Genomic DNA, 278,892 nt, shown 5'->3' with positions numbered 1-278,892 from the left:
GCATGTAGTGGACTGGAAACAATTTTTTGGAAGATTTCAATGATTTGATGGCTTTTTAATGTACGCTTACAAATGTTCGGTATCTTATTAATTGAGGACCTTTTGTTTCGGTTTATAGTTATTAGTATCTTTATGCCAGTGTGAGTTTGGTTTGGGTTTCTCAGACTGAAATGTTTATTGGAACAATATAGGGAATTACAGACTGACAGCTTGCAGTTACCGGTGTTAAGGAAAGTAAGCTGACATGGGGGTCTGTCACCTAGTAGTGAAATACAGTGATGACATACGGTCCATTGACATAAGTTTATGGGATGACTTTTTTTTTTTAGCAGCATGATACAAGTTCCATGCAGATGGGTCTACAGGGAATATTTTTACTGACTAGACTGGTGTGGTGGTTTTTGTTTTTTCAAGATCATACATATTCATAAAGGTTGTGGGTTTGATAGAGCTGTGTCAGGACTTTACAACACATTTGGTTTGATACTGTATAATTTTTTTTTTCTTTTGGAAAAGTAATTTGTAACATGGATGATGCTAAACAGAAGATTAGTTAATAACTGAAGGACAGGAACAACTGACTGGTTTTGAGAGTTACAATGTGGGACCCAGTACGCTAGACATACTATTTCAATTAGATTTTGCACCAGCGTTTCAGGGTTAGAGCCCACAGCATCTAATCAGGCACCGCTGAAAAAAAAATGGAATTTTATCATCTTGTAATTTAGAGTATTGACATCTTAGCCATTAATAATTTGAAATGAAGGTTAAAAAATGCTGAGAAGGCAGAAACAAATGCTGAGTGTCTGCCTTTAATTAAAACTGGCCTTTGCTCATGGAACTGGTCTTCTGCAAACTGAAATTAAATGATGCTAATGGCAGCGGTGTCAGAAGGTGTGTCTGTAGCCCACAGAGCAGTTATTTACCTGGGAAAGTGGAATTGTGGTTGTGGTTCGTGACAAGCAACATCAAAGTAGGTTCTTTTTTGTAGGTGGTGTCACCGTAGCCGGCTATGGTGGGAAAGAAAGAATCCAAAGGTAACTACTGGTCTGAGTTGTAAGCAACTTACGCAGTTGCTTAATGAAAACCAAGGCAGCTTAAAAGAGGAGGTAGCTCCGTATCAGCAACAGCTGAAATATCCCTGTCAGTAGCTGTTTCACATTGCCAGAAAGAGCTGAAACTACCTGCAGCACCTTAGCTTTTAATTGCCCACCTAAAGTGAGCTCTGTAAAAGTGAAGAGAAAAAAACCTCAGCTGAGGAATACTTCTAGTGGAGCGAGTTTTTTACGGAAAGTGGTGTGTCTCTGTCCTGCTGTACCAACTGTGAAACTGAAGAGCTGCGTAAGTGCCATCATGCCCAAATTGGTGGGCCCGGGTAAGGAAGTAAGGCATAATTCAGCCTTTTTGCAATGAGCAGTATGCTTTTGTGGGCCGGCCGCTTGCTGAATTTTGCTTAGCTGGAGAAGGAGGGAAAAGGAGGAGAGTGCTGCGTGTGTTGGGATGGAAAGGACTCTACCATTTTGGAAAAACAGGTTTCAACAGTTCTTCGTTACTTACATCATTGCTCCTTGAAATATTTTGTCCAAAGGAGGATAGATTGCTGAGGACGCCTGTTAACCAGCTAGAGCGCAGTACCATACCGATATGGTATGGTTTGTGGCACTAAACTGAACATAGCAATATTAATTTCTGAAAACAGTTGCAAAAAGCTTATAAAACCAGACAGGTGGCAATAGACGTGAGGTTTTGTCACTGGCTGAGGCTGAGCTGACCACTAAAGGAACGACAGACACTCTCTATTTCCCTTCACAAAGGGGAAGAGAAAGGGAATAAGGGAGAAACAGTAAAGGAAATGATAATAATATTAATGAGCCTGCACAGGGGCCACTGTGTTGTTTCAGATGCCATTTTATGGCACGTAGTCGGCATTTCGGACAGTCTCACGGCCCACGTGTTTTTATCCTGGCCTGTGGCTGGCTGGCAGGACGAGCCATCCCTTACAGCTTTCCCAGAAGTAGATGACAACAGGAAGGCCTTGCCCGCTGCATACACGGAGATTGCTGTTGCTGATGAAGTTGTACCCCCACGTATTTCATACTGTTTCCTGCTGTGTTGTCATGTTTAGAAACCATCACCTCAAAGCATCCTCTGATGGGCTGCCCGCTTCCTTTCTGTCAGGCAGTGTTCCTGTATAATATATAGATTTACAGAGAGGTATTTCTGTACATGGATACGGACATGTTTCCCCCCAAAGACCACACAAACAGGAAGCAGCCAATGGGTTCACGAATCAGCAAAGTTTATTTTGAGAGAAGTTTCACAGAGAGAGGGTGGGTGGCGCAGAGCTCCCCTTGTCCATGGCTGTGGGGAGCTTCCAGCTGCCTGAGAGACTGCTGCAGTACGGGCTGCGGCTGTAAAAGACAGGGTAACATCAACCACCCGAGCAGCCACCTTCCATCCCCCTGGGCATCCCCTGCCACCCTGCCTGGGGCTGTCCCAGCCTCAGGCCAAGGCTACCAGTCCCAAATCTCCCAGGCAGCCAGGAGACACCCATCCCAGGCTGGTTGTGTCACCAACCCCATGGTGACATGGGCCACTGCCAGCTTGCTGACCACCATGATGTGGCCACTACATCATTGGGGTTGATGCCAGGAGCTGGTGTAATTTTTGATTCCTTAACTTTATTTGTGTCAGCATCCTTGTAGAAAGTAACAAATCTGTCTGTCTGAGTGGCTGAGGACAGGAGCGTGACATGGTCGGGTTGTCTCCTCAGGTGACTCCAGTTCTAGAAGACAAAGGAGGAGCAGCCACCCTCTGCTGTGCCACGGGCAACCCCCGCCTCCCTGCCCGGGCCCAGCTCTTGGAAGGGCAGCAGCCCTCCCTTCCATCCTCCCTGCCCTCTCGCCTCAGCCCTCGCTCACCCAGCTGCTCACCTCCAGTCTGGGCCAGCTCACCGTGCAGCCCTTTTTCTACCCGTTCTGAGTGCCCGTGTCACCAACCCCTTGTGACACAGCCACCACATAACCGGTGGGGGTGGTGCCAGGGGTGATGGACAGCCCAGCCCTCAGCGGGCTGGGGGAAAAGGGCTGTTGCTCTTCTGCCTTGCTCAAACACAGGGGGATGGACAAACGCCGTAACTTGGGCCTGGGGTGAGAATGGCCGACACGGAGAGCCTGCTGTCACTCCTGTCTGTGTGCGGACAGCCTCTTCACCCGGGCTGCGATCACCTTGCAGCCCAACATCACCCCGTCCTGTCCCATCCCACCTTCTCTTGGCCACCTCCTTGCTGTCAGGACCAGACAGAAGGAGGGGGAGAGCAGCATGAAGGTGCAGACAACTAAAGGTGGTGTCTAAACACTAGGGAGCAATTCAGATGTGTAATGTACTTATCTAGTGTCCCTTTGGCTGTCTTTTAAAGCCTAAAATCCTGTAAGCATGCAGGAAACTGGCAGATAGGATGCTGGGCGGGGGATCAGCCTTCTGGTATACACTAGGGCATCTCAAATTGCGCTAAATGCTCGACTGTAATGCTTAGAAGTCCACTGGCTCCATCGATGGACAGTTAGCTCACACCTGGCTGCACAGGGCAGGATTCATTTGTCTGGAAACAGGCTCGCCAGTGTCACTGAGTAGTGTGAGGAGCCTCACCTGGCTTGCAGGTGCTACACCAGGACGGGGCAGGGCTGGCGTAAATAAATTCCGTACCTCGAATCCTGTGTGCAGATTTGGGCCACTCACTACAAGAAAGACCTTGAGGTGCTGGAGCATGTCCAGAGAAGGACAACGAAGCTGGTGAAGAGTCTAGAGCACAAGTATCACCACCTGACGATGATCAGGTCACCACTGACTCTGCAAGGCTGAACTCATGAGCTGTTGAGAGCCAGATTCAGGAACGCACAGATCGGGGTTGAAGGCAGAAGAAGGGACTTGTGATGCCTTGGCTTTATACTGCAGATGATGTGTATGGGATGGAATACTGAGTTGGTCAGGTTTGGGTCACCTGTCTGGTTTGCTCCTCCCTGCAGGTGCGACCTTTTTACTTCATTACAGCCCCTTTCACTTACGGCACCCCAACGTGGGGTGCAAGATTCAGCAGTGACCTTGGCTGCTATAGGAGCAAGTACAAGCAAGAGCTTTTATGCACGCAATTCCTTGGTACTAGCTACAAACATCAAGCGCTGTCACTGCTAGAAGCAGTCACTGTCTGGAAAAACATGCCATTAACATCAGAAAGTGCAGTCACTTAAAAGAGACTTAGCTGAAAAGGAAAATCACTGAATGGAGAATTGCTTCTGTTCTTGCTCAAACCAGGACAGTTTTTCCCTGGAGCAGAAGGCGAGCTGGACCAGGTGGGCAGGTAAGAGGAGGCCAGATGGCCTTTGCCTGGATGCTCTGCTGGGGTGATCAAAGGGGCTGTGCACAGGACTGGAGTAAAACTGGCTTGTGTTGAGGGACTGAACATGTCCTGACAGAAAAATGCTGTGCAAGTTTCTATATATATACATATATATATATATATATATACACACATATATATATATTGGGGAAGGGGCAGGTACCTCTAGCTTTTCTTGGTCAGATAGCATTGTGCCCTTTGGACTTCACCATGCAGTAGACAAAGCCAAAATGGATGAGTGCTTTTATTTTTTTATTTTTAAGACAGACCTGGCTGAAGAGAACAAATTGAGGGAAGAAATAGAAACTTCTTTCTTAGAGATACAAAGCTTCTCTGAAATGTCTACTGTGAGGCTGGACATGTTATTTAATAGACCAAGTATAGGTGCAAGCAGGGCACTGATGTTGGCTGAAGTTGCAGGCAAGCCAGAGCGGAGGGAAACAAAGCCATCAGCGAAGAACAAAAATGCAGGGAAGCGAAGAAACACCTGACTCAGCCAAAGGAGCTCTGAGAAAAACGCAGTGAGAGCTGTAGCTGCTGCTTGCTGGCTGGGAGCAGCCTGGTACTGTACACTAAGGGACGGTCTCCTGTTGGCTCCGTATCTCAGAGAGTCTCTGTAACTGAACCAGATGGTGTTAGTATTTGATTATATCCTTGCTAGCTGCTGACCGAAGCGACCGGCGTTGATTATCCCCTTGAGCCAGGAAAAGTAAACAGATAAAGGCAGTTTTTCCTCCTTCATTTTCAACAGTGTACACCTTGAAACATTTCTTTTCTCGTTATCTAGATTTCAGTGAAGGGTTTTGAAAAACCTGATCTGATTAAACTTTGGGCATCCTACGCAGAGGTATTTTCCATATCAGCTAACAGATATGTCCGGTGAGCGGCAGTCCTGGGGAGCAGCGAGCTTCCAACAGAGTGTTATATTACAGCGTTATTCAATGAAGTGTTTTAAATGATCCCTTTAAAGACTTTGATCCTGAAGCCTCTACATACCGGGGAATCTTGTGTTTCATTTTTTCAGACTGTATTTGGCCTTGTGATCATAGAGGACCTCTTGCCAGAGAGAAGTGTGCTGTAATGCCCTACACTTTTCCTGCAGTTTTCCCTTTCTTGAGCTGCAGTTCACTATTTTCTTTCAACCAGCAGTAAAATTAAAGTTTGGCCAGATGCTGTTCACTGCAGAGAAACTCATAAACTTCGTACCAACTCAATCTGCCTTCCATAAATATTTTGGGAATTACTGGAGCTGTTTACTCTGGTAAGCACTTTGCTCCTTCCCTTTCCTTATATCACCTTGGAAACTCTTCGGTGAAATGGAAGAAAGAAAGGCAAAATTATTCCTTTTTCCTGACAGTGGTCCCAGGCAGTGTGCTAGCTCAGCACCTGCCTTTTTCCTGAAGGGCATTGGTGCCAAAACAAGTCCAGGAGTGATGTTCTCCTGGGAAGCTCAGCCTTTTTCTCCCCTCTCCCAAAAGACATGCTGCGCACGGACTGGTTTTCATGAGATATTTCCATCACCTGTTAAATTAGCTTGTGTCTAGAAAGTTTTTTTCTTATGACCTTCAGGGCAATCAGTTTTCTATATGAAAAAGGGGCAATTTCCTTTTGCAAGGCTTACCTTAGACACTGAAAAATGATGGTCACTTGCAGGACTGCAAAACTTTAGTCACTAAACAAAAACCTAATCAGAAGCCCTTCTGTCAAGGTTGTGGTGGTCCAGCAAATCAATAATAGATTTGAGAGCAGCAAACATCATTGGTATTACTGAGTAAGAGCTCATATAGCTGATAATCCCAAAAGACAAGCTCAGCTGCACCTATAGAGACTTTTGGCTGAAAAAAAATTCATAAACATTAGCCTCCTGGCCCAAGAAAAAGAATCCTTTTTTTCAATGCTGATCTGAATCTCAAAGGATTGCTTTGCCTATTTTCTTCTTTGAGAAGGATTTCTCCAACCTCACCTATCACATATTCAGAAATAAAGTATGCATGCTTTCTTGCCAAAGAAAAGATCTTGATATATTTCCTGCTTGTCTATGTATGCCAGAATTGTCCAAGGTACTTTATAGCAATTGTTGATATCTTTCAGAAAGAAATATAGTACTGATTTATGCCCAGATCATATGAAACACATTAGGTTCTTGCGTAGTAACATGCATTGCCAGCCAGAAGCAGAAATTATTATAAACATGTGTTGAATCACTTAGTATTGTGTCTCAACAGCCTTTCCTTTTAATGAGAAGCCTGTAGTCTTAATATAACATTAAAATACAATTACAACCACCAGAAGGACCAAAAAAAAACTCCCATCAAGCAGCCAGCTCCTCAGTATGATAATTGCTACCTCCAGCCCCCACGAAGCTTCATTCCTTTATGACTGAAAGAGAAAACCCCACTGTGCTCAACTCTGTCCTTCAACCAGGCTGAGCATCACTGTCACGCTCCAGTTTTCTCTTGCTCATTGCATGTACGAAGAAATTGCTGTTGAAATGAATAATTAAAGTACAACTTCATTTGGTATTAATCTGGGTAACGCTCTTGAAGAGGGAAGTCATTGGTTACTTTCAGATTACGGAAAGTTACAGTTTGCCTGGGATTTTTTGATTTCAGAACAACTGAGGTGTTCTTCTGTGCAGTGTGGGGGGAACTTGCTTTGGGGTGGAAAGAAACTTCTTTAAAATAAGGTTCTGCTCCAGTACCAGCTTTTCCCAGCTGATGTCACTCTGACAATGGATTCAGGCACACCAGATAGAAAAGCAGCACTCTTTATAAAATCTAATGATGCTTCTGAAGGGAGAGGACACTCATCCTGGGGGGCGTAGGAAGGAAATGCACTAACACATGTGGGGGAGCTGAAGGCTCAGCGCGGGCCCCAGTGGTCAGCTGAGCCCCATGGCAGCACTTGGCTGCTGCGGCAGGGCCAGCAGAAATGGTGTGGGGCATTTCCAAGGCGACGGGACCACTGACCGTGGCCACCTGCTGCCTCGCTGGACCCCTGGCTCACGGTGCCGCGCAGCAGCGGCCTCTGCTGCAGCCTGGCCTCCAGTGCTGCGGGGCTGGGCGGAGGGCATCACCCAGCCGCCTGGTAGCCCACGTCCTTCTTGCGAGAAATAGGGGCCTGCACAAAAAAGGAGGTGATGGTGGCCTGGCACCTTCCTGTGCAGCGAGGCTGCTTGCCCCACCATACTTTATCATGCCCCAGGGCAGGCGTGGGCCACCACCACCGCTCGGCTGCTGGAGAGCTTTGCTCTGCCCTGCTCCGGCCCCGTGCTGTGAGGTCTGGGGCTGCTTTGCCCTTGGGCTGGTGCAGATCTGGCACCCGAAGCCGCCGATCCTGGGGACTGAACCAGTACGGGGCTGGTTTGAACAGAAAATGACAAAAAGGGCTGTTTGCGTGCCGAGGCGAGGGGCAGCACAGGGGTGGCGTGTGATTGGCAGCTTGGCAGGGGAAGTTTCTTGTTGTCCCGACCTCAGTAGAGTCATCAGGCATTCCTATCCCAAGTACACTAGTGCTAGCCAAGAAACACATGAATAATACTGTCAAGGGCGTGGGGAAAATTAAATCCAGAGAAGAGGTAACAATGAATATGCTCCAAGGCTTTGCATGTATCTTGGTCATATTTCGCACCAGAACAACGCCCAGAAATATCTAAGACAATAACGTGCAAATGCACAAAGGAGTATAAAAACATTGGAAAGCAAGCGGAAAAGATTTATAAAGTCAAAAGCAAGGAAGTAATTAAAAATAGTTAGGCTTAGCATGTGAGGTAAGCATAACATAACAGAAGATTACCAAGTAATGGCAAGTAACAGGACGTCAAAAAAGGGTGAAAAAACCCTTCATCTTCTATAACTGTTGTCAAAACTCCCTCTTACATTACCAAAACGAGACCATGTCACATGGCAGAATTTTCCGTTGAAAACAGTCTCTTTTTTTTTTTCCTGTGAGAAAGGTGGGTTTTTTGGTTAATTGCTTAGCTGTGTGCCTAACAAGCATCAAGGAGGTGGGGACCACAGCGCCTGGTGCCGCTGGTCTGAATTTGCACGGAGTCTGACACAACTGCACTGAAAAGTATGAACCACTCGTTTTTACTGGATTTTTTTTTTTAATGCTGCTTCACACCATTTTGTCACAAAGACCAGCAGAGAGATTCCCACTTGCTCCTGCACCTTAGCCCTTCTGAAGCTGCCTGGTTGGGTTGCAGCTTCCTGGGTGGATGCGTGTCCCTCCTCCTCCCCCTCCTCCTCCTCCTCCTCCTCCTCCCCACCACCTGCAGCTGCTGGCTGTGGGCTTAAAGGTTTTGCCTTCCTCGCTGTAGGCAAGACGTCTTCTGGGGCAACAAGTAGCGAATACGAGGAATCAACTGAAAATGGCTATTTTCAACCCAGGCTTTTTCCAAGTATATGAAAATCACTCACATCTTTTATAAACAAGCACTTTGGCTGTCAGCTATGACACACCCTGGAGATGTTTTCCGAGCTTTGAGCTGAATTAGGGTGAGAATGGTTAGCTGAAGTAAGACTAAAATCCCAACACTTCTCCCTTCCCTAAGAGGGAAAGTGTCAGGCAGCAGCACTCGTACCAGCAAAACCACTGCAGACAGGAGTGCTGTCCCTCTCTTCACATGTGATACGGTGGTGCATCAGCACCACTCTGCCCTCGATGATATTGATTTGTTCTCTGACGTTTTCAGTGGTGTGCTTGAGGTGCTTTAACTGAAGGGGGGGTGGGTGGGTGGAAGTTGTGAAGCTGTAGGGTCTGCGTGGCTTCTGTGTTGCAAAACTCTGCTCCGATGTATTTGCTGGAGAAGCACTCAGATTTCCCTGTGACAGTGGGTGTTGCTGCAGCTTTCTCTCCGCTAACCTTGGGTTGTTCTCTCAGTCTCTTGCTGGTAAAATCCTGGGTGTATGTGCCTGACAAGATGGATGGGGGTATACATTCTCTTAAGTGCGTATACAAATTATAGGGAAATTAATGGAAGATTACAGTATCAATAATTTGAATGAAAAAATTAGAATGTCATCTTTAAAATTCCTACTCACTTGTGCTTAATTCCAGCTTCCTAATGAGCTATTTCTAAAGATTTATGATCTTTTTACCTCTGGCTTCAAAAGCAGGGCCTTTTTTATTAAAAAATCATTTCCGTTCCACTATCACACGACTTCATGTTTCAGTGCTGAGGAATGGGGAGCTGCGGGGGGAAGCGGGGGGCACCGCTCTGGGGCTGCAGCTCGCACAGCAGAAGATGCCCTGGCCTGGCTGGGTTTTCCCAAGCGAGGTGAGGCCCTTGCAGAGCACACAGGCACAGCCCTTCAACGTCCAGCAGCTTTTTTTGGGGAGGGGACTGAAAAGGAACCACTGCCGACTCCCTGCTCTGCCCTTTGCAAGCAGCTGCCCTGCCCGCAGCCACGGAGGTGAGCAGAAGTACAGCTGCCTCCGGGTTCGTGGGGAGCAGCCCCATATGCCTTCTTTCTCCCCATCACTAAGTCACAGACCAGCCAGATGCGGGAGGGGAGCGCTGGTTCAAATGGATAATCTTTTGGGTGGCGGTCGTTGCCACCGCCTGGATTTTCTGCTTGCTGGGTTAGATAAATGACGTGTCCCAGCTGCAGCCTGTGGGCTGTGCGCTCATGAGGTGACAGGATCCGACCTGGAGCCCCAGCTGGAACACAGTACCAGGGGCCGAACAGAACTAGCGACAGTGCATGGCAGAGGCTTTGTGAAATATGATTTTGATAAAAATGCTGTGCTCCACGGGAAGGTAAGCCAAAGCAATCAACTCATCCAGGTTAAAAATGACAAATTTTGATGTTTGGGCAGATATAGTAAAAAATATAAATTTACAAGTATGAAAACATATACAGCAATAATATATGATATAATATATGATCATGTATACCTAATATTTGCACAGAATTGGTAAATTGTTTAAAATAACCCTCACAGCATGCTTTGTTAGGGTTATTTTTCAGCTGGATCAGTTCTGCGATCCTGTCAATGAAGTGTCCCTGTGAACTGTTGTATGGACTCAGTGGAGAAGATTGCACGGGGACAGAAACGTATACCTGCATGGGACAAGGGCCAGGCCCTGCTCAGCTTGGGTTTGCTGCTGGCAGCCATGTCCCTGAGACCAGCGCCCGAGAGGTGGCACAGGGCTGGTGCTGCAAGGTGCTCACACCTCTTAGCTCTGATCCCTAGAACTTCCCTTAGTCAGTTTACTGGAAGTGCGACTTGTAAAGAGAAAGGAAGGATCAGCCAACACCGTTATGGGCCATTAGCATGCGTGATATACAACTGCCCACATCTGCCGAAGGCCAGCAGCTTGCTAAAATTACACTTGGACTCCAATAACTGGCCTGGTGATGTGGCCAGGCAGTTGGAGGGGATCCTTCCCACCTTTAGTTTCACGACAAGTGGTAGGTGGCTCATCTCGGTGTATTGGCACCAAGTCCTGCTCGTGCTGTCTTAGAGGGTGCCATGCTGTTGCATGTGCAGCGACTGGAAGGAAAAAACCATCTGTCTTGGTTTGAAAGACAGGTGTCTGCTGAGGAAGGCAGGAGCCTCCCTTGAAATGGAAAGTGCAACCCCCTTCCCTCCAAATTATTATAACTTTGAAATTAACAGGCCTTCAGGCAAAGATATGGGGAATAGGAATAACAGTTCTTTACTAATACATATATATACTGTATATAACACAAGGCAGAAAAAAAAACCAACCTGGTTTACACTGACAGAGTCAGAAATACAACCTGACACCCTGTTAGGGTGGCAGTAGCAGTCCGATAAGATGCTGGCTGCAGTCCTCCTGAAGTGATGGGTGTAGTTCTGTGGAAGCAGCGATCTTGTAAAAGGGTCTGGTCTTCCTCCGAAGGTCCAGTGGTAGGTAGGTAGCTCTTGTCCTCTGGAACTCCAGTGAGGGGAAAAGCTCCTCTGGGAATCCAGTGGAAGAAGGCTGCTAGGGTGTTCGAGATCTCAGTTATTATCTAGCATGGACTGCTTGGCTCCTTCCCCCCGGGCGGAGCATCTCATAATGGGATGGGGAGTCGTGAGGCAGTTCCTTGATGGGCCATTGACAGGAGATAGCCCAGGAGCGAGTTACCGATGGGTCAGGCGATAAGGCATTGTTGTGCCCATTAACAGGAGATAGTCCAGAGGGGGGAGGCAGGGAGCACCGCCCCACCTGGTCTCAACAGCTCCTGAAGATGGTAATAGAATACTTTTTTGGGCACATCTTAGACTGTAACCTAGGACACCATCCTTCTCCCCTCAGATGTTTTCTCCTTTTTTTTTTAACATTTTAAACCCAGGCTAATTTTTGTTACGGAATATCACTGTGATGATGCCAGAGCCTGTAATTCAGTAGCCAGTGGCAGCCGCTTCTTGCATTCAGAGTCAGAGCGGGAGGCTTGGTTAGTGGATGCCTAGAGAGAAGTTAAAATGGGATAGCTATTTGCAGAGATTGATTCACTGAAATGCCTCAGTAAGCAGTAATTTAGAGACACAGGAGCCTCACATTTTGTAACTGTTATGGTTTAAGGAGATAGAAGGTCCCCCCCCTTCCTTCAACCACCATCTTAGTCTTCTATTCTGTTAAAACTATGATATTTTTCATTTTCAGAGGCTTCCGACTGGTGTGTGCAGTCACACTGAACCCCGAGAAGCACATCATGGATTTTGAAGAATCCTCTCTCTCGACGCAAGCAAGGCCAACAAACCCAAACAGATGACTGTGGGCATTACTCACACTGCTGCTTTCTGTTCGGCTCGTGTCAGCAGACCGCTCCAGGCTCCAGCGTCAAGCAACACGGACAGACTGAGGCCATGCGTGAAGGCAGCATGGTGCAGAAAAACTGATACTCAGACAAGTTCTCAGAGCATCGGTAGGTTTGAGCCGCTTGTGTCAAGGTGAAGCTTATTCCCCTTCAAGTCTGACTGGGTAGAGGCAGCCACTAAGGCAGAAAAGTCGTGTGAAACGCTGGCCTCCTACTCAGGGGGAACTAATAGATCCTTGTGATATCTTTTGGGTTCAGGTGGTTTTTTGCATGTGGTGACATGCAGGTATAAATCACTGCCCTACTCAACCCTAAAATAGGAGGCAATATCCAGTCAAGGTTATCCTGTTTTCCTACAAGTCTATTATTTCTGACAAGTTTGATGCATGAATGAAAGTCAGCAAGCCCCAAAAAGCCTTTCTGAGCCTTCCAACACCATCGCCTGCATATCCTAAAAAGGGAAACCCAAGTATTTTGTCTTAGCAACCTGCTGCGATATGCCTGAGTAGCAAATGCTCGGCAAAATCTTTGCTCCTGACACCTTTTATAGGACATTGAGATAGCCTCATCCCTTCATCTTTCGTCTTGAGAGCAAAAAGAAGATAAAGGCATAATGAAATATTCTCCTACACACATGAGCTGTCCATGTAATACTACTTATTATGCTGTGATACCTGCTTGAAATTTGTTTATGTTACTGAAAAGAAAGATACAAGTTATTTAGATATAAAGGTTTGTAACCAAGATTAATTGAGCATCAACTGAATAATGCTGAAAAGACGGTGTGAATCATGAGAAAGCAGGACGATAAATACAGGTTGCCAGAGAGATTACTCCTAAATGCATTTCCTCCGACTGAAATAAAAGAGCCCTGCAATGCTCTCAGACAGCAGCTGGAAATGTGTGGCTGGGGAATGTTTCTGCAGGCTGCAAACAGAGTAGGTTTTCAGGCAGTGCCAAGAAAATTGGATGAAGCGACCCTCAGCCCAAGGAGGGGCCCTGCATCTGGGCGGTGCCGCCGCCCTTGGGCTGCTTTCGTGACTGGGAGCTCTGTGAAAGCTGTGTCCTGCCACATGGAATTGTTCACACGTGTCTCCCAGACGCACTGGAAGGCACACAGACATATGGAAGATGTCAGGACTGCTTTTTCATATCTATCTTTCATTACGAGCATCGAGCAAAGAAAACCAGTAGTTTTGTAATAAAGGTATGCCATCAGGAATCTCTCGACCAGAGCAATTCGTGGACGACTTTGCTTGTGCTTCTGTATTGAGCTTGTGTGTGGTGAGGTTTTGATAGCAGTGGAGGGGCTACAGGGGTGGCTCATCTAAGAAGCTTCTAGAAGCTTCCTCAGCTCCAGGTCGGACCTGCCACTGGCCAAGGCTGAGCCAAACAGCTCAGCCCCTGTGATAACATATTTAAGAGGGGAGGAACCCTGGGCAAGTTTTTGGGGGAGTAGAGGAGAGGAGTGGGATGGGAGAGAAACAACTCTGCAGACAACCAGGTTAGTGAAGAACCGGGCGGGGGGAGGAGGTGCACCGGAGCAGAGATTCCCCTGCAGCCCATGACGAGACAGCAGGCTGTCCCCCTGCAGTCCATGGAGGTTAACAGCGGAGCTGATGCCCACCCACAGCCCATGGAGGTCCCCACGCCACAGCAGGTGCCTGCGCCCAAAGAAGGCCGTGACTCCGAGGAAAGCCCACGCTGGAGCAGTCTGTTCCTGAAGGACTGCACCCCGCGGAAAGGACCCGCGCTGGAGCAGTTAATGAAGAGCTGCAGCTCATGAGTCTCACATTGGAAAAGTTCATGGAGGACTGTCTCCCACAGGTGGGACCCCACACTGGAGCAGGGGAATAGTGTGAGGACGGCTCCCCCCACACACCCCGAGGAGGAAAGAGCAGCAGAAACAACGTGTGATGAACTGTCCGCAATGCCCATTCCCCATCTCCCTGTGCCACTGGGTGGGAGGAGGTAGAGAAATTGGGAGTGCAATTGAGACTGGGAAGAAGGGAGGGGTGGGGGGAAGGTGTTTTAAGACTTGGGTTTATTTCTCATTATCCTACTCTAATTTGACTGGTAAATTTACGGTGGTGTTTGAATTAAATGGATTTTTTCCCCCCAAGTCGAGTCTGCCTTTTGCCCGTGACCATACTTGATGAGTGAGCCCTCCCTGTCCTTGTCTTGACCCACGAGCCTTTGGTTATATTTTCTCCTCCCCATCCCACCGCGGGGGCAGGGGTGAGTGAATGGCTGCGTGGTGCTCAGCTGCCGGCTGGGTGGGCCTAACCCACGACAGCTGACTGTTCCTGTTCTGTCTTTTCTCCCTCTGATGTGAAACTTGGCAGCTGCACGGGTGACCCTGATAGCGCACAAACGAGCCTTGGCTTGAACTTTGAATTAGCGTTTACACCCCTGCTGGCACTATGCATGGGATTTGACCGAAGGTATTTTAGCGAGTTGTTGGTGAAAATAGCAGCCTCCAGCGGGTGTTTGTTTGATTAATAAAACTGCAATACAGTTTGTTACAATTGCTGGTTTCTGGTTAGAAAAGGCCCACACAAGATCGGAAAATCAACACTGCACTGTGGCAGGTCAAGGACCACCATGTGTTGCTAGACCTTACAAAAGCAAATTAATGCCTGATGCTAATGCATCCACTTGTGTCCCCGTGTTTGTGACCTCCAAAATCCCCTGTAGTTATTAAGATACAGTGCAATTTTTTTTTAAGTGTGTATTTCAAATTCAAGTGGGTATTATGGGCTTCCTGTGAAACGGATGGATTCCACACACACACTTGTCTGTGGAAATATCTGAGGTATAAAAGAGTCCGTTAAATCAACCTCATTATATATCTGTCTGGTTGAATTTATTCAGGCCTTCAGAGAGCAAGAGACATCCTACACATCATTTTTCTGAGCTAGAGGATAAAAGGGCATGACCAAAAAGGAAAGAAGAAACTTCTCCATGTCAGCATTAATGCTGGCAGAGCTCTCTGTCAGATTTAGGTTTTTGCTAAGAGAAATTTTATTCTCTGAGGAAAATACAAGGGCTTGGGCTTGTCTGTCTTTCCCACTGACATCTCTGTGGGCCAGACTTTTTTTTTTTTTCCAAAAATAGAAATATTTCACCTGAAAAAACCCTTAATCCAGACTTCTCAATGGAGAAAAAGCCATCTCCCACCCACGTGAGTCATTGCTGGAGAGGGGAAGCTATCTTGGTCCCACATCTCCTGCCCCTCAACTCACTCTGCAGCAGCCAAGGTGGAAAGGACATTGCTGATACAAAACACAGAGGCAACTCAAGCCCTCACATTGTCCAGAGGACGAGAGGAAAAGCCTGGTCCTTGCAGTAGCTCCGTTCATTGGGACCTGGGCTGCAGCTGCTCTGCTCCTCACAGCTTTGCCAGTGCCAAAAGCTGTGCCTGCTGGGCTTGTCTGTGGGATTTTCTACATTTATTTGGTCCAAGCAGGAACAGCAGGCAATACAAAGAGGTGGCAAATCTGATCATGGGACACAGGGGAGGTTTCCCCCACATCTGAGCAGGTTGGGATTTATTTGAAACATATGCGTAACAGAGCCAGAAGGAAGTCCTAGGGTCCAGGGTCTGGGGTGTGGGACCTCCTCCAGTGAAGCTTAGACATGTTCACTCTCTCCCCCTGCCACATTACACTTGGCTGGGGGAATTTTTTTTTTCCAGAGGATGACAATACCTGATACTGCATCACCAGCTTATTAGAAGTGATGGGTGGATTACCAGGGAGGTGTTTTTTTAAACCTTGTTCTTCGAAGGGATTTATTTTCTTTCCAGTCTGCATAAATACATCCCTTTTGCTGCAAAGCCAAAACCAGAGGGCCTGAATTTTACGTCACAACATTCTGTCATAACAAGAAAAGAAATTGTTTTTTCCTTGTTTTAATGTCATATGATCATGAAAAGATCAGAAACAGTACTCACATAGGTCTATAAACTGGCTTCCCTGCCTCCCTCAGGCCTTCACTTGGTCTGCTGACCCTTATTTCCAACTCTGTTTAGCTTTTGCCACCTCTCTGGGGTGCTCTGAGATACAGGTAAATAGTATGCATCACTCAGTATCAGAGGTAGCAGTCAGGTGGTACCTCAGGCTTGATCCCTGTAAGAACCTCTGCAGTCACACACCCTTCTCTGTCCATCCTTTCAGGTGTCACAGGGGTCAGCTGTTTCTCAAATGACAAAATTCCACCAAAACCAAATTTTGCTCTGAGCACCTTGCTAACGCTGCTCCCCATGCAGGACAACCCATGAAGCTCAGCAGCCTATTTCATGCCAAGGTGAACCCCTCAGTTAAGTACCAGGGAATAACCTACAGCCGTTCTGCCCAGCCCTTGCCATGAATGTGTTCTCACTCTACCTGAAAGCCTCCCGCCGCGCACGATTTCACACGCCGAGCGGATGCTGCTGGGGCTCGTTCGTACTCGGTGTCCACCCCACTGCTCTCTGACGGCGCTCTGGCGAGGGGTGCTCTGCGGGGTACAAACACACACGCTGGTTTACCTCCTGTAAAGCAAAGAGGTGGAAATCTGATATAGCCAAAGCGACCTGCTTCAGTAAAGCTTGTGATATGACTTGACTCCGGAGGTCATCAGGTAAAGCTGGAGAGACCTGGGATCAGTGTGAGAAACGTGGGTGTAGGAGAGCTGACTCCTGGGGACAGGGCAACAGGGATGGATCTTGGGGATGGCTGATGGGGAGGGGGTCTATACCAGGGCAGGGGGTTGGTAGCCAGCCCAAAAACTTGGTTTGGACTGATCTTATAAATGTTTGCTCTGCCCCAGAAGACACTGTCAGGATAAAGGAGAGTATTACACAGGGAAACGTCCCAGAAGACTGGGATTAAATTGGGAAACACAACGTAAAACAAGGAAAGCCACCACCAGTGCCACAGCCCAGGTGACATTTTCTCAGCGAGCCCAGGGTGTCTCCTTTTTTGGGGGGCAGGCTGTCTGCTGTGCTTCACACCCTCAAGCAAGGACTCCCTGCAGCCATGGAGGACCCCATGCCAGAGCAGGTGGGTGTTTCCTGCAGCCCATGGAGAGCCCACGCTGGAGCAGGGGAAGAGTGTGCGGAGGAAGGAGCATCAGAGCTGAGCTGTTATGGACTGACCACAACCCTCCATTCCCCATCCCTCTGCAACCACTTGGGGTGGGGAGCAGGGAGGAGGCAGAGGAGTTGGGGATGAAGGAGTGAAGTTGAGCCTGGGAAGAAACTGGGGTAAGGGGAGGGTGTTTTAATTTTTGTCTTTTTGTTTCTCACTGTTCAGCTCTATTTTAGTTGATAACAAATTAAATTAATGCTTGCCCATGACGGTAATTGGTAAGTGATCCCCCTGTCTTTACCTTGTCCCATAAGCTTTTTCATCTTATTTTCTCCCCCTGACCTGTTGAGGAGGAGAAGTGAGAGAGCAGCTGGGTGGGCATCTGGTAGCCAGCCAAGGTCAAGCCACTACATTCCCCTTCCCCTCCCCTTTATTTTTTTTTGTTGGCACTATCAGTTCCTTGGAGAGTCAGCAAGTTTGGCGGTGCTGCTGGCAACCGCTTGCCAGGAAGGAGCACATGCAGACCTTCAAGGGACAGCAGGGTCACCGCTCCTTTTCCCCCAGCCTATAAATTGCTATTCCCTGCCTAAGAGGGCACATAGCTTCTAGGTTGCAACAGCTGCCAGTGGCAGTCATTCCTCTGTGTCCCTCTTTTCTGGCATGCCACCCCTGGAAGTATGTTGTCTCTCCTAAGCAGTTTAGTGAAAACTCCACTTTCAGGCACTCCCTGCTTGCCTAACAGATTTATTATCCCTCTGCAGGTCTATCCTCACACCATCTCATAGTGAGTCATCCTGGTGCTGGGATCAGTGAAAGCTGTCATGCATTGCAGCCCACACATTTTCTTTGACCTGCTGCCTTTCTTTAGCCAGAGGATTACCCTCTGCTCCTGAGTATTGCTACTCAATTCCCTTTTTTTAAAAAAAACCTAACCCCAAGCCATGTTAAGGGCAGCTATTTGCTTGAGGGCTGTGCTATCCCCCTGTCAGATGAGAGTAACAGGGTGACAGAATGTATTGGGTTTGCTTGGCAAGGGTTTGGCAGCGGGGGGCTACAGGGGTGGCTTCTGTGAGAAGATGCCAGAAGCTTGTCTGATACTGCCAACGCCAGCCGGCTCCGAGATGGACCTGCTGCTGGCCAAGGCTGAGCCCATCAGTGACGGTGGTAGCGCCCCTGGCGTAACGTGTTTAAGAAAGGGAAGAAGTTATTGTGCAGCAGCACTTGCAGCCAGAGAGAGGAGTGAGAATATGTGAGAGAAACATCCTGCAGACACCAAGGTCAGTGAAGAAGGCAGGGAGGAGGTGCTCCAGGTACCGGAGCAGAGATTCCCCTGGGGCCTGTGGTGAAGACCATGGTGAGGCAGGCTGTCCCCCTGCAGCCCATGGAGGTTAATGCTGGAGCAGATGTCTGCCTGCAGTCCGTGGAGGACCCCATGCTGGAGCAAGTGGACTCCTGAAGGAGACTGTGACCCCATGTGAAGCCAGCACTGGAGCAGGCTCCTGGCAGGACCTGTGGACCCATGGAGACAGAGGAGCCCAGGCTGGAGCAGGTTTGCTGGCAGGACTTGTGACCCTGTGGGGGACCCACACTGGAGTAGTCTGTTCCTGAGGGGCTGCACCCCGTGGAAAGGACCCACACTGCAGCAGTTCATGAAGAACTATAGCCCGTGGGAAGGACTCACACTGGAGAAGTCATGGCGGACTGTCTCCTGTGGGAGGGACCCCATGCTGGAGCAGGGAAGAGAGTGAGGACCCCTCCCCCTGAGGAGGAAGGAGCGGCAGAGACAACGTGTGATGAACTGACCAAAACCCCCATTCCCCATCCCCCTGTGCCACTGGCAGGGAGGAGGTAGAAGAATCTGGAGTGAAGCTGAGCCTGGGAAGAAGGGAGAGGTGAGGGGAAGGTGTTTTCAAATTTGTTTTTGTTTCTCATTATCCTACTTTGATTTGATTGGTGATAAATTAAATTGATTTTCTCCAAGTCAGGTCTGTTTTGCCCATGATGCTAATGGGTGAGTGATCTCCCTGTCTGTGTCTCGACCCACAAGCCTCTTGTTATATTTCCTCTCCCCTGTCCAGCTGAGGAGGGGAGTAATAGAGTGGCTTTGATGGGCCCCTGGTGTCCAGCCAGGGTCAACCCACCACGCAGGTGTACCACCAGCCACCCTGCCTGCCACAGGTGATCCTGCAGAGAAGACTGAAGAGAGGGAAACCATCCTTGTCTTGTGGAAAGGAAATTCCCCTTGACCTTTTTTTAGGCAGGCAGAGGTTCCTGTAGGCTCCCTGTAAGGATGGCTCAGATGGCAGGATGCTGCCTGGGTGTTGCTAGTGCACCCGGGTACCTAGCCAGCCCGCTGTAACAGAGACAGTAATGTTCACCTGACCCCAGATGTCCCCTTACTGCATGAAGACTAGTCTACTGTGCCGGTACTTTCTGTTAAGGGCAGCACAGGGACTGCCCTCCACACCGAGCAGCCTGCCTTTTCTCTTCCAAGCTGGCTGTCACGGTGTTGGGTGAAGCAAAGTTATGACCACCAGAGCCCATGAGAGCCTGTAGATCCCAGCTGTCCAGAGATGTGAGTTTGGGTGAGCCATGCCCACAGAGGCTGGCTTTGAGGCAGTCATGGGCAGCCTGAGGCAGAGCCTGCAAGGCTACAGGCTTCTCAGGAGGATCTTCTTTCAAAAAAAGCATAGGAGCTACCATCATAGCAAACCATGGCCCTTGCCCAAGCAGTAATGACAGAGCTGCACCTCCCCACACAGGACATGATACTCCGTCATCTGCTTTTGTAACACTGACTACCGACTGCTGACAAAGCCATTCGTATGTAGTGTTGTGAAAAGTGCTGAGAGAAAAGGCATGCAGAAATGTTGCTGCCTTTCCTAGTCGATAGCAGCAGGGGCTCTGGATGCCTGTGAGAAGAACCTGTAATCACTCACTGGAGAAGCTCACAGCTCCACGGGCTGGGCAAAAGGGGTGGCTGGATCCTAGTCTGAAGTAGAGAGGCTATACAGCACTGACATAGAATCGTAGAATCACAGAACCATTTAGGTCGGAAAAGACTTTTCAGATCATCAAGTCCAACCATTAACCTAACACTGCCAAGTCCACCACTAAGCCATGTCCCTAAGTGCCACATCTACAAGTCTTTTAAACACCTCCAGGGGTGGTGACTCCACCACTTCCCTGGGCAGCCTGTTCCAATGCTTGACAACCCTTTCAGTGAAGGAATTTTACCCAATGTCCAATCTAAACCTCCCCTGGCGCAACTTGAGGCCCTTTCCTCTTGTCCTATCACTAGTTACTTGGGAGAAGAAACTGACACCCAACTTGCTACAACCTCCTCTCAGGTAGTAGTAGAGAGCGACAAGGTCTCCCCTCAGCCCCTCCAGGCTAAACAACCCTGACATTGTAGCAAGTGCCCTGATGTGTCTCCTCACAGCATGGGCTCTTGCTGCCAAGGCAAGCAGAAGCATTGATACTCTCTGGAGACAGGGTGTAAGGCTAAGCTGGCTTTTTTGTTCCTCCCCTCCCCTCCCCTCCCCTCCCCTCCCCTCCCCTCCCCTCCCCTCCCCTCCCCTCCCCTCCCCTCCCCTCCCCTCCCCTCCCCTCCCCTCTCCTCTCCTCTCTTTTTTTTTTTTTTTTTTTTTTGGCACACACTTAATTGTATCATTCCAATGTCACACAAATGATAGCTTTCACTTTTTTCAGGGTTTTATTTCAGCATCATAAAAGCCACAAAAGACAAATAAGTTAAACCCCAGGGGAGGTCAGGCTCCCCCTGTAAGCACGGCAGGAGTGGGTACTGGCTGCATTCCCAGCGTGGAGGAGGAAATGCAGGACAAAAGAGAGGGGAGAACAGGCCAGCTTAGCCTCTGCCTTCTTCCTCCCAGGAAATTTACTGTGTTCACAGGATTTGGTTACAGGATTTCTAAGTCAGTTTCTCGGTAATGACCAAGGGGGGTTTGATTTGTGGCTTTTTGTTTGTTTGTTTGTTTGTTCCACCCCCCCAGGAGAGAGAAGATTTCAGTTAGTGTGAAAAGGCTGGTTTTTTGCCTGCCTCTGACTAATGCGGTGGTATCTGAGCCCACAGCTCCAGCATCCTTAATGATGGACCAGCTAATGTCTTCTTGTGGAGACAAGAAAAGGAGAGAAACCTGGGATACTAGTGAGGAATGAATCATCTGCAGGCTTCTTGAGCCTGCTCCTCCTTCCACGAAGCTTCCAGCCTCCCCATCTCCTCTCAGAGCCAGAAAACCTCAGCTGTCAAGTCCACTGGGTAAAGCCCAAAAGAGAAGATAACTCCTGGTTGTTGCCTGGTAATTGCAGGTTTAGCATCCCACTCCCTTTAGGTAGCACCAGCAAAAAACCCTGCGGCTATGAAAAAGAGCAAATTAGCTTCTTCATGTTCTTTTTGTAAAGCTGCCTTAGTCTTGTTGACTACAAATCCTATTAGAGCAGAAGTGCCCTAACTGGGGTTTGAATGCTACAGTACCTTAAGGATGGCGTAAAAAAGGTATTCCTGGGTCCAAAGTGCCCTGTAGTGTGAGAGGGCACTTGTGGGTAGAGAGACAGCAAGGATGCACACAAACACAGGTGTGAGTAGAGGTGACAGCACAGGTGGCCATATCGCGCAGGTGGGTGCTCAACAGGAAGGGCGCAAGCAAAGAAACAAGGCCTGTCCTTCCACATCCCTAACGGCTACTTGGAGACAGCTTTGTTAATCTCTGGCCTAAACCGCAGCGTCACAAAACCCGCCTGCAATGGCTGTGTTCAGCACCTGGCCCCCAACCTCTGGTGCTACCAAGTGGTGCAAGCTTGCTTGCACCCTCCCAAAGATCTCCAGCTTGCACCCTTGCACCTCAGCACTCACTGAGATGAGCCCTCCTTACCACTGCGTGGTGGCCAGGTGATCCAGGCCACGGCAGCTCACCCATCCTCCTCCCCAAATCTGTATCACCGTGTCCGGTGCTACCCACCTCAGCTGCTGCAGCGACTGGCCGAGACAGCGTGGCGTGGACTGGCTCTGCACAGAGGGGAAAAGCAAACCGTTAGCTCAGCGATGTCCGAGGCATTGCACCCTTGTGGCAGTGTTAGACATGCTCCTGTACTTCCCTCACTCCCCACACTGCTTGTTTTATCGCTGAAGGGAACACCGACCATGCATACTCCTAACCTCTCCCTTGTCAGAGTTTATTCCATGTCAGCACTGCGGTGTTATTCTTCTGTTTCAGTACCCATTCCTGCTCCAGATTTGCCATCATTTGAATTTTTATATTAATATTCTAATGCTCATAGAGCAGAAGGGAGCAGCAAAATGACCCTGCCAGTGATCTCTGCTGTTGGTCCATCTGAAACATTACCCCCAGAGCTTCTCCAGTGCTAGCCGGCTGCAGAGAGCACCCTGGGGGAATGGGTTTAATGCTGTCATTAAGCAGCTCCCGAGGTGGCCAGCAATGCTGAAGCTCAGAAGAGTGTAAATGCTGTCTGTGCCTCTCTCACTTTCCACCATCACATGGAAGGGTTTGTGGTTTTTTTTTTTTCCCCTGGAGGTTATTTGTAACATGACAAATGCCCTCCTGAATCAGATTAACGAGCCATCTCCGCTGCCCAGCATCTTAACTCTGACAGTGCCAGCGGGAGATGCCATTTAAGGGGAGCGTGTAAGCCTGGCTACCAGTGGCAGTCCTTCCTCCTCACTCTCCCCACATTCCCAGGCACTGTATTTGGGCTGTTAGAGGGTACATTGTCGCCTAGTCCCTTTGGTTTTTATTGATGGACCTGTTTTTGATGAATTTTTCCAGCCCCTTTTTGAACCTGATGATCCTGTCTGCCCCCTCGGGCTCCTGAGACAGTGAGTGCAAGCTGCCTGTGGTGTGAAGATGCACTTGCTATTCCCTTTCTGGGACCAATGGCCCGTGAGGTTCAGCAAGTGCCCTCAAACTCTGGCTGTGTGCTGGTGTAATAACTGGTGGTGGACAACAGTTCTATACCCAGCATCATGACTTTGTAAACCTTGGGTCATATCCCTCCACCCCAAGGCCTCTCCAAATGCTGCTTGCTTTGCTTTTTCCAAGTGGTTGATGAGCTCTTCATATTCCATATGATGGGGAAGGTTGTTGGCTTGTTAGTGTTAGGAAGAGATTATGTAACTAATGTGCGAGATGTGTAAATGCACTTTTTTAGAAGGTTAAAAATAGGATCCTGAAATGCTGATATCTTAAGTTGTGCATATTACCACTTTTTTTTGTTTGTTTTTGTCAGTCTCCTTACTGAAGTTTCCACAATTTGTTACATCTGACTATTTCTGGTTTAGTTCCATATCAATGTTGAGTAACAGCACGTTAGTCGGAAACTCTTCCTCTAATGAACTGGGCAGCTGAATGTGGATGTTTTAGACTTCATTTTCCAGCTGTGTTTTGATCTGCCTAAACTAAACAAGAACTTCTCCTTACCCCTCTCTCTCCCCTGTTCATCACACTGTTGGGTGTTAGGTAGGTTTTGCCTGTGGCTCATTTGAGGACAGGTACCAGCAGGCAAAATCATTTTGTAGTACAAGGCAAAATTGTTGTGAATCATCAGCTAGCTGGGTTGTCTTGGGAACCGCAAGTCAATCTCAGTGGTTTCTTCTCCACTTCTGTTTCTCCCTACAAAGCTACAATCAGGGTTCCCTGGGAAGGGGGAAGACCTTTCCTGGCACTTCCAGCAGCACACTGATAGTCAGCTTGAACACTCAGGTTTTATTTTGATTGCCTCTTCCTCCTGCCTTAACATTTTAAACCTTTACACCACTTCGCACCTATTCTGCAAAACCCGGTACTTCTCTTTCTGCATTTCCAAAATGCAGCTGCTGTTTAGTTACAATTGAGTTATTTCTGAGCAAGCCAGAGCCTGTGATGCACCCTGCCTGCAGATAGCTAGCACAGAGTCTGTGCCTGCCTGGGAAAGTTTCGGATCTAATCTCCTCTGCAGCACCCAGCCCTGGGGGGGGGGGGCCTTCAAGTCTGCCGTCTCTGACTCCCCCAGAAGCTCTGTCTCCTTGCCCACAGAGCGAGCGTAGGATGGCTGGCCTCCTAACTCACACCCTGAACCTTTTGTGCTACCATTTCTCCTCCTATGTGATAAGCAGCATCCACACACCAGCTGTCTAATTCGTCGTTTGTAGGCATAGAGGTGAAGGTGGTGTCTTACAGTCAGAATGGAAAAGAGGAAAATGTTGCAGCTTTGCACCAATAAATGTTCATTGTCGATTGAAGCTTTCTGAGGCAGTCATCAAAAGCATTAAAAATGTCCTCACTGTCCAGGTATTTTGAGCAAAATGTTTAAACTGGTGCCTGTAGGAATTCCTGCTTTTTTCTGTCCTTGAACTGGACTCCTCTGTCAGTAAATTTACCTCCTGGGGCTCCCTTTTGGCCAACTGGTGAATGCATAGTATGTTTATTATTGTTTTACAAAGCCTCTGGTTTTGCTACCTACTGTGCTCTAATTTGGCACCCTTCCTCCCAGTTTTGAACCAGAGTCCTTGTTGCAGAGCTAGTGACCTCTTCAGTTAGCAGCCTTAATTACTCCACTTCATCTTGCCTCATTTTAAATCTCTGTCATGTAGCCATGAGTAACACAGAGTGGGTCCCTAAGACCCAGAGTCCAGAGAGAGATGATTTCCTCCCATTCAGGCCAAGATCTTAGTTCCCTGATTGGGATTTTTAGCATTTGTACTGCCACAAGAGGTGTCTGTAACAGCTACAGCCCCTCACATCCTACCATGCTGTCTGTCCCCTCTGTCATTTCAGTTCATGGTGATTCAGTTTAGCATGCAATTTCTGTGACCAAACGTGTAAATTTTGGGTTGAGATGACTCATTTGCTTGACTCCGCTGACTGTAATGCATAGTGTAAAAGCAAAAAAGCATTGACAAACTGCATGGCCTGGACTCGTGTGACTGGGGTAGCAGCAAGCAGACCTATTGCAGCTTTTGCTTTTTGGTGGCGTCTGGTGAATTCAAAGGTTGGCCCTGTACGCTTGTTAGATGGGGCAAGTAGTTATTATGATATCATTATTCAAGGTTGTCCAAAGGCTAAAAAAACGTTAATTGTTTGTCAGGCAAAAGCAAATCTATATTCCTGCTGAGCTGCCTTAGGTTCAACCCCTTTTAGCTTGTCCCAAATTCAAGACAGGAATAGCTGAAAAAATCACTTGGCATCTTGAGGGTAGTGCCAATATTTCTTACCAAGTGGGAAGAAGGGGTGGAAAGGGAGAGGAGAGGAAGGCAGGAAAGACTGACACTGTCTCACACCTGAAAAAGAGACACTGTGTTGACTCCAGCGATTTGGTTAGGAACCGTTGTGTGAGGGTTTGAAACAACCCCCAGAGAGCCTCCATTTCCCCTGTTGATGTTTGTTTCTCAGAGGGATTTTGGTGTATGTAAGATAGACCCCTTTCAGAGGACATGAACCTGCAAGGTCTGTTTCAAAAGTGCACCGGTGCCTGATGGAGATGTAGGGGCCCAAATCACAGGGGGCCAGGGAAGATGTAATCCAAGTAACCCTGCTGGCAGATTGAGTGTTACTCAGGAGTGAGAGAGTGGAGTAGGCAAATCTCAGAGGAGAGTGCAAGAAGGCAAGAATAAACCTCCTCTGAGGAAAGAGAATGGAGAAAGATGACAGAGAAACATCATGAGTCTTTTTGTATTGACATTACATTTACTACAATGACAAAAGCATCGGTGATTAAGCATGTTCCCTTCCTGATCGCCAGTGTGTTTGTGGCCCTCATCAATGACAGCCATTAGCTCCACATTCGGGATGCCACGGGAGAATTTGCACCCCATCAGTCACATGTGGCTCTCCTTCTGGCAAGAAACAGACATCTGATTTCCACCATGCACGTGGTGAGGGCTGGAAAAGAAAGATACCAGCAAAGCTGCTGAATCCAATGCTGTAAGCAAACGTCATGGGTGACATCAGTCCTTCCGCAGAGATGTCCATAACTACATTGTGAGGGTCTATGAAGGCCCACGTATGACTAAGCAGCCTTGGTGGTCAGCACAGTCAGAGACTCCCTGAGCTAAGCTCAGTACAGGAAGGTGAGCAGAACCAGCAGCTCCCACAGTGCTGGCTCCCATGGGGAGCAAAGGCCCGGAGCATTGCACTATTTTGGCAGCTTCTCCCACTTGCACTGCTCAAAGGAAGCGAGGCTGGAGGATTGTCTCACAAACCCTGAGCGCTACCTTACCCTGGCAGTCTTGCCCATCCCAAAAGGAGTGTTAATGGTTGAGTGGCAGGACTTGTGTGGTGAGATGTCCCAGGGCAGTATCTCCACTTCCTTCTGATCCCAGGAACAAGGTCCCAAAAGGTGACATGGAGCACTGGAGTCCACTCACAGCTGATGGCCTTGACTGTGGCCACTCACATCCAGAAGCTAGATGTTTGCCAGGCACCCCAAGGGTGATGTGGCCCTACATGTCCCCAAGACCCTAGTCACACTCAGGCACAGAAGTCCAAGCACTGTAGCCACTCAGGAGGAAGTCCTGCTGTCCTCATCCTTAGGGAAAAAAACAGCCCAGGATAAAAGACATCAGGTGTCCTCCCAGTACTGCCTCAGGACTAGGCTCCCACCCTCAACCCTTGGCCCACGGCCCCTTGCAGATCACATTGTCCGAACATGAGCAAGGAGGTGGATGGAGAAGCTGGCTTTGTGGTGCCACTCAGGAACAGCACCAGGAAAGACAGAAATAGAGATTTTTCTGGCATTAAGCCCCAGAAGGCATAATATGTGTGTACAAACTGACGTGGGCAGCGACACATTGACAGAAGACAGATGAAAGGACAGCGCGGTACTTTCCAGTAGGGGTAGCAAGTGAGGGAGACAGGGTTTGGTGGGGTCACTTGGCTCCTGAAAGTACCAGACTGTACGTGCAGTCGAATTGTTTAGCCCTGGAGGCTGGATTATAGATACTCTGAAATAAACACCTTGAATTTAGGTCGTAATGGGGACGTGAGTCGCCTCAGGACCAAATGCTTTGATCAGCAAATCCACACTTATTACACTGCACTAATTGCTAAGGTAGGCTGAGCCAGATGTCACACCAGCTTTCTCTTCATCAAAAGCAGCAGCAGCATGAAGTTTCCTATGCGTCTCAGCACTCATTTCCTGCAGAACAGCTTTTCTATTTCATGGTTCCCCTGCTTTCTTTTCCAGTTGCTTGAACAACTCTGTCTAATTCAACCCTGGAAGAACTTGCATTTCTTTTGCAGTATTGAGACCTATGCACTCCCCACTTCCATGAAGTCCTGAGCTGAATGCTCCCACGCTGGAAGCAATACAAAATCAAAAATCTTACATCTTTACAGAGACAATGCCTTGCCTGCTTTTAAACCAGTTAAGAAAAAGACCTTTGCTCACGGATAAGAAAACAGTAACAGTGCTTATTGAGGTCTAATTATTTATTATTGAAGAAGCACTGATTTTAGACCAGCGCTTCCTTCAGCTAAGTGCCATCAAAGCAGACTGAAAAAAAAAAAGACACTTTCAAAGAGTTTACAGCTTATGCAGTCTGGAGCCAGGTTGGAAGAAAATAATCAGAGCAGACTTATAAACAAATCCACAGTTTTGTGTTAATGGAGCCAGAGTTTGTTCGTGAGCTGTGTAATAGTCTGCAGCACTATAAAACTGAGAGAAACATTATATAGTGGCAAAATGTTGAGGACTTCATTGTGTACATTTACAAAGTAGTTTAGTCAAAGGCATATGGAGACATTTAAAACGCCATCCGGCTAACACTGTTGCCTACACCGTGCATATATTTTGTGTTTATTATAATTATAGATTCACAGAGATGCATCTACAAGTGTGTATACTCAATGTAGTTGACTGTGTGATAAAGGCATATTTTTATTATGACCTTTGACTTACAACATTTCCCAATCTGTGCATTTAAATTTTAACTTTTAAATGTAAAAATCTGTGTTAATGAGAATCTTGTGTATTATACAAAGCTACAGAGCTGTGGACCTCAAAGAGCTCCCAATTGTTTCAAAACAGAAATAACCGTAGCATTTTCTGTCTTCTTTCCCAGCCAGTCAGAGAAACTGTTTGATTAGGTATTAGCTGTGTTTGTGTTTTCACATACTACTGGGCTAAGAAAGTTTACTGCGGAGAAAGTGAATCTTCATGCTCACTTCTGAGTCTAAACCCCTGACTCTTCGTGTTTTGCCTGAATACAGACATTGCATTTTGAACAAGTATGTATTTTAGGTATGCTAACTTGGTAAGATTTCTGACACAAAATTGCTTGCCTTCAAAAAATACGCTATGGAAATGTGGCGGGGTTTTTTTAAGAGTAATATGATCTTCTGCTCTGTGTCAGTCTCAGCAGCATTAGGGATTTCATTTGTGCTGAAGATGGACTGGACTAATCTCACAAGTATCTCACCTTGTGCTTTGACCACAGCATCACAAGCAGGCTGCAGTCCATGTGACTGCAGCCAAGCACTTGGAAGCGAGATGTGAGTATACCTTCAAGGTCCTGAAATCCGGAGACAGATAAGAATGCATAATAAATTGAAGTCTCAGGATCTTGCATTGCTCAAGCACATGTTTTGAATGCATAGGACTGCTAATGCTGCAGAACACTCCTTCTTTCAACTAAACTTGTTACAGCGCTCACATATGGCTATCAAAGCCATACGCCAGGGCTCATGATTTTAGGCAGATCAATAGAAGACTGATGTACATAAAAGCTGTGGGTTGGTTTTTTTTTTTTTTTCAATGTGCTTGGTTCCCAAGCCTCAGATGAGGTCTTACAGTCAAGATAATGATCGGAAAGCCCTCTAGAGCAAACCAGTAAGAAAAGCTGAGGATGTGGCTCTTTATTCCATATCCTCAGGGCTTCAGAGCTCTGTCTCTGCTTCCTCTTAAAGTAGGGCAATAAATCCTCCCCAGAATGTAGATTTGTATGTCTCCTTCTTCCAGAAACTGTGCAAGGTTTAATCTTCTGCTCATAAAATACAATGGAGGTTTTTGCCCCTTGTTTATTTTATATTAAGCTGTTTTTTAACACAGAACTCCACAGTTTCCTCCATCTGGGTGAAAAATACCGGAATCCTCATGACTGCTTCACAGGAACATTCTTAGGCACTTTTCCACCCAGGCTCAGTTAATGTGATCCTATAAGATGGCACAAGCTGAGCAGAAGAGCCTCCTCCCAGTGCTGAACAGCCATCTCACTGTGTAGGCAGGCCGCTTTGGTGGGATGAATGGGAAAAGCATGTTTGAAACCTCTGCAGCTGAGGACTTGAGCCTTCTTGGGTCCCATACGCTGAGGAAGGCTCCTGTTACTGGGCTTATCACTAGAAAGTAGAAACTATACTAACTAGCTCTTCATACTCTGAAGTCATGAAGAGGTGTATCTTTTCATTGTGGTACATTGAATGGACCCAAGTTGGTGGGTGGGCACGGGGCCAAGTCCACACTTCAGGAAAGATGGGAAAGCAAATCCTGGCTTCTTGGTACACCTGCCTGCAGCGTGGTGGGGAGGGGTGGGCGCTGCCTGGTCCCATTGCCTCCTTGTACCTCTTCTGTCCCAGGAACAGTGGTGTGAAAACACAGGCATCATCCCAGAACGGGATTCACGTGGCTTTGTTGCAAGGGCAGAAGGGACTTACAGGCCAACAGAGTTTAGCCTGGGGTGGCAATATGGGTGAGTGAGGTGTGGAAGCTCGCTATTCTCAAGCCCATTCCCTTGACCAGTATCTGAGGCTCAGTCTACATAGGCTGATCTATTGTTACGGTGACAGTCAGACATCCAACAGATTTCTAATTGCACACACTTTTTTAACATGGCATTGCAGAGAGAAGTTCAAAATGCCATTTACACATCTGCCACAGTACTGAGTCTACTATTCTGTCTGGAGTTCAGATCTGAAAGCTGAAGTCAACTTCAATTTGCGTAATCTGCATTTCTATTTAGCTTAACCATGAGCTCAGTAGCAACCTCAACTAGAAACATACCAAAGCACGATTCCTTAATATTGCCAGAAGGCTAGAGAAGGTGGGGGCTCTGATGAATCCACAAAATTATCATTCTGACTTGCATTATGCTGTTTAACCATTATGTTTAAGCATTACATTATTTTATTGAAGTCATGTTCAGAATGACCATTCAGTCCTTTGGTGGGATGGGTGTGTGTTTAGCCAAATTAAAGAGAGTTTAGTCTCAGAGAAGTCGCTTGTGTAAAAGCACTGGGTTTTATTCTGATGATTCTATGCTACAAATGTGATTTTGCATTAAAACGTCAATATAAGCCAAAGGCAGTGGTAATTATCTTGGCTAGACACACTCTGCTGTGGTATTTCACAGTCAGGGGTCAGTACTGGCTCCAGTCTTGTTCAACAAGTTTGCTGGTGACACAAAACTGGGAGGAGTGGCTGACACGCCAGAGGGCTGAGCTGCCATTCAGTGAGACCTGGACAGGCTGGAGACCTGGGCAGAGAGGAATCTAATGAGGTTCAACAAGGGTAAGTGTAGGGTCCCGCACTTGGGGAGGAATAACCCCATGCACCAGTTCAGGGTGGGGGCTGACTTGTTGGAGAGCAGCTCTGCAGAGAAGGACTTGGGAGTTCTGGTAGACAGCAAGTTGACTCTGAGCCAGAAATGTGCCCTTGTGGCCAATGGTAGCCTGGGGTGCATGAAGAAGAGTGTGGCCAGCAGGTCAAGGGATGTTCTCCTCCTCCTCTACTCTGCCCTCGTGAGGCCACATCTGGAGTTCTGTGTCCAGTTCTGGGCTCCCCAGTTCAAGAGATACAAGGAGCTACTGGAGAGAGTCCAGCAGAGGGCTGTGAAGATGATGAGGGAACTGGAGCATCTCTCTTATGAGGAAAGGCTGAGAAACCTGGGGCTCTTTAGCCTGGGGAAGAGAAGGCTGAGAGGGGACCCAAATATCTAAAGGGCGGGTGTCAGGAGGACAGGGCCAGGCTCTTCTCAGTGGTGCCCAGTGACAGGACAAAGGGGAACAGGCACAGACTGGAGCACAGGAAGTTCCACCTGAACATGAGGAAGAACTTCTTTACTCTGAGGGTGACAGAGCACTGGGACAGGCTGCCCAGGGAGGCTGTGGAGTCTCCTTCCCTGGAGATATTCAAAACCTGCCTGGATGCAGTCCTGTGCCACCTGCTCTGGGTGAACCTGTTTTGGCAGGGGGGTTGGACCAGATGATCTCCAGAGGTCCCTTCCAACCCCTAACATTCTCTGATTTTTACTATAGAGAGGGTCTATATGCCTACATCACATCAAAGCCCCATCTTACACTGCCATGTTCTAGATGTGCCTGGACCAGATGTTGTAGATGTCAAATGGTCTCTGAGGTTTTCGCCAGCTACCACACACTCAGTCACTAGCACCTTTCAAGGAGTCTGGGGTAGAACATACTGGATATCTAGGAATCTCTTACAACCTTCCCCAGCCTCCCATTTTTGGTCAGCATGGGAAGCAGGATGCTGAGCTTAGGTGGATCTTTGCTCTGACACTGTATATCCATTTGTTTGTTTCTGCTATTCTTTATTCTTTCTATTCTCCTCCGGGTTGGCTTAGGAGTGCCTTGGCCTTGCCAGTACGATGCAGTGCAAATCAGACTTTTCTGTCTCTACTTTGAGCCTCCATTGGTGGGTCCTACACCCTTTGAAAGGTGTTGTCTGGTCCCTGCTTAGGACACTCATCATGCATTGAAGAGGGTTGTTTTCTCGATAAACTACAGATCATAAGCGGGATTGGGATCATGGACGAAATCTTGTGGCTCCAGGTGTTTCCTTCTCTCGGAAGAGGCTGAGAGTTGCTCCACTCTCTGTGGGCACATGAAATGTTTGGTGTTCCCCAGTGTCAACTGATTTGATAGAGGGTGCCCTGACACGCTCTCTGGACCAGGCCAGAACTGCGGCTTTAGGGCTGTCCTTGGCAAGCAGCAGAGGGAGGCTTGGCCAGCCCTCCTGGAGGTAAGGCAGCTCTTCTCTGCTGCTTGTCATTGCCTTGCTCCTCCTGACTTCCCCTTCAGTTACGGAGCTTTCGAGGAAAACACCTATCCTGGGGCATTGAATAGAGAGTTTCATTCTCCATATCTAGTTTTTATATACCTTTTTTATACCAATCATGTCAAATTTAGGCTTTGCAAAACACAGACTTGACTGGTAAACTCTTTCGGCTACTGAATTTTGGCAGCCCACAGACTTTCACAGCAGATTTTCTAGCAACCCTACTGCCAAAACCAGCCAAGTGCCTTGGCAATGCAGGTTTTCTATGCCAGAAAAACAAAAGACAAACCATGTTACAACACTCTGTACAGGTAATGGGTACAAATGGTATTTTAAAAAAGACTGGGCTAATTGCATCTCAGTCTTTTGTTGCTCATTGTTTATGTCAGCTCTTGGGAGACTTTATTCTGTTGCAAGTACGGGGTTTCTAATGATCATACCTGCAAGGCAGGTGACGATCATCTTTTGTAGCGCTGTGTCGAAGAGCACTGGCAGCAGACCAGGGGCTCTGTAATAACTCCTCAGGTGCTAAAGCCAGTTTGGTTCAGCTCCCCAGATCTGGCCCTTACAGTGCCAATGAGCAGAGTCCCTCCAAGTGGTCACTGGGTAGCACGTGTGTAAGGCATGGAGTAGGATTCCAGCCCTCACTACTGCTGATAGGATTTTGTAACGTCAAACTGGTCATTACTGGTCTGGATCCCGGCTAACCTAAAACGTTGGTGCATCCTTGTGTTGCTTGAACATTACACACACCCACAGCTGTGCCCCTGGGCCACTAACGCTTGGTGCCCAGGGCTTGCAGCTTCATCTGAGCCAGGTCCCCTTGTAACACAGCAACAAGCGTCTGTGCCAGCCGGGTGCCAGAGCCAGAGCCACCAGGGTGAGGGCCTCCGCCGCCTGCTGCCCTGGGGCCGACCAGCACCACCCTCAGGGGGTACGGACTCCTCTCCAAAGGCCAGCCAGCTTCTTCCCACAAAAAATAGTCATAAAAATAGACTTCTTCCTCCCCACCACTTCTTTTTTTTTCATAAAGCAGGTTGAGGGACAAGGCTGTTAAAAGGAAAATAAACTTCAGTATTTATTCATTCTAGTTTTTTTTTTTTTTTTTTTTTTTTTTTTTTTCCCCAAGGGGCTCTAGAAATCAAATTATGTGGCCAGAGGTCAGTTCCCTCTTGCCAGCACAGCAGGGACTACTGGTGGCCGTAGCTTGGGTTTGCTCCCATCTCTGTGCAGGGGCTAGAGGGGTATAGAACTTTTCCCAGAAACCCTTTTTAGAGAAGCAGCATATGGGGTAAATGGGCTTTTTTCTGTTTCTTTCCAGCCCTCTTCCTAATTAAATGGAAAAAAGATCCCACACTTTAAATGCTCCCCAGAGCTATAGCCTGAAGTAGCGCTTAGGCGTAGTTAGATGGTCTCGGTGTGGTGAGGAGGAACTCAAAATAGCCATAATTACCACGTCCCGTTTTGGACCAGCAGCAATGCTGCAGCTATTTGAAGGATCTGCTTCCTGCAGGTGCTGGTCAGTCCCTGCTGAGGGGTGTCTGCCCTGTGCCAGCTAGTTTTCTCTCTCTCTTTTTTTTAAAAAAGGTATTTATTAGCAGCATTTAAAAAGAGTAATGTCTACCTTTTGATCTAGGCGATATCCTATCTGAAACCAGCGTGGATGCTTTTCTCCATTGAGCTACCTTAGAGAAACTGGGTTACAAACATGGGAGGCAGTAGTTACAGAGAGTTGTTCAGTATCTAAGATCAGCTTTAACTAAGAATTCCATTAAAGCCAGAATATTTTGTTACATTTGGAACTTTAAAAGTTTTTTCTGTATAGTCAGGTAAATAAATTTCCCAGGACTGTAGAAAGTTGCAGGGAAGATTCAGTGCTTGGCTTCTTCTAGGAAGAAAGTGGAAAAGAGAATTACTGGGAAGCACTGAGAGAGAAGAGCTGTCCTGGCCTGACCGAATCGAGATCCTCGTTTTCAGAAGTGCTGGAAAAAATGCAGAGGAACACAACCAGGATGCTGTGCACAGCATTATTTGTAATCTGTTCTCATATGTCATTAAGATATTTTCAATCTTGCTGCCTGGAAGCGTTTTAACAGCAGCTTACCCACCACCCACAAAATCCATTAGTTTAAACAATAAAAATGAGCCATTTGGCCACGCAGCAATGGCCCTAAAATTGCTCTAGTAAGTGAAGATGTAATGAGGACAGAGACGTCGGAGCTGTGCGAGAATCATGACAGACCTAATGGAAAATACAGCTGCTGCAAGCTGTTCTTTGCAAGGGCAATGCCAGGCCTCGGTTTGCTTTTCCTAGACCACCCCATAGCTGGAGAACAAGAGGCAGGTACTGAACGCAGAGCATGGCACACATACGCATGTTTTTTAGGATGGCTCCTCTAGTATGTGCCTGATAATGTCTGAAGTTTCAGGTGGCACCTAGACTCATTAATCCGAGTGAGTCTGTGCAAACCAACCAAGAGCAGGACCTCCAGCAGCTTCAAAAGCCAGCAGGTGTGCAAGCGGCCGAGGAGGTTGGGGCTGGCCCTCATCCTTGCCCAGCACCATGCTCCCTTGCCGGTGACCACCCTCATCAGCTCTGCTGATGGACCTGCAGTGTAAGTGCTCCCTAACCCCATTTTGTCAAAATGACACAGGCTATAAAACTTTTCCCATTAAATCTAGGAACTCAACAGCCAGGGATATTTTAATTTTATTTATCCCCCCCCCAAGAGTTATTTCCTTGGGCCTAGGGAGCGGAATTTTGTTTCTTGCCCATAACTGCACGCAGCTGCCCCCCACGGTTTATTGAAGTGGACAACACCCTACCAATCCCGCACTTGGAAGCGAGGTGCTTAGCTAGCATCCTCTGCCAGCTTTTCTACTTTATGAGCCTGTCAAACTGTTTTTATTCACCCCAAATACAATCTTTCCACAACAAGGAGCCTGCACGGCTAGAGATGGGCAGGAGGCTGCCACAGTTACATGGGAACTGTGATAAATCACTAGGCAGCTTTCCGGGTTGCAGCAGCTGTAGAACCATCCTTCTTAAAGTTTCAGGAACTTTATTTACCCCCTATGCCTGATGTGCACGTCACGGTGTGCACTTACTGCCTTTCTTTCAGGATCATGCCTAGGTGAAAGGAATCGTAAAAACTGATCACTTAATCAGTGCATAAAGCTGAGTGGTTAATTAACAGTTGGTCCATGAGTAGCAAGAGCAGCACCACTGTCTCACCGCACCAATAACCCCACACCAGGAAGCTTGCCTGTCTGGGAATTACTATTCCAAGTAATTGCATTTTTCTATAACTGGGATTGCATGGGATTATGGTATTATAAATGGGATTTGCTCTAAAGGCCGCTAGCCCTCTGTATCTTATGGATTACTCCAGCATCTCCTAAAAGGAAATTTGATAATGCTCCTTTAATGAGACCGTGCTAAATTGAATTACACCCTGTCTACCCCTGAAGTTGGATCTTTTTCTACAATACTGGACATGCACGCAGAAGAGTCTTACGTATTCCTTTCTAAGGGGTATGCATGACCAAGACCTACACGGACACGAGCCTAACACCAAATATTTATGAAAGAAAAATTGTTTGGTTTTCGGAGCAATTTTGGGCCTAAAGGCCTCTGCTCACCGTCAGCCATTATTCCGGCCCAAACAGTCCAGCTTTAAAAATGGAGATGGTAAATTCTCTGGGGACATTCTGCAAATTGTTTATAAAACACTGCTACTCCAGGGCCTGCAAATAACACCAACCGTTTCCAGGGCTCTGATCCCTCACGCTGAATTCCCTTGATATAGCAGGGACAGGAGGCCAAAAGGAATAAATGGCTTGTGGGTGACAGGCAATGGGAAGCTCCGCAGTTTTTCCTGCTACTGGTTCAGAGTAGCAGGTGCCTCTTCATCATCCCGCATCCTCGCAGGTGGCTTGTGAAACCGCCTGCCCCCACTGTCCCCTCGCTGAACGAACACAGCTCCCGGTCAGCCGGCCAGCACAGCTGCGTCACAGGCCAGCAGGCGAGTGGGCCGAACAGCTGAGGTTTGGGGGAAGGTCACCGATGGGGAAGGATGAGTCAGTGCAACAGGGCTGGAATCCACAGTCTTCTCTCAGTCGAGGTCTGGAGCGGCTCACCCACTCACCTGAGCTGTGCAGCCGGGGACCAAAGCTGCAGGTGATGCTGGAGAAGAGGCGGCCGTGGCTTGCAGACAAACGGAGATAACAAGAGGCTTTCCTTGGATAGATCTTGCCGTCTCTGTTCTACTCCTAGCTCTTTCCTCAGTCCTGCTTTATCTTACCTGCTTGCCGCAGAGAAACAGCAATTAGCTTTCTTTTTCACGCAACGTGCACCTTCAGGTTTACTCCATAACCCAGGCCGTAGCTCCATCAGCTGATCTCCAAGCTCAACCCAAGGGTTCCCTTGCCACGAGCTAGGCACAGAGGCCGCCTTGAAGACCACTGGGTCCACTCACCCGCTGTGGTCTCGCCTCTCTCGTCAGGGGAGCCCTGTGCCGCAGGCGGGCCCCCGGCGGGCCAGGGGCCGAAGGAAGCTCTCAGGCTGGCTTCCAGCCGGCAGAAGGTGCCGGGCTGGGGGTTATGTACCGCTGCTCCCCAATGGCTTTGCCCTCTTCCTGCAGCTTTTGGGAAAAAATTACCGGTGGTGCTGTGCTAACCTTCCTGGGCACCCGCTGTCATGCCGCAGCACCGGGCTGGACGGTCTCGCAGCCTGGGAGGTTCCTCCTTGCATTCGCCGACGAGGGACATCGCAGGGGACGGATCTTGCCGGGGAGGCGACAGTGGTGGAGCAGTGGCGGCGAGAGAAGAGCTTGCCAGCAAGTCGCTCCTGGGGACAGCTGGGGAGGCGGAGGTTAGTCGTTCAGGGCGCGCTCCCCTGCACGAGCAAGGGCGGCTGGTCGGCGCAGAAACACACCACTACAACAGGGCTCCTCCAGGAATGTATTTATTTACATTAAAACACTATTATACAAACTGAAAGAAAGGAAAAGAAAAAGAAAAAAGAAAAAAAAAAAAAAGAGGGACGATGCCTTAGAGGGACAGGTGTGCCAAATTCGGTGTCCCTCACTCCCCACCCCATCTTGCTGCTGCCTTCCTTCTGCTCCGCTCCGACTGCGAGTGCCGTGATCCTCGTAGGAAAATCCCTTCCCAACCCTCTCGGTGTGAACATCCATGTTTTCTGTTTAAGCGGCTTTCAGAAATCTTTGTTTTCTGCCTCCAAAGAAAACTCTTGCCCAAACGTTTTTTTCTTAATTTATTTATGTAACACAGTGTAGAAAGCTATCAATTCATAAGCAATGGTTCTGTACAATCATCCTGCAGAGGATCCCCGTTAATTTTCGACCAGCAGGCACTTTTCCCCCCCAGAAGTGCTCACAATTAACAGGGATTCTTTTTAATATTTTTTTTAAGATCAAAAAGATACATGGAAAAGAAAATAAAGTTTACCTTTCAATGCCTAAAGTGTGCACATAAAACAGGCACAAAGAAACAAATGTGTATTCCCATGATTTCTACGTCACTAATACAGCAGGAGCAACAATCTGTACAATAAAATGCAGCTGCAGAGGAAAAGAATTTCAGTAACTCATCTGGAATACTTTTTAAAAAATGTTGTTTTACTTTAAAATGCATAGTGATCAGAAAAAAATGCTCAGCAAAGAGAAGCAGCTAAACCCCACAGACACAGAAAGCATCCCCCATCAATCCTTAAAGCATATTTCAATTAGGACTTAATTTTTGTCACAAATCACAAGAATAATATACAACTGGCTAAGGAGCTACATGATAAATAATTGGGAAAGAGAATCTATCCATGCACTAGTTAAATACAGCTAACCTCTTTACAGTACACAAAAAACATTCATTAATAATGTATGTAAAGACTGAAATGTAAAGAGAAAGAGAGAGAAAATACATTACTGATTTTATTAATTCAAGTTCAGGCATCTACTTGTGTTACAGCACAGCTGTCAAAAGGCGAGAATGAGTAAATAATAAAACAGAGTGTTTTTCTTTCTTTCCACATTATTCTATAACTGAACACCGATGGGCAGTGAAGCAATCATTCTGCTGTCCAACTCATGAGGCTGCTGTGGTGTCCTAGTTCTGCATCTGTTCAAAGAACTTGTAGGTGGGATTTTCATAGCCATTTTGCTGCATCTTGGAAAGGTGGCGCTCCTCTGGTGTCACTGCAGCGTCCACCTGTCGGGAGAACAAACAACCAGGGTCAGATTCTTCGCTTAATTCAGAGCACACCCCACATTTCCCCACTTTACGGCCATCCAACAGACTTTGTACCCTCCCCTGTGCATTCAGGCAGAAAGCATCCTCCGAAACACAAGACAGTTTGACAGGTTCTCTCCTGCCTCCCCCCCCGCTTTTTTTATTTTTTAATGAAGGGGGGAAAGTAAGTTAGGTCCCACACAGCCCAGATCTCGGAAGACAGTCTAAAATAAAGGTAGCTGGGAAGCGATAGGGATACTTCTCCACTGAACCGAATATTAAACCTAGGGACCAGGATGCTCTCACTTCGTCTGAAAAGACAACTGTCTCTGAAAACTCTTCTCTCCAAGTCACGCAGGACTGTGAATGGCCTCACGAACAAAACCAACAGACAGCACTGCACCCAGCAATAAATGAGAAGCTGGCTAACAGCTTTAAAAAGCAACTTGCAAGAGATGTCTCCTCCCGCCTGGATAGTCGTGGTTCATTTTTGGACAGAATGCAGGAGAAGATAAGGCAGCAGGGCAATTCTGCAACTCAGTTTCTTGCTGCAGGACTTCAAAAACAAACGACCACATTCAGCAGTACCAGCTTTGGTTTTTGTTGTCTGGTTTGGGAAGCATCCACACACCAAAAAAAGGGGATATACTTTTCATCTCCACGCTAGTGCCCCGTTATTAATTTTCTTCCCCCTAGGATATATATCAGTGTCTATACTTGGGATCAAAAGAAAAGAAAAAGCTCACTAAAAAGCTGAAAGAAGTGGCTTGAGGCTGCCTTCTGTCTACACTGCGCTCTTGGATCTGTTGCAGGTGCTGCGGTCTCAAGACCAAGAAAAATTAATTGGAAAAAAACAAAATGAGGGTAGCAAGGAAATGCCAGAGTAGCCAGGCACAAGGTGAGCAAAAGTTCCCATTGCATTCACTGAAACGGAACTTCTCTGGCTCCGAGGTTGAGTTTGGTTCAGCTTAGTGACAAAAAGCCTGACTGGTTTAAGTATTTTTACTTAACAAAAACTGACCTTTCTTGGTTATTCGGAAGACAGGCAACAAGGACAGCTCAGTCAAGACTTCTCCATTGACTAACTGCTGCTCCACAAATTATTTTCTTCCTTCACTGAACATTACAGTAATATAAAACTCCATCAAATTAGAGTGGGCGAGAACAGTCTCTAAATGTTAATGAGGTATTTTACCTCTGCTGTATGAGCTCAGGTTTTGAATGCATTCAAAACCTACTGTACCCTGGCTATCTTGCCAACCACCTATGAACACAGAGCTAAGGAAGCCTGCTTGTCAGCTATTTCATTTGCTATCTGCTATCTCTAGTGTTTTGACAGATTTTAAAAGAGAAGGTAAAAAGTGAATTTTACATTGTCAAAAAATCAGGAAGGTGCTGAAGACTCTACACTGAAGTATTAGACATGCACATTTTCCTGTAGATTTCTATAAGTAGTGGCCTTTAGGAAAACCAGCCATTTGCTTTTAGTACAAAAATAGCCTTTTGGATAATGGAAAGTGTTTTCTCTCAAGAAGCTTTACATAGCAGGCTAATGTACTCTAACCTTTTAATAAAAAAGCAAAGAAGTACTTATGTCTGACACCCATTTTAAATCTAGTCTACAATACAAAGCTGGAAATACCTCAGCTTAGTGAGGACAGACTACTGCCTTCGGTGAGTCGTTACCTGATGGCTTGTAGAAAGATCAGAGCCATGTTCTTCCATGCTTTGGACCAAGGCAAGTGGCTCAGCTTATTTTTGCAGCCGTTCTTTGACTGCGGTAGGTTACACCACAGCACCACCTTTCCCACCGTACCAGCCAGAAAATGGCTCCTCTCAGAGCCATCTTCTGTCTTCACGTCCTTTTATTTGTTACTTAAGAGAGAAAATGGTTCCGTGTGTGGCACACATATTTGGCTGCTCAGATGAACTGCTAACCCCAAATCTGATCCGTTTTCATATCTGTGCCCCTTCTAAATCTCCTTGTCCATGTTCCAACTCAAATCACATTTTCAGTCAACACTGTATCTTCCACCAAATCTTTTTCTTATGCAGGGATTGCACATTTTTGTGAAATACCCAACTTTAAGGGTCACGTGTTGCTTTTGCTCGCACAGCTATTCTGAAACTCTCCAGAACTGGGAGCCCTGAGCCTCCTGGCAAACCCTTGACTCCTGCTGGCAGGGAACAGGATGACAGGCAGGAAGAAGGATCACTGGGCTGAGCTGACACGGTGCTTCCTGTGTTTCTGATTCTGCAATATAACTTGGCCTTTTTTGCTGCCAAAATACTGCCATTCAAAAGCTGTCCTCTTTTTTTTTTTTTTTTTAAGTTGGATTTGCACAGAGTAATTCTCTTACGCAATGAACCCCAAATCCATCTATTTCTTCACCTCCTGTGACACGCTCTCAGGTAGTGAAATCCTGTTTAGAGAGATGTCACTCTTGTTTTAAGCTGCTCTTTCCAGGCTTCCCTTGTTTTAGAAATTAGAGGGGGAAAAATATAGTATTTTTCTTTCCATGACTCCCCCCTTCTCCATAAATGACAAAAGAAACTTCTTTTCTTCTGAAAGATACAAGCTTCCCCTGGCCATCCCATGCCAAGTAGCGAGGGCTCAGCTCGGCTGTCAGCAATCACTTTGATCCATCAAGGACAGGAGAACCCCATGGAATTTCACAGCCCGTCTCCTCTTCAACCTCTACACCCAAACCCCCAAGACATTTCTGTACAACCACGTGCTCAGCAGCCAGCGCGCAACTGCGCGCTCGCATTTTAAAGACAGGCTGCTCAAGTCTCACCTACGCCCAGCAGAGAGGGCAGTGGTGGGGCTGGGCGAGAGGCAGCGGGAGGGACACCACAACTCGCAGCCCTCATCTCCGCAACTCTCTCCAGGGGCTGGGTTGTCTCCTGCTGCTTCACCTGGCCTTTCGCCAGGGGTTGCCAACTTCTCCCTCCACAAGGATACACCATCCGTACCCATATGCAGCGAACCAACTTCCAGCAATCCCTTGCTGCCACTGCCGTTCGGCAGAGCACTTGTTTTCGATGTATGCCATCAGTACGACAGCAGCAGGGCCTAACAAATCCATTCCACGTAGGTTTTGTACAAACACATAAAAGGCCTAATCCCTGCCCTGAGGACCGTGCAAACTTAGCAGCATTAACTACTTCCATTGTGACAGTGTCACCACGTGCCATCTGCTGCTGCTCAAGTCGTCACTAACACGGCTGCAGAGGGAAGAGAAGAACAACGCAGGGAAAATGGCAAACGCCCCTTAGCCTTCTCAGCACTTACAGAAAATAAGAACACAAAGCAAGTGCAGAGGAAAAGCCACCCTTCATTTCATTCTTGAAGGGGCAGCTGTAGCATCAAGGCAGCCCTGGTTCTTGTGCACAGTAACACCACGCTACCAGAGTATCCAGTGCTTCTCCAAATCAAAGAGAGAGCGAGCCTCAATTCACCGCCGAACCCACCGACAGATTCTCTTTCAGCATGAAATTAAAGCAGAGTTCGAAGCTCTGGGCTTGAAGGACGGAGGATCTCATGTATCAATATATGCCTGAGAGCATCTTCCTTTCTCGGACGCTCTCCCCACTAGGCTGGGATGCAAAGGAGGGGTATGCCAGAACCTGTGCTGTACTTCTTTGTATTTAAGCTCCAAACAACACTGTATTGAACTCTGTCAATCATTTTAGCTTAAGCCTCCCACTCAGCACTTCTTATTCAGGACTAGAAGTTGTGATAAGCACACAGCATTACTTGCTGTGGGAAAGAAATGGGCTAAGACAACAATAAATAAATTAAAAAAAAAAAATCAAAGAAAGTGAAAGGCAGAAGAGACTGAAGAATTGACAAGAAACTACAGAGAAACCTGGAAGAAAATTAGGGAGGAGAAAAGAGATTAGGAAAAAAATATGAGAAAGGACAGTAAAATCAGACTGAATTTTTAACACCCTTGCACTATATTCCATATTAAAAAGTCTCACTTTGATAAAACTAGTTTATAGTGAAAGTCCAATAACCTCTGAAATATGGCATTTATAGATGAAAGGGATTTACTGAGGCTCCTACTTGCAGTCTTAGTAAATTTTTTTTTTTTTTTTTAAATTTCCCCTTTAGCTTTTAAAATGACTAGTGCTGGTACTTCCTCTCCCTCCTGTAGCTGTCTGCTGCAGGGTAATCCATCTCACCGCCAACCTACGTGCACTATCGCTCATCCTGAATGTCTTCTCTTCTACTCAGCCAAACTCTTCCTCTTGTTCCTTGCAACCTCTGTCCTAGGTATTGCTCTGTCAAACGTCACGCCTTGAACCTGATTATCTCCTTGTCAGTAAATCCCTAAAGCCCTTTACCATTTTAAGAAGCTTTTTGCACCCTTTATGGAGGTGGCAGAAGTTGAATGCAGCATGTAAGAGTTGTGAGTACTCTGGCCGAGACACTTCTCTTTTCTACGACGTGATGTGTCTTGAGAAAACAGCCCGGTCAGGTACATAACCTCTTTTGACACTATCCATCCTCTTCTGCTCTGGCATATGGATCTTTCAGACAGAAAATTCTAACGTGGAGTCAGGAAGATGGTAATGCTGCAGAAAAATTCACATACTGCCTCTACACACGTGGGGCAGATCAAAATCCCAAACGCTGTTGTTTAAACGATGGGAAACGGATGCTGCCTAATATACACCTGCAGATCGGACTTTGAGAGATGGACTTTGGAGAGCACTACAGCAATTTTAGCGGCTTCTTTGCTACGGCTGTGAGCCCTCCCGTTGTCACCTCTCCCCACGTGCTCCAGCTGCAGGTCCTGCCTCTGTAGCAGAAAGCAAATAAGCTTCAAAGAAGAGATCCTGAAAGAGGAGGAGCTGAGACAGTCGGCCCTAGTCTGGTGCACCAGGGGTAAGAATCTCTCTCTTGCCACCTGTTTTCACGGAGAAAGTAACCTCCTGCAGACAGCTGGGGTGGGCACACCAGGAAAAAACACCTTCAAAATGGTTGCCAGAGCTCCTATGTGCACATATAATAAGTAATTTTCAACCACTCAGTCATTTACATACTTAACTGTGGCAGTCCTTCTCTTGGAGTGGCTGAACCACTTCGAAACATTTATATTGTCAGACTTGGAAGAAAATTATTATGACACTTTTTCTAAATAGGACAGGTATATTCCTCCTCAGAGCTTCAAAAAAAAAAAGGCTAATAGGATTTTTAATAATGTCTTTTGTTAAAGAAATAGTGAAACTAGAAAAAGTACTACAGTCAGAGGTGACTTTTTGGAAGATAAGGATACAGGTGGAACAAGACCTGTTTTGTAATCTTGCATCCATTACCACAGAGTTAAATTCTCACAGTAACTTCTGACATGCAACAAACAGGTTGCAAGTTCTGTTAAAATATACTCATCCAACCTAAAGCCAACGTACAGTTATTTTTACATCACGCGATTTTGCTCTCTCATGCTTTTTGTGCACAGTACATTAAAGGTGCCCTGTTGCTAAGTAAATTAATCCTCTTTAGAATGGAACAGCTTAGTTTTGAAGACATTTAAATATTAAAGATCAATTGTATAGGGATCTTTGGGTGTTTTTTTTTCCCTGAAGTAAGTGCTACAAAAATAGATGTTATGCTTTTCTTGCAGGCGAGAAGCTCAGACAGTGAGGCTATGCAGTCTGGCAAGACCACAGAGCAAGTCTGGCAGAATGAGAAATCCTGCCTGCCAATGCCAGACACAATGCTGCAAATCTACAAGTGCGGCACTATAAATTGACTAATATTCCTGATACATCCGCATGCTACAGCTTTATGGTTTTATCTGTAAAATTTTTTATTCCCTAAGTGATTCTGTCATTTTGACATTAATTACTTGTTCAGCTTGCGCATGCTATTTCTAGTTCAACATTTCCAAGTTCACTGCCAACTGGAGAAAGCTCCCAGGAATCCAGGATTACCTTTGCCACGTCACTCCATCAGGTGAAGCCCATCTGAAAATTTAAGGTCGTCCTGCAATAACAGTATGTTCACATTCAATGTCCAATTTGGGGCTTTGGCCCAGCGAGCCTCCTGGCCTAGCCTGCTGTTGCTAAATTCAGCCAAAGGAGGGTCTCAGGTTGCACAACTGTTGGCAGCAGCTATCAACTAGGTGGTTTTAAAACTAAAAGCTATTTCAGTTTTCTACAAAGAGGGCTGGAAGCTTTCATATGGAAAGCTGAGATTCCTGCTTGCTATTTTCTGCCTCCGAGTCCAAATTCTGCAGGGCTTGCTGTTTGCTCAAATCTCACCCCAAACAGTTGGTGCTCTTCTGACTATGTCTCTTTGGAAGGTTTCAAATCATGTGGGCAACCACAACACAGACACAGGGACACAAAAGCACAGGCTTGAGTAAGCCTTAAGACAAAGGCTTACTCAAACATTTATAAGACTCTTCATTGCCCCCAACAGTAGAATACATACATCAGGAAGCATGTACTTCTCCAGCAAGACCAAAGCAAGGCTCATTTGACCCAAGGTGAAACCAACATAACTGTGGACCTGAACGAGACTTTGTTTCAATCAAAAATTCAAAATACTAGTTTTGGAAGGCAAAACCAAGTGCTGGCTAATCGAAGTACTATCTGCAAACCAGACACTTGCACAGCAAACTACGTATCAATACACAAGGGGGGAAAAAAAAAAGTTACACAAACCCCCTTCCAGGTCTCACAATTAAGTTTTTCTACTTACAGACACCCTTTCTTACATCCAAGCAACAGATGAGGTATTTTAAGTTACTGTAAACTGATCAAAAATCTACTTGGTAGACTGGGAAAAGACAAGGGTTTGCATCTTGAAAACCCCATATAAGAGTCTTATATAGCATTTGCTTCTCAAATCCATGAGTTTCAGATTAGCCATGAGTCAAAAGCTCTTGGTGGCAAAAGAAAATATTGCTTAGAGAACAAAAAGTAATGAAGTATCTATATAGGGAAAATCCTTGTAGTGTACAGCACAATCCACAGAAGACCTGCTTCAAAGCTAAAGAAATCCATGTATGTGCATTCCCAACAACAGTAAAACCAGACTTTTCCTCTCGAGCAGTATCTGCTCATTGGCTGCTGCTAAATGTTCTATGAAATAACCTACACACCATGAGGTGATTGGTCTGGGATAGTTCCAGAAGATATTCTTGTAGTTTTACACATACAACGCGGTTTATGTTGTGTCTGCATTTACATAATAAGGCAATTTGATTCTGCTCTGCCAGATACAACCCCTCCAACTCTGAACATCGGGCTAGCCAAAACCACAGTTTCTTCATTTGTAAATGTTTTCAGAGAGCAATGTGTTGAATGTGTTGTACATGTGACACCAGTTGTGCTTGGTAGCCTTTTCTTACCTCCACAACCCCATGATGAATAGATGTGTACTGTTTCTTCTTCAGCATCACCAAAGTAATGACAATCACTGTTGCTATGACAACACCTCCCACCATTAGTCCAATGATGGCACCTTTATTTGAACCCACATCTTCCGCGAAGAACACCTACAAAAGAAAAATATAGGAATGTGGCTAATAAAAAGTTCACTGAGTATTTGGCTAACCTGTCCAGCTGCCACAGCAATATAAAGCCTACTGAAGTATCAGTAATTAAGCAGCATCGCACGTCACCTTAACCATTCAAAACTGGATCGCTGTACCACAAAGCTCTCATAGCTGGAGAAGAGCAATTTGGGAAATCCGTTACTGCCTGTGGTGCAGCAGTGCTGTGGCTAAGGGGAAGACTCACCGCCATGGCTCTGCTTCACATGGGTCTTAGACAGTCGCTGTTCTGTTTTTTTCTTGGGTAAGCGAGTGAAGCTAATTGCAAAATGACTGATAAGTTTGTACAGGAGTAACCAGGGAGCATAAAGACATCTTTATTTTCAGAACGCTAATCATGAAAGTGTTCATAAATCTACATCCGTACGGCTTGTTTGGACTATGCCTGATGCGTTTCTTCAGTAAAGGAGCAGTGAAGACCTGTAGGACAGCAGTGCAACTTGCACGCAACCAGTTGGGAGAAAACTGACATCAAAGAGACAGGAGTCCAAAAAAACACAAGCATGTCCATTTGAGTGACCACAAGGGGACGCATCAAGACTTTGCAGGGTAAAGGGAGAATGAGCTGTACCTGGACGATGACCACACTCACGTGAAACCTAGACGACATGACATGGTAAAAACCAGAGAAGATCCACTTGATTTACGTGTACCGATAAAGCCAATCAGTGGACAGCAAGATGCTTTACCGTGCATTTAATAAGACTGGCTTTTAGCAACAGGAGCAGGTATGAAAAGTGGGGGATTGTTTTCCCTGTCTTGCTTTGTATTCAAGGAATATGCTGGATTATTTTACATCTATGCATACTTTATAAACCTTTTGTCTGTTTGTCAATAATAGGCAAAAATTATTAGAGAATAAATTACATTCACAGAAATGTAAGACTACCTCACTCTGAAAGAACAAATACTTTGATAAGTATTTAACAAAAATGCAGAGTGAAGCAGGAAACCAGCTGAGAATGATAATGAGCTGTATAACATTTGCACTCTTCAAGAAACACAATCTTCCTCAGAGAGGTATTAAAGCATGCTGTATAAATATTTATATTGTTCCTAGTCATAAGCAAGAAATGTGCATAAAGTTAAGAATTCAGTGGAAAGTACACACAATGGACAGCGTTGGCATAAGCTACTGTGAAGTAATAATTTCTTCTGTCAATTTTACCCGCCCAGGACTGGAATTCTCTTACCATACTATTTCAGAGCACTGTGAAATGCCCCAGCCAATACACATGTGCAGCAGAGGAAAACCTTAAGCACTCTGAGCCATGAAAATCAACTTAATGTACAGTTAAAATGTGAACATTCATAAAGGAGGAAACAACTGCAATTTCAGCTCAATTCAGAAGTTTGCGTGTAAAATACAATGTGCAGCTGAATGCAAAGCAATATCCTAAGGAGACTGTTTCAGTAAAACCTACCAGGGCACAGGAGAAGGAAAACACAGTATTTTCTGCTTACTGCTTTTGAATTAAAGCTAATGGAAAAGGGCATCAGCTAGGATATGGCATGTGGTAAACAAGCAGTGCCCTGTAAGGCATCTGTCCAGCACTTTCTCAGCAACAGCAGACTCCTTGCTCAGTCTCAGTTGAAAAGACAACCTAGAGGACAGCTTACTAATTTTTAAATAATGGTTGTACCAATCAGTAAGAAATAAGGCATAAAATGCTTTAAAAAGCTGGAAAGGTCCCGTTTTAAGCACGGCACGGATTACCCAAGTGCAGGGATTGCAATGCATTTGCATCAGCCAGCACGGTAAAGGGTAGTTTCCAGCATCAAACTGCTTGGGATGGCATCAAACCACATAATCATAAAAGGTCGCTGCTGGGAAACGCACGTGACACAGGATCAATAATGACTGGGTCTAAAAAGACATTCCTGCAAGTTCCTTCCCTTCAGTGAACTGCACGGGTTTACTCCATCAGGATGTTTAACCCATCTGAGCTAAGCACGTCAGAATTTCCCAAATTAGTGCTAAAGCATTTTGGATTAGCTTGTTGAACTGGGAATTCTCAGTTCTCAGCATCAAAGAAATGGCAGAATATCTTTTCACACAGTGATTGCCTAGTTCAAATGCAAATTTGAGTCCCATGTTAATTTTAATTTTCAGCACTACTTAGCTTTAAGAATATAGTAAGAAAAAAAGCTTTCAAGTTTAATATCAGGATATTGAAAGTCACGGAACTGAAATCTCATCATGTAACATGCCTTTACAGAAGAGAAAGCAGAAAAGGTTTATAGTCAACACTGCTGTATGGGTTCTTCATTACTTATTAAGGGACTGAAAAAAGCCTTTAGAAGATGCTTGTTCTCACTTACATTGCTTTTGGCTGTTATTTTTGTGTTCATAAGAAGCACAGTTCAAATTTGGAACAGTATTTTGCTCCTACCTGTCCTTCACCTGTTAATAATTTAATACACCTTAAGGAAAAAACACACAGATACAGCCAAGTACATATTAAAATTAAGGCCAGTGGAGAATTTCCTCTTATCCCAAGCAGGCGATCTTGCGAAAGGTTATGCTCCACGGAGTTCAGCCTCCTTCATGTACCACCACCATCTGTTTTGACAGAAAAGGAATCTATTCCTGAAATGGTGTCACTCTATTTCTTGCTGCACCATGCTGCGTGTCTCCATCAAACATTTTTCTTTTCTTTTTTTAAACTTACTTAGCATTTTCTTTCCTCTGTATCCCTTCTCTTTAGTTACGTGACCATGACAGATGGACTGTGCGACAAGTATTGCCCATATGACCACATCAAGTCACGTGGCAGTGCAAGGGCAGGAACTGTCAGAATTTCCTCCCATGTGAGACTTGGTGGTTTTCCATCCTCTCTGCTGAAGTTATTCCAGGTTTACTCTCATTTAAGAGAGAAACAGAGCAATAATAATCTGCTCACGTGAAAAGTGTTTGTTTGCATTTTCAGCATCTACATCACTCAAGGGGAAACGTGGCCATGACTGACCCACTAGTTCCAGACTGAATCAGCAACTCGAAACGCACGCGTGGAAAGCACTGTTTGTTCACTCACCAGCTTTTGATGATGAACTTCATACCCTGAGTCATGCCGGAACTCTGCATCCATCTTCACTTCAGATATTTCTTCTGTTTTAACATTGGTCAAGCCAGAACCTGCATTGTACCGCAATGACAGCTCATTAAAGTCATCGACTCAATTACGCTCCGCTTACCTCCACCATTACAAGAGCAGAAGGCAATGGTATCATTCACGCAGAGGAGGTGTGATGCAACGTAAAAGGGAACTGGGAGGAAAGTGAGGTACATCTGATGTTTCAGTTGCACTGAGGTGACACGGAATGAGCTGGTAAAATTTCTCCTCTGTTACACATTCCTTAATCCGCTGCAGCTATGTTGGTACAAGCATCAAAGGCTTCAAGCATGAAACATCGCAAGAACTGAGCTGCGAGTGACCAACAGCGGACTCCTGAATCGGCTCGCAGGATGCAGACAGATCTGCTCTGACAGCCTCTTTAGCAACGTCAAGAAAATTTGGTGTTGAGGCTGAAGTCTTCCTCCTCCCTAAGCTCAGGCTGCTGTGAGGAAAAAACACACACCCGTGGTGTGATACTGTATTTTCTTGCTTCCTGTGAGTCTGTACCTTTTGCACAAACATGCACAACTAAGAGTAATTAAAACATTTGTGAAGCTTACACAGTCCTTACTTGTTTTCAGATTGCTCAGAATTAGTACGATTCAACTCTTGACTTCTGCTTGAGAGACAACGGTCCCTTTTGATTAAAAGCAAAGTAAAGCAAGTAAGCAAAGCTTGCAGTGATTTTAATTGTAGATAGTTTGCCGTCCTGTTCTCCGCTTATGTGAAGGGGAGATGCTGCAAGTGGCTAACAGGAAAGAAGGCCAGGATTTCCTCCTGGAAAATAGCCTTAGGAGAATGAACCAGACTTACAACAGCTAAGCAGTGCATCGTATATGTGTATCTGTGAATTTTCTGTCCTGAAAAGCTGGCTCTGGCTTATAGAGAACATATGGGTATTCATGTAGCTGGTTATTTTCCTTCTCAGTACCCACTGACTGCCATTTATATTTCCTGGAGGTACAAACACTGCAGAAGCGCGCTGTTTATGAGAAGTTATTTCCTCACCCTATCTAATGCGCTAAGAACAAACTGGTTCGTATTCTTTGTCCATATTTATTTTAGCATTTTATCACTCCAACTCCTCTCTCCGATCCTTCATTCCGATTCTTAGTATTTTGGGCTGACCTTAAGCTCTGATACAGAGGAACAGCCTCTTCTAAAATTCTTAACACTACTGACTACTCTTGCGCTCCACAGTCTCTCTGGACTCTCAATAAATTCTTGAAGACTTTCATGTGCCTATGAGCTTCACAGTCTAAAGTAGCACTCAATGCAAGAATTATTGCTCTTTCATTGCCTTTGAATGTGCAATTTCTTTTTTCATTACATGCTGATCTATTTTTGTATTACGAGTCAGCGAGAACAGACCTTCCCAAGAACTCTACTCTGGCCTGTACAGACAATCCCATTCTAAGGTTCTGATCTTTCTTTTCACAGTAAACCATGCAAAGGAGAGAACAAGAATCAGCTTCATGCAGTATTTATGGTTATTTGCTTGAACAGTCTGACTGTCCCATAAATACTACCTTAGTATGTGTCTTTTTTTAAGGAACAAAGCACTTCGAGATCTCCAGTTTCTTTATTAAGCATCTGATTTTTCATGCCACATTACAGTACTGACACAAGTATGACATTTATATATGAGAGACCATTTCTAAATGCAAGAACTGTAATGTACTTAAGAAACTGCAGTTTGAAAACAAACCATGACGTTCGGTCAATGAAATGCAGAAGGAAATGGAGTTGAAGGAAATAAAACCCACATGGCACCTGAAAAGAGGTTTAACTTTCTATCCTCAAAGCAGCTATGGTTAGCTTTCCAAAAATAAGAATACAATTTACTCTCCTTTGAGCATCATCTCAAAACAGCCCCTACACCTGCATCAACGGGAAGTGAAGAAAATGAGAACATATATGTGGCTGCGCAGAGGCTTGCCTCTTCAACTCCCTCACCTTTTTGTTTTTAGGATTAAAAGGGGAGGGGAAAAAACCCAACAGTAGAATAGCCATGTTTCACATAGATTAAACAGCTGGGGGCAAAGGGTTTTCCCAGGACTTGGTTCACTGCCCACAGCTGCAGTGGCTGAAGAGGCGGCCGGCTCCCAGCTGATCGCCACCGTCCATGGCCACCCTTGCTGCCCCTCAGCCACGCTGGCAAAAGCACCACATCGAAACTCCCCCAAGGCAAAGGCCTGGGGAACTGCACAACTCTACTGCTACAGCTGGCACATTCACTGAAGCCATAAATATTGATTAGAACGTATCCATACATACATGAGATATACCCGTGAAGAATCAACTTATCTTTTGCTGAGTGAAGTCCTGCCTCCAAAACCTCTTAGAGGTCACTGGAGGACTTAGGAAGTACATGGGAAACAGTGATTTAGCTTGGAATGAAATCTAGATTTCCAAAAGCCCTTTGACAAGGTCCCCGATCAAAGCTCTGGCAGAAGGTAAGATGGCAAGGATTAAGAGGGCAAAGTCCCACAGAACTTTCCATAATTGATTAAAAGATAGGAAACGAAGTGTAAATACACAGCCATTTTTCACAACGGAGGAAGGTTACCAGCAGGGTCCCACAAGGATCTGTGCTGTGCTCTTTGTAAAGTGATCTGGATAAGGGAGTGAATAGTGATGTGACAAAGTTTACTGAACAAAAAATAAAAAAAAAAGAGGATAGCCAAAGTAAAACCAGCTGCAAAGAACTGCAGAAGGATATTACAAATTCTGAGTGCACAATAAAAGGGAAATGGTATTCAGTCTTGATATAATGTAAAGTGGTGCTCACAGGGATACACAGCCCTAACTATACATACACAACAACAGGCTCTAAATTAGCTCTGTTCCACCCCGGACAGAGACCTTGCAGTCACTGCGGTTAACTCTCTGTGGGCAGTTGGCTCAGTAGCAGTCAAAAAGGCAAAGAGAAAGCTAGGAGTAATTATGAAGGAATAGAGAAAACAGAAAACATCGTTATACCACTGTATAAATGACGCATCCTCATTTTAAATCTGTCTATCCATTCTGGTCACCCCACCTCAAACCAAGGTAGAAGAACTAGAAAAGATACAAAGCAGGGAGAGACAGACAATCACTGGTATGGAATAGTTTCTGTACAAGAAGGACTAGACAAAACAGCAGTCTTCAGACTGGAAGAGACAACCAAGGGGGAACACTACAGAGGTCTATGTGACTGTGAATGACAAAGAGGAAAGTCTACAGGAAACAGTTATTTGTTATTTCTCTTAAGAAAGTACAGGACACCAACATGCCTGTGACACAGCAGATTAAAAACAAACAAAAGAAAGTGTGTGTATATACAAAATTTGGCACAATGCAAAACTGGACTGTGGAACTTCTCGGCCCAAATCACGAGGATGTTCAAAATACAAACGAAGAAACGAAACAAGGAAGGTTCATCCAGGGTTACTGAACACAATGGTGAAAACACAATTTCCAGTCCCGGATGTCTGCCAAACGCTGGCTGCCAAAAGCTCAGTGGATGTGCCAGGAGTATAAGGCAGAGGTGAAGTCTGTAAGTATCCTGTATGTACCACTGCTAGAGGCAGGACAATGGGCTCGGGTACTTCTGCTCTTGGGCTCTGACCACTTTCAGGGAAAGCAAGCTACAACAGCTTAGACTATGGGTCTTGGTTAGCTTCAGTTAAACAGAGCCAAATTACAGCAGCATCTCAAGGGGCAGAACAGGTCACGGGCCTTCACATCAATGAGCTATAGAGGGTGACAAATCCATCAATAGTCTCAGCTGCTAGAAAAACACAGGCTCAGGCTTCCCTAAAGCCATGTTTCTTTGGGGGTTCCCTTCCCTCTTCCCATTCCCATCAAACAGTAGCACTGGAGCCGTACTTCCAGCACGTAGCAGGTTAAACAATCTTTCATCTAGAGATCAGGCAGATTTTTGCTTTGGGGCATATGACCAAGGCCTGGTGGTCAACTTGGCCTTACTCACCAATCCACAAAAATGCCATGGGATCTGGACATAAAGCGGGACCTGGTATTAGGAAGTTAATGATGTCAGACTTACTAAAAATTGTCTTTGGCAGCTAGCACAGGAAAAAGGTCATAGGCAGAAAAATCTTCTGTTGCACTAACAAACCTGATAGCGTTTTTTTCCTTCCTTCTATCTCCCTTAGAAGTGAGGAAAAAGACTTTTAAAAGTACAACCAGAGTAAACTGGTGGTCTTTTGCAAGTAATTGATTACATAGCAAGAGAAACATGATGCTGCACTGGAATCAATTAAATACCTGGTATGAGAAAAAAAAATATATGGGGTTATATATGCCTTTCCACCATGTTACATTATAGAATTTAGATGTTCTGTTTAGCAGACTTCTCTTTATTTCCAGTTCATTCACTTTCCTGTCCTGGTCACTATATATTTAGACCTACATGCAAAAATCAAAGACGTATTTTTTAAAGTAGTAACTGAAAAAGGAAAAACTTGAGCTTTCCAAAAACTTTTATCAGAAGTGTGTGAATCAGGTAAAATGCAAACAGCTAAGGGCCTCGTACCACTCTACTCTTGCATTGAAGACAAGCATATAACGAAAAGTTAACTCCATGACAAGAACTTTAATCTGACACAAAATGTTTTTTCACTACTAAGTCTAAAACACACAACCCAAACACAAAAGCCAATGTGAAAGAAGAAAAGTGAGAGCAACAGCCTCACTGCAAATTCACAAATAATGATAACTATTAGTGCATTTTCTTCTTAATTACCTGCTAACTTTAGGGAACTGCATTCCTAATTACTTCAGTTTAAAAATGGTACGATTCAGGCGGTAAATATATCAGTTTGGAACTCCTTAGAAAAATTGACAAAACTATTTAGCCATCACAAACATGGGCTTGAAAGTACCTAGTAAAATACAATAAAACGAGCTATCTATGATGGGCTTTTAATCATATTGCTGTTAATGAGCAATGTTAACTGCTTTTATACATACATGCATGCACACACACCCATATCCAAACATCAGAAAGAGCAGCGTATGCAAACCTTACTTGTTCTTAAAGAGAAAAAATATTAAAAAAATCATACGGAGCTAAAAACTACTCATATAAAATAAAACCCAAGCAGCTGCTTTGGGGAACACTTTATTCTCATACAGATGAGCTTCTCTGTTTCTGTAAACACATATTTAAGCTTTAAGGAGGATAAGAAAAAAGAGGATACAATGAATTCCACCAAGGATGCAAATAGGTGTACATTCTACTACACTGCTTGTAATTGCTTCATCTACTGGTTAAATAACAGCCTAGCAAGACTTTGTGATTTTGTTTTGCAAGGATCTGAAACAGTATTAGCTGTGCTTGTGGTATTCCAGTTACTTTCAGGGTTAAAAGTGTGCTCCAAGTGAAGCACAGTTGAAACTACCAGAGCTGGGTGGTCTCTACATAAAGAAAACCGAAAGTAGCATGTTTAAGCAACAGATGTAATGACTGCATTCAGGAAAACTTTTAACTCCATGTTCATGAACTGTGAGTAATGTCAAGAACATGAGAAGATTTGTTGACTCAAGGCCTGTTACAAGTGTAGTAAACAGCTTTATCTGGGTAAAGCTTCATCTGTAATAAAAAGGGTGGGTGGAAAGGAATGCAGTGTTTGAACAACTACCTGGGTAGACAGCTGCATGCTCTTACTAGAAGTTCAGCTACTACTTCCATCTTTGTGCAGGTCATTTCATTTTGAAATGAAAGAAGAATGAAGATAGCATACTCACTTATAAAGCTTAAAATGAAGATTATATACTCAGTTTTGTAAGGACACCTCAAATACCTTTGAGGAGTAAGTACTTTTAGGACTGCATGGAACTGCACGAACTAAAAGGTTCTGGTCTCTCCTTGGAAGTTGGTAAAATGGATGACTACAGGGCTCTTAAATGGGAGAATGCAGAAAATAAATGCAAACTCATTGGAACTTTTTTGAATGAAATAATTTTTTCTCAGAATACCAGAGATTATTTTATATGTGTATAAAAATGAATAATTAAAACAAGTAGAATTTCTTAATCTTTCTGGCATGTCAATGCAGATGCTGTGCATATGTACCTATAATTGCATTCACAGTGCACTATCTGATTTATTAAACAAAACAATCTAATGAGAAAAAAATCTGTTAATGGTTTTTATTTGCTAGATGCAGACATTTGTTTTAAGACAACTGTATTGAACTAACAGCACTAACACAGGAAAAAAAAAAACCTGGCAATTTCTGGCAAGTAAACCATAAATAATTCACTAAGATGCTCTATGCCCTCACCTCATACAGACCGCAGCATACGTGCTAATGATTCTACAGAACAACCATTAGGCTTACAGGGCCTCTGCAACTGTGTATAAAAAAAATCCCTCAGCTTTCTATATAATGTAATAAAGACGGACAAGTAATGATTTATCAGCAGAAGGGCCAGAGACAACAGAAGTAGCTTTATGTGCAATGTCTCCTCAAAATCATTGACTGTAAAAACAATCAACTGACAAAGAGTTGGGAGAATGCAAAAAAACCCCCAAACTATACTACATGGAAGAAAGTAACACAGTCAATGTCATAAAATCCTTGCATTGTGAATTACCGGCATCCTGTGAGTGACATAATTACAGCTGTTAGTGGTGTATCTACAGTTGCAGCTCTGCAATAGATGAGAATATGATCTAGCTTGAACAGAGCACTGGTTATTTTCTTTAACACCTTGAATTTCAGAAAATCTGCTGATACTAAGCAACAGCTATTCTGATGGCAGGTTTCCTAATCTTCACTCAACTTCCAGAGATCAGACCTGATGAATTAGCATGAGTAAAAAGGAGCTTGCTAACGAGTACCTAAACTTGTTTCTATACGTATCTTTGTGTGTACGTCTGTCTCTACACATACACGTGTGCATACACACACAGAGCAAAAAGTTACTAAAAACCACATACCCAAAATGGAGCTGCGATAAATTAAACGTTCATAATGAAAAAGTGACCTCTGGGGCATGGGGGAGAAGGAAACACTATTGAAAAAACTGGTGCAGTGAGGCTATCAAGTAAAGAGGTATGCTTCCTATTTGAAGCTCTTCCTATGGAAGTTCTCAGGCTGGATTGAAGCCTTCTAACATCTCCCTGTACGAAGCAATTTAGAAACAGCAAGAAACATGCCATAAATCTCTTATCATTTCATGCTGCATTAAAAATAGCTCACTGATGACTGCTTAGTACATCTAGATATTTTCCTTCCCTTTGACCTTCTGCTATCTCTGTTTACCTCCTTTTCAGGAAAGAGATGACAAGAAAGGGATTTAGGCTTAATTCTTATTTTTGTTCCCCATTTTGTGAATTGAAAAGGGGAAGGACAGTATGTGGAAGTACCAGGCTCCTTTTCAAATACCAGTGCAAATCACACAGATGCTATATCTATACTAGGAAATTGGGGTCCGCCCAACATTACTCTTTTCCTGGGACTGATGTAAATCAGATGCAAATTCAAGCTTCAACTGCTGACAGCCAAGGTGGACTGCAACAGAGATACAGGTTTGGCCAACTGGCTTAAATTTTAGTAAAAGCTTTAAACTTGGTCCTTATTCAAAAGCTTTTCTGCTCTGTGGATTGGAGAACTCTTCACATTTCCTGACTTCAATCACATGCCTTTATTTATTTATTTTCTGAAAGCGAGAGAAAAACGTGGTGAAGTAACAATATTCCAGTTATCACAAATATCAGTAACAACTAAGTACTTGCTCTATTGTACTAAGATCAAATTATCTCTCTTATGGGAAAGGGACGAATATCATCTGCATGATTTTGATCTACTTTTAAGAAAAATGTAGTGATCATTGTAAGAATGTCGTGTGGGTGAAAAGTAGTAAAAAGAAAATGGGAAAGGGCATGTGTTTGTATGTTTGTCTCAGTCCTTTCAGAGCTGACTTTCTTCAAGGATTCTGAACAACTGCAAAACATTTACTTGTTCTTATTCGCAGGCTTGGACTGTTGCAAATTGACATGACACCTGTATTTTCACCCTGAAGAAGCAGGTCACCACCTTGTTCGCTTGAGCAAAGCAAGTAGAAAAACAAACTGGAAAATCAGGACTTATGAAAAGGGCAAACCTTTCAGGAAATCAACTAGAATCTGGGCAATTAAAACAAAACAAAATGTTACAAGCAGCTGCATGTATTAATGTGCCTCCAGGTCTCTTGTTAATAGTTTTTCATTCTAGAATAATATCCTCATTTTTCAGATTTTTTTTTTTTCCATAAAGAATAGCCTCAAACTGTAAAAACTGAGCATCCCTAAAGGACAGTGACTGCAAAAAAAGAATCTCTTTTCCTTTTTTAACCTCCAACATAGAAATTTTGTTTATAATTAGCAAGTAAAACAATTTTAAAGCACACATTTTTAAACTGTCTGAATTGCTTTTGTACTTCACAGTTTAATTAAGCATCCATTTGCTTTCCTCTATTCCTCGTTTATGAAGCTACTCAGACCGGTATTAGTTTTTTGTTAAATTGAAATTTTACCACAGATGAATTGTTTTTAAAGGATGAGGAAAAATCAGGTGGACATTTACTGCCAGAAGTTGTATCAGTATGGACAAATTTTCAGACATCTGGTGATTAAAGACAGAAGGAACTCAAGGTCCACCAAGAATGGTGAAGACAGTATGTTTTGCTTAGTGTTATGATACACTTAGCACTACTGTAAAGGGGGAAAATCCCTATTTCACATGCACATGTCAGACACTTTATGCTGTGACTTCGGATTGCAGGCACAGCAGTGAATCTCTCTAGGGAAGCAACCATCCCTCTGCACTGAGAATGCGGTGTGTGTCTGTGCCAGGCTGGAGGGGTTCACTCTCTGTGCCAAAAGCAGAGCAGGGTCCTTTGCAGCACTTAAAACTCTGTGCTAAAAGCAACAAAGGCGGCACAGGCCCCTGGACTGCACTACTTTTGCACTTGAGCAGAAAATCGAGGAAATATCCCATGTGATTTTCATAGTGCAAAAGTTACTGTATCACTTGGAAATTTCAAGCCACAATGGTCACACACTGAAATACCTTTTACTTCTTCTTAGTAGTCTATCGTACAGATTCACAAAGATCAGACATGACCTACGCTAGCCATACTTTCAGTACTATTTGTATCACCCCAACCCACAAAGCACTCTGATACAGTGGACTAAAACACGTCGTTTCACTCTGAAACTAGAGTGTGGCAGTGTGAGAAAATCCTTTCTCCTGACAAGCGACACCAAAGATTTCTGTCATGCATGTGGGTGTGTGTGGAAGAAAAGGGAGGAAGGAATAATCTTCAGTAACAAATATGGGCCTCGTAACAGGAGATTTTAAGACGACTGAAATAAAAACAGTTAACAATCACAGACTTCAATATTACAAAAAAATTGCTAGATTGAACTAACATTACAAAATTTGGATTAAACACATTCATGCTTCACTTGTGGCAATACTTCTACTGCTGTTGGGAAAGAAATCTAATCCGGAAGGCAGAGATAGCCCAGTATTTGGGACACGTTCCCTGATCCCATGACTTCTGCCGCACTGTTGCACAGCTAGCACTGTACCTGCTTCCAGGCTCTCTTCATGGAATGAATTAAGACTAAACACAAGTAAAGATGTCAGACTCCTAAAACCGTGCTAGAAGCGTATCACCTGGCCAGCTCTTGACAAGTATCCCAACTGCTGTAACACAGGAGCTTATTTTACTTCCCACTGTGGCAATTTCTGTAGTCAGTAAACACCGGTGAGTTACCAGAAAGATTTAAACACACTAGGAGGGTGTCGCCCATAACGCTATCTAAAGGACGTTTTGAGGAAAAAAGAAGACAGATTGATCAGTTTGATCTGATCTGAAGAAAAAAACACAATGATGACGTGACACTGAAATAATTCTGACCCTAAAATATATCAGTCTAATCTCAAGCGTTGTGTGGGAGTAAGCTCTTCCGAAATAAAAGCCCGTTTGCTCTGAGTGGAATAGTTATTTCTAGATAATCCTAAACAAAAACAAGCGGAAAAAACCCTAAAAAGCAAAAAAAAGTTACTATGAAAAGCAAGCTTTTACTGTTGAAAATCGGATTTGTCCTATTTAACTGTTCCAAACATTTGCAGCCTGACTCAAGCTAGTCATCTGTTATTACTCTGAAGTCAACAGGAAGACACAGGTACCTACAGAGAGCAAATAATCACCCTCTCTACCCTAGACTGGAATGAACAGCCATACAGAGATGTCCTCAGTGAATCCAGAGGGAAAATATATGTATCAATTTTTAGATACCTGGAGTTAGCCAAGATAAATACCACAGCAAAAAATCTTGCTGTCCCCCACAATCCTAAAACTGTACACATGAATTCTTTATTAGCCCCAACTTACAAGAAACTTTGTATAAACGATTTCTGTCATACATTCACCAATTCAAAGTGCCCTCTGCACTATGGGTACCGCGCCTACCGCCTCCCGCACCTGCCAAAGCATTACTGCCAGAAGCCATGACAACTCGGTATGAACATCAATTATGGGTCTCTGGGTCCCACTCCCTCTGCAAGCACCCACTCCGAACACCCTTGCCACAGACAGCACTCACACAGGCTGACGGGGGTTTGTGTGGGAACTCTTCCCCGGTTCATGGCACAGCATCACATTTTAAGAGAGGGTTATACCAAAGAAAAGGTGATCCTTTCAGCTCAAACAGACCACATGCATGCTGGGAAAACACAGGTTAGGAAAAAGCCATGCAAGTAATATACCTGGTCGTGTGGTGAGTCCTCTGTCTGCAGCTGGGCGGGCATCAACTGGCTCAACTGGGCATGTGCAGAAAAGAAACAAAAAATAAACAAAATCCCCCAAAATTATAAATTCCACCGCTTTTCCACTGGGACAGTGCAGGAGAGACATACTGCATAAACAAAGTTATCAAAGCAACAGCTAGAAAAGATCTGCCTTCAGTTAATCCTGGAAATAAAAGGAAGGGATGGGTAGGATCTCAAAAGGAAAGCTTCATAGCTGATGTGTCAATTTTACATCATATTCTGGTTACCGCTTAAAGTGAGAAATCATCAAGATCAAATAATTTCTGCTTTTAGAGCAAAACTATATTCACTACGTGCAAACTTTTTCCAGTTGTCTGATCAGAACTGGCAGCAAGAACGGACATGATGAGTGAGTTCTTGCAGCCAGTCTTGATCAATGCTGACTTACAAACGCACTGAATCCTGACTCCTTTTTCCTTTCAGCAGAGATTCTTTACAGCACTAGCTATAAGGTTTGAAAAAAGTAAAGCACATCTTGAAAATACAATCAATACTTCATTCTCATTTGCAGACAGTAAATTTGCCTTCTGATTTTTGAAAGGGAAGCAAAGGAGAAACATCACTTTCTACCCAACTGTGTGTCATATACAGTTTTAAAACTCTTGTATTACTGTACTAAGGCTTTACCGGCTGAAACACAAGATTGATGGACCTCACTGGCATTAATAGAAATTAGGATGTGCAAAACTTTTAGAGTTGTTTGAGTCATTACCTACTACCTCAGTTAAGTCCAAACTGAACATATTGGACAAGTTTATTAAAACATTCAATTTTTTATCCCTCATTTTTTTTGGTTGTTTCTCTCTTTTACTCCAATACTGTTGCCTTCCTTATCTACTCAAGTGCCAGTGTCAGAAAGAAATTAAATTCAGAAACGTAATCCTGTGTTGTAATTGGAATTCTGAATTTTTTAAATAAGGTATTCTCATTCATTTGAATTTCAGGATTCAAGTATGAACCTTCTAATCAGCAGTAAGGGAGCCACAATAATGTAAGAAACCTGACAAAAGCACACTTTTCAATCGAACTGCTCACTATATTCGGCATCAGAAAATCACACCAACCTGACAATACTGCTGACTTAAAGCAAGGGGACTGCCCACCTCAGGAAGTCTGTTTCACTTGCTTAGTGTTCCTATAGGTTTGACAAACAACCTGCCACGTTTTTAAGTGAGAGCCTATGTGGCACCCATGTCCTTTGTATACACGAGATGACTGCAATAGCTCCTGCCTCCAGGAAAATCAGCCAGTCAGCTTGATAGTAGCCACGGACTAGAAGTGTATCTGCACATCTGACTTGATTGTGCTTCCAGAAGGGCAAAATTTTCACAGAGCTTGCTGGTCTGGTGCTGCAGAGACAAGCCATCAAACCACTTCCCTTCACAGCAGTTCAGAGTGGCACTAGCAGACCATGTAATTGCTTTCCTTACATAGCACTATAAAACCCCCCAATTTCCATCCTTAACTAAAAACTACAATTTTGAGTATTTTCCTATTTAAGTCTTCCGTTAGGTTTTCCAATGTTGTTGGCACCAACCCTCAGGTAGATCAGCAGTAATTTTCAGTGGAAAGGACTGAAGCGGAAGAAACAACGAAGGACCAACATTACCCAAATTGCTCCTGCAGAACCCTCCTCTGTTGCCCTGGGCCCTGCCTCCTCCCTAGAACGCTGAGGGGTTTTATTTCCCTCTTGCTCAGTACTCTGTAACCCTACATGCCCATAGCTAAGGCAAACTGAGAGAACAGGTTGTGGGCAGCAATAAAAATGGGAGCAGGTGAAGGGAGAAAAGGATGGAGGAAGTTTCTGTTGTACAGTAGCATCAACTCGATCTCAAGGTAATGCAGTACTTATGGAGTTAGGTGAAAGTATTAATAATCAATAATTCTTCTTGTCATCTATAGTTTTGGAAGCACTTTAAAGGGGAAAAGACAAACATCACCAGCAGATTTCATAAGTCACACAAAAGTGAAATGGCCTCTCAAGATCACAAAGCAGTTGCAGGGCAAAAACTGGAGGCAAAAGCTCAGAGCCAAGGGTCTTCCGCAGAAGATCATGATTCCAGGTGCCTAAGTGCAGCAGGCCATGGGCAACATGATACAAAGAAAGGCGGGTTTCTGGAGAGCCCTCAGCTGCCACCTTTTGAATTTCAGTTGCATTTTAAAACCTGCTTGCTCTTGTCCGTGTACTGATGTATGCACAAACAGGAGTTAATTCTGAAAAATCTTAACTGTGGGCTTCCTGCCCCACTGGACCACACCACCTCACAACAGTTGATAGAGAGGGGTGAAGTTTAAACCTATTACAGCATTTATCAATAATCAAAACTCTAAGATGTACTGTGTATTATAAAAATTGCATTCATTTTGATGCTCCAGAATCATATTTCTCTTGAATACACTTCCATGTGCACAGAACTACACAGAACTAAGTCTAAAAATTTATTTTCCAAATAGCCTTACGAAACTAATTGGTATATAGCGGCTTACACTGACTACACAGGTTTCACACAGGGTACACATCCCACCTCATACTTAATGCTAATACATCTCAGTAGAGTAAGAGAGAATGTGGTTGCTTCTCTTTTCAAAAATAAAAGAAAGGTGAATCATAAAGCTTAAAAGCTGGTACAAACCAGCAGGCAAGGAGAGCTACGTGATGCTCACCTACCAACAACCGCATTGAAGGGAGTAACGGTCCAAGTCATAAGGATAAAAAGTACATTCACAAATATCCCACTTTGGATAAATATTTTGTCAACTAGGGCTAACTGTAAGTGCATGGTAAAATCCAAAGGTTAAAACACTCAACCCAGTTAGTCACTGGCAAAATGCCCAGGGACCCTGGCAGTGTCAGAGCTTCACAGCTGTTGGGGTTTTGCCCCCATCTCTGAAGGTGTGTTTTTCATAGTTAAAATACAGCAGTTTGGTGCTGCCTTCTGCAGTGTCCTCAGAGGGCATTTTTCACTAACCTAATTTGTATCTCAATACGCTACACATATGTTCAGCCATCCAAGTGGTGTAGTGTATCACCTGGTGCTCTGGATTAATTTCTGTGGACATAGTCTCGCAATCGTTAGCCCTTGTCCACGTGGGGGACTTCAACTTACCAGATGTCTGCTGGAAATACAACACAGCAAACAGTACAGGAGATTCCTGGAGTGTGTGGAAGACAACTTCCTGACACAGCTGGTAAGGCAGCCTACCAGGGGAGGTGCCACACTTGACCTGCTGTTTACAAACAGAAAAGGACTGGTGGGAAATGTGGTGGCTGGAGGTCGTCTTGGGCTTAGTGACCATTAAATGATAGAATTCTCTATTCTTAGTCAAGTTAGAAAGAGAGTCAGCCAAACCACAACCATGGACTTCTGGAGGGCTGACTGTGGGCTGTTCAGGACACTCATCAAGAGAGTCCCTCGGGAGACAGTCCTGAAGGGCAAGGGGGCCCAGGAAGGCTGGACATTCTTCAAGAAGGAAGTCTTAAGGGCATAGGAGCAGGCTGTCCCTGTGTGCCGGAAGACGAACTGGCGGGAAAGACAATCGACCTGGCTGAACAGGGAGCTTTTGCTGGAACTCAGGGAAAAAAGGAGGGTTTACCACTCTTGCAAGAAAGGGCAGGTAACTCAGGAAGAGTATAGGGAGCTTGTTAGGTCACGTAGAGGGAAAATTAGAGAGGCAAAAGCCCAACTAGAACTCAGGCTGGCCACTGTTGTGAAAGACAACAAAAAATGTTTCTACAAGTACATTAACAACAAAAACAGAACCAAGGAGAATCTCCATCCTCTACTGGATGCAGAGGGGAACATTGTCACTAGGGATGAGGAAAAGGCTGAGGTACTTAATGCCTTCTTTGCCTCAGTCTTTAATAGTTAGACAAGCAATCCGCAGGGTAATCAGGCCCCTGAGCTGGAAGATGGGGACCAAGAGCAGAACAAACCCCCCCATAATTCAGGAGGAAGCAGTTAACGACCTGCTTTGCCACCTGGACATCCACAAGTCTATGGGGCTGGATGGGATCCCCCCGAGTGTACTGAGGGAGCTGGTGGAAGAGCTGGCCAAACTACTATCCATCATTCATCAACAGGCCTGGTCAACAGGGAAGGTCCCAGACAACTGGGAGGCTTGCCAGTGTGATGCCCATCTACAAGAAGGGCCGGAAGGAGGATCTGGGGAACTAGATGTCCGTCAGCCTGACGTTGGTGCTGGGGAAGATTAAGGAGTGGTTCATCTTGAGGGCACTCACATGGCATTTGCAGGACAGCGAAGGACTCAGGCCCAGCCAGCATGGCTTCATGAAAGGCAGGTCCTGCTTAGCCAACCTGATCTCCTTCTATGACCAAGCGACCGGCCTAGTCAATGATGGGAAGGCTGTGGATGTTGTCTACCTGGACTTTAGTGAAGCCTTTGACACTGTCTCCAATAGCATTTTCCTAAGAAAGGTGGTGGCTCATGGCTTGGATGGGTGCACTCTACAATGGGTAAAAAACTGGCTGCATGGCCGAACACAGAGAGTGGTGGTGAATGGAGTTCAATCCAGCTGGTGGCCAGTCACAAATGGTGTCCCCCAGGGCTCAGTATTTGGATCAGTCTTGTTTAACATCTTTACTGATGATCTGGATAGGGGGATTGAGTGCTCACTCAGTTAGTTCGCAGATGACACCAAGTTGGGCAGGAGCATTGATCTGCTGGAGGGTAGGAAGGCTCTGCAGAGGGACCTGGACAGGCTGCATCGATGGGCCAAGGCCAACTGGATGAGGTTCAACAAGGCCAAGTGCTGGGTTCTGCATTTGGGTCACAACAACACCCAGCAGTGCTACAGGCTTGGGGAGGAGTGGCTGGGAAGGTGCCTGGAGGAAAAGGAGCTGGGGGTGCTGGTTGACAGCCGGCTGAACATGAGCCAGCAGTGTGCCCAGGTGGCCAAGAAGGCCAACAGCATCCTGGCCTGTATCAGAAACAGTGTGGCCAGCAGGGGTAGGGAAGGGATCGTGCCCCTGTGCTCGGCACTGGGGAGGCCGCACCTCGAATACTGTGTGCGGTTTTGGGCCCCTCACTGCAAGAAAGACATTGAGGTGCTGGAGCGTGTCCAGAGAAGGGCAATGAAGCTGGTGAAGGGTCTGGAGAACAGGTCTTATGAGGAGCGGCTGAGGGAACAGGAGTTATTTAGCCTGGAGAAGAGGAGGCTGAGGGGAGACCTCATCGCCCTTTACAACTACCTGAAAGGAGGTTGTAGTGAGGTGGGTGTCGGTCTCTTCTTCCAAGTAATGACCAGTAGGATGAGAGAAAATGGCATCAAGTTGTGCCAGGGGAGGTTTAGATTGGACATTAGAAAAAACTTCTTTACCAAAAGAATGGTCAGACATTGGACCAGGCTACCCAGGGAAGTGGTGGAGTCACCATCCCTGGAGGTGTTCAAAAACCGTGTAGATGTGGCTCATCGGGACACGGTTTAGTGGGCATGGTGGTGCTGGGTCAATAGTTGGACTTGACGATCTCAGAGGTCTATTCCAACCTAATAATTCTACGATTTACTGGGAAACCACCTCAGGGAAACAACAAGGAAGAAAATACTTTCAGAAACCACTGAGCTATCCTAGACTTTCAAGGTCTTTTTATTCGTAGGCTATTTTTTGCTTATTCATCAGAAAGAAGAAATTTTAGTAAAATAAACTGTTTGCATAAAACTTATCCTTTTATTTAAACATGCAGTTCAGATTGGGAAAATTTCAAATGGAATTATGAAGCCTTGACGATTACGTGGCAAAGTACTAATCTAATACATTATTAATATCCCTGGGCGAAACCTGGGATTAGATTATGGCCATGGAAGAAAACAGGCATGGGAACTAATGACAAATTTAAGGTATTTTTTGTAGCATTTTAACTTCATTGCTTGTATGCAGAATACTGGATACTTTGAAACAAAGACTTAATGGCTGCACCTCCTTCCACATTTTCCACAATCACATTCTGGTTAAAGCATTCCCCAAATGGTTTGTTAAAAACAAGGCCCATCACTGTGACCATGCCAGAGGGGGTGGGATCCCAGGTCCTAACCCAGGCAGCTCCAGGATCTGTTCAGTCACCTCTCGGACATCAATGGTCCCCTTAGAAATTTGTTTTGACAGCAATACAAATTGCAATGAGGCAAATGATTTACCTGACATGTGCCTGCTCAGGACTGAAGAAAACTATTGCTTATATAGTGCAGCAGCCCTTTCCAGTGAGGAAGTTGAGACTCTCATTCTACCTAGAAACCCACCTGCATGTGCCGAGCTGATAGCACTCTGGATTTGTGTTCAGCAGTTTTAAAAAAGTTGACTTCAGCTTTCAGCAGTTTTAAAAAAGTTGACTTCAGCTTTCAAACTAGGCCAAAACAGCATCAACAACTGAACTTGTAACCTGCTTGCCATCTGAAACTCCTCTGGTAGTCTCTGTTAAATCTGCTGGATCAACCGCTCAGCAGATTTCCCAGACACCAGGCCATTCACGTGGAACATACCGTGATTTTCATCACAGTGCTGAGTACCCTCAGTCCTCACCCAGGTAAACGGGAGCTGAGATGTTCAGTTCTCTGCCCTTCGTTGGCATGTTCAGCACCTCCTAGCAGCAAGAGACGCTGACTATCACAAATACTGCAATGGCTAGTCACTCTATCTGAGGTTTCTCTAGCACATGATTTTTGAACTGTCACATTTTTTGACCAATGGTTATTTGTTAAGAAACAGCAATCACTTGCTCAGTACTGCATAAACTACAAAAACCTTCCTGCATACGGGGAATTTATTGTGTGAAAACCAGACTATGCAAAAAGACCTTCAGTGGAGAGGAAAAAAAGAGGAGAAAATTGTCAATTGTTATTTACTTCTTGCTACTTCCAAAGCATATTATGACAAGACAGACACACATTTTTGGAAGCAATTAGACAAAGCATGGGATTACACCGTGGCCACAGAAGAAAACAAGCATGGGAAGTGAGGACAAATGGCACAGCTAGTCCTGAGTTTCTGGAATAAAGAGGTGGGAGACAAACACAGGAAAAAGATGAGGCTGTGTAATTCCTTTGATACTACAAGCAAAGGTAAAGAGAGGGTATCTAAAGAGAGAAAGAAGGTATTGTAGGCATGATCACATTAACAACATTGTGGTTTGGGTAGATGCCAGAGAAGTATAATGGGAAACAAGAAGGACTTGAAGAGCTTTAAGTCATCAAATAATTTCTATTTCTAACTGTGCAGACTTAAACGCTAATAATGGTTGGCCTAACAGAACTGTTTGCTGTAGTAACTATATAACAAATTCAATTCTGATATCAAAAAACCCCAAGCCCCAACAATCTAAGGGCATGAAAGTTAAAAAGATGTTCCCACAGTAAACATTAAGAAATGCAGCAACAAATGGTGTAGTGCACTAAAATACACAGGACTGATAATTAAACAGTATGTTATTCAAGGCAGGAGAGTTTTTTGTTTCTTATTTGCTGTCACACATTTTAAAAGGAGAACCACACTCAATATAATTGCCTATGGGAATGCAGTGTCACACCGAAGTATGTACCTTTTCATTATCAGATTCTGGGCTTAGGCAGGTTTCTGAAGTTAAAAAAGGCTTGTATGACTAAACTGTGGGTACGTCTGTCTACCTAACAACTTCTGGACTTGGTGACTGAAAACAGTACATTTCGAAAGCTGGGAGGACAGACTTCAAAAGTAATTAATTGCCTCTCCCCAAGTTTCATGAAAGTGGGCAGCAGGTATAGAAATTGATGCCCTGTATGCCTCAGCTATGGGAAAAACAGCAGCAAGAGGTGTATTGGAAAATTTCTGCAGGACAGACGCCAGCAGCCGGACTGCGGCCTGCTCCTGGCAGACAGCCTTGACATGTGCGCTGCAGCGAGCTGCAGCTGATTCCCCAGGAACTGAAGTTTAGCCTCCCAGCCTGGTCAGCCCTTTGTACTACTCGTCAGCACCTGACGCAATCCAGCCAGCTGCTCTTTCTTGGCCAGTCAGCATGTCACTTGGCTCCAAGTGCCCTCCAGACACGTCTGGAGTCCTTGTCACCATCTCCTGTCCTCGGGTTCTTGCTGACAGCCAGTCCATTGAGTTTGCTCCAGCCCTCCGCTCTTTTTCTTGCTCCCTACCTGTAGTGCTAACTCCCTGGCGGTCTAATTTTAGCCCCACTCCTGACCTGCCTCTCCTCTTCCCCTCAAATCTGGTATACTTCTGCCTCACTGATTTGTTGACCTAGCCATGTCTTTTCTTTCACCTGATCTTACAGTTCTCTAACTCCTGGGGACAACCCACTTTGATCACAAAACTGGTTCTGACTTCACTGATTTCATCTGGCACCAACACCAGACCTGGTAAATCCATGCCCATGTCCCGTATGTTGTCTCCCAAGCACCCAGCTGCCCAGAAGCACTCACACACTGTGCTGGAGTGAGACTAACTGCATAAGGTTGGTCTCAAAACGAGTTTTGAGAGCAGGTACAGCCTAAGCCAGTGGTTTCAAAAGACTTCTGGAGGATGTTAATGTCTGTGCAGTTCAGCTACAAATCACAGATCCACAAAACACAAATTTGTCTAAAGAAAAAACTTATGTAGCTCCAGCCTCTGTGAATCTATGCTTTGCAGTAACAAACTTTCACTACTGTGATTAACTTATGACTAATGGAGTTGAACTGATAAAGGAAAACACAGACCATAGGAAGAATCTGAATGACATGATCAAAGTCCCTCAGGTTTCTGATTAATTGGCTCTGGCACCTAAGTAAACTACCAACTCCAGATTATACATAAATTATTAAAGTATTATGCAGTCACTTCAATAAATTAGTCCATAAGCAACATAAAATACTCATCAGGAAAAAAGTTTTAACTAGGCAGTTGCATTGTTGAGTATGCAGAAACATTTCTGCAGTACATTCCAGACAACCAGTGGTGGTGGTAAATAAAATCAACACTTATGCTAGGATTGTGCTGGATCTGTAATAATTTTCACACCAGCAAATAAAGAGCTCTTCCTTAACTAAAACACTCATTTCATCATGGCACAAATCTAACAACTTATCTATCTCCCACGCTCATCGTCAGGTATTTTATAAGACCGACACCCATAATTTGCTGGAATTTATTTTGATTCGTTTTTAAAGGAAAGTAAGCTCAACACTGAAATTTGTTGTGTGTCTAAACTCCAAATTTTAGGCAGGATTTTCTGTTCCACCAAAGAGACACAGCTGACATGGCAGACCAGTTCTAAACTTACGTTTGAGAATTAGGGAAAAAGAAGAGAAAACACAAATCTCAACTCAAAATATTCTATGGTTTCTCCCCCTATTGTACATACCTTCATTTTCAGTATTGGCTGGAACAGAATCAACACCAAAGGGATGCCATGGCTGAAGGTCATCTAGGCTGAACTCTCCATCCACTGGAAGAAGTTCAACTGTGGTCTTAGTTTCCGTCAACGAAGGCATGAGAGCGTCATTTCCATAGCTGATTCTGGGTTCGCTGATCATGTTGGCCAAAACATCATCAGAATAGTTTTGCTCTTTCTGAAGTAATTCATCTGCAAGGAAATTTCAACACATAATTATCTGAAAGAGCTGTCATTTCTGAGGACATATTTCCAATGCTATCAAAGTTATTATTTACTGTTACAAGATTCTGTTTTCTCATGACAAAGAAAAACATAAAGGCTTGGGATAGTCAAAACTCTGTGATGTGCACTGCTGATGAGTAAGCCATTTTGTTGAAGTATCAACCAGAATTGTTCAATACCATTTGCTACCCACATTTCCACCACATAACAGATCACAGGTCTGTGCTTTACAAGTCCCTGGACTCTTCCCCACCACTTTTAAAAGAAGAATAAATCAATTCCTTTCAACTCAATGTGTTGTCATAAGTCAACACACCAGAGGCCTACAGGAAGGAATGTCTTTGTTATTTCCCTTTCCTTTTAAATGTTCGCTATCAAAGCTCATCACAGCTCTTAAATCCTAAACCACCACAACAGTTACTGTAATAAATTTGGCTTACTATAAAACATTGCATCTGAAGAAACATTCACTCTTTTAACATATATAACTTCAGCAAAACACTGAAGTAGTTCTTTGATTAAAAAATCCTATGTAGTGATAGACATCTGTGGGAAATTTATTTTACAAGCAACTCGGACCTAAAGCTGTGCAGTATTATCTAGGGTTTTTTTTTTTGTTGTTTGTGTTTTGTTTCTGGTGTTTTTTTTTTTTACTTGAAGCAGAGTGAGAACTATCAAAGCACTTTTCAGGTCTATCAGGTGTACAGGACAGACTGTCCAACTCTGTTAAAAATAAGCTTGGAGGTCATGTGTGCTTCATTGTTGCATCTCCCTTCTCACATCAAAGTTCATCTGCTCTTGATCTCCTTTAATGCCATTTTTTTTCTGTAGTAGCAACACTCTATTTGTAAGTATGTTGAGGGAACTTGGTGCACAAAAGCACATTCAAGTAAGCAAGCAATAACAATGAAGACAAATTTAACTGCTAATAATGCATGAATGTAATCAGTAAGCAGGCATTAGAGCTAAATAGTTCAGAGTCGAAGACTGTAAAGGTTACATTACATGACTGCAAACGCTTGTGCACATGAGCACACACAACAGCGCTCTCCACCTCGTTAAGGACCCCCTGACTGTCACTGCTTCACACTCACATCTGACCCCTGTAGCAATTCAGGGACAGGAATCATCACTCTACTGCTAGACCCTTTATGTCACTTTGCAGGGGCTCACCTAATTCCCAGTATCATCAGCGAGAAAGGGCATCTAAATTTCTATACACATCAGAGCTTTAGACCCTTCAGTAAATACTTTTAAGCCGTGCCGTATCACCACAAAAGCACACTGCACCCACGCAGCAGTCCTCAGTAAGGACCCTCACCAAGTCAGGAACATTAGAGCTGTCACTGCTTCAGTGCCTTTATCAACGATGATGTAGCAGGGCTCTGCTCTGCAATACGTCTCCTAAAGACCACCCTGAGACAGCTGACACAACTCTCTGCCACCCTGTTACTACGCCAAATTCAGAACATCAAAACTAAACAAGAAGTTGTAACCTCAGTCCCGGGGCAAACGTGGGTCCTGAATCTTGTAAAATTATGTTTTAAAACAAATTTACCTGTTTAAACAGCAATGGCTTTAGTAGACAGCAAGCCTACTGCATACACAAAATCTAATTCTGTGATTTAATTTGTTCGTTAGAATGACTTACTAGGATGGTATAGAAAGCCTATGTAACATTAAAGGTTTTCTTCTTCATCTTAATTTTATTGAAAACAATACTATTTTGTAAGATACATTATAAATCTTCAGCACATCTGATTTTTGTCTCTTTTGTCCCTTCACCAAATTAAAGCATCTCCTTGTATCAGAGAGGAGACAGGGGAAGCACCTTGATATCCTAAGCAGACATTGTATCACAAGACAGATGTTAATTTTCATTAACCACGGACAAAGAGACTTTACAAAAAAGGAGCTAGATGTTAGCGGCCTGAGCAAGAAGTCTGGTGTCCAAGTGCCTTGCAGGGAGCCACTGGCGATACCAGTTGAGCACATCCTAATAACAAGTCATCACAGGTCACAGGAAAAGTGATATTACAGTACCGTGGAGCATCGTAGTGCTTGCAAGCCTTTCAGGCCCAGGAACAAGAAGTGTTTTGGGGTGCAGCTCCCCTCATTCCCTCCCCATCCTCAGATTGTGTGGGGCAGCTGTGGAGAGCTGCAGCCCACGCAGCGGCAGCAGTGAGCAGTGCTGGGGGTGCTGTGCCCCGATTGCCCCTTTTGTCTGGGTGGTGCCAATCCTCCACAACTGTCTGTTCCCTGCAGACAGCTCCTGCCCTTGGAAAGGGACAAATGGTGCACGGAGGGGAAGGAGCAGAGGGAGAAGGACCTCATCTCCAGCAGCAGAGGAGCGGCACCAGGGCTGGCACAGTACTCAGTGGGAGGCCATGGCACAGGCACAGCTGGGCCTGCCAGGCTGACAGAGATGGGCACCCAACTCCCACCGCGATATCGCAGCTACATCCAAATCCCGAGAGGCTGAGAGGGAGGCACACACAAAGTCTCTCTCTCAACGCTACCCAACTGTGAGCACGTCGTCGCCTGCACTTGCAGGCTCCATTGTTTCCCATTCAGCTGGGCGCACAGCACAGACATTAACTGACCCGCACAATAGCTCAAGTGAGGCGGACAGATATTACACCCATCAGATTATGATCGCATCCATTTTACAAGGAGGGAAACAATGGTCAAAATGAACCAAGCCCATCTGACATGATGAATCAGGCACTGAATTATAGTGAGAAATTGGAAGTGCCTGGCTTAGAAACTGTGCTGGAGTCCATCAGACTGAGGCAGCTGTGTCTGCATTGAGTAAATGATTTGCAAACAATTGTTTCAATCTCTGAACTGCTAAAAAAGTTTGCCCTAGGATTTCCAGTTATTGACACTAGCTGGCACAGTCCAAGATCAATTTGTCAGTGTTGATTTTGTTCCGAGTATTGATGGCTACTTCAATCATCAGTTACGCTAATGGAAAGCTATACAGCTCATCGATGCAGTATTCCCTCCCTTTTTCACAGCTGCCAACTCAACTTCCCGATCCTGCAAAAGACAATTCCCTAAATAAGCAGGGAGTACAGACACAGCTGGAGGGTAGGATGTGCATTCAAGACTGTTTCAGGAGTTCTCTTTGTGTGATGAATATTTTCATTATTAGGTGCTGAAAATAGAGAGATTCTAGGCTTCTCTTCAAAATTTCATCTCCCATCAAACAAACAGGACAAAAACTCCATGACAATCTTCCTATAATAAACTTTTTATTGCTTGGCTCATTAGCTCCTTGTAGAGTTCTGCTAAGTTCTCCCATCAAGAAGGACAAGAAGGATGTCAAAACTTTCTCTCCCGCTGAAAGCATATTCTCAAAAGCAACCATGACTTCAGGAAAAACCCACGCTCAGCTGGGACCTCAAACCTCCCAGCAGCACTGGATTTGGTGTGAGGACATGCAACTGATGCTTCCCCTTCAGGCACCCAAACCCTTTCTTTCTCAGGATAAGACAGGCTGACTTCTAGTATTTTAATAAAACACTTATCACAATCTTTTGGTGGACACTGGATTGTTAGAAGCCATTTGTCCACAACGGTCCTAGACCACACTTCACTTGCAAAGTTCTGCAAAGAGGACTGTACTAGCTACCATGACAAATCCCAGCAGAAGTGATGGAGTCTTAAGAGCGGCAAAACCCATACTGTTTTCTACCTTTATCTACTTTTTATTGGCATACAACAGTGTTTCCAGTGTCGGACTCTGGGGCATACTTATCCCAGCCCTTAACTGGCATAGCTATAATGACAGAAATTTCATGTGGAACAGCTCCACTGCCCTGGAACACCAGCAATTCATTGGTTATTTTTCAAACCACCGTTTTTATCTAGTTCACAGTTATCTAAAATTCCAAAGTAATTATAATGTTTGTTTGTTGTGTTTTCAAGGAGCCTATCTACTAGATGAAAAGCCCTGCAATCACTATTGTGAACAAGACTTTTGAATTTTAAAATTGGCAATTGTAATTTTGAAAGTTCTATAAAGCAACTTAAGGTCTTAAACAAGATTAGAAACAAAGTGCACCCAAAACACCTCTTCGAAATACTAATTAAGACACCAGGAAATTACATGCCATAGTTTTGACCTGACATCAAAGTTCCTTTGTAAAATGACATCTACATGACAGACTATATATTGATTCAATAAATACAGGTTTGGGAACCAGCTCAAATAAATTGGTACAAATGCAGAGTCTTAGTGCCTCATATTCATCATCTTATCAGTGACCATTCAGTGCGAAATGAACATGTGTTTTTTCCAAAGTTACAGTTGCTTTTGAGCTTGTGCACTCAAAATGACAAAATTAAAGTGTCAGCAACCTCCCTATTCTTCTTAATGGCAGAAATTGCAGAGTGCTTGAGTCGTAGCAATGGCTTCATTTGCACGTGCACACATATTATCTTATACCAGTTTGAAGACAGTTTAAATCACGTAAATGCTGTATGTCACTAAGAACATTTACACAATCATTTATTACAGTGCATGTGATAAGAGGTAACACGTTTAGATGCAGCTTTCAGTTGTATGCCTACTTCGTGGGCTAATTCAATATGTCACAGTTCACAATCTTCAACAGAAGCATGTGCCTAAAGGAGCTGCACTGATGTAATGCAGTCAGGTTTTAACTAAATTTGAATGTCTGTATCTTGTCAGCTCTATGAATCAAAACTCCCCCAAACTGCTAAATCTGAAAACAAGACTTCCTTAAAGGCTTTGTCTTGGTGAATACTTTAAAACAAAACAAAACCAAAACATTATTTACCTGTACATCCGCATTTATATTAGAGTTCTTACATAAACTGACAGCATACTTGTAACTCACAGTTATACTAGTAGCACTTCCACAAAATTAATGCAAATGAACAGATACATTTCACATTCAGAAAGCACTTACATTTCCCCATAATTGTTTCTACTGAGATGTTTTGTAAATAAGGGTTTATGTAGGGAACTCCAAAATACAAAGTATTTGTAGCACAATAAGGGTTTTAAAGTGGTTGCACTTGTGGTTCAAAGGCCTTTCTGCACCTGCAATGAATGCAGATTCTACAGTCAGAAAGGTAGTTAAGTCACTTGTATATCCTGTGGGCTTCATATATGTAACTTATTGCATCAAGTAGGAGTTCCTCCTCCGAGGTGAAAGAGAATATACCAGAAAATACCACGGGTATTTCCGCCAGCCTCTGCCCAAGATAGAGGAAATTTCAAGCACGCGCTCAGATCTAATCACACTGAAGTCTGTGCCTTACCACAAGCAGTTAAGCTCCACTGAATTTCAAGCATATTGTTATTCTAAGGTGTTCTGCTGAATCAAGCATTATAAGATTATAACGTTACAAACTACTAGGTGTCATCATTATAACATTATCAAGCTGCAAAACACAATTATGCGGTATTCAGTATTGAATTAATTCATTTGTATAGCACAAGTCAAATATAATTTAGAGAACAACTCTGATGAGAACTTTATTGAAAGTGACCTGCCTACTGGAAGGTGTGAGAGTGGCTTTGTTGCATGCATGCTTTAAAGATGATGATAAAAGAGTGATATGCTAGATCATTACTGTGAAATACTGGAAATGAGCCCAACCTGCAATGCTTAGACCCATATTGACAGAGAAACATGACCACTCCACCAGATTTAAGCTTTCTTCTCTTCTCCTGTTTAGCCTGTGAAATTATGCCACAGGTTGTCTTATCTGGAAACTTTTACAGTGCAGTATGTCTTTTTCTCAGGGTTAAATTGAGACTGAAAGAGCAAGAACCATGGAAAACAGTATTTCATAGTTCTTATTTTCTGTCCCTTAGAGACATCACCACTAGGGCAAGAGTAAGTAGCTGCAGTAGTTTTTCAGATTTCAAAAATTTCTTATGTGCATGAAAACCTTGTTCAATAAAGTGAAAAGACTTCTCCTTTTTCAAGTTTTCAGAAAATGAGTATTTACAGTATTAGAAAACAGCTGACCTAATAAATTCTTCATAGAAGTTAGTAAAAGAATAACTACCCCATAGCCTTGGACAATACCCTTTTGCCCAAGAACCAAACCTTAGAAGAAATACACCTCCGAACTTAAGAAGAGCTGCCATATTTAGAACCATACTTAAAAGAACATGCTTCTAATACACTTTTTTAAAAAAATCACAACTTTATCACTTTCATTTCTTTCCCATTTCTTGCTGTTTTCAGCATATGTGGATTTTGATGTTTTCCAAATCACATCATGTGTTCCCAAATCACGTCATAAAAAGAACCCGAGTGAGTCTCCTCCTGTAAGCATGTACATGTAATAAAGTTTCAGTTAGATTCGCCTTGCAGACTATTTGTCTTAAATCATAAAAAAGCCTAAAGATGTTTAACATCACAGAATGGTAGGAGTTGGAAGGGATTTCTGGAGATCATCTCGTCCAACCCCCCTGCCAGAGCAGGTTCACCCAGAGCAGGTGGCACAGGACTGCATCCAGGCAGGTTTTGAATATCTCCAGGGAAGGAGACTCCACAGCCTCCCTGGGCAGCCTGTCCCAGTGCTCTGTCACCCTCAGAGTAAAGAAGTTCTTCCTCATGTTCAGGTGGAACTTCCTGTGCCCCAGTTTGTGCCCGTTGCCTCTTGTCCTGTCACTGGGCACCACTGAAAAGAGCCTGGCCCCATCCTCTTGACACCTGCCCTTTAGATATTTGTAAGTGTTGACAAGGTCCCCTCTCAGCCTTCTCTTCCCCAGGCTAAAGAGCCCCAGGTCTCTCAGCCTTTCCTCAGAAGAGAGATGCTCCAGTCCCTTCATCATCTTCACAGCCCTCTGCTGGACTCTCTCCAGTAGTTCCTTGTATCTCTTGAACTGGGGGGCCCAGAACTGAACACAGAACTACAGATGTGGCCCCACTAGGGCAGAGTAGAGAGGGAGGAGAACCTCCCTCGACCTGCTGGCCATGCTACCACTGACCTTCTTGTCCACAAGGGCACATTGCTGGCTCATAGAATCACAGGATGTTAGTTAAGGGTTGTAAGGGACCTTGAAAAATCATCTAGTCCAAACCCCCTGCCAGAGCAGGACCACCTAGAGTAGATCACACAGGAACGCATCCAGGTGGGTTTTGAATGTCTCCAGAGAAGGAGACTCCACAGCCTCTCTGGGCAGCCTGTTCCAGTGCTCTGCCACCCTCACAGTGAAAAAGTTTTTCCTTATGTTAATGTGGAACCTCCTGTGCTCCAGCTTGCACCCGCTGCCCCTTGTCCTGTCATTGGCCATCACCGAGAAGAACCCGGCTCCATCCTCCTGACACTCGCCTTTTACATATTTATAAACATTAATGAGGTCACCCCTCAGTCTCCTCTTCTCCAAGCTAAAGAGACCCAGCTCCCTCAGCCTTTCATCATAAGGGAGATGTTCCACCCCCCTAATCACCTTTGCGGCTCTGTGCTGGACTCTTTCAAGCAGCTCCCTGTCCTTGAGCTGAGGGGCCCAGAACTGGACACAATATTCCAGATGCGGTCTCATCAGAGCACAGGGGGAGAAGAACCAATCTCGACCTACTGACCACCCACTTTCTAATACACCCCAGGATGCCATTGGCCTTCTTGGCCATGAGGGCACATTGCTGGCTCACGGTCATCCTGCTGCCCACCAGGACCCCCAGGTCCCTTTCCCCTACGCTACTCTCTAACAGCTCAGTCCCCAACCTATACTGGTACATGGGGTTGTTCTTTCCCAGATGCAAGACTCTACACTTGCCCTTGTTGTATTTCATTAAATTTCTCCCTGCCCAGCTCTCTGGCCTGTTCAGGTCTCGCTGAATGGCAGCACAGCCTCCCAGTTTTGTGCCATCACCAAACTTGCTGAGGGTACATTCTTCGTCCAAGTCGTTGATGAATATGTTGAACAAGACTGGACCCAGTACTGGGCCCTGGGCAACACTGCTAGCCACAGCCCGACTCTGCACCACTGATCACAACCCTCTGAGCTCTGTCCTTCAGCCAGTTCTCAATCCACCTCACTGTCCATTCATCTATCCCACACTTCCTAAGCTTACCTATGAGGATGTGGTGGGAGACAGTGTCAAAAGCAGTTGTCCTTTCGCAGGCAGATCATGCTATAAGAAGTTTTCTAGTAGCGAACAGTGTTTACAGTATAATAAAGCTTGGAAGATCCAATTCCGGAAAACATTTATTACCATGTAATGATTATTTTCAATATGACCTAGATGTCTTTTTCATTAGGGATGGACTTCAATGCAAATTTAGTTTTGGACATGGCTAGGCAATTGCAGAGTTCTGAGCAAATGTTCATGAGAATTTCCACACCACTTCATCAAGGAAGAACCTGAATCATCCTCTCTGATTTTTACAGCCTGCTATGAAACTCAAGGTCCTGAAATTTTGGCTAATTTTTTAAGAAGGCTACTGTGACATGTTTTACCTTCAGTGAAAGAATATTGTAATTACTACAAACCCTTCGCTACCTGAGAGCTACATAAATCAGTTATTAGCTGAAGTTAAGTATCAATATATGGCTATACATGGTGTGCCCATTTATATTTTTTTTAAATATTTAATAGCCAGTCATCTAATTTATGACTGTATTTCCCCCTCAGTTCAAAGGGGAGAGTATTAAAGGAAGCTTGTGGGATAAAGCAAGTCCAAAACCAGAAGCTTGTGTTATCTCTGAAAAAAAGTTGTTAAACATAAAGACCCTGCTCTTCCCTTTCACAACTATAAGCCTTTTTGCCCATTTCTGTGGTCTCGTTCCTTTCCTCTCGCCCCCTCCTGAGTTAATTTGGTTAAATCAATACTAATGTCTCAGGAAAATAATTCACCATTCACAGCCCCAAAGGCAGAAAAATCCTACTTCCATGTTACGGCACTCTTTTGGGTAAAAACTCTGAATTAAACGTAGTTTTTTGCATACTGAACCCAATGTTTCCTAGCATGTGAGAAGTTCCTCTCCAGGTAAGATGATGGCAACCTAACATCAAGGCAGACAAGAAAATACCAAAAATTGGGGAAAAAAATGGAATTGAAACTCCATACTGTAATCAAGAACATACATTGTATGTCATCATCCTGATCCGCATAAGGCACTGTAACAAATTCCCCAGGTTTAAATTTAACTCCGCATTTAATTCCAAATTAACATATCATTAAGTGCTTCAAAATAGGCTGAAGAGTCTAAATTAAAACAAACAATCAGCCCCCCCAATCGTCACTGACATTTCTGCCAGATGAATCAGCATTCATTATTCCCCCTCAGTCTTGTGTGAAGTAGAAAAAGCCAAGTACATTTCATTCCTAAATAAGTAGGTTATAAGGCTTATAAGTGAAACTGCCCTGCAAAAAAAAGCATTTATATGAAAAATGGATGTAGAATCTTATTGTCTTATTTTCTGAAAGTAATTATTTACTTGCTTATTTGTAAATTATTTATTGGTCTTATTTACTGATGAAAATGATCAGATTTATCTGCCAACCTTGTAATACACAGTAAAAACAACTGCAGTAGAACCTTAAACTCTACTACTTTTTAACACCTGAAAAAAGTCAGTTACCCATCATTCTCCAGAAGCACTTCCAAAGGTCAGAATACAACTCCCACAACAAGTTTTGATGTGTACTGAACTTAGAGGCAGATTTGGAATCATAAATAATCCATAAAAATATATAAATCTGAACATTAATTTGTGGCACTTGGTCAAAAGAGGGCATCTTCTATTTGACACACTTACAATAGTTTAAATCAAAATTCACCAAAAACTGAATTGTGCAGCATCTGCTCCAGATAAAATATATTTTGCCTATTTATTAACTGCAGCTTTAGCACTTGAAAGGCCAAATGTATCCTGGGTTGTCTGAGTGTTCTAAAGAGAGGCATTTATTAAATTTAACAAATATATTCATTAAGTGGGATATGACCTATTCTGAGGGCTCTTACTCCATTTTTCATACACATGGTCTAACAGAAGGAAGCAGCACAGTGAAAGGAGTGGAATCCCACCTAGGTAGCACTATTCAGGAAAATGCGGTTTTCAATTAAATTGGGCATATGAGAATCACACAGCAGGAGAAACCTCTGCTGATGAAAGATTGCTTCATTTATAATCCCGTGTCCATAGGAACTGACTGCTAGGAGATTACTGCAATGTGTCCATTAACCCAGCTGTTCTGTAAAATCACATATCCTCAGTAATTCTTCTTCCTTTTTATCCCAACAGTAAGAGCTAGCCCAGGAAGCAGATACTCCTGGCCATAATAAGCACCTGTGAATTTGCACTCTGCACATCTGAAGAGAAAGTTACGCTTGAGTAAAGCAAAACTTGGTACGCTGTTGGCTTTAGAGGTGTATTCAGCCCTCCCCCTCAGGATACCTGCCCATAGTGATGCATTTCAGACTTCAGTGTTTGAATTCCCCTGGGTAACAATTCCAGAGACTGCTCTGGGAACGACGACAGACACATTAGCTCTGTAAAATACAAGGCTTGTGCAGACAGTCTGTAACTGGTTCTCACTGGACACTTGCAATTTGCTGGCACGTAAGAATTAAGATGATTAATTGGCTTCTTTCACAACTTAACTCTCCCTATTAGGAATCTGATCTTAAAGTGAATCACACAGAATGACACAACTGTGTTTCCACACCAAGTAACTGGGAAAAGACAATCCATCATTCAACAGCAAATATGAAGTGGAAGCTGTTGTTGCAGTGTCTGTGCTCCCACAATTTTGGGCTGCTTCAGTACTTGTGGACACTGACATCATTAACTTGATTTAAGATGATGTGAAGATGACATATTTATGAAGTAAATTACACATATATCCAGTGCATCAAGAAAATTTTCAATAACTAAACATAACGACATTTCTGTAAGTGGGCAATGTTTCACCGAGCCAGTGCCTCCCCATCTGAAAACATCCTGAAGCAGGATGTTTTCACAGACTTTGTTATCCATGCAATAAAAGAATGACATCTTAAATTTGGCATGTGATGAACTACTACTTATTAGATCCTTCAAGTATAACGGTAGAAGCAGCGATCAGGAGATACAAACGAGAAAGTCTGAGAGAAGTCATTTGGCTTCATAAAACAATAAAAGCAGACTTCAAAAAAATTTTAGCACAATCACATGCTTTATCTGTATCATCTTAAAAACGAGTGCTCTAGCTTTTCTTTTCACTTACACTGAAGACATAATAGAGCAGGAAATCAACTCAAATAGATGTTTATGAACAAATCTGTAACTTGAAGTAATCCTGACCTACGATGCTTTATAAAATCAAAAATATCCAGTGTACTGATTTAAAGTAATACACACACTCCTCCTATATAGTCAATATTTTCATACAACTGCAGCCCCTCTACCAACAGTACAACGCTCTCCAAGCCAGAATTGCTCAGCCTGTCGTCTCCACAACACCAGAAAATGATACATAAAATGACTGGAGAGTTAGAAGAAAATCCTCATGAAATCCACACATTTCCAATGACATAAGGAAAAACAGGAAAGAATACAATCAACCATCAGACAATTATTCAAAGTTTAGTGCATTTTTTCTTAATTCTAGGATGAAAATCCTACAAGGTCACCTGTAGACTCCTCCAGAAGGGTATTTAAATAAAGCTGTGAAATGGACATGGTACCAGCCTCAATGTGCTGCCACTGTGAGCCCAGAGTGGTCTCTTGGTCATAAGCTTCCCATGGGATCTGCGGTGGGGATGGTAACTTGCTATTCAAAGAGAAGTGTCTATGAAAAACTTCAGGCTAGAGTAACAGAAAGGATACAGAATAGAGACTTCAAGAAGGACCTACCAAAGCAGGACAGAATGCTCTAGCCATCAGCTCCTGAAGAAAATCAAGGCAACACCTTTAAACCTAACCTGCTAAAGGATGAATTATTTAAAACGAAAGATTTAAATACCCACTGAAAGAGCATCTGCCCAGAAAATGAAAAAAATATTTTTTTATAAACCTATGAGTCCATAACAATTACCAGAAGCTCCTGGTTTTCAGTTCTAACACTTGGATCACGAGACCAGATTTCCTTACAGGTGCAAGTGAAACACAACAGTGTTTTTCAAACCGGAGGAAAAATATTCTTGTAATGAACTTCTTAAGGCCTTTTTATTCTGATGAAATTTCTGAAAAGCAGATGGAAAACAAGATGTCCCATACCCTTCCCTGACGAAAAAGCCACCCCAATCTAAATTCACGTGAAGCCGTTTATCCTTTTCACAGTATCTGTAAGATCTGGAGGAAGCTGGCTCTTTTACCGACTAAAGTCATGCTCACAATATTTATGAAATTAAAAGAGGGCTTGTGTACACAAAAATCAGGATTCGTATCTTTTCTGAAGAACATTAATGCCTATGACAAGACACAATAGACCATTTAGCTACAGAAGATGAGGAGGATATAGTATGCTACTAACGAAACCAACTGAGGACATCGATGTCAGTGAATATATCTACTTTCATCATCTACTATTCTCTGTCTAATTTTCTATGACAGTTAAATAATCTGGACAGGAAAGAAGAGAAGCTTAGAAAAGGAAAATGTTAGATCTATTTCCAGGATTTTTTCCCTTCTCTCCTAAGCTGCAGCAAAGGACATATTTTACTAGCAGACAGAGCTGAGTCTCCAAACTGGAGAAGTAACCAAGATTCTTCAGCTCTTCCAAGCTCCTGAATGGAGTGCAGAATTCACAAAGCCTCAGCAACATGGAACTATCATTCCAGCTGGCAACTACTTTGCCTATTAAAATACAACACACCAAGGAAGGACAGTTAGTTCAACAAGAAGTGCAAAGTGCTGCACCTGGAAAAGAACAACCCCACGCACCAATATACGCTGGAGGCTGACCCACCGGAAAGCAGCTTGACAGAAAAGAAGCTGGGGGTCCTGGTGGACACCAAGTTGAACATGAGTCATAAATGTGCCTTGGCTGCAAAGAAGGGTAACGGCATCCTGGGTTGCGTTTGACAAAGCACTGCCAGCAGGTGGAAGGAGGTGATCCTTCCCCTCTGCTCTGCCTTGGTGAGGCCACACCTGGAGTGCTGTGTCCAGTTCTGGGCTTCCTAGTTCAAGGGAGACATGGACATACTGCAGATTGTCCAATGAAGGGCCACAAAGATGATGAAGGGACTGGATCATCTCTCGTACGAGGGAAGGCTGAGAAAGCTGTGACCGTTCAGCCTGGAGAAGAGATGGCTTGTGAGGGATCTCATCGATATGTCTAAGTACCTCAAGGGAGGGTGCAAAGAGGATGGGGCCAGCCTGTTTTCAGTGGTGCCTAGTGACAGGACCAGAGGCAATGGGCACCAACTGAAACACAGGAGGTTCCCTCTGAACATCAGGAAACACTCTTTTACTGTGAGGGTGACTGAGCACTGGCAACTGGCTGTGGGTGGCCCTGCCTGAGCAGGGGGCTTGGACCAGATGACCTCCAGAGGTCTGGACTAGATGACCTCCAGAGGTCCCTTCCAAACTCAGTCATTCTGTGATTCTGTGACATTGGTTAATTCCCCACATAAACAGAATACATCACCTTGCTCCAACAAACAGCTTAATGGTATCTTATTGAACTATTTATCGCATTTAAATAATTATAAAAATATTTTACAGAGGTAACAAAGTGGCAAAACTGAAGACCAGAAGTTTGTGATGATTAAGAAAAAGCTCACCTGAAGAAAAAAAGCCGAACTATGTGTGTGTGTATATATATATATATATATATACATATATATATATATATATACACCCACACACATATATATAAACTAGCCAAATGCTTTAAAATCCAATGTCCTTGGGTGGAAGAGGTCTTAATTGCTTATGAGGCAGTCCACCTGAGCCATATCAGGTCAGTATTTAAGCATACAAAATCTGCCTAAATGCTGCTGTGTCAAGCTTAACACAGAATTCATTTGCTTCCGTGGGAGAACTCTCTGCTATTTTTAACCACTGACCCAGCAATGTATTTTCTGTTACAGTTCTAACAAATCATCTATTCAACTGAATGCTAGAGGGCTTCGAGGAAGAAGATTAAAGGTAAATAATCACTTCACAAAAAATTCAAATTTTTCTTTGGAAAGCTAAGGCTACCGGATATGCACAAATATGTCAAGTCAATTATGGGGAGAAAGCACAGGCATAGTTAGTGCTGAAAGTCACTCCAGGGTACCTGTACTAATACACATTCTCTGAAGGCTGCTTTCCACTGCTTGTTCCAGTTGCATTATCCTTATGGCAAAAAGGGCAGAGCACAACGCAAGAAACAGTTAAGCCTGTACGATACAGCACAGACACATCAAATGGCCTCTTGAAACCTAGAAGGTAGGTTTTACAGTACTTTAGGGTGAGACCTGCACATAATTGTACTACTTCCAGAAAATCTGTTTAAAGTTTACCGAGAAATTTCTGTATGGTGTAAATACACCCATCAAATCTGAATGGAAGAATTGCTGCCATGGAAAAATGTTCTGGTTTTAAAGAGATGGGGGTGGAAATTCAACACTTACAGTTTGGCAAAGACAACATTCCTTTGTGTCCAAAATTGAGGATTCTCCCTCTCAAGTACTAGCCAAGTGCCTGTGGCAATTTAGAAATGACAATTCCATTGACCTCCAGAGTGGCAGAAGGTGTAAAACTTAACAGGAATTGTCCAACCTTCCTCAGCTACAGATTTTCATAACTACCGCAGCTGCACGCTGGATTTGTGGCTGTTTATTTTATCCTGGGTAAAAAGTTCAACTCTATTTGACTCCTTTAAAAATATAAAAAGAAAACCTAACTGGGAAGTATGGATAACCAAAACCAGAGAGGAAATGCTTTTCTTCAGAAAGAACATCTCTAGTTTCTCAGTCCATGGCATGAGTCTCTGCACCTCCATCTACTGCTAGAAAGTGCCTCTATTTAACAACCAACTTGATCTCTCCAGTGCCTTTCTCAGGAACAGTTGGAGCCCATGCTTACACCAGTAAGTTGTGAAGTGGAACAACACAGTAAACAGGTAAAATGTTACTGTAGACAGACCCAAGAGGACTTACACTGACTGGATTAAGCAGGTTTGTCAACTGGTGCAAAACCCTACTGCCCTGAGGATGAGCACCACTGATGACAATTCCTCATCTTTCTCTCTGCAGTTCACTGAACTTGGTCTGTCCCAGCACAGATAAATCCTAGAGTGCTTAGTCATTTACATGCTTCAATGTTCCTGTTTTCCTTCACCATTCGAAAAAAAAAGGCATTATAACCACTCTAATACATGACATTAACTGCATCAAGCGACTGCTACCAGTGCAACAGAGGCAAACTCTAGTCTAAGAGAAAGACTAGAACTGCTTCCCATGAAGCAGACTAGAACTGCCACCTCTATGACCAACAAGCAATTTCAAAAATTTCTAGTGTAATGTACTGAAATTCAGTCATAAGGTAATCACTGTTCTTACTTGATATGAACTATACTGTTCTGTACAATCCCATTCCAATACCTTTGGCAACCTTATAACATCCTTTTAACAAGCTGTTGACACACTTAATATATGTCAACTTCCTTTTATTATTCTAATACTTCAATATGGCAACCCTACTTCAAATAAAGGTGTAGAAATCTTAAGCATCACTTCATGATTTTAAGTATTTTTTTGAATTGTTGAATTGAAGAGTTCTTCCCTTCAGCTAAATCCTAAAACAGAAAGCACAAGGAAGAGTTATAGAAAAATGAGACACTGAGAAGTCCCACTGCAGTCTGAAAGACATTACTAATTACATATTCAAAACGTAACATTTTAAGGGAGAGGATGAAGAAAACAATCATGAAAGAAATGGCACCAAACAGCACAGGCTCAGAATTTGCTTTTGCAATGTCCCCAAGGGTGTGTTTTGGTTTAGCAATGTAAATCCCCAAACCACAATGGTTGTCATTTTGAACTGTCAGCCTGTAGCAAGCAGCTAATGACCTCAAAACTTCCTAAAAAGGATACCACAGAGTGAATGGAGAACAGCACACTAATTCAACTCATGGCAAGAAATGCAGCAAGGCTGTGGATTGACTACAGGTCAAAATTAGCAGCTAGAAACAAGATTTGTTTCAAGAAATTGAAATCAACAATTAATCTTACAACTGCTGAAAAACCAGAACCAGCTGAGGTAGCACTAACTTTGCCCTCAACAGATGCAGACTGACAGCTATAGGGACCTAATGGTTAAATAGGAAGGGTTAAAAGAAAGCAAGTCTGAAGACACAGTCTGCAGCTTGTCCTGTATTTACAGCTTTCTAAAAATACTTTAAAAAAATCTTCACAGGAAGTTGTGAACCAAATGTCGAGGCAAATCTCTCTTGCTCAAATTTTGTCATGCTGAGCTGGAGCACACAAATACTTGAAATAGCACATGACCCACAGCACCCTGTATGCATTTGAATGCAAGCAGTGATCTGGGGTCTGCTTGTGTTTGTCCTCTCTTCCAGATATATAATGTGAGTGTGGCATCCAGAACATGCTGCAGAGGAACAGGACAGGCACAGTAGAACAGAATAATAAAACAACAATAGCTTGATTCTATTTGTCAAGGGACAGATGAAATCCTATTCTCTTACTTATTGCTCACAATTGAATGTTTCAGAGCCTAGTTATGATACTGCTGCGGTAGGTGGTGCTGAATATTTCATCAGTGGTGGGCTAGAAAACACGGAGCTGAGGAAATCAGTTTGGAAACAGAGCAGCAAAGACAGAATTAAAAATTCAGCTCACCACCTGCCCATTTGACTGATGCACAAAGCTTTGACGTAGCTTCTGATTCAGAAGGTGTGCCTGCTGTGCCACTCCCAACGTAAATTGTCTTTTACACACATGGATAAGCAGTCTAATCAAATAAGGATTTAAAGCACGATGTGCTCAAAGGAACTGATGATTTCTCTTAAAGCCTGCCATTGCTCTCTCTGCGCTTTTGTACATATTAAGTAGTATATGACATTTATCAGAGGGAAAAGGTGAGTACAAATACCAAGGTAACAAAATAATCTGCCCACCTGCAGTGTGCAAATGAATACATCTTCGTGGATTTTTTGTGCCACTCTCCTACTCATGGGGCATACTCCTGCCTGTAAGAAACGCCACTTAACACCAAGAACTACATCAGTTGCCAAGAGTGACCTGGTTTGTAGCACATGTGCATCACAGCCCCTTGAGAAATCATTTGCAGCCAGAATGACAAATGGTCTCCTACACAAATGACCTGATTATGCTTTCCAAGCTTTGTCACAGCAGTCATGGTCAGAGAGACCTCTTTCTGCAACTCGTACACTGATCCTTTTTCCTCTGCCCCAATACGAACAAAAGACAGCCAGCAGTATTCTTCCTTACACATCTGGAATTTGCTGCTACAATACGTGCCTGTCACCCTACTGGGGCGTTTGCACTTTATGCATCGGTCAAATGCTTGGCAAAAAAAAAATCCTCACTTCATTTAAGTGCTGCTTTCTACCCTTCGGAGTGCTGTGGGTCTTCCTACATATCTAGATATTCAAATCAAGACATCTTCTGTTTAAGTCAATCAATGGAGATCAACCGGAGATGAACTCCTGCAGATAAGGACTACAACTCTGAAATTCTACCCTAACTTTCTGCACCATCTCTGCTGGAGTTCTGGAAATAACTAGAAGTTTTAAAAGGCTGCTTCTAGCACAGAAGCTGAATTTCGTATTTTGGATTTCACACCTTAAAACTATGACCATAAACCTGCCTTTTGAGGTGGTAACTTCAAACATAGGCTGTATGTTAAAGGAAGTTCCAATGTCCAACTGCTGGATTGCAATTCATCTGATCACCAAGCATTAATTAAAAAAATCTTCAGATTGTTGAAGAAAACATTCTCTATGAGAAAACATTCTCTTACGCAGGTGCTATGCCCCAGGAATAACTGTAGATTCTATTTCATATAATTCAAATTCATTGCTCAGCATAAAGACTCAAAAAATAACAGGCAGAAATTTCAAGCTTGCACCTTATCTTCAGGCACATACACTTTCCAGTGACAGAATGCCACCTATGAACCTGTGGTAGTGGACTGTCAGGAAGTCATAAAGGAAATTTTAATGTATTTCTGTTTTAGTTTCTAAAAAAAAATAATTAAATCCCAAGACTTGAGATTCAAATTTGTCAACAGCTAGTAACAGTGAAAGCATGCAAAATAGGGCATAATATTTCTAGCAATGAGAAAATCTAGTAAAAACCAGCACCTTATTAGATATAAGAGGAATTAAGCCCACGGTACAAATTCACAGGAAACTAGACCTCATTTATTTTGCTGCTCACAGAAATACTTGTTCAGTTTAGGGAAAAACTACATTTGTCAGAGCTGTGTCTTCTAAAGCAAAGATTATTCATTCCTCAAGGTGAAAACTGTTCCTGAAGAGCTCTGCAGTAAAGCTCGAAACTAGAAAGCAAAAGTATAATGAACAAAAAACTTGCATGAAAACATTAGCCACGTAACTTGTATCCCAGCCTAAAAGAAGAACTATTTTCAACTATGCTTCCTTACATGTAATTTATTACTCGGACACTGTGAGTGTGAGATGTTCTTACCTAGGTTATTTTTCAACTCTTCCACTGACACAGACTTTCTGAGTCAATGGTTCTAACACAACGTTTTTAATGAAACACTTATATTTTTAATGAGAGTTGTAATATTTCTCAGGGATGTTATAAAGTGCAATTTTATTAGTGTTTTACTTCTCCCCAGATTCTACAGCTGTAATAGACTTCCTTTTCTATGAGTTTAGGAAGGGTACAGAGACTAAGAAATTCAGTAATTTCAGAGCAGAATTTGAGAGAGACTGACCAGCGCTCAAAGCTAGATGCATACCACCTCCTTTAACAGATAGGAACGATCTCAACAAACTTTCATTAAAACCAGTATGTAAAACCACGTATACAGCCAATGTTACCAACAAGAAGAATGTTGATACTGAAAGAGAACAGGCCTCCTCCTCATTACTGAGAACTATTTTATCTAGTACAGCCCAGATCTGATAGTGCTTTCTTTAATTTTTGCTGCTTGCTAAGTCCCAGTATGAGAACTTAGTTTTCATTTCTTTAAACTTTGCAATGCTTTGAAGAGTTTTTAGTATACCCAAATGCACCCAAAAAAAAAAAAAAAAAAAAAAATCAAGGTAGGGAAAAAGTACTCAAGGGACTGAGAATTTTTCTTTGAGATATCTTAGCTTCTCTCATCTTATTAGGAAATAATATCCTACTAATTTTAGGCTCCTTTTTTCCTCTAACTAACAGTATCACATTTGAGATTAGGAGTCAGATTTTTGGAAACCACTTAGCAGTTAATAGACTTTTCCTCCCATGTCACATCAAAACCTCCGAAATTCCCATTCCATTTCAGTATTTATGAGGGAGAAGAAAATTTAGAAGAGTGTCCTCACCAACAAGCATTAACACTACCAAGAACAGAAGAAATTGAAACTCCAAGCAAAAAACCCCAAGGGAATGATAGTGGTGCAGAAAGAAAACAAACAGAGCATCTCGAAAACCTAACGGTATCAGCATCTCCTTTGCTACAGAAATTATATGCTTTCAAATGATCAATAAGGTGCATTTCCTCCCCGCGCCCCGAACAGCTTTCTATGACTACAGACTGAGACTGTGATTGTGCCTTATAATTGTGGAGCATAGGAAGACATTACTAATTCAGCTATCTTTTTGTTTCCTCCCAACCCCTTTCCCAACTTCCTGTTCTCATCCCCCAACCCTCTCAAGCTACTTCACAGGTAAAAGCACATCTGCTTCCTAACCTGTGCGCTGGGCAAATGAATCCACCACTACTCCCTGTCCATCCCCTCCCTGTGTCCTAAATGTATCCTAATCCCTACCACAATGGCATGCTTACTTCCCTTGTGTTTTAAAGAAATCAATAATTTATTTAGTCTGCTGAAGCCGGTTATTTGTGAAACTAATCCATTAACTGCCATCTGGCACAGTATTACATCTTACAAAAAAAGCTGTTCCAAAGACAATGACGGTCCTATCTCCGTCCTCTGCATTCAACCAATTATTATGTTTCTTAAAGAAGCACATTAGCAACTTGATGTCCAGAGCTGTGGCTGTATCTGAAATTAATACGGGCTAAGTGAAGTTGCCCCGCTGCAATAGCAGCACACAGCAGAGTCCAAGTGCCGTGACAGAGATCTGTTGCAGCAACGCCACAGCCAAGAGCTGGAAGCTGAAGGGCAGGAATGACCACTCACAGCTATCTGCTGTGACAGCACTCAAGGAAGATGCAAACACAGGACTGTTGCTACTAGACTGGTCCACAGCCCAGCCTGTGTGCTGGAAAAAATGGGAGGAACGGAGATACCATTTGACGAACTATCCAAGAACTAAATGCATGACAAGTAAGATACTGCCAAGTTGCGCTTAGCAACTTCCTGTTGATACTTGCACTTTTCTCAGATGCTCGGGTCTGCAACTGATTTTTTAGCTGGGAGATTTCCAAAGTGTCTGCATCAGATAATGTAAATACTTACACGTAAATTAAATATCCAAACAGAGGAAGGATTTGCTAAATCTGTCATTAGCTGTGTCCCTATAGCATGGAGGCTCCAAATGTAAATGAACATTATTTCAGGAAAGACATTTACAACAATATGATAATGCCCCTACATGGGTTATACAGGATTTTTCTTCCAAGTAATCATTATAATTTAATTTATAATTTAAGAACACTGGCAAGTTTACTCTCCTGGTTTTCAGCTGGGACAGTATATCGACAGAAGCAAGATGCTGAATTTTAGCTTTTGGTGGTAATTTCTCATCACAGAAATATTTCCCTTTTTCTATATTAGTAGTTTGCATACCGACTTCATCCTGGATCTCCTCTGCCACAGCAGGCACATTGTACAGGAAGGAGAGAGACTGGTTCATGCGTTCATATATCACACGTAGATGTGTCATAACCTACAGAAATAAAAGTATTTTAAGGATGGCAATTCTACTGTTAGCTGACATTATCACAAATTCTATAGGTTACAGAGAGCAAGGCAGTTTTCACTTGTGCTAGGTGTAAGATTTCAGCATGCTCTATGTACTGAAACTGTCAAACCCATTTAAAATTCCCCTCTCTCCTACAGCTGCTACAAAAATAGCGTTCTAGATGTTCTTCCATAGCAACTATCTGAAATCCCATGGGAATGCCGCAATTTAAAGTAGGGGTTTACATTTGCTGTAGGGCAGAGCATGTACAGAAGCAGCTACTGTGTCAGAAATCCACAGCCTCATTTACCCTTCAACAACATTTGCGTTTGCCCTTACCCCTAAGTTTTCACATAACAGGCAAACCAAGTGAGGTGCAATGACTGCTGCATTAAAACGTTTCAGCTGTTGGGTTTTTTCTTTTACTTTGTCCTAGTACTGCAAAAAGAAACAGTGTGCTCTGGAAAAAAGCTTCAGTTTTCTTGGTAAAAACATTTGCAAGCATTTTCAGCTGAAAACAAAAATATTTCAACCCAGAAGCATTACTGCATTGTCTCATGTGACTACAACCTAGCGCCTCAGGTTCCCACACACTGCTATGGGTTGAGTCACGACATCCCAGGATACGTGCTCCCCCAGGGTACTCTCCAGAAGTTATCACCTCTCTTCAGTAGAAAGGGAAATTGAGGTGCATCTTAGGAGACTGACAGGCCAATTAGGCCTAAAAAGGCAAATGTGTTGCAGATAGCAATTTTAATGACACAACGGTATGATTTCTTCAAATCCAAATACAGTATTTATGTTTTTGAACAAAATATATTGCTTACTGTTTTCCATTGAAAAAAAATTTCACTAACAGATCCTCCAGCCTACATTCCCCCAACCTTCTGACCAATTCAAGAAGCAAAGATTCTATAGAAATATTCATTGTTATGATGATACACTAAGCAATACACTGCACTTCCTGTACTTAAATGATAAGTTTCCATTCTTCGCCTGTGCTGCCACACAATTTGTAGTCTGCCAAATTTCACTGGTTTTTGTTATTAAATAATCCAGTTATATTTATATATAGAATTCAGTTTTAGAAACTGAGAAGTCACGTTAGATGCAAAAGGACATGCTTCAATGTTTAAGGCAAGGGAAAGACAACTGTCACTGCAGAAGACTGTCAGAGGCGTGCATTTCTAGCTCTAGCAATTTCAAGACACCATGATCACAGTGTACAAGTCTGTCTGGAATAGATGTTTGAGAAGTCTAATACACAAATTGTGCCATTCAAGGAGGTAGATGGTTTTGGTTTGGCTTTTAGTGATGCCAGTCATTTCAAAAACTGTGGCTGGAACAGCCCTTCCCACTGCATCCTGCAGAGGGAACAGGCACAGATTCTGCACATGGCATGCTTCTTTTACAGCTTATCCATTGTGCCTCCAATTTTAATTGCTGTTTTGAAAGCCAGTTACATCTTCAATTTGTTTTTTTTTTAATTTTTTCTTTTTGCTTTCTCGCCCTCCATGATTTACAAAAGCAACATAAAAGCTATTCCAAAACATACATATTGAGGGCTGCAGTAACATCCAGCAGTTAAAATGCCATGAACTACTGTGCCTATTTTAAAAGATCATGTTAAACCTGAGCACATCACAGTAATCACTTTTATAGACACTACGAGTACCTCTGCAATGACTATAGAAAGGTTGATTGCAGTCAGATGGCTACACCTCTTCTCGTTCTGACACTTCAGCTGAGGGAAGCGTAATCATGTGTGGTCAATAAATCTATTACTGACAGTGTTCCAGAGCACTAATAAAGACTCTGGGCATTAATGCTCTGGAGGGCTCCTCAGGAAACACCCATGACTGACGCACTGTCTGGACAGACAGAATCCCTGGTTTTCAGTTCTCAGAAGACAAATTATACCCACCCTACTCCTACATCACTTTGCCTTGATCTTCTGCCGGAAAGCATGTAAAGCTGTCCACAGAAAGGAATCAGGTGTTCTTTTTAAAAAAAGGTTGACATAAACTTCACAATGGTTGTGAACAAACAGGACCGTATTAACCCTCAGTGAGGATTACCTGAGATCTGATTTGGGCAGCTTTCTTTGGGTCTACCATGCGGACATGTTCGAAGTGTTTGAGAGTATGCTGTCTGTCTTTCTGCTCAGCACGCACGTACTTCTTCAGCATGTTGAATACGTGACGAGGCTATGGGGAAGAAAAGGGGAAAAATAACAGTTTAGTACAATACATGTTTTAGTTCCTGGCACTGGAGATGTATGCCAAACCAAGAGCACCTGGGCAGCCGGTGCCTGCAGCTACCTTGTGAAGGTCTGTAAGGAACGCTCAATCCATTCGGTAGGATGCATTGTCAAATAGTAGTTTGTAGGTAGCTGATAAGGTCCCCGGGGAGGGCGTTCAGATTTCCTCCCTCATGATAAGAGCAAGTTTGGCCATTGCATCTTCTTGTCTAACTGTTATACTATGGCTCAACAAGCCAGCAAGTGCCACCTTAGTGTGTGAGTTAATGGACACCCAATACGAATTTCTTTTGGCCTTTGCTTCCATTCTCTCATTTACTTCTCCTCTTCCCTAACTCAGGAAGCCCCCATGATGCAAGCTCCCAGTTTTGCAACCTTCACCACCATCAGATAAACCCCTCCCAGAAGATCCCCCAAAACCTGGACTCCATCAGAAACTTTTCAAAGATTCCCCATATATGCTCTACTATGTTGAATACTCAACCAGTATCAACATCTGACAGTCAACCACAGTTAAACTTTAGCAACAAAAAAAGATTACAACTGATAAGTTTATCAACAGTAAACTGAATGTACACATTCAGATTCAAGTCAGAAAGTAACCTGCCCAGCACCTGCACAGACCATGTGAAAGCATCTAAGCCAAGGAATAATATCAGACTTGACTCCAAAACTTAAAAAAACCCCCAACAAACAAATCAAAAAAACCCACCACAAAAAACCTCAAGATGCTCCTGTCCTGTCACTACAGCTATGCCACCAGGGAGAAAGGAAAGAGGAAGGGAACCACTGAGCTGAGGTACAGAAAGTACACATCCAGAATAGACAACTGACTGAAAATCCATAAGAAAAAAAGGGCCATCTACTTGGTTCTTCTGAAGGTACTCAGCTTGCGTGGCAGATTCGTAAAATTCTTAGTCTATCTATACATTGCACGTGATTTTAATTAGTAAAACCTATTAAAGATATGCCTTAAGGCATATAATTGAATACAAACAAAGGAAAGGTCTGTAGCTGAAGAGAACATGAAAATATACACAGACTGATGATAGAGCAGTGAAGACTAAGAAGCGTGTTTCTACATACTTTCCTACTCTGTACAACAATACAGTGCCAGAACAGGAAGTGTTCTCTATCATTCAGCTAAGACATTTGTTTTTAACTCAGTGTTTATGATGAATTCTGGAAGTCTGCTCCGCTCCCACACCAACACTCCTTGTGCTGTTGTGCTTATGCATCCTACCTGAAGCTGCTGAGCAGTGAAAAGCATGAAGCTGAGGCAGGTAAGAAGAAAGGGAAAGGCGACCTTACTGTGCAGTAGATTAAAGAATGAGCAGAAGTGGTGAACAGCTGGTCTAGGCACTGGCAGGGACATAGGGAAGAGGGAGGGGAAGTGACAAAGTAAGCGTCAGAGGCTCCGTGCACAGCTTTGTGAAGCAGGAAGAACCGTGGGCGAAGTTGAAGTTTTAGGAAGAGTTGGATTCATGGACAAATATAGAGCCTAAACTAATTTAACATTTACAAAAAGATGAATACTAAGCTATGGAGCTCAAAGAATTAAGAATCTCTTCAGCTTACGAGAAGCAACAGATTTAAAAATGTCTGAGGAAAGTAAACCAAAGGTTATCTGAAGCAGATTTGTTGTACAGAAATAGAGACGTGTGAAGCCATTCCCTGACAGAGGATTAAACGTAGTGGCTCTGTGACTGAAAACTGAAGGAAAATAACCCCAAGCCCCCAAAGCCAAGCACCCTGGGATGAAGCTGCAAGAAACCGCAGACAAATTCTGGAAAGTAATCCTCACAATGTTGTGGTAATGGCCAAACTGAAACTCCAACAGTAAACCTTTATAGGAACAAAGGCTAGAACACCAGAATGTTTAACAACAAGAAAATTTCGAAGACAGAAAATGTTACCTTTCCTGACAATTCAGCCTTCCTCGCCCCCAAGACGTATCAATACAGCAGGTTAGAGCAGACTAGAGAGAAAAGGATTAATTTCTATTTCTTCAAGAGATATTCCAATTTAAGTGTCATGTCTAACACCAGAAGGGCATAGTTTTCCCTTAGTGCGTGTGTATTCACTGCAATATGTCAACGAAACGTCCATATTAAGAGTCATAAGGAATCTTGTTAACAGGATAACGATCTTGAAAATACCTGTCAAATACCACTGACAACAGTAGTCAGTTGAGTAAATTGGCAGCCCACCTTCAGTGCCTTTTCTATCATTGAGAAATGTCTCAAACATATCATTATAAAGGAGAAATGGATATGCATGCCTCTAGCATGTCTGGCCAGATGTAATGGCAGCAGAAAACCATAATTCAAGTTTGAGACAATGCAGAAAGAACACAATGCCAGGTGTTTCCTTACAGGGGCAGCCACTTCGCTTTTTCAAAAGCAAAACCCCCCCAAAACCACCAGAAACTCGCTGCATGTAGGTATAAAGCCTAGAGAGTGTGTTTTGTTTTCAGAACTAGTCATATGAATGTTCTAACCCTGATGGTAACTATGGATCTAGTGATCTCACGTTGCCTAAACGCTTGTGACATTACTCTAACAACAAGTGATTCAAAGTGAAGAAGCCCTTGTGAAGCATCCAGTGACCTCACACAGATGCATGAGGTTCTCCCAGTCAGCAAGGCACTGCACTACACACAAGTTCCCAGGCTGGAGGCAGGCACCTATGGAAATGACAGGATTCCCTGAACCTAACATCGAGACCTGAGATACATATGTACCCAGGCTCCCCTGAAGTGGAAGCTGAAATGGACTAAAGTCTTAGCATATAGACTTGTTATTGCCAAAAATATATTTACTGTGACCTTTAGGAAACATGCCCTGCCTCAACTGTTAAGGTAATATAATGGGTCACTTCCATTCTGATCAAAATAACCCAAAAGGCAGCAGTATCCCCCGAACATCCAATGTACAGTAAATCACACTCTGCTTCCTTGCTGAAAGTCCCAGTGGCACTGGATCAGGTCAGACCTCCAGCCTTCCCAACAACTTCGCAATGCTACTGCCACATGGCTTCAGGGCCATGGCTGAAGGCGAAACTGCCAGAGAGCTGGTGACGGGCAACGACAGCTCTCCACTGGGCTCTGCATACCCGTGTGTGGCAGTTACCATAAACGAGGACCAAGCTCTACAGTGGAATGTAACTTAAATAGTAAAAAAAAAAAAAAAAAAAAAAAAAAGTTAATCGATCATTTTCTCCTCAATGCCTAGAGCTGCAGACCTACTGCTTGCAGAATTTTAACAAATTTCTGGATCAGCAAAAGCACCTCAGCCCAAGTCCCACCTCTGTATTATATTTCATACACAGTTTCTTTTAAATGTCATTATCGAGTGAACTGGTTCTGCTTAAAAATCCCACTCACGCAGGCACCTTTTGCTGAGATACTTTCAGGAGTCAGCCCCAAATCTAGTACACCAAGCAGCGATACAAACTCTCGTGATGGCAGACCAGAGGGGCCACAATGAACGGTCAAGCACAGAGGTGAGGAGGGAAGGCTCCGCAGGCTGAGGAGATAGTCAGACCCTGTGCCTGAAGCTATTATATCCACGTCTGTCTATTATTTCGACCCTAGGCAGGAACCTTTAGATTAAATTATAAATGGAAGTGGCGCTATTATCAGCTAAATTAAGTTCTCGAGGCCTCAGCTCTGACACTGTCTATGGCAGAAGAACAAATGGCTGACACATCCCAGGGACAGCTCGGCACCTCTTGCTCTTCATAAATAATGCACCAACCTCCAAACTTCATAAAAAAATTCTGCGTTTAGCACTTGAAATTCTGCTGTGTGTTTTGCCAGGGAAAACACAGCCTGTTCACGTCTACAGTCACCTCAAGAAAAGACACCTCACAGAATAACTAACGTGTATCAGCCACCAGGGGCTACCTAAGTCTCACAAAATAATTCCAGCATTTTCAGTTGTCCGTACTTGGTTTTTTTTTGGGCTTCCTCTGAAAGCGACTGGGACACTCCCAAAACAACTGCTGTTATCCCCGTGTTTTTAGTTACCCTGGCTGACACTGCTGGTGACTGTCATCTACCGAGTGACAAGAACGGCCAGTGATTTCCTAAGCAACAGGTTCCAGCACCAAATTCAGAATGCATATTATTTCACTAGCAATGATGTTTAGTTAGGAATAGTATTAGCTACTGACTACTCCAAAACCCTGGACTGGCTGGCAAGAAGCTTAAATCCACAGTCTTATGGCACATGCTATTTGGGCAAACGCAGAAAAAAAAAAAAAAAAAAGACACCAACACACCGAATAAGGTGCGCAGCGTGCAGTGCAGGGTGAGGCAGTGTAAATGCTACCATTACATGCTGCTTCCAACTACTTCAAGTTCATGCTGCCATGCTGTTTGCTCCCACGAAACTCATTCCACAGCTCCCCCTTCTCAGCAGATTCAAACACCTCTTTTTGTACTGAAAACTAAATACAGATTGATGCAGCCCTTTTACAGCTATCGTGACAGGCCAACAGATGTCTGTGGGTATTTTAGTTGTTAGTTTAAAACTCTGCTTATGGTGGAGAATATTGTCAAAGTATTACTTCACATAGTTTTTGTGAGTATGTTGGGACTTGCATGTATTCAGTATGTCTGGTACAAAGTAGACAGGTACACAGACTACCTAGGCTGACAATGCACCATGAAAAAGCTGATTTTCTACCTAAAACTGCAGAGAATATGCCCTGTCTCTTATTTGGAAAACAATTCTTTCTGTGCACATATATATGCGCACCAGGGTGGAGTTGTGGACCTGTACTGCGGCCTCTTGGTCTGAAGGCTTAACCGGGCAGTGCTGACAGCTGGTTAACAGGCTGACAGCTGTACAAGGCACAAGCCCAGACAAAGCAGAAAATGCCGATGGCTCCTTGGCTACTTGGCGGTAAGTTCCAGCCCCATCGATTCTGTAATCCAGTGCCTTTATTTCAGGTGGCATCAGCATTGAGATAAGGTCACCTCCAGAAAGGAATCATGTATGAGATCTAAAAGGCCCAAAACCCAATTTCTAGCAAGGTATACATATACATAAATATAAATATGAATGCAGATGCCCACGCCATGAACACTACATTGATCCTAGTCTACTATTTCAGATTTTAAGGGAGTGATGAAACAGCGCAATTTCGTTGAGCTTGCAGAATGGAAACATCAAATGTAGTTTGGATTGGTATAAATGTAACTTACACTCTCCTCATGGAAATCCAAAATACTTACTGCAGAGAAACAACACAAAAATCATATTAAAGCACTTCTGTGTATTTAAAATACAACTTCCTGGCTCTGTTCTATGGAACTTGCACGGGAAATTCTGAGCTGGCTTGTCATTTTGATCAAAATTCTCTCTAAATTGGAGAGGAAAGTTTCACAATGTTGTATTGTGCTATTTAATCTTGCCTTTAGAGAAAAATCAATCACCAGTCCTTTCTGACTACAGATCTTGAAATGTGCAACAATAGTTTCTTTTTATTCACTTATTAGGAATACCTTTTATACCATATTAGGTATATATTTTACCTGCTGTTATTAACTTGCGGGTCATGTTTGACACAAGAGTAGTAGTTCATTTTAGGAACATTCAAGAAAGAGTGGCTAGGATGAATGTATAACTTCTAGTCATGGGTGAGGCACAACTAAACCCACATCCAGCTACCTTTCATGTGGAGTTAAAGATGCCTTCTCACAATTTCTGCTAATTTACTCACACATCACAAACAGATGGCTGTAACGGTATGCAAAACTTCCCTTTGCCTACCCTCCCAAGGATTTTCCTGGGGCAGAATAAAATGAGAACAGTATTTCACTCAATCTCTTTATTTGCTTTCCAGGATTTGAACTTACTCAACTTTGACAAATTTTTAAAATTTTACTCTTTTTCACTCTTTTAAAAATTTGCATTTTAGATAAAATGAACCTGCCAGAGTTTTGCAGAACATAATACCCATTTGGAATTGCCTCTTCTGTCTTTAGTTCGCTCATACAAAAAACCTACCGCAAGCCTAGGTGTATAACTATACCATATGCTCAAGCCCACAGACTGGGGAAAAACCAAGACAGTCTGATTTTGACAATGTAAAACCCTCAGAAGCTGCTAGAAAACAGTTAGGTGACCATGTTTCTTAAAGTCTGACTTGGTTTAAAAGCAGAGCTGAAATCCTTGCTATTTCACAAAATCCTACAAAATTAAGTGCACGTGAGAAATTCCACAGCCATAAGTTTATGTTGTTTAGAGGAGCAGAGCTGAAGGGTGGAGTATTAGAGCTGGACTGCTCTTTCCTACTGCACAGGAGGATTTTTATCACTAGATCAGCAGCAATGCTTTGGCCTGCCTCCAACTGCATATTTCCACAGCAACCTCGTTGGACTCAGGAAACGCTTCAAGCTTCCCGAATGTAGAGGCACTAAGTAAGGGCCTCTCTGCAGATCCCTCTTCTATGTCAAAATAGCCAAACTCGACCAGTTTCAGCCTGTACTATGCTCTCTCTGTATGAACGGACACTGCTTCCATAGCACAAAAGGTACCAGAGTAAATTCTGAAGGCAACAAGAAAAAAAAAAAACCATGGCAAAAAATTTCAAATGGATTAATGTACATGCTAGGGTTGATCTCAATGACCCTGCTCTGTTTAGCAGTAATTTACATTTCAGTAAAATAGTGCTGAATTAAAAGAGAAGCATTTTAAACTGATCTTAATGATTACATGCTCACTTTAATCTATGTGCAAAGTAAGGAGGTTAATTAATTACCTTTCAAAGTTTTCCTGTATGTTTCCTTGCTCTGAAACCCATTATTTCACCACTAGGAGCTGGGTTTCTTTTCCACTTCTCTTTGTCTCCCTCCCAGCTTCCCACAGCGAATGTGCCTCTCTTACCAACAAAGATTAAACAGGGAGACATAAATCCAGCAAAATTTGACATGCATGTGAAAGAGGGAATATAAGCAAATTACAGAATCAATCTCCTCACAGAGAACGTTGGATTTGAATTCCTCTATTTAACTTGCAAAATGAAGGGGAAAATTTCCAACTGTTTTAAAAACTAGAGGCATATTGGTTCCAGCTGCCACTAATCCTCCTTTTCTGTAGTAAGGCCATCAAGCAGGATGAAATAATACAGTATTTTGACACTAGATACTGAACAGCTGCACCCCATTTTCAAAGGCAACAAAGTATGGCAGCACAGATAAAGCTGCATCAGGATCAGGGATGAGGATCAAATTTTAAGTTTCTGGGTAGCCTGCACGACAGTGCTTCTGAGAACAGAACAACAGTACAAGTATTTGGTTTTGCTCAAATTTATTTTCTAGCAGACCTTGAAGCTATGCAATTTCCTCTCTGTACGCTCCTCGCCTCCCTTGCTGCTCACAGCGGTACTCTGAAGCCCACCTCTGACACTGGCATTGGGCAATCATCTGCAGAACACCTGAAAAAACGCTGCACTTAAAGCTTTTGGACCAGTACAGAAGCTATTCATAAGGGATTCCCAGAATTCTGTAGTTTTAGGTAGAATGGCACTGAAAGCAGGCCTATACAAGAACATAATGACTGCTGGTCCAGACAAAAGGTTCCCCATATCTTGCTATCCTACAAGGAAAGCCTCCTCCAAAGGAGCAAGTAAATGATGATAGTTCTCCTCATACACCCTTCCAGCTTTCCCCTGTCCATAGCTCAGGGACTTTTTGAGCCAGAGGAAGTTTCTCTTCAGCTCCCCTGAAGAGCCCACCCCTCGAACACAGGGACCGCATAATGTGTATACATACAGAAAACAGGAATTCCCAGTGGACCAGGATTTTGTCACTCACAGAGAACCGTGCATCATATCCATGATCAGCCTGATGACATCAGGAGTGCCAGACTTACTGCACTCCTACGATAACTGATCCGCAGGCAAAGACTGGTCATGGATTTCTAGACATCCAAGAGTAAAATGAAATCCTGCTGCTTCAAGTGGTCTGCCAGAAGTCTAAAAAATCTTGGGAAATGTTCAAATTCAAGTATAAGGCACTATGTCTAAGTGATTAAACAGCACATGGAAAATACCTTTTGCACACACACATCTATATACATTTTTATACACACCAGACTTACGGTAACCCTTCCAGCTGTGTGCAAAAGACATGTACTTCGCCTAACTTACTACCCAAATTCTGTCTTTATAACTTTAGAGACTCCATCACTTTAAATATTCAGAATCTACTTCTGTAGTAAACATACTAATAGCAAATCATGTCATTTGAAGTGGGCTGTGGAAGGGAGTTCTTACAAATATTTTTTGAGAAATCCAGAAAAACCTCCCTTTTGTAAAATTAACTAACAAATCACCAGTAAGGTTATGACTTACCCTCCCAAAGACAACACAATTGCATCAAATGTACTCTTAGTTTACTAGGGACTGCCAGAGAGGAATATAGCTAGGGTATCAGAGTTGAATTTTCCAGTAATCCCATTTTCTCTTTGGCTAGGCAGACAAAGTTTGGATTCACAGTGTATTCAGATTTCTGTCTCCATATCCTGCAAAGCAGGTAGTGGACTGGATTAATTCATTAGACCATTCAGCTATCATCAGTCACTCCTCAAGTTTCACCCTCTGCCCCACAATAAAACCAGACAAATCCTCCTGCTGAATTCAAGGTCAGTTTTTTCATGTGATTTGGCACACATCTGACCAGTAGTTCAGTAACTACAGAGCACACAAGCAAAACATGCTGAGACAAGGACAATACCATCAACAAGACTAGCAAAGGAACTGTTTAAAGACATTACTCTTTAAACTGTTCACCCCTGTGAGTTTTGAGATGAGTCCCTGTTTGGTAGCACCTTTAGCTGATGTTACCTCCATGCTTGACGTCTGCTCCTTTCAGAATGATTAGCTTTTGTATGGACACAACATAGGATGCACCTCAGTCTTTTAACGTTACCTTCAAAACTTACTTCTACTGGGGTCGTGTATCAAACAGCGTTCTTTCACACAGCCTTTCAGGCCTGATGCTCTCCCACTGACACAGTAAATGTATTATTAATTTAAATGTCCTGGGAGCTGACTACAAGCAACCCAAGCATAAAATGCAGGTCTTTCGGGTCCCAAAGTCGGTGTTACCATTTTTGCCCCTTAGCGTTCTGCAGCTGAAGTTCTTTTTTTTTTTTTTTTGCAGTGGAGATGCCATCTGAAAGGCTGAGTTCCCTTATGCTAGGAATGAACTTGCACATTTTGGCAGCTCTAGAGACCATTCTGCTGTCTGTTATGTGTGGTCTCCATCTTCACCTTCCACAACCTCGGGTACCTGCAGAACCAAGCTGTCAATCTGATCCACACACAACTTGAAATCAAATCATTTTACTGGGATACTTTTCAGACAGTACTACATTCGCAGGAGGCTCAACTTTACAGCAACAGTGGATTGGCTAAAGCCAAACATGAGATTGTATCTTAGGTGAACTACCCAAAACCACACCGCAAGAGAGCAAACATGACCTGCAGCCAGTCTGCGCACCCACCTCATCTCACTCTCAGTTCTGAGCCGCAGACTCCAGTTTCCTGAAGGAAGCTGCATCCCAGCCTGTAACTCGTTAATCTGTCTGCTCAGGAGACACTCAAATCCAAGCCCTTCACGACCCTCAGAGCAGTCAGAAGTTAGAACATGCATCTCACACTTGACCGAACAACATCCTCTACCAATTTAATACAGACTAGCGTAATTTTCCACAAATTACTATGTTGCAAAATACAGATTAACACTTCATACAACTACCCTGAAGTCTCCCCATGACACTTCTACCTAAGTAAAAGCTTTTTCTTCTACCTGGCACACAGTAAAAAAAAAAAAAAAAAAAAAAGAGTTTTGCACCATTGAGTAGAGAAAGAAGTTTAAAGATGATAAAGAATTGAGATGATGATCACTTTTCCACGCTCATTGAATACGCAGGTTTCTCGACAGAAGGAAATTCACTTAAAACATGTAATTTTACCAGGTTAGCCGTATTGATGTAATTCCCTCTGAGGCCAAATTCAGGATCTAATGGCTACGTCTTACACTGCTGACCCAAAAGTCTTTCGGTAACAATGTTTTTTCCATCTAGGAAGTGTTCAAGAGGTGAGAGGTATATAAAACATTTTCCCACAGTGTTTGTGCAGATTCTCTTCTTCTGGAGGTCACAGACCAGTTATTTTGGTATTGAATACAAACATCACAGGTACACAGAACACAGCGTACCTGGGCACACCTCCTTCTTCTCCAGGACAACCACAGTGATACTGACACAGCTGACAGAACTTGTGGTATAGGACCTACCCTGGGTGGGACAGTCTGCAGGGCTGTGATATAGTTTTCCAGAGCAATGCGGCGACGATCATTCAGCATGGCTTCCACCCGTGCCATATGAGTCTCCACCAGCTGCTGTCTTTCATTTGCTGCTTCTTGTTCCAATGATTCCACTTTCTCCTGGAAATGCTGAAAAAAACATCCATCACACCAGGAACAGTGAAGGCATCAGCAGAGACCAGTGGACGTGAACACCTCCGTCTGCAAATCACCAAAATCCTTCCCTATGTCCGTCTAGCTTGGCTCCCAGGAACTCTGCAGTCAACACACCTTTTACTGATTTCAGTGGGAACTGATGATGCCCCATATTCCTGAACAACTGGCCATATTTTATTAATCTAATAAAATATTCCTGACACGTTCAGCACAACCACCAGTGAATCCTTCATTTGCCCTGAGACAGCAGTTCAGCGCTAGAGAATTGTACCTAGAGGAGGGTGGAGTCTGGTAAGCAGATGGCCCCGCCATCATGAGTCATCAACATGATGAGCAAATCTACATGAGGAGAAAAAAAAAAATTCAACCTGAACAGAGTCACTATAATTTCTTATAACTGTCCACCAGAAAGAAAAACTGACCTCAAACTTATTCCAATAAAGGAAAAGATTGATGGGGTAAAATGCACAGAGACCAAAGCTGTGGGATCTAATGTGTGAAGCAAACTGGTTCTGAACATTACCTTTTTATAGTTTTGCACTGAAATAATTCTAGCAATACTGAATAAGATATGACACAGCCACAGTGGAATTCAAGGAGTGTCTGACTTGTCAGAATTTTTGAATTATAGTACAATTTTGGATAAAATAATTTTTGGCCAAGGGTTTCTTTTAGATAAAACTGATGGCTATTCCTTCCTTAAATCTCATTTTCCATCTCTGCTTTGAGCTTAGGTCCTGCAGCTTATATTAGTTTATCATGGCCTAAATTTTGAAAGGGGCCCAGCGGAACAGAGTTTTCAGTTCTCACTGATGGCGAATCTAAATTCAAGCGAAATTCTACCCTGCCATGGCAGTCATGAGTGATGTCATGCACTCCTGTTCCAGGGACTGGCTACAAAGTACAGAGACACCCAGCATCCACTAACAGCCGGAAACAAAAACAGCAACAGCAAAAGCAGAGAGTAACATTAAATCCCCACAGAAGTAGGTTTTAGAATTATATCACACCCAGCACCCCTTGTATTTTAACTGCAGCCCCAGCTGTTAAGGTTGTGGTTGTGTTTTCCTTTACCTGGATAACAGCTTTCTTGTCAGCCTTTGGCAAGTTCTTTGCTTGGCGTTCTGCCTCTTCCCACTCTCTCATGACCTAACGAACAAAACAAGAAGCGTGACTTTAGTATTTTCCTCTCTTGTCTCAGGGCTTAGCAACAACCAAGCACTGCAGCTCTGACAGTCACCTTTTTATATTCCTCTCATCCTTTTATCTCTATTAAAAAAGCAGTTACAACATTTAACGAAGGAAGGATCTGGTTATTAAATTAAACAAAGACAGTACCTCTGTGTCTGATCACTGTGGCAAATTCTCATAGCTCTGCTGTGAAGCAACACAGCTGTTAACCAGCCCTCAAGCGAGGGACATGGAGGTCTCTATGGGTGAACACACCAAGCCCTTTTCATCTCAGACAGAAAGGAAATCACTTCCATCTATTGTATGTCCTCGGTCAAAATGAGTGAATTTCAACTCGTTCTACGTGACACTTTCTTTGGAACCACAAAAATTTCTAGATTTATTTGGACTACACCACTGGCCTTTGAGTAGGACAGGTAAAGAACTACATGTAATTTGTGCTAGTCTGTCCAGAAATAGGTGTCCAGCACTTCAAGAACTGAATATATCTCAAGTACAATGCCGACAGAAAAATTACGTAGGAGCACTTTCAGTACCATTCCTTTCAGCAATGTGAGAGGCCATCTCCTTCGGTAAGACAGGGCAGTATTTCAATAATCAGGGAATGAGTTACTCTTAACTTTATGTCCATAACATCTGAAACTTTCTCGTGGTCTTACTCAGGGACTTTACTCATTTCACACCTAGACAGCAATCTCCTCAGATAACACATTTTATGCAGAAACAATTACTCTCACTGAATGCAGTGCACACAAATAAGCGACTTGTTTACCTGCAGGATTAGCACAATATCAGAAGAAAACAGAAGAAACCTAGAAGCAATTACTCAAAATGTGCATTTCCTTCCCTTCTTCCTTTCTCACCAAAAACACACTTTCATACCATTTAATAGAAATAGTCAAACAAACCCTTTTCTAAAGGGGATTTTAGAAAAGCTTCACACGCTTGACTGAAATTTTACCAAGATCAATACCAAAGGCAGGACAAATTAGACCTGCTGTGTTTCATGTCTGCAAGTTGAGCCTCCATCACTCAGCTCCTGTCTCAGGCTCCCCAGTTGTCCCATGTGCTAGACATTGCTCATCAGGCTCCTTGATGGGCAGACTGCAGAGCACTAGTGGTGCCTCAGGGTATCTGGATAAGCCTGTGCCTTTTAAAAAAAACCCCAAAACACCAAACCTGGGCTCAAAGGAGACTTTTACAAGTCCCAGTCCTTAAAATGTAATCTCCCCTCAGTCCTATATAGACCTTACCGATTAACCAGCATGCAGATACCTGCACCCAAGACTGACTCAACATACAGGATTTTGTTGTCAAGTTTCCATCTTCCTTTTGACCCAAAGCCTGGGAATGTATTTCAAGACAGCAACAACTCAGACATAGTAAAAAGAGATCAACTTGGTATCAGAGAAATTACTTATCTGTAAAAGATTCTGGCCTCAATAACAGCCCAAGAGAGTGGAGACGTATTTTGGCAAGCTAAAGTGATGCTGAAAACTTTAAAGTGGGAAATTGTTTTGTCTGTTCCTGGGTTTCAGTGGGAGTATGGTTAGACAGCAGTTGTAAGCACAAAGATCTAAGTCAAGTACTCAGAAATCACAGTCTTAACTTCACTCTGCTCTTTTACTGGGAACTGTAAGCTAAAACTGAAGTCCCAAGAACTGTACTACAACCTACAGAAACTGGCAGCCTAAAAGCACCTCTTCAATTTATATTATCTTCTCATCAGACAAATATGCATTGATGTGCAAATTGCAGTGAAGCTCTAGGGAGGCAGGAAACCAAAATTTACAAGGAGACATGAAAATTCATTTGCAAGGGGTTGAGGTAAGCAGCTGATGACAGAGAACATGATGCACAGCGCACTGAAGTTACAGGTCATCCCACTACCAGTTACTTTCCCAGTACTTTGGCACAGGAGATCTTCCTGCTTCTCTGACAGAGCAGAATTAGAGGACACGAACTGACAACACAATTTAGGGCACCGTGATGTGTTCTGGAAAAAACTTATTAATGCTTAGAGTGCTGCTGTGTATTAAGTACACATTAGGTATTCATCTCTTAATTGTACACTTAGGCCATATTGATTGCAGTGGCCAAGAAAACTTAATTCATGTATATAGGCAGCACCTTCCTAGAGACCTGAAATGTCATTGGTGCAGCATGGGAACGTTATAGAAGACCCAGAAATTACGGCATTAATTCAAGTCATAAACTACAATTATGGGCTCCCGCTTGAGCACTAGCCTAGGTTAGCAACTTTATGATCACCTTCTCCCCCCTTTCCTTTTATGTCTTCAAATCACATCTCTGACACCTGCTTAATACTCTTTTCCACTTTGAATGAGCAGTTGATGGGTTTTCAGAAAAGTTCCCTTGCCACCTTTATCCCCCAAACTAACCCTCTACTAATCCATATGATGAAAACAAGTATTGTGGGTAATGTGATAAGGAGACCTTTGGCTAGACCAGGTCTCTCTGCCTGTTTTATTTCTCTAAACCTTTTAAAGCATTGAAGGCAGGATGATAAACTGAAAGCCTACACAGCTAGTTGAAAGAAACGTAAATTATGGGCTTCAGAGTTCAGCTTTGGTGCAACAAGAGTGAATGGCTTGCGAAAAAACCAAAATGACAGGGCTCTTTGCAGAAACAATATTCAATGTAAAGATTGCAGAAGCTGTGCTTTGAGTGCTGATTTTTGCAATTGAGAAGACTTCAATGGCTGAAAGCATCTCTGTGTGTATGCTAGCTAACTGAAGATACAGCTGCCCTACAGCTATCTATGGGAAGTCATGCCACCACCCAGAGAAAACTTCTGCTCTAACCGAAGGTCATCGCCTTACAGAATTATGAGTGACCAAGAAATATGCCATAGCACTCTATAGGAAACCAAAGAGCAAGAGGGGGGAAAAAATTGCCCAGCTACACATGTGCACAGAAGGTCTGAACCTGGCCTAAATACACTTATAAACCTATTCTTCATTGACAGCACAGACCTATGAAAGCCACACAGATTTATGGCTCTTCAAGGCTTGGTGGCTTTGTGCAGGAAAAATGACAACTCATTGAGATTTAAGAGGCAAGCCATTTCAAAGTCAAACTTCTTCAGACCTCAGGACTTAGTGCCTGGCAGACTCCTTTTGAAATCAGGCTGTAGGGGACAGCAAGGGGGAAAAAGGAAGTATGGAAAATGTCATTCATTATTAAGAGAGATGCTAAGTACAAAAATCTCATTATATTGAAAACAGCAGAATTTACGCTCATTTTTTACACTAGGGCACAGAAGCATAGCTGCAAGAGAATAATTTATGGCAGGCATTTGGGTTACAGCAATCAGATCAGCAGAGGTGCTTGCCTGAAGATTTTCTTAGTTAGAAGGTCAAAGTCATGCTAATAAGATGCCTACCTTCGTGAAGGGCTTCTGTCCCACACTTAAGTCTTGACCCTTTTTCTGGTAATAACATCATTAAGCCCCTCCGAAGAGCCCTGACTGTAACTGAGGGGGGTTACTCCTACTACGCTGACAGTCAGTTTTAAGGAAGGAAAGAGCCCTCCCCCACACAATAATAGAGACTGTGGGATCTACGGAATACAGGGACCAGTATTATTTAACATCAAGGACATGGACAATGGGATTGAGTGCACCCTCAGCAAGTTTGCTGAAAACACCAAGCTGTGTGGTGCGGTCAGCACGCTGGAGGGAAGGGATGGCATCCAGAGGGATCTTGACAGGCTGGAGAGGTGGGCCCGTGTGAACCTCATGAAGTTCAGGACAAGTGCAAAGTCCTGTACCTGGGTCGGGGCAATTCCAAGCACAGATACAGGCTGGGTGATGAGTGGATTGAGAGCAGCCCTGAGAACGACTTGGGGGTGCTGGTGGATAAAAAACTGAACACGATCCAGCAATGTGCACTCGCAGCCCAGAAAGCCAGTTGCATCCTGGGCTGCATCAAGAGAAGTATGGTCAGCAGGTCGAGGGAGGTGATTCTCCCCCCCTATTCTGCTCTCCTGAGACCCCACCTGCAGTGCTACCTTCAGCTCTGGGGCCCCCAGCACAAGAAAGACATGGACCAGTTGGAGGGAGTCCAGAGGAGGGCCACAAAGATGACCAGGGGCTGGAGCACCTCCCCTGTGAGGACAGGCTGAGAGAGTTGGGGTGGTTCAGCCTGGAGAAGAGAAGGCTCCAGGGAGACCTTATAGAGGCCTTCCAGTGCTTAAAGGGGGCCTGCAGGAAAGGTGGGGAGGGACTCTTTGTCAGGGAGGGTAGCAATGAGATGAGGCGTAACGGTTTCAAACTGAAAGAGGGGAGATTTAGATTAGATATTAGGAAGAAATTCTTTCCTGTGAGGGTGGTGAGGCACTGGCACAGGTTGCCCAGAGAAGCTGTGGCTGCCCCCTCCCTGGCAGTGTTCAAGGCCAGGCTGAATGGGGCTTTGAGCAATCTGGTCTGGTGGAAGGTGTCCCTGCCCATGGCCAGGGGGTTGGAACTAGGTGATCTTTAAGGTCCCTTCCAACCCAAATCATTTATGGTGCCATGGGCACTGAAAATCAGCTGAAGACCTCTCCAGGATGTTGGAACTGATGGCATGCACTTACACCCCCCCCCCCAAAAAAAAAAAAAAGCGCTGAACACAGCCTCAGCCCTGTTCAGGCTGGTTGAGGACTGCAGTATTTTCAGATGCTTGCTTTGGAAATGAACTTCCAAGCAGCAAGACTGTTCTAGGAGACAAGGTATCATTAAGTCCGTATCATAAGTACTGCACATGTTATAATTCCTAAAATGTTGTAAACAGCCAGGGGAAGAGTAAATTTGAGACACGAGGATGTCACAGGATGTTTGAGGAGACAAATGCATAAATACACTGCTCCCTTGAGTAAGGTTCAGTATCTGGTTCCACCAGGTTATTTAGCAGCAGCTATTTAAGTGAGGGAGCTGTACAGGAGTTAACAAACTGGAAAGAGAAAGATGAAAAAGGGAATGGTACTGGAACAGGAAACAAGAACCGCAGCATCCTGGAATCAGTTAGCGTAACCTCTCCCTGTTATATATCAGAGAATAGCAAACATTTAAAGGTTACACATGCATCAATGAATAGCTATCCTGTTTGCATGAAATGTAGCTTTACTGTTATTTGGAGCTGCATTAATAATTCTTGGGAAAAGGTTAAAATTGTATGCTAATGCAATTCTCTTTACAGTACTGCCTAGGAAAGTTTATAAAGCCTTGTTGCTCCGGGGGCCATGCAAGATGTAAAGGCAGAAAAACTTCCATGGTCTGCAGTTTAAAGGGATGGACACTTAAGAGCAGAAAGTACTAAAACTGCCTGAACCAGAGGCGCATTAGGTGACCGTATTGAAGAGCACAGACTGTGAACTATGAACCAAGATAATGACTGACAGAAACTGGGTCTCTGCCTGTGTGAGTATCTCTATGGAAGAGAAAAAGAAGCACGAGCTGTCAGAACTTCAGGGTAAACAAAGGGAAATCTCAGAAAGAGGATATACAGAATATCTCCATTTGCCCTGATGACATGTTTTGATCAAAATATTTAACTTCAATTTTATTTTTTTAATTACAAACTTCCCTACTCCTTAGATTATTGTATTTTCTTTGTGAACTAGAATGCATCTGAATTTTTGTATTAGTTAATTGGCTGTTGCAAAGTAAAGTGTGCATCAAATCAAATACTGTTTTAAAATAGCTGCTTTATTTAATAAAATATTCTGCATTTTGTGAACAAACCAATTTATTTCAGACTATGACACTTCCCAAGATTAAAGAATGACTTAGTAATTTTCCTAAAATCACTTATCATTTCCTCTCTTTTTTTAATACAATAAAGATAGGCATTTCTGCTTCTTTATAAGCCCCCATTTCTCATCTCTGAAAGAACTGGACTGTGAGGAAAAAAAAGAGTAAGTACGTTCAGTGCAGCTGGAGAAATTAGCTACTGACTCTCACTTGTTAACTTTTTTTTAATATAGAAAAACACTGACAGTAAAAGCTTTCTCAGTTAATTTATTCAGCATTGTTTTTAACATAACAAGTAACAGCTTCAAACTAATTTTTAGTTAAATATGTATAAAGAACATACTTGATTTTAAAGAAAATAAAAAAAGCTATTTTTAAATAAATTGCCAGAAATGGAGACCAGTGGTACAAAATAGACATATCACAGTTCGCATGAAGAAACACAGAATGGTAAGCCAGCTGGATTTTGTACTTCTCCATAAGATCTTATATTTTTTAAACACTTGAAATGTTAACTGGGAGAGGCTAGCTCAATGCTGCACAAAACATTACTCATAGAAGGGAAAACTAATTTTTAAAAACTTAAGCTAACTCTCTTCAAAGCACTGCAGGGGTTCTGCGTACTTCAAGACATACGTACTTTAAGCTGTGATTGCATAAGCGGCTTAAGCAAATTAAAGATCAAAGATCTTTCTACCTATCGTGCTGCTGTTTCCCAGGTCTGATCTAGCTTGCTGAACTGGCCAGAGTTGGTTATGTTACTTTTTTTTCGGAAGAGTGACATTGCAGTGAGATGAGGGAGCTGACCTGCCTCACCCCGCAGCTGTACGCTCATTAGCGCTGACAGAAAGGATGGCTGGGAACGTGCTAACGAGGGCCGAGCACGCGGCAGCACCAGCGTGATCTTCAGTCAAACCCTTGAACCACAGCCTTCATTTATGAGGTTGTCCCAAATGCGCATGGTAAAATGTGCAGCGTGTTTACCCAGAAGTTTTCTGATGCTATGGTTCAGTGCTTTTCCCAGTTAATTTTGTTGGCCCCAAGCACTGACGCTGCATGATCTCTCTGTATGACTCTGTTTTCTGGGTGCCTGTGCATTTGATTAGCTCTTTTCGACAAACCATCAGCTTTGTACAAAATAGAAAATACACAGTTCATCCCAACACTGCCCTTAATTACTCAGCTTAACCTTTACATATTGGAGACAAACCTGAAACTGCAGCGAGAGTCTAAGGACTGTTCAGCGAAACCTGCCTTTTGCACCAAGTGTCCATTGCTGTCAGGATACCTGCCTCTATAGTGGTTTTTTTTTCTTTAAAAAAAAAGGCTATTTCAAGGGAACGTAATAAGGATGACTGTCTTACCCGCCAACCTCCCACGTGCCTAGCTGGGGCAGGATGTCTCTCCTCCGCCTTTTTTATCCTCCTGATCCCCAGCCTGTCCTTCCCAAACTGAGTACTGTAGCCATACAGAAGTTTGTTATGAAGAGGACTGGGACAAGGTGCTCCCTCGGCAGGGGCACAGCACAGAGGCACCTCGTCAGCTATTCCTCACCTCCCTCCTGACTCACCCCACAGCTTCAGGCCAGCTCCAGGAGCTGCATGCACCCACGCTCAGCAGCACTCACACCTTGGCCACTGATTCTTTTATGAAGTTGTTAAGCTTCCAGGGGAAAGGAAAGGGTAACATTTAAAAAGTATTAAATTGGCACTACTTTCTCTAAGGAGGAGACAGCTCATTTGTGCCACACCACTTCCCAAGCGGAGGCAAACGAGGAGCGCGTATCTTTCTACCTATTTAGTACATGTATCTGCACACGTATCGTATTCTTGTCATGTGGTTTGCACAGATCGGGTGACCGCTTCAGGTAAGATGCCCTGCTCTATTTATTAGGAAAGTGCCAGGCATAGCTACAGTGCCAGGAGACAGGGACTCACTCTAAGAGATTAATTTCAGGCCTACTCAAAACATTTTAGCACAGAGTTAAAGGTTAATGTGTCAGTAATACACAGAAACACTTAAAATGCAACAGGGGAACAAAGTTATAAAGAAAAATCAGTGAAATTGCTACTCAAATATATGCAGTGATTCTGAATTATACTACATTCATTTTTGTGGTTGTTCTAAACACCCCCCGCCCCAAAAAAAAGCACCACCAGCTTTCCTTCAAACCTCTTATATTTTTTTTGTTGTTATTCGAGCAGAACTGTGACAATTTTTTATTGGCATTGCTATTATAAACCTTATTTCTGAGAGAGTGGACAGCTCATCTCTCACTGTTCAACAGGATTAAAACCAGTATACAGTTTCAGACTACACAAATCTTTTCGGTTAAAGGAAAAAAATGGTTGATTCCGTTGGATTTTGGTTCAGTTCAAAACCACTAATTTTTCCTCTTTTCTTTGGCTTTAGATGCATTTTGTGTTACCTTGAGGGTCAAAACCATTAGATGAACATATGCAAGCTTATGTTACCCCACGGCATAGCCATGTATGCCTACACACAGAGAACAAAGCTAATCACAAGCAATCTCCCTCAGCTGCCACCAAGGAAGGATGACTAATATGGTCGTCAAGAAATAAGAATAAAGTCACAAACCAAGTATTCTTCCACAAAGATGAGACAATTTTTTAACAGATTTTTTTTTTTTCCGTTTTTACCAGCATAAGTAACTGTAGCAACTTATGATCCCAGCTGTGACCCAACCACAAAGGTATGTCCCAGCCAGCTGAATTCTTAAGAGTCAGAAAGGCAGTAAAAGGTGCGTTTACAAAATTGCAAACAGACAGGGCAGCTGGCTGAAGCCTTTGGAAATAAGAAAATGAAGTACTTTGAGTATCTTATGACTTGACAGACAAAACTCCCTCCTGTATTTAGAAATAAAGAAACCTCCCCTTACCTGAGACATCCTTTCACGATGCTTAGCTTCAAGTCTCTCCTTGGCTTTCTGGAAATGGGCATGTTCGTTCTCATCTCCAGGTGTCTCCAAGTATTTGTCAACAGCATCAGGAGTGCTAGCAGCTGTGGTAGGGACTGAGGTAAAATATTGGGGGGGGAAGGGGAGGGAGAAGGAAGGAAGGGAGGGGGAAGAAAAGCAGAATTTCTACTTTATTACAGGTAAAATTTAGTCAGATTAAGCAAGAAACATCTATTTTAGTTTCCATCAGAATAAAGCTATTTGTTTAACCTCAGAGGAGGCTATAAAAATGTGGTTTAGGCAGACTTAAAGAGACACACAGCAAATATATGTAAATATACAAGGATTTCCCCCCTGTCCCATTTTCCAATCCAGGAGAAACTCTTCAGCGTTAACAAAGCAATGTAATTCAAACAGGTTAGAAACGGCTGCCAAAGGAAAAATTCAACAGGGAAAAAAAAAGCCTGGTAATGACCAAGGTACATAAACCAGCAGAAAGCCCTTTGCAAAGTTATGTGCTTTGTATATTAGTTGTTTTTGTGTTTGTTTTGGTTTGGTTTTGTTTTTTTTTTTTAAAGATAAACTGTAACACACATGAGTGCCAATGCAAATTTGTTTTAAAGCACCTATGGACCCCACAGTACCCTAACGAAATACCTTAAATCCTTCCCTTAGTGACAGTTTGGCCTCACAGATAGTTACCTTACTTATAACAACTCTGATTAAGAAACCCCCTCATGGATGCAGGAAACAATCAGCTAGCATGCACTAATTGCCAGCCATTCCTATAGGATAACTGGGCAATACCTATCACACTGGTAGCAGAAAGATTTGCATCTGGGGTAATTCAAGCAGAATGAGCAACAGTTTCTTCACTATGCAGTAACATCCAACAACCTCTGCCTCAACTACAGCAACATTTCTGCGCTAGGGACATAACAGCAATTTAAAAAGCTCTCCAATGATGATCAACTATTTAATTTCAACTATATTGTCCCTAAATAGTTTATTACATAATTAGTTTCATTTCCCTGGTCACATTTAGTTCAACAATTGCAAAGTTAGTTTAAAATATCCGACAAACAAAGACCATACACATAGTTGAGCAGGATTTTTTAAATGAGTTTGACTACATGTACTATATATAGTCAACTTTGCTGAAAGAGGTAATATATTTTAGTAGATAGACACCCAGGACCTTCCCACACCCCAAACATTTCTCAATGTTGTCAACAGAAGCAAACTTTAATATCAAGATCAGGTTGAGTAATAATAACCAATATTTATTTATGACTACTTTACCAAAACAAGTTGAAATATAAACAAGTCTACGTTAAATTGTTAATAAAACCCCAAACAATAAAAGCTTAGAAGTACAACATATTAGTCCCAACGAAATACGTCCTCAAATTTTAAGAAAAACTTAAACCAAAACCGAAATTTTTCCTCCAATTTTACCTTAGATATATAACCCCAAAAGCAAAACAAAGAAACCCCCAAAAATGAACAGAGAGCCTTTGGCTTTGGCTGCATTTGAGATATCTCTACACGTTCTCTACAACCGTCATGAGTGAATTTGGATACTGTTGGTATAAAGTGCTCAAGAAATTTTGTAGTTATTCATTGGACCAAAGGAAAGGCCTTACTTGTCTCAAAACAAACAAACAAAAATGTACAAGCAACCCAAAAAACCTAATAATTATAGTAAATCATAGAATCATTAGGTTGGAATAGACCTCTGAGATCATCAAATCCAACCGTCAACCCAACACCACCATGCCCACTAAACCATGTCCTGAAACGCCACATCTACACGATTTTAGAACACCTCCAGGGATGGTGACTCCACCATCTCCCTGGGCAGCCTGGTCCAGTGTTTGACCACTCTTTCAGTGAAGACGTTTTTCCTAATGTCCAATCTAAACCTCCCCTGGCACAACTTGAGGCCATTTTCTCTCGTCCTCTTGCTAGTTACTTGGGAGAAGAGACCAATCCCCACCTTGCTACACCCTCCTCTCAGGTAGCTACAGAGAGCGATAAGGTCTCCCCTCAGCCTCCTCTTCTCCAGGCTGAACAAAACCAGTTCCCTCAGCCACTCCTCATAAGACCTGTTCTCCAGACCCTTCACCAGCTTCGTTGCCCTTCTCTGGACACGCCCCAGCACCTCAGTGTCCTTCTTGTAGTGAGGGGCCCAAAATCGCACACAACGTTCGAGGTGCGGCCTCCCCAATGCTGAGTACAGGGGCACGATCCCTTCCCTACCCCTGCTGGCCACGCTGTTTCTGGTACAGGCCAGGATGCTGTTGGCCTTCTTGGCCACCTGGGCACACTGCTGGCTCATGTTCAGCCGGCTGTCAACCAGCACCCCCAGCTCCTTTTCCTCCAGGCACCTTCCCAGCCACTCCTCCCCAAGCCTGTAGCGCTGCATGGGGTTGTTGTGACCCAAATGCAGAACCCAGCACTTGGCCTTGTTAAACCTCATCCAACTGGCCTCAGCCCATCGATGCAGCCTGTCCAGGTCCCTCTGCAGAGCCTTCCTACCCTCCAGCAGATGAACACTCCTGCCCAACTTGGTGTCGTCTGCCAACTTACTGAAGGAGCACTCGATCCCCTCGTCCAGATCATCAATAAAGATATTAAATGAGACTGGTCCCAATACTGAGCCCTGGGGGACACCATTTGTGACTGGCCACCAGCTGGATTGAATTCCATTCACCACCACTCTCTGTGCTCGGTCACCCAGCCAGATTTTTACCCAGCAAAGAGTGCACCTGTCTAGGCCATGAACTGCCAGCTTTCCGAGGAGAATGCTGTTGGAGACGGTGTCAAAGGCTTTACTTAAGTTCATCTTACATTTTGCAAACTTATAAACTTTGTTATTGAAGTATTGTAACAAACACCCAGAAACAAATAAGCTTCCTGACAAGTCACAAAAATTACAAAAAGAGAATGTAACTCTTAATATTTTCAGTGTTCTGAAACTTCAGACTTCTCCATCTTTTATAGTTTTTTTAACTGAACTTAAGTCTGTACAAATATGAGTGGAAAGAAGTGACTATCTAAATAACTGTCAAATAAATTATGCAAAATTAACCTTTAATTTATTGAACAGAAAAAAAGGTCACCAGCATATGCACTGAGATCAGTTAAGCCACCTGTACATTCAAGGTCTGATTTTCAAAAGCTCCCATCTCACATGCGTGGCCTTTACGGCCCAGATTTTTGGACAATACGCTTACTTCCCACTGGAAGCAGGTGAGAGCAGTGGGTGCTGAGAGCTGGAAAACCTGATTTCAGTGCCTAGTGCCGAATGTCAGAACACCGAGCCCCCTCCAAAAGCTGCGCAAAACCAGCTTGGCATTAAATGCTGCAAACCTGGCTGCCTGAGACAGCCAGGCTGTGCCCAGGAGCAGGCAAAAGGATGCAGCCAGTACCTTGATATTTGACTGTAACCCGCTCTCTCAAGCTAATGCTAAAAAGGGTAATGCTAATGAAGAGCAACACTGCGTAGGAGGAGAAAGCTACTACCCCGACCTTGTGCAAAAGACAAAAAGCTGGTGTAACGCCACACATGGCTCTCCGCTACCTGCTCCCCAAAAAAAAGAGGGCTCAGAAACGGGCATGTGGGCTGATGGGAGCTTGGGGGACCTGTCTCATGGTAAGAAGCTCAATCATTTACACTCATTCACCAGGGAGCGGACTACTAATTTGATTTAGAAAATCTCTACTGAGAAAAGATTTGTGACAACAGCTTTATTGGCAAGAAGCAACTGAGGTCTGATGGTTGGAAACCAAAGACGGGCAGAAATAAGGCTGGAAATACGGATCAGAAATAGGCCACCCACTTTCAGTAAGTGCAATTAAGTATTTGAACAACTTAGGCAAAGATATGCCAATTCACCCAAAAGCATCCTCGAAAACATCTTGCTTTAGCATCTCCTTCGAAACCCAGCCAGTGAACAGGCATGAAAGCAAGGGGTAAAATCGGTGTTTTGTCCCTCCCTGCTTGCTGCTGGCACTGGTTGATGACCAGCACATGTCAGAGCAGGCTGAGCTTGTATAAAGCCAGCTGTAAGGACTCAGCCTGCCTACCGCTCCTGGCTACCTCTGGTGGCCACAGAGACCAACTAAACTACCAATATCGACCACATCTCACTCTGCAGAGCCACTGTTTAAACTCTTAAAAAAACAGAGGTAATTTTCTTAAAAAAAAAAAGGTCAGTACTTATATTTAGGAAAATACTAAAAGGTGAGATGAAATGGTCACATATGTTTTTGCTTTCTGTAACAACTGCAATTCAGAAGCGGTCTTTTTATGAGTAGTTAGCTATTCACATAATTGGAAACCAGAAATGTTTCTGTAACAAAAAATAACTAGTCTGCTTAAAAACACATGACACTACAAAATTCTGCTTGTATTTACAAAGCCTGAAAATGATAATGTGACTCTCCATTCATTATTAAATCATAACTATCAACAGTTAAAAAGCCTTTGTGATTCCAATGTAAGGATAATTGACAGCCTACCCTCGCCCCCAAGAAAAAAAAGAGTTATGAAAATACTGAGCCTCCCTACCGAGCTTCCCTTCTTCCACATAAAGCAGAAACATTTTAAAGTTTCTTCATGGCTGTTGGCACAAAACGTATCCTTTGCCCTCCAATACATTTGGGAACGTTGTTTCTAGAGATGTAATGCATGTTTTCGCATAGTAAATTGGGAACATTTGGTCAGACATCAGTTACATGTATAAATTCCTCAAAAATCTGCAACCTGATCTCATTTATTGACCACATCTGCTCTTAGAAGGAGGTTTCATTTTCTACGCATTGCTTTTTTCATAAGGTAACTCATTCTACAGCTGCATGAAGACTGATCAAAAAGTGTGTGTTGACAGGTGTGGAAGAAATGTGGTATCAGATGACACTTTCTTCACACTTGGACTAATTTTACCTGTCAATTCCCAATCAGTGCTTTAAAAAAAAAAAAAAAAAATTAGACTTTAAAATCTTAACTTTCTTGGAGACACAGGTTCAATAATACAGCCAAATTATGCTCTACACATTTTGCTATTTAACAACAATCCTTACATATTGGAAGACTAGGGGGAGGGGGGAGGCAAGAAAAATACAACAATATAGCCCCAGAGCCTGTTTTACTATTTCACATATAAATAATCTCTATCTGCCTCTCCAGAGAAAGAAAGAACAGTCGCTCACCAACCTAATAGGAAATGAAAGAATTAGTAGATGCCCCTTTTTGAATGATATCAGCTGTGGAATATAAGATGGGAAACCATTTGAAATGAGAGCACTACCCAACTACAATGTAGTATTCAGTGGATGCATTCATTGCCTCTGAATTCCACATACGCAACCACCTCATTAATGAAGATTAAGATCAAAGCTTTCAGTTGTTGACTAAGATCACAACTAATTATAGCACTTCTGACAACCACAAGTATATGGAGTATCTTTAGCGAGAAGGGTTTCTATTATTGCTACTGCTACCTTGGGAAATGAGCTGGTTTTACAAGATGGTATCCCCATTCTTGTATGAATAAGCCACTCTGCTTATAGCTGGGTGGCAAAACCAATGAACAGAATCTAAACAACAGGGAAGGAAAATAATGATTACCTTTTTATTACAAACCAGACAAATTACTGGCTGAATGATACAAAACAAATGAAGGCCAGGAAAGGTTTATCTAAGATTGTAGCAAATTACCATTATTTTAAACATAGGGAAAAGGATGTACCAGGATGAGTTTTTACATAAGAAGTTGTTAAGTTTAATATAATTTAATCACATGGAGAAAAGCGCGTGCTGAACTGGTATGCTTCCTAGTAGAGATCAACACTGGGGCACATAACAGTAAGTGTATTTACATACTATGTATCTACTGCATTACAGAGATAACTATTCTCATTCTTAGCACTGTAAGCTGGAAGACCAGCAGGCAAAGTGCCATTCCTTTTCACTTTTAATTACTTTCTCTTCATACACGCTCTCACAAAGACCACTTTCTGAACCCGCTCTAAAACTAAAGAATAAGGCGGTCGGGATGGGGCACGGCAGAGTTCCTCCCACAGTCAACAGCACAAGGGAGGCCTTGTGAGAACGAACACCAGACATGTCCCCATTTTTAGTATTTTACCTGTAAACAGCAGGTTGCTGCTGCTGGTTTCTTTTTAGGGGTTTGGGGGGCGAACTGGCAGCACTGCTCTGGTCCAAAGTTTGGCATCACCCCTGGACTGGCAGGAGTTCTGGGAGCCAGATCTTTTGCCTCGTGGCTCATCAGCACATCTCCCTGCCTGGAAGCTAACTGCAGAGCAGTGAACTGTGCTGATCACAATCAGAGCGTGCTACTCCTGTCCTTCACACCACTCAGCTGCCCACTTCTTAATTTTCAGCAAAGATGCTCTATAAGGCAGATTCCCATTAAATTATTAATTGATATTAAGGTTGATCCATTTCAATTACATATTTATCACTCAGCCTACTCACATAACCATTCAGCTGGGTTTTGTCTTGCACATTTCCTTTATCCTCATGTTTTGACAACTACATTTAAGAGTTCCAAAAAGTCTTTGAAAGTAAAGTGTTCTTCATAAAAACTGAGGAATTCTGACTACAATGGTAGGGATTCCAAAAGCACAAAACATGCACTAACAGGCTAGATAAAAACAAATACATTCTTCTGTCAGAAAAAAAAAAAAAAGGCACATTGGTACTGACTTAAGAAAAAAAGCCCCCGTAAGTGGTTGTAAGCTCAGGGATCACATCTGAGGCACTAAGAGTCACCACTTCGGAAACTTGACTTCACCTTCAATTTCAAGCTGCCTCCTAGCTTACAAAATTTTGTTAAATTAGATGAACTTTCCTAATGCAGATCAGAAAGCATGCTGTTTAGAACATGCCTGCTAGTTTAATTGAAAGAGATTCCAGGCACAGGTGACATGAAGAGAGATAACACATGAAACAGAACCCAGTGTTCCAGGGGATGCTCATTCCTTTCTTAATTCTTGGGTTATCTCAGTTTTTATCACCCATCAAGGCGAAACTACTGTGCCAAAAAGACTGTGTACAGTTTCTGTAAGATTCCATAACTTGCATTAGTATTCAAAGAATAATTACAGGTCAATGTAGCAACCTGGGCCTGAGAATATAATTATGTGTATTGGGATAGAGAAATCACATGTCTTAAAAGTTACATTCCTTCCTGAACTTTGCTAAGACTGATTCTATCTTCCTTTGCTATGTTATAATTTAAATACTTGGTATGGCATCAAAACAATAAGGAGCCTGAATGACAGTTTAGTGAAATTCCTCACAGAGACTTCTTGGAGAGAAAAAAAAAAAACAAAGCAAAACATACCATACTCATAATACTCCTCATCTATTGCCTTAACTAAAGTTGATACTTGTCTCCTAAACTAGGTTTAAGTTAAACTTTCTCACATAAGTATCCTTCTCTGTAAAAACGTCAAGATGCATTTCCTATCCGTGCACAGCTAGAACTTGGCAATCATGCTTTTGTTGCACCTCCATGAATGCAACTTATCTTCGCAAGCCCTGACAAACGCAAATTTGCCTTGCTTATAGCCACTTGACACTCATCTCGGCCATTAATCGCTCAGATCACGCCCCGCCCCAAAGTTTTTCTATTCATTTCGTGCTTGGGAGAATGTCCCCAAAGAAAACTTTCCTCAAGCACCTTTGCCAATTGTCACCATTAAGTTTAAATATTTATGAGAGAAAAAAAACAACATTAAATTCTTCACCTGTTACATCAAATGAGAACAAATATAAGACAGAAGTATTCTCCTAACATGTCTTCTGCCAAGGTTCTAAACAAGAGCCATCAAGTTCCACAGAGTAAAAAAAACCCCAAAATGAACTGTGGTTAGACCCAACAAAACAAGTTAAAGCAAAAACAGTGTCTACAATTATACGTTACATTAATAACATTCCTACTGCTTGAAAATATCAGTACTCTAACTCTTGCATATGAAAACATTTGCATCATTTCCCTTTTGAATCCTAAAATTTACCAATTGCCTTTTAGAAAGGCCCAGTTCAACACTGGCTCCACGTGTGGTTCAAGAGTGAAATATAAAGCGCGAATTTATACTGATGAAACTGTGGAAAAAGAAATCAGTCACTTGCACCCACTAAAGGTGGTAGTCAAAATTAACAACTTCAATAGACAATATTAGAACTCATCCTGTTACACCTCCTAGCACTGAATAAGTGTCAAGCACTTAAAATAAATGAAGAACTGCAAAATTACGTTTTTCTTAAGATTATATCTACACTATTTTAAATTGGCCTCAACTTCACCAAGAGGCATGATTTAGCTGAGTTTTCATTCCAGATAAAATAAATCCCAGCAGATATAGGCAATTCATGCTGGACATGGTGGGAGAGTGGCACGTTTAAGTAAAGTCTTGAGAGGTAATGTCCCTTTACTGCTAATTTGGGAAGCAGCAACACAACTGATTAATACAAAGAGCCTTTGTGACGAAGCAACAGGTTGTCCTACTGTGACAGCCTTAGTGAATTTGTAGGTTTTTATTCATTCAAATAAAACACTTCATACTTATGTGAAATGCTTGCTTGCAGTATCACTACTTATAAAGGCAGATTTTTAGGATTTGAAATGTTATCACTAGACTTCTGTATTTTAGATTATACCTCTTGTAGTGCTATGACAAATTAGTATTGTAGCTAGTTGCTGCGATGAATATTTTCCAGCACTAAGTGCATCGTCAAAAAAATGCATTCCTGGCATGAAGCAACTTGCAAGTTCTGCTGCTTTTATAAACAGAGGCCTGCCAACTCCCCCATAAAGCTCACAAGCAGTGAAAGGGCAGTATTACCCACTCCAGATCAATGTGCTCTAGACAAGGCCTGCTTTCTGTCTTTGAGCCTCCTACCTGACCTCAAGCTCAAGCAGTCTCTGCAGTTGTACAGATAAAATAAGCAACCACCCAGTAAATAAGACAAAGGATTAAAATGTGCTACCTAAGTAAAAAAGGGGTATACTTGACCGCTCTGCTTACAGGAATGCACTGCAGTTCTTTACTGCCTTAGACTCTGGAAGTGGGCACGCAAGTTCAGCTGCCAAACTATTTTGCTTCCTGCTAACTAGGGTGATGTCAAGATCCCAAACAAGTAACAAATGGATAAAGGAAATTACTGACAACAGGAGCATCATCTTAAAAACGACTGCTGTTAAAAGGTACAGATTGTTAACTGCTGTACCTCTGAAGAGAAATTAAACTGGACACTGCAAAATGCTGGAGGTCAGGAATATTTCCCTCACTTAAGAGCACGAACTCGAAACACGTTAAGACTAATCTCACCAATTATCAGGGACAGACGGACACTGATCTGTAGGCAAGCTGAAGTCAGCCTATATGAAAAGCAGTAAGAGTGGATCTCCCATATCAGTCTTAATCTTGTGCATAATACTTTAATCTATATTTAAGAGCGTGTGAAATTCCATGTGTATTTTGAAGTTGTAGCTTTTAGTGTTTCTTTTAATATCTTCCATTTGAAATGGAAATGAAGTATCTGTCACTTAAAAATCACCAAGAGACTTAGCAAGTTTGTAAGTTTGCCACATTTAGTCTGGAGAAGAAATACTACTCTGACCTAAATTAAAAAATCCATGATCATGCTCTAAAAGGGTCGAAAATAAAACAATGCGTATTAACGTTTCAACTCACTACTAGGTTTCAGGGTTTAAATGCAAGGAAGGAGGTGACTGACAACACTGAACCCTGTTCGTTCCATCTGTTTGTTAGCCGCAGGAATTCAGTACAATGATAAAACTCCCTATTTTATAAAAGGTCATTTTAACAATATGTCAAAGTTTTCAAAAACTGCTTGTGCCACCAAAGAACAATTCACTGCCGTTTTAGAGCAGAACAAATGAAAACACGGTGACATGAATTCCACTCTGCTCTCAACGCACCATGCCGTGGCTGCAGGAGCTGCTGGGAGAGCTGTCTCCTATGCAACAGCTGACAAACGAAGCACATTTAAAAATTAATTTTCCCAGCTTTGAAGCTCTTTGTGTCCCCAAGTTAAGACTTGGACGTTAATGTAAATTCAAAATAGTACTTACAAAAAAAAAGTATTTCCTGTAGCTTTAAGGATGTTTAACAAGAAAAAAGTGAAAAAATCATACAATAAATTACTTTTCAGTATGACAATAAGAGAGAAATCATCCCTTTGATAACAGCAATTTATCACCTTTTGCTTATTCTTGTCAATACATACCCATTCTGAGGTCATTAAATCTGAATTAACCGCCTGATAGATCCTAATGACTTCAAAGGAGCCATTACGGCCAGTCACACAGTAGAAGTTTGTGTCCTTATATTGAATAGAAACTGCAGACAGTATTGAACATCCTTATTAAAAATCAATAGAGCGCGAGCGTGTGGTCTGGCAGGCTGAAGGAATCGGTAACAAGATCCTTAAAGCCTTCTACTTCCAGGGCAATTATATATCAATTCCCATGTAGCTGGGTGATGAATGAAAAATTTGACAGCAGCAGTTCCTACCTAACAGACAAACCATTTCTGTCAGACCTCAGAGCATCGGTCAAATTTGTTGACAGTGTAAAGAGTCTAAGGCTTGCATGACAGGACAGACCCACCTTTTCAGATCAAGGCAGAGAGACTTCACCAAAGAAGGAGAATAAAACATTGCATTTTTTTTTTCTGTAGACAATGTGTTGAGGATATTAGTATTCAGTATTCACACTTTCAGTATTCACACTATATAAGTATTTGTGACAACAGAACATCCTCAAGTTCTGGTTCAGTCCAATTTCGATGTATTATGAGAAAAAAACCCCTCACATCCCACCTATTCATCCTTTGCCCACTATTCAAGAGAAAGCTAACCGCTATCCGCTATTTCATGTTACTCTGTGTAAAATCTAACTAGTTTATCCTGCAAAGCAAACTACAGCCAGACAAAGCTTTTAGCATCCATCTTGTCTCCTGCCTAAGAGAGGCTCAATGTTTTTTTTACAGGACACAAGGGTGCAACAATAATGTGAACATTGGAGAGAAAATTAATAAAGAATGGAGTAAATACATAAGCGGGGGGGGGGGGGGGGGGAGGGGGGCGCGGAGGGAGACACAAAGATGAAAAAGAAAGATTAAGTTAAGGGGGGGGGAGGGGAAAGACAAGACAGGACAGAATAGGGGTGGCTTAGGTGGAAACTCTTCTCCATGTTGTTTCTTCTTTTCTTCTGTGGGATTGGAGTGAGGGTGGTGTCTGTGCTACAGCTAGGTAAAATAAACACTTTTGACAACATTAGATTGGTACCAAAGACAGGATCTCACTTAAGTGCTGAAACAGATCGTATTCAGCACTTCTAATTATTTTCATTACCACTTCTATTCATCAAAGTGATGAAGAATAAGGAGAAACAGCACAGTTGATACTGAAGCAGTAGATGAAAACGAAGTTATTTTAGGAACAGAAATAACAGGTGTATAGGTCAGGGTATAGAACACACTGAAGTACACAAAAATACAGGAAGTAAAATATAACTGAAGTAGCCTGGAAAGTGTACCCTTACAGACTCAAATGTTGTTTGAGAAACTACTGAATAAAAAAAAAAAAAAAAAAGGAAGAAGTCCTCTGAGAGATCTATTTTCAAAGAAAAGACCAGCTCTCTCTTTCCTCATTGCCAGTTGTAGAAATGAAGCCTAGCAGCTCAAGTACTCAATCTTTTTTCCTTAAAGAGAAAATGACTCAGACAAAAAATTCGAAAACCCAAAGTATACCAAGATAACTACAGGAAGAACACAAATGGTAATGCTCTTGCCATTGTTTTATTGAATTGAACCCAAGGAAAAAACCAAACCCAGAACAACTTCCATGAGAGAAAGAGGAATCTCCTGGGCTTATCTGACTATCCTAATGAATATGACATATAGCAAATTTAGAAGTTGTTTCTTATTTCATTTCTGATTCCACACACTGCAAGAGAATTGCCAGTCTTAGAAGATGAGATCATTTTTTCTCACAAATAGCATGAGCTGAACAACTTCTGCTGCCAAGAGACAAGTCTGAAGTAGAAAGACAATCTAATTTCCAAGTTTCATTCAATCCATAATATTCTTTTTAAGATCACGGCTGAGGTCACTCCTGGTAGCAGATTTCCTTCAAAAAGATCACTAGGTTGATTGAAAGTGTAATAAAGTAAACTCTGCCAGCTTGCTATTACAGGCAGTTGGTGCTATGATTTCACCTACAACCTGTATATGAAAGGCAACCCCACTGTATTATCAAAGTGACAAATCAGAATCTGACCACTCCAAGTTCTACTGTGTAAGAGTAATTCTCATGAAGTCTGTTTTGTGATGTGAATGCTCTTTTAGTCAGCAACACCCTTCCCTCTGCATAGTAATTCTGCAGCACTATGAAAGCCAGAAATGAAACTCTCAGATTTGAAGTGCTGGGTGAGTAACTACCGCTCTGCCTGCAAGATGCACGATCTTTGAAGATCGTTGAGTCTGCACATAGTCCCACTGCAGAATTTGGACAACGAAATGCATCCGTACGGCTCAGCCCGAAAGGCAGGAGCCAAACGGCAAGCCGTAAAAACTGGATGTTGAACAAAACTGCAATCTTGCAAAAGACAAGATCTGCTACAAGTCCTTACTTATGCTGTTGTCCAGCCTTCACAAAAATATTAGAGACTTTTTTAGTAATGCTGACAAAGGCAGTAATAATTCTTAATTCCTACCAGGTATGTGAAAAGGCTGACTTTTTCCAACAAGAACAAGCATATATTGACCACAGAAGTAAAATGCTCAAAAGGTCAATAGCTATTCTTCATTTAATCCTACCTTACTGGACATGAAATGTAAGGATAAAGGTGTGCATCTGTGCACCTTTTTTCCTTTTTTTTTTTTTTTTTAAATAATTTCTAGGGAGAAGGAACAGCTACTGTTGTCACAAGGGATGTACTGCCCAAGGTAGGTGACTTTCATTTGCCTCATATAGACCAAGGCAAATGCCTGAAGTATCCAAAGCTCTGTGCAGGTAAATCATGTTCTGTTCTGTCATTCTTCCCTTGCTAACTGAGACTACTTCCAGATGCAAAGTAGCAAAAGGTTCAGTTTCTCGGCTGTTCCCCATTACTAGTTCTGATGGCCATTGTTTGGTCTGGAATCCAATCACCACTTACACATGATACTCACCCATGTGTGACTGAAAAAAGTAACTGTCCTTTACAAATTCTCTGTTGGCCGTAACAATAAAGAATAAACACAGCCTCATCTTGGCTACCTGAAACTAAATGTAGAAGAGCTCAAGTGGCTTTTCTAGACTTACTGTCCTCTCACTGCAGTGCTTTTTCTGTGCCTCTAATCTGCATGAGCCAGCTATCTCCAGTTTACTTTTCTCTCTTGCTTCCATGACATCAACTGCTCGTCAATAACACATACCCTGCATTTTTCACTGCATAAATATTTCTCCTTTAAAATTCTCTTTTTTCCTACTACTGCCCTAATTTAACTCATTACAAAGTCCCAGTTTTTCCTGCCTGCCAAGGCATGCAATCAGAGACAAACCACATTTTGCATCTCTGGAAACATCTTACCTAACACAGAACTTAATGGTTCAACATTTCATTCTTTTAGCAAGTATCTTATAGACCTCATTCCAATCTACTGCACAGTTCTCTCTCTTCACTACATCTTCTGCCTGGCTGCAGAAGTTGATCACTGTCCATGAGGTATCCTCCTCACTTGTCTCGTGGCAGACTTTCTCCACATCCCTCCATGGAGCATTGCCACGAATTGCTCTAAAAGATGCCAAGATGAAATGCAGCTGGAGCACCAGAGCAGCAATCCTGCCTCCAAGACTTCTCTGGCTCCAATAAAATACAGGTCAGATCCTCTGCTCCACGGCACACATAACACACCTTGCTAGGGCTTAGCATGTGTTTGTGTGCATTTTTAAGCCTTCTACTTAACTGCAAACATTCCTAGGTGCAGTTTGGAAAGTATTTTACTAAAAGGAGCCCTAACACGCTGCTTCTGTTCTGCTACTCCATGCCATGCGAGCAGGCAGGGCAGTGAGAAATTTACTCACTCTTTAACGTGTTAAGATGTAAATGGCAGCCAATACTCTCCCAAGAGTTATGTGCTGGCAAGGCAGATGGGAGGGGAGCATACCAGAGGCTGCCGTACCAAAACCCAGCTGATAAATCTAGCATCTGATTCATCAGCTTCAATAACCTGTGATGGAGAAAGCCATCCTTCTCAAACCAAAAATCACAGTGCAAACACTCTTTCTTCAGGGAAAATGATAATTAAAATAGGTGTGTTAAACAAAGTAAGCGGGAGGTGATTCACATCCACATGCATTGCAGCACTCAGGGAAACCTAACAAATCAAATGTCATTTCTCCCCTTTTCATTTTAAACACACACGAAGTATTCAATCAAACTAAAACCAAACAAAGAAAAAGAAAAAACAAATCTGGAAATAAATATACTGCTTACTCATACTCATTTTAATGAACTTCTATTGCTTTCATTAAAAAAGGTCAGAAATAATACATGAAAATACAGTGTAAAAGCTATGAGCTACTGCTAAACTTACCTGAGGCTTCTGTAAAGTTTGTGGGTTTTCCTGCACATCGTACAGGCACACACAGAGACACACAAAATGTCAGTATGCTTTGACAGAAAATTAAGAGAAGGTGAGTGCAAAGGCCTTGTCTAAGGAAGTGTTAGGCTTTTAGCTACCTACTTGCAGACCCCCATCTACAGCACCAAGAAGTTGCCCACTACCGTGCCGGGTTAGCGAGAGGCTAATGAGGATCTAGAGGTGAGCGGAGGCGTTGGGACAGACCGCGGCCAGGGGTTAGTGTGAGCCCAGGCCCACTCCCACCGTGCGGGAGCGAGGGAGCATGGAGGAGCACTTACTGACGCTGCCACAGACCGCCATGCAGTACTCCTCCGAGTCAAAGTTGTTCCGGTTCCCGCCGCAGCCGCCGTAAAAGAAGGGCGCGCACTTTCCTTCGGCCACGTCAAAGTACCAGCGGGAGATCATCGCGCGGCAGGGACCAGTCTCGGCTTGCTCAGAGCACACCTCTAGTCACAGGAGACCCGGAGGAACCACATTTAGCATGCAAATGATATTATCTCGTCTTCTTAATCAGGTCTCTCAATGTCCACGCACGCAAGCGAGGAAGGAGACATGCCAAGGAGGTGTTCTGGGGAACAGCAAACCATTCCCCAGAAAAACCACCCTGGGGACAACGTAGGTGAATTTTGAACAGGCTCAGATTTGTGCCACCAAGTCTCCTTAATCTGCCTATACTTTTATCTTTTTAGCTATGTTATCTGTATATGCTGAGGGGCGTTGCCCTGAAAAAAGCTCCAGCATGGTGGCAGTGGTACAAGCGTGAAGTTTCGCCTGCTTCCAGGCCAGAGGGGTACAATCATCTCCCCCAGCTCCTGTCCACAGCATCACCGGCTGCCTGCCCTATGCAATTCCTACCCAAGCAGCCCACTTGGTACCTGTCTGGAAGGGGAACATCTGAAAACAGAAGACAATATTATTTTTGTTGGTTTTTTTTTTATTTTCTTTCTTTTTTTAGCTATATAGCCCCTCTCTGCCCAAACTGGCACTTCCTAGCTTACACAGAAGAAAAAATAAACCCAAAATTTTTATGAGTTAGAGAGAAAAACAAATCCTCTTCAGACACCTATTTATATATAGTCACTGCCAAAGAAACTTCCTCTTGCAAGCCACCCGGCACAGAGTTTTTAATTCATAGTTCAAGGGCTCACATATATAAAATTACTGCCATAGCTCTAACCCATCCATGGGAGAAAATCTCATTGCCGATGAATATATACTGGAAAAAAATTGAAATGGTTTGTGTTTGTGTTCATTGTGAGCTGCCACAATCTCTGCCTACATCCTGCAACACATGAAAACCTGAGGGAAGAATGAAACCACACAAATTAAAGGAAGAAAAGCAAATTCTGCCTGAAATTTGGAATTCAGCCAATTACACATGTAAACATATAGCCCTTTACCAATAATGTTCCAAACAGACAAAAAGTTTTGTCTTTCAACGTGCTAAGTTGTTTCAAATCTACATAACATTAAACACCAATACGCCCCTCATTTGCTTTCATCCCACGCACTGCAGCGGCAGACAAACCGGTACGTTCAACTAGAGGCTTCTAAATTCTCTGCATATATTTGAATTTTGTGGAAGGCACATCCCTAAGGGTTGAAAGGTATGAAGAAATATCAGTACATTAGCACCAAAAAATCCCCTGCACGCTCATCACCTCTCAGATGTCAGCTACAAAGAATCCTCCTTTTCAGAGTCTGTCCTGATCCATCATTTTACTCTCCCTAACAGCATCACTATTTATAAATAGATTTTACGTCCAATTGCCATTGGCAGTCAGTGTATTCCTTAAATATATAATATAGGTATAATTTTACACGTGTTTAACATATTCACATATTGTATCTATAAATAAAGTCAAGAATCAATTTAACGGGGATAAACTTGATTCTAAGAGAAACAGATCCAAGTGTATGCAACCATCAAGGATGTGCTACAAATATTGCAATTCTGTACCAAGCAATTAAGGGGAAAGGAATAGCAGGGGGTGAAGGAATACTAGGGTTTTTTTACTTTAAGAAAAAACAAATTAAGCATTTTTAATTGTGCAACACATTAATTACAATTAATTGTATGCTACCACATGATTAATTATAGACTACATTTGGTAAACAAGTGTTTCTTCCGATTTATTTTAAAACCAAATCCAGCCCTGCCATCTAATTATACAGTCAAATCTTCACACAAGGCTAACTTTGCACAGCCTTGGAAGAGCTGCCACATGTCAATTAAAAATTAATAGTGACTCTTGACACTAAAGAGACAGGTACAATCAAGAGAATTTTTGCTGACAGGAAACGCTATTTAAGAAAACACACAGGTTTCACCAACTCAGTCTTAGTTAATGTTGACTACGGGCTGACCTCTATCCACACAGTAAGCACCTTCTAGGTTTCCCTCAAAATACTAGTTCTGCTATAAAGTCTGATTTATTTCATTTTGCATTGTTAAGTGTTATCAGGATGGGAACAATTCACAGATTTAATCTGAAAATTCCTATAGCTACCTCACTCACAGAAATAGCAGCAGAGATTTTTTTTTTTTGCATGTGCAAAAGCAAAGGTAATTGCCCATCAAGTAACTGATGCCAGCGATAACAAGGAGTTGGCTCTGGGGAAACTAAGGTCATCTATACATATGAAGATGCACTTGAACAAGTGTAACAGAAAGCAGAGGGTAACATATTAAAAAGAGCAAGCCTGAAGCACTGCAGCCCAGTGTTATGGCCAGGGACCTGCCTCCTGCCTGACCTGTCATCTCCCGCCAGGCTAGTGGTGACAGCGCAGGGCAGTGGAGAGACAACCTTCCCTCCAGCCTGCACAGCCAACTGTACCGCTATTGATGAGACCGAAACAGTAATTACTTCATCGCTGAGAAAAATGGTCTACTGTGCAAACAGTTTATGACCCAAATGAAGATTAAACAACAGAGGGGAAAAATGCTCCGGGTTACTGTTTCATGATTATTTAAGGGAAGCATATTGCTGGTCCAGTCTAGGAAACTTCTCACGGCTGTCGTCCCTTTCCCAGAGTCACCGCCACCGTCCACCACCAGCTGTTCTCCACGGAGGGCTCATAGCAGCGCTCCTTCACCTCTGCTTCGGGGTGAGGGTACATTTTTAAATCAGCTTCAATGCCTGGGAAATGGCCCCATTGCTCCTGTTGGTGGGACAGTCAGTGAGCGTGACTGAGTCAGTGTCTCTCCACAACCCCACCACTTGTCCTTCCAGAGAAAAGCCACCATATTTGATCCTCAGCTGTACCATCTCATCTGAGAAGATGGGGAAATGAAGTGCAGAGATGGAAAATCCAACAGGTTTTCTTGCGCTATTAATCCAAACACCATTTCCCCTTCCACTGCTACTGAGTGTAGCAATTAATGCCTATGATGGATGAGCTATAGTATTTTCACAGACATTAGCAGCAGGCAGGCAGCACACCCTGCTAAATGATTCATCAAAAAATTAAAAGCTGTCTTTGCTTCATACATTAATCTTGTTGCTGAAAACTGATTAAAAGATGGGATGCTTTTTGCCACTGTGTAATTCAATTTTACTTGATACCACAAATCATTTGTATCCAGTAAAGCATTAACAGTGAGCCTTGCTTTGTTTAGGGAACCTGCTTACTCTCCCCCCCTCCAAAGATGCATTTTTGCCTTTGTCTTCATGAAACTGGGTAAAACTACAGAGGATAAGCCTTTGCCGCAACCCAGGTTCATAAGTGGTCTACATTCTGTTTTCAGATGCTTACAGTTTTCAAATTATCCTTCTTCAATAGTAAGATTTCTCTCATTTTCTCTGCAATCTAAACCAAAGATTATGCTTGCCAATACCTTCTCTGAAACCTTAGATATGACAAATTATTTTTGAGATAATCAGGAAAGTATAACTCAGCTTTCCTCATTCCAAGCTTCTTGTACTTATTCCAGCCTCTTGGTGCAAAAAGAGTTTTTTCTAACCAAGCAGGCAGATCATGCCCTAAAGGACAATGCTGTGTCAAAGCTTTCTGAGATGCTTTTAAATTAATAGTTGAAATGATACCTTGAAAACTAATCGGTTACACTAAACATCAGCACTGCCTGGGTTATTTTTCTCTTTGGAAAGCAGACTTCAGCACCTTAGAAAATACAGAATCTTCAAGTACGTGGACAGTGATTTATAGTGGCTTTACTTCCATAAACACTTATTTACTAAAATGCTGTAAGCAGAGCTAATTAGAATTTATGTGCAAACATTTTAGATACTTTTGATGATCATTTTTTACAGAGGGAAACATAAAGCATGGTTCTGAATGGCATTTTAAATTTTTTCCTTACCATATAATTTTTTTTTCTGTTCCTTGAAGGACATGAATTTTAAATCAAAGTGAAATTATAATTGCTTTATTTCAAAATCTCAACTCCATGCTTTTTTTTTCCACATGGGACTAACACTTACTCTGCAAACAGCAACATTTTCAACTGAGGAATCTGAAATAAAATTTAAACTGCTAGTGGAAGAAAAAAATAAAGCTATATTTACATACTTCTATCACTGTAAACATCAAGGTTACTCAGTATTCTCTTCAGGATTCAAAGTTATTTACACAGTCATAAGCTCATTTAAATGCTGGCACAGTCAGTCCCAAACCTTAAACCAGAAATTAAATTTAAAGACATTTAAGAAAAAAAAAGACAAACAGGAAGAGTTAGACTACTAACTCTGACCTATCTTGGAAGCTGGGTCCTACGTTTAGTTTACAACTCTGAAAAACCTCTTTCCTTACCTTAATGCTACAGTAGAAAGATACCATCCTGCTGGCTTATAAAATACTGCAAGTTCTTTATAATCTAGCCACGGTAATGGAAAATACATTGTATTGATGACATTTTCTATACTACCAGCCCTTCAAATTTGAAGTTGATGTTGTCAAGTACATACAAATAAATCATACTGGCGGTATGAACCAACTCACTAGCACTGGTATGTGTTGCTTTGTCTACATTATTGACAGTTCAAACTGTGTATTGTAATCACACAGGACCTGAGTAAGTCTTAAACAAGGACTAAACACTTAGCTGCTTAAGCATATGGGATCGCAATCTCATATTTTGCTATTTATGCTTCACTAAAGAATAAAGTAATCAATTAATGCAAGAAAGGCCAAAGGAAAAACCTCTCAAACATATATCAAGAGGTATACGCTCCACTTTATCGTGTACTAGCATACTTAATATTACAACTGGAGTAATTTTGGCTTCCGTGTCTTCAGGAACTGAGAGCTATAGTTTGAGGATATTAATACACATGTCTCCATTTTTTAACTAGCTGAGAAAAATTAGAGAAAAGTAAATGCACTCTGTTTTACTTTTAGTTATATTGCTCATGTTCCAAAAAGGCACAGTATTTTTTTGCTCAATGAACTAAATCAAAAGGGAATATTTAAAGATAATTTCACTGAAACAAAAATTCCTCATTCTGAATGTATGGCTAGAAGAGGCAGCCAAATTTTTGAGTATTTAAAGACAAAAGCTAATTTCAGAAGAGGTTTTTGGAATTAGGAGAAGACAGCTGTGAAGCTGGCATATACATACACTAGGAATAAAGTTGGTGCACAAGCTATACAGTTGCTAAAATACTTCCTACAGAGAAAGTTAAAAGAAAAAAAGCAAAATAATGACTTCTAAATGCAATACTGAAGAACAGCTCTTCTGAAACTGTTAAATACCCTAAAATTGTAATTTCCATCCTGTGCAATTAAGATTGAATTTCTCTCTCTAGTGTTTATTCTTAAACTACTGGAGGGGGATATTTGGAATATGAAAAAAATTTAATTGTATAACTTGGCTGGAATACAAAGCCTTACAATTCTGAAGTGGAACAAACACATGAAAATGTTTTCTATTTACTTGTGCACCACACAACTACATTTTGAACCAAGGTGCCATGTAGTTATTACCAATGGCCAGAATCCATACAAAAAGCCCAGCTTGATTTTAAATGTAGGTCAACAAAATTTCATTAGTTTATGTGTACTTTAGAAAAGGTATCACTTCCACACATCATGATCATGCTAACACGGCAAGACAGTGAATATGAGGATCAGCCCAAAAGTGCATTCCAGTCTTTTCACACAGCAAAACCAAAATATTCAATGAATTATTTCTTCAATATAGTAAAAGGACATTTTCTCTAGGGAAACAGATTCTTGGGGGATTTCTTCTGGCAGGATACATCTCAAATGAAACCACTCACCACCCTCCAAGCCTATGTAAAACAACACAATTACTGTGTTTAGCATTTCCATACTTTTGCCCTTGACTCAAAACAGTAGTAATATATTGCTTTGCCATTGACAAGGTCAGTGGATCATAAAAAAGATTTCTTCCCGTTGTAAAATATCTTGAAGTATCATATTATGGTGGAATAGCTGTGCTTTAAATTATAACGCCTAATTAAAAGCTATCAGTTATTTTAATGCAAATCCATTAGATTAATTTTATCAGCTCTTTTTCATATGTTAGAGTAGATTATCATTCTTAATGATCTCCTAACAAAAAAAACAGTAGAGTTATCACGTGTACTATTCATATAGCAATCTATCCATGTTTTCTTAATATGGAATACAATCACACAACCTCCTACGAGGAAAGGCTGAGAGACCTGGGGCTCTTCAGCCTGGAGAAGAAAAGGCTGAGAGGGGACCTCATCAATGCTTAATAAATACCTAAAGGGCGGGTGTCAGGAGGATGGGGCCAGGCTCTTTTCAGTGGTGCCCAGTGACAGGACAAGGGGCAACGGGCACAAACTGGAGCACAGGAAGTTCCGCCTCAACATGAGGAAAAGCTTCTTTACTCTGGGGGTGACAGAGCACTGGGACAGGCTGCCCAGGGAGGCTGTGGAGTCTCCTTCCCTGGAGATACTTAAAACTCACCTGGATGCAGTTCTGTGCAACCTGCTGTAGGCGAGCCTGCTTTTGCAGGGGACTAGATGATCTCCAAAGGTCCCTTCCAGCCCCTACCATCCCGTGATTCTGTGATTATCACTTTCCAACTAAAGCATACTGCATAGTCTTGAAGCAAAAGGAGAGCAATGAACTACTACTTTAAAAGAAAGGTAGTATCCTTTCAAAGAAGAAAGCAGGGCAAAGCTATGGAGGGTGGAAAAAAGCCAAATTAATCTAGCATATGCTACTAATACTATTTCAAAATTCAAATTTTACAGCTGATAGGTCTATCAATCAAGGTTAACCCCCCCTTACCTTAGAATAGATGGGAGATGTCACTGAATGGATTTAAAATGTTTTAGACATAAAAATCTTCAGCAAAAAACCCCACAACCTTTGCTAGATCAATAGAGCTAAGAGCTACCATACAAACATCAGGCTACTCTTCTCTTCCTAGGAAACCAGCATATGGTCTCTCGCTTACAACTCCAGATTGTAAACACAGTTAAAATGTCATGTCAAGCAGCACTGCTTAAATTCTTTACTAACTGCTTAAAGAAATCCAGCTGTATTAGAGAAAGCAAAACCAATTGCTAAAGGGCAACATTATACGCTAGACGAGGCAGGTCAAGCTTATGCTGCTGAATCCCCCGCATCTGCTGATAGGTATGTGAAAAAGCTGCCAAGTGTTTTCTGCCAGGCTGCCGCACTGACCCTGCTGCTCTCTTTTAAAGGAGATCTGATTGACTGCTATGTTGATGGGAAGCATTAAGCTGAAATTGCTTATTCTTTGTTGTATGCCAAGAGAGACTGATTTTTCTTGTCACCTACTGTGCTGAAGGAGAGAAGACAAGGAATCACAAACAAGTTCACATGACAGGGGAGCAGCGCTCCTGCTTGCTTTGGTCACGTGCTGGAAGAATCACCTGGAGCTTAGATGCCTCAGGAGCAGCTCTGCAACACCCATGATGCTGCGACGATGATGGCAGAAATCAAACTGTTCCCTTGCTTAAATCTTGGCCAGCGGAGTCACCTCCTTTGCTCCACATAGAGACAGAAGTCAAGAGCCACAGTTTTCTTGCAGGGCCTCATAAACAAATCACGCTTTCTTCAGCACAAATTCAGTCGTAACATCTTCCAGTGACCAAAGGTGAAGAACGTCGACCCAACATTAATGCCACTCTTTGGATCCCTGCAACCTTAGACCCACAGTCGGCTGGATTTAAAATCTGAACTCCAGCAAGAGCATATCTGAAAGTTTAAACTGGGTTTGCTGCCCTACTCCATACTAACTGAGAGCAGAGACAGTCCTTCACAAAACTGAAGGAAAGTGAACACTGGCAAGTACTAATTCACATTTCTGAATAAACAATAAAGCTTATAAAATTATGGTTGCTGCAGAAACTGAATGGAGAGACTGTCCTCCTGCCAATGACCTCTCCCATTCTCTAAGCAAGACTAACTTCCTTTTCACTGGAGTAAGTTTGCAAGTACTTCTGCTATTGCTATTTTGATCACAATTCATTAAAATATGCATAGAAATAAAATTGCCTGACAAATTGATTCTACAATAGCCCAAGTGTCTTTAAAGTATAACATTAAATTTATGCTTTTCAATTTTTTATGGTTGACAGCAATCATTCCGTTGATTTGGGGGAGAAAGGGCTCAGTACCAGCCCATAGTTAGATCTTAATTTATGGTTTTAGAACAGTTGCTCTTTGTTGATTTCACATACGAAAAAGCAACTCCTCTCAAATTAGACAAAGCCACTCTCTGTGCTCTTTAATGCTAATGACATAATATTAGTTACAGCTTCATAAAGCATACATAAAACCGGCTGTAAAGAGTCTGTGAAGAGCATCCTAGGATATGTTTTATGAACCGCACTTAGTAACGCTTGGGAAAAGTAGCCTGAGCAGAGCTCATGTCCATCAGAACGAAGCTCTGACACTTAACCCCATCTGGAAAGGCTTTTAAGGTGTCTCCATAGGATGGACCACTTCTTACTATGTACATTGTCTACAAGGTACCTCTGTCTCTTTCATTTGCACTGACAGTGACAAACTTTCCTGTTTGCAACAGCAAGACAACAGCAGATGCTCATCACAGAAGTTCCTATGCTGGATCTGCTGGTCACATCAGGAGGACAGAGGCCCTATAGGAAGCCTTCTCTCCAGTACAGCAATGGAAGTAAAAGCAAGGGCCAAGGCTTTAAGTTATGTGGACACTTCTACATTTACAAATAAGCAAGCATTTTGCATAGTGCAGCTCTGTCAGATACCAGTTACACACACGCAGGGACAGTCTCGACACCCTCTGTGCCCAAGGGCAGATGGAGGTCAAGAAAGCCCAAAGGGCTGTGGCAGAACTGCACTTGTATTGGTAACAGATTGCCCTCACCTCACTTGCACTCACACGTATTTCACTCATAGTCACTCAAGGTGCAAAATTTTAGATTTGGGAAAAATAGGACATAGCATTTCATTATCATCTAGCAAGTGTACACATTTCTAAAGGATTTTTAAAAGGTGGCTTCAATAGTTTGACTCATCTCTTTTGTATTTTACATTCATATTATTACACACTACTTCCCTGAAGGCTAAACATCTTAACCTCTTTGAAATGTCAACCTCAGTAAAGAAACACGTTCTACCTAATTTGTCCTCATTTCCACTCATCCAAAATCCCATTAAAGTCAAGTGTACTGTTGGGTTTTTTTTTCCCCTCTCTCAATATTCATTTACTAGCGAGAACAGGGCGTTTTATCCCCAGGTGGTGAAAGCTCACATATGGAAATACATTTAATTGGTTTAAAGATTTAAACAATCTCCTCCCACCCCCTCCTCACTGAAATGGCTTTCCAATAACTGAGCAAAACACTCAACACAGTTATATAAGACAGAAACGCACAAGACTGCGTTGCCAGCCTTAGAAAGAAACATTTACAAGTGATTTTAGTGAAGCATTAGCACTTTTGATTAGCAAGCTTATCTCCACGCAGACCGAACACAAAAACGCAAATGAAGTAACTGCTTTTTCCAAAGCATCCCCTGGGAACCCTTCTGTCCTCGGCGTGTGTGATGAATTGCAGCCAGCAGCCCTCTGCTCCGTACCTGCTCTGCCAAACACGGGCACCATGGTTCCAGAGAAAAGGATGCTGCCACATGCAAAATGGGGGACTCTGCTGGCACTTCAGTCCCAAGCATCCCCAGAAGAAGGCGACAGGAAAGCACGGGGAGAAGGAAGGAGCCAGGCCAGATGTTTTCTGCCTCGTTTCATGACTGCCCCAATCGCTGCCATTTTCTCCTCTGTCTCTTACACATCCCAGCTCCTTTCTTTTCAACTGTAGCCTTTAATCTCATTTTCTGCCATCATCTCCACCACTTACTGGTAAAGATGGAAGCACTGTAGAAAAATCAGCATCTATCTTACTGATATATACGCTATATCAAATTACACATATTAAAACAGAAATATAAGGATAATTCATCCAAATACGTATTGTAGAAGAAATGTGGCATTAAAAATACTATTTTGCTATTTTGTCCACTGACTTGGGTAAAATTTAAAGCTTAAAATGCAGTTATGTTAATGACTATGAAGTATTGTGAAAAACAAATTTTAGAAGTGAAGTGTTCTTTCTCACGCCATGTTTTCTTTTTTGAGCAATGCATTCCTAATTCCTCCGCCCCCCCCCGCCCCCCCCCCCCCATACAACTCATTAGTTAGGTTCACTTTTCTGCACAGTTATTTCTAAATTCACCTAATTTTACTGAATTAATAGTTCATGGAGAAATACTGGAAAGAGGTATCTAACAGAAACCACACAAAATGACTAATCATTGCTGTTAATATAGGAGACCAAACCAGCTAGAGCTACCTCCTGCTTTGAATTAACACTCTCCATGCTTCTGCAACGCATGCACATGATAACCCACATACATACTTTTCCTGTGTTATTTGCTACATATAGCAGTCAAATTTTATTTAATGTGATTTTAAAATAAAACCAGCCCTTCTGCTTCCATCCACATCATACACAACAACCACACTTCATACACAGACACCTCCAAAGAGTATTTGTAATGGGAACAGGAAAGGGTAGAGGATTCAACAGGCAAATTACAGAAGCCAAAGCATAAAAACGCTGCAACTTAGGATATTTTGCTGTTTGGAACATTTTTTGTCGTAAAGGGCAAACATGCAAAGCATCAGGATCAGTTTTCCAGTCCCAAGCTAAATGCCCATGAATTTACCTCTGACAACCTCTTCCACAGACTCTGTAGTTGTGGTGGTAGTGGTTGCAATACTGGTAGTTCTTTCAGTTGCCTCCTCATACTCTTCCTCTGTCTCTTCTTCAATTTCATCATCATCATCGTCATCAGCATCTTCATCTTCCACAACAGTTAGCTCCTCGTCTTCCTCTGCTTGTTCTTCCACTACCTTATCATCACTAAATGAAGAAAATGATAATGATGTGTCAGCAAGAAAATGATTTCAAGATAACAATAGAGAACATTTTATTGAGAAACTCTATGAAGACAAGAAGTTACCTGTTTCTCCACCCTTCTCCCTCCCCTTTAAAAAAAAAAAAAAAAAAAAGAATCAGGGACTCTGGAACATCCCAGTGACTAAGAAATCAGAAATGCTAAAAACCAAACAAAATAAATCCACATTAGCAATGCAGTGAGAAAACTAGCAAGATGCCAGCCTGGGGTTCCTCCTTTTGCACAGGAATGGAAAAAGAATTCCCATCAGCAATACCATGTTTTGACAGCTGAATAACACTCTAAACATGTTTGCTCCATGCTACTGTTAACAAACCAATTTTTATTTAGAAAGAAGCTCAAATTAGCTTAAAATGCACTGAGTTGATTTGATATGCACATGGAAGCAAGAGAGTTCCTCAAGACTTTCTTAACCAGGAGACATCTTATCCAGAGGCTCGCTGTGGACTACCTTACATACCTTTCACAGGGGACTACCAAGTGTTGAACTGACCTGGAACAGTCTACACTGACCACTGAGGTTTTTGTTCTGTTGTTAAAAGTGTGTGAATGGAAAAGCCACTTCTACAGGAACTGCACACAGAGCTGCCTGGTTTTCTCAAAGGACAGGACAGAGACAGTGAACACACGATGCTGCAACTCGTGCTTAGCTGACTGTTGGTAGTTTTTGTCTTTGAGGCTTTATCTCCAGCACAGCAGGCTCAGCTCAGATCTCTGCACTACCAACACCGCTGTACAGATGAGGCGTAAGGCCCCCATAAAAGACCTGTGGTACTGATGCATATTAGGATGGCAACACACGCATGCCTATGCTCACAAAGAAACCCCAAACTACTGGGCTAAATATTGTTATCCATCAGACTGCTTTATATTCATACAGTTGCCTAAAATCCTCAGGACTTTAATCACTCTTGGACAATAGGATGAAATACTGAAGTTGACTACCAAATGCATTTCGTGGCTTAATGTGTCAAGAATTTTCTGGGATCACTCTTAGTTCTGAAGGATACAGGCAACAGGCCAAAAAATGTATGCTCGGCTACTGTTGCTTTTGAAACGCTTCCTAACTTGGTGCCCAGCTGTGGCAAGGTTTCAGGCTTGTTAATCTGATCTTCTACTTGAAATTTACTACTAACGAATAAATGATCTTTAAATATTCAAACATGCAGTGACTTTCTGTCACCTTCATACACAAGTGGTTTTGCATATTTTTCATAGCATTGCGTATGCTTGAACAGCCTTTTAGAGGAAGTTAACAACTTTTCTCCTTCACCTCATTTTAGAGAATGAACCTGTAATATTTCATTTTCTAAAACGTTGCTTTCAACTTTGAAAGTGAACTTAGCCCAAAAAGGAGGACAGTATGATTTTTCTTAAAAGGCTATTAAGAAGTTAAGAAATATTGATAAAAATCTTGTATGCCACAAGCCTGACTCTACTAGGAGAAAGTTAAGTCTCTCTACAAACAAGAGAATCCCCTGTTCCCTTCTCCCCAAAATATCTAGCCTCCAGAAACACAAGAGAGACTTGAAGTAATAGCAAAGCTTTCCACTGGGGAAAGCCCAGCTAGGTTATACAAATGGATATGGTAAAAACTGCATTGCAGAACAATCTGTATAAGGGATGGCCTGCTTCCATTTACATGGGAGAAAGACTGAAAAAGGGGCACAAAAACCACTGGAGGGTTCTCTTAATTTTTCATGATTTCTAAGAACTGGTTTAGAAATTTCACCATCTCCACTGTACGGTTTTCCCCTGCAAATCTCATTTCAGTATGTCTGAAATTTCCAACCTCGTCTTTAGTAACTCCTTTCTGAACAATGTATTTCTTCTGGTTTTTATTTTTCTTATCAAGTATTTCACCTTTTTACGAGTATGAAATAAACACTACACATACACTGGCAAGTTTCAACTGCAAGAGTGAGGTGGATTTGTCAAGTCCAGTATCTGTTTCTGATCTCCGGGTTAAGGGGCTTCTAGTCTTGGCTAGCTACAGACATCTAAGCTAGGCATGCTGACTATAAGACATCCAGATTTTTATCTAGAGCATCAGACAACATATTCCTTTCAACATTAAAGAAAGCTGCTCTCTGCCTTTCTCTCACCTAAGCTACAAACACAGCATGCTTTAAAAAAAAGTGCAATTATTTTTCCTCTTCCTTTCACATGAATGATCACTCTCAGATATTGGCAAGCTCATAAAGTTAAAAAAGGACAACAAAAACAACCTAAGAAACAAACAAAGGCAAGTCAATTAGTCACATGGAAAGCTACTTCAAAAATAATCCATATGCGTGCATCCAATATCCATCTGTTTTTAGCTACACAAAAGCAATCAACTCAGCTATGTGAGTCCACAGGAGTTTGATGGGAAATTCTCAGCATCAAGGCCAAGTTTGTTTGTTTTTTTTTCCCTTTGCCCTTTTTTTTTTTTTTTTTTTTTTTTTATAGGGGGTGTGATGGTGAAGGGGGCAGGATGAAAGAAGACACTTCCCTGTTTGCACTGGTTGGCTATGCCTGTCGTTACAGTGGGCCCTGGTTTCCTCTCCAGTAACTTACCAGAAGTAAATGGCATCCATTTTATGACTTGCTGCTTGCTGAAGAACTAGGTATCTGACAATGTAAAAAAAGCCAGAAGTGATGGAAGACTGTAACAGTTTATGGGATCAGGATCCTGAAAATACTCTAAAAAGCTTGGACAAAAATGTACTAGAATATTCTTTCTACTATTTTGATCACTCCTAGAAAAATCATATTTCTGCTAGCAATGTATTATGCAAGGCTAAATCACAAGGGTAGTATTTTGCAGGATTATATTTTACTGCAAGTTTCAAGAGAAAGGAACAATGAGGATAGAAGTGGTTTTGCCTTAGATTTAGATACATAAATGGAAGTGAAAGCCTTACTATATACTTACAGAATTAAGATACCTTAAACTGGGCTTTAGAAGGTCATTTCCCTATTTAACAAGTTTTAAAAACTCTCATTGTACAGAAGTGTGAAGCTATACTCAGGTTCTAAAGAAGTACTCCAGGCTTTCTCTAAAAGTAATTATTTTCCCAGCTATTTTGTTTTTATTCATACAAAGATGTGTCAGTCTCTTCCCCTATTTGTACTGTCTTCCAAAGAGAAGGGGACAGGGAGACGAAGTGCTTTACACTTTCTTAACACGTTTCTTCTTGAATGAAGCCAAATACCAGAAACTAACTGGACTGGCATTATTCTGATGGTTTAATCATGCTCAGCTATACCACACAGTATAACAGGCCAAACAGCACGGCTACACAACAGCCAGGGATGTATCCTAGCAAGGCCTAACAGTAACAACAGCAACAGTTTCACATGAGATATCAAGGCTACCCACTAAGCCACGCACTCCTGAGAGTCAATCACGGTAACCATGCTCAGCGCTGCAAACAGAAGATGACCACATCTTCTCAAGAGGCCGTAGTTATGACAGATGTGAGAAAATCAACCTTGCCAAGTCCCTTGCCAGCGTTCCTCAGGGGTCAGGGGCCAAGGGGAAGGAGGGGGTCTCCCGGTATTTGTCAGTGATCAGGGGACTTGAAGCCTCATGCTTGAAGATGCAGGTTTAATACAAATGATGCTACATCTTGATGTGCTTCTGTTGCAAACAAAGACAGCGGGTGGACCTCATCTATTTTTAGTATTACCAAAGGTACTAAGTCTTGTAAGAAACATGAAAAAATATGCTTGGTTTTGTTTCCTTGGATTTAACGACTGTTACTATCCTGGCTGTTCTTCAATGTGAGAGATACGATAGAGAACAACAGAGAAGGGAATGAACTTACACTCCAGCAAAACCCTCCCTGTTGCACAGCCTGCAGAGCTGTCATGCTAAATGCTCTGGTACCATTCATTCCTCAATTAGCACCACCACAGTGCTGTTTCCCAGACAGCGCGTCTAACTTCTGCACACCTTTCACCTCAGCAATCAGTTTAAACCCACTGTTTTCAAACAAACGTTTACTAACAAACGAATGTGCATGCTGATATTTTTCTCAGAAGTCTTGAGGTTTTATTTAATATACGTAGCAGGTGTGCTTACTTCCTGGTATTATCATTATTACATTCTACCTTCTTCGGTAAACAAGTATGACTCAGTCTTGTTTCTCCTGGAACCACGTCACCTTGACAGCTTTTTCTGTGTATTCCCTCGATACCATCCCAGCCAGGGTTTTATTAGCACCACAGACTGCAGTGTCTCATTTACAAGAAATCGCTGACATTTCGCCTTAGCTTAGTGGTGCTGGTGACAGGATTTTTCGAAGGCTGCTCAAAGAAATTACTTGATACACTGACAAGTTCACAGATTTGTAAAGCCATATTATCATCATCTGAATGTAACAGTTCAGCAGTAAACAACAGAGGCAAACTGTTAGCCTTGAAGGCAGCCATGAAAATACTTGCAAATCTCCCCCCCAACATTAGTATTTCTCAGTCTCCTGTCAGTGGAAACTTTTGGCAAGGAGGGCTGTCACTTTGCTTTCATGGTGGACACAGAGGTCATTGAGGCTTTGAATCTTCTGCTTCAGCTTCCTCACACATGGACTATTAAAATCCATGCACACTATCATGGAAACGATGCTTCCCTTGATCATCCAAATAGCACACTGGGTGATTAATACAAATAATCTCCATTCCTGTGCGTGGTGAAATGTGGTATTTGAAGTTTGGTGGCTTCAGCTCTGTTTCTGATGCCACAGACACGCTGGGGTTCCAGGCAGGCTTAAGAGGCAATTGCTTCCATTGACTCCAACAGAAACATACAAACCACTCCAGTGGGCTTATTTCTGTTTTTAAAACACATACCACCGTACAGCTCCTGCTAGTATGCACCTAAGCACATGGTTACAAGCCATATTTAAACCATGGATCTGTAATGTATATCTAATAACTTCCTTTTCTCAACCCATCACTGCAATAAGAGCTGGCACCATTATATTATCTATTCACTTCACCCAGAAGTATGGATCATCCTGTTACTTTGTGAAGATAAAACTGAAGGAAAGGTGAAGGAAAATGAAAGAAAGCTAACTATGCTGCCTCTGTTGTTCAAGAAATAAGAAAATGTTAGTAAATGGAAGTTTGCTTTCTGTATTCCAAAAACCTGCCACAGGGACAGAGACAGAACACAGATGACAAGAACGGTGAGTTTTCTTTCTAACAGTGTTTCAGAACTCATGGGGCTGCAGCATAAGCTACATTTTAAGAAGAGGTTTCTGTCTGCAACTATTAACGCCAGACAAAAAAGTGGCAAAGCTTTCAATTTAGGGTAACAAACAGACTAATTACTGGTATTGGGAAGTGGCTCACGTTTTTCTGCAATAAACACTTATCCATTTGGATGTATTTAAACCATGGTTTTGCCAAGTAACTTGAACAAAAATGTATACTCCATCAGTGGGTGAAAAAGAATGAAAATGTGGTCAAGACAGATGTTTTAGTATTTGGAAAGATTCGCATTCACTACACTTTGCAACTGTATTTTATGGCAAAAAGATTCCACCTGGACTGTGGTTTTTACCAGTCACCAAGCCAGAGTAAATAGCTGGGGGAAAGCTAACTCCAGGAGAGGAATCAAATCATCATCAGCAACAAGCTGCTGTCTGCCTACAGAGAGCAAGGCCATACACCACAGCTCTAGACAGCTGTGGGAATTAACAGAGGAGAAGCAATTGCTGCACATAACTTGCAGCCTGTGCTCTTTTAGCCTAACAGGCCAAGCTGATGGTAACTTATGCATCCATAATCTTTATCACTGCAGGTGCCATCATCCCAGTTTCCAGCCTCTTGTGCTTCAGGTTCCCAAAAGCACAAAAAAATCCCACCCCTCCGTAGCCTCTACAGCTCCCTCAAATGAACTCCAAGAAACATGTGATGGGACTGGGTTGTGAAGTACTCAGCCTGGGTCTAGCTTTGCTTCCAGCAGACGACTGATGATGAACACAGACACTTATTTATCCCCACATATAGGAAAGCTCCAGAGCACAAAGTTCTTTAACTGTGGGAGTGAAAATGGACACATTCAACTGTGAAACTCTGCATGAATTAAGGCCTTAAAAGAAAACACAAAACAGAAACACAAAGCAAACTACAAGAGTAGGACACATACACTTGGAATCCAAACAAGAAGGTGAATGTATTTGACATGGCCTAATTACCGGACTTTTGGTTAAAAGCAAATCAGAAAGCTAACAGGCAAGGAACAAAATTCTTCCTCAATAAACCTGCACATCAGAAGCCTGGGTATTTTACACCTGTCTTCCAAACCTTGCATGCCAGAAAAAGTTCTTCAGACCAAAGGACAAGACTTCTCAGGAAGTGGGTTTGATCCCACCACCGCCCTCCTCTGAATGATGTTGCTAATTAAACACAAGTCAACACAGGAACTACTTAAAGCTAAAAACTAAGCCAACAGTGCACTTTGGCACAGGGGCACGCACTTCACTGTACCTTCTGTTATTTAACTTTGTTTTGGTACACTAGCCAACTTCAAGCCTACGTTGAGTATACTAACTATGTGAAACTGACTATCCAGGTAGTAAATTCAAACAAGAACTACTAAAGTAATTTTGCATGGGGTAGAAGAAAGGAAAGGAAGTCAAAACCAAGTGTGAATGAAGATTTCAGCATTCACCTTGAAAGTCTAACAGTAGGGAGTTATACCAAAAGGGTTATATTTTCCTGAAAGGGGCGGGGGGGGGGGTGGGGGGGGGCGGGTGACAAGAATTAAACTGCATTGCGGTTGTGAGATTAGGCACAGAGCCAGGAAAGAAAAGGGTTATGCCAGACCTCCAGTCTGGTAACTGATCTTTTAAATGGCTTTTGGCATTAAAGTTGGGAAAATTACAGTGATTTACAGAATTGAAAGTCTGACCTACAAGGTACCTCAGCAATAATATTTCTGTCTGTCTGTTTAGTGACCACAAAAGCACAAACTGCTTAAAAGCTGCCTTGGTTATTTTCGCTAGGGTTGGATTATACTAAATTAGTAAATCAGGTATCTCACAACAAGAAATAATGGGATATTTGGACACATACAAACACCTATTAAAAGACAGTTAAACTTTTAAGAGCTCAGATGGGCACCTTCCATTGCACAGCAAGTCAGGACGAGCAATTCATATTGCCTAGCACTTTTCAGACATTCATTTTGTCACTTCCAATTATTTTTGGTTTTGCTTTCCTTTACTGAAGAGGTTGCAATTATGTTCATTTTCACATTTCCTAATAGAAAAAAAGTTAAATAAACTATTTCAAGCGGTGTCACACAGGCTGCTTTTGAGTTCTTAGACCTTATCAAACAACTGAATTACGTGCTTCAGACTGCCATTCTCCTTTTACTATACTTTTTTAACAATTTTTTAATACAAAAACAATACCCAGAATGCGCCTGGTTTCATTAACTTCGATAGAAAACAGGAAAAGTTTCACTAAAAATGTTTTAATTGATTTTTAAATAGAACATATATAAAAACCAAACACGCATTCCTTGCCCTACTGCCTCTGACAGATAAAAATAGCTTTTTCCCCATAATTAAACAAGAAAGTATACTTCATACCATTCAAAATTTCGCCCCACAGCTGACCTGCTTACAAAGATGGCTATACAAGGTAGCATGTAACATTTGATCTCGGGCATTCGCAGAAGGTACGCGTTGACTGATATGCAAGAACACTTTTTCAAAACTGACCTAAGTTTTCTCTCTGAAACAAAGCCTTTGCCGTTGTTATTGTTCTGACAGATCTTCTTGGGAAGATGGAGGATTCAGCAAGAAGTATGTAATTTTTAAAAAAGGACAGAGTAATAAAATATTTAACCCATACTATTTCTTACTTATTTTTGCTAAAGAGAAACTTAAAAACTAGAAAAGTAAATGTATCTGTAAACACACAAAATCAGGCTCTCTGAGCCTGATGACACTGAAAAAAATACTAAATTCAAAATCCTGACATCAGAAATGCACTAAACCTGAATGTGATGGAAGAGGGCAGAGTGAAGGTCGCCTGTGCAGCCTTATTTCAGCCAGCTTGAGAATCAGCAGAAAAATCTGGATCTATTACAACACATTTGTTTCCACCAAACTTCTGCCATACTCAGAATGGACTACTCAGTGTCTCCTTGTCCAACCTGCTGTCCTTACAGCTTCTCTGAGGCAGACTGCATGAACTCTGTACCAAACCAAGTACTTGCCCTGTTTGTGTAATTCATCGTCTTGGTACCCTCAACAACAACAGGGTAAAACTGGAAGAATAACAACTTTGTTTTACAGTTGGGAAAGCCAACAACAACAACAAAAATACCAGAAGCACGTAGTAACTCGGGATGTTCAATTTAATGTTTTTCATTATTTAATGAATAACATTTTTCAGAAAATGTGCCATCTTAAACTTTTTAAATTCAGCTGCCACCAGCAGCAGCTGCAAGAAGCCAACACTTCTGCAGAGCAGATTATCTCCACTCATGCAGCCAGAAGAAAAAGCAGAACCTTTTGTATCAAGCTTTTTATGGTGGCCACAGCATGCCAAGCCTAGCAGAAGACTTTCACAGCAGAAGCAAGCACAGATCCATTTCTCTAGATCAACATTTTACTGGTTTAACACTCAGGTCACAATTTGAGTGTTATTTTTCGCTCAGCAATGACCAAATTAGAGATCCCATAAGAAGAAATGGCTTGTCATCATGTAATCAAAGCCAAAACATTTGCATGCAAGATTAGAAACCTTTTCCATGTAGGAAAAAAAAAATCCTGTATGTTTTTGCTGTTTCATCCATGTATTCGAAGTGTGTCACTTTTGTTACAGGGGAAAAAAAAAAAAAAAAGTACTCACTACAGAAAATGCTTTACTACATTGTGCTGTTAATAGCATAGCCTCACAAGAATTCTTAAATTTCCACAACACAAACCACCTCAATGCTGAGCTCTTATTTCTGGTACAGACCACAAAAACTGCTATTACATATATCACTGAAAGGTAAAATAGAGCAGGAACTGCTGGATAACTTTATGGAGGGCTATCCAGCTATGTACATCCACCAGCACACACTCATGCTGGTGTGACAGTACATGTCGGAAAAAAAAGCCAGCCATAAATTTCTCAGTTTCCATTTTTTTATGCATCATAAAATAGTGCAGTGCTTGAAATGGGATTGTATATATCACTGTATCACGAGAACTTCTCAGAACATCTCGCAGACATATCAGAAGGGTTTCTTGAGCTGAACATGTATAGTAAACCTTTCCCACATTTCAGTCATCTCAAGTCATCACAAGCGACAACTTAGAATTTTTGCTTATGAAATTTTTGCCTATTACTTAAGGAAAACACAGCAGCTGATGGCTCTGTTTCGTGAGGTCGAAAAAATGTAACCCTTCTCTGCAAGTCAGCCTTCTACTAAATGTGCAAGCTTGATGTCGTTAACCTCCTGAAACAAGCTGAAGTCGTATAGGCAGCCTGCATAGCTAGCAACTGCTTTCATCAGGGGTCATGAAAGCCTGGCTATCTTCTACTCATCACTTCCTCAATTAGATTACTCCTCTCCACCCATAACCTCATCCATCACTCCAGTTAATACTTTATACTCAAACAGTGATTGGATTTGCCAGCTCAGCATCACTATAATTACCTCTCAAAGCAATGCACTGTTTCATCAATTCCATTCTAACTTTGCTGGTCTTAAGAAGAAAACCAACACTTAGCAGTCTTTCTAGAGTCATTAATGCTCTGGCATTTCTATGCTTTCTGAATTTTATTTTAACAACCTCCACATTTAAAAGGAATTGTTATTAAAAATAGATCATGAAATACCTGAATATTAAGTAACAGCCAGCATGAGCGACAAACCCAATTAATGCAAGAATGTGAGACAGAATAGGTTAATAGCATATAAAATACATGAACAGGACAAAATACCTCTAGAGCTATTCAACATAAGCAGTAACATTATGACTACAACTTGGTGATGCTTTAGTTTAATTTATAAAGAAAAGCAATTAAGTTTTATCATTAAAATACAGAAGTTCTTTGATAAGCTGTACCATCAATAATGTTTTAGAAGAGGTATGAAGCACTTTATTTCTGTTTCTAACAGTTCTATTACAAAAATAAAAAATGAACTTCCAACCAATTAGCTGAAATGTTACACAGCAAAAATCAGAAAATCTTCCACACTATCTCCCCAAATAAATTAATTTTCTCTAAAATACCAATTTAGTGATGGACAATTCATGTAGTGCAAAATTCACCTATTTCAATAATTGGTGCGAACCTACACTGATGGCGAACTTCAGAGAATGGGAAAAAAGCAAGAAAAACTAAGCAAGTCTGTAATTCCTAATGTTCATTTTAGGGCACTGACTCCCAGTTAGGAACAATTTGTATTAGGACAGCTGATGAGAATGCTGCCTCTGGCTGTGCCCCTCCCTGCTCCTGTGTCACGGACCCCTGAGCTCCCCACCAAGCAGACCCTTAACCACTGCAACAGGCATACCAGTGCTGGCACAAAGTTCAGTTTTCCTTAAATTTTCAAGGGTATGAACAGCCTACAGCTCAGTCTGCACAGTGCAGAAAAAGGGCAATCTTTTTATCCATCCAAATGCAAATAATTTCCTGCTTTTAAGTCAGAACCTGCAGCACAGACCCTTTGTCCGGATTCATGGTCTGGTTCAGCTTTACTAGCTCACGTGCTTGGGGAGTAGGGGGTGGGTTTTTTGTTTTTTTTTTTTAATGTTTTGGGATTGGTTCTTTTTAAGAATTATTTAGGAGATTCCCATTGGAGCATTTCTTGTTGAAATTTTAGAAACAGACTTTTCAATTTAATGAAAAAGCATACATCAATGAGAACTTGTTTAACATGAGTGACAAGATGGCTTGAAAACAGATGAATACTCAACAGAGACAAAATGTTAATTTTCATTTTCCTCCAGTGAGCATGTTTCCAATGAAGAATTTAGTCTTTGCACCTTCTTCTTTCTTGATCAACAACACTTTTTTAGCTTTAGAATAGCAAAAACTTCAAAGGGATTCCAGATATCCCATTTCTATGTTCCTTAGACAAATCTTTTGGGCTCAGAGATGGACTTCCAATTAAGTCTCAGATTTTTTGACTCAATGCTGCAAGACAACATTAACAGTAAGAACAACGGGAGAGAAGGAGGAAGAGGAGGGAAGAATGAAGAATGGTCAAGAAACACAATGTCACTACATACTAGATACAGGTACAAAAAATATAAATTGAAGGATTTAAGAAGTAGTAAGACTCTTGGAAAGATCTGCCGCCCACCTTGATTTCTGCATCAACAACGCTCTATATCCAGAGACTATTCAGGACCCGACTCTTCCTCAACTGTACAGCACTTCCCCACCGCACGGGGACTCTAACCCCAGTGTCCACACAGCTGGGGTTACCCCAGTTATCAGAAGCTGTCGTCCCTGCAGGCCTTCTTAAATGAAGGACACCCAGCTGCTGATGACCAGCACAAAACGTATGGTTGAGACCTGCCCATTAAGGCTCTCTGGGGATGCAACACAGAAAGCTCTCTTTGAAATGGGAGGAGGCAACGCACATCAACACCACCACCTTAACCCTCCTAGTTTTGCCATTTTTTCCCCCTCCATGTTCAAGCCACGTTTGTTTCTTCCAGCTGTAGTTCAAATGTCAAAGAGACCAAAGTACCCATCAGAGCAATATATAAGGAAGATTAGAGCATTTTGGTTACTTTTTCTTAATCTCCCTGGTCACTTAATATACAATGGCCAGAAATATGCCTGGGTCAAACAATACCCTGAAGGCTCTTCTTTCACACTGTATTTCCAAATACATTTTATGGGGGCAGACGAAGAGATAAGCAGGGGAAAAAGAAGGATGAGAGGAACACAGGGAGATGTAATGGGGAGAAATGGAGCAAGAAGATTTCATGTTTTGGATAGTCCTTGTTGATGCACACTGTAAGCACAGAGAACACTAAAGAATGGTCATGCCATTTGTAGAATTTACCTGCTTTCATCTGCATTCACAGTTAAAACATCAACAGATTCCAGACTCTTGACTGCATTAAATCTCCCACCGCTTTGGCACACAGAGACCCAGACAAAAGGGAATTAAGCAGTAGCTAGTCAAAGCTACACTTGCTAAAGGAAAGAGAATTTCCCAAGTATAGAAATGACTAAACCCCATTAAATTTGACTATTAAAATTCTTATACTGACTCTTGTATACTACCAAATGTACTTACTTCCAGGTCGCTATCTAGACTTTCGTAATCATGTGCCACAGGCAGATGTCCCAACTGCCTGCCAGCCTACTTTGTGTCAAGGCAGTAGCGTGACACACCACGAGGACTCAGCCTGTTGTTGTACCAGGTCAGGGCACTGTATGACCACGGCCAATTTAAACACACCTTGTGACAGCCTGAATTAATAACAGCACTCTGGGGAATTTCAATTGTAACTAATGTGATGTTGAGGTTAACTCGCAGACGTTTCTGAAGGGAGGATGCTAGGTAAAACATGTGATGACATCTGTACCACTTAAGTCATAGATAAAGACATAAAAAGACCCAGAAAGTGAAAGAAATGAAATACACAATTCCTCCATGTCAAGCGAGGATCTCCAACAAATTACTCAGCAAACTGATTCTGTCAGGCCCCTGTGACTCCTCTTCCCCTGATTCTAGGACAAGAGTCATAATTAGAAGCATAGGGTCTCGTAACAGGCACATACACCATGCTGCTTTCACCATCAGAAAACATGGACAAGTTATAAAAGCCTTTCAGGATTTCTTGGATTAGAGCTGGAGGAGGCAATTAAGAAAAATGTCAGTTTCTCCAGACACTACTGACAAAAAAAAAGCTCTTTATGAAGTCAAAAAGATACAGCACTTTAACTACTTTTTTTTTGCAACATCTATGAGATCAGCAATCATCCTTAAGCTCAGTCTGGTACAGGTTTGCAAAACCAGAGAACAATGTGATTACCACACTATACAGCATAAATTTATTTCAGTTTTACTTCACAGATGCCTAATTATCAGCACAAAGTGGACTGCACCCTTTTGGATTATTTATTATAGTAAAAACCCTACCCTATTAACTATCCTAATGGCAAGTATGAACAAACCATAAAACTTCACTTGGCAGACTTTTACAAGAAACTGTAAAACAAACTCTTATAAAATACACTACTCCCTACAGTGCGATATTTACAACACTACTCAATCATTACATCAGCCTGAACATACGTTTTATACACCAAACAGACAAAATATGGCCTAACCTCCTGAGGGAAAAAACCCCAAGAAATTAAGTCTCCTATTTCAGACCTTAAAAATATATTCAGATTGTCTAGGAAAATGAGACTTGGATGAAGTTAAGGCACTATCCTCTGCTCCTAAGCCATGGGACATAAAGAAAAGCTTTCTATATAACCCTTAGCAGTGAGACTCAAATGTGCCTCTGTTTCCCTGCTGTGACATGACAGCAGCCTGTTTTCCCAGTGGGAAGGAAAGCCTGGGAGCAATCATGTACAAAGACAGGAAGATGAGGAGGGGTACGTATGAGACCAATGTAGACAGACAAAAGCTGGAAGTTTCCAGCTTGGCCATCACTCCTAAAGATGTTCAACCTTGGACATCAAGGACACCGAAGCTTCCAGCAAGTGCCTAGGTACAGGCAGGGGGGCCACAAGGCTGTGCCGAGCATCAAGGGCAGCCAGAGCTTGCAGGTCACTTGACTGAGTTGTAGCTATTCAGGGAGAGCTCTGCAGCTATATTGAAAGCCAGCATCTGCATCTGGCTGTCCCTCAGACAGTCTTCAAGGTAAATGTTAATTAAAGGTGTGGATAACAGCAAGAAATGCCACTACTGACAAATGCTTGTGACCTCTTAGTCAAGAGTTACATGCTATTTCAGGACAAGCATGACATGACGCAATTTCAAAAGCGCGGACGGATCCTGCCTCTTGGCCTCATGAACAAAAAGGGGGTCTATCATACCCGACACCAAAATACACCCTCCCTCCTTTCCCCAAGTACTGCCAACAAGCTACACCACAGGGCAGGCAAGCCACATCCTTTTACGCCCAGACCCAGGTGGTTCTCAGACACTGGGTAGGAAGAACACCTGCCTGTGACAGCACTGCAGCCCAAGCTGCTTTCACATGCCCTCTGACGGTGTGGACATAGGTGCTGCTGAGCTTTGCTTCCTCCTGTACAGAAGAAAACACCCATGACAAATGCAGAACTCCAGAGACAACTGTTGCAGATAAAAACACAACACAGTCTGAAAAAGGGTATTTACAAAATGAACAGCTACAATGTGGTTACCTCTAAGTATTGAGAATCATAAATGCAAATATTTTAAGATTTGCATCTGAATAGCTTGAGATACAAAGTTACTTCAAAATACATTACCTACATTTGTTGGATTCTGCTTTGTCATGACGTGAGTTTTGAGAAACGAGAATATAATCATTTGCTTTTCAGGCTTGCACCTCTACCTCAAACACGTCACCTTCACTTTGACTCGGGCACCTTAAAGCAGCCATGGGCTTTCTGAAGGCCCATGGCAGTCACCAAGCCACCACCCACTGGATGGGGGCCAACATTTTCCAGTGTCATTTTACAGAGCTGGGAGTGTGAAGCAGCCAGCCTGGAGGTTTTACTCCCCAGGAGTGGTACTGGGCACAGGCAAGGTGAGAGACAAACCTGCAGCTATCAAGCAGAAGGCTCCACAGCCAGACGTGAGAAACAATGAATATGAAATCTTGCAGATGGGGTCTTTTATAGCAGACTGGTTTCTGCTTAGGTGTGAGGAGTGGGTTATGTTCCAGCTGGACCACTTGGCGACTCTAAATACCAAAGACACCGAGATACGCATGGCAAAAGCATCTAAAAGGACTTACTTGTACAACAGAACCAAACCTAGATCTTAACAAAACAAAAAACCAGAAGAGTAATTACTGAAGTACTCATGTGGCACTGGCAACTGAGTTTAGCCAGAAATCATGACTTCTGGGTAGAAATGGGTAAAAAAAGTCAACCCAGTAACTTCTGCAACAGGAACGCTGTGGAATTCCTTCCACGAACCTGTGGCAGAATAACAGCACAAAATCCACCTCCTAATGGACCAGTTGGCACCTTCTAATTTTCCTGTCTTTGCATGAAAAGAAGTGTTTTCCAGTACTTGTACCAGTGGCCACAAAAAACGACCAGCAAAGCAAACACATGAATTCCCCAGAATGAGTGCCTGAAACGCACAGCATGTCTCATGATCTGGAGCACACCCTGTCTGTCTTACAAGCCACCAACTGGAAGACACAAACAAGTTGTGCTCCGTTGATCTGACCCAAGTAAAAGCTATCATGACTCGAGTGAGGAAAATACTTTGATGCAGCATTAGCCAGTGCAAGAGCTACCAGTACCTTCTCTTCTCTTCGTGCATTGTCACGCCGAGGACGTACTTTGACACAAGGGGATGTTAAACTCTTTGGAAGGCTTCAAGATGAAGCAAACATTGTCAATGTGAGACCACCCATGTAAGGTGAAAAATGTAGACTTTAGCAAGCACTTCAAACAGAGGAGCTTTAATAGCAGAGGATATTGACCTGGACAGGCTGGAGAGCTGGGCAGAGAGGAACCTAATGAGGTTCAATAAGGGCAAGAGTAGGGTCCTGCACTTGGGGAGGAATAACCCCATGCACCAGCACAGGCTAAGGGTTGACCTGTTGGAGAGCAGCTCTGCGGAGAACGACCTGGGAGTTCTGGTAGACAGTAAGTTGACCACGAGCCAGAAATGTGGCCTTGTGGCCAAGAAGGCCAATGGTGTCCTGGGGTGCACAAGGAAGAGTGTGGCCAGCAGGTCGAGGGAGGTTCTCCTCCCCCTCTGCTCTGCCCTGGTGAGGCCACATCTGGAGTTCTGTGTCCAGTTCTGGGCCCCCCAGTTCAAGAGAGACAAGGAACTATGGGAGAGAGTCCAGCAGAGTGCCACAAAGACGATTAGGGGATTGGAGCATCTCTCCTACGAGGAAAGGCTGAGAGACCTGGGGCTCTTTAACCCGAAGAAGAAAAGGCTGAGAGGGGACCTCATCAATGCTTAATAAATACCTAAAGGGTGGGTGTCAAGAGGACAGGGCCAGGTTCTTCTCAGTGGTGCCCAGTGACAGGACAAGGGGCAACGGGCACAAACCGGAGCACAGGAAGTTCCACCTGAACATGAGGAGAAACTTCTTTACTCTGAGGGTGACAGAGCACTGGGACAGGCTGCCCAGGGAGGCTGTGGAGTCTCCTTCCCTGGAGACATTCAAAACCCACCTGGACGCTCTCCTGTGCAACCTGCTCCAGGTGAACCTGCTTTAGCAGGTGGGTTGGACTAGATGATCTCCAGAGGTCCCTTCCAACCCCTGGCAGTCTCTGATTCTGTAATATTGGGAATTTAGCATTAGGAAAGTGTTCCCGTACTTTTCACTTACTTTCTCCTCCGTCCTCCCTCACAAGCAGCTTAGGACTAAGGCATATATGTATTTATATACACACAAACATATGCTGATATACGTATGATTACACACACAAAATTTGAACTACCACCTACTGCTGTATAAGAGATGAGTTATTTTTTTTTTCCCCTAACATGACTAAATTTCAAGTGTATTTCTGGCTCCAGTACACATGGTTTAAAGGCAGTTGAGAAGCTGAAGAGGCAGCAAGAAATAGGAGCAAGTCAGTGTAAAAGAACTACAAATTGCTTGGCTCTTCGTCCGCAATTGAAGTGCAAGTGCCCCAAAAAGGATCCTTTCATTTTCCTTTTGCATGCACTTCTATGGCAGGGAAGGAAAAAAAGTATCAGTATTTGCTTGGAAGTTCAGAAACTGCAATTACAGCTTCTATTCCTACAGGATACAAAATTTATTATCTCTTCAGATATTAAACTGCTTTATAGGGAACAAAACAGACTACAATAGTAAATCAATTGTTCAGTGACAATATGAAAAAGACCGAAATAAACTGAATATCTGTCTTATAAACAGAATTACTATACACCTCTGTGAGCTCTTAAAATATTTTAGAATTTTTGATTAGATCTATGAAAGAAAAGTTTTATATCTATTAATTTTATATATAGGTATATATAATAAATATAAGACATATAGATAAGACACGTAATAGGTATATAAGACAGATCTATGTATCTATCTTGTGTGTGGCTGTGTGTATATATATAAGATAAAAAGCACAAATTTGTCTCAATTAGAACAAGGTCTGCACTCATTTCTTATTCTATGAGAACATATTCCAATCAAAATCTAAACGAACTATATGGAAGTGACACAGCAACAGTCCAAAAGCTCGTTTACAAATCCTTCTGAAAGGGTTATAAATTGTGACGCTGATAGCTGTTGGAAGTACAAGTCAGAAGAAAGCCTGAAGCTGTGGTGGTGGAAGATGCCATGTTGCTTGATGCAGGTTTCTTGCATCAAACAGCCCTGACCATTCACTCCCATTTATGAGAGAAAACTGGAAATTACAATGGTGAAATATTTATTTTAATTAAACTTATTCCATTATTCACAAAGAATTTTTCCTGCAACACTTACTAATGCGTTGTCAGGAAAGATTTAGATGCCCACCATGACATGGTTTCTACTTTTTCATTGTCTTGACAATGTTATGACATCTCTTTGCACCAAATTACAGCAATTCAATCTCTGTCCTTCATCTCTACACTGTTCCTGAACTTGTTTCCATCTGCATTATTAAATAGTACAAACATAACACTATTCAGAACCATTAACTTTCCGCATTATATACTTCATTTGGTGCCCATTTATTTTCAGCGTTCTCCTTGAAACCACTTGTAACCTGCCCCAAGTTTTGGATTTTGTATACTATTTGTAAAAGATGCAGTATCATCACTTAAGAATTAGAAATGCTGCATTAGCACAGTATGAAGTGATGGAAGTCTAGGGAGCACAAACAGAATTTGAATGTAACTCTTAGTTTTCTGAAGAAAGCCATCTTGCAGAGTTGTTGGAATTCAGTTGCAAGGACATACCACTGTACCCAGTTCTCACAACTGCTGCCTAACATGCTCACAAGAATGATATGAAAAGGCTTTGACAGCACCAGACTGCTCAGTTACAACACAGCCATAACCCGCACTTGGCTCAAAATTAGCCTACACGCACAGGGGATGTTAAAGGGTAAAGACAAGCATGGTATTTTCCCATCCACCGCTGCCTTGCAAAGGAAACCTCCATACTCCGGTTTAACAGCAGCATATTAATGAATCTGTCAAAAGCTAGATATTAAAACAGATTTCCTTTTAGATCACATTTGGAATGTAATTGTCAGCAGAAAAATATTCTTGCGGTAATAATGGCACACAGCTAATGGCTATTATGAATGAAGGCATTTCAAAACCTTCAACGGTTGTCGGCTGAGTATCTGCTGCAGTACCCCAGACTGCACATGAAGCCTCTTAAGAGTACAGCATTTATCATTTAGTTGTCAAAAAGTATGCATTTAAGCATTTTTATTATAAATATGGCAATATTTCTCATAAGTAGAGATGACGGCATCAAAAGCACAGTAACTAGATTAATAATAAGCTTTTCTGTGAAAAATAAATGAGCAGAACACTGATGTTTGCAACCACTGTAGGTGCAAGTTCACCTAGAAAGAGCAGTGACTCCTCCACAGAGGTCTTTTAGACAGATTTTTGGCATCTTTAACAAGATGATAATAACAAGCAGAAGGGTGGAAAGTCACTCTTACCTTCCATCTGCATAGTCTGCATCTGCGCCTCCCCACCAGACATCTGAATCATCATCTTCGGCATCAGCTGAATCAAGATTGTCGCTCTCCTCTGCTAATGGGCAGCAAACAAACTCCACACCACGAAACTTGTCGATTCCACAGGGCAGCAGCATGCCATAGTCGTGCAGATTCATACTCTTCTCACTACAGGACTACAGAAAATAGAAAGAAAACAGTGACAATATTGTCATGGAGGAACTGGAAAAAATGTCACAGTCCTTGAGAAAATGTAAGGCGCTGTGTACTGCCTCAGGAGGTTGAAGTTGGTGAACTGCATGATCTCTGAATTTTGAAATGCGATTTAGAGTGGTCATGTGTCGTGTTCAGCACCTGTACTGTAGGCAGCTCGCTACCTGTTGCCTGCACGACTATGGTAAGCAACAAGGTCTCCCTTCCCCTGCCCTTTGGTCTTTCCCAGTATAGAAAGACTTGTCTCCTTTCACATTCACGACAACTCCGTATCCTCTTGCCTAAAATCCTCACAGGCTCTGCCTCATAAACAGAAAACTTGAAGGCAGAACAGTAATTTGATGTATTAAACCTGATCCTGATGTATAATGCAATTAAATAGTTAATTGCAAGATAGATTAACGTTTAAAATACCTGTTATACTGGAAACACTCTGTAACTGGTCTGGCATCTCTGCCAGTACCTTCTAGCCTTGTTTGGAAAACAGTCAGTTGGACGTAACTGTACCTTTAAGGTATAGTGACGTAGGACAGAAAGATACAGTGATGTAGGACAGGTGAAAAAAGGAAAATAGTTCAATGGTGCGCAGTCATGATATTCTTCTCAGCCATGCCATTCCAAGTTTGCAAGTACTTAAAACGGACTAGAATTTGCCTGCATGGAGGTTGGTGCCTTAAATGCTTCATTTGAGGGGCAACAGTGTGATACAAGCAAGAACTGAAAATTTGAAAAGCTGCTGAGCACATTTCAATTTTGACCTCCAGAAGGTGGGATAACATACAAATAAGAGGTTCCAAACAAAACAGCAGCCAGAAATCTTGAAGCTCATCTCAGTTTTTATTCCTACAACCTCTGTCCATAACGACAAAAATGTCAAAAACATATTAGCAATTATAACATCAGTTTCTTTCTGTTCTGTAGTTTATTCTCTGTTCTGTACAGTAACACAACTCCAAAGAAGGCAGGCAGGACTTAAGACAGATGAACATACCTCTTTAGCGACAGTATGCCAGTGCAGGTGAGTTTCACACACATCCATCCTTTCCTGGTGAAGGAACTTGCACTTGTCTGGTACCAGAAGGGCATCACTCACAAACTCTCCCACTGAAAGGGAAAAAAATGACAGAAATGTTAATTTTGCTTCCAGTACCTCATCCTGTCAAACCTTCAGCTAGGCACAGGGCAGCTTTCGTGAATGAGGGGCAGGGTCTGTTTGCAGAGAATGGAACAGTTTCTAAATGGTGCTTCCATTATCACCTTCTTCAAACTCTCCATTTGAAAGTAGCTCCTGTCTTTGAACTCAGAGATGTATTAGATTATGAAAACTTCACCGTAATACGCTAACTTCCATATACCCTGTGTGAAACTTGCAGGACACATCAAAGATGTGTGTGATGCAACATGAAGACACAAGTTGGTGGATCCAGCCTCTGGAAAGGGAGTGCAGGGACAGGGAGGGACAATTACATTTTGCATCTGAGTAGCAGTTAAGAAGAAGGTTTGAAATGTTTTAAAATACTTAAGTTTTTCCACACAAAATAAATTTGACACCAATGTACTGTTTCAAACAATTCGAGATTATTTCTACTGAATTACAGCACTAACAGCAACACAGCCCAGTTAGTTATTTTGGTTGATGCAGCCTCTTTATTGCAACCTCATTTCATCAGCCAGATGAATTCAGGTTAGCCCAGAAGGCTGATGAGCAAGTAGAGCTCATCAGCCAGTGAACAAGATGATTCATGGATCACTTGAGTATCTGGTCAGATGCAAGTGAGGAAAATAGGCTCTTTACCAAGGACATAATTGACCAAAGACATTGTGCTGTCTTCAGCAGTAAAAAAAAATTTACACACTAACGAAATAACCAATGCTCACAGCTTCTGTACTAATGAATAAGAAACTCAGCTGATAAGTAACATGATTTATTAGACTAAAATCACCGTAATTCTGTACAATTCTGGCATTGCAATTAAATAACATCAAAACCCCTCAAAGATATTTTTCAAAAGGAAAAAATCACAGAGTACTTTTGAGAAGTCGATATACTGAACAGACACTGGATTGTGAAAGCACATGACTCAGCTGAAATAAATCATCAGCTCCCTGAAGCACCTTTGTTTATAACCTCCAAAAAACTACAGCCTGTGTGTGTTAAATGAATGAACCAACGTGGCCGAATGGCTGCATGGATGTAATAACAGGTTAAGTAACCAAAACGAGACGACTGCAAGTTTACTGTTCAGTAGAGGGTCATCTCGGTGAGCTGATGAAGTGGCCCTCGACGCTTACAGTTCAAAAGTCAGTTCTGAAAATAATCAACACCCAATGCATAGGGAGAAAGCAGCATTCCGCAAACAAATGTATATAACTTTGCTAATCACCAAAACGTGTATTTCACATGAAAGTCCTTGTTGTATTTCAGTGCTTTTGATCTGAAGCCTTTAAACGCCAGTCAGTTAGTTTATCAGGAAAAAAAAGGATTTTATCATCTTTATCCTTCAGTGACATAGTCTAATGCCTGCAAATTATTAACAGAAATGCCTTCTAGAGATGTCGAAAATAAACTTGCAAAAGTAATGAGTTAAAACTTTATGGTTACTTTCTGGTAACCCAAAATAAAAAAACCTGCAGCTTCTGTTAACAAAGTTTCTGCTCCCAGTGGTATCACGCCCAAATCTTGCACTGAAATATGAATAAATATGCACTTGTTTTTAGCCATGCTTGTCTTTGTAGGGGACAATCCTGCCACATACCCAAAGTCACTCAGTACGCAAGTAATTGGTAATTGCTAACACTTCAATTTAGTTAAGTACTTGAGCACTAAAGACTCACAGAGTATGCTGACTTCACTCTCCTAGGACATACAACTTCATTCAGAACTGCAGCTATACTTTTCTGGCTGTTTAAACATGCAAAACATTTAGAGAAGACTCTATGGCAAACTTTTCTATAAAATAAAAAAAAACCCAAAACCAACCAACCAACCAAACAAAAAACCCTGGAGTGCATTTTACTTCAGCAAACGATCCAATTTCAGAAGGTATGCACACAAGCATGTGGGCAAGCTTGTGTCGTCTGACTTCTGGCACGCCCAGGCACACGAGTAGAAATACAAACACACCCGATAAGGTGAATGGAATAGTTTCATGCACAGGTTAACACTGTAGTATCGTCAGAATATCGCATGCACAAAGTTAGAAGGCATTGCTCATGCTGAAAAAAATAAGCCTACATCATTTCAGCAAAAGTAATGAAAGCAGATGTACCACTGAGTTACAGCCACCAAATGTAAGATGGAAAGCTATATGTCCAAAGTTCTGGGCAATGCAGCCTGGGCTGCAGTGTCACTAACAGTATGCATAAGTATGCAATTAATTTTTGTAAAAAAACCATAATCAGACACTCAAAAAAATTACTATCAACCAACTCATATCAATACACTGAAGAAATACTAGAAATTTGGATATAATTGAAAGTATGGTATCACTTTTGACTTTTATACACAAAACATGCATCTGCTTTATAAAATCAGATTCCTTGAAAATAAGGTAGCAGCATCCTCATGGTAACCCAAATTCTTATTTCAAATTATTTTTGCAACCAAGTGCTGAATTTCACAGAAATAAACAATCCATTGGAACATGTTCCCCTCTGGTTTTCAGAAGGAAAGAAGGAGCTGAGGAGAAATGTGGTTGTTTAATGTAACATGCCTTCATTATATAGAACTATAGTAAGATATTTAGGGTTGTGAAAATCTGGGCAACGGCAATAACTTGCAACTTTACATGTGATTCCTACTGCCTTCAATTCGATTTTTTTATTACAAATAAAATTTAATTCTGCTCGTTGTTTACACATACACAGAGCTTATGCCCTGGAATTTTTTTCATTCATTTCATTATAATGACTACTAAAGTTTAAATGCAAAGCTTTGAATTGTTGTTCTATTTTTCTTGTTGTTTTAAATAAATTAATGTTCAAGTGGCAGTTTGATGAACTAAATTGAATTCACTTGACAACCGCAACGTTTATTTTGTCTGGGCTAGTTTAACAGGAACACAAATCCATCAGAAAGAAGTACTTCAAACACTTTTGACTTGCAGACAAGCTTCTACCTGTATCACTCCAGTACACATTTAACTTTCAATCCTGCTGAATCATAACACTTTGGGGATTCTTTGCTGTTTTGAACTAGCAACCCACAGACTACACTGGGGAAACAAACACTTGTGAAGGGAAAGCTATCCTGTGCCTCCTAAGAGAGTGGGCCAATGTACACGGCTCTAAACATAAGGAAAGATTTTAATACTTCTGTTTGCCAGTACAAGCCATGACTGAGGTAGCTGTGCATTAATACATTTTTTTTGATCGATGGAGCATCCCAGCCCAGCACTGGTTGCAATTTCTACTGTCAGGCACTGGGATCGCAAGACAGTATTATTTTTTCTTCCAATACAGCAACATACCGACTTGCACCACACCGGGCTGTCCTTGACACCCTGCCTGTGAGGCTCAGGTTGGATGAATGCTTCCCCAATTAGCAGCACTGCCTTAGAAGCCTCCCTGGCTCCGTGCTGTCCTCTTTGTCCTTACCAGCACCCTACCCCAGCTCCCCCGCTGCCAGTAAGCCACTGCTAAACCATGACCATGCCACTGACAGAAAGGCTTCCAAAATTTGCACCAAATCCACACCACAAAGGGCTGGTATTACTACCACTACTGGCACTACATCTGTCAGGCTTATATTTATGACTTTTTTCCTATACTCTTCTATCTTCTTCAGCATCTCTTGTATTTTGATTACAGCTGTACATCTGTGCTCTGCTGAGGTACTCTAATAATAAACCACAATGGCATAATTTGCCTTTTGGTGAGCTCATAAATCACTAAACTCCCTCAAGGGATCCAACATGCACATATAACAGCTACTTGTTTTCCAGTAGCTGCTTACCCGCTCTTGCAGGGAAGGGCTAGACAAAACCAGACCCCGGAGAAAACAGCCCCAAAGGGGAATTCTGGTACAGATCACGTTACCACGCTAAAAAACCACCACCCTGTGCCCACCACTCATTTAGCTAAAGGCTAGCTATCCTCTGCTCACCCTTTTGAAAAGTTGCTTGTTGCTAATTCAAACCTACGTCTTTTAACTGCATGTCGCTGCAACACGGATTGTGTCAATGTAGTAAGTCACAGATTAATTTCATTTTACAAATCACTTTTTTTCCCCCCCTAATGTCAGTAATCCCCTTCCTGATACCCAATTCTCCATTATGTTTGTAGCAGACTTCGTATTGCCCCATCCTGGTCTATCACAAAGGGGTAGTGGTTCACATTTTTCAAAGACAGTTTTGCCAGAGGTTATGATGCCACATTTTACTATTAAGTAATTTTACTTTGGTCAAGCATGTCCTATTCTCTGAAAAAATACTCCTGGAAAAACAACAGATTTTGTGCTGTAAGACCAGAAGTTCTGGTTCAGAAACTTCGTTTTTCAACACAGCGAAGACTAAGAGGAGCATGAAGAATCAATCTCTAATAAAAGAATTTGGATTATAGCGAAGGCAACTGATGACACACTTTTAAATCTTCTCTAGGAGTAAAAAAGGCTCAGTAAGTGGGAATGCTCATAAGCAGACGACTGCCCTATCTGTTTAATGGCAGATATGATATCAGGGCAAAACAATTAAAAATAAAAATACTATACCCTGTGAGACACAGTCCTGATCAGCAGATTTTCCATCCACTGCATAAACCAGATGGGATGTGAGGATCCATCCAACATTGCACAGAAAGAGAGCAAAGATAAGATGATAAAGGTAATAAAAGAAAATCCATGACAAAACCAAACACCTGCTAGCAGATGGTTAGGATCCAAACCAAAAAATAAGCATGTTCAAATTATGTTCAGAGGAGTACTTCCAAACAAAGCCCGTGCTAAATTTTGCATGAGGAGGCAGCACACACGCTGAGGACTCAAGGCTTCATTTTCCGTGTCACTGATGAGAACAAGAGCCTTGCTAAAATGAATTTACAAGCTGAGGTGCTTGCACTGTATGCATTTGAGAACATTCGGAGAAATGCGTCTTTTTCCTGTGACTTTGCATAGATTATCCTGAGCCACCACACACTCAGCACCACGCAGATCAACCTTGTGCCTTTCCCCGTTCCACTGCTTGGGAATTGCTCTGCCCTGCGCCCCAGGTGCAACAGCTCAGCTCCCCACAACACCTCTGCTAGCTCTTTTGCCTACCCAGGCACATTATTTATTACATATTATGCTACACATACATTCTTATGTTTATTTAAGCAGCTATATAATTTAGGTGACGATAATTTTAGCTATATAATTAAGGATGATGTTTACATAAGTCTTTACGTGTGATGCTTTCTCTTATTTATAAAGTTGGTATTAAAAGTTAGCTGCAATCTGAAACAGTGTGCAAGCCAAACACGCTGGCCTCAAGTGCAAAGAAATAAGACTTCATTGAAAATGCTTTTTCTTTTCTTCAGAAGTCCAGAAATGCAGAGAAGGTGCAAAGCACCTAGATACTTTAAAAATGCATTTCATTTTTCAGTAAAATGATTCAGTAAGCACAGTTATCTAGGGACATACTGAACCAGTCACGTGTACTTCACTGTTTTAGACTCAGTATCTACAAATGAAGAAGGAGAGGCTGCGCCTGTCAAAACCTGGTTTGAAGGAGGGTTTGCTGCCGTGCCCAGCCTCTGGGGATGGATGCCTGCCCCAGCCCACGGCACGGCTTTCCTCTGAACTAGAGCACGAGACATGTTAAGCTGGACTGTTAAAGATCTTCAGTCTAGTTTAAAGGATTTTAACAGCCCAGAGTAAACAAAGGATTTGTAGGTTTCTCCAATTTCAGTTTTAATTCTAAATAGAAGTTAAAAAGAAGCAGTGTTTAGGAAGTACATAAAAGCCCATAAAAAAGATAATTTCTACCTACACTGTTACCTATGAAGGACTACCGATATTAATACCAGTACCCAGCTGGATATCAAATACCACCCTACTGTATGTATCTCCTCCCCCAGTAACTTGCAAATATTGACAGCAGCATCAAACAATGCTGAACCCCTCTGGGTAGTTGCTAGCAAAGGGCAGGCTGTGAAGGAGCTTGGACGCCGAGACACCAGTGGGGAGGTGGAGAGCTTGGTGCTGCCCTGAAATCCCGCTAGCCTTAAAAGCTTGAAAACACCTCCCTCAATCCCATCCTAAACACCAAAGTTAAAGACTTCTCCCTAAAACCCATCCATCAGCCAACAGAAAGATAAGGTGGTGACGATGAAACATGACATCTGTGTCCCAGCAGCTTGGACCATCTGTATTTTTCTGATGAGTAACAGGCTTAATTCCTGCCCATAAAACTGCCCCCCACAACAGCTCTGTGAGAAAGCTGCCCCCAACTCCACAGTTTTATTCGAAGCCTAGGGCATGAATTTCAGTGAGACACCTATGGCATGGCAGATGGACAGCAATGCAGATCTGAACCTGAAGGGCAGGAGTAGGAGTGACAGCACGACCTGCACAGCCACCTCTGGGGCATGAGGTTTTGTGTCTTCCAGAGGCTCAGCCAAACCCAACACTGACCCCATTAATATGTCGCTGTATCAACTCTTTCGTCCTCGTAAAGTTCCAAGAAGTTATTTCCCATAACTACAGCTGGGGTTATTTTACTATTTTTTTAAGCAAAGCCATCCACTATGTTTTAAGCATCTAGAAGGCCAGTGGGTCTCCAACAGACATTTTCACAGCATCAAAATAAATGCCTATTGCTTTAGTATTTTTTCTGCTTCAAAGAAGTCCCAAGAATGCTTCTGTGTTCCTGCTTTCAACCAAACTTGAAAGGTAAGGAGAGTATACTCACTAAAATGTGGTTTATTATTCTGTTATTTAGCATACATCGCAACAAATACTCCCTGATGCAAAAACTCTCAAGTAAACCACCTTTGCTACTCACCACATTTATCCATTTATTAGGCTACAAAAGACAACAATTTGGGATAAGAAAAGCTCTTCTATTATATTAAAAACTGACTGATAATTTTAGCTGTACTATACCTTAGCGTCTTGGTGCTCTTACAACCATTTTGAGAAATCACAACAATTATGGTACTTTTCACAAACATATAACCATACTTAGGACACAAGATCAAGGTAAAAGAAAACCCACTGCAATGAAGTCATTGACATCTAAATATCCACACATGCACCACAACAAGGAACTCCAGTCTTGATATATCATGTGTTCTACTGTGATTTTTGGGAAGTCCAGATATCTCACACAAAATTCCAAGGTCGAAGGACTAAAATCCTCTAGGTACAAACCATCAAAGTATATTTGTCTGGATGAAAGTAAGGAACTTTATACCAAGAAATATACCTGTAAGTAATTCACAGTGTTTTATTATTTCTTCATTTTCATAAGGTATCACACATAAGAAAGGATTATTCTCAAACCTTCTTCCTCCTTCCTCTGTAGCTCTTTGATCGTAGACACAAATGGAATTTCTGCTCACTTTACTACTTTTTTGCCTGACTGCATTTTCTGATAAAATTGTCTTACTTTCCAGACAGAACGCAAGCATCATTCAGATTTGACGCATTCTGCCAATAATGGATACATCTGTTTAGACGCAAGAAGATTCAAATACACGTCATCACACGCTCTAGCATCTTTATAGACAAAGCATATCAATATTCCTTAAAAGTCTGCAGCACTTTGACGGTTCATTGAAGCATTAAGTTAATTTACTTGCTTCCTTTTTTCCACTCTTCTCCCCCTTCTTCAAGGAAAAATCTTGCTGGGAGTACAGTAAGATGCCTTTTCTGTCCCTCTCTTGCTCATTAATGCAACGTAACAGAACTGTGCTGAAGCCCATTACCCCAGCATCATGGGTTATGTCACGTGTTGGGATTCCTCCTCCTGCCCCATCTTCCTAAAAGGCCACAAAGTCAAAAAATACTGTCACAGAACTTGTTATCAGTGTGACAGCAGCAAAGGCCATCCCAAAAAGGCTAATCTGAAAGGTTTCCCCTTCAGTTTGCTTTCTCTAGGCACCAGCCACTCACGTTAGCAAACTTTCTCACCCTGCATCACAAATCAAAGTGCTGCCTCTCAAACACGATTTTTTTTGAGGAATAGGCCCAAAAGCAGGCTGCAAAGTCCAGCTCAGGAAGTTGAGAAATTTCAAGACTGACTTGCTCTCCCTTCCAGTTCCTCAGTGCCCTGGTTACACCTGCAAAGCTTTTGCCACAAATGAGAGAATATTTATTTCAGACACAGCCCCCTCCCTACCAATTATATAATCCTGCCTAATTTCTTGGAAATGGTGAGTCAGGAAACAGCAGGAATACTAACATCTAGAGATGTCACTCTGGACAGTTTGACTCCGTCCTGCCTCAGTCACAGAGCTCCTATGGGATGCTGCCCAAGTAAAAATCTCTTTTCCTCCTCCTCCCACACTATGCATAATTGCTTATTGCTTCCTTCCCCTCTCTCCTCTGCAGCACAACAGACTTTTCAGATCCATTTTTTACTTTTCACTCCATCGTCGCAGTAGTCTTGTTCGATAAATCTGTAACAGAGCATGGTCAGCTGCTCTGGAGGGCTGGTGGGCGCATTAGAGACTGAAGACTAGCTGCTTATAGTGGAAAAAAGATTATAAAGTGAATGATGTACCTATGGGTGCGTGCTGCAGGGTCATTTGGTGAGGGTTTTTTGGTGGGTTTTGCAGCAGGGGGTGTATGGTTTTTTGGGTATTTCAGGTCCCGTCCTAAACTGACAGCACTATGTCTAGCTAAAACAGATCTGCAGTGCTATAAAAAGAGCAGGCAATGAAAAGTTGGAAGGCGCTGGAAGGTGCTGGAAGCCAAGGCAAGTTAGAAAAGGCTGCTTGATTCTGCATACAGCATACTGGAGGGAACTACTGGGTTCCTCAAACTGGAGGACGGAATAACAGAAAATAGTTTCTACAGAAAATAGTCAGTAAAATTTACAGAAAGGAAAAATCCTGAAAAAAAAACAGTACTTGAAAACTCTAAGGAACAGATTTGAAATGTGAAAAGCTTAATGAGACCATTTTGTGAAGATTTATTAAGATTTTTGTCAAGATTCCCCAAGCAGAATGCTGGGACCATTAAAATTATTTGAAGTATCCTGAACCACAATCAAGCAAGTAGAAAAATCGGAACTGAAAGAGGACAGTGGTGCCTTCAAAGATAAGAACACTTTTACTCCACAAAAAAAAAAAAGGTATGTACACTCAGGCTGTTTACACAGTACTGCCTGGAAGATGCAGTTACATGCCTGCTGCCATTCTGTTTGAAAAGCGTCCTATCCCTGTGTAGCTTTTTACCAGAGCAGCTGCGGTACAAGAAACACAGAAATGTTGCTCCTCAAAGCACCGGCCACCTCAGTCTGGAAAGGAAGTACAAGGCACAAGAGATTAGAGTATCTTGACCTTCCGCGCCCTCAAAAGTTATTGCAGAAAATAAAACCATAAAACCTGAAGTGTTCTCTTCATAAATATTTCTTCTCCTTCAAAACAGTTGAATTCTTTTTCTTCCAAACTGAAGTATACAAATCCCTGTCAAGTATTTAGAGTGAAATACAATGTGTGGCATGTAGGGGTACAAAAAAAGAGAAACAAAAGGGAAAGAAGATTAAGATTTCTGAACCCCACCCCATACGCGGAGGACTCCTTATTACCAGAATGGTACAGCAGAGAACATTCCAAGTATTTGGGGATGCTTCTTTTACCCATGTAAGATTCCCCTGCTCCCATCCCCCATTTTGTGACAGTGCTGTACATAGAGCAATTCTCCATCACCCAGTGGCTAAATCCATTTTGTATAAAGGCCTTTTCTTCTCCACAGACAAATCAACTGGTCCTCCTACTCCTGCCCCTGACACTGGCAGGGGAACGGCCTGCCCCTCTCATGCTCTAAATCCGTGAGGAGAGCTGGAGACACATGTGCCAGGGCATGCATTTGGCAATCACAACATGGAAAGGAATGGTAAGGGAAAGTCGAGGAGGTGTGAGCTCCCCATTTTATGATACAGGATCAACACATAACCTTCCCCACACAAAATACTTTTTAATTTACAGGAGCTTTTAGTTTCAGGTGTGAGTGCCAGACCTCTTCAAGGTTTCCCCATCCACAAACACCAGTCAGCACTAGTTGGACAACAGAGAAAGAGAAATCCCCCTTGTTGTGTTTTAACTGTTTTCAATTTCTATGTTAAATAGATTGTCTACAGTAGGAAAGTTGTTAACCATTCCCAGGCCTATTCAAGGCAACATTCACTCCTCTCTGTACTCAGTTAGATTTTAATGAAGTTGGTTTTCCAGTTGGTTAGCACCTTCTAAAAAATAAAAACATTTTTAAGAATCTTTTCAGAAATTATTAACAAAATTGCATACCATGATTTGATGAAGATGACTGATACTGCAGGACCCATTTTAATGCTCTTCCTTATATTTAAATATAAATATCAAATATAACAATGCTATTTCTCAAAAGATACATTCCAAATCTTAAGGAATCCTATATTTATGAATCTTTATTTTTTCCCCCAGCTGCCTTCAGGTTTTTAATATGGCTGAATTTCAAAACAGATTATTCTTCACTAATGCTACCAAGTGCAGGAATTTTAACACTCCAGCTATTCGTATCATGTTCTGCTGCTGCCAAGATGCACAACAAGCTGCACGTCATTTGTTACTGTTTCTGCTCCCTCTCTCGCAGCAGGCAGCAGACGTGTTTTGCAGCAAGATCTGCAAGCATAAATCTCCAAATTTAAATTTCGTGCCTCCCTTCTGGCTGAAGTGACACTTAATGCATTTCATTACGTAAGATGTACTTGGAAAATAGGCTCTGAAATGGAAACAGCATATATTAAGTAGTAATTGGATTAATTAATTTATTAATACCCTCTGTATTTGCACTAGTGACTTATTAAAGACACCCATCAAATGTTAAAGTGGCACAAATATAGGATGCTTAGAAACAATTTAGCACAACTGGGACCAGTAATCCTATTGTGCTTTGCATTACTATACAATGAGATGTTTCTCATAGGCCACTGTTAGTAACTGGGGTAAAGCACCTGGTATAAGGAGTAAGGTTAGAGAAGGCCCCACTAGTCACTGATGTCTAGAGGGAGTAACAACCATAAGCCTATAGAGACATGGAAAGAATGAAAATGCTACAGACACCTTTAAGGTTGTAATGGGTTTGCGTGGCAAGGTTTTGGCAGCGGGGAGGTTACAGGGGTGGCTTCTGTGAGAAGATGCCAGAAGCTTCCCCTATGTCCAACAGAGCCAACGCCAGACGGCTGCAAGACAGACCCACCACTGGCCAAGGCCGAGCCCATCAGTGACGGTGGTAGTGCCTCTGGGATAACATATTCAAGAGGAAAATTTGCTGCACCAGAGCAATTGCAGCCAGAGAGAGGGAGTGAGAATATGTGAGAGAAACATCCTGCAGACACCAAGGTCAGTGAAGAAGGAGGGGGAGGAGATGCTCCAGGCGCCGGAGCAGAGATTCCCCTGCAGCCTGTGGTGAAGACCATGGTGAGGCAGGCTGTGGCCCACGGCTGCAGCCCATGGGCGGTGGAGCAGATGACTGCCTGCACCCTGTGGAAGACCCCAAGCTGGAGTAGGCAGATGCCTGAAGGAAGCTGTGAGCCTGTGGGAAGCCTGCATCGGAGCAGGGTCCTGGCAGGACCTGTGGCCCGTGGAGAGAAAGAAGCCCAGGCTGGAGCAGGTTTGCTGCCGGAGACCCCGTGAGGGGGGCTCACGCTGGAGCAGTCTGTTCCTGAGGGACTGCACCCCATGGAAGGCATCCACGCTGGAACAGTTCGTGAATAACTGCAGCCCGCGAGAGGGACTCACGCTGGAGAAGTCATGGAGGACTGTCTCCCGTGAGAGGGACCCCACCTTGGAGCAGGGGAAGTGTGTGAGAAGTCCTCCTCCTGAGGAGGAAGGAGCGGCAGAATACAACAGTGTGATGAACTGACCGTAACCCCCATTCCCCATCTCCCTGCACCGCTCGGGGCGGGGAGGAGGGAGAGATATCAGGAAAAAAATCAACCCCTACCATTCTGTGAAAGAAGGGAGGGGTGGGGGGAAGGTATTTTAAGATTTGGTTTTATTTCTCATTACTCCTCTCTGAGTTGATTGGTAATAAATCACTTTTTTTTTTCCCCCCTAAGTTGAGTCTGTTTTGCCTGTGATGGTAAATGCTGAGTGATATCCCTGTCCTTATCTCGACCCACGAGGTTGTTGTATTTTTCTCTCCCCTGTCCAGCTGAGGAGGGGGAATGATAGAGTGGCTTTCATGGGCAACTGGCATCCAGCCAGGATCAACCCGCCACAAAGGTTTGGCCACCAAAAGCCATTTCAAAGGCTGGGATTCCAATGAGGAATACAACACTTTTTAAACAGGATAATGTTTACTTCAGTAAGATTTCAGTTTTATGGGGTTTTCTCCTTTCTAAACACCTTTATATTGCATTTTTCTTTTTACAAAGGGGATTCTTTTTACTTCAGCAGTAATTTAATTCAGTTGTTGCTCTCTCTCTTCTGGCAAAGGACAGAAATCACTACAAAATCAAGTTCAGGCAGTAATTGTTTCTGCAATACCACCTTGTGCAAAGGCTCTGATGAGTGAATAAGTAACTCCATAAGCAGCAGCTGAAGATCAACTTCGCAGAAATATCTTGCTGATTATTAACAACCTAAGTAATCACTTCCCGTAACACCACTGAGACCTGAATATATTATTTGCCAAAACCAAACTTCCACTCAAATTGTAACTGCATGTGGGTGAAGGACATCACTGTATTACCAGAGATGTGGGAAAACAAAAAACCACTTTCAGGCTCTGCAAAGTTTATAGGTAGCCAGATTAACAACTACGTGACAAAATGCCGATTTGCTCTATACAGAGAAATGCCTTTACTTATCTTGCAGTGCGGTCTGGCAGCTCAGCTACAAGGCAGCTGGGATGGGACAGCTTGGGAGTAGGAGAGGAGCTGACTTGAGCATGGTAATTCAAGGAAGCTACAAGATAAGTAGTCAGGTATACTAAATGCAATGTTACATTCTGCATTCAGCAAGCACCCATTTTTTAGAAATAAAACACTAATTATAAGCAACAGACAACTTATAAACAGTCACTTCTTCATGTAAGGACAGTTCTGAATGGCTAATAATGCATGTTTTTAAGTATTAGGGCAACAGAGGACTCCCTGAAACTTGTCTACAGGTATCATATACTGGTTCTCCAATGAAAGTCCTCATGGTCAGAAGCTTCAAGTTGTTTGATTTATAAAACAGATTCCAATACAAGTTTCAAAGCAAAACCTGACTTGATTTATATACCTCTGAGAAATATCAGAGATTGGGGGAGGTTCCTGATATCTGCAGAAAAGCAGAAGATGCAACCACGTTGCAAGAAAGATGCTTTGGGGAAATTACAGACCACTCTGCCTCACTTCAGTTTCTGGGAAAATCATGGATCAAGTCCTGTTGAAAGCCACTTCTGGGCAAATGGAGATGATGATGGTGTGCAATACTCAGATTTAACAAAAGTAAATCATGCTTGATCAACTTGACTTGCCTTCTAGGATGAAACGTCAAGATCAGTGTGTAAGAACAAAGCAATAGATACCATCTACCTCAATTTTAGCAAGGAACTCAACACCATCTCCCTCTCACAACATATTTGTATCCAAGTTGGGATGTTACGGTTTGGGAGGATGGACTACCAGCTGAGTGAAAAAACTGACTGCACTGTCAAGCTCAATGGGCTCACGGTTGTACTCCACCTGGAAGGAAGTAACGAGTAGAATACATCAGGGCTTTCATTTTGGCACTTGTTTTGTTTAATGTATGCATCAGTGATATGGAGGAGAAGACAGAACATACCCTCAAAAAGTCTGCAGATGACCCCAGACTGGGGGGGGTGTGTGTGCAGCTGATGCAGCCGCAGGCAGGACTGCCATTCAGAAGGACCTAGACAGGCTGGAGGAGCGCGCTGACAGGAACCTCATAAATTTCACCAGGGAGAAATGCCAAGTCCTACCACTAAGAAGGAACAAGCCCTGGGAATGATACAGGCTGGGGACAGGCAACCTGGGGAGCACCTCTCCAAAAAAGGCTCACCTGGGGCCAACAACAAGCTAAGCACAAGCCAGCAGCATGTCTGGACAGCAAAGATGGCCAACGGTGTCTGGGGCTGTACAAACAGAAGCACATACAGTAGACTGATGGAAGTTATTAATCCCTGAGTTACTCTGACTAACTAAAAGGTAAAAGCTCTGTATTGTCACTAACCCTCTCACAAGAGAGCATAACAACCCAGAAGCCACTGTAGCATACTTTCAGTATTCAGTGAAAGTCAACAGCTTCCGTGAATGTGCAATGCCATGTAAATATTTAATGTAAATATTACCTACAAAAATCCCCTACTTTATAACAAAAATGTTCCTCTCCAGTTCTCATTGCAAGAATTAAACTCAGTAAACACAGCAGTAGTTACCAAGAGGCGGTAGAAGATGGTCATATTTTACCAAATGATTAACTCCAACCTGCTTTATTTTCTCTTCCTTATACACATAAGTTACTGTGGACAGAAACCAGGTCAGGATTAATGTGCAAGATCATGTTCTATTGAGAATGGAATCCTGTCCTTAAGGGTTAACATAAACAGTATGTTACATGCAAATACTGAAGGCAATATGGTAAAATAATATTTGCTATTTGCACAGACTTTATGCTCAGAAACACTGCCTAGTGTCTAAGTCTAATCCACAGCATCAGAATAAGGATTTTTTTTTATTAAAATACCTTGTATCAAATCAACAGATTTCAAAAATTGAGAGAGTAAATGGATTTTAAAGTAAGATAAGCAACAGTAAGGAAGACATTAAACTGAACAGGAACAGTAAATATATCGTATTGCAGGCCTACAGCAAGGATGACCAAATTAGATTGAATAAATCAAGACTAACCACTGGGATGGAACATTTTGTAATGCATCTGATAAGGTCTATAAAAGCTTATTTTTTAAGAGTAAATCCTTTGTAGATTTTTGCCCTAGTCCAAAGCATCTAGCTGAACCACCATTGAGAAAAATTTAAGGACAAAGTGTCTGCCCCAAGTGTGTAAGACAACACAAGAATGATATCAAAGATGCCAAAGTTAGTACATTGTATATTTTTACAGACATTTGACAATATGTCACTAACATGAGCTGAAACACATCTTACAAGTTCCCACATAGAGAAAAGGGTACACTGGCCACAATGTTTCATATAGGCAGTGCTCAGAAGAACCCAAATTCCATTAGGACAGAGTTACACATGACACCAGGAAGGAGACAGCTTTAAGGGACATGTTAGTAATCAGTTGGTAATGAAAAATTTCAAAGCAGCAGATGAAAACTGATGTTACTCTGCGCAGTTCTTCCAGTGTTGGCAGTAAGGCAGCAGCAGCGTTCCAGCCATCTCAGTAGCTGTGGTGCTAACCAAAAACGGAGACCATACACAAGACAGTGCACCAGCGCAATGTCTGCTGGCGGTAGTGCTGTCTCTTCCCACACAAATGCCTCTGCTTAAATCTCCAGGAAGCAAATCTCGTCTCTCAATGCTCCTATTAAAGTCCAGCAGAGGAGACACCTTGTCAATAAACTCCTAACACATTCAGGTCAGGACGTCCCTCGTTGCTTGGTTGTTTTTGAATTCAAATTGCTAACAAGAAAAATTTAACCTAAATAGAATTTAATAACAAAGTATAAGAATTTTATACAGGCTGTCATGGTTAAAACTTCTTTTTCTTAAGATATGTTGCTTGGACTCCACCATCTAACCAAGGACTCAGAACACGGCTGCCAAAAGAGGTTCAAGGAGGGCTCCTCTCAGAGGGGTCTGCCGGAGCAAGGAAGCTGCTCAAGCACTTCTTGCAGCACGGGCATTCTCCCTTGGAAATCTGAACCTGCCACATCAGAGAAAAGCAAGCTGACATCCCAATTCTGCAAAAGATGCACTTTGCTTTAAGCAGTACTTCAAAAAAAACCAGTTTTGCCAAATGAGAGGGAACATCAATGAGTTCTTCAGCAGGTTTTCCCCACAAGTGCTGTTTCACCCCATTTCATCCCCAGCTACAGCTGTCATGTGATAAACAGAAATCTTGAGAGAAAAATGGGAAATTCTACTAGGGGAGGGAGAGGGAGGGCGGACAGACAGAAAGGGGTATCATCTATTGATAACCAACTTCAAAAAGGAATGCTTGGGCATGAGTTAGCCCACATCTCCTGGTGTTGCACACAGGTCAAAACACAGTGAAGACACTGTTCATACTTTCTCCTGTGGACATGCAGTTGACAACAGGATTTCTGGGAAATAAACAACCTCAGAGACACCTCACAAGCCATATCGCTGAAAGAGGGGAGGAAGAAAAATAGAAAGACACAGCACCTCAAAGCACTCAGAAAGGCATCCTCCTGCTTCTCCAACACCCTTAACTAAACTAGCCGGCCTCAGAGGAGCACATGCCTTTTAGAGCACATTTGTCTTAAGAGCTTTACCTCTGATAATGTACAAAAACTTGCTGTAAATTGATTCTGTTGTCACAGACCAGATGACAGTAATTGTACACAGCCAACTGCTCATACATAATAAAAACAGCATTGGAGTTTAACTTGAAGTTACACCTTCCATTTTTATTAGAATTTAGAAGTTACTCTTGAAACACCCCTGATAGAGGAGACATTTTGTAAATCACGAGGGCAGTTACATAACTGAAAACAGAAGTAAAACTTTACAGCTGCCTACTATTTTAGAGAGTTTAACAAAAAGGAAAGATATATGAGACTTGAGTATTATTCCTTTGTGATATGCCAATTTGGGAGATCACTGTTAGCTAATAAAGGAGAACAAATGAAGTACTAAAACGGTTCTGGGTAGGCTATAGAAAAGAAAATGATAGATTAAGATTCAATCAAGTTTTAATCTAAAAACCTTGTTTCCTACACTAACTGAGAAAAAAGTGAAATATCAAAATATTTATGATTTACAGAATAGAGCAAAAGGACATGTGGAAGGGAATGTCACATTGTAACTAGACTGAAGTTTTGACTTCCCCCCCGCCAAAATCTGAAACAGGAAAAGAAACATGAAAGATTTATTTCCTCAGTGCTCTGCTCTCAACCATACAAGGATGACTGTGACTTACACATGCTATATTTTCTACTTTCAAAGTCAACCCAGAATTTAAGAGTATAAAACCCAAGACAACTAGCAAAAAACCACTCTGGGTAGCCAAAGTTTCATGGACCACTGATAAGCATGGGAGCTTGTGTTTTCAAAAAATTGTGAATACTGTAAACATTGTTTTAGATTGGCTTAGGCCAACCCTGGTCGATGTTTTTCTCAAAAAAGGGCGGGCTCCATGCTCTCCTCTTCCTTGGCTGCACCCCCCAGCCTGGTCTCCTGCCAGCCTTACCACATCTGTGACCATGCCACCAGCAAGACTGGAGACCTGGGTTTTGAGATACTCCTTCCTAAAAGGCAATTTTAGGATTATTTATCTAGTCAACTCGGCTCACATTTCACCAAAAGTGTTTGCCAACTGATATTTGCTGAACTGGGATGAGCTGCAAGTGGAAGGCTGGAGGCCAGGCAGCAGAAAGACAAGCACAGATCCTTCAACCTCTGAATGCTTCCTCCAGCTGTGCTCCAGCAAAGCATTCATAGATGGCTACCAACCTCCCTGTGGGCAGTGCAGCCACCATCAGATGGAAATCCTGCCCAAAAGACTTCCATTTGTTTCCAGTCTAAAAATAAAATAAATAAAAAAATACATAATTCAATTCAAGCTTAGCCAGGTTACGACATAGATGTAAAAAATTGCCTCATACACAGGCAGCCAAATTTGAGGTTGATTACAGAACTCATAAGGGATTTCACTGTAAGAAGGAAATATGTCTGAGGGCTGTTCTCCAATACAAAGACTACACACACACACAAAAAAAGTCCAGGTATGCCAAGGGAAGGCGTTTGCCTATCACATATTTAATACTGGCCGAATAAACAAATCCCAAAAAGCAGGTAAAAGGTAACAGCTCATTTGTACTGTAAGGTGAAATACGGGCTTTTCAGTCGTAGGGCAGGATGCTCCTGTGTTAAGTATCACAAAAATGGCAAGGTAGTCCCTTTTCCCAAAGGGTTTGTAATCTCTGTTGGATGGCCTAGTTCCAACAGCTGTAGTCATAGGGAGCTGATCACAAATAATCAATAATCTTGTAACAGATTAAGAAGAGTCACGAGGGGAAGAGAATGACTTGACAAAATAACGGATATTCAGAAATTGCATCCTAGCTAGAACTGTAATAAAAAAGCTATGAAAACACATTATATATAAGACCAACTCAATGACGAACAGCTAAGGGAAAAACTAAAATAAAACCCAGTCTCTTTCAAAGCATGGAAGATCAGACTTCCTAAGCAGCAGATATTGCTTACGTATTCACCAGAGTACCTTCTCGAAAAAGAAGTAAAAGCCAAAATTACTACAGAGCCAAAATTAATTTATGTTACCAAAATTAACTACTTTGATATCAAGTTGTTATGATTCAATTTTCTGTTGACCTAGTTGCAATGATCTAATAGAAAAAAAAAATGGGGTAATTTAAATATTTTGCTCATCAAGAACTTACTGACAAAGCCACTGGGAGTTAAAGATCAAACATACTAATGCAGAAAGTAAATAATTTCCAATAATCATGATCCTCATTCATTATCCCTAGCATAGGGTTTTGCTATCTTTCAGTACTTCAAACTGAACAATTAGGAAGCAATTTTAATGGCCAGGTTAATTACCTCAGTTTGAGAACAGAAGTAAGATACAACTCTCACCTATCAATTCTGCATTTTTTTTTTTTTTTTAAGTACACACAAAAATTCCTGGGTGGAAAACAACAACAAAAATTCAGGAGGTTAAGAAGAAACATTACAACTATATATATATATATTTTTTTTTTTTTTTAAGAATACCTGTACGCTCTACTAAAACTGAAGTACTTTGTATGAGCTTCAGGATCACATATTTAACTGGAACTAATCCCCTTTAAGTTCCCTTAGTGATCATTAAGCTTCCACATGATTCTGAACATATTGAAAAACCCTACTATTATTTCTCAACCTGGAGGTCAGTAAGAAAGTTCAAAATGTCTGAATAAAATTTAAATTCAAAATGCAGAACTGCTCATACATTCACTAATACAGATGAAACCACTCATGAGGACAGACTATAATGTAATCAGTAAATCAGCAGCAATCCTTCAAGCTAATGAAGTGTTAAAGCTATTAGCTTTATTTTTGTTAACAAGCAGGCTGTGGGTATTAAGTATTATGCTGGTGTGATCTACGCATACATAGATCAAGTCTAGGAAGTTTAAAACCAAACTGGCCACGCACAACTGCTCTGCAGAACCAGATTTTTCACTTCCATTACTCCACAACTCCACTACACTGTCATGTTTCTTCATTTTTAACCCAATGAAGGCACAAGCAGAGAAGAGTAGAGTACAGCCCCTTTCAAATAAAACCAATCCAAGTCTTCCCATAGAGAATAAATAAATGCAAGCACAGGATTAAAAAAAACACACCCAGACAATCCCATCAGATGCTTGTTTCGGTAAGTGAATGTCAGTGCATTCCTACCCCCGCGTACCGTAGTCACTCCTCCTTTAGCTTCCTGTAACAACAAGGATGAGTAAACTACAGCAGATTGTGATCCCCGCCACACTAACAGGCCAGACAAGACTGGAAGGCAGATGATGGTCAGAGGGAAGTAACAGCTCGCTCCAGAGGGGACAGAGTGCCTCCCCATCAGCGGGCCCCCAGCTTCCCAGGGCCAAGCTGGTGGCTCCTTGGACCATCCACCCTCATCCTTATCACCTACCCACCTGCCTGACCTCCACACAGCTTTCCAAGCACAAAGATCTTGCATACAGTCAAATTGGTTCCTCAAAAAAATACACTACTGTTCCACTTATTTTGGAAGAGGGGTTGGATGGAGGGCTGCTAGTTGTAGTCTACTCAGCTCTGTTTTCAGGGCTGTTGACAAACCCAGTGTCCAAATTTGAAGAGCTGCAAGAGAAGCAAACTTTAACTAAAATCAACCAGCCAACCAAGCAGTCATCAAAAGTAAGAATCAAAAGAATATGGGACAGCTCTATTAAAAAAAAAAAAAACCAACCAAAAGAAACCCACAAACCAAAAAAAACAACACTCAATGCAAGTGCATGAGAAAGTTCTTGGGTTTCTGTTGCCTCTGATCCCATGATAAGCTTTCTAAAAATACCTTGCTTCTCCAATTTCAAAGAGAATCTAGTATCTACATGGATTCATCAAAAACCTGAATTCCTAGATAGTTAATGGATGCTTCATTCTTACAAATCACACATAACTATTCTCAACTTATATTCTCCACTGCAAGTTTTCCACAAGAAAATAACCCCCCACATTTGAACACAAAATGTCTCCTGTTACACAGTAGTTTTTAGCATTGACCGTGAGTATAAGCTTTCATGTGAAAGAGAAAGGAACCCAAAGGGAATTTCTGCTTGCATGATAAAGATGTCTGTGCTTGTGGGTAAGGGACTGGAAGTGTTGAAGCATGTTTGACCTTCAAATGTCAGCATGTTCATCTTGCAAAGATTTCGGATGTTTACACAAGCATGAAGCGCTGTAACTCTTTCCCTAGGGACACATGCCAAGCGTAGCAATCCATCCAGCAGGAAGATGGCTGGTGTCATCCCAGCACAGCTCTGTGGATGCAGCCCTGCAGCCCTTGAATCAGAGTTTGCCATTTAATGGGAATGCTGCTGGGTCCCGAGCCTGGCTGACGCAAGGCAGTACCTCCCCTTCATCCCGAGGCTGCCAGCGACGAGGTCTGATGAATGAACGTGTGCTCGACCTGAGCGACTGCCAGCACTTCGAGCACAGCCCCGTAATGCTGCCATGCCTCCCCTTGCCAGTTACGGACAATCTATCTTTTGAGGGTAGATAAACGCTGAGGCACTGCGCTGTCATATCGTAAGTACTAGCTTTATCTGTTCTCTTTGCCTGAAGGGCAATGTGCCCTAAATGAGAAATACTTTACTGAAAATTAACCAAGTTCTTTCCTACACTTACTGAAAGTAATTTTGCAAACTCCTTTTCAAGGTTACAGCTGAGCTCTGTGACACAAGCTTTCCTCAAAAGCCAGACTATCCACTAAAGATGAGAATGTACAGGCATGCTTGTAAACAAAAGTCTAAAGTCTCTTAGTGAAAGACAAAATACCTTTCACAGAAAGCCAGTTAAATCATTAAATACAGGGTTTTGCCTGCCTAAATTAAAAAGACAAATAAATATGGAGATTAATTCATACCAGCACTCTGACAGCAAAAAGCTAATACATATGCTCTTAGTTACAGTACATATACAATTTTTTTTTTAAGTTTTGTTGCTATGGTTAACAAATTAAGAACCACTTTACTGTGCTATTTAAAAAATAAACACAATTTTCATGAAAAGTAATTCTGATGTCTTCGTGAAAGCATTGTAACATAAAAATATACCAGATCTAGAAACCACTTTAGAACTTCAATTCAAAGCAATAGAGCTTAAATGGAAGGCCAGCTCTAAATTACATGGGCACAATAATACATGGGCACAATAATACAGTTCAAAGTAATGAGAAAAAACCCCACGGACATAACATACAACTCAAGGTGCACAATAACTGCTTTTGTCCAGAGACTCCTGGTACTTTGGAAGCATTGCTAATTTAAGTTTCATGCAATGATAGGTGATTCAGCTGTTCCCAGACCCAGGGGGACTCTAGAAGCAGTAACAGACATATTCAATGACAAAACCCAAGGAATACGCCCAGCATTCCCAAAGAATTCACCCATTTGCTTCTGCACAAAGTAACCCTCAGGTGGAGTCACTACCTTGCTCCCCACCTCCTGCGTACGCAGGACAGAGGACAGTGCAGCCTCAGTCAAGAAATAGCTATTTTAGAAGGATGTCACAAGCCTAATCCACTCTCCCACAAGACTGGAACTGCAGTTTCAACAGCATCACTCATAACCAAGAGGCTCATTCCCGAAGTTCTTCCCACTACCATGTCTTTTTCTCCTTTGGATTTCAAAACTTGAAACATTATTATTCTGAGTTTCCCTGTTTCATTCATTTACAATGTTGGATTTGATGCACAGGAAGAATCACAATGCCAGCACTTAAAAAAAGAGAGACAAAAATGTTCTTCTATCTTGTCTAGAGGATAATGGACTTCAAATAAAGTCTAAAGAAATCTTCAGCATAAGCCACATACCAGATAGAAATAGTGGAGGGAAAAAAAAAAAAAATTAAGAATTTAAGGTGGGGGTTTTTGTTGGGGTTTTTTTGTCTATCTTAAAAGGAGAATTAAATGCAGCTGTAAGGAAACACAGAATCACAGATCTGCATTTTTCACTGAAAAAGGAAAATTAAAGATCATTTAAAACATTCATCAGATATCCCAAAGGGGAAACCAATGACAATTTTTGTTATACAACACAAAGTCATCTTAGTTTAGCTGAGCATTAAGTAGAATATCTCACAGCAGTTAGGTCATCTGACAGAGCAACAGGATCTTCCTTCAACACAAAAGCAGCAACATCAGCAACAAACCTCAACCTTCATCTGTAAGTCAAAACAGAGAACTCTTTAATAAAGCAAATTTTATTGAAATTTGTTGAAAAATAAAATACAAAATAGAAGCTAAGTTGAGGCAATTATACCTTTCTTTACATCCAATGAAGCACTGATAGGTGTGCACAAACACCTTATTGCTCACAACCCAGAGCATGCTTTTGCTGTGACAGACGTATCCCCCCCCCCCCCCCCCCGAAGTGCTACCCTGTCTTTGTGCTAAAACAGACTGATCTCATTGCTCCTAGGAAGGATCACAGGGTGTCTTTCTGCCTGGCTCAGGTAGCATCAAGTGAGATGTGAAAGAAGATAACAGGAGATGCATGGCAGAGCTGATGAGGAGCTGGACACAAGTAGGACTGGCTTGGATAGCAGCTGCTGAGAGGAAGCAGAAGAGAACCTGCTGAGAGGAGGAGATGGATTAGAAGGGGAGGAGAGATGAAGAAGAGATCAGTGACCAGGGACAGGGAGAATTGAGTGGAATGGTGATGGTTAAGACGGTAGCACCCGGTGAGCTAAATAAGGGCTGGAAAACCTGGAGTGAGAGAGAGACAGTAAGGAGAGCACAACAGGGGCAGAAGCCCTCAGAGACACAGAAAAGTAGCAGGTTAGAGGGGACGGGGCTACGATTTCTGATGACAAGCACTCGTTGATACGGGAAAGGAACCCATGTAAGCATAAGAATGCCTATCTCAGTCCAAAAAAACCTTTTAGCTCAAGTGGTCAACATCAGGTACCTACAACACAACATCAAAAAAGGGTGTAAAGTGTAGAAGAGCGTGCAGCAGTATTTCCCCAAGACAATGTTTCACCACCACCTCCACAGGCATAAGACTAACATCCCTAACACCTGGTGAGCCATCCTGTAGTGAACTATCCTGTTGGGCTCTGAAACTTTGTAGGCTCACACTGTGGCAGAGAGATGAGGAGCTCATACACACACTGTGCAACAAAATATACAACTATGCAATGTCTTCTGTTTGCTTGGAGCTCGAAGTCTGCTAGTCTCACTTGATAACCTGGGGTCTCATTGTGAAAGACAGGGTGAATGACTATTCCTCACCCATCCTCTCCAAGCCACTCATGATTTCGCAGAGTGCTGTCAGAGCCTCCAGGTATCTTCCTCCCTGTGCTGGAAAGTTCCAATTACTGCATCATTTCTTCTATGGGAGCCATATCATACTTCAAGCACTCACCATCACTCTTTAGACTCCTCAGTTTCTACTATATACTTCTTATGAGGAAGACCAGAACTGCAGGCAGTGTTCACAAATATAGGCAAGTCCATAACCGACACGGTGCTACAGTTAAGTTTTACATCTTTTTCCCCATTCCTTTCCTAATAATCCCTAACAATGCTTTTTTGGCACTAACGAACCTATGTTTTCACAGAGCTATTAATATCCAAGGTCTCAGTCCTGAGAAGTTTGAGGCTACTCACAGTATCACCATGTACACTAAGAAGATTAATTTACTTTGTCCTTCTCCCATGTATGCTGCCTTTACTACACCAATTTTCACCTGCCATTTTACCTCTAGTCAATCAATATCAAAAACTCATCTGGAATTCTTCAGAGTTTGCCTTTATTAATTCTACCTTGAATAATTTAGTGCCGTCGTCAGATGGGTCACCTCACGATTCGCCCTCTTTTCCAAATCACAAATATTTTTAATGTCACGGGCACAAGAACTGATCCTTTGAGATTCTACTGGAGACCTTTCTCCACCTTGAGGACGGACCATTAATTCTGCCTTTTTTTCATCTTTCTTATTTAGCCACATAAGAGTTTTCTCTTCTATTCCATGGTAGATTAATTTCTTTAATAGGTTCTGGTAATGGACCTTGTTAAACTTCTTTTGAAAAATCAAAGTAGACACGCTATCAATTTGCCTACCTACTCCTTTAAAAAAACTGAAAAGAGTCTCTTGCTCAGTATCATACTCGCTGACAAGTCAAATATTCCTAGGTGTTTGGCACTTCAAAAAAAGTACAAGCACACTCCCAAACAAGCTTACTGAAATGCATTTCCAGGATCCTCTCTAGCACCTTTTAAAATATCCAGTGATTCACATCACTGACTCTTCCTTTGCAGTTAACAACTGCATCAAATCTGTTGGCAATATTCAGTGCTTCTCTGAGACCAGAATGTATTTACCATGATCTTATCACTGCTTGCAGTTAGGTGATAGAAATCTGTGGGAAGATGCTTCATATGCAAATCAATTTAATGGCATGTGGCAAGATGTACACTTCCTTTCTCTCCTTCTCTCCACCTTTCCTTCCTAAAACACTAAGCAAACAACACACTTTAATTAGCAGAATTCTCCCATTGAAAAATTAAGTACTATATGTTGAAGGAAACACCAGAGGGAAAAAAAAAAAAAAAAAAAGGATGAATCAGCTTGGTGGCGGTACAAAGATCCTTGGTGGATCTTTTATGAAATTAGACTTAAGTCTCCAAAGTGCTCAGGTAAGGTTAGAGAAAATTCTGAGAGGAAAATCAGTTTTGTCTTCAGGCAGGATTGAGTGGCGAGCAGTAACTTAAGGCTGCTGGACAGGCCGAGCCAAGAGGTTAGAAGAAAACACCAAATACCTCATTCAGGCACCCATAGTGGGACAGGGCCGGCAGACAGGGCCACCTTGCAATAGCAGCCTCCCTGGTACCCCTTGCATAGAAAGGGTCGAACTATGGTCAGGAGGCCACCTTAGCTTCCCCCTTTCCTAATTTTTGAGCTCTTTTTAACCTTACTAATATTCTTTCAGCACTATTTTTTGTGGTTAACTGATTCTATATAAAAGTGCGGCAGAAAAAGCAGGAACACGCCGCTTTTAATCCCTGACACACTCGAGAGAGCCTGGACAGAGTTGCAAGAGACACAAAATTTAGTCCAGCTAGCATTGGTCATTCAAGCAGAAAACTTACTTATCTTTTCAAGCGCCTAAACATTTAAAAAACCAAAACAAACAAACCAGTATTTACTACAATTTGTAATGTTGTCTCTAATAGGTAGCTATGAAGATGACTTTCATGGATCAGTGACCACTTCCTGTGAGCTGTTCCTGAAGTGTGTACACAACACCTCTTCTGTTTTCCTTTGTCCATTGTAAAGAGCCAAATAAACCCCTCATTTTCCATGTTTACCTATAAGGAATTCTTCTACTGCTTTAGCAGTAGATCTGCAGAGAAGTTATGTTCAAGATCTCAAAAAGTTTTTTGTGTTGTGACCTGTTCTACAAATCCTTTTCTTATTAAAGCCTTCTGCAGTCACCAAACAAGTAAAATATATGTACACTCTAAAAATACACAGAAATACACAAGTTCAGATTTATTTCTTCTTCTGGTCTTTTATTACACAAAAATAGTATGTTATATATTTACTCTTAGTCATACATAAATGTACATTCTGGTCACCACCAGAATGCTAATTTTGCTTTATCTCTTCACTTCAAGGTTTCCATGCCTTAAGCCAGGATTTGGCTAAACCAACAGCTGAACCAATGTTTGGCTCAAGTGAGGAGGTGGAAGCCTCCAGAAACAGATCCATGACTGCCTGAGGAAGTTTTTGTGCTAGTGGTGAGTGATCTCATCCAGGATTTCTCTGCCTACTCCCCACCTCTTCCTCCAGCTGATGATATTTTGTCCCCTGAAACATGCCAAAGGCCACTTTAACAGCTTATAGAGTCCTGCTCTGTGAAGAAAATACTTGGAAAGATACAGTTATAAATGACGAGTCAATACAGCTGCTTATAATTATAACGAAAAGATAAACCTTATTGTTTGTACAAACAACCAGTAACCCAACTGATGCTTAACACCCACTTTCTTCTATTGTGGAAGCTGACCATAAAATTTGGGACAACAGAGTTCAGGTCTAACAGAAACCCATTTCTGTTCAATGAAGCATGTCAGGGCACGCTCTTAATTACACTGCTGCACAGAAGCACCTTTAAGACCATGCTTTAATAACTGAGGCCCTAGAAGCTTGCCACAATTAGCTCAGCCTCAAGGACGCAGAAACAGGACAAAACTCTGACTGCCGGCACAACGCCGAAGAGCTGCCGGTGTGCGGCCAAGCGCTGTTTTGGACCTGGGCAGGGACCTGGCTAGGGAGCACCTGCCAAGGCTTTGCTGCGGTGGAAGGAAGCCAGTGTGTTAGGACACCTCATTATCCCTGCAGTGCTCGCAGTTTCACAGAAAAAATGTGCCTCGCCTGTGCAGGCAGGGCTTTCTCACCCACCCGCCAGCACTATACCAAAAATACCACTAGCAGGCAGGAATATTGTCTGGGATGGAGCAAAGAATAGAGATGAAATACTTCCCCCAATGAACAGTTGTGCCTTTCATTGCACCTAGGATTTCTCTGCCCCTGGTCTCCCCACTAAGCAATTCAGATTGTCAGTATTTTTGGAGTTCCTCTCCTTCCTGTCAGCTAGCGCTGTCAGAAAAACTAGACCTGATGTAGTTGTGTAGGTGAAACTAAGTGCACTTTTTATATTTTAGGAAAAGAGTGTTGTGTGAGGTTTGGCCGCATCACTCACACGGCTGAGCACAGACTGAGGCAAGCTGGAGGAGGATAAGTAAACTAGCAAGGACAGGAAAACTCAAGAGATAATTATTTCATGTCATTCTGTTGATTAGGCACTGCGTAGAAAAGCCAGTGGCAAGTGCTCCCAAAGTATCTGGAAGAGAAGCTGTGCCATCGCAATCAGAAATAGGTGCACTAGACAGTGAGCTGAGAGGAAAAAAAAAAATAGCAAGCACTGCCATGTAGCAGAAGTAAATAGGCATTTCACATGCTTGTGCGAAAAAATCCCACAGTTAAAATTGCAAGTAAACTACCAGATGAACCAGAAGAGCTGTCAATTACATATACCTCTATTTAAATGATTCATTCCAGGCATAACCCTGGTGTTTTCTTTGGTATAATTGGCTAGGCCCGCATATCAAAACTCAAGTATGCCTTTTTCTTCTGACATCAGCAAGTGGTTAACTTCACAAGCTGTTAGAGTAATAAAGCATGACAAGTTAATAAATATTTTCAAAGATGTTTTTGTTAAAACCAGAAACAGAAGCCAGCTTTTCACTACGTAACCGAACAGCAAAATATACTTGTCATATAACCTAATCCACTTGTTCATGAACAAACAATTGCAAGTAATCACAATTTGATTGACAAAGGCTACATACATAATGATATTCCAATACATCTAGATCCTTAAAACACTGTCTGAAAACAGTGCTTAGCAGCATACATTAACAGGATAACAAAAGGGAGTCACATGTGAGTATGCAAGCAAGCCCTTTACATAGCGCAGTTAATCAATGCCCTGGTAATTCCTCTTATGCCAGTTTGCAGTTGTTTGTCTGCCATGCCCACATATTGATCCATGAACATCTGCATAATTCAGCTTCTCTCTCTCTCCAGGGCTACGGTGCACAATAAGCAACTAGGCTGATGTGTATTTCACCAACAGTAAATGAAATGTCATCTATTCAGAAAAGTATAGACATACGTTTATCCAAGGTATTCAAAGAATCATGGCGCTGGGATAAGGATGTCTTCTCCTGCTGCCAGCCAGGAACACAGGGTGAATTACCTTATTTCACAGCCCAAACCACGCAAATTCGCCAGCTGCTCTTCCTCAAGCAAGAAGTGAAGAGAGGAGAGAGCAAACCAGAACTGCTTTATTGCCCACACTGCCCCAACACAGGCAAAAATTCTGCCCTCCTGATGCAGGCGGCAACAGACCTCCCTCCAACATTAACAAGGCCAGGTTTGCTGCCAGGGTATTTTTCAAGAACAGTTTCCGTAAAACGAAGTGGAAATCGTGGGCTTCTTAGCATTGCCTGATGCCCAAAGCCATGCTCCACAGCAAGCTTACTGTTGCCACTTTGGAGGGCTCGGTCTTAAGAGCAACTGCTTTTTGCACGCTGCAGGTGTGAGGATGCCAGCACGCACAGCTGACACTGTCCAAAGAAGTGCTGCAGATCATCTTCCACCAGCACATCTCACGGCCCATCATCTTTGCCTGAGCACCAAAACATATTCGCGGCTCTATGTCAAGCAGCATACTCCTCACTCAAATATCATAATGCAACCCTTTAGTCTTTGTAATACTAAGAAAACCCCCTCAAATCCCAGGTTTTTTCTTCCCTTGAAGACAGCAGTCTGACACCATCATTCAAAAGACCTAAATAGCCACCTTTATTCCTATTTCTGTCATAAGGTGGCTAACAGAGCTTCAAGCCATAATAAGCACACACTAGAAGATGTCATTTTCTAAAAGCAGGAAGATAAAAATAAAGACAGTTTTAAGGCAAATACCTTCAATGTGTTCAGAAAGGTAAGTAAAATTTACTCAACAATTTTCTTTTCACAAGAAGTTTCCCCTCTTCAAGGAGCTACAGTAATCCCGTGGCCCTGGAAGCATGCAATGAATACATTGGTAAATCACATTTATTGCATGAGGACATTTTCTCAAAGCTTGCAGTTTTAAGAACATTGCAAAGCCCTATACAGAGGCGTAACATCTTAAAATTAAATTAAACCAGTAATGCTTTTCTTCTTTGGGTTCAGTTAGAACATTTTCAGCGGGCATATTCATGTGGTCACTGCAGCTGACTCAAATAAGGGGCTTTCATTTTGCCTTATTTAAATTATTGCTTTTATGCTTTAGCTGCATCCACTTAAGAAAAGATGAAGCTGTGTAATTTCATAAATCTGATCAACATTACAAAGTAAATAGCCGCAGTAACTACCATCATGCATGAGTCTCAGAGAAAAAACTCATGGACCAGCCAAATGCTGTAGTGATATGCTCTCTCTACATCTCAGAAAGCCTCAGCTGAAGCCTGGGACACAAAGGGACCATGAAGATGCTCTGGCCTGAAAGCAAACACATTTCTGTCACTCACTGTTTCTCACCTCTGTGAAACACAAATGTCAAGATGGAAGAAGCTATAAGCTGACTCAAGATACTGAAAGTGATTCTCACAGCAAAGTAAAATTTCTAAGACTCACCCCCAACTGCCAAACTTTCTTTCGGCATCTTAATTCTTACCAGTCAAAGCATCTAACAGCAGTCCATATCAAGGGTTTACTTGCACTAAAATTACTGAGGAACGTGCACTGCCAGTGCTTGACTTCTGAAATTGCCCACTAGCAGCTACTACAACACACCAAGGATAGTTGAGGCACATGCAGAGCTGACAGGCAAGATCCAACTTTTAAAAAAAATAAATTATCTTTTAATATTGAAGGAGTATTAGCAGGAGAGAAAGGTAGCAAAAAAAAGCTCTAAAGCTCTGAAGACGCCTTAACCCTGTAACAAGTAAGATTTAGGAAAAAATATTCCAAGACAGACACAGTACTGCTTATGGTGATAATTATCAGATCAGTATCCTCATACTGAGCTGTTTTTGCAGGCTACAAGATTAGTTACCAAAACAAAAAAACAACACCATGATCTTGCAGAAAACTACTGAAAATTATAATCTGTCGAAGGCATGAAACACTGACAGACTGAATTCGATCAACTCCCTGCCTCCAGTCTATCCCCTCAATGTACAAGACAGCAACAGTATTCAAGTTATTTGACCAGAACTTTTAGATACGTCTTTGTTGAAAACCCAAAACCCACTTTTTTTCGCTTCAAGACTTCTGCTCTTTTCTGTTCATGTCATGACCAGCTTCACCCCTATGAAGGTAATGAGCCAACAGGAGAGGACAACGTAGGCTGCTAGCAACAGATGAACACCCGCTGCTGCTAAGTAAGCCCGGCTTCCCATGATGGGCTGTACTCCCAGCTTCACATGTGGGAAAATAATACATTCCTTCAGCTGTCTCCTCTAATGCACTTCCATGCATGCAATGAAGTCCAACTTTAACCATACACAACAAGCAGAGGGCTGGTTGATGGAGAAATGACAGGTAACGGCCATGTTCACCATCTTTCCTCCAGTGGAAGTAACTACGTGGCTGCTCTTCCCCCAGTAAACTCTTGGGAACATCAATGGCTTTTGTTTCTATTAGTTTTATTCTAGTCAGGGTCAAAAGATGAATGGCAGCACAGGAGAAGGATGACAAACACAAACACAGGCAGACACAACTGCATAAGCTTCAACTGCAAGGAAATCAGACAACAAGTAGCATACAGGTGCATTTTAAAACAGAAAATAAGAGCTAAAGGCAAAACATTAATGGGCATGGGGTGCTTAAATGTCTTTAAAATTTTTGCCTCCAGCAAGCAAAGCCTACCTTGCTATCTAAGATAGCAGACACTGAACTCCCGATAATTTTTCATTCAAAAATGCAACTCAGGAAAGACACCATAGAAGTCCAAGCCCAGTTCCCCACTCCTGCAGGGAACTGCATATAGTCCTGTTCATAAATTTATTAACGTCCTTCTAAATTATGAGACGACTTATTCCTTTTACCAGAAGACTGATGGAGCTCCTTACTCTTGCAGAAACTTCCTTATAATTTCCAGATTAAATTTATTCATGGCCAATCTATATTCATTTGCTCTTACGACGACACTGCCTTTTATCTTAAATTAGGATGTAAGTTCTCCAGGGCACTGACCAAATCTACAGAAGGATAGAGAGTCTCGAGCATAATAGGTCCTTGATCGTAATTCAGAGCTTTGCTTAGGATGACAATACAATAAACAACAAAAATTAGTTTTTTATAGTTTCACTAGTCTGATCCTCTTCCACCACATCTCTAATTAGTGCAAGTACACTTGCATGGAGTCTGACCAAACATATCACAATGAAGCTAGGTGAGACTGCAGCTCTGCCCCATCTCTAAAGTTGTTTATCTGGCTCTACAAGCATATCAACACTACAAGCTGATGTTTTTGTCTTGACTATAGAAAACTAAAGTAAACACAGCAGCAAATGGCTAGAAGAGCATGTCCCTTTTAGCACTAAAACTTTTGGTGGAAGTGACCAACTCATGCAGAAGTCTGGAAAACCGACAAAAAGCAGAAGGTTCCTTCCCAGAGTCAGGGTTCATGTTACTAGAAGCAGGTCCCTCCCCCCCCCAAAGTCTTGAATATGTGTTCTTGAACAATTTTGCTCAGAATAAGCCTTACCTACAGTAGCATCAACAACAATCTGCCAGGGTCTAAAAACACCTCTCTCTTATCCATACAAACACCAGATCTAGAAACTGTACTGAACAACAAAATTTCCCTGATACTTCTTAGTACAGTTTTTGCACATCTGCTGTTTTGGCATCTTTGACCATAGCGGTAGCTTGTTAGTTACTCTGCAGTCCTATCTTCGTTAAGTTGGCACACTCACTGCCTAGGCATCAGGCAGAGCGTGCCATGTGTTTTAACTATTCTACAAAAACGGACAAAAATTCTAGAAAGATTGTGTATTTTCTGGATTTCTTTCATTATTTATTTCACAGAATACCTGGCCTGAGGTGCTTTCCACGCATTTTAGCTGCCCTAGCTTGGTAGAAAAGCAAGTTCCAACTCTGAACTCCAGCATTTAAATATGAAACCAAGCAGCCAGTTTATCACAATTCAAATGGCAGTGGTAAAGCAACATATTTAAATAGCTCATGGAATAATCTCAAGAAAATGTTGTGCCTAGAGTGTTAATGAAAAAAACAAATCAATACAATTCTCTTTTCTGAATGCTAACAGAAGAAAAGGTTAACGTGAAAATGAAGGACTGACCCTCCCTTTTAAATTGGTGAATCCATTCAAAGCACCAAGGACACAGGAGAGAATAGCAAGCAACTGCTGCAAAAAATAAAGGTGAAGAAACAAACAGGGAAGTTTATAACCTAGCTTTTGCTTGCTTTCAAAAAAAAACCCAAACAGATTCCCATTCACAGTAAGAGACCAAGTACTAGATATTCAAAAAATAATGGGGGGAAAAAAAGAAGCATTTATTTACGGAAAAGATAGGCATAAGCAATAAAACTGTAAACTGCAGTGCACACATGCATGTCTATATGGGAGGAAGAGAGAAGAGGACAGATAATGACAAAATCAGAGCCTGGTTTGCAGTCACTCATGAAAATACTATCAGGAAGAGCCGATAAATATTTTTCTCTAGTTAATGCAGTTCCAAAGGACTGAACATTTTGACACAACTCACCACAGAGAAGATGATAATACAGAGATGTAAAAGATATTTATGTAGATTCTCTATCTTTTTCATTAAGACACTGAAAAACCAAAGAGCAGGAAAAAACAGACTGAAACTCAGTCACTCACCCAAACACCTGTAGGGAACCACAATATGCGGGTGACCGTTGCACTGCTTCCAACCCCTCTTGCACCAGTTCTGGATCGTAACTGGCTGGTTGGCTTCGACCACATTGGTGATTTGTAATTCGGGGTAGACCTAGCGTTGAAAGTATGAAAAAGATCAATGTTATCACAAGTATGCACTCTGGGTCATGCAATACTGTTACAGGTGTTTGTAACATGGATATCACAACACAATACTCATTTTCCTGTCTTCTCCCTCTTCTGCTGTGTAATATATTTACTTCATGGTATGAGTATGTGCACTTACCTGGAAAGCTGGTGTGTTTGCTCATCAGTGAAAACGTGGCTATCAGCTCAGAACACCATGGTGGTAACAGCTGGCTCTCAAAATTCAACTTGGTCAGTTATACTTACTTAGCTAAAGATCAGCTAAACAGGTGTTTCATGGCTGACTAAAATACCCTCCTCTATGTGTAGGGTATTGCTGTCCTTGCAAAACTCCATATACTGGGCCTAATCTCCATATACCTAAAATTAATAGCATGCCTTTATGGTTATCTCAATCATTTTAACAAACATTATAATTCTTTCCCACTGCAGTCTGCATAGTATTAACAGTCTGTTGAATCAGTTATTCATATTTAGGTTTACATCACCAATATAAACCTACTTCAAACTTTCCTAAATTGCTAAGATCAAAACCTTATCTGCTCTTAATAGTGTAATATGCTTCTACACCCACAACCATGCCACTAGCAATCTTATTGGCAAGCCACAACTTCGATCAAGCCACTCATCTGGCTTTTAATATCCCTTAGTCCCTTTATCCCACTCCCCTTTAACTTTACTATCAGCAATGCCTTATCTGGCCTCTTTCACCAAGGATGGGTCTTAGCCACTGACCTTTTGTGCAGACCCACCTCCCAGTCAGCTTCTACATGCACATTTCGGTTCATTGGGAGCACGTTGCCTTGCACTACGCTGCAGTTCACACTGTGAAAGGATTTCAGAGCCTGCAAACCACGTTCCTTATGGATAAAGCTTAACAGGAGCATGTGCTCCTGGAGCACACCTAACAGGTGGTTAGTCGATGCCACCAGGCTAGAGCTAACCAAAGCAAAGTCTGAAAAGCACACCCAGCCTGGATGCTCAGCCCCTGCTGCTTCACTCCAGACTCCCAACTCTCATTGCATCACAGTAGTTGCTAACACAGCCTGTGGCTGTCACTTTTGATTTTTTTAGGGCTGAAAGGGCAATCTATCAGCCCTAACATAAAAACTCAGAAGGTACTAGTTTTCCTTTGCCTTTCCTCAAGCAATCCTTACCAATTTCCGAGTATGTCAGATCTGAGGATTCAGGTGGACTAAGAACTCCAGTCTACTCATACCTACCAGTAGAAAAGAAAAACTGAAATAGGAAGAAGCCTGAGGAAAAATAAGTAATTGGAGATGGCTCAAAAATACCTTGCAGAAAAGGAACATAATCCCAACTAAAGTGAGCTGGGTCAAGACTGGGTGAATTCTGGGAGTCCAAAACCTATGCTTTGAAAACCATCGTAAGAACCTCAGCCTGCCCGAAAAGGATCCGTCTCAATCGCCTGTCTCCCCCAAGCTCACAGCTTCCCAGTAGGTCAGTGCCTCCTGGCACTCCCTTGACTGAAGGTTTAAAATGTAACTCTGGCAAAAATTAAGCAACCAGGCTATTTAACTGCAGCTTGAGTAAAAGTTTCAAGCTTTAAGAGACGCTAATAAATAACAATACAGACTTTTCAGATGTGAGATCAGCAATCTTTGAATGAATGCGGCCTGGTCCACAGGCATGGTTACAACAGAAAGTAATCAAAGCATGATTGGAAATACTTGGAAAGAACCACTTTCTTTCATTAAGAGGCAGGAAGGGGCTAGTATAATTGTAAAATTGAACTGTATTAACAGCTTAATGCACAGAACAAGGCCAGGTACAATAACAATGCCAAGGAAATGACTACAATGCACTTTAAACTAAAGTGGCTGAACATCAACCTTGCCTTCTATTACAAAACAGCATTTTTTTTTTAATCAGATACCTCTTGCTTTGCATAAGCACTTCACAGAAGCCATCTGATATGTTTTTGCCAGCTTCAATAGCATCCTCAGCTCACCACATGGTTAAAGCATGCAACCTTCTATCTTAACCCAGCACAGGAGATAAAGTTCCCTTCAAGAATGCCCACAGAGTAGACCTGAAAATTTAAGAGTGAAAGTTTCCTGCACTGAGAAGATTGTAGCTTTGCTTCTTCTTTTTGTCAGCAGGTGACCTGGGCTGATGGTCATCGTCCACATTACAAAAATACCACCATTTTTATACTACTGGCAGAAAATGGCTCCAGAGGAACTTGCTGCTCCCCCTGCTCCATCAGCGCTTCAAATACTGAACTCTGAACTGAAACAGCAAGGTTGCAAATTCAAAGCTCCGCTTTCTTCTTCAATCTCTTTCTCTTTTCCCTTGGGTCCCCTCAGTTCCACCAAACAGGTCTGCACGTGCTCGTGCTCTTGACTCTTGTCACAGCACTGCCAAAATGGATTAGGATGTCACTGTGGTGCAAAATTTCACACCTCAACTGCTGTGTAAATATTACACTGCAAGGCACCACCACAGCTGCCTCAAGAGCTAACAAGCAAGATGCAAGAGAAAGATCTGATTGTCTTTGCACACTGCCTTTACATGCTGCACTCTTCTCTGTTCATACGTCCACAGACATCACATCTGAAGGAGTACAGCCCATGGTTACATAATACTGGATGCTGTCACAAACCATGTGCTTCATATATCACAGTGTCACCAACACATTCTCATCAGGGACATTTTAACATTCCTCAAGGTTAAGTGTCACTTGTCATGTACAGAGGAAGTAAACGCCTTAAATGAAGATAACAAAAAAAAAGTTTCACAATACTTGAACTGGAATGTTAAAAAAGGAAACTAAGAAAAAAAACGTAAAAGCAATTTATGCATTCACAGGAGCACGTACATAGCTTTAAAATGACAGAAACAATAGAAAACAAGATTCTGACCCGTGAGAACAAAGACACACTTAGCTGCTTTCCTGAGGTGAATTTCTAATGAGTGAGAGTAAACTATTGCTATAGAGCCTTATTAAAACAATAACATCAGAGGAGAAAAAAAATAAGATATTATTTTAATTTTTACTATTTCCCAAAACCACCATTTTAACTTCTGGTTAGTATAGCGGACCAAATTCTAAGCAGTTAACAGTATTTGTCAAAAGCACACAAGGCCGAAGAAATACAAAGCCTCCTCTTCTGTTTCTACATCACTTACTTAACTCCTAATTTCCTTTGACAGCTCACACAAAGCCCCATCCACCCTTCACAAGAGAAACAGGCTTTGAATTTCATTATCAATAGGTTAGTGCCAGCAATGTGTATGCGCTAAGGCAAGTTTCCCTCACTAGACTTACATAAGGTATTTTCTCTGAATTGAAGTGGGACCTACTTAGTGGTGCAGAAAAACGAGCCTCGTATTTATTTATAGTGTCCCTAATGAGCCACTGCTCCTAGGGAGTCAGAGCAAGCAGGTCTACGAAGTTGGAGAGTGAAACTTTCAACATTATCAGAACTTGCTGCAGAGTAATTCCTTTAATAAATTTTAAAAGAAGCAGTGGAAGAAACAGAGGTCAACGTACTCTAAAAATTTTAACTGGCAATCATAAGTTACAGCTAGATCTTCATTTACTTACGTTTTCCTTACTAAGTTTCCTTATATATCTACTTCAGAAACAAAAATCTAAAAAGCCTCTGCACCCAAGCCACTCAGAATTTAATGTAAACTTGTTTACATTCATGCTTACCACTATCAAATCTGATGACACATAGATTTAGGACTAAAATGTAGACGTGCCCAATAAAAGGGCATTTAGATCTGTCTACATATAAGGGTGTTGATGGTACAATGGTGACAGTGTTACAACAAACTAGCTGAATACATGTTACCTAACAGGAGATTAGGGATTATTTTGAAACAAATCTGGGAAAAACAAGAAGCCACAGCAGAGGAAAACATTAGAGCACAGAAGCAGAAGGGTCACCAGGACCACGGCCTCCCCTCCCGCCTACAGAAGGAAGACCAGCCAAGAGGCCTCTCTCAGCACGGCTGGCGCGGGCAAGCGCGTCCCCAGGCCTCTCGCGCACAGGGAGCGCCGATGGGACGGGGAAACCAGTTTGGGAAGGGCCGGCTGGGGCAGTGGATGACAGCCGCTGGCCAACGGCAGCTCCCCGCGGTGCGCTGCGGGCAAGAGGGAGGCACAGCTCCCGGGCGTGCGGGGAGGAAAGGCGAGGCAAGGCCCTTCCTGGAACGCCAGGTTCAGGGTTCAGGAGGTCTTGGATAAATTGGAAGGAACTCAAAAAGGGGTCAAAGGACAATGATGAGATCACGTATCCTGTGCAGAGGAAGGGCTCAACCGCAGGAACAGTCCGTTTGGTACAGCCAAGCCTGGCTGCAGTTTACAGCCACCTCCAGAAGTTCAGGGTCTGCGAACGTCTTAGTTTATCACACGAACAGGTAACAAGAGTTGCTGAGCATTGAGAACAAACAACAGTGACCCCGAGGGTGATTCTCTAAGTAGCCTACCCACTGCTAGAGGTATCTCTGTTAAAACGGGAAATGCCTACCTAACAAGGGTACTTCTACTCAGCCACCACAATGATACTCGATACTTGGAAACGTGTCCTGTGAATGACGGTAGCCATCTTTGATGGCTACCCTGATCCGTACAGAATCACAGACTGGCTGAGGTTGGAAGGGACCTCTGAAGGTCGTCTAGCCCCACTTCTCTGCTGAAGCAGGACCACTCGGAGCTGTCTGCCCAGGACTGTGTCCAGACAGCTTTTGAATATCTCAAGGATGGAGACTCTACAGCCTCTCTGGGTAACCTCTGCCAATGCTCAAATACCAGCAACTGAAATTTTTTTTTTTTTTTTAAATCAATCCCTGATACTTCATTATATAGACAGGTTTCTCCACCCAGTTCTACATGCTCAACAGAAGCAAACGAATTCTGTACATCTTTATGCAATCTTGTAGTACTTCAGCATAATCATGAGACACTCATCTCTGATTCTACAGGGCATTTAGATTCAAAACCCATAGTGTTTCACCTCTCTGTATTATTCATTACGCCCCTCATCTTCTAGAGTAAGTCTGACCATTCAGAATATTGGTGCCTTCATCATATTTTCAAATACATTTTTGAAAGGTCTACAAGGTTAGCTGACAATTAGGAGGTTAGTGGAGCTATTTCAGTTTACTTCTGCATTTTTTATTACACAATTAAAATAACAATAGAAATAAGTATATATAAATCTTGAGGTACTATCATCATGTATACAATTGGAATTAGTGGTAGAGATTTATTCTTACTTGTGCTTGAGCTTAAGGATCTTTTCCTGTATATTCCAAAAGCAGAATCATCATAGGGAAGAGAAAAAGATTCAGTTCGAGTAACAAATGGTCTGAGTTACTAATAGGAGTATGTTCCATCCATGGAAACGGTTAAATGGAACACACATATGCACACACTTTCACATACCCATTTGTAAATGCACCCCCTTGTAACATACAGGGTGAAGTTACACTTTAACATGAATTTAAAAAAAAAAAAAAAAAAAGAAAAAAGAAACAGTATGCTTTACATTCTTTAGTCTAAGATAATCAGGAATTGGTGTCCAACTTCACCAACAACTTGGAATGACAGAGAACCTGGGCAAAAGGCAAAAAAAATTGTTTAAAAATTAAGGTGCAAAATTAATATGTAATCAATTGCCATTTTTTTTTAATTTAAACACCTTAGTATTTTTCTCTGAAGTGCATCCCACCATCAGTTTGAATTCTGACCATTCCAAATCAAAGATGTATATTAGTTTAGCTGCCACCAAACACTGTATCAGTTCGAAGTGGACACATTTTCTTATTATCATTTCCTTCTATTCTTCTTCCCTAATCCTTCAGTTGTTCGCTGTACCTCCTCATGATATCTTGGCTTAAATTAGATCACACATTTGGTTTCTAGCTCTTCCTTTTACCCTAAGCTTCAGCACCTGTCACAGCAAGACTTTGAAGCCAGCTTGACTTCAAATGTAATGCCCAACTCTTTACTCCCACAAGAAGCAAAGGCTGCTCAGTCTCTCCGAAAACACATTGTCCAGTCTCTCTGCAATGTACCACTGAAGAACTGGTGCTAACGCACCCCAGATCTAACAGGTATTTGTGAGCTGGCACTCTGCTTGAAATCTGTCTCAGGCAGTAAGTGACAGTATCTACACTAAAAACTAAATGCAAGACTGACCACAGAAATGCTGAAAAGGAATATTCGTAGAGATAAAAGAAATGAAAAAGAAATTACTGCTGAAAATAGCCAGAACAAAAGTTAGGGTGGTTTTAGCAACTTGAATCATTGAATGCTTTGATTTACTTAAAGGGGAAACTAGGATACAGTTTGATTACAACCAGACTCTCCTTGACTGCTCTCCTCCTCCACCTCCCCCCTGCCTCCAAAAAAACCACCACAAAACAAGTTGCTCTGTGGACAAGTTTCCTTCCAACAGGACCACACAACTTTGTACTTTAAATATTCTATGCTTACAATATCCGAGTTACCTTGAGAACCGTTCACAGAAATTAACAGACAATTTGCTTTTTAAAATCGTACACAAAAATCACAGATGTGACACAGGTAACTGTTTACCTCTGTGCTTTAAATGAACAAAGAAATTTTGTTATCACTTCAGCTAAGTAGTCTGCAGTTACTGCAAGCACAAAAGAAAACACATATTTAATGGCCGGTGTTTAGGAAGACTGTGGTCTTAAAATTGCTTGTGGAAAACGTCCTTTGACAGCAAGCATATATGAAGGATAGATAAACAACGCTCTAAATATGAAAAAAACCCCTCAGTTCCAGATGAACAAAGCACAGTTGGATCTAAACTATTTCTATTCCTTTCCAGAGTATATCTTTAAATAAATAAATAAATAAATTCCTTTTGAGGATTTTCCTATCAGAGGACAGAAAGCAACCTACATGTTAAAACCATAGAAACAAAAGATAGCTGCTTCCTAGTATTTTGTGCAGATATGTTACCAAAGAGCAGTAACAAGCAGACACGCTGCACTCATTTTCAAGTGTTCGGCATATCCATGCAGAGGAAGTACACAGTAATTATTTCTGTGTGTCCGTGCACAGTAAGCTCAGCAAGCTTTCCAACCTATGACTTCAGAAGCAGCAACACTGCAGAGCCCCAGATGTCCCAGATCAGCTGCAGCAGTAGTGGCATCACATGAGCAGCAATGACACAAGCACAGCCAACCCTGAATGAAACACCCTGTTCTGTCCTGCAGTCTGTATCTGGAAAATAGACAGCTATACACAGATTCAAGTTATTATAATAGTCTAGTTTATTACTCATTTTTAAAACTACTTTTCTACATTACTGTAGAAGATCTTGGTAGAAGGTAATTTTGAATCTCCATTGATAAAGAATTAAACTCAAAATTGGGACTTGAGATACAGGAATTTTTAGAAAGTCTGGTTGGCTGTCAGTTTTTTTGAGGCGGTGTTTTGTTTTGTTGTTTTTTAACTTTCTGCTGCAAAGTCATGTAACTTAAAGGCTATAAAATTATGTCAAACTAAAAAACCTCCATGAAAAAAAAAGAACATGAGCCTCCAAACTCTTGGGGAAAGACCGTCTCTTGAACTCTCTGATTTACAAATAAGGAAAAACCAAACATTAAACTGCACACACTTAACACATGCAACTATGAATGCTTACTACCTTTATGCTCTCACTCACTCCAACCAGCTATCCTATTTTTTTGCCTGTTTCTTCAGCAACTGCTGGCCCAAGCTATGATTATTAACTCTTGTCTTCTGTGCACCTGCTCTAGCCCTAACTCTTGATTAGGCCTGCAGGCAGACCAGGTGAAACAATGCCCAATATAACCATAAAGCACAGTAAACCTCTGGTACATCAGCTCTGTAGTCCTCTTGCACAGACACAGAGCTGTTCGAGGCACGGGCATCACCTCTGTACTGAATTGCTAAGCGAAGCGGAGAACAGAAGCCAAGAGAGCTTCAGAAAGATTTTAACACACCAACACAAAACGGTGCCATGTGTGGTCAAGTTGACTACTCCAGAGAGCCCCAGAGGGTACAAAATCTGCAGACAGCAGCTGCTGTGTTTCAGAAGAGATGAACCGTATACTGCCACAATGGCTGTCTCCCAACCACCACATCCTAGTCTCGTCCAGTTTTCCTCTTGTGTGTATACACAGTTAACCCAAGCAAGTCCTTCACTTGCTCAAAGAGAATTACAAAAGTAGAGTCAAACCCAGCACCAGCTGCACTGGAGCAGTTTCCAAATTCACTGTCACGGGCCAACCTGAGAAAGAGCACGGCAACCAAGAAGGAACAGCTCTATCCCTGTACCACAAGTCCCAGGTGTCTGCTGCTGCAACTTAACCAGCATAATATCCCAAGTATCTGCACTAAATTCCAGCTGCCACTTAGGAAGAAAGAACCCTTTTAACCCTGTAGTTTAAAAGAAGACAGAAGCAATCAATTCTTAAAAGCAAAACCACACCAAATTACTTGGAGTAAATAAACAATCCCAAGATCAGTGTCTTCTAAACTAGTCAGAGAATTATTTCTTTTAATTCAGCCCTAGGGACAAGTTTCCAAAGACACAGTACTACTTATCTTCAGCCACCTCACCTAGCATCCATCCATAACATCCTCCAGTTTTAAAGGCTGCAGCCTCACTAGCTCAGTCAACCCTCAGCCTCATCTAGGAGTTTCACATACTGCTCTTAAAACTGTTTCTTAGGGCCCATCTGACAAATCATGCTCCTCCTTTCCAACATCTCAGCTGCTTCACTATTACACACAGAGCTGCGGTTCAAGAGTGTCCTGCCTTGAAACTCACCTGCTATTTCCACTCCTTTCGCCCCAACTGTTGCCTCTCCAATCCACACATCCTGGCACCCTGTTAGTTCCCATTTCCAATCTGTCTGCCCACCCTGTGACTCTGAAGTCCCATGCTAAGAGGCAAATGCTCTGTCCTCTTCTCCTAAGCATCTTCTAAACCTTTTTCCTCTAAGCATGCAAAGCCAGCATACATTTCAACACTCAAACTAGTTTCCTTCACTAATGATCATATCCAATAGAAAAGCAGCAACGATAAAAAAAAGCAGGTGTGTGAGAAGATTATGAACCTTCTACAGATTATCCACAGATAGGGGTAGGAGATGGGGGCGGAGAGGGAGAAGCAATCAAGATGTCGCTGTGGTTTCACTCCTGGTCATGAGAACAGGCACTCACTGCTTTTCTCTGTGAGCAGGGTATATGCAAACTCCTGGTAGAGTATCCCACGTGCTTTTGGTATTGGGTGGTAGAAACATGAGCTGGTTTTAGTACAGCAGCCAGTTGGGTTGGTTCGCCCACATGAAGCTTCATATGTACACAATCTCTTCTCTTAAAAATCTCTAATGTGCTTTTATCTGGAATTTCACAGAAGACTGACACTTACCTTGTAATTAAAGCATTTAGAAAAACTGCCAGACTTGAGGTAGCCTGCTCAACCCTAATTCACATACAGGGCTCTGTGCATTAACACAGACTTAATTGAACACTCCCACACTGGTTTTCTAAGTGGTTTCCTCTACACACAGGGAAGGCAGAAGCCTATGAAAGCAGAAATAAGGCTGCATGGTCAAGCACATTCTCACTGCCTTTCAAGTCCCTGATTTTATAATACAAATATGTTTTCATATCTTAAGAAAACCAAACCAAAAATCTTAGCCCTGCCAGGCAAATTCTTGGGTAATTACAGAGGATATCCAGTTGCTTATTCTGTAAAACCTCAGAGTACATAGGGTTGGACTTACAGTCTCTTCTAAGCTGCTACCCTGTCCACTTTAAGCACTTGCCATGTTTAAATGCAACAAGCACTTGTATTTCTCTGTAAGCAGAAATTTTATTCACAGAGACAGAGCGAAGTCCACTTTGCCATGCCACCATAAACGCATTCACAGTTTTACTCTAATCAAGTACAAACACAGGAGATGATACTACATCTGCCTGTTAGTCTACAGCATCACTAGAAGCAATTAACAGTTTTGGGTTTGGAGGTTTTTGGGAGGGGGCTGGGTTTTGGGTCTTTTTTGGCTTTTTTTGTTTGCGTGTTTGGGTTTTTTTTAATTACATTTCCACAGGAATAAAGTTAAATATCAGAGCAGTGAGATGGAATAATAACTAATCAAGTCAACACAGTAGTTTTATCTCAAAGAGGGAGAAAACAGGCAGCCGGAAGTAGTTCAAAAAAAAAAAACCCAACAAAACCAACCAACCAAACAAAAAACCCCCCAAAAAACCCCACCCAAACCAATCTCCTCCTTTAGGCATGATACAAGCTTTCATCTACCCCACTCCCTACTTAAGGGTTGCCTGAAGCACTGTGTCACCATATCAAGGAAGGTGGGACAGTGGAAGCAGCTGGAGAGCCTGGGTCTGGGTTTCCATATTCTCCTGCAGGCTGCCATCCCTCTAACAGCACACATCAGTGGGAGGAAGGTAAGGCAAGGCACAGTGCTCTCCTGGCAGCAGCTCCCTCATTGATCACATCAATATACAGATCACTTGACATTTTGTGTAAGACAACTAATGCACAAGGAGGGTATACAAACAAAACGGCACTGGCTACAGTACCACCATCCAAGGGACCCCAACAAACGCTCGGTTACCTGACATGGTTTTTCAGGAGCAGTTCTTAGTAAGACTATTCTTTTTAAAAAGCAAACATTAAAGGAAAAAAACCCACACAAACAAAAAAACCCGACAACCAACCAAAAAAAATAAACACCCCACAAAAAGCCCAATCAAACTACAAAGTCTGACCTTTCTTTTTGTATAATCATGATGAAAATGAAGTACTGCATTTCATCTCAAGCATGATATATTTCAGACAGGGCCGTCAGGGAAAGAACCAAATCTTGTGCCAGCAATTTCTGCCCAAAGATGGGGTACTGTTCTGAATGCATGAAATTAAGCCATTTAATAGCTTTGTGGAAATCACTACACATGGAAAGTTAAAATCTCCTTTTCCCCAGGTCTGAAAGAAATCATCAATATAAATGGGCTACAATACACTTTTAAAATCATCAAATTAACCTACCTGAACTAGTTTCACAAGCTTCACTAAAGAAACCTCCCACCTTTCTGTCAAACAGGAACATATGTGACTATAAGTTGTCAGTTATGTTTGTTGAGTAGATCACAGTACAGAACACACCTAAGCAGTAGCATAAAATCTATGAAAACATACTTGAAAAAAATGTAATTGCTCTCTATTCAACTATTTCCAAGTTCCACTGCTTACGAAATGACCTACTTTATGTCAAAGTTGTCCTCAGGGCCATGCAAGAACTGTCACAAAGTAACAGGCCTGGGAACTCAATTTTAATAATCTAATTAATTTATGCATTCTTGAGTTTACTGCGGAACTAGCCAAAGGGTAATTTATTAATCTAAGAGCCTAGATTCAGTTATATGCATGCCCCGAGAGACAAACGCGGCTGTGATTTCCCTTTTCATGAAATCAACTTCAGGCTCTAGAATGTGAAGTGGTAATATAAGGTCATATTCTGAAACAGTGGTTGTACTCCATCACCCAGAACACAAGAAAACCACGTTTAGTCCTGTAGTGAAAAGAATACAGAAAAAGTTCGGGAAATCAGCAAATTACAGACAGACTACCTGATGTTCTAAAATAAAACTTGACCTTAAAAAAAAAAATATCGTAAGTTGAACATGAGGAATGAAGCTATAGAGAGCACATCTGCAGAAAACATTCAGATCAGTAACATCTCTTGTTTGTGAACGGGACAGGAATGTGCATTCAGTGTTTTATATTTCCATGACTTGGTCCCTTAAAACAAGATACCTACAGTAACTATCTGAGTAGCTCTAAGGCGACACTGCAGGATTTTTTTTTTCCTTTAAATCAACAAGCAATGTTTTTTAATAATTCTTGTTCTTGTGCATGAGATACACATTATATAGACTATTGCTTTAAAATATAAACACAGAACACTTAGTGTCAGTATAGAATGGGATAAAAATTTCCTTCCTAAAGAAATCACATCTTTTTTCACAAATATTTATAAATTTCTGTTTTTCTCCAAGTTCTTTCCCATAACATTTAGTCCAGAGTAATCAGAACTGCCTCACACAGATATAGCTATTCTGCCTGCAAACTGCTCTCTTGGGACAGTAACCTGGAGAATACATGCCTAAAAATAAATCAGGCATTTCTTACTTCCATTACCAATATTAACTATATCTCAGATTAAATGAAGTTCGCAGTCAAAGCTCATTTATAGAAACTGTCACCAAGCATTTTCTGAAGCCCTGTCTACTCAAGGGAACTGCAATTTGGAGCCACTACAAAGATAGAAGTTCATTTAGTCTGCTATATTTCACGTGTGTCTATGTTTCAAACAGGGGACTCTATAAAATAACAATGCCTCAAAACACAGACAATGAACTCCAGTACTGCAGTCCGAAATTGAATAAGCTGAACAAATGTACTTCAGCCTGATTAGACCCACATGAACTTACTCAGGATTTCATTTTAAACTTGCATTCTCCTTTAATCTGAAATAATTTTCAAATGCAGAAAAACCCTTATCATACAAATGTTTGTACAAAGATATGCCCCCTGCACAGCTTAAAAAAAATTCAGAGAAGCAAACTATTGAGAACGTTTCAGAAATTTGGACACTACACTTTAAGAGACCAGAAAACTTCCACAGTACTTTCACTTGCTTCATGTATTCACTTTTGAAGTAAGGATATTTTCAAAGAACCGTATTTTTCAGGTTTTTTTTCGTTCTTCTTTCCTTCTTCCCCTCCCTTCAGTTACTGCTGTCTTTTGTGAACTCCCACATAACCAGCTTCTTTCAAGTCAGGGAAAGCAAAACCAAACCAGTAACACAAGGAAATGCTCAGTTTTTAAAACATGAAACTGTATTAAGAAGTTGAATGCGTTTTCACAATTATTTTCCAAAGCAATGGAGAACTTTGTAAAAGAAGAATAAAATGATGCATTATAAACACTGCTGATACTTCCACAGAAATATGCTTCACGTTTCCATGTTGGGAAAAAAGGGAAAGGGTGGGGGGAAGTCAGTAAAGGGCAATGCAAGCACCAGTCAATGGAGGCCTCAGAAGGTCACACAAAGAAGGAAATCTGCGGAGGAAGCAGCTCATACCTGCGTGGTACAAATTCTGCTTTATATGGAACAGGATCTACTGCTCCTGTCTTTGATAACACTCACAAAGCATTACTGAAAGCTAATGTCCAACAGGATATTAAGAAATCTTCACTAGCCATTAGAAGTACCACAGCTCCCCAGATCACTCAGAATTCACTTTTACTCATAAATTGCATTTATTATTTCTCTAATTCTGCTTCATGACGTTTCAAATCCCCAGGGTGATGGCACAAAAGAAGGGTATGGAAAGGTCTGTAATGACAGCCACTTGCAAATGTCTTTGCAACAAAGCTTTGAAATTTGTCCAAGAAAGACGTAAAAATTCTGGCTTATTTTAGTAAACTGGTTAGCACCTTCATTTCCAGTTGCTAAACTGGACTGAAAACTCAACTAATCAAAATTTTCTGCTAAATACTGTAGCTGCTAAAGAAATAAACCATCATCCTGAGCTCATGAATGATGTCCATGAGGGTATTTAACAGGAGACCTCCCATCCATCTCACCTTTTGAGAACAAGGGAAGCTGTGTCGTCGAGTCCATGGGTGACTGCAAGTTTGAAAGCAAAGCAAGAAATCATCTGTGCTTTACCATAAAGAGAAGCCCTACCATCCTTTTTCTACAACAGACTTCCAAGTCTGCCGGCCTGCACACAGATAACACCTGTAGTGGCAGACGTGAGTCAGCCCCGGGTCTGAAACAGAAGCACACATGCAGTATTCCCCAAGGCAATTCAGCTGCGCAACGCTCGGTTTGCACTCTTCATCTTATTACTGTTTCTCCAGAGTGAAAATCCATGTAGCAGAAAATCCTGCTCTGTTGCTGCATTACCACAGCAGACCCACCTGGCTTGGTTTATTTTCCGGCAGTGAGAACACGTGAGGCAGAGCTCACAGCCCCTCAGGCCCACGCTCCACCATCGCACATTCACAGCAAGCCCCACTACTCGGGAGCTCCAAGTTGTTCACACAGCACAGAAGGGAGTAGGGGCCAAAGCTTTTTGAGTAATTTTTTTTCCACTTACAGCTAACGAACATTGTTGCAAAGCTGGCTATTGAACTTTGTAGACATGAGGAGGAGAAAGGTTCTGACAGAAGCTGCTCATAAATTGGTGTATAAGCACCAAATCTAGATGTGCATGTAGTTCTCACTCATTGGGCTGTCTATAGGCATCTGTACGTTTAACAGAAGCAGCTCAAAAGCGTGCAAACCAAAGAACAAACTGTCTTAGCGTTCCATCCCCCACTGAAAAAGCAGCTAAACATTTTCTTGCCAGCCTTCTTCCTCCTGCAGTCTGTTCCCACACAGATGGCAAAACGTTTTTTTGAGGCCTTGTACTGCATGCTCCACTGAAGTCAATGGGAACCCTGACACCAACTTCTCTAACAGAAAGATTGAATCCACCAACTCAAAGAAAGCCAGAAAAAATGAAAAGCTTTTTTTTTTTCTTCTCCTACAAAAGAACAATCTCAAGAGGATTAGGATGGTTGCCAAATGGAGAAACCATAAGCACTTCAAATTGTTCCCAATGACTCAATTGACCACAGCGATGTTAATCCCTAGAGAACAACACTGTTGTGGCATAACATTAAGTCAAATCATACCCAACAAAACTTCCACACCAATATATGTAAGACCTTATTCTCAAGCAGAAACAGGATGTGCATTTCCAAGTGCTCAAAGGCATGCCGAGCAAAGCGAGCGTTACAATGAACTTTGAAAGTCCAAGTCAATTATGAATCCTCCGAGATGCATCAATCCTGAATTTTAAAGGACAAAGTAAGAAAGACTGTGATCCTGCACCTGCCTTCCAATCCAGAACAGTGGGCAGCTGGAACATGCCCATGCACACGGCCTTCTGCACCACGCAGCTCACCAGCAGATCTCCCAACCCACTTGCACAACAAGGTGAACACCCAGGCCAAGAGCAAAGAGCACCCATCTCAGCCAGATACTGTCACAGGGTCAAAAGGGCAAATATCACCACACATTCTCAGTCCACATACTGTATGAATCAGGGTTTCAACACGAAACACAAAAATTATGTCTACTTCACATGAGTTAACAGGTTACTGACAGCCTGACACAGCTACTTGCCAAGCTCTGACCCCTATCCTGGGTCAACTGCTCTGTTACTTGAAATCTGAACCATGCTAGCTCAGTAAGGTGGTCCCAAAACATGACACAAAACCAGTTTCTACCATCTCCAAGTACATGGGGGGGAATAAGTAAATACTTCTACCATTTTTAAGAGCCTAACACCACCTCCACTCCAGACATTTCTGAACTTCACAGACCTCAAGCTTGTAGAATATTTTGAAAACAATGAGGTTTGCCACAGCATTTCATTTCTGTTGAAGCTTGCACCCTGTTCTCACTGAGGCACGATGGCCAAAGAAATGCAAACACACGACCATAGAAAATTCTCTACTGTGTTACTAGACTTAGGTTTCAGACTGCAAATTCAGCCATTCCTGACTGCTGGCACTCTCAAGTTGGTTTCCTGTCTTGCTGATTGTTATTTTTAAGATATGCTGGGCTAACGGCAGGGTAACGTTAAAAAAAAAAATCAGGGAAGGAAGTGTGATCCTGCCTGAATACTCTTTAAAAAAGCCAATTGAGAGAGCAGGTTTGGTGTGCAGCATCAGTCCTCTTCCTGCCTGAGCATTCAGTTATTTCTCTGCTGAACATCAGTGCCCTTTGCACAGATGAAGAGCAGGTTCCTCTAACAGAGCCCTAGCAGGCAGATACACAAATATCTTTCACAGAGGAAACAGTATATGAAAACCCTCAGTTACTTTACCCTTACTGCTGGGGGGGGGGGCAGGGCCGAGAAGGAAGTTTTAGCATGATGTAGACTAACATTTCCAACTCTGGAGCTAAGAAAACAGATGCTTACAAATGCCCAGAAGACATCACATGCTGAGTACACCGACTGACAAAAGGTGTTGATTGAGTCTACCAGAGTCTACTATCACTTCTTGTTCACTGTGTAACAATTCCCCAATTAACCAGTTGCTTGAAGCAACTAATTAACATGCAATAGTTGTGGCTGAGTCCAACTAAACAATTTCTGAGCACCTCAAGAAAAGGACATTCCATGTAGGAAAGCCCAGCAAAGGCATCAAGGAAAGAACAACAAGAAAGGGGCTTCAAGTACTATTTGACAAGTAGTATCAAACTCAACCTTTGGCATCAAACTATCTTGCTCTTCATCATCAAAAATATTTACTATAACAGTATTTTACAGATTAGCATCATGAATAGTAGCTACGTAGAAAATCAAATTTTTTTCATTAATTGCTACACAAACAGATACATTTGGAGTCATTATGGTAACTGCAATTCAGGTGGCAGCAACACAATCAAGTAATTTTTGTTCTTGCATGATCCTCCAATTTTGCCAATTCCTCAAAATCCAGAAAGAACTTTACTATTGAATTTACTGTATGTCTCTTACTTTTGTTTCACAGTAAGACTAGCAAACAATACATATAATTTAAAATTATCTTTGGCACCCTTTCCCCAACAGGAAGCAAATCCACTGCATTGGACTGAAGAAAAAAATAAATAAATCAAGTTTGACCATTCCAATCAAGTACTTCTTGATGCAAAAGATTTTCAAACTGATGAAGTTGATGAGTAAGAAGAAACAAAAAATCCTTAACACTCCATACTGCCTTGGCTCATCCTGGGAGAGAGATTACTTCTCACCTCACAGAGCTGCACCTACGCTTCTATTGAAACTTTCAGAAACAAAAAAAAGGCAGAGCAAAGCTTTAAGTGCCTTTATCTTCAGGATTATGTTATGATGCAATCTACTTTATTACTGTGCTCTGTGGCTTAGCAGTTTTTGTTGCTTAGCACAGTAACTGTTTCAGAGATAAGCTTTAATTTCTTTGGTACTCATGAAAGTGAGACATTAAACTAAAGTTCCTTCTCCAAAGACTAATCTAAGCAGCAAAGTCAATGTAAGGATTTGCACAGACTTCAAATAACTGTATCAAACTCCTAGCACAGTGCAAGCAGTTTTGCATCGATCTATTGCTGCAGCCCTGTGACAACCGCCACGCTGACCCTCTCTAACACCCTGCAAGACAACCCAGAGCTTCTCCCACAAGAAATTCTGACATGGCTACACAATGTGATAAATTAATACATCCCATTAATTTGCAAATATCAAACCCACTTCTGCATTATGCTTAAGACAAGATTTTAGTTTGCTAAACAACAGCAGCGAAGAACTCTAATCTTAGAAAACCGCATGCGAGACTGATGCTCCTGAGCGTAGCTGTTGTCCCACAGGCAGGATCCAGTACCTGGTGTGCAAAACGCCAGTATTCACACAGAGACGAGGTATTTTATTTCACTGATGCGCATCAACGGGTGTCTGTCACAAGACAGAACACCTGGCCTGAGTTTTCCATAATTATACACTTAACTAATACATATTCATCATTATTCCCTTCAGCGATTGATTCTTTTTCATCGCTTCCAATACAAATTAGTGCGCAGTCTCTGTAGTCTTCTTCTATTGTCCTTTTTGAGTGGGTGGTATCATTTGGGTAGGCGGTCAATGAGTCGGTGGCCACAATCTCCCCTTGTTAGAACTACCTTTTACCTCCTCCTTCTCTAACCTTGGCAATCCCAAGCAGTTCTTCACAGTTTGCTGGCCAAACCACAACCCATCATCACCCTTTCTGACAGAGCCGTATTGTCTAATAGCTAGTTCCTAAGTTGAGTGTTGAATCATGTCTAGTTACTGTTTCACCAAAATTGGACCAGGACTACACAAAGGACTCTTCGCAGCGTCCCTGTTGCTTCAATCACATTTTAGATTTCATTAATGTCAATGACAACACAGCCACTCCTCCTTCACCTCCAGCTGCAAAACCCTAGCAGAAGCAAAAGCAACAGAAAACCTAGCAGCATTAGGACTCTACATTTGACATGGAGGGTCCATACGCTTTTTCTCAAAATAGTTATGGCAGGCTTGTGTAAGAAGAGTTCAGCAAATGACACACACCTCCCACCCCAAAATATATTTCAGATCAGAAAACCACTACAAGGATACTGGATTACATCAAATTTCCTAGTCTCTTATTCATTTGTCAGTTCTCCTATGTCCTTCCTGCTGTCATCATCTTGCCTAAAAATACCAGCCTCGTTCACATTTCTTTATTTTCACCTGCCTTCCTTTCTGTCCTTTTCTGCACAGATTCTGGTATTTTAAATCTATTCGCTCTCCACTTATGTTTCTACTGTTGCCTAAAATTAAATCATGGAGCCACATTTGCCTCTCTGATTAACATGCGGCCTGCTCTTCATTATAGGCTTGATTTGACATCTGTCTTCTAGACCTAGAAACATCCTTTTTTTTTTTCCCCCCTTTTAAATTGTTCACGTTGTCTATGGTCAGAGAAATCTTGCTGGGGAAATTCAGCTGCTAAACTGGATGTGTTCTTCTGAAAACACGTAAGACCAAGAGGCAGAAAGATGTAGTGCCTTCAGAAATATCTAAAAAGCTTCTCCTTCACAAGCTGTTCAAACACCACAGCAAAGCCATCCTCTGGTCAGCTGCCAAAAGAAGGGAAGGTCTTGCCATCCCCATCCACCTGTCCCATGTTAGCAATCCAGCTCATCTGACCCTCCGTGAGCCAGGTCAGAGAGAGAATCTCATCCCTTTTTGTTTCTTTTCAGGGGTTAGCTTTGTGTCAGTTCAGCTCCCTCAATTTCCTCATAGCAGGATCAGACATATACTAAAATCTGGCAGAGCAGGAAGGAGGAGGAGGAGGGGAAGAAAACTGACTTTCTGCAACAGCATGTACCGCTTAAGCTCAACACTTCTGCTAAACCACTCTGAAGCGGCACTCCTGTTAGTTTGGTAAGAAACTCTAAAATTAGCCTGCACAATCTGACCGTCTCAGAGAGACTGTTTGTTCTTCCTGCAGATCTTAAGCTGCAACAGCTCAAGATGCTGAATTTGAAAGTATGCAGAAGCGGAGACATTCAGGAACTTCAAACCTAGCTGAATACGGGAGACTTCTTGGTCCTCCATGTTGCTCCAAACTCCAAACCAGAGCAGTACTCTTGTACTAAATGCCTGGGGTAGAGGAATGAAACAGTGATAAGAACACATCACACCATTGCTCAACGGCATGGCTCCGATCCATACTGCCACCAAAGTCTTAAAAGCCATCTTCCAGACTTCAGCAAGTAATCGCCTATTAGCATATCGACCAATCCGTTCTCTGCAATAGCTCAAAATGAGAGTTTCTATGACAATCGCCTCTAAATACACACTTATTAACTTACACGGTATTACAAGTTTAGATTTAATAAGATCAGTCTTATCAAATCCCCTTAGGTTCCTTGTTTAGAAGCATAAATGTAATTTCTCCTTCTTGGATGATCCCTTCTGATTTTTTTTTCCTTTTAGATGGAGTGTACGGACTCGCCAAGATATGTGGGAACTTGGACTAGCAACGTTAGCTGCAACACTTCACAGCTGTTTAAAGAAATACTCAAAATAAAATTTTCCTTTTTTTTTTTTTTAAAAAAAGAGAAGTCTGTAACTGGCTCAAGCAAAGAGAAGCAAAAAACCCTAAAGGATCTCAATACTTCCTCAAAAAAAATGATAGTTTCCCACACACAACGCAGTAGTTGAATTTAGAAAGAAGCCATTTATTGACCACAACTCTTTGGCAATGTTGTCTTCCCAGGCCAAGTGGAAGAACTGAGTAATGAAAGGAGGAAATTAGGTGTTTTATAAATCCTTAATTATCGCTGTTCTTCAAGAAGACATATGACTTAGGATAAGTACCAAATAAATTAAATTGCATTGATTTATACTCTGATGGAAACACTGTGAGGTTTCTTCAAACAGCTGGAATTTGACATCTTGCATATCATTAAATTTCCACGAGTTCAGTTCTTTTCTAACCTACAATGATATTTATAGAAAGAGAAACTATGCTGACAAGAAAAAATGTTGTATCAGATTATTATTTCCTCATATACAGATTAGCAGTATTTATGTTTCAATATTCATACCCAGACAGAAGAAAAAATGTAAACATGGTATTGTCATTACTGTACAAGTAATCTTCCTTTTTTTATTAATATACGCAACAGCTATCAGCACCCACAAAATAAAAAGCTGATATTTTAACAGATGTTGTAATGCAACTTCTAAATGCTACACAGTATATTTGTAGTACAGGCTCCTGTCTTAGCTAAAGGGAAGGACACTTTCCCTTTCCCTAGCAAGGATTCACCCTAAGGTATCATAACAATTTGGAATAGTCTTAGGAACCTTAAATCCATCACTCTGTTTTCAAGTTTCAACATTAAGCCAGATGCCTCATGAGCTTCGAAAAAAAAAATCTAAAAATCTAAAATCCTCACCTTGCAAACTTTTTCAGTAGCAATTTGTAGTAACACCCCTCGAGTGAAAAATCTCACTTGACTCAAGTTAAAAAAAAAAAAAAAAGGAAATTAACAGCTACAATTCTGTTTAAACTACTAAAAACCCCATGCTATATGTATATAAAGGAAAAAGGTGGATAAAGTCATCAGTAATTGGCCAGATATTCAGAAATCTCTCCATGATTATAAATTATAATTAATCCACAACCATCTAAGAACAATTTTCTGTAACGAGCACACATCTATAAAAACAGATTATCAGTGGGATTTTTTTTTATTAGCCAGAGGTATATAGTACTTGGAAGATTAAAGCAGGCATTTAGTACAGCACTACATAATAATTTTAATTGGATAAAAGCTAACTGGATGATAATGCTGCTGTGTATGAATTAGAAAGCGGTGGTAATAAACCACTAGGGGAAAAATGGAATGTCCCAGAAATCAAGAAATATTTCCCCCATCCAACCTTGGGGCACTGCCCTGCTACAAATTCAAGCAAGCATCACCTTCCTGACAGCTTCAAAGCTACGAGCAACAGAAACTGTCTGTCTTTTTTTATTTTTTGCCTGCAGAACTGACAACTGAAAATGTGTGTAATGCCCTTTTACTTGCAAAGACAGATTTCTGAGCATGAACCTATTCTGTGCTACCAATCTAGACAGATCAACCCACTGTCTGCTACTAATTAGCTTCATAGACACTGTTATAGTGAAATAAACACATCTGTAGCCTGTATTTCTGATTTCCATTTATTTCAAAGTAGATGAACAAGGGTGAAACTGGGGGCGGGGGGGGGGGGGAGGGGGACGACACACACACAGACGGGAACAGGGGTGGGAGGATGACACACACACGATGGACTGGACACGACACCAAAGAAAAAAGAAACCTGCTCTCCCCCCCTGCAAAAACCACCTAGAAGACACTAACACTACCACCACAAGAAAAAGCAGTAAGATAAGTAAGATCTAGCACAGGAAAGCCACAGCATGATCATAAGGGATGTGGACAACCAAAACAAAGAACATCACAAAGCATACTACCTATTCACACATACATAATCATGCAGAGACTGATGAAGACCAGACGGAGCTGTAGCTCCTCAACACTCAAAAGCCACGCAAACCCTGCAAGTAGCCTCTCAGCTCTCAGGACCACCATTCCCCAGAAGAGTCAAACTTGGACCCATCCATCCACAGAGGGACACTTGCAGATCCTACGGCCACGGTTCACAGCCTTTAATTGGACACAAGTCTGATGTTGCCAGGGCATGACTCCTGCCTTATTCCATCTCTTGTCCATTTACTGCTAACACCTCTCCAAGAGCCAGTGCCAACACAAAAGCTGGACAAAGGAACTGACCTACCTTTGAAAACATCCCCCCCAAGAATAAGAACTGCATCATGGTGGAAACTGCCAGAAGTTAAAGAGGACCCAGGATGGCCTTTAGCAAAAGTGGGATAGAGCTGTGCCAGACTGAAGTGTCCATGGCAAGTGTGGTCTGAGAAGGTGGAGGAAAAGAAAACAGATTAGCATGGACATTTCCTCCTCAAAAGGGCTGATAGGTAACAGCAGTATATTTAGAATAGATTTTTCTTTACTTAAGGTAATCTTCACACTTCATGCCTCGTATCTCTTAGGCTTGTAATATTTATTAAAGGAACAGCTGCTATCAGTCCATCATCTCAGAGTTACATAGTGTAAGATGTGGGGGAGATGTATCTGTAAAGAAAATAGTAGACAACTTGCTACAGATAACTCTGTATCTTAAGAAGGATAAAAGAACAGTGAAACACAGCAGCAGAGGTCCACTGGTATTGTCCCCACCATGACACCTCCCATGCAACATCACATGTGCAGGAGAGGTAACGTCTCTACAGACCAACGCTACACAGCCCTCTCAGAAGTTTCCTGGGCTTCGGTAAGGCCAAGAGTTGAGCCAGTTGAACTTCGCTCCCTTCCCTAGGCACGCAGAGATACTTGTGCAAGCGTGGCCAGCCAGTACTTTTGTAACCTTAAGGAGCAAACCACAAGCACAGAGCACAGCATACTGATGATAATGTAAAACATTTTTGTCCTGTCTTTTGTATCTCCAATTTAGCAGATGTTTTTGACATCTTGATCACATGCTAAATGGTTGTCTGCTAGTTCAGCTATGAATCAAAAAAGGCAACAGAACTACCCTGCAGACAGCCATTGCATTCATATCTTTTAGAGGACAGAAGAAACAATCGTATTCCTGGCACAAAGACTATGCTGGTGGAGCCTGTCGATTAAGTTGAGCCATTCATCTAGTCTATCACATCTGTGAAATTCAAAATCAATCTACAGGAAAATGAGCATCGCAGCTTCATTAAACACTGTGGTACACATTTACCTAAATATATATTTATGCAGACAATCCTCATCCGTTTTCATCCTTTTTCCTCCCTCAGCCTCAAAGCAGAAGCACCTTCCTTCCATAAGAAAAACATGATACTTCAAAAGGAGTTGGAAAATTTATCACAAAAGCAACAACACACTAAGATACGGATGTTTTTAATTTAGTTTCTTTTCAAAACATGTAAAAAAAAAAAAGGTCTGCGTAGGGAAAAAAAATTATTATCAACAAAAAAGGCAGGCATTATCTTGCAATAAGATACTATGGTTTAACACTACAGTAATGACAGGATAAATATACCATCAGTAGCAGACCCTGCATTTCCAAAATCTACGCCTTCACTGAAGCAAATGAGATTTAAGGACTGGCACACAGAGCGAACTAATTCAAAGTCTACTGTGGGCCAAGAGATATGTAAAACAAAAGACCTCAATAATCAATGCAAAGAGTGCTAAGATAATGTGCACCCAAACTTTTAAGCACAACTGTACACATCTCAGGATATACCAACACGCATTTCTCTTGAAAATGTCATTTGTTTTTAAGGACAGTCTGTGCTGCCAAAAATCTGTATGTTTTCCATGATGTTCATTAAATGGATCGTTTTTCTCAGAGCAAAATGTATGGCTTTTTTAGGCTGCTGAATTTAGAGCAGCAGAGGTTTAAAATTCATTTTCTTCTTCAATACAGTGGCTATTTGGGTTGAGAAAACAGAAAGAGCGCATTATGCAGCCTAGATAAAAACAATTCATATTAGGATGAAAATGACAAGGTAACATGAACAGAAACCATCATCAAAGCAGCCAGACCATTTTCATCACGTCTCAAATTCTCTTCTCAGAAGAAAAGGCCAAACTACTTTTTTCTTTTTAAAATCATCAGCATCCCTGGCAGTTCAATGAACCCTTTAACAAATCTTCAGAAGCTCTCAACAAGGACAAAGACAGGAGAGAGGGGGAACCACTGCCATCAGTCCTGCCTGCCTGCTTGATTCTGCCTGGCATGGACCCCAAGGCAACAAGCACAGAAGGATTATTAGAGATGGTCGCAGTAGGGAGCCAAGCAAGTAAACCAAAATGAAGCTGTGGCAGTCATTTGGTGGCCCTTTTGGCCCATCCACAAAATACAGGACTTGAGGATTACTTTGAAGCTGAGAGTTGTGGGGTAAACTAATGTCAAAGCCTTATTACAGTCACATTCCAGCTTGTACTAGATCTGTCCAAGAAATGGTCTTGGGTTTCCACCAGCAAGTTACCTAAAACGTGGCATAAACACAGAAGATTTGACAAAATGACAGGAAGATAATTTTTGGAAGCATTATGATTAGAGATTAGAAATGTCAACACTGTTCTGTCAACAGTAATCTACTTTGCTATTTTCTGCTCCACCAAACACAAAGATGTAGTTAAGAGCACAGCAGCATGCATTTATAATTCATTTTTTTTATTTCTGGGGAGGACTTCTGTAGGAAATACACATTCAGTGCAAGATGTTCATGGATCTCAATGATGTTTAGAAAGAAAGTGGACACATGTCGTGATATCACAAAAGAAACCAAGCAGTCGTGGTGTGGTTTCAGAGATGCCAAGCATACCACCTGCCAAAGCCAACATACACTCTATATCTGAAAGTTATTCTAAGCATCTAGCCAAAGATGTCACAGCAAGCCAGCTGCTGATTAAAAGACAAAGCCAGATCTCCAGGCTCCCATGTTTACAGTCCATCCCCTCAACGATACCCACAACATCCAGACCCAAACCAGTTTTACTATAGTTTTGGTTTGGCCTTGGAAAAAAAAAAAAACAAAACAAAACAGTTCCATGCATACTTAAAATGGAAACGAGCACCTTCAAATCAAACCAAGTGGGTAAAAAAACATGCAACAGCAAAATTAATTTTTTGCCAGCTGTGAGTGTTTTTACAATTCATTTTGGACACTAAGTTCAGAACAGATGGCAAAATAATTTCAGTCCTTCAAGGAACTCATATAATGTACCTTAATTACTACACATAAAATTCAGTACATAGTAGCTGTTCAAAATTGCTAATAAAATGAAACACACCAACGTCTTCCACCTGAACACTCATTCCGTTTAAACAGGGAACTGAGCACACCTAAATTAACTTCCTACTCTGTGTGTGTTGGGTTTGTGTGGTGGGGTTTTGGTAGTGGGGGAGGGGCTACAGGGATGTCTCCTCTAAGAAGCTTCTAGAAGCTCTCCTGGCTTCAAGTAGGACCTGTCACTGGACAAGGCCAAGGCAATCAGTGATGGCGGTAGCACCTCTGTGATAACATATTTAAGAAGGGAAAAACCTGCAGCAGAAAGAGAAGGGGAGAGAGAAACAGCCCTGCGGACATCCAGGTCAGTGAGGAAGGAGCAGGGAAGGTGTGCTGGAGCAGAGATTCCCCTGCAGCCCTTGATGAGACAGCAGGCTGATCCCCTGCAGCCCATGGAGGTTAACGGTGGAGCAGATGCCCACCCACAGCTCGTGGAGGTCCCCACGCCAGAGCAGCTGACTGTGCCCAAAGGAAGCCGTGACTCCGAGGGAAGCCCATGCTGGAGCAGTCTGTTCCTGAAGGACTGCACCCTGCGGAAGGGACCCGCGCTGGAGCAGTTCATGAAGAGCTGCAGCCCACGCGAAGGACTCACACTGGAGAAGTCATGGAGGACTGTCTCCCGTGGGAAGAGCCTCATGCTGGAGCAGAGGAAGAGTGTGAGGAGCCCTCCCCCTGAGGAGGAAGGAGCAGCAGAAACAATGTGTGATGAACTGACCACAATGCCCATTCCCCATCCCCCTGGACTGCTGGTAGGGAGGAGGTAGAGAAATTGGGAGTGAAGTTGAGCCCAGGAAGAAGGTAAGAGTCGGGGGAAGGTTTTGTTTTTATTTCTCATTACCCTGCTCTGATTTGATCGGTAAAAAATTAAAATGATTTTTTTTCCCCTCAAGTTGAGTCTGTTTTGCCTGTCACCATAGTTGGCAAGTGAGCCCTCCCTGTCCTCGTCTTGATCCACGAGCCTTTCATTATATTTTTTCCCAGTGGGATAGGGAGGAGTGAGCAAGCAGCTGTGTGACGCTTGGTTGTCGGCTGGCCTTAAACCACCACACGCTGCTTATTCACGTGACTCTGAAAACATGTACTTCGCCCAAGGGCAGGCTCCAGATCAGTTTTATGAAAACTGTTTAGCAAGAAAAGGAGCGGACTGACCTCTGAAATGCACTTTCCTTCAACAGTAACGTGCCACCCTAGTGCTTGAACATGGGTGGGTGAGGGTATCTGGTTTACTACAGAAAATGACAACAAACAAACTCCAGGAGCAGCAGTCCCCACCTGTTTTAGGACATCAGCTAACCACTCATCAGGGGCTGTTAGGAAGAAACATGCCCCAGGGGACTAGTTATCCAGTAATTGTGTGGCAGTGTTTCTCCAACATCCCTCTAAAACAGCTGGTACTGCAGTGTCAGCAGCAGGACTAGATTGACCAATGGCTTGATTTGAAGTGTCAGCTAGTACACTCACAACACTTTAACGATTTTGGCACACACACAGGTGTAACCACTCCATTTACATCAACACAAAGTTGTTCTGGCACCTGCAGCACCTGCATTTAACAGCTGTTTCTGATCAAGCCCACATCACTCTACTTCTCAATAATGGGTACAATTAATACAGTGGCATGCTAGCTAGTTTGATATTAAAAGAAACCACTAGTAAATTGTACTTCTCTAACCAGCATCTCATTCCACCCAAGAAAGCTTGATTTTGCTCTATTTAAAAAAAAAAAGAAAAGCCAACAGCTTAGGCTGAACGCAGGAGAACGTGCAGATTTGAAGACAGAGAAGATGGATGTACTGTGCTTCCAAAACCACTTCTTGTGACTTCAGCAGAGTTCAACTGAAGTCAAGGAAGTTAGAAGGCAGCATTCAAGTATCTCCCATTTCCTTTCAAATAAGTAATGTACAGCCTGAGCTTTGTAATTTTTAAACTGTGTGATGTGTTGTCCAAATATAAATTCAGACAGTTCCTGTGCTGCACTGAGCTCCCACTCAAAAGAAGTGAAGCAACAACAAGCGACATAAATCTTTAAAACACGTAGGTGGTTCTGCTTATTTCCCATTCCTCCCTTTCTGCCCCTGCAATGCTCCTCTACTGCGGCTTCCTGCATCAAGACTTCAAAATCCACCTACGCTGGCAGTGGACGAGGAGAGGCAATAATGACAACCTCAAGGAAAAGCTACAAGGCTCCTAAGTACATCTTCTCTGCAGGAGAAACGTAAGTCGTTCTGTACTCCACGCACCTTCCAGCCCCATGCTCTGCCCACCATCCAGGCATCTGGCCTTGCATTGTCAAGAAAAGCTCTTTTAGAACAGCTTACAAGGAGGCAGAGGAATGCATCTACCTCTAAGTTCTGCTGAAAGGCAAGATAATTTTTTTGGTTTTTTTGAAAGATACCTTCAAGGAAGAAAACAAAGACAGAGAATACGTGGAGTATCATTTGGATTAACAGTGAGTGAAGAGGAGTTTCCTGATAAAATATACTAATTTTGTATTATTGTACAGCCAAGGAGCCACAGAGCAAGATCTCCGTTGTACTTGCTCACTGAGTTTCTGCCCGGTTGGCTCCTTTCGGTATGTCCCTTCTGGTCTTTCCCTGGTGTAGCAGGAGCTAGGTGGACAGGCTAACTCTACAGGATTTACCACAGTAGAACATCATCTTTTGCATTATAGCCATAATCACAATGCCTGGTGCAGAGCCACACAAGGTACCTGCAACAAAACCCAGGGTGGACAGATTTCTCATTAGAGATGCAGGGGTGGGGGAATCTTACCTTCCCCTGCTCCCTGTCGTTTCAGGGCTCTGCTCAGAGCTGGGGAAAAAACCCAGCACCTCAGCAGAGCAGTACTAACAACTGCTGCTACAGCAAAACCGAAGAACCGAGGAAGCTGCCATGGTGCATGAAGAACATAGATTCAGGAGGAGTACCTGTCTGCTTGATTAGCAGAGAGTATATGCTCAGCCTCTGCCTATACTAAGAAAAAACGCACCCCAAGAAGCAGCAGTCCTTCTTTTGGGGAAAAAGTAGCACGATCAAGAAAGAAAAGGAAGGAGCAAAAAGGTCATATTTGGCAAAAGTAATCAAAAAGGAAATTTCTACCTGCATACTAGTCCAACACATCTCAGCTTTGATGCCTATTGCTTCCTGCTAAGGGGAAAATACAAATTTGTCCCGTTCCCCGATAGCAAGCACTGTCTCACAGCCAAGGTAAACAGCAGAAGGCAAGGGGAAAACCACCTCACTTGTTACCCCCTGGATACTAAGCATATTTGGAGGATCAAGCAACAAGGGGTTCTCAAAAGCCAAGATGCCAGTTTGAGCTGCATTTACTAGCACTACTCTACAAATTAATTTGTTTGTTAGAAGTGGGTGCTTTTATCCAACTCTTCTGTTTCTCTTGTCAGGTCATGGGAAAGTTTAACAGAAGCAAAGTAGTAGTGCCCATTCCTGGCCAAAGCCAAAGCCCAAGCCCATCATGCTACGGATCTGGCCTCAGGGGCACAGGGAGGATTACGGGCAAGAGCTGTACAGAAGTGGGAGCTTCTTTCCATGCTGCTGAGATGGATCAGCTTCCATGTGGCTTTTTGTTTTAACTTGCTGTCAGCTGATCTGACCTTCCTAATATTTGCTATCCACTTCTGAATTTATTACCAGCACCAACAAAACAGGGGCTCACATGATTCCTCCTCACCCCCAAATCAGCTACTGAGAGAGCGCCCTGGTGCTGTCACATGCTCTTACACCCCAGACCAGCTTGCCTCTTGTCCACCAGTGTCCTACAGCCAGTTGTACTGTGCAGCTCAGGCGTGCGTGCGTGGGAAGGATGGGGCAGGAACAGCCAGGATACCGGCAGTTTCCCATGAACAAACAGAAAGCATACCAGTGAGCTCAACAGGGAAAGGGCTTTTGTCAGACAGATTCCCATGTTTTAACACACCACAGCAGAACTGCTCACTTCAAGTTAATGAAAGCACATTGCTTGATTACACACATGTAATAACATAGATTAACTAAAATCAGTAGATGCCCGTCCCACTTTTAGGGAGTAGACCTGCTAGCACCTTGCCCCATGACAGGGCAGAACCCCTAAGCTATGCTTTTAACTGTAGCTAAAGAGACAGCCTAAAATAGTGACATGATCATCTAATATTAAGCTAATGAACTGTCAGCACACAAATCACGGCTATCACCACCCTTGAGTTTGAATATTTACCCTAAAAACCTAAGTAAAAGAATATCTCTCCTCCTCCATTTCTCCAGTCGTGAGAAAATTCCATATTTGCAAAAAAATCCAGGTTAAAAAGGGACCTATAGAGTTCGTCCAGACCCTCCTCTGCTTCAACCAGGGCGTACATCTAAGCCAGATCAAGCTGTTCAGGCCCGTGCCCAGTTCAGCTCTTCCAGTCTCCAAGGATGGGGACTCCACAGCCTGCCTGCGTGCCTGTGCCACCACATGGCCACTCTCATGGCTCAGACCAGCACACCTTATACGCAGTCAAAATTTTCCTTATTCCCTTTGTCATCTAACAGTATATGGCTACTACATTCTGACTGCTTTTGCTTTCCTCTTCCCTTTATTTTTAAGGGGGAGGTTTTTGGGTTTTTTTAAATGCCATTCAAAATATCAAAATCACCTGACAGTCAGCTGAGATTTACAGCTCCAAGTCCTTGTTCTGAAATACTTCCTTATCTGCAGTATTTGTAATTGAATTGCCAACCTGCTGAGCTATTCATGCCTTAAAAGCACCCCAAACTTTCTACTCTTACTTCCTGTAAATTCACATATTTCTTTCTACAACTAGATAAAGACTTACTACCTTGTGGACTTTTATTCACTGATTCTCTACTTCCATCTTATTCCCTTCCTCACCCTCAATAATTTCACTATACATAAATCTACTTTACTTACATAAATCAAAGAAGACTACAGAAAACCAGAAGAAACCTCTGAAACCTTACTAGTAGATTAAGTTTGGTATTTTTGTAGTGGTAAACAAAAATGTTATGAATTTCACAAAGTAATACTCTCAGTAAAGACAAAGCTAGTAGCGAAGAATCAATTTTAGACATTACAGTATCTTCCTTAAAATTAATATTCTATACTATAAAGTCCAAACGCAGAAAAAACTGAACAAAATACTACAAGAAACAGAAGGAACAATCAATGGGTGAAAGGACAGGAACAAAGATGCTAAGACAGCAGAGATATGAAGAGTGTATCTTGCTTTCTAAAGAGGCTTTTTCACAGGAATTGGTTTGACATTCAGGAAGCAAGACAGCTACTGCTGTGGCAATAAGCAATAGCCCCTGCTTTTTTTTTTTTTTTTTTTTTTTTAAAAAAAAAAGCAGGGATGGTATAGAAAGACATAAGGACTAAAGCAACTCAAGCCATGCCCTTTTCTTTCATGGCATGAAATCCGCATTTTCTTGTCAAACTGTCACACACTGGTACGAGGTTATCACGCTGTCACAGCATGGAGACAAAACAAAATTAGATCCACAATCTGTTCTTAGGACATAAGCAAGTGGGTAATAAGTTCTGAAATATAAAACCAGTCATTGTGACTTTGTCTGTAGGGCAAGTTTTTTCCATTAAGAAACTGAATGGTTCAGTGTGTGGCAGAGACCAATAACACTGGACTTCCCCAATGTAGTTCAGTATCACAGTAGGATGACTGAAGACATGTTACAGCTACAGTTACATGAAGACACGTTGACTCCTTCAAGATTGGCCCAAAAAGAGCAAGGGCATTTTAAATAATAAACTGTCACCTCAGCTTTATTCAAAATACTTCATAAGCAAGAAGCTCATTGCGCCTACACTAGATGAAAATTATCCCCTAAGGGTAGAAAAGGGTAGAAGACAAAGGGACAAAATTATCCAACAACAGTCCCAGTGACTCCTCCAGCAACCAATTTTTAAAGATGTTTTAACAGGCTCTGGAGAGAACCTCTTTAAAAAAGACAAAAAGGCAACATAGCAGAAAAGGGGGGAAAAAAAAAAAAAAAAAAAAAAAAGAAAGGGAAGGGCCCTACAGACTCAGCTCTCCAGCACGCGCCTTGGTGCTCCGGAAGAACAACGACCGTAGTTGTTCCCAAGGATGGGACTTACTTCCTGGCAGTACTGGAGAATCCCTTCCTTTGTCCCGATGCAGGTCTTGGCACCAGAGGGGTCCGATTCCCACTTTCCATTCTGCACGTTCATGTGCATGTTGAGTTTCCCACAGAACATGGCGATTTGAGGCTCTGCCAGTAACCCAGCATTTCCATCAGCAGGTACCTGGAAGGAGAAGAGTGGGAGGGGGGGGAAGCTGTTTTAATCTCATGACTGACATTTCAGTCCATCCAAAGCAGGAACAGCTCTAGCCTGAACAAATCTGACCCAAACTCTAGGCTTCGCCATCTGCGGCAGCAAAGGCTGAAATTGTCCGAGTGAGGCAGATTTGAGAAATCAAAATAGAGTGGTAACAAAATGGTACTGCTAAAGGTGTAGCTCCCAGCAAAGTACTACAGAATACCATCTACCTGAACAAGCATTTAAATACCCAGGCTTGACACAGGCCAGCCGAAGTGCTCCCCCTCACCTCCTGCAGGCACGCTGCCTGACATCCCGACCTGCCCAGCACCACCCAGCTGCCTCCCTCCTTGTACCCAAAGCGCTGCTGGGGTACAGAGCCAAACATCAGAGCTGTCCTCAACTATTTCCCAATTAAATGCAACTCTGCAACATCCAGGAGCTTCCTACCTGCATTTATAAACCAACTCAACCCTCCTCCTCAACAAACCTCAACATCAGTTTAAACCGCCGCCATGAGACCACAGCATTAACAGAAATCAAGAGCTCTTTCAGCCCTCTGCCCTCCACTGTAGCCAACCTCAGATGGTAGAAAAGCTAAAAGTACTCGCTTCAGTTTTACCATCTGAGAAATACAACACACAGATACAGCTCCTTTTCGGGTTAGGTACCATTGCCCCTCAATGCTCCAAAGGCGAGACCGTCGCATTCGAGGTACAGCAGACTATGTGATTAGGTTTAAATACCTATTTTTAAACTTTTAATCCTTTACTAGAAGGCTTCTCAAGGGGAAAATGAAAAGCATTTTAAAAATTCATGAAAAACTGAAGAAACAGAATTACTTTCTTACAAGAGGTATGCAAACCTCGTATCTTAGTTCCCTCTTTGTTTAAACAAACATAAAAAAACTTCATGAATTTTATATGCCTACAGTAATAAAAAAATATCACACCAAGAAACATTGCAGGAGTCAGCATCTTAACTACCCTAATACATTAGTTTATATTGTAAGTTAAAATGACACAATTAAACCAAGTATTTGGGGGGGGGGGGGTGGGGTGTTGGATGGGTTTGTTTTGTTTTGTTTTAGAAAATGAGAGAACATTTATTTTCCCACCTTCCTTAAGATGTTAACATATTACCACAATTTAGCTTAAAAAAAAAAAAATAAAGCAGGAGCACTTCTACTGGCAGAAATTTCCCTTTACTATCGCAATTTCTCCTCTCCTGTGGAACAAGTAAGCTCTGCACAATTTAATAGCCAACCATCATTGTCCTTCCACTGGTTAATTAGAGAATTTTCCAGTAACTGGGATGACACCTTGTCTGGCTTGCCTTGATCAATAAAACTACTACATGCTTACTCCTTCTAACATCTTCAGACTCTTGAGAACATCTCAAATGTGACACATCTATTACAAATACTTGCAAAAAATCCTCCAAACTAGTAAATTTTTTTCCTTTATAGATGCAACACAGCCCTATCAAAATTTCAATAAAATAGAAGCGAGTCATTCCACAGGTGATACATGTGAATGAACTCTATTCAGAGTTAGCTCCTCCAACTGAGATCTCTATTAAATTAATAAAGTACACAGCAGTCATACTGTGGCAGATTTAAATTTTCGATTTTCACTCAAAATCCTAAGTTATAAATTTATGGAGACCTTGCCTTATGGCTTTACAATAAGGAGCTTTTTGGTATTTTTCCTGCCTTAGCTAGGAAGACAGCTAAAGTCTGGGAGGGGTGGGAAAAGTGGCCATTTACTTGAAGTGCTATCAATTTAACTCTAACAACATGACAACCTATGACTGTCTACTTAAAATCTCATTCCCTTCAGAAAAGACATGACATCTCCCAGCTTAATGAAATCACCAGAGCAAGGCATGATCACATTTAGTTTTCTGTCTTTTGAGCTGACAGGGTCATACTAATGAACTGCTCAGCATATCACTTCATCTTATTGATTAGGACAACTAAATGTTTCTAATCATAAAGAAATACAAGAGCAATTAACAGACACTGTAAACAGAACTAAAGCATTTAGATCATGAATAATTAAAAAACTTGCTTCCCCAGTTGAACTCTGTTAAGAGTGTCCTTAGAGCAAGGATAGTAGGTTAATAGATTTGTCTGTTACATCTCCGGCTAAGATGCAACACTGAGCTTTCAAATTGACTTTTTGTAAACAACTGGAGTGGAAATAACATCTTTTTAAACATTTTAGATCAGGGGAGGGGAAAAAAAAAAAAAGGAGAAAAAAAAAAAAAAGACAGACACATTAAATTATTTAATATCTGAAGGTAAGTGCCTGCTACCACTGAGTAGCTCTGGTGTTTAGACTGAAAGCTACTTATCTTTAGCAATAAGCAGCAATTTTACACATTGCATTTTCAGCATTGTACCTGTGAAACTTGAGTGACATTGCGAAGTTTTAACCGGAGAACAGACTCATTGTTAAGATAGCTTTTGTGCTAAGTCTCTGCTCTTTCTATAAATATGTCTCTAATCCAAGATTTTTGCCATCTGATATTTCATTTCTGAAGAAAATAAGAAGTTGATCTGCTATGGCACTTTTTCTGATTGGAAACTGGCAATTTCCTGCTTATCAAGAAATTACTCTTGCCACCGAATCCACAGAAACAGCTGACACTGATGGAGGCTTTTCTGTAGAGATGATGGTCAAAACACAACACTCAAGCCGAGGAGCATTTTTTGATGGCAGGGCAAAGGAGGGAGGTGTTACCAGATCTGACCTTACTTATCTTAGATTTAGAGCTTCTGCTGGGCCTTTTGACAACACCTGAGCAAGATACTCCTATTAAGGGTGTATGACTACAAGATTTCCCATCACTCCATTTTGCAAGCCTTGCAATGCTTCACAGCATTGTTACTTCCATTTTCCCCAAGAGTGCACGTCACACAGTGAGCGACAGTGATTCGAACATTAAAAAAAACAAAAACATATAAATTTTTCACATCATTGGCCAAAATGCTGCAGCTACTGCATTAAGCTATATATTGCACTGTGCGCTTCTACATAACATTTTCCTCTGCAGTCATTTGGACTACAGTATACACAGGAAACAGCTGAATTCCATGAAGCTAAAAATCCATTCTTGGTCCAAAATAACTAATTATGCTAAAGAACAGATAGTTAAGGAGATTTTCTGGTTTCTTCCCATTTCTCTACGCAGCCCTCCATGGCAAGCCTACATAACACACGGCCTTTTGTTAATTTTACCAGAGCAAGGTAGCAAACGAAAACTTGGTAGCAAGATACACCACGCTGCTCCTCTTGCTAGTGTCCCACCACCAAAACCAAAAGCATTCTCAAAGCACCTGCTGAAAAGGGTGCCTGGAAGAGATCAGGTTTTGTAGCCTTGATTTTATGCTATCTATTTTAACCCAGGGAACATTCCTACAGTAAGTTAAATAATGAATTCAAGAAAGCATGGTTGCCATTTAACTTTATAAAGCTGATGGATACGAGAGAAGGAGAGACACGTGAAGCCTCTCAGGCTCCTTTGGTCTGGACTGGCACTGGTGGGGGACTCCAACATTTACTGCCTGTGCCTCCTCTCTAACCTGGGGTTCTCTCCCACCTATACAAATTCCAGTTTTATAAACATTTCAGTAGTTCCTTATGTTTTAATAAAATCATCATGACAAGTAATCCCGAGTTGGTACGGCATGCATGCAAATTTCCAACCTTGCATTGTAATACTGCTCCCGCATTATGCGTGGCATCTACTGGCAGCAGAAAGCATAAAAACCAGTAAGGAAGGACAGCCTAACAAAATTACTCCGTACCATTTCAACTCTCGTGCAAACATGCAGAAGCGTTCAGCTCCAACACATTCACCCACCTCTCTCGTGGGTTTTCACAGATCTTCCACCTTCAGCTCTTACAGCAGCCTCTGCCACGGACTTTTGCCTCTCAAAGTTAACAGCTCGGAAGACTAAACAGTGAACACTTTTCCAGCTGAGGTACTTCAAGTATCTCTAGGCTATGCTGCCATTTGAAGACTAAGCTTTACTGAACATTACAACTATATTTTCAGTTGGATGGCACTAGAAAAGCTTTCCAGGGAATGAAAGTTATGCTAGAAACTGACAATAAAAATGCTGGTGAGTCTACCCTGAGATCTCCAGGTAAAAGACTAAAAAAATGTCACTTATGTATGGCGTATCACACGAAGAGAAAGGAACAAATTTCTCTTCAGCCCTCTCCCTTCCATTCAAGTTTGTCTTGGAAGACCTCAAGCATCACAGCACTTTGGGAAGAAACACAGTTTGGTTTTCCCCCTAGGGACTGCACCGTGATGATGTCGCACTGTCACGGCAAAACCAAAAATAAAAGATTAAACTTAGCTGAGGTAACAAGTAATTTCAAAAGAGGTCTCTAGCCTAAAGCAAGTCACTGATAAAGTAAAACCTAATGAACTATTACTGATTTTTAACAAAGATGTCCCCCATCACAGAAGAGACTGAACAACAGTTTTTCAGGGCGGGGGGAGTAGCACTTCTTTTACAACATATACTTAGAAAGATGGAAAAAAAAATATCAAAAAAAGGCAGGAGAGTGAAATACAGTAAAACTAGATGCGGTGATAAGCAATTTGGCCCATACATGCTGTCATAACATTTTAAAGACACGAATTCATTAATCACTGGTCACATCAAAGGTATATCCAGCTAAAATAAGTGAGATGGTGAAGAATTCTACGTTATCATTCAAGTTTCATTCACAGCCAATGGTTTAATTCATTTACATTCATTCCCTGCCAAGAAACAACTATCTGCATTACAATGCAATTAAATAATCTAGAGCACCAATCTACACAGAAAAGCAGCTTCTATACAGCAATGCTGAATAACATAAAGCTACAGTCCAGTTTGTTACAATAACGCCTGTAGTAGCAAATCTCTCCTTGACTAATCCTAAAGCTCTCAGGCAGATTAGTCTCCCAAAGAATAACTCATGCGACACAAATTACATTAACAGCAACTATTTGCTTTATTAGTATTCTGCAAAAGTAAAAACTCCAAGCATATTAGCGAACTGTAATCACATATTATTTTGACTACTTTGCATATGACCTCGAAGAAGTAGCATGTGCTTTTTTTTTCCTGCCTCTTGGCAAATCATTAAGTAACAGTTAGACCAATTAGCATGCCGTCTCAAAGTAACTCCACAAGTTACGCTCGGGTTTTCACAGTATATCCAGTTTTCAAAGACCAAATAAAACACTATTCATCACTTTTACAAGACATCCGATCAGAGATCAGTTTCTAAAATGGGAACTACCTAAATCTGAAAAGTGGCAGCTACAGGATTCTGAAAAAAAAAAATCACCTCAATCGATCGTACGCTATTTAGAGCTCTGTGTAAATACATTAGCTTAATATGTCACAAGACACTCAAGCACCAGCCTGATATTTTTGATATAGAAAACAAAATTATTATGCTGTAATACATTTTTTAATTATTAACTTTCAAAAGTGCAGTAAGGGTACACATTCTGAAAGAAAGGATGCATGGCCACAGTAATGCACAGCGCTGACAGCAGGTCCTTCATTACAGAGTTTCAGCGTTTTAGAGGCCTGTCTTCCAGCCGCCAGACTCATTTCACCTCCAGTTGTGTGCATCTTCCTGCATGCTCTTCTGCTATGCTTCCTTCTTACAAGTAGATAAATGCTGAAGCACTTAAAAGTATTATTTGCCAGTAAAGAAATTTAAAATACCTTTCAAGTATATGCTTTCAGTATCTTGCCTACTCTCAAAGAGAAAGCACAGTAAGAACTCATTCTTTAGGTGGGGTTCTTAAGAAAGAAAAAAAAAGTCAACAATAAAGACTGGGATCAGAAGACAACTCTGTAAGAGAAAACCCATCAGGTATATAACTGCTTATCAGTTACAACTGCTTTGGGTAAGTAAAGAAGAGGGACATAACCCAGCTGTTTTCCCATCAGATTGTGTCAAAGAAATATTTACAAACCTGGTCCAATTAGGACAAAACAAGTTAAGTCCTGGCAAAGCCAGCGGAATGACATTGTTTAATTACTAGAGCCTGTCTCTGAAAATAAGTGTTTCAGGGTGTTTTTCAGTTTGTTTTGAGAGGGAACAGTCATTCCAAGTTATTTATTTGATGTAAAAATGTCAACTTAAATACAATACAGAAAAAAAACAGGACACCATGCAAGCATTAGAAGACTAAGATATATGGAATCTGTTTCCTTCCCGTGTTAAGATGTAGTACACAGATGCCTCTGCTTTCCCCTCCTCCAGCCCTGGCAATTTAACGCATCTATTTGAGGAGAGGTGCAACGGGTGTTTAGTGCATCCATGCACTCACATCCACACAGCATGCTGGATGCCATTTATACAATTTCCGAGACACTCAAAAAGGATTTTGGTAGCAGAGTACAGAGGACTGAAAGAAGTTTATCTAACTACAAAATTTAAAAAAAAAAAAAAAGAATACTTTGCCCTAACAAAAAAAAAAGTTTGGCATTTTTTAACTCATTACCATTTCATCTTAACATCAAAAGGCCTTTCCCTATCAAACACCTTTAAGACAGAACACATATCCACTCCCTATCCACTCTCTCTGTTATTGCTTTCCGTAGCTACAAAAGTAATTAGCCTATCTGCTAATAGTTCTTCATAATCCCTATTTCAACAACAAGCGTTGGCTTTGCTCACAACTAAGGTTATACTCAGAAAACACAGGATGCAAGGTTCTACCCCCAACAGGTTTTCCATCAAGGGACCAAAGTAACACAACTCCACGCCAGATAGCTCTGCTATTAACTTATAATTAAGGACTACAACATCATATGAAAGTAAGCATCAGACCTTGTATGTGCTATTATTAAATATGGAAACATCAAAAAACATTCCCCAAAGCCTCTAAGACGGCTTCTATGATTTAGGTTGTTTTATTCTGCAAACACTAACCTGAAGCCACTTTCATAAGCCTTCAAAGTGTATTTAATTAGTATTAATTGCTTCATTTGCAATTACTTTCCAGGGGAGGACATTCAGTAACATCCTCCATATCTACAACTTTCTCAAGAACAACAAATGCCCTTCTTATTTTAGGAGAAGATTAAAATAAACTCTCCCTGCTTTCCATTTTTAATGCCAACAGCAGTTCCAGCCCTTCAATCCAGAAGTCAATGACTACAGTTTTAAGGTTTAACAACTTCTGACAACAATAAGAAATCAAAAGGGCGTTCAAATATTGTGAGGAATTAAGCATACCCCAGTAGCACACCACCCTTCCAACCCATGTCCATGCTTCCTCCAAACTTTTATACCACATTCAGGTTGAAATTTGAGGTTTCTCACTAACGAAAACAGCATGCATTTGCACGTAAAGCAGTTTGCTTCCTCTGTGACTATGAACAAAATAAAAGAAATTCTATCTTTGAAGTGGGGCTGCTCACACTTTTTTTTTTTTTCCCCTATAAAGAAGAGAGGTAAAAGGACACTGTGCTTGCCCTTACACATTTAGTGAGTAAAACATGAGATAAATTTGTTATCCCCCAGTGGAAAGACCAAGTTTCTTCCACTGGACTATGTCTGGTCTGCTGCACCCTACAAATGAAGATCACTGCTCAATTCCAGATGTCTACAGTTCAAACCACACAAATGCCATGGTAATATGGGCTTGTGTCACCAGACAGAACTCTATGGCTTCGTGCCCATGAGTTAACCATCAACTTTACAGCAGAATACAGACTTTCTATTTAAGCCATAAAATACTAGTTCTCCTCCTAGTTTTACAACTTTAACATGGCTCTTTGTCAAAATCAAGGAAAATTTTCCATCTCCCAACCTCTCCTTAGAGACAAACAGGGTCGCAAGGGTAAGAGGTTGTCACAATCAACATGAATAATTTAGAAACAGTGTTTTATTGTATAATGTTAATACAGAAACACTAGTAGCAATTATTGTTGTCAACAGCCTACAGAACTAGGTCAAAAAACATTTTACTGATTGCTCAGTAAAATTGCTCAGTGCAGTTGCTCCCTCCTGGAAGACAAATGTTTCTGGCAAACCGTAATGAAAAGTGCCACATCCCTGAACTACAGAAAACCCTGGTAAGGCCCATGTCTCCTTCACAAAGAGCCATCAGCTTTCGGAGAAGCTCAAGCACTCTGGGAACTAAAAGGCATCTGAAATTTAGTTGAGAAACAGACTCCATTGAAAAGTTCTTGGAAAATCAGAGATGTTTATTTGGCCTGACCATAACCTATTTAATCCAAGTGCAAACACTTGTGTGCTCTTGGCCTGCTTCATAAATAGCGATGCCAAAAAGGCATGACAACAGCACACTGCCCACTTCTCCACAGCAGCTCAAGGATCACCTCCTCCACAAATACATTAAAAGCAAGTCTGCTTCCAAGGCTGCAGATGAAGCAATAGTTTTCTCAAAACTATCTCCCAGCAGCCAACCACTCTCCTCACCCATACCCTTCACAAGGGCCTGAGGCATATGTTGCATTTATTCCACACGTCTTAGTTTTAATACTTCCCTCAGGTCACGTTCCAAGTACCGCTAGGATGCTACCCAAACCCAGGCCCAGGCATCTGTCTACCCTGAAATCAAAATAAGTATCAAAAATAAACCAAAAATATGCCAGGACTAAGTGCTGAGTTTACAGGCTCTCTCATGGAGCAACTGGGAGGTAAAAGCTTCCCTCCATCAAAGAGCTGAGTGACCCAGCAAGAAAGTGCTTACAAGAGGTATCTGCAAGACTTCAGCAGAAATTTTGCTCTTGTATCTCTTAACGAAGAACAGACCTGCACAGGCACATGCAAACACACACCCAAGAGAGGAGAGATTTCCCCAGCTAAGGCCCCTGGAAACACTAGCAAGCAATGAAGAGGACCACAAGAGCAGCAAAATCCCAGCTCATATGCAGATCCTGTCCAGCTGCACCACACAAACACCTCCATGCTACTGTAAGAGAGATTAAAAACTAAAATTTAGCTATAAAAACCTGAACATAGTCATAAATGTGAGGAAAGTATTGTGTGTGGGGGGTGGTGGTGGTGCACTATTCCTAGCAAGTTAGATAGGGTAGATTTGTGTGTCAACTACATGAACATAATAAAAAGACACATAAAAAGACACTGTCCACAACTAAGTAGAGTGTCAAGAGTTTCTTGCCCACCATCAACACTATGGAGCCCCCTACCAGCAACATGGCTGCTTCCAAAGAAAACCCTCAAACCCACATTCCCTCAACTTGAAAGTTGAGTACCTTAATTTAAGAAGGATGTGAAGAGTGCTTGAACTCGCCCAGAGGAGGGCAACAGAGCTGGTCAAAGGCTGGAAGGTGTGTTCCCTAAGGAGTGGCTGAGGACTTTGGGCTTGTCTAGTTTGGATAAAAGGAGGGTGAGGGGCAAGCCCATTGCTCTCTACAGCTCCCTGAGGAGGGGAAGTGGAGTGGGAGGTGCTGAGCTTGTCTCCCTGGGATCCAGTGATAGGGCGCATGGGAATGGTTCAAAGCTGCGACGGGGGAGGTTTAGACTGGACATTAGGAAATATTTATTTACCAAGAGGGTGGTCAAACACTGGAACAGGCTTTCTACAGGGGTGTTCAATGCTCCAAGCTTGGCAGTGTCAGGACAATACCCAAATGGTTTAGCTTTTGGTCAGCCCTGAAGTAGTCAGGCAGTTGGACTACATGATAGCTGTAGATCTCTGCCAACTGAAACAGTCTATTCTCTCACAGCCACTATCACTTATTTTATCATAAATAAATACATGAAGTAGAAGAAAAAGAAGAGTATATTTCACTGCAACACAAAAGAATACAGAACTACTCATCAGCTCAGGAATAACTTTGGGGTTCCTATTTTACCCATGAAACTCACTCCTGTAAAACTGAAACAACAAGGTGAGAGCAAGGACACCAAAAAAGCCCTAAATAAGACTTAGTTTTCATTTATATTACAGCACCTTTTCTTGAAAAAGCATACCTTAAGTTAGTGTAAGTTATATTTTAAACCTATTACAATGCATGTGTACCTGGGAAGGATGCAAAAAGGAAAATTACTATATGCAGAGCAAGACTCCATACCATGAAACAAATTTAAATTACATCTGTCAGGTCAAAAACTGATGAACAATCCTAGTTCAACAGATTTGATAAACAAGTTAACATTTGAGCAATGTCAGTTTCTCAAATGAACTATAGTGCTCAAATGTCAGTGCTCTGTAATTTATTGACTTATTTTTAAACAGAATAGCTGTCTTCAGTTTTCAGGAATTCATTTGCAGTAGCTTTTGATTTTTAGATAGCTTCACATCTCATTCATCACATTTCCAGCACCTCATCTGGAAGCTTAAGCATCTCGTGGAAGTAGAATTCTGTATAATATCTCCACTCCCTTCTTACACTATTTATTTTTTCAACTTTTCCTGCTAAAACTGGGCTGCAAAAAGATAGTTTGAAAGAGAATGCTATTCCATTTGAGGGATGCTTACATCTTACCTCCATTCTATAAAATTTATTAGTACTCAACCTCTCACAGAATTGTACCTTTAATTTAGAAGCATTTTGAAGAAGGAAGGAAGGACAAAAGGAAATAAGTTATTTAAATTACCTCTTCAGCACCATTTTTATTCTTTTTAGATCCTATATGGGATGCTTATGCGGGCAAATCAGCAGACTGTTTACAGTACAGTCCCAGAACAGACCACAATATAATTTCAAACACCTCTGTTCAAATGTTTGGACCTGTAACTTTTTTAATAAATAAATAATAATAGTAACAACAATAACTTAAAAAAAACAGTATGAAAACCACAATACTCAAGCTGCACTTCCAAGCATGACTCTTATATGACTGTTTTATTACACAGTGCTAACATCCTGTATTTTTGGTAATATAGTAATTAGACAAAATGAGTTAAAGTACATAAGGCACCTGAGTTTTCCTGAAACAAACTTCCTTAGAAAAAAGAGATATCAGATTTCCCAGATTTGGAAAATCCTGTAGGCTTACATCATTTTTCTATCATAGAAAGACAACACTAAACTACCGAACTAATTACTCTAAACCTAAGAATTATTACTGCAGTGGAGGAATTATACAGTGCATTCTATAAGCTCCTCCAAGAAGGAACAGAAGCTGCAACCCATCTGCTCAGCAGATTTTTCTTGTGTACAGTCTGACCGAACAAACCCTTATCTATCCGAACAGAAATTCACCACGGCCAGAAGAGCTGAAATTTTGTTTGTAAAACCGGACCCCCACCCTGCATCAACTGAATTTCAAAGGAAGCTCCAAGGTTGATATTTTATTCTCATTACTGCTTATTTTGCATACAGTTCATTACCCACCCTCAACACAGAGACGTAAGCTACACTGCTAAAGTAACTGCTTTCACGAACCACACTGCTTATGTTATTCTTCAAACTGCGCAGAATGGTATCCTCCTCTGCTGCCATTTGGCTGAACCACAAACATCTGAATGCAGCCATGTGAGAAGTCTGACATAACACACTAGTTTTAACATGAAGTGTTTCAGCTATTTTGCGCTGCTACAGCACTCCATACATATGCCAAAGGTCCCTCTCGTCTTCATTTGATGCAGAACTATTCTCTGCCCAGGCAGCGAGCTTGTGACTCACCATCTTCTCTGCAAGTTGTCTGACTGGTTGGCTTACTAGAATTATTATTAATAATAACAATGTCCCAATTTCATTCCACAAACAATGTGAAGATGAATTAAGGTATTTCTGGCATCTGCTGACTTTAACCATTAGTGTTTGACAAGATGAGGACTCCAACTGCTACAAGGAAAAGCATGGCCATAAGATCCTTCCTGAGATATTATTTATGCTACCCAAGATGCCAACATGTCTCTAATTAGACAAATCTTTTTTTAGCTCACAAAAACACCAATATGAGCAAGCCAGAAGGAACTAGTCTGTCAACACTAGGATTAGACAACATAGAGAACTACCTGGATTACTTTCAAGGCATGTACAGAAGCCTGATACTAGGTGCCAGATGACTAGGTCCAGTCCTTCAATTCTTCCTCCATTAAAATGTATGAAATCCTACCTCTCCACAACAGCAGTACTGTGATAAGGGCATTAATACAGCATTGCTAGACACCCCATGCTGAAACAGATCCTGCCCTGGTTCTGTTTTTAGGGTAGTTGAGTCACCTGTTACTAAAAAAAAAATGAAAATATTAAAAAACGCCACCCAAACCTCCTGTCCCACTAGACACAGGCTTTTTCTACATCCCTATGCACCCAGCTGCTTTTTTTGAGCAACTGCTCCATGTTCAGTACAGGTTTTTGTAATAAAAACTGTAAGTATTATAATTCTTTTCCATAATAATCATGTCACACTTTAGAATCTGGCCTTGAACCTCTGATGCTATGCCCAACTCTCACGGCCTCCAAGACGAAGCCATTTCTCCATCTCTCTGCTTTCTGGCTCTAGTAGATAGAGACATCTCATTTAATTTCATCTACCACACCAAAACCAAGTCCATCATTATTGCATACATAAAATATTAACGATAAAACCCTAAGTAATAAAGAAACAGACCTTCAGAAGTGCTCAACAGAAAAAAGGCAGAGGATTCTACAGTTTGGGGAAGAATCAAAATATTCCATTGTTCTCTCATCTGGGCACATTTTGGGTTTCCCCTCTACAATTTGCACTCTGCATGTTCTTTTACTTGTTAAATGTTACTGTACTATGCACATCACATGCACTCAAAACCAAGAATGTCTTCCCTTCCAGAACCTGCAAGCAAGAAACAGGAGGAAGGAGAAAGAGCAAGCAGATGAAGACCGAGGGAAACTTTCACAGGAACACCATTCAGACAAGGATGGAGAAAGTAACTAACTGAAGAGGTGAACTAGAAGTCAAAATTCAGAATGGGAGTTTCTTGGGTTTTTAACTACAATAAGGACTCCAAGAGTCCTCTGCTAGGTCTGCTCACTAACAGCAGCTGCTCTCAATCTTGAGAACAGTGAGAACAGAAGAGAGATGCTCACATGCATTTGATTTGAAGGCTCAAGAGAAGCATTGAATTCAAAAGGAGCATCCTTAAAGACTATTTCAAATTCATACTAATTGAATTTAACAGATTTTTATGAAAGAGGACAAGGTGAGCTTTGAGTCACTTTCAGATCCTCAAATGACGCAGATAAATGAGATTATTCAGTGTTGACTATTGTAATCAGATACGAGAGAACTGATCCAAATAAGATGACATAATGAAGATGAAGTAGCATTTCCTCACCAATAAGTAGACTAAAATCACCACAGATCATTAAGTATAAAAAACCCCAAAGCATTAGCCCTTTCCTAAGGGGAAGGAAAAAAAAACAAACCAAAAAACCCCTGTTTCTTTAATCATGTTGGAACCACATACTTCAAGACAAAAAAAGCTCATTTTTCAATATTTCCATTATATTATTGCTATTTTGAACACATAAGTACTTCAAACAGTGGCTGACTTGTGGGGTTTTTTTAAATTTATCTTTTAAATGAATAATCTGGAATGCTTTTTAAAATGCATCAACTGTAGCATCCTTATCACCATCATCACAAGCAAAGAAATAATACAACGCTTTCCCACCTCCAGATTGTTGTTTTCAGATCTAATGAGTTATGCTACGAAAGATGTCACACACGCTCTAACCACTGCCGGGAAGGAAAAAAAAAATTTTAAAAAAAAAATCTGTATTTGGTTACTGAGCTCTACTACAGAAAGTCCCACTGAATATTAATAATGCCTCATAAGAGAAGTACAGGAAACCTTATTTCTACTCACTAATAGAGAAACAAGCACGATGGCTGTCAACTTTTATGTAAGATTAACCAGGTCACAATGTGCAGTGAAAGCAGAAATAACATCTATTTTATTTCACTCGATGCAATGCTTAAGGACTCTTAAGCAGGGATGCTGACCCCTCACCGGGAATTTGACCAGAGTACTAGATATAGAGCACAAGCTCTACACAAGCTATCCATGATCCCAACACTACAGAGCAGCAACACGTGACAGATTACTTCTCCTCCGATTCTCCTCATTGACTTATTGCAGATATTAAAAATCACTTATGACCTACATTGACAAAACAGTTACCTCAAGCTGCAACACAGCCTCTTCTCTTTTTCCCCTTCCGAAGAATGTGCTCTCTGAAAGTTGCACATATTTGTTTTTCCATTCCCCATCTCCGGGCAAGAAACCCTTAAATCTGGTATGTCTTACACAACTAGTTTTCACTTCACTTGTTATGCTGACAGGCTGAAAGAAACTGTACTGCTAAAAATACAGGACAAAATACAGCTGACATCAGGTATTATCTTAAAACCCTGCTCTTATTCCATGTAAAGGCTAAGATATTTTAGACCAGCCTACAACTGCCTTCCTATTTCTCACCTTCAGAAGACTCCCTTCACGTTCTCCTTCACATTTCCAGCCTTCTTCAGTTGCTGAAAGCAGCAGCAGCTCCAAATACCAGCCTCAGTAACTTTGTCAGAATTCCTTGAAAATGCCACGGGGAAAGTAAGAAAGAGAATAAAAAGATGACCTGAAAGTGCATCACAGACCTGAAACATCCAAGTAGGTAAGTCTCCAGCTTCATGTCAGCCTTGGGATCATCTCAAGCACTACCTTCACACAGGAATTCACTTAAGAGTTGCTTAGTGCTTTCCCAAGCTAGCTGAAAAGGTCAGACTCGCACTGGAGCTTAGGGTCCTTCTCCTTCCAGCTGGTAACCACTGCCTTCGAGCAAGAGACAATCCTGACAGTGAGCTATAAGCAAGCAGCCTTCCCTCAGCTCTCCCCTTCCTGCCCACGAGCTCAGGAAGGCAGGCATGGCTTCCCTGCGTTTACTGAGATGTCAGGAGAGTTCAGCTTAAAACAGCGCAGCAGCAGCACAGCGTTCAGCTCCAGAAGCCCTGGCGACACTCAGGAGAGGACACAGTGGCTCCCTTACTTGTGCCCAGCCTAGGCTTAGCCAAGCTAAGCATTCATCATCATGTTTAGTCTGCACTACTCCACTCAATGCGGGAGCTGAAACTGAGGATTTACTGAAAATAAAGCAATTCCTAGTATTACATTCCCAGTACGTACACACACACCAACGGGACTTTATTGATAGTATAGCTCTCCATTGGCAAATCACCCACACATTACTTGGAAAACTGAGTAATTTTTAAGAGTCACTCAAGTCATTCCAACCAACAGCACAGTTTTCCGTTTTGCTGACATGGCCACATTATCTTTCATCCTCACTCCCAAGGGTCAGCCAGTGTACTTGATCTGGTTCTTCTCTCTGCTAACGTAACAGAGAATATCATCCATTATCACCAGACATTGTTTGTACTTGCATTGTTACAACCACGAGGAGAGGTGAAGTTGTTTCACAGTAACTAAGAGCATCATCAGAAGAACACATACTTAGTTTCAGATATACTTTCCTTTTCTTTTGTTACATAAACACAGAAAATAAGCATCAAATCTAAATTAACAAACTAAGGTTAAGAGAGAGTATGAGAACAGTCAAGGACTACTAATATTTCAGACAAGCTGTACAAATGATCACTTGAAGTGCTTCCTTTGTTCTAGATGCACTCACTGCGGATCACAGAGCCTTTAGCAGAGACCTCAAGCAGTCAGTCACTTGGTCTCACGTACTGACCAACTTCCCAAGGCAAGGCTCGGTGCCTACTGCGGGCATCTGCAAAGCCTGCCTTACTTCCCTTAAACCAAAAAATACATGCTTTTACATAAAACATCCTATTCTTTTCAAACATGAAAAGCATACAAAGTAATTCATCACATGATGTAGACATTACTCAAGTGTTTTAATTCACATCAACATAATAAAAGATTTTTGAAAAGTGAACTCAGTTGTGTTAAATCACAATAAACACCATTTGCTGCACTTCAGAAGTAAAGAACAGCAATGAGCTCACCCCAGGCTCCAAAGAGCCTTAAGTACCAGTAAATTATCACACAAGGATTTTTCCTCCCCTCACCATCTCTTGACTTTGGTAAACATGTGTTCACTTTATTGATTTCCAAATGTGAACTACTGTGAGAATTTTAGTCCGTCTCCAACAATTTCTCAGCTTTTAACAGGAAAAAAAGAGTTACTGTTTTCACCACGTGTGTCCTTACACATTCATAGTAAATTGGGTTCCATATCCATGCCTGTCACCACCTCGGTAAATCTTCAGAATATGTTTGCCTGACAAGTTTAGAGTCTACAATGCACATTTCTTCCCACATTGTATAGCAGAATAAACTAAATGCAGGTTTGTTTTAAATGTCAAGCTATCAGTTCTTAGCCTTATCAAACAAGTAGGGAATTTATACCATTTTTTCTGATGGTTGCACCATTACCAGGGTGGTCGTGTCACCAGACCTTTTTGTCCTGTTTTCACAAAACCTGAAAAACTTTGTTCTTCACACAGATACTACATTCCATCTCTAGCTCAGGCAACTTTCTTATTTCTAAGATACAAGCTGTCCAAACATGCATCTACCCACTCATGATTCAAAACTTTTTATTAAAATCTGTCAAAAGCAATTAGCCTGAATAAACAGGCACTATAAATCCGTTTCAATGATCACACAACAGATGCTTGTGCTTATACATACAGCAACATTTGAAGCACTAAAAAACTGTTTGATCTCCTGCACTAGGGCTTGTGTGAAACAACAAGATAGAGGAACAGCAATATGAAGGTGTTTTCAGAGGAAGCTATAAGGGAGGGACAAAACCACCACTAAGTTTGTCTTCTAGGTTCAGGACCATCCAGGTCACTGGCAAAGTAATCCCGTATTGACAGAAATGGAAGAAGCTTTAGTAAGAGATGTCCAAACAACCTTCTGAACCATTGAAAAACCACCACTGCCACTGAGGAGGAGACTAAATTAAAGACCTGCAAGAGTTTAGATCATACTTTCTGTGCTTGTGTATCACCAAAGCATGTTGAAAATCTGTGTCAGAGCTGTAAGGTGGACAGACCTAGAAATGTTCCTACAATAAGATTCCCCAAAAGGATGCCTTTCCCACTCCCCCAAAACAACATTGTATTTTACTAGAAAAATTAAGTAATCATTTTCAAAAGTCCAGATAGCACAAAGTGTCAGGGCCATTGCAGAGGCTGGCGCAGTGCTGAGAAGGACATGGTGCCCGCAGGGAGCACGGCCATCCAGGGCTCACCCCACCCTCCCTCCCAGGAGGGGCATCCCTTAGGGATGCGGCTAGGCAGACAGACTGCGCCAATTCTCAAATGCTATTTCACAGTACAGTAAGTACATTACTTGGCTTTCTATGTTAAGGCAGCAAGTTTGTTACAAACAATCAGCACCTTTGCCCCATCGTGACTTACCCAGTGTTGGCATCGCTTCACTCAAAATGCACCACTGAGGAAGGCAGAAACTTTAACCAGAGGGGTTGCAAAAATCTTTAAAAACTATGTCTGTAAATCTACATTTGGGGATACGGAACTCTTTTTACTGTACTATCTATATATTAAAAAGTTTGCAAAGTCTATCACACACACACACAAAAATTATGATGCAATTTACTATTGCTAAAATTTGATGTGAAGCACACTTGAGAGTTAACAGCAAACTATTATAAAAGCAAACAACCCGAATCAATTTTGCTTACCAAATAGCTTCTTCAGACCACCATTCAAGCACTCCTTCCCTCACACTTTATTCTACTGAAAATAGTACATGGCTACAAAACTGCATTGTCCCAGCTGCCATTCAGTCTTTCACAAATCCCAGGTCTCCAGCACAACACAAATAAACCCAAGCATTTACTGTTCTAAGGGATCAGTGGTACACAGCTGATGTTTTCATTTTGAATCTGCACGTGCAATTTTGTTTATTACATTATCATATTTAAAAAATGCCTGTGTGAATAAAAGGTAAGAAGTTCTTCCTCTCTCTTTGCACAGGACAGTTTACAATGGGCAGAAAGCAGAGCCTTCTACCACAAGAGGACATTTCTTGCCATTAGTAAAACAGGACCAGCTGTACCAAAACCACACCCTCCAATACCAGTTGGTTCCCTTTCAGAAGAAACTAATTCAGGCTCTTCTCTGAGAAGAATCTGAAAATACTGCATTCAGTTTTGGAAACCATTTGTTATGGACAAACATACTGAGGCAAAGCAAACACAAAGACAGTATAAATTTAAATGTTTACTAAGCTTCAAGGAATACAAAAATAAATGCAAGAACTAGAATGAAGCGGGCTGTCAAGAGCCAGGTTCAGGAACTATAATTGGACTCCATGGCAAAAATGGTTCATTTGTTACATTCAATTTTTTTTTCCCCAAACCAACCTTCACAATCAAGAGATCAGAAAGGAACATCACATTTTCATCAATACTGACATGTTTCTGCATTAATTCAACTATCAAAGCTGACCTTGATACAATCAACCAAAATAATTTACTTCCCAAACTGAGCATCTCATTTTCACAACTCATTGAGGCCATGAAACCAAAACTAGTTTGAAATTGCCAGCAATTAAATCCTTGCTTTAGAGCTTTAAGAAAAAGCACATCACACACATAACAGCTCTACAAAACACCCACAGAAAATATTTTATTCCAAATATTCATTTGTTTTCTTGGATCTGCAGTCTCCCTGCACATCCCCCTTAACTGATCTAAGAAAATTAGTTACTTTTAATAACAATGAACTTGAAGAATCAAGGCAATATTACTCCTGATAAAAATCAGTACATAGGCTGTCTAGAATACCCATTTTTGAGCTTTGGGCAGGGAAGAGAGGAGGAGAAGTAGACGAGAAGAAAGAAAAAAAGACAACCTTTTATTTTTCCTGCACAAACAAGACTGCTATAATGTATACAACAGTACAGCAATGACGATTCCATCTCACACACCAGCTAACCCACTGGGGAATATGGACCTCTAGCCAGTTTGCCAAGGACGCAAGTCAAAGTAAAAGGTTGAATTATTTTCTCACTAACAAAACAAACAGTAACCTCAGGATACAGTCCCACACAAACCCACAGGTGAAACGTGAAATGCCCCTCACCCAACCAGATCAACCCAGTGGAGGAGCGTCCCTCGCTTCCCCAGAGCAGAACGATGCTTCCCCAGCAAAGCAGCTGCCACTGAAACTACAGAAACCACTTACAGACCAAAATGTTTACCTCAAGACAGATCAACTCCCAGAGGATTTTCTGTTGACTTCTTGTTTTGAAAAATGATGTTGAGTATCGGCCAATCCCAGGGACTGCTAGCTTCTTAATATCAGGAAGGTGATATACTGGGCCACCAATCCAGCCAGGGAGCCTGCTCTTTTTCCACCAGAAGGGTGAAGGGCTGAGAGAACAATTTTGAGCTACCACACAAATGTAACTGAAGTACACATACATACGCATCATACAGGGGTTTGGTTTGGTCTTTTTTGTTTGTTTGTTTGTTTGGGGTTTTGTTTGCGTTTTTTGTTTGTGTTTTTTTGTTTGGTTTGGGTGGGGGTTTTTTTGTTTGTTTTTGTTTTTTTTTTTTTTTACAGAAATGTTATCCCATTTTGTAATTATCCATTCAATTTATCATAAACGAATTACAAAAAGCAGAAGATAAACTTGCTTGCGGTCAGGCAGGCATCAAAACACTTGGTGTAAAGCTACAGGAAAGATCACACAGAGCAACATTTGATCTGGTCGCACCGAGGCCAAATCAATGAAGAGGCATCCATAAGCGCCTGGGCTGGCAGTACATGAGACGGAGCAGCCACAGCACAGCAACACACTGCAAGAGTTTGTGGAAAGCCCAGCTGTCAGCAAAAATGACATACAGCGGCAGCCTAATTAACACCAACTTGCAGCGAGGACAATACACAGAAGAAAAAACAAGTATGCCTCACACAGCGAAAACACAACCTTGAAATAATCAGGAATCTGAAAACTGAAGCCAAACCCAGGGCAACAAAGCAAGCTAACCTCCATGTCCCTTTCTCACACCATACCACCCTGCCTGTCCACCCCCAGGATGGGGCTGCCGCACTGCCAGCGCAGCGCTGTGCAAGCTGCACCAGCTGCCAACCGCACGGCTGGCACCCTGGCACCAAACTCGGGCTCACTTGGCCTCCCCGCCACCGAATCGAAAGCAGCCTGAGTCCATCTCCAAGCAGCCATCGGAATGAAATTTCCCATCCCAAAATTTCCATTTGCACCAGAAACGGTTCCGGCAGTAATCCTGTGTGTTCCCACCCAAGGTTCTAACATGTTTCAGCAAACACACAAGGTGCTCAAAAAAACCCTCAATGTTTTATGCAGTGTTGATTAGTATGCAGATTCTACGCTTACACTGCTATGGAAAAGGTAATGTGTGGGAAAACAACTAAATCCACCAAATTAATCTAAGGACAGGCTTCAGGACAATGATACAACTAACTGGCTGTGGCGTCATCCCTTCACACACTGGTATAAACTGTCAGTGCTCATAACAAATTATCCTCTTAACAGTAAGGACATGAAGACTAGAGACACACAGTCTCTCATGTTTACCGAAGGCTCACTTCTCACCCAAACATTTTTCCAGTCTTTCTTCCCCGAGTACAGGGCAACGTATAATGGCGACATTATCAGGTATTTCTGTGGGATCTATTAGCAGGCACACGCAGAAATTCACAGTACAGTAAATAAGAAACCTCTTCTCCATCTTGTCCAGATGCAACACTGACTACTGCCCTAAAAATGACAACTGGAAACAACCAGTTTGGGTTTTTATAGCTTCAGCATTGAAAGTGAAGTTAGTGACAGAAAAAAAGCCTTATTTTGGCTGCTCTTTTATTACTACTCCTGACTATAAACACAATTCCAACATTTTTATTTTTACCCCAACTCAACAGAAATCGGTAAGGATACAGTAGCAATAACAGATGTTCTTCTGAGAAAGACAATCCATAAATGCGAGGCAGACATATAAACCACCGTCCACCTCTAGGAACAGACTCATTCTGAGCGCCCAGTAGACAGAAAACCTCAAATAGCTCCTAGCACTTCTCATTTATACCCATTTTAACTTCAGCTATGGCAGAAGAACAAAGTTGCTAACCATGCCTACTGTGCAAGCGTTGGCTAGTTAAAACCTCAAGACTCAAACCACCTTGAAGTTCTTCTTCTTACACAACTACCACATCCCACAGGATCCCCAAATGCCCAAGCTTAAGCACAGCATATAACCTGACACACAATGATGCTATGTATATTTTCAGGGCAGCTTCTGCCCACATCAGGATGAACTTGGCACAGTAGAGGCAGGAAAGGATGACCCCCAGGCTGGCAGGATCCTCCCTTGCTTTTGAAGCTGACATGCTGATTTATCCCACACCCCCAAAACTAGCCACCTGTGATCTCTATTATCCCTGATGGCTTGCATATGATGGCCTTCACTCCTTGAGTAGAATGCTCTGAAGCGGCACATGCACACCAGACAGGCTGGGACTGCCTCAGACCCACACACCTCTGCTCTGCCACCAGGCCTCTGCCCACTGGAGCATGTGATTGATGCTATTTGCCTCACTTGACACCATCATAAAATATGGAGCAATACCCTCAATAAATCACAACTCTTGAAGCTGCAAAGAGTCAGCCTCATGTGATGCATTAAAACATAACATAAAATATAAATAGGAAGCATTTTCATCTCAGAGTGCTGAGATTCCAGTATATTTAGATTTAGGAGTCCAGCTATCAAGTCAAACATCTCCTCCGGGTCATCAAATCTCCCATGTGGTTTTTCTGTATCCTGGATCACAACCAACCTCAGTCTAGGTTTCACTAGGGTACTCAAATCTCATTGGGGCAGACAAAGTGGCACAAACTTTTATATAAATCGATCATGACTACTGCATAAAGCCCTTGCCTCAGTCTTCATCCCTGCAATAATGCATTCACTGCCTATCAGTATAAAACCCTAAAAACTTCACACTATTCATACAACAGCAACTACACGAACTTGGGTTCACAAAACTGCTCCCATGAATTTGTGGAGACCAAAGATCACCCTCTAGAGAACCAACTTCAGACCAAAGCCAGCAGCCCAGCTGTCAGCATTAAAGAGGTAAGACATCGACCTCCAAGACGGGCAAAACATTTGACTTCTTGTCTTGTCCTCATTCAAGAATGGCAACTTGACATTTGCTTTTTGTCAGCCACCTCCATGCATTTCCACTCCATTGCCAACCTAACACACTGCAACACATCTCCAGCAAACATCTGAAAACCATGAGTAAAAATAATGCTTTGATGAGAGTATTACTACCAAGGTTTATTACACTTCTGAAAACGTTGCTTTCTTTCTGCAAAAGAAAAGCCTGCGACTCGGATGCGAGCTGCCATATCCAGCTGTTCCTCTTCATACTCTTACAGCTCCAATCTTTTCTAGTTTCTAAGGCTCTGACACGCAGCAGAGCCCAGCCTAGCGGCATTTCTGTCAGCCCGATTTATTTGCAATTACAGGTAAGACAGAACATCTCTTCCAGCAATAACAATGATTGAGTAAGACATGCTGGAAATCGGTGCTACAGTGAATAGAGACATGTGCATGCTGTGCACATTCACAGTTTCTCTTAGTACGTTTAGTTTTAAGATACGCAACGCATAATCAACGCAGTACATTCTTCAATTGCAAATCTGGTCTTGCAGATGGAATAAATGACCGAGTGTAACTGGCACTCATTTAAACTTCACTGTTTTAAGCATCTACCATTGGTACACTCGATACATAAGCAGCAGAGAAATATTCTGCATCGAGGGAAGGGATCCCACACAATGCACATTCATACCTTATTCCCAGCAGACAAAAAAGTGAAGCTCTCCAGGTGATTAAGAAAAAATTAGTGTATTTACCAGTGAAACATCAAACTGAGACTATCATCTGAATAGTAACTGACCATGGTTTACTCTCCTTGCACTGCACACCTCGATCACTTTTGCCCTTCCAAGGACCATGCTGGGAAACAGCCCCAGCCGTTGCTGAAGGAAGACACTGAACTTTGGTCCAAACCTCTCCTTTCAAGACCTTTGATTGTAGAATTTTTATGCAACACTTCCATGAGGGGAGCATGAGAAAGTTGCTCCTAAACAGGTTTTGAAATTACAGAAACTATGATAGCTATATTCCTTCTTAATTTTATGCATTAAGCAAACCTAAAAAAAAAAATTAAAAATCAGTGACAGCTGGAAAATCAACAAATGAAGAAAACCACAAGAATAGGTAAGTAGCATTTTAATTAGTTCGCTAAAAATTCTGAAAAATACATGATGCTAGAGCATTATCATCAACTTTTCTGCATGCCACCTGAGTATCTGACAATTAATTATAAATGGGTGATTTTAATAAAATATGATTAAGAACTACCTCAAACATAACATCTGGACAGTGCTGCTAAACCTAATCATGTTGTTCTTAGGAAGAAGTAAGAGATGAAAGCTGAAAAATAATTCCGGTGTTCAGGGAAGATGATATAACAGCATCACAACTTTCAGCAAAAGAGCATGAAAACACAGATACACTCTTAGAAACCTTTACAGACCTACCAAAAAAACAGTCAGGGTGGGTTTTATTTATTTTTCCAATTGGGTAGCATTTTCATTTTCTAGAGATGCTTTTGTTTGGGTTTCCCATTAAGAGCTGGAGCCTTCAACCCTACACACATGCAGTCACTCTTCTTACAATTTTGCCTGATGCCATGGAGCTGACATTACATTTCCCTGTGCAGACACAAACCATCAGAACAAAAAAAGTCACATCTCAGCATTATCTGAACTGCTACACTCCACCTCTGATTTTATTACTCCAGAGGTAAACTTTAGGATAATATTATAAGGATTAATTTAATGTACTATCTATTAAAGGGGGGGAGTGTAAGATAACCCCAAGCTGACATGTTCCACTCAAGCAAGCAAACACAAATTCAGAGATACTAATGAGCTCTCTCTCTGTCCACCTGACTCTGACCTCAGACAGGCACTCTACAGCTAGCCATAATTGGCATTAGTTATCTTTAGTGTGCACACACATCCAACACACAAGCACAAACAGTTTGCAACCCCAACAGCCTCAAGTGTCATTTCAGACCATTTGGATTTAACCTACCATAGGCTTTATATTTCTACCCTATAGTCGTTACTCCTTTCGACACAGGTATTCTTACTTTCACATTTATGAAGCTGTTAACATCTGTAACAACATAGGGGATGACTTGGCAACGATTTAAAAAAAAAAAACAACCAACAAACAAAAAAACCCCGCAACCTTGAGTTAGTCTCTATATTTTAAGTGAGCAATAATTTCGCTGAATTTCATTAGAGATTCCAAATAGCCAACACTTAGAAAAAAGCAAACACACACACACAGAGGTGTACAGGTTAGGCATCAAGCTTTGCCAGCTTTAGCCTACATCCAAACATAACATACAAACCACATCAAAATGTTCTTAAAACGTTCAATTCACAGCCAAAAGAGAAAGCAGCAGCTACCCCAAAGGAGGCTGGAAACCGTGTCTTGCTCTTGCACTGCTCCTTTAAGCAACGAACACAACAACAAACCCCTTGAGGTTAGGAAGGGCTGCTTGGGGAGCCTGGGTCCCAGCCACATGCCGGCTCAGCACTTTTCCTCAGTGCCAATCCATTCGAAACAGCGGATGTGACTGTGCCCCCGGAGGAATGTGCTTGTAGATTACACGGAGGAGTGCTTTGTAAGAGATAGGCATTGCTTCGGTATGTCTTTCCCAAATGGCTGCATACCATTTTTTGCCCCTATAAGAAGGGGAGAGGCACAAAAGCCCCATTATCTTGAAGCTGAACTTTTCTCTTTGCATACATTATTTAAGATCATATCCCCCATCCCCTTCGTCTGGAGCCTTAACAGAAGGACAGCAGTATGTAATGGCAGCTTCTGGGTATGTACACTGTGGCCCCAGTGCCTTTATTAGACAGGTAACATTGGGAGACAGGAGAGGCAGCAACTCCTTGCATTACACCAAACAGTCATAAGGAAATTTCCACAGTAGTTTGGCACCCACATTTTTCTTTTTAGCGTACAATGTTGCATTTCTGTCTATGGTTTAAGGACTATGCTACCTTAGAAAACTTCCCTACAAGCTGTCACAGCTGGAAGACATTGTCCCTCCTGCCACGCAGAGAGGACCTGCAGAGCAGGAGCAGAACGGCTGTGTTTCCACCTGTCATCGGTGCGTTTCATTTCCAGTCACACCTAGTCCAGTTATGTGGCACAGGCATCAGTCACGGGCCAGCACATTCCAGGCGTGTTTCTGGAGAACATCTACTTGGGTTCCACCATGGAAGACGCCAGCCCACACGCCCCAAGGCCACCTCGCAGCACAGCACCGAGCCCAGCAAGCCAGCCCATCAGCACCTTCTCCTCGTGTACGCTTCCGATTTGAACATAAGTGCTAATACAGGCACAGCATAAAGCCACCAACTTCAATCAAAAGGGAACACCAAAATCAGACTCACTGAGTTTCTTGAAACGAGAATGCTGCTCCAACCCATCCCATACCACAGCACAAACCTACTCCATCCTCTATGCTCACTGTGATGTCTTCCTCTTCAAGGCTTAACACACCTCTTCAATGGGGTTTACCAGCCGATAGCAGCACGTGCCACACCGCCAGACAAGGTTCAGCGTGATTGCTTCCACCTCCCAAGAGGCTCTAAGAATAAGTGCACAAAATGCACATACTAGCCCAAAAGAGCCATGCTTATAGACGTTGGTCTTTTTTCTTTGCTTACTTTTGCACAGTTATCAGAAAGTCCACAGACCTATCAGACCTGCTGGCAAACCAACAACCACTGCCTTGTAGTATAAATTCATTCAGAACTGGTATCTGTAGGAGAAAAAAAAAAAAGTTTCCCCCAAATCCATAATAACTGTTCAAAACTATCAGAAGTGCCTCACCTCCTAAAGGTATGGGCACACCTGACAAAAATATGCAGCTAGTAGGGCAACTGCAGTGCCTTGCCAGAGCCTACTCTTTGGTCTGGCACCACTTCCCCAGGAGAAGGGAATCAGTAGCCACTCGCTCACCCCCCCCTTCAGAAGAATACGATCCTAAGAGGTAAGCTCCATTGAGAGAAAATTGTTTCTTTCTGACACCTCAGAAAAATTATCTGTGTGGGAACTCTATGTGCTTCGCACGTGGAGAAGGAAAAACAACAATCCGAGTCAAGTGTACCCACATGCTATTGCAATCCAGACATCAAAGCAGGATGGCAGAAACGCCGTCCCTGCAGAAGGCTCAAGAGAGGTCCTTCTGGGAGACAGTCACGGGGCATTAGCAGAAACCCGTGACTTGCACCACAGCTTCAAGGATGAGGACTGAGGAAGGGAGGCAGAAACCAAGAAGCAGAGGTGGCAGGCGTAGCAGTGACGGCATGGAGGACACACCAAGCAGACCAAACACAGGTTAGTAAGACTTTCCAGCATCAAAGCCAGCGTAGGCACATACCGAGCATCCCCTTTCCTAGCGATAATTATTGCAAGCAGAGCATGTAATTTTAATGCCATCTTTCCCATCTCCTCCCATCATTAATAACTGGGAAGAGTGAGAAATCCACCCTGAGACACGGGTGTGCCTGCTAACCCAGCATTAACAAAAATATTTGTTGTATGTGTGTGTCCAAGTACAACTGGGCTACATATTTCAAACAGTTTCAGGCAACCAGACCCATTCTCTAACTCAGAATTAGTTCTGCAGGTAACTCCAGCTACTAAACATGTCAGTGGGGGGAAGGTGTTACGGATTTATGTGCATGAATCTAATAACCCACATGGAACAAAAGAAACCAAACAAAACAGTAACCACCACCATTACATAAAAGTATATATTTTTATTAAAAAGAAATAAACCCATGTGTATAGCAAGTGCAGTATCTATATCCACGTCTACAAAATTAAACCAGCCTATTTCTTCACACAAGTCATTAACATCCCTTGCATTAGCATGGAAATCAACTGCAAAATTAAAAATTTACTGAAGACTGAAGGGACAGTAGAGCCTTACTGAGACGAAGCCCTCTTATTCCAAATGACAAGCTCTCCTTCATTAACACTGCATTTTTAGCTATGTCTAAACAAAATTTCGTTTTTCCAACACTCCTGTGGTATGCTGTGAGTCATTTCTCAAAAAATCCCAGCTGTCTGTTACAAGTACCAACGATCCAGCAATTATGACAAGCATTTCTGAACACCTAATCAAAACAATGCAAGCTGTAGAACTTCATTTATTTACTCTGTTCTGCAAACACAAACTCATAACCAGTGTGCTGCTTCTGAAAACAAAGCCATTATATCCTTTACATTTCTTGGGAATTTTTAAAAGAAGTATATTGAAACTCATGCAATTTACTTATCAGCTGTTGGTTTACAGGCCATTTGCCCATTATGGTTACTTATAAGGGACTCTAGCTTGCACACTTAAACCAAATCTAGGCATTCCACATAGCTAACACCATGTACTGTACATAAACTGCTCTAAGACCGAAAACAAAAAGACCAACAACATTTCTGGGCACTAGAAACATTTTTTTTTTAGTAAGACACACGTGATCCGACAAAGACAGGAGAATCAGTCTGGGTTGGGTAAAAAAAAAAAATACAAAACGGAAAAAAAAAACCAAACCCCGCATGCCACCAAACCAAGTATTCATAGTTCGATTTGGCTGGTTTTGGTGTTTTGGTTTTGTTGTTGGGTTTGTTTAATTAAGAAACTTTTAAAGTATCATTTCAGGTCTGAGAGGAAACGGGGGGTGGGGTGGGGTGGGGGGGTGGGGCGGAAGTTATAAGTGGCCTAAACCAACTCACTAGCACAGATTTGTACAAATACATTAAAAGAGATACAAAGTTTCAGTTTAACTCTGTAGGTGCTCAAGCCCTATTTCACTTCTACACTCTTTGTACCTTACTGTTCTTGATACTCATTTTTACTGACCAGAGAGATAAACCCGCTCTGAAAGACAGAAGGGTGTAGCCAGAACACCAAACCTGAAATTAGTGACACCCACTCGCTCTCCACCTGCAATTTAAACACAATCTCCAAAGAAACATTTGTAGAAACAACAAATATCATTTTAAAGGAAGCTCTTCAGAAAGCTGTGCCCTCCCCAGTTTCCTAAAGGAATAGGTAAAAATCACATATAGCAAAGTATCTCTTACAGGCTTAGAACAGTCACATTCCAACAGGACAGGCAGGCTACCCACAGCCCTTCATGCCCCAGACGCATTTTTTTCTCCCTTCAAAGCACAAGCAGAACGACAAGTGGAATTTGGCACACACAATTCAAAACCTTCAGTGTTCTCAACATTGTAGCAATTTAGATGCCATAAGTGATTTGACTACATAGGACTGAAAATGCAGAGACACTTCCCAAAGGAATTTTCATATGCTTTTTTATGACATGTAATTGAAGTAATGAGAATGGTTGGCTAAAAATACTCCCCTTTCTTTTCTGAACATTTTGACTTAAAAAGAACCCCAGCAGTTCTGTGTTTCTGTACCACCTTGGTTTAGCAAGACGACTTGGTAACCTACAACATACACTGTTAATTCAAACAAAGCATATATAGAAGGTTGAATCTGCAAGGTTATGTGCGACCAAAAATCTACAGGCATTTTAATTAGGAAGTTCTAAACCACCTAAAGATTAATTAGTACTTGTAAGGCTTTCTCCCTACTCTTCCACTTGATTCTTGCGAGAGATCCACTACTGAGTTTTCCAAAAGTACTCGGTAAATTTATTATTGTCTCTTCCCATCAACTCAAGAAAACTATTTAGTCTGTTTTTTACAACATATACCACAGAGCATCATGTAAGGTCTTCCTGGTTTTCTTCCCTTGCAGATCACCTTCAGGCAGACCAGTAATTTGGCTGCTGACATGATTTAAAAGCAGTCTGAATTAGGAAACCAGTTACACTATATGTTTCTAAAGATAGCTAGAATGAGGATTGGGGTTGGGGGGTGGTGTTTTTTGCTGGGTTTTATTGATTTTTTTTTTTCTTCTAGACGAATCTTATACTGCGTGTTTTCTCCTGAAACAAGAATTAAAACTGTTACAGCAAGACAAAAGCAGCTGAGTACCAAAAAAAGACCTGACAGAGACAGCACTGCCCCAAACACAGATCTAACGAGAATTACAAAAGCATTTACTGACGGCACAGTAAATAAGAATAGGAATTTTCATTTGTGTGGAAGACACCCCAAAGCCCTGGAGGGACAGCTCCTGACAACTACCATAGGCCGAGACGGGCAGGAGAGTTGCTGAGAAACAGCACCAGAACAGCAGGGCTCAACAAGGGGAGGGAGAACCCAAAAGGTCTCCCCACCCACACTTTTGCAAAGGGCAAAGTAAAGGCAGGAATTCAAAGTAAATCTTAAGACTTCAGGCAAGCACATTACAAACAAAACAAATGATACTCTGATGGAGCGGCAAGATAAGCAGAGAAACCCACAATTACTTCAGTTTTCTTTCATCTCCCTGGACAAGCTCATACCTTGCCAGAAGCCTAATTCCAGGGAGAGCTGCTGGCAGCTGAGGTAAGGATACCATCCTGAAATTTAACTTGCAGATTTCTGATGTGCCCAATTCCTCAAATTTTAAATATTTTCCTTACCCAAATTATTCTCTGTAATTAAAAAGCAGTAAGTCACAGACATAAACAAAGTCTGCACTCTAGCTTAAACACAGCATTCCCCAAAGGCTCACGTGGCCTTTTACACCAGCCTCAGCTGTTACAGAAACACTGGGGAGCTATCGCTCCTCAGATACATTATTTAGTGATCATCCTCCCAAGGTTTTTTTCTTTTGCAGGCTCAGTCATTACAAAAATTAGAAGACTTGAAAATGCGTAAGCACTCCTTATCTGTTAAAGCCCTTTAGAACTCAAGCCAATTCCTTATAAAAACCTGTTTCTTTCTTCCTTTAAAATTTGTTTGGGAAAGCCACGGAGCTGGGCTGAATGCATGTAGCACAGACAACCGTAAGCAGAACAATCTAAACTTGCTTGGCACTACCCAGCAGCATGGGAAATAATCCCAACCAGCCCAGCTTGCTGGTGTTCAGCTCCAGGGTCGTTTGTTTCAGCAGGAACAATAAAAAAACTAAACCCTTTAAAGGGTTCAGGAAACTTATCACTCGCTTTTTATTGCAATTTAACACTAAGAACAGACACTTTCCAACCCTTTCCTTGAATAGTTCTGCAACTATTAATGCATTTTTATCTGTGAAATCCCAAACCATACTAAGCAGTTGGTCACAGAAAATGCTAACTCACAACAGGCTTAAAAAAAAAAAGTTTAAGGCTTAATTATGTTTTGATAACACCAAAACGGGTATCCTAAAATCAACAAGCAAATAACTACACTGTATTTGCGAACAGTGTTATTGTCTACAAAACCTTGTATGACCAGACACAGCTGTATTCCCCTTGGGGTGTGTGTTTAAAGGCACTGGCAGTTGCCCATGGGTACAGAATTTAAATCCCACAATTTGAACAAAGAACACCTGATCTGACCTCCTGCACAGGCTATTACATTTCTCCTGTTTACCATGATGAAACCTTACATCTCGTATTTACCTCTTTGGAAAATTAGTTGAGTAGTCTTCGCATCTAGAGGCAAAAAATATATTTCTCTTCCCAGCTTGCCCCAAGCCCGTACCGTCAAAAATATGTCCCCAGTTTCCTATCTGAATGCCTTCCAGGCAGTACTTGGCATGCCTTTCCTTGCCTGGTATTTCCTCCTTGTGGAGGCAGCTAAGGCACTGTTCAGTCTTCCTTTTGATAAATACAGATTATTTTTCTCATCTGGTTTTACCTCCAGAGCTGGAATTAAAAAACACTTTTTTTTTAAAAAAAAATTACCTTTACCCATCAGAGCCACTAATTCCTGTCCCAGTCCTCTCTTCCCTGAGCCCTTCTTGGAGAAGATGGACTCAGCTCCCCAGAAATACATCTAGGAAACAAGATAACCTCAAATTCATGCCAAGTTTACCTAAACAGGCTGTGCAACAAAGCCCCACTGCCCAGTTGCGGGGTGGTGAGAGGGCAGGAGGTCTGGGCAGAGGCGGAGCCTGGTGCAGGGGGGAAGCCCTGTGGTACACAAGGTGGGCACCCCTGGCTTCACCCAAAGCTAATCCTTCCCATGGCCCATTTTCCATATGGGCTCCAGGCCTCAACACTCCAGCCTCAGTATCAAACACCAGTTTTACAGCAACAACAGAAGACTCCCACCCACTACTGTCGAGTCTCACAAGTCAACAGCACTGTCTAAGTCACATTTCGTCTTTCTGCTTATAAAAGGAATACATAACAGCCTTTTGTTACTCAGAAGTTTTCTTTTAAGTGACAGATTAATTAAAGCTTTCTTCCTCTTATCAGATAAGAGATATAATTTCCTTAAAACACGTTGCAAACATTTATGCATGCATTTATATTCAAGCATGCGCAGCCCCACTTAAATGAAAGGGGCTGGTTCAGATGAACCAAGCGACATATGTGAGCCTCAGTTTTCAGAGTCTGGGTCTTGACCTTCAGTATTTTTGCCCATTGCCCACAGAAGTTTTGTTAGATCTAAACAAGAACTTAGTAGTTTAGAATTTGTATGCTAGCTATAAATTAATCTAAAGCTGTTTGACAAATCCTAAGTCTCATTTAAATACGTTTTCAGAAACAGTTCAGACCGCAATTTCAAAGTAAAATGCTTTCATCTAATTTTACTCTGCTGTTTATCAGAGATTACATTTTCTCCCCAAGCTCAGCTGTGCACACGATTTTCTTGCAAACACCTTCAGAAAGGCATTGGCCCCTCTGCCCAAAGGAAAGCCCCGCCATAACCAGAGCAGGGACTTAACGAAGCCTGTCAGCCACGGCAAGCCAGCAGCTCAGTGCAAGGTGCCAACACAAATCGATGCCGCAATGCTCCCTCCCTGACCATGCAGAACTGCCCACCGCGGGCATCTACCCCTCTCCTGCCAACCCATCTCATCTTGGCCATTCATCAAAATAAAGCAGTTTGATACCAACCAGGCAAGTGCTGATTTTCATCAGAGATGTCGCCTCAGCCTGGATTCAGACAGGCCCAACAGGCTAGCAGTGAAAGGGGAAACACTTCACCTCAACAGCTCAGAGATGGGATCACGGTTCTGAAGAACATTCTGCATGTGGAAAGGGAGAAACTAGCTTTCCGGGTGTTCAAGACAGCAGGAAAATGAAAAATATTCCCCACAACTTATATTACCACTGTAAGAAATGAAAGACCACAACGCCAAAGTAGAAACAAATCTGAACAGAAGTGAGAAACTGCCGGCGTCCACGTCCCCTTAGGGACCTCCAGAAGTTTTCAAAACTCCCTCAAACACTCACATATATTCTGGGTCCCTAATTTGGTCTTTGACTTTTTAGGCTTTCCAACTCTCCTGCACAAAATTTAAACAATACATTCTAAGTTTGGCGGGGTTTTTTGTTTTGCTTTCATCAGCTTTACATCATTAAAAAAAAAGTTCTCATGATAAGTCATATTCTTTTGCACACTGGGATTACAGACAAGTTCTCATCCGCAAATTGCTTGCAATGAAGTTCTAGGAGCTAAGCAATACTGAAAGGACAAGCTGGAGTTCCAAAATTCTCAGTGTAAAAAGTTTGTTGTAAAGCAACTTCGGATCGATATTATCCTTCTAAGATTCATTGGAACTGAAGACAGAATTAGAAAAAGGAAACTAATGAAATTAGGATGCTGAAAGATATGTAATTAAAAGCAATTTTATTCCCCTCCACTTGCTTGAATACAAATGCATACACAAATGTTTCTAATGTGTTTTAAGGATGTTGTATCTCTTAAGAGAACTGGGCAGAAGACAGGTGAGACACATGTAGCAGAGCTGCAGAAGAACATCAAACAAGCTTCAAAACAACCCAACAGCTTAATGCACGCTACATGTCTAGATGCTTACTAATGCAATGCATGCACAAAACTCCCTGATTTCCACACTGTAAGCACTCAACAATTAAACTACAATCAATTGACATTTAGTACATTTAAATTTACAACACCTGTAAAAAAAAAAAAGGAAAATACTCAAAATTATTAATGCCATTTTAAAGCCACTGCCTTTTTGTTGAGTTAACAGGGTTTTTTTTTCTCTTCTTTAGTTTACTTTTCCCTAGACAATACTGTATTTTTGACTCTTTATATAAATGAATATATAGGCATTATATGGGATGTATATTAATTAAAAATAGCTTTTTTTCAAGAAAAAAAAAAAAAACAACCTAGAAACCATGACCTAGTTCACGAGGAGCTTTGAAAAATAACTACAAACAGAATCAAATCTTTTAACAATAATACACCAGGGCAGAGGAGGGGAGAATCTAACTCCCCATGTTTTCAAGTGAGACACAGGGAACAAATGCAGTTTTTCAAGTTACCTTTCAAATGATGAAAAAGCAGAATGAAATAAAACTATCAGCTCAGTACTCCGTATTCCAGATCCAAAGCTACATAACTAAGCATAGAAAGAAGTAGTTAGTTGTTTTTCTTGAAACTATATCATAGTACCTGACAAAGCAGGTCTGTGGGGGAAATCAGCCCCTTGCAGAAACCATAATTTAGTGAAAAATCAATTTTACAGGGTCAGCGCTTCAGAATGAGCAATTTCTACTTTAAAAATGTGCTGATAAGGTAAGAGAAGGTTTGCTGCAGGCACAAGACGATGTGATAGCATGACAAGGAAATTGGGATAACTCCAAAATCCTGCCCTATCTCTATTTTTCTCCATATATGTCCATTGGATACTACTTCTAAGTTTTGGAGGTGGATGAAGAAGCAATTTTCCCCCTCAAAAGAAAAAAAAAAAAGCGTATTTCAAATCTATTAGCACCAAGTAACTGTATTACCTAAATTTGAGCTGTGTATGTATAAATTCCTGTTTCATAGTTTCAAAACCCTCGAAGTCCAGTATTAATACAGTTCCCAAACAACACGGGGTTTTGCTCACCCTCCCCCTGCCCCCATCTTGAACTATTAGACACGCGCTTTGTTTTACTAATTGCAATTCCAAAGAGAAGTTACATAAATCATACCAGCCATACCCGATGATCACGCTGGTAGCCTCCTCTGAAAAGGAGCAATTTTTAAATGCTTTTACTAACAGGTACAACCAGTTTTGGCCCATTCCTGTCACATGTTATCTGCTGTGGTTGAATAGATAAGCTCTGCTCCAGGGGAAGACAGACCAGAGAAGGATGAACAGAGAATTCCTAGCTGGATTAGCTCAAAATGGGTCAGTGGGAACTGAATGGAGTTATCCATCCCTGAACACAGCTCCTTGGGGATGGCTGCCTTTTGCAGTGACTTGACACCAACTTTAAACGATCAGGAACCAAAGAGGGGTCAATGTGTGAAAAGACTGTTCATGCCCTGCTGCAGGTCACCAGAGGGAGGCAAAGGCATTTACACCTTAATTAAATGCTATTACACAAACTTCAGCAAATGTGGTTTCAGAGGTTGGCGCTCTTCCCCCGAAGAAGCTGCCTGCTCTTTCAGCTGGGCCAGTTCGACTGCTTGTGGCCATTTTCTGACTCAGGTCTCTGAAGCATCGGCCAGAAGATGACACCTACCAAAATGGCACAGCTCATTTCTTCCAACACAGCACAGGACCATAAAACCAGCCTAGAGAGGAGTCAAAGAGCACTGAAAAGGCTGAGCTTACAGAGTGGTGGCCAGTGGTGGAAGCAGGAAGAGCAGCTTTCAGAAGCCAGCTCCTGAGCTAGGTCGGTTGCCACTCAAACAGCAGTGTTTACCTACTGCCTGAAAAGGGCGGCTGGATCACACAGCCACAAAGCATGCTGGCTCACACCCTCCTCTGTTTAAGGTTCGGCTGTCCCACAGTCCATGGAATGCTATCAGTTGACCAGAAGGTTTGCTTCTTTTGGAAAGCCCTGTAAATCACCTCCCTTTAATATTAAATCCTCAAGAGAAGACCAAGTTCTCCTGAACTTGCTGGGATGGACCATCAAGACAACATGGCAAGCCACAAGACCTCAGCTGAAGAAGTCACAGCGTTTATGAAGTTGTTACATCAGGAGCTACAGTAAAGAATACCTGTATCTATACTGCTCTCCTTTTTCTATTAATCGATGCAGGACAAGAAACTTGCAACACACAATTGTGGAATAGCAGTGTCCTTACCGTCAGCAGGTGGTTTAAGGTTTTGCACCCTTCTAAAAAGCATCACTTATTTTAATATATTTACACCCACAGCCCAAGATGCGCTTGTCATCTGGAAAGCACGTTTTGTGAGCCACTGCAAGATACTGGTGATAGGTAAACACTGTGGGGTGTACTGCCCCTCACCATCTTGAGAAATTTTGTTTTGTAATTACTTGAATCATTGTTAAGTATTTGTTTTATAACAAAGTGCAGTATCAAAACTATTCTATATCCTGCATATAGCAAGAAGCTTGATGTGTGGTGGTATTCTTTTAACAAAACAATCATATATATACACACATACTAATTGGCTGTCATTCAAATTGATCCCCTTAAACAGAGGCCATTATCCCCATTTGTTTTGTTTCTCTTCTGTTATACGACTAAATTCTCACAAGGAAAGGCTGATAACCTTTGGTAAACGGGAGGCATCTCCAGAGCTTTTAGAATCTACAGCAGAGCACAACAAGATTCAATAATCAGGTAGCTCTCCAAAGGATTTTAATCAAAATTAATAGAAAAAGACAACAAATAGCCAGGTTTCAGAACCAATACCACATTACAATCAAGGTCAGAAAAGTGACTTATTTCAGGAGGCTGAGACTCAAAAGCACACACCAGCCATTACTGGCTGATACTCTCAGCTGGCTTGGTATCATCAAAAGGGATGGAAAATGTGTTTTCAATACCTCAACTGCAGGTATTTCTGAAGGAGAGCCAGGGAAGGAGGGCACATTCCAGATAAAGTTGTAAGCATGAGGGCTCATCAGACTGACTGCACTCAATTATTAAGAAAAAAAAAAAAAAAAGCAGACCAGAGCAAAAGTTTGACTTCTCTTAAGAGGAGTCCTTTGTCCCCAGACTCAAGCTTGTTGTCAACATTGCTCCTGCAATCCTCAGCCTGGCAGCAATGGCTGTAAACTCCCATACTCCATCGCAAGCGCATGCTCTAACGCTTAACGAAGCTTACAGAAAGTCATTCGGTATTCTTTCAATTTGCTTTACTTTTAATCTTCTTATGCCACGGGATTTTTCTCAAAATCCCCAGAATTTAAATCCAATAACACACAGCTCTAGATTTACGTGTTAATACTACACCAGACAGCTCACCTAACAACTTCAATGAACCTATTACCATATATAAACCCAATTATACTTTTATCAGCAGCAGTCTAGAACCTCGTCTCTTGGTTGCATGGATGTAAGTGACTACTGGTTTTAGACAGCCTATACGCTAATACAAGGCATGTACACAGATGTACGCGTACGGAGATTTTAATGTCATGCATTAAACACGTAAATATACTGGGGATTTTGATATATATTTGCATGCATTATATTGACACATTGGGTGTGTGATTTTAATGCATTATGTGTCTGCATGTGTACATGGACATGGACATTGGACAGATTTTTTTTAATTAAACCTAAATACAATTTTTTTTCCAACTCCTGGCTATTACATACATTTTTTTGGAATATGTGACAGATGTCAAAACAACACTCATTCAGAGTATTCAGGATTAAGGATGTAAATCAAGCCTAGAGACACTGCCTTAAAATAACTGGTTGGAGGTACGTTTCAAGCCAGAGGTGAACCAACCAAACCATGGATGGAGTAGGCTGCCCAGCGAGGTTGCACGGGCTCTGTCCTTGGAATTCCGTTTTCAAGACCCAACTCCAGAAAGCCCTGAGCAGCCTGGTCTGATCCCAGAGCCAGGTCTGGCTTGGGCAGCAGGTCAGACCAGAGAAGTCCTGAGGGATCCTGTAATCCTACCTACCAATTTCTTGACCAAGTCTCCACACCCAACAACTTGTTTTAATGATTTTACTGAGCCACTAAAAAAAAAAAATTATTCTGCTCAGAAAAACAGCTGCCAATTCATCAAGCAGGTAGATGAAGTTACCTTGCTCTCAAGCTATTTTGCTAAGCTCCGTATTGGAAAAGGACTGCCAATTAAAAGAAACTGTCATACCTTTTCTTCATACAACTTATAAACCAAACTGTTTATTATCCTTTACAGTTCATCAAGCACATGCAAAGAGAAAGTCCTGAAAAGCCACCAAAGACAATCTATACTTCTTGTAGGTTTGCCATACAATTCAACACTGATCAACTAAAACTGATCAAGAAAGATCATTTGCATCTGTCACACAAACAGCTCATGGAAAAAAAATAATTTTAAAGTATCAAAATCTTGTCAGCTCTGTCACATTTTCATACGTGTTTGGTGAAGAAGCACAGCAGCCGATTGCTCCCCCCCCCCGAAAAGGCATCTGAAGAGAACGCGAGCCTCAAAATTGTCTGTGGCTCGTTAATCAAACAAAGACAAATAAGTAAGCAAGGGAGAAGCTCCTTTTTTACCCTTCTAATCTGTCCACCTGACTGCCAAGGATCCTGATGCAGCGGCAGAACCCACACTGCCTGCCCTGCCCCACTTACCCACACAGCCACCCACCCCAACACGGCAGCATTTTAAATAGGAAGTGCAAAAGGGACCCTTCAAACAAACACAAAGCCTTTGCCAGGGAAATTCGGGAACAGAAATGACAGGAAGAGCAACTGAAAGTCCGTCATCGAAACAAAGGAAAGGCTTCGTTCCCTTTCCCACATTGCAAAGTCATTTCTAAAGGTCTGCCTGAAAACTAAACAATGAAGAAACAAGTATTTGGGGCCTTCCACTTAAAAAAAAAAAAAATAAAAAAAGAAGAAAAATAAGAACATATAAAGCACTACAATACCCAGTTAAAAAAAAAAAAAAGCTATCAGGCAACACACTTTTTGTCAACTTATCTTCTGAGGGTCAGCTTGTGTGAGATAAATGTCTTAACTTGATTTCAGTCGGTTGGTAAAAGAGGCTCACTCAGAAACATGGAGCTAGAGCAGCAAGCAGAACAGGCATGGCAGAAATCTTGATAACCTCAGCGTGCTAATTTGAAGAAATCTTTATAAACCGGGATCATTCACACAAATCCACGAGGACAGTTACTGTCTGTTGCATTTATCTACTGAAATCCAGACAATTAAAGGAAAGAGATTAAATGGAAAAATAGCTACGGAAAAATATGACAGTTTCACAGATTAGAAGAACTCTTGGCCAATGGATTTCCTAACCCCAGTAAGTATGATTCACATGAGTGGCAAAAGCAACATGCTAAGCAACCACGACATCACCGCGGCATCACTAAGGAGTATTTCCTTTAAAGCTGCACAAATAAATATTAATCTACCTGTAATTTTAGAAAGGAATTCTTTATGTGTAATATTGAGAGAATTTATTTTGTTCCTGCTTTGCCTCTTCCTTATACCACTCCCTGCGAAAGTAAAGTACAGGTTCTTTGCCGCTTTCCAGAAAGCGTTTGTTAAAATGGCTGGAAAAAAACGTTTCATTTCAGGAAAGAGATCTAAAGAGAATCTAATTTAAACATCAAAATTTCATACTTCAGCATATGAAGACAGTTCAAATGCGGTAAATGCACGCAATTCCTATTATGAAATATCTTAGTATTATAAAAACACTCACTTGTTCAAAACATTAGCCTTAGGTATCAAGACTGACAAATGCGTGATCACAAGAGGACCAAGGGCTAAAACCCACCCTGCTATCAAACATTTAAAAAAAAAAAAAGATAAAGGCAAAGCCTCAAATGTTCATATGGAATGACAGAAGATCAAAAGCTTCTGCAGAAACATCAGTGCCCTTTTAAGCAAGTGTTTCAAGGCAAAGGACGTCTCTGAAAATTCTGGATATCACCAAGGCAGACACCGTTGCAGAGGTCTCCGAATACAGACCCTCCCCCAAACGGTTTTGGTGCAAAATCTGAGCCACTTTCCTTGCAAGCAGCTTTACAGCAGCAAAACCTACCTACCTACCTATCTGTAAGGCCGGGGCTACAGGGACCCAACAGAAATGCCCATCCCTCTGTGGTCTATCCTGAAGCACTATGTCAATCATAAAACCTTGGGTTTTACTTCAGTTATGCACCCAAGGCAGAGATTTCCTTCTATGGCATTCAGACAGCAAATGGTTGCATCAAGCCGATAAAACCCAAAAGAGTTTTGTAACTGGAAGCTTTAAACCTCTGCGCATCTTTACAGCCGCTCAGCTTGATATACCCTGCCAAACGCTGGCGAGATCACACCTAGAAGCAAGAGCCTGCGGCCAGCAGCCTTGGCAGTGGGGATGGAGAAGAGCTCTCCTCTCCTCCGCCAGGTACCGGGGTCCCTCCTGCAAAGGGCCCCTCCTGCAAAGGGCACCTGAGCCGCAGGCCTGCATCCCCCTGCCCGAGGGGGACCGCAAGCTTCAGGCTCCGCTTTCAGGCTAAATGTCGCCATTCACCTCACCCCCACCCACCTCCTGAGCCCCCCCTTGGCAGAAGGCGGGGGTTAATAACTAGAGGACAGAAGCTGAGGTCTCAAGGCCGAGGTCTGGCAACCAGGGACCGAAGGAGATCAGGAGGTAACTCTCCTCTCCCAAACCTTTTTTTTTTTTTCTTTTTTTTTTTTTTCCGGGGGGGGGAAGGGGCACAGACACCCAGCCTTGTCGGCTCTTCCTTTGAGGTCCAGGCTTATGCAGCCCCGCCGGGATTCTTCCCCCGACCGACCCCGGCAGGCATCGCGGTGCGCTCACACCGGCGGCCGGAGGGGGGGGTACGGGCGACCCCTCCCACCCCCAGCCCCACCCAGAGGGGGGCCCGGCGGAGGGTGCCGCCAAGCTGGAGGTGGTCGGAGCCGCCCCCGGGTAGGGCAGGGCAGGGCAGGGGCGGCCGCGGAGGGGCGCGGGCTGTCGGCGGCCGCAGCGCGCACGGCGGCGCCTCACTGCTGCACTGCAGAGGCGCCATCTTCTCGCGCCTCCGCGCCGCTCGGCACCGGCCCGCCCGCTGGGGGGGGGCACGGCACGGCCCCGGCCGCCGCCCCCTCCCCACGCACCCCCGCGGGCACCGCCTTCCCGCCCCCGCAGGGCTGCTGCGCCAGCCCGCTGGGAGCTCCCCGCCGCCCCGCACACACCTGCCTGTGGGTGCGCGATGGGGGAGGCGCTGCCCTGCGCTCCCCCGGCAGCGCCCCCACCGGGGGCGGGGGTGCCCGCAGCCCAGCTCCGCGCCCCCAGCCCCACGGGGAGGGGAGGGAGGGGAATGCCCCCGGATCCCCCGCCCGCAGCGCGCCCCCACGCTGGGAAAGTTTTCCTTCCCCAGCCCCCCAGCGGAGAAACCCCCGCGGCGGAGCCGGCGCCCCCGCGGGACACGCTCTCGGCCCTCCCCCGCCCCGCCCGCCGGCTGGCGGAGCCGCCGCCCCTCCCCGCGGACCCCCGCCACCGCCCCCCGCGCCAGACGGCTCCGCGGGCGGCGGCCGAAGTTAACGGGGAAGCGCTCCGGCGGCGGCAGCCTGATCAGCGAAGGGAGCCGGCCCCGGCGGCAGGGACGGCCGCTGCCGCCCGCGGCGGAACGCGTGGCGGAGGGCGCCAGCCCCAGAGGCTGCCAGCCCCAGAGGCTCCCAGTCCGCTTCCTCATCGCTGCCTCCGCCACCCCCCGGCTCGCCGCTCCGCTCGGCGGGAGCGGCCCTATTGTTCGGCGGCGGGAGGGCGACAGTAGCCGGGAAAGGAGCCCCGTGGCGCCCGGCTGCGTGACGGGCGCCGGCGACCGCCACCCGCCCCGCCGCGGCCAAGCCCACGCCGCAGCGGCGGCTGCGGACAGACAAAGCCTCGGGGAAGCGAAGGAGGACGGCGGGGAAGCCCCCGCCCGGCCGCCCCCTGCCCGGCTTACCTCGAGAGCCCGAGCGGCGCCGGAGGCCAGCAGCAAGAGGGCTAAGTGGGGCAGCATCGCGGCGGCCGGGAGGGGGGGGTGGGAGGAGGGGAAGGAGGGAGGCCGGCGAGACGCGGCGGGGTCCGGCTGTAAATCCGCGGGGCCGCGCCGCTGCCGGGGAGAGCGACTGAGCTGCGGCGGCACCAGCCGAGCGCCGCGGCGGGGCCGGTCAGCTGATGGCCCGGCCCGCCCCCGAGCGGGCGGTGCGGCCCGGCCCGGCCCGGCCCTCCCCGCCCCGCGGAGACCCCTAGCGGCGACGCCCGGGCGGTGCAGCTCCGGCCCGGCCCGGGCGCGGCTCGCCGCCTGCCGCGGTTCAGGGCAGCCCTGCCCGCTCTTTTTCCTCGGTCCCCACCGCACCGCGGTCCCCTGGGCCCGGCCACCGCGGGGTTAGGCCCGAGCAGCGAGGCGGCTCCTCAGGCCCAGGCCCGACGGCGCGGTGCGGCCCCGGGCCGGCCCCCAGGCCAACCTGAAACCGGTTGAGGGGGTTGCCCTCGTACCGGTGGTTTGCAGCAGCAGCAGCAGCACACGCTTCCTCCTCAGCCGCTCGGGCACCAAAGCCACTGGACCCCGCTGCCCACCGCTGCAGGAGGCCCCCACGCCTGCAGCAGCCCGAGGCCTCGGTGCACCATCTCCCTCTTGAAGCATGCACAGAAATGCAACACCTTTCGTTGCAGGGTGTTCATAAAAAAAAAAAAACCTAAATCCAAACATGTATGTGAATTAGAGGCTATTTAACAAGTTCTACCTTTTCTGGTAAGGTTGCATGCCCACCTGGGACCTTCAGTTACCTTCCAGGTGGAGGTGATGAGTAAGCACAGCCCTTTGGCCCAAGGGCTGTACCTGACACACCAGGGCAAGCTCCTGAAGCCCAAGCCTCCCGCTGATCAGCCTGGGGAGACAGCTGTGGTCTCCACGGTACTCCTTTGCCCACTGCTAATTGCAAGATCAATGTGAAATTTGTGGGAGTGCTATCGATAACGAAGGCATGTGGGAACATCGACAGAGCTGAGGCTTGTGGCAGTTGAACGAGGAAGAAATCAAATTAAAACGTAGGGCTTTGTCAAATAGCATGTAATCAGGGGGGCAGAGCAAACTTACTTTCTTGCCTTCTCCACGGCATTGTAGTAATTGGTATAGTAAGCCTGCAAGGAGAGCTAAAGACGACTATTAGGAGAGTTTCCTGTTGAAACAGCTGCTATGGTACCCAAAATTCATTGTGACATAGCCTGACCCATTCTGCCTCTGACCTACAGACTCTGTGGCAGCACCTCTGATCCCACCAAGGCTCCCAAGACAGCAGCCACCAGAGCCACCCTGTAATAGGGAGCTGCATCCAGGCCATGCAAGGGGCAGCTGGTGGACATCTCCCTGGTATATGGCTCGGTACAGAAGCGGGGACTGCGTTGTCCCTGCTGCCGCTCTCACACTCACCTTCTATTGAAGTCGGCACCAAAATCCACTGAGACCCTTGGGCAAAGCTGCGTCCGGATGCAAGAGCAACCTGGGCTGCTGTGTCAGGCAGGCTGTAACTGTGCTGTGAGAGAGCTTAGTGCCACAGTGTTTGGCCCCCACAGACAGGCCCTGGAGTTAAAAGACTGTTCTCATGCAAATGTGGATCCTCTTATACAAGTGAATGAACTGAGGATGTATGAAGGCTTTGGGGAATTGCCTGTGCCACCCTTACTGAATTTGAGATCTCTCTGATGGGCCGACAACAGATGAGGCTCCTCCCCACCCCCCGAACATACAGATGTACAATTAATAGGTGCTGTTAAGAAACAGGCACCCATGACACAACACGACCTGTAAATTAAAATTAGTTAAACAGCAACAATGACAGGCTTAGCTATAATAATTTAATACTCTTATCTGCTTGTTAGGATAATGATCACATGGCTTTGAGGGGTTAGGGAAGGATTTGCTGCTCGAATGTTTCTAACCAGTTGGCTTCTAAACTCAGCCATTGGAAAGGCAGCGCCATGGTTGCAAATAAGCAACATCCTGCTAAAGCTGATGGAGGCCATTCAAAAACAATTCTTTCCAGAAACAATGGAGGCAATCAGAAGGAAGCTCTTTGCAAGTTCTGGAAAAAAAAAAAAAAAAAAAAAAAAGGCTTCCAGATGGGATGGATGGAAGACCAAAATAGATTCATGTAGCCTTTTTATTATAAGTTGGCTTGGTAGTTCTTTGTAATCACTTCATCCTAGTGCTAAAATCAAACAGTGTTTCAACTGCTGCTTCTCTTGTTGGGCCAAGCCTGCTTCTTTCCTCACAGTGGGCCAGTAGGCAGGCTGGAGGTCCCTTTTGCCTGCGGCTAGGAGTGCGGCAGACCCATTGCAGTGTGGGATTGCTCACCTCAGGGGAGAGCAGGGAAGGCTCAAGTGAAAAGGTGGGGAAAAATCAACGGTACCGAAAGACCTCTGTGAGATAGGTGTTTCCATTTATAGCCAGTAAAAAACAGTGACAATATCCAAAAAACAGTGGCAATATTTGCTAATATTTCATGAAGTTAGCCATGCTGAAAGGTCATAGCTAAAGACTCTTTTGAAAGCTGTTTGTAAGGGCTGCAAAATTTGGAGATGACCTGCTGATAGGATAAGAACCAGAGATTGTGTCCTATTTTCCACTCTCTGTCTTCTTTCAGGTTCTGTACAGAAGGTCTGATATACTTTTTTCCATGCTTTCTCTACTTGTCGTCTTAGTATAGAAATTCAGTCTCACCAGACCTTGGAAGCTGACATAGCTGGAGTACAACAAAGCCCACTACCACCTCAGAACATGGCAAACAATGGAAATCGTCTTCCCAAAGAAGAAAGCAGCACAGGTTGGATCACAAAATGATCTAATAAAAATCTAATAAAATGCTTTCAGCAAATAATCCCAAACTATATTCAGATGTGATTTTCCCTTTAATTGCTGAGCTTTGTTATTCAATCTTAATGTGATAACTTTCAAAGTCGTGACCAAGCATGCATGTCAAGTTTCATTTTTTGGCTACTTCTGTGCTCTGCCTGTGTATCTTTGTGTGCAAATGGTGTCTAATATTATTTTACAGCTTTTTCATTTTAGCATGTTATGTATATGGAAGCATTGTTCAGCCATAGAGGTTCTCATTGAACACTCATGAAGCAAGTGGACCTTATCCACAAATGCTAATATTATGCTACAATAAGCAATAAAACACTTCAGCCTGCTTCATAACCTAATGAATTTCAGTGGTAAATAAGAGAACGGATATTTCGCTCCACCTACGTTTTGTTGCCACACTTACCAAAGCAGCACGTCGTTGGGTCAGATGTGTACTTTGACCTGAAAAAGAGTCTGTTCTTTTGGTGAAGAGGAAAGAGGGAAATTTTTTAATTTTCCAGCTGCACTCCCAACATAACAGCTAACGGAAGGTGTTTGCTGAGGGAAACGAAAGCAGTATCACAACCTTTGGAACATTCTTCAGTTACTTTTAAGCAACAAACTTCCCCCTGATGCTCCCATGGATCTCTCAGCAGAGTTGCAACGGGAAGACTCGTTCATGGTTTCTGAAGTGGGGCAAGCAGCCTGTGGCATGGACACAATGGTGGCATTGCCAGGTATCTCCTAATAGGTGCAAGTGGTTTTATAGAATACACGCAATTTACCGGTGTTCGTTGAATTTCTGATCATGGAGGCTTATTTCATTCACACCAACGAAATTAGTGTTATTAGTCCAATTGTCAGCTGTATTTTATTTGTATTAGGGATGATTCCTCAGACAGATTCTTTCTGTACAATGCTACAGCCAGTGCTTTCACAGAGGTGATTTCTCCATTTGTTCTCAACTCTGAGGAGAGGCCTCCAAGTGTCAAGTTCGAGTTTTGGTCCAGACTTTGCTGCTGACTCACTGTCTCCTCCTGGAGTCTCTTCACTTCAGTGCTCACCTTTTTCTTTAGCAGGGATAATACCGTTTCCCTGACGTTGTGATTCATGTAGGGAACAGGACAAAGCACTAGGGTTAGTATTTCTGAATGAACCTCTGCAAGTCAAAGACTTGGATCCTACGGAGCTGGCACCTTTTGTGTTAGTCCCAGTTAAGGAGTTTTTCTGTACTCTAAAAACTGCTAGAGCATAAATTACCAGATTTATTTCAGACAACTCCAGCAGGAATTTGTATTTTCGAATAGCACAGAATTAATTTTAATGGAAAACCTTTAGGTTTTATGCTACACCTTGAACCACTGCAGGTATAATTAATCTGCTCACTGTCACGCAAGTGTCCTCTAGAGACATTTTTTTTCCTTTGGAGTCAGCCTGCAGCCCTGAGAAAGAGGCTTTCTAAACATTGATCCAAAATAGGAAGAGAGAGATTGTACCTAATCAACCCTACACAAGTATGTGCTGTTAGCAACAACAATAGGGGCGGATATGATTTCAAATAGTGAACAGTTGATCCTTGTCTGAATTCTGCAAAGCACCTTCAGTTTTTGGCTTTTACAGATGCAGTACACATTTAGGTAGCCAGTAGCCATAGCGACCTACTCAAATGCAAATGATTTGTTCTGCATAGCACAGGAGTATTAAGAGTTGATGATATCTGCTGGAGCAGGTAGACAATACAAATGGCAGAGCCAAGCGAATAATGAAATCACAGTCCAAAATCCCAGGAGCGCTCAGCCAAGGAAATGAAATGGAGATACGAACAACAGTAATTGCTCCAGTGATTAGGATGTGAACATACGCGGACATCACTCCGTACCAAACAAATACGGTGTTATTAAGGCCTCTCCTTCTGTTGACAGAAGCTGTTGTTGCTTGCTGATGGTGTCAGTAAGGAGGAGAACTTCAGGATGTCTGCTTCTTCGTTTGGTTCTGTACCCCTGGTATTTTTTTTTACCCAATTACTACATAATGCAAATATTCCTAGCAGAACCAGAGCTTAACATTTATTTGGTTTTTTTTTCCACTACACGCGCCGAATCTTCCTAGATATTTTTGGCCTCATGCCTGGTGTGGTCAATGTTCTAGTAAAGTACTGCAGGTGCAGGCTTTCCGGTGTTGTTTTTCCTCACTGTCCTCTATGCAAACAAACAATTCTACACTAATGCACTTCTCCCAACAAATAAAAAAGTCACCCTGCAGTGCAACAGGGCAGTTGCTTTTCAGCCAAGTTGTGTTTGGCGTTGCTCACAGAACAGTCAGCATTTCTGAATGATTAAAGCAAACCATTGAGAGCATCTAACTCCACAGGAACTTCAGAGCAACTATGCAAATGACACTTAGCTGTTTGCACCCCTTTAACCGAAAGTCATGATGTGCTTTTTGCATGTCATGAAGGCCACCAGATGAGACGGTTATGGTCCTCTCAGCCTCTTTTCAGCAGCTTGTTCTGCTATGATTTGTCCTCCCAGATGAAACAGCATTGCAGTTTGTGAATATCCCAAATCATTAATATTTAACAAAAATAGAGGCAACTAACAGGATGTCTTTGATTTCTGTCAATAGCTGAGTGCTATTGAGTAAGCTTTTTTTAGCACTATTCAAAAGTCATTAATTCTTTTCTTTTACTGTCAAATATGTACTTCTTTTTTTAATCCCTTCCTATGTTTCCCTTATGCTTTGCCCATCTCTCCACAGACACAGTTCTTGAGCTTTGTCCACGTCAGTTTCCCCTCCATGGGTCTAGCCCTTCTGCAGCTTTGCCCAGAGCTGTCCTGCTGTCTGACATCTGTCCAACCCTCCCCAAAGACCAGGAATCCCCAAACATTCCTCTCAGCTTTTGGGCTCTTGTTACCTCGTCTTCCATAGTATGAGATCGAACATACTAATTCACACCTTATTGCCCTTACAGACCTTTTACATGAGAGAAGGGGGCTGCTGATAAACCAACCAACTGTACTTAGAGGTAGTGAAGTTATTAAACAAAAATCTTGGTATTATTGAATCGGCTTCCACTTTTTCCAGGCCACACGAGCCTTCCATGGATGTCTGAATGGACCCCAAGATGAAAAAGAGGTCACTAGCTGGGCAAAAGGAGCAGTCTGCGCAAAGTTAAACATGGTACTTCGTTTCAACACTGTCTTGGAACTGAAATGAAAAATAGAAACAGAAAATTTAGCAGATGGTTTATGTATGTATATAAATACATAAAATATATCTTAGATTCTGAGTTCAGTAAACTGAAGGCATTTGTACAGAATGAGAAAATACATTGTTATTTTAATTCTATCAGCATAGTGTCTCAGATCGTAAATTACCTGCTTAATTGCTAATGTAGCAGGCTGGCAAGCTCAAAGACCCATCCTACCACCTGTTGCTAGAAATGCAACGCTCGACTCAATTTTGAAAGTCCCAGCTAGTTTGCAATGGTGAAATTAAAACCAATAATAAATTTAAGAACGGTTGCAGACCCCACTTAATACAGAACAGCTGTTTGTCAAGAAACTTTAACAAAAGCATCCCCATTCCTCAGCTTGCTTATAGGAAGCTTAACTCACTCCATAATTTAGGCTTTCCTCAACTGTCCCTGAAGAAAAAATGTAGTAGCTTTTCTGAAGGCTGTGAAAATCTGAAGCAGTCAACAGAGATGTTCAGAGGAAGTGAAGTCTGAGGATTTACGTTATAAAATGACAAATTCAGCTGGAACACAACTCCACTGATGCCCACCGGGCGACAAGGAAGTCTCTCAAGCCATAAGCCTGCACTTCAAATGTGTACAAAAAGCACCCGATTCAAGAAACTGTTACACGGGTGCAATGATTTCAGCAGCAGCTGGCTGTGTGGGTGCCACAGGTTTCTGTCTCTTCACTCCCTGTACAGCCATTTGAAAGACTAAAAGCATTATCTGAAGGACTGTGGCTCCAGCTGGAGGGATGAAAATGGGAGTAATAAACAACGGTGATGCTGCTGTAGTCCCAGATGCTCTCTCTGTAAGTGACTGGGGCTTTCATTCTGACAATTGCCATCACCTCCACAGTGCCGGCACATTTGCATTCCCAGTGCCATGCTGCAGCAGCATTTGTGGTGGGAAGAGTGGGAGGCAGGGGCTAAAGAGGGCATCTGTAACTCTCTTAGCTCACCGTTTGTAAATTCGTATTAGGAGACTGTGAAAGAGTGTCATGGAGTAGCCTGCCCAGTGCCTATATGTGCGAGGTTGTTGTTAGAGAGGAAACAAAGCGGAAAGAAAGAAGAAATCTCCCTTCACTCCTGTTACCAGAGTCTGGTAGTTTTTTCCTCAGGATCTGCAGTTCAAGCCAAGTGGTAGACCTGAAAATAGAGGAAACGTATATTTGTTTTAAATTAAAAGTACTGCTTCTTGTTGGCTTCCCATATTTTTACATGCTGCAGAGATTGCTAATGCCTCCTGTGGTTATCATTCAGAAGTAAATTTATTTTGCAGAATAAAACATAAGAAGGGAGAAGAAGAAGAATCTTCAAAATATTACATCCTTTGCTGAGTCCTGCTATGGACCCTCCCCACAGCTGTAATTCACGTGTGCCATGTGAGCTGACTCAGTGTCCTCAGAAATTCACATGCAAATGTGGAACGTGAGGCATTTTCTCATATATTAGCTGGTGCTCAAAATAATGTGTCTGGGCTAACACGCACACAGGAGTAAAAATACAGATCAGATTGCTTGGTGAGACAGTTGATATTGTTCTGGGACGAGGACTAGTATCATCTCACATGGCCTCGAAAATTGTCTGTAGGGTAGCTATCAGGATTTTGGTATCACGGGCTGCTACCGCAAAGCATAGTGCACAGTGCAGCTATGCAGATTAAGTGATCATCAAAATATAAATGAAGTCTTCCAAGAGATTAATTTCTGTAGAGTCTCATAGTAAGACTGAAATCACTGATGAGAGGCCAGGAGCATAATAAAGCAGCTGCACAACAGCACAGGAACAGGCACGCTCAGTCCATCTAGGAATTGCAACCATCTTTTATAAAATGCTCACAGCATTAGAAGCAGGAAAGTTTGATCACAAGCACACAAATCGGAGACTGCAGGAGCTTTGTAATGGATGGGTTTGTGTTGGGGGCGGGGGGGCGATTGCAGTGAAGAACCGCAGGCTGTTCTGTATAGAATAATGCCATCCTTAGATCCTCTGTGTTTTGTAATCACCCTGCCATTTCTCTCAGCAAAAGGGTTTTAAAATATTTGTTCAAGTTGATTTGCCATACATCTGCCTTATGCCTTTACACGCAAAAAAACCCCGGACATATCTTTCCCTGACTTATAGCAGAGACACAAAAACATATTGAGAGTAGGTAAAATTTCCTTTCCCCGTAGCAGGATTTGTGAAAGACGCTCACTGGTACGGATAAGGTTGGTTCCATTGAGAAAGGCTATAAAACTAGACTTTGCATACTGGCAAGCTGAAGCAAGGCTCTTCTCATCAGCTGTTAGCATGTAGATCCAGTGTCATAACCCGCTCACACTGGGTGCAGAGGGCTTGTACACACTGTGCCTTCTGCCTCAGCAGCCAACGGGGCTGGAGGGCTGCAGGGCTGCCGCCTCCCTGCTGTCGGGCTGGAGCTGGGTCCCAGGCACGGTGCAGCTCGCGTGACGTGTTCCTTCAGGCGCCCATCGGCAGGTGTGAACATCAAAATATTCATCATATCAGAGATTTTGACGTTACTCTTTGCATTTTTTTAATGAGCTACTAGTGAAGCGTTGAAAGTGATGTGGCTGCTTTTATATTAGCATGGAAGTACGTGGAGTTAAAGAGGATCAGTGTCATGTTAGACGTTTGAAGAACCATCTATTTGTTTCAAAATATCAACACAGTGCAGTAGCGAACAGATTCTGACACCTGCGTATGAAAGCCTATCTTTGTACCCAAAAGAAAGACCTCCCCAGGAACTGACTCTCAGTTCAGTTTATTGTGAGCTACTGCACTGCATCATCATAGAGGGAATCAGATCAAGCTATAAAAGGTAATAGCCAGTTAAATCTCACCAAGTTCTATTTTCAAAAGGATTTTGTTTGAAGTTGACTTAATTTCATTTAAAATCACTTTGAAAATGTGAGAAATGACCCTGAAATCACTGAGGTTCTTTCAAATATGTCACCTGACATATTTTACTTACAAATTCATTGCCTCAAATGGAGCCTCAATTGTTTTTCAAATTAAAAACCTAAACCCACAGTTTTGAAAAGGTGGCAGGGGTTTGTACAGCACAGCTGAGATGGCAAATATATCTGTCATTTGCTCTGAATTTTGGACATAATACATTCAGGAAACCTCACACAAATGCAGCTTTCAGAGGCAGAAGGAGAAATTCTTATGTTAGAGAAAATTAATGAAAAGTTATAGTAGAATTAGCAGCATCTCAAAACGTAATGCGCAAATATTTCTATCATAATAGCCATACAGTATATCTACTAAACCATGGCTATAAACCTAAATATGTTGAAAATAATAAACAGATATAAATACTGATGTTCAGCCTCTAAAGTCTCAAATGAAAAAAAAAGATTTTCAGGAAATTAAGCAGATAAATCCAACATTAGTGGGTCCGATATCTAAGTTGTTCCATTTGGCTTCTTATGCTTTTTACACCAAATGTAGTACAGCTCTTACTGCCACCCTATGAAAATAACTAGTCCTTCTCCCTCCTTCTGGCACTTAAACATTATATCTATACCCAGAAATTATTTTTATACATAACTATATTATATATATCATATAAATATAAATATATATAAAATATGATACACTCACAATGGTGTATTTTATAGCTATATATCTGTTAAGAGAGTTACTGGTGTAATTATACATCTAGACAAGAAAAACAGCCCTGACCCCTATTAATCATGTGGGCTGGTGGAAGCAACGCATTAGCATTTCAGCAGCATTGGCGACATCCAAAACTGACTGAACCATCACTGATCACTTAATCTTATGAAAAACGTTTAAGAAAGCAGGACATTTATTGTTCTTATTACACGCTTGTGGGCTGATCCGAGTCTCATTGTGATCAACAAAAGCCCTTCTATTAACTAGCGGTTACCAGACAGAATTTGAAGGGAACAATCCTGCAGTCTCCAGTTCACGTCAAGAAATACTGAAGATAGTCTGGTGCAATTCCACAGCCTTTTAAACCAACCTGTGTGAGGGTGACCTGTGTGCCTGCCTTCAGCCAGGCTTTTCCACCTTCTGTCTTACTCCAGCACCAGTATGTAGGTAATGACAGAACTGATTTGGCTGAAACACACACATGTTTTTTTGGTGAAATTTGTTTGTGCAGTCCTCTCAACCTTTGTAGGCTTAAATTATCATGGAACCACAGCCTCATTCTTCAGGAAACATCCTGAATCTGGTGTGAAAGAGCTGTTAAAAATCAGTGTGCTTAAATTATCAAAATACATATGTCCATGTACATATCTATGAATATAGATATATAGGTATAAATGGGAATTACCACAATTAAGGATGTTTTTTAGTGTTCTTGCAGAACTGCATCATCTGCTATCTTTAGACAGATGTTAATGATATACTGCTCAAGCCCAAATATAAATTACCTCAATTCCTTCAGGTGCCTGCTTTCAAAAAGGAAAAAAGGAAAGGAGTTATGTGCAGCAGTAGGGATGCAAATGGCTGGTGTATTTCCAACATGTTTCAGGTAAACTTTGTGAGCTATATAACATGTCATAACAGCAGCTTGAATTAAGCAGCAATATCCATAGGAAGTATTTGACTTATTCTGTGGTATGCCTCTGCCTGTGCAGACAAGGCACCCACAAAAAGGAGAAAATGTGGACTGAAAATACGGTAACATATTTAATTAAATGTTTTGACTTCAGTTCTCCAGGATTATACCTGGGCAGCATGTAGTCAACACGACACTTAAGCTGTGCTTTTCAAAACTGTTCGGAGTTCACATAGCTCTAGTCTCTACTTCCAAGTAAAAATCAGTAGGAGTTTTACTGCTGACTTCCACAGAATGTAAGCCAATGCTGAGCACTTCTGAAAATAGCTTTCCATCTGTATATTTATTTAAATGAATAGGGGCTGTTAGTAGAAATAGGAACTGAGAAGATCAGGCTTTTAATTTTAAAAGTTAGAGTTAAATATAGGTTACTACAGTAGAAGACTAAAACACAAGAACTGCCTAGAGAAACTTTAACACTTTTCGCTTTCATTTATGGCAGGAGTGGATGGGAAACAGGTCCTTTACCCCAGGTAACACAGCCCCAGGATTTCTGAGGTCATTAGACACTGTTGACTCTTTAGTAATGGCATTCCATGCTTCCAGTGGACAGATTAGAACTCTTAACAGAGCCATCTATAAGTTAGTCACAGGTAGTCAGCCCCCCTTAAAAGAAATTTTCATATGAGCCAAGGTAGTCAGACCCACCCTTTTCTACATTCAGGTAGATTTCTACTTCCCACTTTCCCAAAGCAACCCTTCTCTTATGCTGCTAAATGTGCTTGCTTTCTTTAAAGGAATTGCCCTTAGTGACAAACAAATGTCTGTTGGCTCTGAGCCAACACAACATTTACTGTAGTCAATATTTAACATATGAATAATCCCACTGACTGCGGTGAGGGTGCTTGTGTGCTTGAAGTTAAACAGCAGCTATACGAGCAGTTTGTTGGCTCAAGGCCCGACTACTGCAGCAGCTAGCAAAGTTCATGGTAAGACGTGATAATACCACTTTTTCGTATTTTAAGTCCTCATAAGATTTGGTCCTTTTAGATCTTTCTGACCTCACTGTGTTTTCAGAGGGCTTTATTGATTGAAAGGTCATCTTGGATCTCAGTTGTGTACCACTATGGACACAAGAGCTCTAGTGGGCTAGAAGACAAGCTGATATATATTGGCAGGAGCCTTATCAGCTGCAAATTTAGCTCTTAGAGTCTCGAAGGCTCAGTTCTGAATGGTGGTGCAGTGCAGAAAGGTGCAGTGCAACACTGCTCTTGGGAAGTAGTAAGAAGAAGCTGCGTCTAAGGGAGATGGTTCTTTATCTCCCTCTTGTCTAGGGATTGAGACAGGTTGCTGAAGCTCTGCAACCAGTGCTAGTTTCTCTTGCTTTCAAATTCCGAGTAGGCAAAGCAGTACACTCCAAACCAAAGACTCCAAAGTCAGTGCAAGATGGCCTCAGGGAAATCTTCACAGTAACACCTAAATAACGAAAGCCAAGTACAGTCACAGTCTCCTGATTTCTGATTCTTAAGCTTAAAATATACCAAGCAATAGAGGAAATAGCACCTTTTCTATTTATTTTCTTTATCCTTTACTTTTTTCAGTCATAACTTACATTTAAGTATTGCTTTGGTTTGTTTTTTTTTTTTTTTATTTCAATGAGAAGTGCCTGTTGAAGTTTATCTTTTGCAAACAAGAGAGAAGCCCAGAGACTACGAGTCTATCCTTTAAAGTTTTCATTGGATCTCAATGGTGGAAGAAAAAAGTCAAAGCTACTCAGTGACATTCAAGGCGTGGGAGATCAAACTGGGTCTCTGTTCCACCCAAAGCAGGGTGGTAATTGTTATTGCCCATTGCTTTTGCAGCTATTTTTAAATTTGTTGCAGGTCAACAATTATCTGCTTAGAAAAGTCATATCTTCTCTGTTTAGATTTGGAATGCAAATTCCTGTTCCAAGTTTGATAAGGCATTTTCTGATTTTACTTGGGGTCGGTTTTTGCCCTATGTAATCTCTGACTTCATGAGTATTCAAATATGCATTTAAACACAAGATTATTCAAAGTCATTAAAGTCTGGCATGTTTTAAGAGTTTTTCCTGGTCAGAGGTTGGAAATCTTCGGTGGACTTTGTTCTATTGCCCAATTCAGATTTAATTACATCCTTTACTTATTGCTGACCCAGGTGCTGACCCTATGTTTGGTTTTGGTTTTGTTTGTTTCTTTGTTTCTTTGGTTTTGTTTTATTTCTTTCCTTTGAATAGGTCTTTTAAAAGAAATCAGAAAGTCAAGAAAAGAGGAAATAGTACCAAAGATGAGATAAGCTTATCTTCCCATGGCACTCGGAGCTTGATGATCCCACATTTTGAGCATATTGCATTGTATTTGTGATCTCAGAAAATCAGTGAAGCTCACTCCAAATCTAGGTCTGCAGAACAGAATTAGTTTTGTCATGGGTGCTTTTTTTGTTGGTTTTTTTTTTTTTTTCCTTCATTTTTTAGGAGCTGTGGAGAGCCAATAATGCTTTCAGGTTAGTGCTAATAGTTGATCTCTGCCACTGAAGTACAGAAAGCCTCACATCTAATGCTTCACATGCGATATTTCTGCCCTATGATCAGTCTAAAGTTGTCGTAACTCGAGTTGAAACTATCCTAGTCAAAGCCGTTAGATCTAGAGCACACAACCCCAATGAGAAGACACAAAAGAAAGTTCAAGGGTGAAATGTGGATACTGATGCAGATTTTAGTCTCTCTGACTTTCCACAGAATGTTTTCTCAAGTTCTAGAACTTGTCCCTCAACCCAAAATATCTTAAACGTTATGGCAGTGCTCCTTGGGGTTAGAATCGGTGGCTGTGGTTGACAATCCTGCTTCATCCTCAGCAGTGTTCTGCCATGTTAAGTACCCCTGTGTTTAGGCAGGAGACAGATCTCAGAGACTGCTCTGAAGTTGTTAATGGAGATTCCTCAGACACTCATAGGAGTTTGTTTCAAGTGCTAGGAGAATTTCTTTGACCTGTCTTCATTACTATATACCAACCAGTAACACATTCACACAGAGAAATCATTCCTAAAACCCCCACAGTGCCTGCACAGTTTGCAGCCTGCAGGAAGAATCACATCTTGTGTTTGTCACTTATTTTAAGGAACAGTATATGAGCACAGCAGAGTAGAAGAAAAAGGCATCTTTCACTAAAGAATTGTTCATTTCCTCTCATCGATATCACTGGAATCACTACAAGTGGATGCGTTTACTGACCTCTGTTGAGTAGGTAGCTGCGC

The 278,892-nt window shown here is 42.2% G+C and overlaps 1 protein-coding gene across 1 annotated transcript; it reads right to left on the bottom strand.

Annotated features, from left to right (window-relative positions):
• Positions 1–38,194: 38,194 nt before the first annotated feature.
• On the bottom strand, positions 38,195–264,969 carry APP (amyloid beta precursor protein). The gene is made up of 17 exons (XM_086462757.1): positions 264,957–264,969; positions 223,715–223,882; positions 192,419–192,548; positions 159,396–159,508; positions 158,174–158,367; positions 139,130–139,326; positions 128,221–128,388; positions 113,234–113,367; positions 104,466–104,540; positions 103,206–103,364; positions 92,712–92,840; positions 90,519–90,618; positions 69,372–69,593; positions 59,970–60,023; positions 49,120–49,220; positions 45,881–46,027; positions 38,195–38,489 (listed from the first exon to the last, which is right to left on the bottom strand). Exons 2-17 carry the CDS (start codon positions 223,832–223,834, stop codon positions 38,388–38,390), a joined length of 2,145 nt encoding a protein of 714 aa, XP_086318883.1. The 5' UTR covers positions 223,835–223,882; positions 264,957–264,969; the 3' UTR covers positions 38,195–38,387.
• Between the last annotated feature and the right edge of the window lie 13,923 nt (positions 264,970–278,892).

Source organism: Leptosomus discolor, chromosome 1 (assembly GCF_034619465.1).
Source record: "Leptosomus discolor isolate bLepDis1 chromosome 1, bLepDis1.hap2, whole genome shotgun sequence".
Taxonomy (NCBI): Eukaryota; Metazoa; Chordata; class Aves; order Leptosomiformes; family Leptosomidae; genus Leptosomus; species Leptosomus discolor.
This window is presented reverse-complemented; position numbering and strand designations above follow the sequence as displayed.

Coding starts and splice junctions, on each gene's coding strand:
- APP (XM_086462757.1), bottom strand. CDS start 223,834: ATGTTCTGTGGGAAACTCAACATGCACATGAACGTGCAGAATGGAAAG. Junction 69,594..90,518: donor GGAGATCCAGGATGAAGTCG/GTATGCAAACTA, acceptor ATTTCCTTGCAG/ATGAATTACTTCAGAAAGAG. Junction 46,028..49,119: donor AAGTTCATCATCAAAAGCTG/GTGAGTGAACAA, acceptor TTTCTTTTGTAG/GTGTTCTTCGCGGAAGATGT.